General features: G+C 37.9%; 1 protein-coding gene and 1 long non-coding RNA gene across 2 annotated transcripts; one reads left to right on the forward strand and one right to left on the reverse strand.

Moving 5' to 3' along the window:
* The first annotated feature begins 1,459 nt into the window (after window positions 1-1,459).
* Window positions 1,460-209,175, forward strand: nrxn1a (neurexin 1a). The gene is given in 25 exon segments (XM_048171554.1): window positions 1,460-1,794; window positions 3,975-5,260; window positions 11,935-11,952; window positions 13,014-13,043; window positions 13,795-13,806; window positions 84,104-84,405; window positions 85,306-85,329; window positions 86,559-86,720; window positions 94,701-94,808; window positions 94,810-95,146; window positions 101,443-101,826; window positions 118,531-118,734; window positions 121,982-122,008; window positions 132,782-132,904; window positions 134,568-134,949; window positions 135,048-135,238; window positions 136,298-136,483; window positions 142,172-142,291; window positions 158,518-158,550; window positions 160,192-160,373; window positions 176,550-176,721; window positions 181,233-181,322; window positions 182,618-182,934; window positions 202,120-202,192; window positions 207,265-209,175. Coding segments are annotated over 24 exon segments (4,491 nt in total). The 5' UTR covers window positions 1,460-1,794; window positions 3,975-4,548; the 3' UTR covers window positions 207,567-209,175.
* Window positions 209,176-234,928: 25,753 nt separating this feature from the next.
* On the reverse strand, window positions 234,929-245,070 carry LOC125255602. Its single transcript, XR_007181950.1, has 3 exons — window positions 244,972-245,070; window positions 243,569-244,138; window positions 234,929-236,109 (listed from the first exon to the last, which is right to left on the reverse strand). It is a non-coding gene; the product is annotated as an uncharacterized LOC125255602 (long non-coding RNA).
* Between the last annotated feature and the right edge of the window lie 22,562 nt (window positions 245,071-267,632).

Below are 267,632 nucleotides of genomic sequence, written 5' to 3' on the forward strand. Positions count from 1 at the left end.
GTCCAGCACTTTGGGCAATCAAATTAACCCAACCGCTGGGTTGAAACAAACCATTCTCTGGATTTGTCCATTTTCAGCCCAACTTGGGTTGTTTTTAATTTTTAGAGTGTAACATTTACAGATTGGCCCCATTCACTTCTATCTTGCAAATGCATCACTGTAACCCAGATTTCTATTTTACTGTAAAGCTAAAGCCTTTCCTATTGTGATGCAAATATAAGTGAAACTGCTATTGAACAAGGAGGAAAAAAAAAAAAAAAAAAAAGTAGGATGGGACTTGATTTTGTCCATCGGGAATTGAATGGATCGTTAGATTGTTGTCGTTTGCTGTTGCTGTGATGCTGTGATCTCATATGAGTGACAGGTTGTCCCGCCCTTGCACCGGTAAACACGTCACACATCAGAGAAGAGTTGCTGCAGGAGGGAGGGGAAATTTTCATCAATGATTAGGGCATATGAATTAAAAAAAAAAAAAAGACGTGCACGGATAAATCATTTATAATAAATACAGCAGTATTCCTTTAAAAAAATGTTAAATTTGATTTTAATGGTGACTTTCTTACGAATCCTATTTATTTTCTCTATAATCATTAGACTTTATTTTTGTATCTGCAGCTAGCGGCTCAAACGCTCCAATATCGCTCAGGCCGGAGTTTCTCTCATTAGTGTGTAGAGAGTTGGAAAAGAAAAAACCTGGAGTGGAGCTGGAGCCGTGTGATGATAACGCTTTGAGCAAGGAGCAGAAATCTGTCTCTCTGCTCCACTCATACACTGCTCCAGACCGTCTTTCAGTCTGTGCGTTGCTTGGTGACACTCACAGCTTGACATTTCTTTTGGAACTAATGAAATTAGTGGAGAAGATATATATATATATATATATATATATATATATATATATATATATATATATATATATACTGACTAAAAAGCCATTTTTTGTCTGGAACGCAAGTTACTGGAAATTAATTGCTGTACTTAAGAGTTTTATATATATATATATATATATATATATATATATATATATAGCTTTACAAGTAGCACTTACTATCAGGTATTAAATTACTTAATATGCATTGTGACAGTTTACATTACAGTGTCCATGTTACCCGTATATGGTGCAAGTATAATTAGGCCTATGTTTAGTTACATAGCAGTAACCTACTTTTACTATTAAAATAAATGACAAATAAACCGCATGCAGAGAAATTACCCCTTTACCTACGATATTGCCTATCAGCATGCTTACTGTAATGTACAGTGTGACCAAATGCTCTTCTTTGTGGCGGACGCGATCACGGATAAAGCTGTTCCCTCATCTGTATGTGGAGTTGCTAATAACGGTGAGCGCTGTCCAAGGTGCTGCAGCGCGCTCGCCCCGCCCGTTTCCATCACACACTAACCGGGAGACACGTGACGCGATGTGCTGACAGTCCCTGGCAAAGCTCGCCTGAGAAACACATCGCACCTTGTCTTGCACACAGAACAGGGAGCGATATCTTCTATTTTATATACACCGAGGAAAAAATAATAACACTTATATTGGAAAATTTCTTAAGCTTGAACCGTTTTGTACTTAATCTTAATTGGTTGTTGGCTCCATTTTGAATTTTTAAAAAAATCTATTGGGACTTTGGAGATCCGCATACGCAATTTTATCGCTCCCATTTCTTCTGCTCATTCGACACCGATGCAGTGATTTTTTTTTTTTTTTTTTTTAATCGATGTGGAGGAAATCAACCAGGTTCATCGGTGAGGTTGAGCTGTCAAGGGGCGCACAATGGTCCATTTCTCAAGGTAAAATAATTAAGAATTGTGTAAGTGTAATTTGAAGGCGTATCTGAGCTTATGTGCCGTTTTCTGTGCGAGTTATGGTTGCGTTTCACGCGCTCAATGCAGTCACGCGCAGGTGAGATGATGCAGCTGGGCTTTATTTCTGTTTAATTATGCTCTACAGCCGATTCATTGGTGTTTACTGCTGGCCTTCGCTTCATCTTAAGCGATATTTGATGACTCCCTGTATTTCCTGTCCTCAGCATCTGAAAGTGAGCGCGGTAGAGGCGTGTTAAAGGTGTCTTTCTCGCTCAGTTTGAGCAGATGGTCGTTGATTATTGGCTATGTTTTGCGCATCTGAGTCATCGCCAACATTAATCAAGGGAAAGGAAAAAAAGATGAAAAATTTTGAAGTTTAGATTTAAAAGCGTATTGTAGGATCCCATTATTGCGAGATTGTAAATCTGATGCGCGAGGCTATTAGGATGATTGTGTATTGTTCCAGACCCCATCTACAGTAGCCACTGATAGCGAGACATTCGCGAATACGGTAAATAAGACTGCCTTCTGCACATTAATCGCTTATGATATGTTGTGTAAGATCCATCTGTGAAAGGGTCGGTTGTTATCTTGCTAAGTAGCCCCGTGTAAACCTGACAGTAAACACATAGGAATTCAAGCATGAAATGATTGGTTGAGATCAGTTGACAGACAGCCCAGAGGCCAGACAATTGCAGTGTCATTAATGCTTAAGAGGCGCGCGATAAGCCCCCGCCCTGGGCTCATTTTGGGATGCAGGACTTGAACTGAACGAGGTTCACTGAATCAAACGAGATTTTCCCCATTACTCAGTTTCGATGCTGCCGATCGTTTGCACCTTTCGTCAGTCCACCCAGGTCCTCCTGCTGACTGCTGACTGTGTTTGTCTATACGTCTGACTCTTCTACATAAGCTGTAAAAATGTTCGTAATTGTAAAGAAAGAGAATGCAAAATGCCACAGTAAAACTTAACTAGTTGCCTTACCATACGATACATAGTTAGAATTTTTAAATACAGTGCAATAGTGAAATATTGTAAAAAAAAAAAAAAAAAAAGTATAAAATAATTTATGGAGACAATTTACAGTGTGTTCAATAATTTTTGTAACATTAAAATATGAGTTACCTTATTATGGGGAAAATTTAAGTTAGTTTCTGTTGATTTGTTGTTATCGCGTGCACATTGGAGGGGTTTGTTGTATGTCATGTTAGTTAATATTTTCTGCATTATTTTAGTGTTTATTTTTGTGTGGGAACACCGTGTTCTATCTTTATATTATTAATGCCACAATTGCCGAAGAGATCAATTTTGATGATGTTTAAGCCATCTTGTGGTCTTTCGTTGTTTTATTAGATTTTCTATTTACAGAAAGAAATCCTGCTTAAATTAGGTTGGTATATTAACCTTATATATTAAACAATATATAAATAGTTTGGAAGTGTAAAATATATAATGACCAGAAAGCTTCCTGCAATGCTTGTAACAACATCACTGTCTTTTTTACAGTACAGTTTTTACTGTACATTTAATACAAAATACTGTACCTACCCAGTTTTGTAGTGCCAGTAACATTTCATGGTGTTAAAGAGTGAATGTCATGAGAGAGAATGTCTTGAAAATGAAAATAAAACCGTATAAAATAGAATAGGCATAGTCTAATTTAAAATCATTTGTATGTGTATACCATTGGATACACTTTTTATCCCATTTTTATTTTAGTTTTCAAGCTTTTTTCTCTGCTTTATCCCAACATACATCTGAAAATGATACTGTAGATGACCCCCCCCCCCCCCTTTTTTTTGTTAATTAAAGCAGAGTATTTGGTACCGTTTTAAAATAAGTATTTTACAGACAAAAGTATCAGTGCTGCACATAATGAAATGCTCTGGATTTTTCTGGTTCATAAGACATAAATTGTAATCATTGAGAATTATAGAGAGAAAAGTTAAAGAAAACAAAAGCAAATAAAAAGTGCTGTTGTAATTGAAGATTAATGCAATCAATATCAGCGTGAAATTAGTGGTTTCAATATCAATATCACTATGAAATTGCGGTTTTGTGTATGAATGATTGTATTGTGTGCATGCTATCTATCTTTTAAAAGAGCCCATTTTTCTTTCTTTTCCAACGAAGAAATTAAGATGTTCTTTTCTATTCTTTTCAGATTATGGATCAATGTCAAAACGGATGTGAATTGAAGGTTTGTGAACACTGAGGGCCCTATTCGGGCCTGCACGTTAACACTGCAAAGTGTACCTTTTGTCTACTTGTGATTAGTGCTGATTTAAGGGCCTACACAATGACTTTTAAGTAGACTTAAATGACCCTGACATTAATGAACCTTTACACCCCTAATGAACTCTCTGCTGTACAGCACTACACATGGCTACGATTTATATAGATACTTTGATGACTTGGCCCCACTGTAGCACACCTGGATCCCACTGAAGGTTTTTTAAGCAAAGCAGTAGCCTTATATTTTTTTTTAGAAGACCACTAGTTGGGCCTTAGCGACTCCCTTTATTCAGATTTGTATATCTAGAATTTGAAAAAGAGTTGGCCGTAATACAGGCCTTCTCCCTCTCTCAGTGAACAATGAGTAAATTAGCCCAAATGCATAGCAGTCCTGTATGCCATTGGGAGCTCTGTTACACTTTAGGAGCACATCACTAGAAGAGCTGAATCATTTTAGTTTTGATTAGTTCTATTGTTAGTTCTAACTTCCTTTACCATTCACAATGAGCTTCTCGATGCGGAACGGCGCACATCTAATCTGGATGGGCTTACTGGTTTGTTGCCTTGTCGACATGGGGGCCAGCATGGAGTTCACCGGCGCAGAAGGCCAGTGGGCCAGGTTTCCTATGTGGAACGCCTGCTGCGAGAGCGAAATGAGTTTCAACATGAAGACCAAAAGCGCTCATGGACTTTTAGTGTACTTTGACGACGAGGGATTCTGTGACTTCTTGGAACTGCTCATCCACAACGGTAGACTCAGTTTGCGGTTCTCCATCTTCTGCGCCGAGCCGGCGACGGTGCTCTCCGACACTGCCGTCAACGACAGCCGCTGGCACGCCGTGACCTTGCGCAGGAATTTCAAAAACACTACATTAGTTGTGGACGAAGAGATCAAGTGGGTGGAGGTTAAGTCGAAAAGGAGGGACATGACGGTCTTCAGCCATTTATTCTTAGGAGGAATACCTCCTGAACTGCGATCTGTAGCATTACGCCTCACCTCTTCAGCCATCAAAGATCAGGTTCCCTACAAAGGATGGATAACCAATCTGAGGGTGAACGGTTCAGAGCCGCCGCTTATCGGTAGCGAGGGAATCAACAGCGACATTTGCGAAGCCGACCACGTTTGCCTGAACGGAGGAGTCTGCAGCATCGTCAACGACGAGCCGATTTGCGACTGCTCCGAAACGGGATTCCAGGGAAAAGACTGCAGTGAAGGTAAGAGGCCTGGATTCGTCGTCTCCGTTGTTGAGGTGTTGAAATGTCTTTTCAAACACAGCCCTTCCACTTCTTTTTTCGTTTCAACATTGCACTAGTTCCTCAAAGGCAGTGCATGCTACATCATGTCTGTTCCCGGCCTCCACTACAGGCCCAGTACGTTACATGGTTAGATTACCACTGATTTCGCTCAGAGAAAGCCATTGTTCTGAAGGAGGCGATCATTTATATAGGCTTAAGTGCCATCTGTGTCAGTTCCAGAGCATCCACAAAAGCCTGTGTTTTTGATAACATGACGTCAACAGAGGCTCCTCACTCTTTTTTGTGCTAAATTAACTTAATATACTCTTGACACTGCATTGGCATTACAATTAAGTATGAAAATGAGTTGAATACATGCACACAAGCCCATGATTGAAGTATGATGATTTGAATATTATTCTCCCTCTGAATTGAAGGGGTTGGATGCTCTAATTACGTAATTAGCCAGATGTTTCATAGAGTCACTGAAATGACTTAGCCAAAGTTGCAATTTCAATATCACAGGAAAAATAACGACATACTCAATACAGCATTCAGCAACCGTCACATAGCGTTTATTAATCCAGCTTTACTAGTAAACCTCCACTACTGCACTTACAGAATTATTGTAATTACAGATCGATGATGTAACTAAATAGGGGGAGACTGTTTCTGCTTATATCTTTTGAAAAAGGATGGTTGTATGCATATCACAACAGTTCCAATTTTCATGTAAAGTCTGTTCCTTTTTGAATATGTATGTTCTGGTTGGTTTCCTAGTTTGACTTACTCCCTTGGTGTCCGATTTCACTGTTTTTATGTTCTTTCCATCTTTTTCTTCATTTTTACAACCGTCTCTGTGGACTGATCTTGATGTTGATGGATATTGTCTGGGTTAGGCCGTAAGCCGAAGAGGCACCATGTTGCCAAGGAAACTACATACCCACTGAGTAAATTTTGCCCTCCTAAAGCACAACAGAGAGACAGTACGTTTCACTGACAAATGTTCAAACTAGAATAGCAGTCACGTTGTCTTACGGTGTTTGCTGGGCTCTTGGCGAAATGGAGAGTCTAGTGTATTTGATGAGATTACAACAAAAGGGCAGGGCCCGCAGATGCTCGGCAGCTTGCTTAAAAGCAAGATGTGCCGCTCTCCAGCCCCTGCGCTGGTAGAAATGCGCATCTTTGCCGGGTGAGTCAGAACAGACCTGCCCACGCAGCTTTGAGTGGCCTCCGTCACGCGCTTTGGGATGACACATGAGGATATGTGGAGATGGTGGAGGCCACGGGACGTGTTGCTCTGAATCATTAGCGTTATTTATTCAATATTGGAGGATCTTGAGGCTAGCGGTGTTAGGCGTTGGCGCTGCATGCTTGAACATTATCAGCTCAGTTAGATTTAGAAATATACCATGTATTTTATTCGATTAAGTTGGTTTTTTTTATGGAAATCATTGTGGTAACTGAACTATACTCTTAAAAATAAGGTTCCAAAAGGGGGTTTTCACAGCTATGCCATAGAGGAACCATTTTGGCTTCCCCAAAGAACCATTTTTTCTTAGTGCAAAGAATATTGCAATGGATGTTAAAGCTTCTTCATGGAACCATAGATGCCAATTAATTTTTTGGAGTATTTGATCCCTCCTTTTTCTGTCAGAGATGTGCAGATGACCTTTCATTAGGTCTTTTTTTTTTTTTTTTTTTTTTACTAGCACAATGGCAAATCTCCAAATGGCACCATGGAGGACTGGACAGCCATTATGAAGGCTTAATTCCTCAAATGAAATAGATATAGGGCCGGTGTTCGTTCATTAAAACAGCAGCATCACTTTAAACTCCTCTTAGCCTAAATCTGTCCTTACTTAGGTTATTAATGCAAATCTGGCCCATGCAGCTCCTGCTTAGGAGAAAGCAGGCCACTTTGACTCATTCTACCTCCATTCAGTCATTTCGTGTGTTGTCAGCTTCATGACTGAGGTGATCTGTCAGCTGACCACCAACTGCCGTTGCCAATAATGTATTTTATGTGGCTAAAAAACAGAGAGCTGCATATTAAATGGTATTAAATTGCTAGCTTTTTTGCTTTAGATAAATGTGCTGCATGCTTTCCTCTGTCGTCATGGAAAAATGTGGAGTGCCTTGAGAGTGTGTGTACATGTTTGCAGATCTCAGGCAGGAAAGGGTGGTATGTGGATTAAATATGTCCTTTCTCTCCGCACGTCCACTCCGTCATTCTCTCGACAGGCAGTTGTGGTAATAACCTTCTTTAGCAAAGCAGGTGTGGGGCTCTCAGCGGGAAAGGCAGTCCGCACCGCAAAGAATAACAGTGCTACGGGTAATGAGATATTTTTGCCCTGCTGGGGTTAGAGAAAGGGCCTTATTTTGTGTTATTATGGTTAATGCTCTTACAAGTCTGAATTGGAAAGCCAAAAGAGTCTACTCTGTATCAGCTTGCAGCCATTGATACCTTATCTTTATGCTCTATTAACTGTATAATGTGCTCCGTCTCCCTGGTTAAAGATGGCTGTAAGGGATCTGCAATTGACGTCCGTGCGGTTTCGTATGCTAGGAGACTTTGGTTGGAGAATTGGATTGTGTTGGAGGGCTTGTTTACAACAGCGATTAGATTGTTTCACCTCATCTCTTATCTTTTGTGGTGGAGCTAACGTTGTAAGGGCCGGTTCCTGGCTGTGCGCTGTGTCGTTTAATGATGCAGTCATATTTTAAATGTAAATTTTTTTTTTTGCCTCCACTATTGGATCCATGTAGATGAATGAGGGTGGTGTAGTGTACGCCTATTAACCTCTTGCTAATGAAATAAAAGGCCTGCTTTAATTGGATACATCAGCATATCAATTTTAGTGACTCATTTAATCTTTTCATTAGGGGCCTGTTTTGAAGTTAACAAAAGAGAGATTTTAAAGGGATGGTTCACCCAAAAATTTTAAATTCTGCTATTTACTTCCTCTAATGCACTGTAAAAGTAGAAACTGATACATTTATGTATTTAAGTTAGAATTTTTGACTTTTTTTGACTAAAACCAGTTAATTTAATCATTTTTAGATTACCATTTTTTGGGAACACATATTCACTCGTAACTCTGACTTTTCTCTTAATAAACTCCTAATTTACTTCTTATTAATAGTTAGTAAGGTAGTTGTTAAGTTTAGGCATTGGGTAGAATTAAGAATGTAGAATAAGGCATTAATATGTGCTTAAAGAGATAGTTCACCCAAAAATAAAAATTCTGTCATCATTTATTCCCCCTCAAGTTGTTCCAAACCTGTATGAATTTCTTTGTTCTGCTGTACACAAAGGAAGATATTTGGAAGAATGTCAGTAGCCAAACATTCATTCAAACCTACTATGGTAGTAAATGGGGGGCGAGATCTGTTAGTTCCTGACGTTCTTCCAAATATCTTCCTTTGTGTTCAGCAGAACAAAGAAATTCATACAGGTTTGGAACAACTTGATGGTGAATAAATGATGATAGAATTTTCATTTTTGGGTGAACTATCCCTTTAATAAGTACTGATAAACAGCCAATATTCTACTAATATGCAAGCTAGTAAGCAACTATTTGAAAGTAAATAAAATGTTATTTTTTTTCCAGTGTATTATTCCAAACCCATCTGACTTTCTTTCTTCCGTGAAACACAGAATAAGATATTTTGAAGAATGTTTGAACCAAACATTTGGACCAGGTTGATTTTCATAAACTTAGTTTGTTTTCCACAGTACAGAAAGTCATACAGGTTTGAGTAAATGTAATCTGTACATTAAAAAAAAACCTACATAAATTAAGTAAATACTAACAATGTCGGTCAAAACCTGGAAATGGCTTAATTCACTAAGGCACTCTGGTATGAAATCTCTTGACTGTTTGACCCCGTTGACTCTCACCGTATAGACGACAACTTCTTTTGTACGCCACAGAACGAAAAAGTCATATAGGTTTGAGTAAATTATTTTTATTATGGGTAAACTGTGTCCATTTAAGTGAAAAGACATTTGTATAATCTGTACATTACAATACCTACATAAATTCTAACAATGTAGGTCAAAAAACAGAAATGGATTAATTCAGGCGCTTCAGTATAAAATCCTCTGACTATTATAATACCTATGGGCTCTCCCTGTGTCTTGCAATCAACTTTCACCTTCCTTGATCCTATAACATCGCTTGATAATCTTGAATGGAGGGGGAGCCCGTGTCAAATACACTGTATATTGAGAATTCCCCTATCAGTGGCGGATGAACCCTTTCCAGATGGACTAAGCTCACTAATCTCTCTGTACTGTAGATGACTGCAATATGGAACATACTGCACATTGCTCCCTGTGGGGGAAATGTTAAACTAGATTTGGTGAAGAGGATTAAAATCCCCATCACTGGCACAGGACAATACATCAATGACGTAGCGCTGTTTTTTTTTAATAGCTTTTACATTGAATACTCTTGTTTTGGGTATATTTACCAGTGGTTTCTGCTGAACTATAGGCAAATATACCTCATATTTAATTAACTCTAATGTGAATTAGGTGTTATCAAATGCAGCGGAACCTGTAATGGACATTCACCCCGTTCCGAATGAATGGTCATGATCTCAGTTTTTTGATGTTTTAGTCAATCTTTGTTGACAGCTACATCTTTAGTGACTTTGCCGCTGCGCTATGCGGAGCGTACGCTCGTCATATGATCCCTTTGGGCGAGTTCCACGGCAGATCAGCGCGTGTGCGTTTGAGAGTAACATGCTCTGACTTACTGAAAACTGCTTTAAACGAGCATCTGGAGCTGCAGTCCTGTTTGTAAAGGGCTGCATGAGTGCGGGCGTCACATCGTGTTTGCCCCCTGCTCGCGCCGGCCCATGCTGGAGAAGGGCAAGCGTGTGTGCGTGTAGGTCATCCTCAATTTCTATCTCTTATTCTCTGCCAAATTCGGGCCAGTATGCAAGGCCAGCACTTAAAAGAAGCTGTCAGCTCGATGAAAGCCTGCATGTCGCTGGCTCCATGTGAGCTCTGCAGTGCTAAGGAGAGGCTACATGATCCTGATCTGTCAGTCAGTGAAATGTAAATACAGCCGCTGTTCGGTCAGCCGGACTTTGAGAAGACCAGGCTGTGCGTATGTGTGTGTGTGGTGTTCTTCCAAAATGGCTGCTGCATGCACACACACATTTGTATATCTAATTTTCAGCCTTGTCCTGGCAGGTTTTGTAGAGAAACAAGAACGTGACACACATGTCTCTGCAGTGCGCAGGATATGTTGAAGCACAAAATCAATAGAGTGGGTCCGTTAAACTGCTGTGGAGTCAGTGTAGATGGCTAGTTAGTGTTTTGTGATGGTTTAAACTGTTCAGGGTTAGTTTTTTAAGCATCATTTTTTTCCTTCCAAGCTGTCTTTTTTGTCAGTGGGATGAGTTTGCACATTTGTCAAAGCAATTAGGGTTTGTCAGTCTCTTTATAAGCTGATAAGAGAGGATAGAAAATCACCTGTCATTTATCACTGCAACACTAACAGCAAAATATTTCTTTGTCATATTTTCTGGCATGGCACGCTTTTCTGTTTATGATTTTTTTTTTTTTTTCCCCTTTGTTTTGTTTATTCATACATTCATCAGCATTTTTTGTGGCAGTAGTGGTGCATGCAATTTGTGTTTGGTCGGGTGGAGGAACCGGCTGCGGTAAGTCCCGGGTCATTATTCTCCTCCTCAAGATGCAAAACACGGAGGTAGGATTGGATGCTTTAACTTTAAGATAGACGAGTCCATTTTTTAGGGAGTCTTGGGTGAGTTGATCCAGAGACTGAAAGTGTCACCAGAAGTAAAAGGTGTGTTGAATAAATGCATGAATGAAGGTAATGTACCCTTTTTGTTTAAGAACAGAAAAAAGGTCATTTACATTTTTATAAAAAGGTAAAATTTCAATGTAAATTGGGTAATTACATGAAAAGCATATGCATATTCAGGTATTGTACATTTCTTTATTACTGACCTGACTGAATGATGTTGTTTTCTCTTAGTAGGTTCACATTGCATCATCTGTCGGCATTTTTATTTCCGAACACGTGCATGCTTCGCATCTAGCCCCTGTAAATTCCCCTCAAGCACCATGAATGCCATTTAAAATGATAAATATTCATACAGAAGATACAAATTGTTTTGAGCAGTCCTTCAAAGCCCATCAAAAAAAAACAATCTTACAATGTGCTATTTTAATTTTTCCTGAGGAAAAACAGCATATTTTGCTTTGCTTTGTATAAAACAACTTACATTTCTCTCCGTCTTTGTTTACTTTTAATTACGATTTGCATGTTTGCGCATGTTCATTGATATACTGTGAAGAGTCAATATCACCATGTGTTTTATCAGCTTTTGAATGACTTAATAATGTGTTATCATCTCACCATGGAGCAACACTCTTTCAGAGTACTATAGACTCAATGAGATTAGATCTTGAGGAGGACAGAGGACACTTAAAGTCAAATAAACCCTCTGGTCTCTGCATTTTCCATGGTAATGAATGTTTGGCCTGGGCACAGGATGATAAGACGCATGGTAACCACGGTAATCCTCAAGGCTGGGCCACCTTCCAGTCTGCATGCTTCTTAATCAATGTCTCCTTCTCTCTCTTCACGCCTCGGCCGCCCCTCCAGAAGAGGCCTATGTAGGAGGTGGGTAGATGTTTTTTCCTATTTTCTTTTCATCCAACCCCTGTCCCTACTCATGTACTTCTCTCTGTCTTCATATTTCAACTCGTTCTTTTCGAAATATTCTGTATTTCCGATTTTATTTGAATACGGTACACAAACAGTAAGTGGAACTGGTGTACAGCACAGGTAAAAGGTATGCAACTTCATTCCACATTATTATCGAGAGCACTTCCTTAATTAGAGGTTGGCACTAAACACATGGTTCACTCAAATCGGTGTGCTCTGCTAAGCAGAAACCAGAGGCTGGAGCAAAATGGATGCCATCCTGTTTAAATTACATCTAAAGATACAGACACATGACAGTAGATCCTATTATGAGCTTTTGAAACCTCATATAATGAATAAATGACATGGAAACTGTGTTCACTATAATGGAAAATCTGGACAATCTGGTGGGTAAGTACTATAGACAAATGGCAAAATCTGCTCTTTCTTACTAACAGAGTTTATATTTGAGAAATAAACATACACTCTCCATTCAGACTTGTTCTTTTGGAGGTATTTATATATTTTGGCTGTGGCTCACAGGAACCTAAACAGACATCCTATGAACGATGAAATGGGTAATATTGATTTATCCCAATATAAGATGTAGATATTTTGTTTTCGTATTGACACATTTTTGTGGCAAACCATTATTTGCAACCTAACTTAACTTTGTTAAGATCCAATCTATGTATTTGTCATCATCTTCCTGTGGAAGGTTGACCAGGCGGACGAGAAGTTTGATGTTTGGCGACTGAAAACTGGTTTATTTTTTCTTTTCTAATCTAGATGTGTCTCTTTCGAGTGTGACCGATAAAGCATTGCAACCGCTGGGTTGAGGAAATGCTTTTTGAATGTTCCCTCACACCCACTCTCTCCCTCACCTCTTGACCCCACCCCAACCCCCTCCCCTCCACCCCGCACCGCGGGCATCCTCCGTTCAGATGATGCCTGCGTGTCAATGTGACAAAAAAAAAAAAAAAAACCTTCCCATGATCCCGTTCTCTGTGCTGACTGTGCTCTTGTCTTCCCTTAAGGTCTTGCGCACCTGATGATGGGCGACCAAGGTATGGGTTTAATTTCTTACTCACCTTTTTGCCTCCATCAGCCACTCCCTCCTCCATCTCTCTGCCTTTCTCTCTCACTGCCTTGTGCTGAATCCTCCTCATCTCCCTTCACTGCTGGTAGGGATTTACTGGGGCTGCTTTCTTTCTGGCTTGGCGCTGAGTCAATGGATGGTTTGGTCTCTTCCATTTTTTCCCCCCACCCTCTCCTCTGTCTCTCCCTCGCTTTCTCTCTCTCTCTTTCCGCTTTAACGTCCCTTCAACCCATCACGCCGCTTCTTTTACGCTTTAGTTTTTCTCTCCGTCATTCTGTCAACAGCCCCGCTCTTCCATTGCTGCTTGCCAGCTTCATTTTCATATAGAGGGGGAAAATACTTTCAACCCAGTGGATGATGTGAGTTACAGGGACTTCTCTCAGGGGTTTGTTCGTTCTTTGTAAATGTGATAGTCTGAATTTTCAGGCTCTGAAACTGGAAAGCATTAGCCATCTGTTCGATATTCATGCATTCTCCCTCATCTCTCTTATCGTCATGTTCTGGCATGTATCGCGATAGGAAGCTTCCATCCCCTCTTGCCTGCCCTTTCTCTTTTTGTCTGCAATGCATGGAGTCTCTTCTAAATGTAACCTTTCATTTTTCTGTCTCTGAATCTAACACACGGTCATGATTCTGACTGTTGCCTCTTTCCTTTCCTTTGTATTTTCCTGTATCTCTCTGGACTTTCTCTTCATGGAACCATTATATCAATATCATAGGGAAAAGAAAAGGTATATAATGCTTCTTTTATACTATGTAATGATGTAGTTTAACTTGAGCTCTTTAAGCTCTTCATGTATATTCCTGTATCTGTGGCTTTACACATGCATCTGTTTATTTGTGTGTTTGTGGTACTGAAGTCACACTGATTTTTCTGTGTCACTCTCTACAAATATGACGAGGGGCTGGAAGGTAGGTGCGATGTCATGAAAATGAGTAATGTGTCATTGTGCGATGTGTCAACGAATGTAATGTAGGGTTATGAAGGAAAACGGCGCATTAAAATTAGCCTGATGCTAGAAAATCAGTTGCACAGAATGTGTAGATATGTATTAATACCTAAAGGCAACTAACAGTTTGCTTTGTTTTATAATTTATCACAAAAAAATACAATAAAAGTAGTAATAATACATAGTAATTGCCTCGACAGACAGGTTTATCTCCATTATTTCAGAAATATTAAAATAAAATCTGTATAATAATGACCACAAGGAGTAGTCGACGAGAACACGTGCAGATTTGGGACACATTTATAAGAATATGTTGTTAAAATAAACATGTGTTGTCAGATCATCGCCAAAAATCAGGTAAGAGCTCTTCTGCAGACATTGATTCCTTGTAGAACATTCCATACAGCCTGTATGCACAAATGCATATTAATTTAGTAGCACTTTACTGCTCTTTGATGTTAAATTACAATTTTTGAAGAGCTCGGTGAGATCCAGCTAAGGTAAGTGGACGGCACCCAGCACTGTCACAACTGCAGCCACTCACATCCTGCACCCGGCTCACAGACCACTGCATGCTGGTTTATCCACTGAAATTTAAACACAACAAAAGGGCTCCACACATAGACTGATGGGGTTATGCACCTTGGTTTGAAATGTGAGGGATCCGTGATAGGTGGAGCAGGTAGGTAGGTGTGCTTTCTGTCTTTGGCGGGGATCTTGATTGTGCTCTGTAAGGCATTGACACCCAGGCCATCACACTATCCTTAATGGGCTAATGCCCACAGGAGATGTGGGGGCTTCAAGGCTTCTCTTAGCACATTTGAATACATTTTCAGAGGCATTTATATTTTCTCTCATTCCATTTTCTTATAGAAAATTGGTTTTCATCTGTCTGTAAAATTGAATGAAATGGTGCGTGTGGCGGCTGACCTTGCCAGCGGGGTCACGCTGGCATTATCAAATGAATTTTACATTGTGATATTTTTCTGTGGGTATATGTTTGTGTGTGTGTGTGTATGAGAGAGGATCTCAGTTGTTAAAGAGAAATTGAATGAATTGAAATGTGCAATTCTTGTTCATTTATATTCTGTTTATTGTTTGCGTAGCCGTTTTCGTGTTTCAGTGAAGTCCTGCAATTAAATCAGAACAAATTTACCAATAATTGCAGCCTAATTAATTACAAGGCAGCACATGATATAATTAAAGATTCAGTAAACTTCTGTTTCATCTCAGTTGTATTATTTAGATCTTCAGTTGAGCTGTGCGTGGTTAAGAATATAAATTACCAGCATGTCGGATATTTATTATAATTCAGTATATGCATATATAAATCTCTACTCTTATTACATCACTTTATGGCATTGTTATATGCTGAGAAGGTAGTCAGAGAGTGCCAGAACTAAATAACAGTAAATATGTTTACTTGCAAAAGAGTTGTTTTTTAATTAGGATATGACTGAATATGATAACTGAAGTTATGATAGAAGGTTTTATAAGCTATTCTGTTTCTCCCGAAGGAGTGTTTAAACTTGAGATAAAGTTCTTAAGTGAAAAATAGGAAAAGTGTGCGATTTCACATGCTTGTCGTCTTAGCATTCGTAATGAAAGTTAGGGCTGGTTTTCACAAAAAGCCCTGCAAGATTTGAAATGTTACATAAACAGTCCTTGCAAAGTTCATAAGCATCTTTTTTTCCTTTCTTTCTTTTTTTTTTTTTTTTTTTTTTTTTTTTTTTTTTTTTACTGAAGAGCAGTTTAGTTATTAAACACCAAGGGAAAAAAGCTTGAAAATTTAAAATGCAGAATAAGAAGCTGTAATGTTAAATAACTGTATATAAATAACTAATTTCTTTGATTAAAGGATTAGTTTACTTTCAAATGAAAATTACCCCAAGCTTTACTCACCCTCAAGCCATCCTAGGTGTAAATGACTTTCTTCTTTCTGATGAACACAATCGAAGATATTTCAATAAATATCCTGACGCATCCAAGCTTTATAATGGCAGTGAACGGGACCAACGAGTTTGCAGCTCAAGAAAGTTCACATCCATCCATAATAAACGTACTCCACTCGGCTCCGGAAGGTTATTAAAGGCCTTCTGAAGCGAAGCGATGCATTTGTGTAAAAAAATATATCCATATTTAACAAGTTGAAGTAAAATATCTAGCTTCCGCCAGACCGAAGAAAGTGTAAAACTCTTGCAAAATGTTTATGCTACGTCCTACGCCTTCCCTATTCAGCTTACGGAAAAAGTGTAACTGACGCGACGCCAGTTTACATTTTCTTCGTATTCATTTTCTACATATTGGCATGATAATGGATATGGCAATGTAATGCATTTGGTCTTGGCCGAATAGATCTGCTATGCTTTTGCTGCTGCAGAGCAAGTACAGAGCTACTGCTAATTCATTCACAGACATGCTGCTGCTGCACATATACAGTACATTAAATAAACCCCATTGCAGATCTATACAGTGGAGCTGGGGAAGGTGAAGGTTTTCTGAAAGTGCGCTGCAGACTGCTAACAGCAAACAATGGCAAGTATTTGAATGTTAAGCAGCAAACTCATTGGCCGCTGATACCACAGTAACCAATCAGCTGCTCTATGTAGATAATGATGTGACTGCTACCAGTGAGTTAAGGACCTATTAGCCTGCACCATCTAGAGTTTCATGCCAGAACTTTGTATATATCCTTTAAAAAAACCTCTAGTTCTCTCTGTAATCGCAATCCATATCCCTTTAATGTGATACTAGGTCATATGTTTAGGGACATTTGAACATCAAGGGTCCTTTGAGCAGTGTCCTTGCTTTCAGCATGAGTGAACTCTAAGCCCTTACATAGATTTTTTTTTTATTTTTTTTTTTTTTATGTTTATATGTGTGCTTCCCTGTGGGAATGCATAAACCCATTTTTACTTGACATTAGCCGGATCGAAGACAAGTGCAAATATCTTATTTAAATACGTGCCGTACAGCATAGATGAAGTGTGCGTCTGTGAGATTGTGCTTGTCTTCTCTTTGCAGCCGTATTACCGTCGTTCTTATGCTAAGTTGCTTTGGGGAGGATAAAAGATGTGCGGTAATGCGGGTGGTGCGCAGAAGGCCGGTGGGTCTAATTGCTGTCATTTCACTCCGAGAGAGCCTGTGAAGCTGAATCGTTGCTCCAGGCGCTGTAAAGCCCGGTTCACAGGTGGGACTACACTGACTCCAAATTACAATTCTTTAAGTCTAATTGACATGGCGGCATAAAAAATGCCAACAGTTTGGGTATTTATAGTAAATCCTCTGAATTGAAACCTCCTGCACCTGTTTAAATGAGCAATGTTGTGGTAGAGGTGTAAAATTTGTTCGTTTCCTGAAAAGACTTTTTTGTTGCGAGTGAAATTATCCAGCCAGCTTGTTTCATTTAGCATGTTTAGCTTTTGCTATAATCTAAAAAAAAAAAAATGCTGTGCTAGCAGTCGTTTCTTCTTTGCCAAGAAACGCAGCTCAGATACCATCACTCACTTGTGTCATTGTCACAGATGACCCTGAGTGTGATAGGAAGAAGAAAGCCTGCTGTGACGTGTTGATCAATACGTATTTAAAATCCCATTACGCCTGCCGTTGCACATCGGATGCCTCGTTAATGTAATTACAAAAGTGGAACGGCCTCTTAAATTACTACAACCGTACCTTTGCTGACTTGCCACTGTCGCATTCATTCATACACTGTGATGTATTAGATGAAACGCAGAGAAAATAAAGTGTGCACCAGTGGAAACACACCACTGGGTTTCTGTTGTGAAAAATGAATCTCACTAACCTGCTAGCTAAACCACATTGTCAATATTTAGAAATAAATCAATAGCACTACCTCACAGGCACAGGTGATTAAAGATTAAAAGATGCTAATCTACTCTGTACAATGACCTCTCCAGACCTCTTATGTGAGACTTTGTGTACAGACTACAAACGAAGCATACAAACTGACCAACTTTTTATTTTAATTGTAGCGTAAGTCACACAAGGTCACACATTCCAGTTAGAAGCACTTCCTGCAATCTAACAGCCGTTCATCCATCACAAATCCCATCACCTTATACTCTGTTCTCATTCAACACTCTTTGACACAAAACTTCAAAGACTTTTTTATAAGGAAGAGAGGCAGTGTTTCAGGCATGCTGCCAGTTGGAACTGATGTTATGTTGCTTGAAGTAAAAAAAAAAAAAAGGAAAGAAAAGAACTTTTTTTTTTCTTTTACTGGAGGAAGAGTATGTTGTGTTATTTATGGATTTAATACTGCCTCCAGCCTCCCAGTCTTCATATCTACAAGACACCAGTCCTATGCTAGACCTTATCTTAAATTGGGTGCACATTTCAATCAAACAGTTTCAGTTGGAATCATTTCGGATGATATTTCACTCAAAAGATACAATAAATTGGGGAAACCATTAGAACATCAATGTCAAGTGGCCTAATGTCATATTTTTTGTAACTGAAGAATTTTGTTTGTAGGCATTTCCTCTGCTGACTAGCAGTCATTTAAATGATGGAGGGTCATTCTTTCTTGATCATTTCTGAAGCACTCTCCACACGTGCTTTTAAAACCACTTCAGACTGCAAACAAGAAGCACAAAGCAGAAACAATTACAGGTGAAGTGAGATACAATCTGATCATTTGTCATTGGTGTTGTTTTTAAAATTTTACCCAAATGGCTTCTTCAATATGTTATTACTTGTAAAAAAAATAGTAACACTTTGCAATAATGTTTGCTTTGTTAACATTAATGCAGTTAAGCACTAGGTATCACAAACTAACAATGCACTATTCTAGAAATACCAATACATTAACATTTATATATTTAAAGGGTTAGTTCACCCAAAAATTTGTCATTAATTACTCACCCTCATGTCATTCCACACCCGTAAGACGTTCATCTTCTGAACACAAATTAAGATATTTTTGATGAAATCACAGAGGTATATTCTCATCCATAGACAGCAATTTAACTGACACTTTCAAAGCCCAGAAAGGTACTAAAGACATTGTTAAAAAAGTCGACGTGACTGCAGTGGTTCGACTTAATTTTATGAAGCGACAAGAATACTTTGTGTGCGCAAAAATAAAATGACTTTATTCAACAATATCTTCTCTTCTGTGTCATTCTCTTACACTGTTTATGTCAAGCGCTCCCAGGTTCTATGTCAAAACGCAGACTCATTATAGGCCAGCTCCTGCGTCAGCATCACACGCATGCGTCGTGCTGCTCATGTGATCAGCTTTGGCCAATACTGAGCCGGCATTCGGACGTAAACATGGAAGTCTTCACTGTGCTTACTGTGGCAGATATGTAAGGATAATGACAGGGAAGAGAAGAGATGTATAAAGTATAAAATAAATTGAATAAAGTTATTTTTGTTTTATTCTCGTCGCTTCATAAAATTAAGTTTGAACCACTGCAGTCATGTCGACTGTTTTAATGATGTCTTTAGTACCTTTCTGGACCTTGAAAGTGTCAGTTAAGAGTTTAGAGTCATATACCTCTCAGATTTCATCATCTTAATTTGTGTTCTGAAGATAAATGAAGGTCTTAAGGGTTTGGAACGACATGAGGGTGAGTAATTAATGACAAGATCTTCATTTTTGGGTGAACTAACCCTTTAAAATTGAATAAATTAAGCATCTGCTTTGTGTTGGCATTCTGATCATCTTGTTGAGGTTCATTTTGCAGTGATTGGTTGGCTGAATGGCTATTATTGATTTACAATGAAATATTGATTGATTTGAGTTAAAATTTTTGCATTTTGCCTGTATGTAAGCTTAACGTTTCCACTGAGAAAAAAAGTCCATTACAAAACAATCGGTATGGCAGCAAGACTGCAACAGTATTACATTAATTTTAATACTGTCCTCTGATGTTATTTTAATTACAATTGAGATGTAAGATTGCAGCATTTCCAATACAGAGTGTGAGAGTTTACAGTATGATACAAGAGACATGAAAGTAGTGCGGTTTCAGTTACTCCTCAAAAAATGTATTAAAATCAGGCTGTCATTGAAATAAGAATTAGAATTCTGGTTAAAGGTGAAACAAACAAAATGAACATGACAGTGAAGCTGATAAAATTAACCAATTTAAACTGAATATTGATGAAATACAAATTAAAGGTGCTACAGAGGATCTTTTTGTCGACTGAGAAACCAAAGACCGTTAGTGAGTTTTTGAAATGAGCGCATGCATAAGAACAACCCCCCTCCTTCACAGCTCATTTTGAGGGAACGCCTCCCAAAACTTGTGCACGAGTATTGGAACACGAGTGTTTACCACCGGCATTCGCTGTGTCGTGTTAGTGGATTCATTATGTCGGACTCACCGCAGGTAACTCATAATTTGCAGTTGTTACTCCTGACAAAAACATTGCATGCGGCACATGTGGAGTGTGGAAAGTTACTGGAACGCGCACGTCTCTCACAAGGAACGTAATGGCAGTGATTGACAAGCCAGAGGGCCAATCGTTTATGCAATGATCGCGTAAATGATTGGCTGATGTTTTTAAGACCCTACCTCATGCACAGATGTATATTAATATTATTCCTGTCAGTGCACCTAATAAATAGTCTTTTATCAGTTATTAAAGACAGTTTCAAGTAATATTGCAAAAATGTATAAAACAAAACATCCTCTGTAACACCTTTAAAGGATTAGTTCACTTCGGAATTTAAATTTTTTGATAATTTACTCACCCCCATGTCATCTAAGATGTTTGTCTTTATTTCTTCATTTAAAAAGAAATTAAGGTTTTTGAGGAAAACATTCCAGGATTTTTTTCCATATAGTGAACTTCAACAGGGTACAACGGGTTGGAGGTCCAAATTGCAGTTTCAATGCAGCTTCAAAGGGCTCTACACGATCCCAGTCAAGGAATAAGGGTCTTGTCTAGCGAAACAATAGGTAATTTTCTAAAAAAAATAAATAAAGTATATATTTTTTTAACCACAAATGCTCATCTCAAATGCTCATACTCTGTGTTGGAAAAGTCACGCGTGACGTAGGCGAAAGTACCAATCCAGTGTCTACGAAGCGAATGTGCAAAGACTCTCATGTCAAACGCCCTTTACAAAAAAAGATAAACAACGATGTTGGAGGAGAAAATGGGATGGAGTTTTTCACCCTACCGCGGTACTTCCACCTACATCACACGTGACCTTTCCAACGTGATTATGTAATGTGTGGCGGATCGCAGAGCTAGTGCAAGATGAGCATTTGTGGTATCCAGTCTCTAAAAGAGGTCATTCTCAAAGAATGGAAAAAGATAGATGTTGCAAAATGTCGCCAAATGTTCATCCTATGCATAGAAGAATTAGTGCTGTCATTAAAAATCATGGAGGCCACACAAAGTACTAGATGTAGTAGTTTTTGTTATGGGGTGTACTCATTTTTGCATCACCCTAATTTGAGTAAAACTGAAAATGTGTAATCCAAGTTATATTATTAACCTTACTTTCATGTTATAAGTTAAACAGATGTTATATAAAACTTGGTCTTGTCAACATTTTGGAAATTGTTTTTGTGTTCATTGAGATATTCTTTAAAATGTTACTTTTCAAAGGGGGTGTACACATTTACGCTGAGCACTGTATATAAAAATAAAATCTGCTGCAATCTTTTTCATTTCCAAGAAAATGTATTGATCAGCCTACCCAAAACATGAACATAATGCAGTTAATGGGTGAGCATCTAATATTACAGTGTTGTTATGGACAATGCTGACTATTAGTAAATATCTGGCTGCTGAATGATTGACCAATCAGAATCAAGCTTTCCAGAGAGCCGTGTAATAACTTTAGAACAAGCATGAATTAACAATATACATAAATAGTAAATGCTGTGAAAATGTTGTTTGTTTTTAGAATTCCTAACACATTAACTAATGTTAACAAATTGAACCTTACTGTAAAATGATAGATGATTAAGCCCAAGTCTCACACTACACCTATGCTGGTGTTTTCTGCAGATAATACAAACGATTTATGGTGGTGGTTATTTCCCGACATTTATTCAATTGGAGCAGTCTGCAATGGAGGACAGCTCATTTCATGGGGTTCAGATGCATGGCTAACCCCATCAGAGCAGCAGACATTTTAGGATTGTGTCTGGGCTAAAGGTGCTGAATACTCAGACAGTCAGGGGACTGCAATGAGTTCACTGTCGCCATTTATGTAGAGCCGATCATTGTTAATAAGATGATTTTCTCATTAAATTCCCATAATGAAATTAAAAAGTAATCAGCAGATGTCATTCATCCGTTTTTGGAATATGGGGGGAGGGGGATCTTTGGGGAGGCGGAAGGATTTCTTGATAGGTCAGTCTAGCCACTGAGAAACACTTTAATCTCAAATGCCACTATGCAGACCAATTCAAAATGTATTACCCACCTCTTCTAAATGGATTTAAACTGAACACTGACATCAGTGGCCCCAATTTGCCAGTTTCTATGCACTGTACTGAAATCTAGAAATATAATGTTCACCATTGATATTTATGAATCAAGCCACAATATAGTGTAGATGGTATTTAATTTGTCTTGCAGTATTTTCTTAATTGAGTTAAGAGCTTTTCTTCTGTTTTTCACTTTATGCAAATTAAAGTTGCATAGAAAGTTTTTTTCCCCTCTATTCCAGGGATTTGTGAAGCAACATCATGCAATATTATTTAACATTGCCATTATATTTGCTGAGAGCCATGTCATAGCTAGCAACATTCGATTATTATGCATAATTATGTGTATAATTGTTTAATAGCATATTTATTTCAAGTATTACATTAAGATCTAAATGACCCTCATCGAAACAGTGTGATATTACCAGATATTATAGCCATACATGTCGCGCTGCAAAGTGTTATGTTGCAGTCATTAAGGCAGAAATAGGACAGAAAAGACTAGGTAATGAGAGGCTCTGTCTTTCTCTTCTTTGGAGTTGAAGCAACACTTTTATCTTGTTGAAGGAGAGGAACATGCTGAGACTAATTTGCTGGAGCAATGCTCGCTGGCAGTATTTTTCCATCAGGTCAAGCTATTTTGAAATACCCTCAAGGTGTGATAGTGCTTGGACTCATTGTTGTGGTGTGCCTGCCAGAATGTCATTACCAGCATTGGTAGGTGGGTGCTATCCTCATCCGATGCACTGCACGTTCACATGCGTGCTGGGGTGATACAGCTGATATAACCTTTTGGAGGAGATTTAGCAATATTGGCCTGTAAACATCATAAATTAAAGTTTATCGCTTGCTTTTGATACTGACTTGCTTGCAGTGTTGTGGAAGATACTTTCTGAATAAACGGATGCTTTCCAAGCTGCAAGCAACTCATTATTTAAGTTAGTTCAACTACAGTCTGCAAATGTACTGTATAATTATCTAATATCATTTATATTTTAATTGGAGACTAAAGGCCTGTTCACACCAAGAACGATAACTATAACGATAACGATAATATTAGCGTCCAAACCAGCGGACAGTATCGTTCTGTTTATTCTAGAGTTCTTTAAAGCAGGATGGAATTTGATTGGCTGTCAGTGTTTTTAGTATTCATCAGCTGGGAAAAAATCATCGCGAAAGTGATTCCGTTTCTCTTTGCTGTTATTGCTGTAGTTGTGGTGTGAACTCTGCTATTCTTTTATATTTAGAATGAGATTAGAATATAATTTTATAATAGCGGGCTTTTAGACTTTTTTTTTTTTTTTTTTTAAATTAACGAACATTGCACATGTAAATTTACACTAAATACTAGGGTTGTGCACCATTCAGATTTTTTGAGAATTTATATCCCAGTTCAGTTCCTGAATTTGAATTTGTAAAATTCAAAAAAAATAATATAAATGTATTTTGTTTTTTTAAGTAGAACTTTAACAATTTTTGTTGGTTTTACAAAAGCAAAGTTTGAAAGACCTTTTCAACAAGCCTTTGAAAGAGAGATGGATGGATGGATGGATGGATGGATAGATGGATGGATAGATAGATAGATAGATAGATAGATAGATAGATAGATAGATAGATAGATAGAAGTACTGACTTGGGTAACGCTTTCAAATTCAAACACTTCCATGTAATTTCAAATGCTGCTGTGCGTTGATCATTGTAGCCAATCACAGACATATCTGATGAGCATGTCAACACAGTGGCCAATCAGGTGTTTACGAATCCGCTCAACAGTGCTCAAAGCATCACATTTTTAAAATTTCAGTACCGATAGATACCAAAGTCGATACTTTTGACAACTCTAATAATAGATTTATAAGTCTATCACAGAAAAAAAGTACAGAAAAAAATCTAAGTTTATTTAGTTGATATTTTTCATCATATTTAAAAATGTATCTTTTGTGAACCAGAGTGGAAGAAATCTTCATTTCCTAGAATGTTTAACCCGCATTGAATTCAGTAAATTTCTCATTCCAATTCAACTTCCTGTGGGGCACTACCAATTCAATTTAAATTCTGTCTCACGATTTGAAAGGGAGCTAAAACCTTGATTCTAAATTTTGCGCAACCCTGCCAAATACAGCTAAAACTAGACGACACCCGAGCAAGATGAATGGAAATGTTAACTGATAGTTTTCTCCAGGCATTATAGGTGTCCTTGGATCCTGCAGCTATGATTCACCGACCAAAAGATAGAACTGTGCTTTTGTGCATTAAACAGAAATAGAAAGTCCTGACAGCCCTCCAAATAACGAAAAGCGGAAAAAAGAACGAAAGAAAACAAAAAGAGAAATCATTGGCAACACAGATCAATACACAACGGACACACAAGCTCCCCAGGTGAGCAAGATGGAGATCAGACGTTGAATCGATAGCCTGCAGTCAATAGAGGAGAGTGACTGAGGTGATGGAAAACTATATCCTGGGCAGACGAGCGAGGGCACAGTCCCCGAGACGAGGGGGTGGGGGCCCTAAGCTGAGCTTGCACGACCGTTTCATTTTCAGCGGGAATACGTCCGACCTTGGTTATTTAAGATCAGCATAAATCTCCCTTGAGTAGAGCTGGCAGCAACTCACTCCCTGTTGTGCCACTTATCTTCATAGAGCATCGTTTGCTAGCAGCCAAATTGTCAAGAGATTATTTTTTACTTTATTTATTCTTTTATACCTTGGTAGCAGATGTGATATCGTGATTTATTGTTGTTTCAGCGGGTTGATGCCAGGAATAAACAGGACGCTTATCTATATTCTAATTTCCGATAGAGCGCCTACAATAAAGCGCTGTAGCTGCCGCGACCTTTAAAGCGATTAAATATACAAACATGCGCATTCGAAAATGAACCTTAAATACACACACACACGCAAGCACAAATAATTTTTTTTAAAGCTGAAGTGATGCGTGATGACAGCTTGTGTATTGAAAAGCAGTAAATATGCATGAGAAAGGCTGCTGAGCATTTTCCTCTTCACAGTCGGTGGATTGTGAAGAAAGATGTGAATTGTGTGATTCATTTCTCATGAGTCATAAAGCTTATGCATTCATAGTCGCTCCTTTAAGTGCCATATGTGAACTTCAGATTCAGGCTGAATACGGGAAGAAAAAAAAAAAAAACAGTCAGATCCCTGCGGTTAGTTGCCCTTAAAGGTTTGCGATGCATAAAGATAAACAGACAGCTTCGGCATGATAGATTGATGGGTGTTTTAATGAAACCATAAATTAGGCTGTTTTGCCCCGCGCAGATTCAAGTGCAAATTCAAGCTGTCCTCTCCAGATAATTGTAATACCTTAATTAACAGAACACATGAATGCATAAAGGCCTCAGAAGGGAAAATACATATTTAAATCCTTCCGTTTAGCCCACTTTGATGAATTTCAAATTTCTTGCACTGAAGGGACGGGGAGCGCCCCCGCGGGAGAATGAGCTCTGCCATTTCCCCATTCCTCTTGACCTGCCAAATCTGTGGTGGCCGGCACCAGTCGGCCTCCCTGGGGGTGCGCGGGTACTCATTAATCTCCGGCTCGCTGTCCCAAAGGGGGCAGAGTAATTGTTTAATGCTAGATACGAAGAGATCATGATTCTCTCGGTTTGACATTTATGAGGTCATCAGTGTCTCTCTACATTAATGCACGTATTTATTCACACGACATGGCAGATAAAATAGGCTTTACGGATATCCGGCGAACCGCACGGCCAGCTTCTCATAATAAGAGTATCTGCGTGACATTTCTAATGAGTGTGTAATTTACTGAATGATGCAATTACATCACCGATATAATGATGGGCTGTGATTGACATTGTGTGTGTTTTAATAGCAAACCACAATGACATGTTTCACATGGAAAGTGTTGCGTGTCTTGCCCTCGCTGTTATTCCTTCTGTTGGCTTAATTGTTTTGCTAATTATCCTGTAATGGCATAATGCTTGCCACTCTATATGTCAACTCTAAAAATATATTGCCATTTATATTTCTGACACGGGCGATGAGCTCTCTGAATTTCAATGAGCGTGGATTGCTAAATATATATATATTAGGAAATAATTGATTTCGGGCCACGGACTGGCTGTAGTTAACCCCTTATTAAAATGGAAACCTCTTGTCATTAAAACCTTCCAGGCCAATTAAGAAAGGAAAGAATGTTTGTGTGCTGATTAATCTTCAGGCTTTCTGTTGGGATGGTTTCCCCATGTCCATTTCAGTCGATGAATGGATATAGTCAGAATCTCAAATTACAATTTTGTCATAATTTTATGTAATTCCAAACATTTTTTAATCTTTGGGTGAACTGTTAGTTCTGTAAGCACATGTCAAAAATGATCGAAAGTGAATACATTTATACATTTATGCAGTTGGCAGGTGCTTTTATCCAAATTGACTTACATTTTTTTTTAAAGGGGTCATATTTTGCCTCTTTTTACAAGATGTAATATAAGTCTCAGGTGTCCCCAGAATGTGTCTGTGAAGTTTCAGCTCAAAATACCCCACAGATCATTTATTATACCATGTTGAAAATGCCCATTTTTGAGTTGAAGCAAAAACATGCTGTTTTTGTGCATGTATCTTTAAATGCAAATGAGCTGCTGCTCCCTGCCCCCTATCCAGAATAGCACTGTGCCTCAGAAACTTACACAAAAAGGTCTATGGTCTATGCACATCCAAAGCATGCGCAAGCTAAGCGAGTTGTCAGACGGTGCATCGTGTGAGTATTAAACTAAGTTCTCTTACACGTCTTATTGCTTAAGCTGTCAAATACACACAAGGTTATGTCAAAAACACACAAAGTGCACATAAACAGTTATGTCTGTGAACGTAAAGAGAAGGAAAATGAAATCACATGTGTATATTAGATCTGTGTATGTGGAAGTAACATAATATACTGTACCTACTACTTTATATGCTGTTAATATGGATTAAACAAAAGAAAAACAGAAAATCACTCATTGCTCTTGACTGAATCATTTTAGTAGCTAGAATACATTTCTTACTTGAATGCTGCTGTTAAATAAACATGGCGGACTGTGTACAGCTCACCCAAGGGGAGGAGCTAAGCTAATAGGACAGATTCTGTGTCAGTTGTAGGCGGAGCCTGTTACAATGTGATGTCACATTGGAGCACATTCCTGAATGGCTCATTTTGAGACACTTTCAGATTTAGAATAATGATTTTTTTTTTTTTTTTTACCACAATAGTTCACACACTGCGGACACATAATTATGTTAAAAACAATATAAAAGTGAATTTTGCATAATATAGGTCCCCTTTAAGGTATACTTGTTTTATTAGTTCCTGTTTTCCCTGAGAATCAAACCTTGACCTTGGCATTACTAGTGCCATACTCTATCGTTTGAGCTACAGGAAGGCTATGAAGTTGGCTTCAGTAGCAAACTATGCTGGCTAAGTTTTATAACAAAGGGCTGTTTTCCTGTGATCGTCAATTGAAGCCACCAAAGTGTTGCTGCCCAGCCAATTCATTTAAGTTGACTTAACAGAGAGACCTCTTGGATTGGCTGTCTCAATCTAAACGTATGGCCCATCACAACTTTAATAGCAAACACAAGATGGGCTTACCGCCACAGTGGCTCTGGGGCTGATCATTCGTCTCGTGTGGAGAGGGGGGCAGTAAATCAGCCCTGGCTGGGGATGTGACGCCTCGGACGGGGATAATTTGTGCTCATTCTGTTCTGGAGAAACTGGGCCGGAGATCATTAGGCCATAAATCATGCCAAAGACGGATGTAAATGTAAAAGAACAGGAAACACAAAAACAGAACCCTGAGTCAAGACTGGAAATGGAAACACTGTGCTCTGTTAAATGACTTCCTGGGGCTGGTTTAGCTGGTAATTTTCCTTGAGCAACAAACTTTCAAGAAGGAGTTCTTAAAGACTTTTACGTGGTGGTTTTCAGTTGAAGTTTGTTTTAATGAAATGTGACAAACTGTCTGTGAGGATGGTGGAATGGCACAGGTTTTGTCACATTGTCTTGCAGCACGTTATTGGAGCAGTGTGAGTGGGTATGATCATGCATCTTTGATTGAGGGGAATTGGGAGTACTTTGCATGTACATTGTTGTTTAGAAGCTCATTGCTGCCTTTATATTTTACACTCTGAAGTTCTTAGAGTGTAATTTGATTATAAAATGCCAGATAAGAGTGTACAGTCTAGCTGTTATTTGAATATGAATAAAATAGAATTGAAGAAATTACCTGTTTTTAGAAATTTTACCAGAGCTTAAACTGGAAGTACATTACAACTGCATCAAGCAGCCGTTACTATATTCTAATATGCTGATTTGGTACTCGATTTTTAATAATCACACTTATCAAGTGTTTGCTGCTTTATTTTTGTGGATGAATAGAACATTTTGTTAGATGAATAGAAAGTTCACAGGTTCAAAATTTATTTGAAGTAGAACTCTGTCTTTTGTAAAAATTATAAATGTCTTTACTGTCACTTTTTATCAGTTTTGTCCTTGCTGGATAAAAGTATTAATTTAAAAAAAAAACACTCCAAGCTTTTGAATGGTAGTATGTCATAGTTTACACACAGATATTGTTTCAGGAGCACCAGATCAGCATATTTGTATGATTTCTGAAGAATCATGTGACGCTGAAGACTCTGCTGAAAATTCAGCTAGTTTTTCTTTTTTAAATTTTAGTGCATTTTTATCAAATAAATGTAGGTTGGGGAGCATAAAAGACTTCTTTCAAAACCCCCTAAAAAGGTCTTAATTATTTAAAAGCTGTGTATTACTATGATAAAATATTATTTATATGTAGTTAAAAAGCTTTATTTTTTGTAAAATAATTAAATTATTATTATTTATATGAGTTCACTACAAATATTGCATTACCCTTGTACTTATTGGGCAGTCTTTGTCTCAGTATTTTGTAGAATTTTTTTTTTTCTTCATTTGTGCTTTTCCAAATAAGGCAATTGGCTTTTGTGTATCTTTTCGCCCTGCTTTTGTTCTTTTCTCTCATTTTCACCTTGAACTTTATACCTACTGGTGAGAGAGAGATTCCTCTACCATGTCACTTTACCCTTTACAACTCTGCTCTCTCCTGCTGGCCTTCTTTATACACACAGGAAGGATATAATACACCTCTATGTGTGTATGTATGCTTATTTCATCCTTATAAATGGTTTAAATTTGTTGTTTAGTCTTTTCTTCCAATTTAAGACTCCTCAGCATCCTTGTGCAGTACCAAGATCTATTGAATATTCATCCAATAGCTTGTTTTCGTTTCTGAGATTTAATTTGGGTGGGAGCGTCCACAGTAGTGGGAAGATGCAAAGAGTGCTTTTGGTGTGGGTTGTGTTAAACTATAAAAGAGCCGTATGATGCTTGAATGACGTAAAAACAAAAGATTTTAAGTGAGAGGAGTTGTCGTGGTTACAAGAAAAGGTCTTAAACAATAGCTGATGTTCTCCTTGGGACCGAAGAGAAGACTAGCGTCACAATGAGAAGGGTTGCCTAGCAATGCTGTTCGTGCTACACAGAGTAGATATCTAGTCATATTCAAATGAAAAGCACTTTTGGATCCTCAATATTTAGAGTTGCAGGGATCTAAATGGGTGATGGATACAAAGAACGCTGCATCTCAGAACGTCTTTTTGTTCTTCGTGCATTTGCTGACAATGAAGCACGGAGCGATCTTTATTAATACAATTTCCTAATGCTTTTGCTAATTGATTAAAAGGTGATTGCTGAAAGGTCTAACGTGTTCTGGCTGCATTGGTCCGTCTGGGTTCTAATTGCTTTTTAATTGAGTCTTTCTTCCTTTGAATCTGTATCTCCGATTAATGCTTTTTAAAATGGAGGGCAAAGATTGGATAAGCGAGGCTGTTTTCTTTCATAAGATTTCCAATAATCCATATTCATGTCTGGTATGGTGTTATGTTAATGAATTGGAGCTCTTTACGCTGGGTAGAAATGAGTTCCCCCTCTCCTCTTCGCTCCTCGTGATAAGTGCGAGCCACGCCGCGCTCGAGTGGAGAGCGAGCTCTGGAATACATTTAGATTCCCACCACAAGAACAACCTGTCAAATTGGAAATATGGAAATATGACAGCTTATTGAATCCTAGGCAATTTAATGAAGAATGATATTTGATAGGCAAAGCATTTTTGTCAAAAGCAATTATACAAATCGTGCCTGTGCCAGGCCTGGCGAAAACAGCCTTGATTCTGATTTCTTTTCTGCTCATTCTGTCTTCAGATGTGCATGTGTGCATTTATAGGATGATTTGAGTGAGAAACAGAGGAAAAGAGAGAGAAGAGAGCAGGCTGGCATCTACAGCATGTGGCAAAAAGCATAATACCTCATAGAGAAAGCACTCAGCGAACTGAGAAGAGCAAATGGAACCGATGTCAAAAGAGCAACTTTGCTCTGTAGCCTGTGCTGAAACAGAGCAGGCCTCTTTCTAATGTAACAAGGGCACACCGACAGGGTTCATGTTGTGTGCTCTTCTCTGTAAATGCTATCCTTTTCTTACCTTTAATGTCATGGATCATACCTCATGCTCATGCTGAAAACTGAAGTTTTGCCTCTACTCTCCCACTCAGAGTGACTGGATAATTCACCCAAAAATGAAAAAGCTGTCATCATTTTACTCACTATCACGTCGTTCCAAACCTGTACGACTGACTTTCTTCTGTGCAATTTCTTTACTGTTTTTATCACTTTTTTTTTGTTCGTACAATAAGTCAATGGGAACCCATTTTTGTTTTCAACTCTAAAGAAGAAAGACACAAAGTCATACAAATTTGGAACTTGAACTTTCCCTTTAACATCAGAACCGCAATGCTTGTCAAAACTTTCAAACCTCCGTCAGCAGTTATAATCCCACACACTCTAACAATGAAGAGAAATCCTCAGTTGTGAGATACTGTAAAACCACTGCTTAATGAAGAAAGTGGCAAATGTTTCGCTCACATGTGTCCTTTCTCAATGCCTAGTTAACAATGCTTAGTGCAGGTGCCATCTTAATATGAGGAGTCACATGATTGCATGGATATCATATGGGTAATAAAAGCAGTGGTTTTATCTCACAATTGATGTTCTGTCTTAATTTTTTAGAGTTTGTGGGCTTTTTTGAAATGTTTTTTGGTGAGTTTTGGGCTATTTAGCAGCAGTGTTGGGCACGTTACTTTAAAAAAGTAATTAGTTCTAGTTACTTCTCACAAATAGTAACAGAGTTAGTAACTGAGTTACATCATTATAAAAGTAAGTAATTACCAGGGAAAGTAACTATTGCGTTACTGTAAAAAAAAAAAAAAATAAAATGTGTCAAATAACTTGAATGCCCCCAATATTAAGTCTAAGATTAAATAATTCCGCTCTTGCTTATATGTAGTGTCATATATATGTTTAAATAGTCCTATGTTATGTTTTACATTAATTTACTTGATTATGAAAAGTGAACACCATGAGTAAGATGCATCATAAGATGCGCAATATATCGGGAGTCATGGAGTGGGTCAGACATGATTTTGACCACTTCATTAAGTTTTGTTTTATAGAAAGCCTCTCTTTAAAGTGAATTTCGTTTTGTAAAAATTGTATCTTAATTTTAATCAATGTTTCATCAACCAATTGCCTGGATTTAATAAATAAGAAGCAAATATAGCAGGCAATATAATCATGGATGCGCCGGCGCGATCACTGGCGCGTGAACTGGAGCGCAACTTATAGGCTAAATGAACCGAAACTCAGCGTATAGGCTGCTTGCCTCGCAGACATGAGAAATATATCTAGAGAAAGCTTGAAATATCTACTTTAAAGCGAAATAACTAAAAACGAAAAGAGTCCACTCTGATTATGTAATCTGAATGAGATGTGCATTTTCTCTCTATGCGGAGATGATGAAAGTCAGCAATGTCAACTTCATCTTTGCAGCCGACACTGATTCAGAAAACATTACTTTATTAATAAACAATTAAAATGTCTCCTTGCTGTTTTTTGTCATATTCATAATTATTACTTCTTTATGGCAAGCTTTATACGTGCGCTTGAGTGCATACATAAACGCTCATTATTAGTTTATTCTCTCCAGTATTTAAGAAATTAAATTAATATAAATGTGATTAGTCAACTAATGGCTTAAATGAACAACTACTAGTCGACTAGAAAAACTTATTTCGCATATTTTCGATCCAGTATGTCACGTTTATCGCAGTAAATAGGACCTTCGAACCAGAAAGACGCAGCTTACTTTTGACTAAAAGGTTTTTGTCTTTATGCTCAACTAAAGTGAAATAATGAACATATTTCCACTTTGAGAAACTCGTCTTGCTCTCGCCATGACTGCCACACATACTTGAATAAACGGAAGCACGCCCACAGTGCGTCTTCGTGTTTACAGTGGTTGGCATCCACCAATCCTACAATGCGTCGCTGCTGTAAACAGGTTAGGCTGTAGGCTACACTTCAGCCAAAATTAATTAATTTAAAAAAGTAACGTACAATGCACCATATGGTAACGGAGTTAATTTATTTAAAAAGTAATGCGTTACAGTATTAGTTACTGTCAAAAGTAACTGCGTTACAGTAACGCGTTACTGCCCAACACTGTTTAGCAGTCGTAATCCAACACTTTTTACTCATTAATGCAATTACAAATGCCAGCAGAACTCAAAGATGTATATTTCTAAGAAACATACCCTTTAAGTCCAGGAATTTGCTTTGTTGATGCAGTGAAGTTGCAAATGTACCATGCCCATTCGCGGGAGTACATACGTCTCAGGTTGGCGGTTTAATCCCGCGCCGCTTGCAACGTGAATAAGTGCTGGTACAGTTCAACATGACCCACGCCTGATACTTCATTGGGGAAGGGGGCTAATTTGTCTTCTCCAATGGATTTAGTTTGTCAGGGCTTTAACTAAATTGAAAGCGGGGAGGAAGAGAGGTAGAAGAGCAGCGAGAGATCCGTTAAGGTGGCGCCGTTACCGCTGACAGACTCTGCTGTGGCGACTGGGATATTGCAGCCATTTCTCACTGCCACTGCGGCTGCAGGAGCCACAGATGCGGAGCAGAGATGCCTGTGTTCGAGACCATTAGGGACCTGGGCAACCACTGAGCCTAAGGGAGAAAACACTACACCCAGACACAGCCTGCAGCCAAAACACTGTGTGTGTGTGTGTGTGTGTCCAGGCACTTGCCTATTCGTCCAGCTGTTCATTATAGCGGTCGTGTACACAATGCCTCAATATTTAATGGTTCTGTGATTGACTCATCTTCACGTCGGCGCTGTCAATACCATGGGAGAGATGGGAGGGGAGGTCATTGAACTGTCCATTCTTTTCCTTTAACAGCCAAGGATGTAATCCAAGGCTTTGGGATGTTGTCTCACTTTACTGTCCTCGCTAGCTTTGTTATAATAGCGTGGAGCTGCAAGCTCATTTCCTGACTCAAATGGTTTGTGTGAGTGGCGGGGTACGCGAGGCCCGGCCTTACGAGAGGCCTGTCAGCCACATTAATAATAGAGGACTCAAATTGCTTAAACGAAGCTGCAGCGAAGAAAATCAATGTGGAAAATGATTGCTGGAAGCTTCCTTGTGAAAGGAAGACCTGGGGTCTCATTGTTTGTCTCGCTTTCAACCATTTCGAACTGTGGTTTAGCATAGTACAATAGGGAATCTGTAGGGAAGGTTTGGTAAATAATTCACCTTCGACAGCTAGCTTAGCAGTTCCCTCTATAGATCCAAATCTGTAGAAAATGTCAGAGTCGAAATGTGAGGCACTTTATCATTTTGAATCAGAAGTCCTGAGTTTTTGGAGAAACGGAATGTTTATATACTGTACGCTACAATGAAAGTATTATATTAAAGTAATATGAGTATTATATCAACGTATTGTATTACTAATACTTTATTATATACTTCAATTTAGCAATAATGCAATTGAAGTGATCAAAAAGTGACAGTAAAGACATTTATAATGTTACAACAGATTTCTATTTCAAATAAATGCTGCTTTTTCAAACCTTCTATTCATCAAAGAATCCTGAAAAAAAAAAATCATGGTTTTTACAAAAAAATGTTAAGCAGCAAAACTGTTGATTAAATAATTGTTTCTTGAGCAGCAAATCAGCATATTGGAAGGATCATGTGACACTGAATACTGGAATTGTGGCTGCTGAAAATTCAGCTTTGCCATCACAGAAATAAAATTACATTTTAAAGTATATTAAAATATAAAACAGCTCAAGTTACATTTGCCTCAGGAAAATCATTCAGTGTCCATAGTTTGTGGCTAGAATATATGTAGCTAAAATCATAAATATATTATGCACTATATTATAAATGCATTACTGTTGCCTTATGTAATTATGTAATAAAGTCTTTAAAAAATTAGTCTTTAGAGAAAAAATGTATGTTTTTCAGCAAGCACCATTGAAATGAGTAGAAACAAAATTAGATTTTTATGTCTTTTTCATTCAGTAATATATCTCGAAATGTGTTTCTGGGTCAAAACAATTCAGTATGATGGAGCAGGTCACAATTCACCTTGGATAGCTACTTCAGAGATTCTCTTCACAGATTCAAGTCTATAGAACATGTCGTGCTATATATATATATCGCAGTCACAACATCTGGTGAAGCCACTTATAGATGACAAGGAGAGCTGTTGCTTTGAAGATCTCCGATCTCTCGTACTCTCTCGTTATTAACTCCTTAAATCCTCTTGAACGCTTATCCCGTGCCTCACGAGTTTCTTTTCTATGTGCAGCGTTGTTTTATGCTGTCATGGGCAAGTTACAGGAAAAGATCCTGACTCGCCAAGATTTTCTTGTTTAAGGACCTTGCTGTCCTTCTCACTCCGAAGGTGAATCATGAGAGCGGTGTGGTGTGATGTATAAAGACGGTTCGTATGATTTTTCATATAGGCGGACTGTTCGTGTCAGCAGGAGGGAGAGGGTCTGTGGGCTGCTGTGGTCGGGGAAAAGGATTTCATCAGTCCTGACTCCTACTTTTGTTGCCTAGACAAAAGTGCCTGACGAGAATTTTCTCGCAAGACGATGACAATGATCATGATAAATGCTCTCAAAATGGCTGCCTCTTTATCATTCGCCGTTAACTCTATATTCTCATTTTATGCAGTTAGTGAGCTTACAAAAAAATGTTCATCAAAACGAGCAGGGAAAAGTGAGACTGCAGAGTTTTTGTTATCAAATTGATCATTATAAGCTTTATCTCGCTCGCAGTGCGCCAGAGAAAACAAACGGCGCTGTCAGCCGCAGCACATCACCCATAATTCCTCGTCCTTTTTGCTCCATAAACAGTTGTTCCATCCGCACCGACCTTGGCGAGAGAGATAAATAAGTGGAATTAATTTGTTGCTGGGGCGACAGGGAGGCGTAACGAAGAGCACTGCCTGTTATTAATGTCCCTCCCGGCTGTGGCCGCACCCCCAAGGACCATAGGCACACTCGGAGAGGAGGTCAGGAGAGAGGGAGGGGCTGACCGGTCCAGCGGGCAGCACGGTGAGAAGGCTCAGGGTTATAGAATGCGCAAAGAGGCCACGGAGAGCCCGAGGCAGAGACAGATGATCTGCCAGATTGACAGGAAATTAGACTGAAAGCTGGTAGATATGCCAACGGCTCTATCTCTCCGCGGAGCGCCGGCTTCACGCTGCTTCGTTATAGAGTGTCGAGTAGAACGCTTTTTGATAAGGCCGGACTTGTGACCTGCGAGGGTGCGTAATTAAGCACGAGCGTTTAGTACGTCAATTCTTGGTGTGCGTACGGTCTGGCTTTTGTCTGTACATTGTGTCAGGCAAGTCATAATATTTAGCCGAGCAATCCAATCCTCGTTCCCGGTTCGGTTAATTGAACCTGGCGAGAAGTAGGGCAGTGTCGCGTAAATGGTGATTGACCTCGATAAATTTTAGGCAACCCTGGTGTGCGAGGGGAGGGCCGCGCAGACACATTTCTACACCAGACCCGGTAATTAGCTTTAATTTCCTACCTTTATGGCTCGTCATTAAAATTAAGCCTCCCAGTAACGCATTTATTACCCTTCTCGGGAACAGTAGATGTTCCTCGCAAAAAAGGAAACCGTTTAGGCCTGAATTTACATTTTAACGATTATTCAAGCTGCTGTTTCCGTGAAATGTGATTCGTGCTGCGCGACTGTTTCTATCTGATTTTACAATATGCAACCGTGCCATTTAGCACAGCTAGTGTTTTGCTAGCGTGGGCCTGCACGCCACAGGATGACCAGGGCGGCTCATGGTGAAGTGGATGGCAGGAGACTGCAATTATATCATATCACCCACTTCTCTCAGAAGGAGGTATAAATCTCCATCCACTCTCGGAGGAAGTATTGTTTTGCACATGCGTTTCAAAGGATTACTCATTCCGGTAATTCAAGAATAGGCAGTGCATTATAGGGATCCAGCAGGCTGAGTGATGATTAATTGCCGGTACTTTTGAAGATGCAGTGGGCATAGCTGCTTCACAGTCATGTTTATATCTGGACCTTGTCGTGATGGAGCGGTTCACGGTCCTACTAAAGCCTGTGTGATTAAAACTGAAGTGTGATCTAAATTTTCAGGGACGTGATGGAAAGTCAAGTCATGCTTCAATTTGCAAGGTTCTTTGTTCTGATATAAAAAGTGACTTAAAACCATGAATGTGCAAAGTGTTGTGTTCTCTGTGCAGATTAGTTTTTTACAATTGATTGTGCTTTGCTCAATACTGAGTACATGTCTTCAAAGCTCTTCACACTGTGCAACAGCCATGTCTGTGGTCTAAACTTGCTAATTGCTTTTCAATTGCTTTCATACAAAATGCATTTACTGACTGTATCAGTAAATTTTTTTCCTGAACCAACTCATCCACTATGTTCCAGTCTGCACTCTATTTCCGTACTCTTCAAAATTGTTATATTCATGTTTTTGAATCGGTGTGCTTTTTTGTACAGCAATACCTTATTGAAGAATATTCTATATCTACAAAAACACTTAATAAGTTTTCGTATGTTAACATTTAGTTAACTACATTATTTAATATACAACTAACAATGAAGAATGCTTCTACAGCATTAATTAATCTTATGCTAAATTCAGAATAAGGTCCCAGTAGTGTTAGTTAATATATTAACTAGTAGTAGTACTTATAGAGCACACATTAATGCCTTATTCTGCATGACCTTATTCTACATCCCTTAATCCTCCCCAATACCTAAATTTAAATGCTATAAAATCTACCTTACTAACTATTAATAAGCAGTAAATTAGGAGTTCATTGAGGCAAAGGTTGTAGTTAATAGTGAATACATGTTCCTTATACTGAAGTGTTGCCATTTTTTTTTTTTTTTTAGTAAATGTTAAAATGAACATCAACTAAGATTAATAAATGCTTTAGAAGTGTTAACTAATGTAGTTAACTAATGGAACCTTATTGCAAAGTGTTTTTATACAAATCATTGTTATACAAAATTTGAATGTTAACATTAGTTAATGCACTATGAGCAATGAACAGCTGTAATGAATTTATTGTTCATTGTTCACTTATGCATTAGCTAATGTTAACAAATGAGACTTTATTGTAAAGTGTTAAAGTGCAATTAGATCTGCCACAGCCGATTCCTCTTTTAGCTGAAAACCACCCTAAAGCTGAGGACATTTTTTATTACATTTATAACCATCTACTTAAAAAGATGAAATACTTTTTATATTGATTCTGTTATTTAAACATGGCTGACAGAGAAAGTAGTGACTGGACATGTTTAATTGGGTCACAGGTGTAACGGTTTAAATTACTCATGGGTTTTTTTTTTGTATCATGGTTTTAGAGTCACGGTTCAGTATGTGCTATGTTTAGGAAAAAAAGGACTACTATCAATAAAAGTAAATAAAATTAGAACAAATAATCAAACTACAAGCAATAGCACAAATAAATACAATAGAGCAAAAATACAAATGAAAAAGTCTTTTGTTGTTTGATTACCATTGAAAACACAGACATGGGATATAGACACAACGCACAGATCCAATATACTGATACTCATACACGTGTTGTCTTTCTTGACTGTTTACATTCACTTAAGACATAACCGACTATGTTTGCTAGGATACTTGCCAAGATGGGCATGTTGAACATAATTTTGGGTGAATTTGTCCGTTCAAGCGCAAGATGTTGTGAAAGAGAACTCAATTCAGTATTCGGACGCTGTCTGAGAAGCAGCTTTCTGTGTGCACAATGTAGACGTGGCTTAAAACACATGCAAATGATATAATTTCATGGTGATGCAGCACTGGCCCAATCCTTTGCTTGCCATGCTGAATGGCAACACACCAACATGTGAGAAACTCTGATGTCAGCAAAAGATTTGCTTACTAATAGTTGATTGGACCGCTGAAACACATGCGGAGCATATCCATAGACAGAAACATACTTTAACGGAACTTTGTCTTGTCTGTTTTACACATGATTTTTTTCACCAAACTATGTTATAGATGCGTTGTCAGATTTGAGGTTAACCGTGGTGCAAATGCGTGCTGAACCGTGGGTGGAGAATGGTACGGTTAGTTTTTTAGAGAACCATTACACCCCTAGTCATAATACAGAATGCATCCTTTACTTCTAGGATGACCTTCATACAAGACTTGCAAGTGAAGAAAATTTGGCATTTCACCACTGTCCTGCAGTCACAGAATGTCAGCAAAATGTGACTTTCAACCTCAATCTGCATTCCGTAATCTGAGGAATTTCTTTTCCTCGTTGAGGTGAAAAGTATAAGACCACCATTCATATGATCAGATGTCCCTCCTAGATGCAATGAATGCAGGATATCCAGATACATTTGCAGAGGATCGCCAGGAATAGATCAGGCATACAAAGAGATTGCATCACTGGTGCATTATGATATATTTGCCACTCATATCCAAGATAACTAAATGAAACATTGGTGAAACCAATAATGCACTATACGTTAAACATTAGATAATGCAAATAAACATTAGTTTATATAATTAAAAAAGCTGTAATGCTGAAACTTTTCCAGCATGTAGTAATTTTGATTAATGTTGATTTAACATTTCAAGTTGCATAAATCATTCAAAACTTGCCATCAGTAGGAAAAGAATACTTTTATTCAGAAGAATGCATTAAATTCATCAAAGGTGTCAGGTTTTTTTATTATTATTTTTGATCAAATATCCAATTTCTGTTTAAAAAATGTCACAACTTTGAATAATTGGCTGATATACATTATATGACAACTGTACTGTACTGATTGAATGTTAAAGGCGGTTTATGTATGTGAAGTTTTTATTGCTTAGAGTAGGTTGGTCTTTACAACCATAAATTACCAATACAGTACGCTAATCTTTTCCTCCTCAATAATTACTCTGTGTAAGAAGGGATGCAGCTGAAATCGACTTTTGTTCACTGTTGCTCGTACATCTGTGTTCTTTGTTTATGTTATCATACCCACAATGCCTTGTGTGCATCCATGGATCAATTCCAGACAACCTGGCAATGCGTCACAGTAACTGAAACTTGGAAATTTACTTCAAAAGAAAGCGAGATTAACTTGGACACCCACCCAAATTTTTTTTTTTTGTGTGAACTCTGCTATAGGACTGAATTGGACTGAAGGTTAATATCAGAAGCGTGCATTCATTTGCATGCATTTGCATCCATTGACAGTAACGGGCCATCCATCTGGGTGCGGTTCAAGTGAGAGAGCAATAAGTGATGTGTGAGAGAGACAGCAGATGAGTGAATGAATCTGTGAACGCTGCGAAGCATGACCTCACCGGTGATTGATTGTGTATGTGAGTGTGTAAGTGTGTGATCTCATAGGGTTTCGGGTTACTGCAGACCATCACAAAGTAGTGAATGGCAGACGTGGAGCCTGATGCGGCTGTTGTGAATGAGTGAGAGTGAGCAACCGTGAGCGTGAGGTTTGCAGAGTCGCGGTCACGGCGCCCTCCTTCGCCTCCGATGGGGGTCCAAGGCAGGCCCTGTCGCCTGGCAACCCACTGAAATAGCCCAGGACATGTCATGGGGGAGAGGATTACACCGTAATCAGGTTGCAAGGTCACAGCCAGAGAGTGAGTGTGTGAGAGGGGGAGAGAGAGGGAGGGAAATTCATTGCTGCAGAATATAGAATTTCATGCTTCTGGTTGAACTTCATTCATCAAGGTGTCTATTGAATGGGCATGCAGCCATGTGGAGGAAGTGGTAAAGGTTGCTGGAGAACCGGGTGAAGTGGGAAGAAGGCAGGGTTGGGGAGGAGAGAAGCCCTCAGGAGTAATTGGATGGGGAGAAAGGATGCTCAGGACGTGAAATGAGTGTGTTGTGGTTCAGAATAGTACATGGAACAATTGTGGAGGTGGCGTACGGGTGCTGGGAAGAGGTCGAAATTGATTTGAGAGTGTATTTAATTACAAACTTCAATCAAGTCAATCTTGGTTAGAAATGTTTGCTAGGTCTTTTTTTTTTTTTGCTATTTCTGTTTGCAGCAGTCTAACCCTTTGATGAGATGGTACTCTTTAATTAAGATAAATTAGACACAAAATATAGCAGAAAGAAACAGCCCATTTCCATCCAATTTATTTATTTGTTTGGTTATTACTTTAACCCTGGCCTGTGACTGGGACTAATGAGCTATTGAATCACATTTGGGGAGGTGCCATGTTCGAGGTGGGAGGTGGGGAGGGGTTCAGGAGAGAAAATAGAGAGAGGAAAAATGTGGGTTTAAATAATGACAAATCACCCTGACTGATAGAAGCGTAAGATTGCTTTTACTGATGGGAAGAGAAAATATTACGGCCTCTTCTCTGGGAAATTGAAAGGGTATAAATAAATTATATTATAAGGGAGGGAGGGGGGAGTCAATGAAGAAAATTGGAGAGGGAGCACGAAAGAGAGAAAGAATGGAGGCAGGGAGAAAGAAAGAGCTACAAACTGTCGAGGCCACACTGGGTGAAAAGGACAGGGAGACATACATATCCATACAGATTTAGTGTAGGATTATAGCAGAGATTATAACATGCATATCTGTACGTAATTTTTGAAAATTTTGAAATGACATCCTTATGTCGTTCTATAAATACATGATTTTCTTGTTTCTGTGTAACATAATTTTCGAATAATATCCTGTCCACTTTGTGATTTTCTTGTTTCCATGCGACAAGAATATCCTGGCCAATTTCCAGTGTTGGGCTCATTCCTCAAAAAAATGTAATTTATTACTTGTTGCTAGTTTCAAAAGTAATATGATTACTTAATGCTTTCTGGCAACAGTAATTAGTTACACTATTAGTTATATTACTCTTCCTTCACGCCCCACAGACCCACTTGTAATTGTGTATCTTCCCCATAAAATTCTTCTAAAATGTTAGTAACAAATATTTCTTCCTCATCATTTGACCAAAATCCACATTGGATCGCAGTCAGAAGTTATTACAAACACTCAATGGTGATTGATAGTGACTTTTAAGTAAGTGTTGTATTAATCTCATTAATTGTGTAGCTTGAAGCTAATTGTAGCTATAATTTCTCTGTTACCCATATATGATTATATTTCATAATATATTTTATCAAAAAAATCACATACATTTTGTTTTAGAACAAGATTTTTAATTATGGTAATGTAAATTGTTATATTGATTATATCGAGATCAGAGGGATGTGGGTGGGCAACCCATGTAAAGTAATGCCACAACTTAAACAACGGTGTTCAGATCATTTTTATTTCTGACAAAATCTAAATTTTCTTCTGACAAAATGTAATGTCAATATTTCTATCCTCTGAATGTAAGCTTTGAAAATTATGAAAATAAATCTAGGAATTATTGGATTGTTGGATTTCAAATCAGTAGGAGTTGAGGCATCAAAAGTAACTAAGTAATGAGCTGTTCTATGGATGGTAACTGTAATATTATTACTGAAAACTTATTAGTAAGATTTCACAGTTTCAAAGTTACACTACTAGTTACTGCAAAAAGTAATATTATTACTGTAACTAGTTACTGCCCAACACTGCCAATTTCTAATGATAGTAAATTGGTATGGTGCTATCAAACACCAAAATGACAGGGGAAAAAAAAAAAAAGTACATTTTTACAATTTGTTTGCTGTACACTGTTAGGGGCCGTTCACACAGAACGCGTTTTTGCGTCTAAAAATGCGAGACACAGCGCTCAGGAGTGGTTTTAAAAAAAGCGCAGCATAGAACGCGAGTCTTTTACTGTCTATGGTCTCGAGACGCGCCTTTGAGACGTGATGCAATAACGACAATAACGGAAATAATAGAAATAGGCAAACTGCAGAATTGACAGATACAAGTTTTGACATGGAAAAAAAGAAAATAAGAAAATAATGAGCGCCTCCTCCGCCATGTTGCCATTATATAAAACAGTTGTCATGCCAACTTGCAACGCTTGCCCCGCCTCCAAGTTATTCTGATTGGTCCACTGTTTTGGAACTGACATTGATGAGCGGCGCTGCGTGTAAAAGTTGAAATTCTTTTAACTTGACACGGCGTCTTAAAAACGCGGCGCTCATGTGCGAGACGCGAGCGTAACAGTCATGCACGTCCGTCAAGCGCGTGTTTACATAGAAAAACAATGGGAAAGTAGCACATTGGAATAGAAAAACGCGTTCTGTGTGAATGGCCCCTTAACTTGGATAAGTTGAATTTACTTAAAAAAAAATAATTGAGGAAACTGTAAATTTCAGTAATGTGAACTAAAAATTTGAGTTAATTTAACTTAAAATGTTTTGTAATATCAATTACTTTGTAGATATTACTCATAGAATATTTAAGTTCAGTATACTAAATAAATTAAATTTATATCAATTGTTAAATATTTTATAGTTATATATTTTTTTAATTTGTTAAACTAGAAAAATAAGAAAAAGCAAACAAACTCAAAATACATTCTTAAAATTTTGTTTTATTTCAATTCAATTTCAAATTTTCATTGAAAATAAAACATCCTGAAAACATTTTCCTCATAAAACAAGTGAAAAAAAAAAACTAGTTTGTTTTAACAAATGATCACATGAATCTCAGAATAACAAAGTGCATCAAAACTAGATGGTTTGTTTACACTACTGAGTCCACAACATTGGCAGTAATGAATTTTGGGTGTCAGTTCCATTGTTTTACATACACTTAGGGTAGTCTAGGTGCAGGGCATAAATTAGTCCGAAAAAAATAATGTCTTATAATGTAATGCCTATAATGTTTAAATAGCTGTATCTTTTCACTGTTGTGAGAGTAATAACTTCCAAAGCATCTCCTCTTGACCTGCAACACAAAACAAGATAGTCAGGGGTTCAAGCGCTGTGATGTCAGCCATACCCGAGTAAGAAAACCAGCTAGCTAATGGATGAAAAATGTCCTGTCGTTTAAACAATGATTTTCATTGCTCACAAACAGTCTTTCGAGGGAAACAAAGAAACAGTAAAAAGGTAAATGTCAGGAAAAATGTCCATGAACTGGCTAAAACAAATCATATAATAAAAAAGCCATATGATAGCTTTGTATGAGAAACAGACCCAAATTTTGAAGCTTGAAAGCTCAAGTACCCATTCATTGTTATATGGAATTATATATATTATTATATGGAAGAGAGAAATCAGTATTTATTTATTTATTTATTTATTTATCTATTAATTTTTAGTTGCCAACCAGCTGCACTGTAAATATTATGCACCTGAATCTGCATCAACCAGTCTGAATTAGCATTGAAATTCATACTAACCTAAGCTGTAGATCCTGCTCCATTTTACCATCATACTTCCTTTATTACTCACCATACATGTGACACAGGGTGTTCACCTCCTTTTCTCTTTCTTGCAGCTTGTCAACTGTATATCTGTACTCAGAAACAGCTACAGTATGCATATCCTTCCCCATTAACACATTTATACACAGCATATGCATAACACTGTGCACATGGAACACACGTTGACAGTTTGCAAACTTGCACACACACAGAGCGAGAAAGTGGCATTTTCGCACATATGGCGCAATCAGACCTACATTCAGGTGTAAACCAACTCTAACGAACATTGCAAACAGCTGGCAGGGAAATGTCTTAAGCAGTAAGGAGTGCCTGCAACCCCTTCAGCTGTGACTTATTCACAATACAGCACTAGCCTCGAGTACGTATTACCACACAATACAAATACTAAAGCCAAAAATATGTATCAATGCAACTTTCATGAAGTAAACTGTCACTAAAAGCCTTCCTTCCGCCAGAAAAAATAGTCCCTGACTGTGAACAGCAACAGGAGTTACATTATTACACCATTAGATGGCAGCAAAGACTGTCTTTATGAGTGTGTCAGTCAGTAGCGAAGACTTTTACATTGAAAAGACTGAACTGTCGTGAACACGGCACAAGATACAACTGACAAATGCTTTGACTAGCGCTGTCAGTCATGGGAAAACCCCTTAACTGTTAAAAGGACAAGATAATGCATTGGACGTTTAAACAGAATTTTTTATTATGAACATAGGACTGACCTGAAGGTAAATGCTAAATCTGAATGCAGGTAATAAACTCACTCAATCGATCTCTTTCTCACAATACTCTTCTGCATAATACAGTATGTATTATGTATTCAATGAACAATATCAATTGAGAACATACAGTTTACGTTGCTAAGGGTGTTGTGTATTGATACACAGAACCATTGGGTGAAGCGGTCATAGCTATGTTTTATCGTGAATAAAACACAGCTTTTGACCAATCAGAATCAAGGACAGGAACTAACCGTTTTATAACAGTCCTCATATGACGTTAGTATTTTGACATAAACATGCAAGCATGTGATCACATATCATATTAAGCGCGTGGGGTGGGAATTCTGGCATTTACACTATTGTGTAATTGCGTTTCATAGTTCAGCTAAGATATGAGTGGGAGCATGTATGCATATCAAAAACAGCATTTGCTTTGCTTATTAAATATGCATTTCAGTCCCATATGCAGAATTGTATTGGTATACAACATTGCATTGTACCAATGCCCAATCCCACTGCATCTGTCTTTGAGGTGCTGACATGAATGGAAAACAGTCATTATAGGTTAAGGTTACTGGAGCTTCATCTCTTACACAGACGTTGCGTCTTTTAAGTCATAATTGTGTTCGAGGCATTTTTGTCAAAGCGTCAATTTTCTCTTGTTTAGAGCGAAAATTATTGGAGCGCTCGTACCTGGCTTTGTGGGATTTCTTAAGCTGACTGCCAAAGGAAGATGTGAAGGCTTGAGACCAGCCGAGATATGAAAAATGCAACGTGGGCGGAAATGAATCCCTGAAAAAACGCTCTGTGATGGAGGGTGTGTGTGTGTGTGAACGTGTTTGCGACCGGCAATCCACATTGTGACGGGTCTGCAATGATTGAAGTCTCTTTTTTTTTTTTTTTTTAATTTTGAGTAGATACGAAGTGGGTGTGTGACTATGCCTGTTCCATTCCTCCATCCGCCTCTGTCTTTATATCTCTCTGTGCCTTCACTCTCCCTCTTTCACATCTTCCCTTCTTCCCCCCCCTTTCTATTCCGTACTCAATCGATTTTGCTCTCTGACAGACAGCGGTTGCTTTTGATCCTAATCCTGTTATCTGTTTATACTGTGTCCTCAACATGGTGGCTGATGAGATTTCAATGCATTACTGTCACCCAGTCGCTGACAGCTCGACGTCTGTATGTGCGGTTATGTATTTGTTGCCCGCTGAGAGTGTGGTAGAGAGTCTAATGCTAGTGGATTACTTTATTTTTTATCACTGGATTCAGGGTTTGTTTACTGGTTGATATTTTGCTCTCTTGTACATAAAATCATATGTTACTTTACCTCAGTTAAATGCTAGTGCACCTCTAAAATGATTATTGCTTGCCTGCTGGGCTTCCAAACATTGAATAAGCCATGCGTTCCTTTTTTAAAAGGATTCTGTCTTCGTTTACTCATCCGCATGTCATTCCAAACATGTTTGACTTTCTAGAATGCAACAGGAGATTTTTGAAGTAGGGCTGCATGTTTAATTGAACACAAAAATGATAATCGAAAGGGCCCTTAATTTTAAAACTTGTGTTTTAACATTTGTAAATAAAGAAATTAAAACAGCCATAAATATTAGTATTGTAATTTTACAGTTGACCTATAAAATAAAATAAAATAATTATTAGAAAGAAAATAATTTATAATTAATTAAGAAAAGTCATATGGGTTTCAAAAGACATGAGCGTGATTAATGATGATAATATTTTTATTTTTGGGTGCGGTATTGTTATTGTTGACTAAAACTAAACGATTTTTAAATCCTCTTTGTTAAAGGTGCCCTCGAATGAAAAATTGAATTTATCTTGGCATAGTTAAATAACAAGAGTTCAGTACATGGAAATGACATACAGTGAGTCTCAAACTCCATTGTTTCCTCCTCCTTATATAAATCTCATTTGTTTAAAAGATCTCCGAAGAACAGGCAAATCTCAACATAACACCGACTGTTACATAAGTCAGGGTGGACGCCCCCAATATTTGCATATGCCAGCCCACGTTTCCAACATTATAAAAGGCATTAGACAAGGGCAGCCAGTATTAACGTCTGGATGTGCACAACCAAATCATCAGACTAGGTAAGCAAGCAAGAACAATAGCGAAAAATGGCAGATGGAGCAATAATAACTGACATGATCCATGATAACATGATATTTTTAAGTGATATTTCTAAATGTTTCGTTAGCATGTTGCTAATGTACTGTTAAATGTGGTTAAAGTTACCATCGGTTATAACTGTATTCACGGAGACAAGAGAGCCATCGCTATTTTCATTTTTAAACACTTGCAGTCTGTATAATTCATAAACACAACTTCATTCTTTATAAATCTCTCCAACAGTGTAGCATTACCCGTTAGCCACAGAGCACCATCAAACTCATTCAAAATCAGAAGTAAACAATATAACAGTATACAATACTCACATAATCCGACGCATGCATGCCGCATGCATGACGAACACTTTGTAAAGATCCATTTTGAGGGTTATATTAGCTGTGTAAACTTTGTTAAGGCACTGTTTAAGGCAAGCGCGAGCTCTGTGGGTGGAGAGCATGGGATTTAAAGGGGCCGCAGCATAAAATCGGCGCGTTTATAATGATGCCCCAAAATAGGCAGTTAAAAAAATGTATTAAAAAAATATCTATGGGGTATTTTGAGCTGAAACTTCACAGACACATTCAGGGGACACCTTAGACTTATATTACATCTTTTAGAAACATAATCTAGGGCACCTTTAATGTACATAAAGCTGACATTTAAAAAAAAAAATAGATGAAAAACTTCAACTTAAAAAAAAAAAATTACAGATGAAATAAAACTGAATTTAAAAAAAAATAAGTTGAAATACTAAAATTATTCAAATAGAAATAATAATAAATTAAAGCTAAATAAATTAAAGCTTTTTAGTATATAAATAATGCTAAAGAAATAATGTTGGGTGCACTATCCCTTTAAGAGTGAGCTTTTGCACTACTTTTTTTCACAACTTGCTACAATTGATGTCAGTTAGCCTACTGGTAGCAGTGCATCTTAAATGTGTGCCAAAGGCAGACCATCTCTGTTACCTCTAAAAATAAGCTCAGAAGAGGCACAAGTGCATCAAACTGAATTGTGTATTCAAGAGACACATCAATTAGTCATGATGGTCGAGACTGAGAGAAGCATCGCTCAAGAGTTTGTGCATCACAGCTCTGAATATCCTCCCATTTTCTCTCCTCTTAACTCTGTTTTTCACACTTGCTGTCTCTCGCCCGAATCTTTTAGCTTCTCCTTCTGCCTCTATCTCTCTCTCTGTTCCTCACTCCTCTTCTTTCTTGTTTGCATTTTACCTATCCATTTATCTATCTCTCCTCTCTTCGTGTCCGTCTCTTGACTATCACTAAATGATGTATTGCTGAGTCTAGGCAGGATGAGAGCCAGCAGTGATAAAGCAGCGTGCTGCCTCCGTTTCCTGCGTCCTCCATTTTGATTCAGTGGAGCTGTCCACGCAGATATGCGCTGAGGCATGCACACCGACACACTCCTGTGACTATAGCAGTGCGCACACACAATCTAAGGTGCAGTGGTTGTCAAGCAAGTTTGAATGTCTTTCAGTCTTTCTCATAAAGGCTCAGGCAAAGTCATCCTTGAAATAATGGAGGGAGACGTAAACACTCACTCGTGTGCTCACACATGGAGGAAGATGGTGTGGATGGCTCTTGTTCCAAAACCTAGTGTACTGTCCTATGTAGTCGGCATGCTTAGGGAAATAAAAATCAGAGATTTTTTTTTTTTAACAATGTATTTCTAATAAAACCACTAATTGTTGTACTATATTCTTATTCAAACCTGCTTCGTTAGCTTAGCAACATGCTAACATCAAAGTCTATTGAAATTAGGGTTGGGCAGTAAATACGCATGTCACATGACCGTTCGTGCACACTGGGCATGCATGTACAAGTGTAAACAGTTGCCTCTTGTGGATGTAGGTAGCTGCAGTATTAAAAAAGATGCAGAGTTTAACTGCACAATGGCTGCTAAAAATGACAACAAAGCCAGCAAAGATTGCAGTCTCCATGTTATTGTTTACACCGTCGTCAAGGATATGTAGAGCAAACTTGGGCAGCCATGCCATCGTTTTCAAAAGTCTCTGTTTTGGTCATTTTACACTGAAATGCAACGTTTTCAAACTAAAATGGCCTCTGCAGCGTTTTCGAAAATCTCAGTTTTCGAGGTTCAAAAAAGCATCGGCATAGTGTAAACGACAGCCATAACCGTAGCACAACTTATGCATTTTAAAACAAAAACGCACTAGTGTAAAAATGTCAAAAATAGTAAATCATGCATATGATTTAGAAAATCAAGGGAATGAAATAGTAAATCGTGTGCACTGTTTAGTAAATCGAGGGAACGAATTAGTAAATTGTGTGCATGATTTACTTCTTTTTCCTGCATGTCATGTGCGGGGCTAAGTAAATATCAATATTTACCGTAAAAAAATTAAACTGATAATAAACTTTTGAGAAATTTTCGATATTTAGCCAGTTGTCACTGTACCAAAATTCCAGTATTCAGTACCAATACCAGTAAAATTTAATTCAACTATTTGAAAATAAAAATATTAAATTAAATGTTTATTATTTATGATGATAATAATTGTAAGTATATAATACATTTAACAGCATGTAGCCTTCAAATGTTAAAATAAGTAAACATTGTTTATAAAAAGATCAAGTGAATAAATAAAATAAAGTACTAAAATAAAGGACAGAAGAAACATAACACATTACATAGAACAAATGGCAGGTCTGCATTTACAAGACTTAATGCACATCTATTTTGACATACAGTATCAGATTGTTTTGTCCCATCTGTTGCTATAGTTATATCTCTGTCAATCATTGCGGATTCAGTCGCACATTTAAATAAAGTTGTAAATCCAGAAACTTTGCAGTGTACTGAGCATCATGAAAAACTAAAATTTTATTCAAATTAAATATGGGTTATAAACTGAAACCAAGCAAAGAATGCTCTCTTTATCCTGCGAAAAGTCCCGCTAAAATAAAAAAGCTGTCTAGACTGCACAATGAATCTCTTATATACATTGTGTTTACACTTTGTTCGTATAATGAAAATATTTGTGAGTATGCAGAACTCTAAAGCATGCAGAGAATGAAAGCTCAAGTGTTATGAGTGGTGAGTGGATTCTGACTTAAACTTAAACACCCCTGATTGGCCATTGTTGTTCATGTGCTCAACAGATATGTCTGTGATTGGCTACAATGATCAACGCTTCAAAAACACATTGTAAATAGCCGCCTATCAGCGGGTACCAAATATACCCGGTATTCGGTACTGCAAAAATGCTGTTATCGTCACATTTTTTAAAAATTTCAGTACCGACTTGGTACCGAAGCACTTTTGACACTATTTAGCCTACATACTGATGATCACGGTGCATGATGCTAAAAAGACCTGCATGTTCTGTTTGAATGAGCGGTTTTGTATACTACACATACTCAATCACGCATGATGCTTGTGTTGTTTTTTATCTTCTGCTGTCTCACTATATGAGGACACTCCATATGATTCTTCATCTCCAGAGCTGCTCTGAGAGTTCGCTTCATGAGCATTTCACCATTTCATTTGGAAAAGCTATTTTCGCTTTAATTATGCTTTCATTTTTTTTTATTCACATTTGTATTAAATAATAAAAGAAAGAAAAATAGAATTTGTGAGAAACTAAAACATATTCCATGGGTCCCTAAATAAAAAGATAGCTTACTCTGTTAAGTTTACTTGTAAACAAACAAGTTATGTTTACATTGATTTTGAAGGTCTAAACAATGTGAAATGCATTTCCTTGCCAATAATGAAATGAATATCATCATGATATATATTGACAATGATAATAAAAAAATATTATTATATTATTTTGTCCTTATTGCCCAGCCCTAATTGAAAATATTGTAAGTTTTGTCAGTAAAGTCTTCATGTGCTTTGTGTGAGGACTGCTATTTTTGTGACACACAATTAGTGAATTGCTGCCTATGTGCAATACTCCAAATTGGTCACTTGTGAGGTTCTATTTCAGTTAGCTTGCTACATTTGAACACAACTGCCTATGTAGGCAGCAGAAAGCGAGGTAGCATGCTAGGTTTTGGAAAAGAGCCAATGTGGAGACACAAATAGTCTTTTCCTATATACAGTAATTATAAATGAATAATGAATGTCACATGCTAATACCAAATTCTATTGAAATTCATTGTGAAATCAGATTCTGTTGTGCTTCGTGTGTAGAGCTCTATAATCTATGACACTAATGAGTTGTTGTCTATGTAGTGTTCAGAATTGGTCTCTTGCAACATTCGGTTTTGGAGCAGAGCCGATGTGAAGACACACACTGTCTTTTCCTTCATCATCACAAATGAATGCTTAGACTGACGGTCTGATGGAGCCCCTTAGCATTTGGGTTGCTATAGAAACACCAGTACTTTCGAAGATGACCCAAATTAGTTTTCCAGCAGCCAAGCGTAGATGGTCTCCCACCTGGGAGGGTGAAAGAAAGAAGGGAGGAGGGGAGGAGTGAGCAGAGGAGGTTAGTGAAAGAACATACAAATGAAATGAAACACTAGAGCGAGACAGGAGGGGTTTAGGCTGAGAGAAATGGAAAGCAGAAGATGATTCCAGCAGGTGATAGACAGATGTGATGGAAGGACATAAGAATGAAAGAGACAGAATAAAGCCTCGTGATTTGATACAGTATACAGTGTGTCAAGACGACTTATGAAGGCAGAGATTAGGTTGTCGTTGAACACGCTCCATCTTTAAAGGTCACTCCGAGGTGGCAGCACTGACGTCGGCGGAGGCATGAAAACATGAATGTTCAGAACTCTGAAAGCTTATTACAAGCCTACGGTCTTATTAGCCCTACAGCACGCCACACGCTAATCAGACCAGAAAATACGACGGGGATTACATGCAAACAAACTTCCCCTGTCACACAAGCGCCATTGTGAACACCGAACAACTCACTTCGAACCTACTAAAGGCTTGTTATTTAGGAGAGAGAGACATTTAACCCAAGCCATCAATGCTAAGGAACTGCTAAAAGATTTTGTCTGCTTTCGTATTAGGCTAAAGGGTGTTCCATTATTGATTTAAGTATTAATAGACCACCCGTCTCAGGAAACACAATCACGGAAATTGATCCATACATGTCAATGGCTTGTCATGGGCCAAGGAATGTCACACCTGCTGGAAACCGGGGCGAGGGAAATCAAATAAGTCAATTAGCATGCAGGCAAATTTCCCAGCTGGACGCATTCCTTCGGGTTCACTAGAGGGGGGAGGTTGCTGAGCAACCGAGAAATGAATTAGTCGTTGAAGTCCTCCTTGGGTGTGTTGTGGACACATTTCATTCCTGACCTCTTCCTCAAGTCCATCTGTTTTGGTCCACAAATCTGGCAGATAGATGAAAGTCCAGCCTTTTGCACTATATATGAGACCGTAATGTATTATGCATACTGTCTTACCTGAGTTTTTGGAGGGAATGTGTGCCTTATCGCAGTTACATTGGGATTGTGGAGATGGGGATCCCTGCTGATAAATGTCTTGATCCAAAAAAAAAAAAAAAAAAGAAAGAAAGAAAGAAACCCCAGAAGATCTCTTCAAATTGAACTACATATTCATACAGAATAAACAATTAATACCAAAATCTCACCACAATCCAAAACAAAAAATGTACGGACGAGTTGCCACTGAATAGAGGGAGGGATAATACTTGAAAGTAACTTAAAGTAAAATGTTTAGAGACAATATTCTCCCTTTTTGGAGATTTTTGACTTGGACAAAAACAGAATCTTGCAGGTAATGGAATGGCTTTACAAAACAACTATTTCTTTTTCGATTCTGAGGTGGCGAAATGTATCGATTTAACCCCTAGAAGCATAATGTGTGTGTGTGGAGAAAGTGATGCTGTTTCCCTGGAATGGAGAGTGAGCTAAGACAGATAAAAGTCTTGACGAATGTGAATGTGACCCAAACATGGCGTAAAAAAAAGGAAAGCCACTTCATCCCTGCTGGAACTCTCTGGATATGTTAAACCCTTTATCTGTGGTGCACCATGCGCTGCGTAGGCCCCCAGTGCGATATGTGTGTGAGTGTGTGCGCTTTGGATAAATATATTTGCCTTCACACTTTAGAACAGCGATGAGCTGATATCTGTATTCACACAATGCTCGCGTCTATTTAAGATTCATGACTCACATGGAGACAAAACTGATTCTTTCCAAAATGGGGCCACCTTCTGCAACCCCGTACCTCGGCAACACATGCAATCAAAGAGTGCAGTTAGTCTAGAAGGGAAAACGAGAGATAAACTCTGGTATTATGGTTTTAGATCTAAAGCAAAGACTGTTATCCTCTCCTGTGCTGTGTGCGCTGTTTGCTGATATTAAACCTCTCATTAGATTCAAACACTTTCCCTTGAACACGATAAGCCCAAGGCAACACTTTCTAATTAGTTTATGTGGCCCGCTGGTGACTCAAGTCGTTGTTTTATTTTTCCTTTTTTGGAAGCAAAGTGTCATTATCACTCGTGCTGATCTTTTTTGAAGCGCTTTTGGCCTGGTTGGCTCCACTGTGTGTTGACGCACTTGTTAGTGAGAGGAAGTGGCTGCTGTGAAGGTATATCTGGAGGCGAATGTAGCAAAGTGGAGCAGTGTACATTCATATGCATAGTGCATGTTATCTTGCACATGTCCAGTAATGCACCAATGTGGCTGCTGTTTACTGGTGTTGGGGAAGCTTTTTGCCAAGCTGCGAACAATGCACTGTTTAAAGTAGTTAAATGAGACTGTCACAAAAAAGGCAAAACAGTAATGATACGTTTTGTCAAAAAGAGCTAGTTTTTAAAGTGATAATTCATCATAAAAGGAAAAATCTGTCATCATTTACACACTTTTGTGACGTTCCAAACCTGTATGACTTTCAATCTTCTGAAGAACATAAAAGATGTTTCAAAGAGTGTTGCAACTCTTTATTTTCCATAATATGAAACTCAATAGGGTCCACATTGACTTTCATTACATTTACTAAAAACACTATATATTGATGTTTTATTATCAATGTTTGGGAGGAACCTAATTAACACGAGTGGAGCGCATTCAATTAATCAACCCAATTAACGTTAAGAGGTATATACAATAAACCTCTGTTCGTTTAACAGCATCCCTCCACCACCCCATCTCCTCACTTCTAGTCCCTCCACTACCTAAACTATTTTTTACCACAACTGGGGGATTACTCTGGGTTAGGGGCAAAATTCCGAGCTTGGAGCCCTCCCCCTGGACAGCACGCTAAATACGCATAACATTTACTCTACTTAATTATATGCAAGTGTGAAGGGAGGGACTATCACTTCAAGACTATGATCTGACATGTGACTGAATCTGAGCGCGGTTGAGCCAAACCTGTCAGAGAAGACAAATTCCACACTTGCCGTCTATCAAATGAATTAAAATCAGTCAAATAAACCCATAAACCCATAATTTTTCTGATACCCACTGTTACAATGCCTTTATAGGACAGGACAGTCACCCTTCTTTTTTTAGTTAGCTTAGATAGCTGCCGTAGTTAAAAAAAACCTATAAAACACACACACACACACACACACACACACACACATATATATATATATATATATATATATATATATATATATATATATATATATATATATATATATATATATATTAAAATCTATTTAAAATACATTTTAAAAGTACACTTCAAATATACTTCAAATCCATTAACATATTTATTGACATATCACTTAAGACTTACTGATACAAAATTATAAGCACTATACTTCAGCAATACTTTCACACAATCAAAATGAATTAAATACAAAATTTGTTGTTCCAATTTAGCAGTCTTTAAGTGTACCTGTTTAGTATACCAAAAGTACAATTGCAGGGTATTTTTATGTAGCACATAAATTTGTAAATGTTTTTTTGTAGTAAACTTAGCACAAAATAAATATATTTAAAATACATTTTAGAATTTTTTTTTTTTTTTAACTAGGCTACAGAGCTAGCTATGTTATAAACTGTTATAATTATTATACAGCTCTCTGGAATACTTGATTCTGATTGGTTAATATACTGATTGGTCAGTCATGACATTCAGCCACCAAACATTTTTGTATTTTGACTGGTGTCCATGGCAACTCTGCATAAAGGTCTGTTTACATCAAGAACAATAACTGTAATGATAACTATATTGTCCTCCGCGACAACGCACGATAACGTTTTGTTAATTATGAACTCGCGTTGCAGTTCTGTCAACTGCCACTATAAATTCTTGTTCTTTTGTTACTATAAATTCTTGTTTCACTATAAATTCTTGTTCACTATAAATTTTTGTTCGAAAGTTGTGTGGATTCTGACTGGCTGTTTTTATCTTTCATTAGATGGAAAATACTGTTCTGAAAATGATTCCAACATTATAACTGTGGTATGGAATATTATTAAAATTTTATAATTAATAGTCATTATTATAATAATTGTTCTTAGGGTGAACGACCGTCAACTGACTTCTCATACCTACAGTATGTTTCCTACTTGATGTATGTCTGCTTGAGTCTGGTTTCTCCATAAGTAGGATAGTATAATGAAATGCATGTATATATATATTGGGGGGTAGGGGGTGGGGCGGAGGCCATTTCATTATAGCAGTTTTTCAAACAGCCAAACAGTTCATTAGCTTAGGACTGTTTACCTCTTGTTAAGCGATCATGTTATCAGTGTTTTGTGCTTTTTCTCTCAGCATTCTTTGCTGTTGAATAAGGCAACACACAGTGCCAGGTAATTAGACAGTTTTTGGCCAGCTTCTGCAACATCTCAGCCTTTCAGTTGCACAGCTCATTAAAACCTGTGGCCATTGACACAAAATCTGCACTGTGTCCATTCGGCGCTTCTAAAACACAGCATAGCGATCAAACAGACTGCATAACTTAAGAAGAACGGGTGGCAAAGCACGGTTTGTTTCTAGAGAGTGCTAAAATCAGCAAATGCAGCTGATATTCAGCCGGAACTGAACGCAGCACATTGAGTGGACGTCCCTTGTGAAGTCTCTGCCCTGACCTGCCAGTCACGTCGGTCATCCGCAATGGCCTTGTGCTGGGCCGTCTCTGTGCAAGCGGTTCGGAGTGACCACTGGGGCTGCTCCTCCTCCTAGCAGTGCTGACAGCTGGTCAATTGGCTTTAGAGAGCCGAGGCTGATCTTGGCTCGCATGCAGAGTGGTCTAAGTGACCTTGGGCTTGCCCGTTGAGATGGCCAGGGAGAGCGAGATGAGATATCCATACAAAAAAGAGCATTTTTTACCCTTTACATCTTTCATTTGCACTCTTTTTTTGTATCAAAGTATCATTGTTTTGCCAAAGATTGTGGTTATGAGATTTTCCCAACTCTCTCTCTCTCTCTCTCTTTCCTTTCTCCTCCATGACCTGCTGAGTTCAGGAGAGAATTTATCCTCCGGGAAGCCTGGCTCAGTGTCAGCCTCGGCATTTCTCCATAGTGTTCCTGTTTACCTTTCAATGTGAGTTAATACTCTGTCAACACCATTAATCCCCAGCATAATAGGGAGCGTCCGCCAGCGTCCGCAGTGTTTACCAGGCTGCCGACAGCTCGCCGAGATTGATTCAGTGATGCTTTATGTCCGGCAGTCTGATCTAATGACACAGCTGTAAATTCCCAGCATGGAAGTGCCACGACTGCAGCGCCTATAGTGGCTTTGTGAAGTTTGTTCTCCCATGCTGGGTTCAACCTCACATCTGTTTACTATACCGTGCCATGCTTCTTATTGGGACCCATTTAACACTTCTGTTAGTGAATGTCATGCACAGACAGCTGATGTACTTTTTTCCCCACACTTGGCTCACTCTCTACAGGGAACCGACTAAAACACACACAAATTATCTTAACTGTCTGTGTGTGTCTATATGTGTCAGTGAGAGAACACGAGTGGGTGTCTGAAATCACAATGACAGACAGCCGCAGGAATGAGTGTGTCGGTCTGTCAGACACATGTTTCGAGTGTGTCTGTGTTTGTGTGAATGTCTGTAAATTGTCTTCTGTTTGGTGCTGAGAGCTTCGATAGGTGGGGTGAAATACAATCTCTTTTCCATTTCTCTATGAAACTGGTTCACTGTCATAACCCCAATCCCTCTCAAAGAACTGCCAATTTGGGCAGCGGGGCCGCGTGACTCACGCACTACGGCGCAGTCTGGGTCTGAATCTGGAGAGCCTGATAATAGAGCAAGTGTGTCAGTCACATCTTCCACCCTCCTCCTCTCTGTTATTGCTGCGTTCCTGTTAAGACTCACCTACTTTTAGCATCTTTGCAATGAATGCCGTAGGATTTGGTTTTGGGTTATTTTCAGGCGTGTCATGCACATATTATTTATTTAATTTTTGGAGTTTGGTCCAAGTGGTGGTCCAGGGTTCACTTGGTGACCAAAGTCAAAAAGTTAAAGTTAAAAAATAAATACGACCTCACGCTGTCAATCACGTTTACACACTGCCTCTGAAACTATTATCCATCATAAAAAAAAAAAAATTTGGATCGCGTTCAATTTTCTGCATTTTTCGCATCCGTAGCAAGCATTTTGAGAGGTGTTTTGACAATTCAGAGCCACCATACAAGCGAACGCCAAAATCCAGAATGGCGTCTGACAAGTTGATCCACTTCGTCTTGCAGCAGAAAGCACTGCATGACAAACAAAGTGAAGAATACAAAAGATTTTTGATTTTTGATCAATTGGTTCACGGAAATTGGTGGTCGTCTTTTTAATATGTGGCTCCAGTATCTCTAACAAAGCATCAAACTGAGCCACTGACATCCTGAAGTAAACTTCGAATCCCGCAGCTCCTTGATAAGGAGGTGGAACTCTCCTTCCTCTCTACGCAATCTCAGGATTGGATGGACCCAATATTTCCTCTTTCTTTTTCTCTTTTTAAGAAGAGAGAGGACAACAATATCATCCTCACTTCAAAGACTGTGGGATTTTTAGGATGACGAATACGAAAAAACGCCTATACGAAAATTTCAGACTCAGTGTGCAAGGACCTTAAGTGTACCTGGTTGACAGTCAGTAAACACCATGTAGTTTTGATATATGGAAAAGAGCCTACTTTACATTTTGTTGAAAGCTTGTTTTGTGTTTTATGAGAACAAAATCATGACTTTTGAGTGACTTGAGGGTGGGTAGATGATGACAGAGATTTTATTTGGAGGCAAATGAAGGTGACTCTTATTGGACAGAATCAGATTAAACACATGAATTGGTAATTTTTGCCACAGCATTTTATATTTCTGATAAATATAATATATTTACTACTGTTCAAAAGTTCAGAGTCAATACGATTTTTATTAATTTTTTTAAATTGAATACTTTATACAGCAAAGTTTTTGGCTAAAAAGATGTTTCAAAGGGCAGCCGAATGACAAATTCAGAATAGATTTCTGTAATTTCAGTTAAATTAGCTCTAAATTATTATCATGTTTTATTTATATTACATTATTTTGGATTAATGTACAAACAAAGTAGCACCAGAACTCATTGTTTTTCAGAATAGCGATAAACATCTGTTATTGCCTCCGGTAGGATGTAAATTGTGTATCTTGGATCTCTCCATCTCTCCCTTTTGTTCTCAGAAGGACAATGTTGATCTTTGATAACATACAATGATAAATGACTCAGTTGCTCATTCCCTCCCCGTGCTCATATTAGCACAGTGATATTTGACTGACAGCCTGTCATGGAATTACACTTGCCGTTGCATGGTTCGCACGTCTGTGATGATTGCTGTCGAGGGAATGACATCTGTTGAGATTTCCACACCGAGTGTTACTCACAGTGGATGCCATTAAATCAGCCCCTTACCCGACACCCCACCCCTCCACCCCCGATCTTGGCAGTAAAAACTCGCCTCAGGAGCCGAACCAAGATAATGGCTTTCCCATTACAAATACACCAATATTTGTAAGACTGCAAACTCGCCACAGACCTACAGGGACTGGGGTACGAATTACATTTTCGCTGTTATTGGATACCATTTGACGCGTGCTGTGAGAGATAACTTTTATTTCTTGTGCCCTGAAATCAGAAACCGGTTTCTCTGAAGGCAGGTCGACCAAGATGAATGTCAGATTTCTACTTTCTCTTCGTCAAAGCCCAATCACATGTCCATCCAATCGAAGCCACTGATGTCTTTCGACTCTGTTCTATCTGTAAATGCATGGCTTTGGTTGTGTTGTATTTATTTATTATTTATTTTAGACGGAATAGACAGGAGAGAATGGAGCAGCTTGAAAACTGTGACAGAGGAGAGCGATTTTGTTAGCAGAGCAGCCATGCGGGATGAGATAAGTGACGGGGGCCGTGCTCGTGTGTGTACGTTGAGCAGTGAAGCATGTGTTAGCACAGCCAGTCGTCACTTTAGAAACGCGTGCGTCGCTGGGCTACAAGCCGGGTCACCTTCCATCCAACCGGAGAGCCGTGCTGTGCAGGTAACATTCCCAGATGACCGCAGAGATGGGAGGGTTGTTTCGTAAATGTATTTCTGCACTGCAAAAAGTCCAACTTTCAAGTTTAAAATCCTTAAAACAAAACAAATTTACTTGAGAAGCAATCTTGCATAAGATATAAGACTTGGTTTGAGAGAATATGTCTCTACTAGTGTATTTTGTCTTACTGCAAAGGCATATTTTGCACCTGTTTTAAGGATTAAAGCCGTAAAGCCATTGTTTACAGTGATTTTACAACAGCTAAGGGTTGTTGTTAGGCATGATGCAGAGTAGTTACTACATATGCCTGGCAAGGTTTCATAAAATAAACTATACAGCAACAAAAACGTAATCATTTGTTGATCATTTATTGGCAAGCAACACACAGAGGCATGGTAATACTTGCGTAATGAGATCACAGGTGTATGTTTAGCGTATTTTACAACACCAACGGCCAATCGTAATCAAGGGCCAGAATTATCTGTTGTTATAAAAATGAATTTAAAACTATTTGAGCATGTTTGGTTAGAGTGGTGTTGGGAAGGGCATGATGGTCTGGGGCCAAAACTGTCAACTATTAGGTCACAGTTGAGGGTGGAGGGCAGAAAGGAGAGTTGGAGCCAAGCATGCCACGAGTCCTGGAAAGTGAAGCCAAAGCATCTCGATCGCCCCCAGGTGTCTGGATGCAGTATAGGTTATAAACCCCGCCCTCTCCATGTAATGTAATGGGACGCGAGACAAATTAAACAGTCAGTCACAGTTTTTATCATGCTGATGTTAGATGTTAAGTCTTTGTTCTTTAAATAATTTAGTTTTTAGTTAGTTATTTGATGCTATAAAAATGTGGGTTTTGATGTCATGATTGACAGCTGAGATTGACAGCCGAGATTGACAGCTTCTCTGAGCGAAGTAGTCACTGAAGCACTAACAGACACTTTTTTTTCTGAATCTTCAAGAGGAGATGGGAGCTTTAAAGGTTTAGTTCACCAATAATGAAAATAATGTCATGTATTACTCATGTATGTCGTTCTACACCCGTAAGACCTTCGTTCATCTTCGGAACACGAATATTGTTGAAAAGTCATTATTTTTAAAACAAAAATATTTGGCACAAAAAATATTCTCATCGCATTGTAATATTAAGGTAGAACCACTGTACTCACATGAACTGTTTTAAATATGTCTTTAGTACCTTTCTGGATCTTGAGAAGTTCGGTGACATTGCTGGCAATAGAGGCCTCACTGAGCCATTGGATTTCATCAAAAATATCTTAATATGTGTTCCGAAGATGAACGAAGGTCTTACGGGTGTAGAACGACATGAGGCTGAGCAATAAATGACATAATTTTCATTTTTGGGTGATCTAACCCTTTAACTTTAATTTGTACATTTCCAGAACTGTTTATTTCACACTGTTTATAATGAGTTGTTCTGCAGTATTAACTGAATTTGTGGGGGTGTTGCTCTCACTACTGCGCAGACTCCAAGTTCATTATGTGCAGACTCGAGACTCAAGATGTCAGCGCCATATCGACACACTCGAAGGTGCGTCGTCCATCTTTTTTTACTGTTTATGGTTGGAGCCAAGAGAAGTGGAGTGTGCTTCTAAAAGCCATTACTTTTTTTCATTATACATTTAAAATGATAATAATAACTATAATCTGATTATGCCACTTTAAAGTAATTCTAACAAAATACAGATACCGTTTTTGTATCCTAATTACAGAACGCTGAATATTCTGTCACTCCCCAAACCTGATTGACTACCGTGCTCAGATGCTCTGTGATTTATTCCATCAAGCAATATAAAAAAAATGAAATGAAGTGGCTGAGAGAAAATTAAAGACAAGGAGATTGAGAGAAGTAAAGACAGAGAAGCTCCAGTCTCTCCTTTTAACTTATATAAGCACGTAAACACTTGAGGCATGAAATGAACAAATGCATATTTTACAGAGGCAGAATTATGTAGATGAAGTGAAGGTAGAAGGAAGGGAAGCTTATCAGAGAGCGGCAGGGCTGCTCCCTCAGCTCGTCTCTGGGTGTGTGTGTTTATGGATCAGGAGTCATTCATAAAGCCCTAGCTGAGGTGTTTACGGGCGTTTACGTCTGTGTATATGGAGATGGAGGAAGCTGGGGCCCCGGAGTGACTCTGAACCTCTACCTGAGGACGGTGTAGCTTTCAACTGCCTCATTCCATCGTTTAGTCTTCCTGCCAAGCAACACCGTCCCCTATTTATCATTCCAGTAGCTTTGGCATTTTGTTGCTTTCGGTCTTCATGCTGTGGAGAATTTGATTACCATGGCGTTCAGGAGGAGGAGATGCAGACCCGAGCGTAATCGTCTTGTTTGTCTCGGCTGGTGTTTGGATATGAAAGGTAGTTCTGTGCTTGTAAGTGTTTCATATCCACCATAAGGTACAAGAACACTTTGATGTCTTCAGTTGGGAGAATGTTCTGTTGCGTTTGCTATGCAATGACTCGGTTGTTCTGAAGCGGAGCTGTCCCATGTCCTGTCTTCGCTGTCATCTGACTCAATGGGTGGTCCATTCAATTCCCTTCTTTGATCTGGTAAGCACGGAGGGGAGCTTTTGCGCAGAAAATGAGTGGTTGCATCTCCCTTCCCAACTGTCTCAACCTGCTCTTGTTTTCCCCTGCACCAACAATTACCATCCGGGCTTACCAACGCCCTCCCTCCCTCCTTCCAACCCAGTCGGTAGTTTCTCTGGAGAATGGGAGGAGAAGGGTGCATGTGTAAAGCGCACTGATGTGTTAATCACATTTTGCTATGTGTTCGGGTAGTTCTGTCTCGCTGTGAAGCAGTGTGTAGCGCTGCAGCGCTAACCATTGAGTCTTCCATCATGGATTGTAAAATCAGTGGAGCAACAGTGGTGAGCACACTTTCTGTGGGAGGAAAGAAATGAGGGCTAGTTTAGAAGGGCTAGTTCATACGAACCCAACAAATTGCAAAAAAAAAAAAAATAGTTTAGTTTTTCTACCCCACTGGAATTTCCCCCATCATTTTAAGCATAATTTTAACTAAATTTACAACAAGAAAAAATTATAAAAGGGAAATAACTTAAAGGGGACCTTTAATGCCCCTTTTACAAGATTTAATTTAGTTTTAATTTACAAGTCTCTGGTGTCCACAGAATGTGTTTGTGAAGTTTCAGCTCAAAATACCCCACAGATCATTTATTATAGCTGGTGAAATTTGCCGTTTTTGTGTCCCATTTAAATGCAAATGAGCTGCTGCTCCCGGCCCCCTTTCCAGAAGAGGGCGGAGCTTTAACAGCTCACTTCAGTTTTTCAACAACAAAGCTGGAGAATCTCACACAGCCAAAATGATGATTGTCAGTAACGGTGTTCAGCCTTACATTGTTCAAACCAGAGTCGGACACTGATGGAGAGACTCAGGAAGAAGTTACAACTTTTAGAATGAAACTTGACGTTTCTGAATGGTTAGTTTGATAAATTTATGTAGATGCTGTGGAGTTGATTCAACTAATCGACTAGCATGTGCCGTCACGTTAATTGTGCAAATCCAGCATTGAATTGACCCTCGTTTGTGAAGCAGTTCGGTGTAAAATGACGGCAAAGGAACAACACTGTGCTACAATAAATCTTCTTCTTCTCTAAAGCATGGCCTCACCCTCTTTGTTGCGTGTTCCCGGGGGCAGGGTTTATGTAAATTTTAGGGTTTGTGATGTCACCAACCCGGGAAGAAGCTTGCTGTGAGCGTTGTAACTTTGCAGATGTTGTTTATGCTCAAACGGCAACATTACATACTAACTAAAGTTAAAAAAGTGAAATCATAATCAAGGACCCCTTTAAACTTAATTCAAGTTATATTCTGTACACAAGTCTTACTGTCTTATGGTGCGTTCCCATGTAATTTCAGCGAAATTTCACTGGCAAAAAAGGTCTATTATTAATAATGTAGTGATATATGAAGTAAAGAAATTTCAAAACCAAGCAGCTTTCTGTTGCTCTATGCATCAAATTTGCTTGACCAACTTTAACCCCCAACTTGAAATCATATGTGCCATTCTCGATCGTGTGGATTCCTATATGAAATTACTTGGTTTGGCAAATGTGACTGCGCTCTTACACAAGTCAGTTTATCTTATTTTAAATGTTTTAGATATATTTTAATTGGAAAGCAAGATATAAATACAGATTGAGAAAGACAAGTGACTCTCTTTGTGAGTGAGTCAATGAACTGTTTACATAGGCGATTCACCCAAAAACACTGATTCATTCGGGAGACAAGTGAGCCATTGATTCATTCACTTAACCGATTTGTTCAAAAACATGTATTCATTTGGGAACTAAACAGATGGCTTTCTTTATAAATGAATCATTGAATTTACTCAACCAATGTTTTCAGGAACACAACACCACTAATGTGCTTCATTGGCCAAGCAAAAATTGGCAAAGCAACTGGCAGTATTATGCCTAAAATGCAAGTTACTCAATATTAACTTCATGTTTATTCATTTATTATATAAAAGTAAGATCATAATCATGCTGTTGGCCTTACCATCACCACAGCAACACCAGCACTCTTACTCATGTTATGTTTATTAATAGAATATTGGCAAACATAACTGTCATTTTCACAACTAGCCTTTTGTTAGTGTCTGTTAGCGCAGTGTGTACTAGTCTTACTTTAAGGTAGACTGATACTATGGAGTTCAGTCAGTTTCATGAATGAAAGGAGAGAGGAAATGGTGGCGGCTTTTTGAGGGTCGCACCTGCGAGAAACGGTACAAACGATGTGGTCACTCCATTAGTGGTTACCTTACACAGAGCTGTTTGTCAAAGAGCATAAATATAGAGGATCAATAACCTACAGTCTGACTGACGAAAGCAGAGAAATGCATTTAAAGACAGATTCTAGCAGAGAGCTGTGTTACGTTATCATATTCAAGCTTCTAAAAATACACCAGTGCTGAGAGGACAGCTTTCCACACAGCGTCAAACAGAGCTTACTTTAGCGATCTGGAGAGTGGTGGAATACGGGTCTGAGATAATGGCATTGATATGCAGTAGGGATGAGAAAGCTGTGCATGCTGGCTCTATAGGATGTTTCTGCTGTGATGGGAAGGTCTATAATGAATGCTTGTGTATGGGTACGTGTGTACATTGATCAGTTACGAGGCTGTTCTGGCACGTATAGACTGTATGCCATATTGCGTCCATGCTGGAGAGCTTCAGCAGAGAGGGTAGTGCTCTGAGTGCTGAGATTCTGAGCTTTACTCCCTGCTGTTATTCAATATCAGCACAGACCCATGGATCCACATTCACGGTCTGACGATAACATCAAATTACACTCATCCAGCACAGAGCTCTGACTGAGTTTACAAAGAACACCTCCCTCAAACTCTCTCTTTCTGTCTGTGGGAATCTTGACAGTCTGTACACGCCTACCTCCTGTTTTTCTTTTAGGAACACTTCACCCAAAATGAAAATTCTGTCATTTTCTCAACCTTGCACAAAAATGGCAAAAATACAGCAAAACCAGTATGTTCAGATTTCGAAGGAATGACTTCAATGAGCCAGCTCTTTTTAGTGAATCAAAAACATACAGCCCAATCAGTACAGTCTGATTTCCAATTAAATGACTCTCATTAACTGGCTCTTTTTGGTGAATCAAAACCCTATATCACAGCCAGACTCTGATTCTCTGATTCCTGAACAAATGACCTTAAAAACAGCACAACCAGTATATTCCGATTCCCGAAGGAATGACTCTTATGAGCTGGCTCTTTTTAGGTAATCAAAAACATGCAGCGCAACCAGTACAGTTCGATTTCCAATTAAATGGCTCTCATTAACTGGTAATTTTTGGAGAATCAAAAGCTTACAACAGTGCAACCAGTATATTCCGATTCCTGAAGGAATGACTCTTTTGAGCCGGCTCTTTTTAGTGAATCAAAAACATACAACAGCACAACCAGTATAGTCCGATTCACAAACGTATGGCTTTAAAGGTCCCGTTCTTCGTGATCCCATGTTTCAAACTTTAGTTAGTGTGTAATGTTGTTGTTAGAGTATAAATAAAATCTGTAAAATTTTAAAGCTCAAAGTTCAATGCCAAGCGAGATATTTTATTTAACAGAAGTCGCCTACATCGAACGGCCAGTTTGGACTACATCCCTCTACTTCCTCCTTTAATGACGTCACTAAAGCAGTTTTTTGACTAACCTCCACCCACAGGAATACACAAGAGTTGCGTTTGTAGAGTGTGTTTGTCGCCATGTCGTCGAAACGCTGTTATTTTCATCCCGCAGTCCAATCACCGGGTCTGATTCCGGCTCAAATTGATAGGGTAAAATTAAAGACATGTTTACAATAACACTGAGCGCACGCATCTCCACGTTATGGTAAGAGGCGTGATCTTTCCGGGCAAGGAGCGCTAAGCTGCTGTCGAATCACAACACAGGAACCGCTGGCACAATCAGAACTCGTTACGTATTTCTGAAGGAGGGACTTCATAGAACAAGGAAGTCATCAGCCCGTTTTTATGACAGTGGAAACAGCGGTATACAGATAAGTAAATTATGTGAAAAATACTGTGTTTTTTTACACGCGAAACATGAACACATGTTATATTGCACACTGTAAACACAATCAAAGCTTCAAAAAACCACGAAAAACGGGCCCTTTAAATAACAAAAGCTGTTTGTTTTTTTTGTGAATCAAAACCCTATATCACAGCCAGTGGACTCTGATTCCTGAACAAATTACCTTAAGTCAGTTCTTTTTAGTAAATCAAAAACATGCAGCGCAACCAGTACAGTTCGATTTCCAATTAAATGGCTCTCATTAACTGGTAATTTTTGGAGAATCAGAAACTTACAACAGTGCAACCAGTATATTCCGATTCCTGAAGGAATGACTCTTTTGAGCCCGCTCTTTTTAGTGAATCAAAAACATATGACAGCACAACCAAGTCCGATTCACAAACAAATGACTTTAAATGACAAAAGCTGGTTCTTTTTTAGTGAATCAAAACCTTAAAACACAGCCAGTGCACTCTGATTCCTGAACAGATGACCCTGAGCCAGTTCTTTTTAGTGAATCAAAAACATATAGCACAGCCAGTGCACTCTGATTCCTGAACAGATGACCCTGAGCCAGTTCTTTTTAGTGAATCAAAAACATATAGCACAACCAGTGCACTCTGATTCCTGAACAGATGACCCTGAGCCAGTTCTTTTTAGTGAATCAAAAACATATAGCACAACCAGTGCACTCTGATTCCTGAACAGATGACCCTGAGCCAGTTCTTTTTAGTGAATCAAAAACATATAGCACAGCCAGTGCACTCTGATTCCTGAACAGATGACCCTGAGCCAGTTCTTTTTAGTGAATCAAAAACATATAGCACAACCAGTGCACTCTGATTCCTGAACAGATGACCCTGAGCCAGTTCTTTTTAGTGAATCAAAAACATATAGCACAGCCAGTGCACTCTGATTCCTGAACAGATGACCCTGAGCCAGTTCTTTTTAGTGAATCAAAAACATATAGCACAACCAGTGCACTCTGATTCCTGAACAGATGACCCTGAGCCAGTTCTTTTTAGTGAATCAAAAACATATAGCACAGCCAGTGCACTCTGATTCCTGAACAGATGACCCTGAGCCAGTTCTTTTTAGTGAATCAAAAACATATAGCACAACCAGTGCACTCTGATTCCTGAACAGATGACCCTGAGCCAGTTCTTTTTAGTGAATCAAAAACATATAGCACAGCCAGTGCACTCTGATTCCTGAACAGATGACCCTGAGCCAGTTCTTTTTAGTGAATCAAAAACATATAGCACAACCAGTGCACTCTGATTCCTGAACAGATGACCCTGAGCCAGTTCTTTTTAGTGAATCAAAAACATATAGCACAACCAGTGCACTCTGATTCCTGAACAGATGACCCTGAGCCAGTTCTTTTTAGTGAATCAAAAACATATAGCACAACCAGTGCACTCTGATTCCTGAACAGATGACCCTGAGCCAGTTCTTTTTAGTGAATCAAAAACATATAGCACAACCAGTGCACTCTGATTCCTGAACAGATGACCCTGAGCCAGTTCTTTTTAGTGAATCAAAAACATATAGCACAGCCAGTGCACTCTGATTCCTGAACAGATGACCCTGAGCCAGTTCTTTTTAGTGAATCAAAAACATATAGCACAACCAATGCAGTCTGATTCCTGAACAGATGACCTTGAGTCAGTTTTTTTTTTAAGTGAATCTACAACATACAGCACAACATAGTATGATTCCTGAACTAATGACTCTGAGTCAGTTCTTTGTAGTAAATAAAAAAAATACAGCTCACAACTATACACAAATGTAAAGATAAGAATTACGAGTTTTGCCAATATTATTTATTTTATAAGGTATTAATATATAAATATAAAGTTAGGTCAATCATTAATACAGTGATTGACCCAACTATATATTTGTAAAATAATAACTGAAGCTGCCACTTCTAAAAAATGATTAAATGATGAGAATTATTTAATTTTCATTTGAACTATTACATTTCACCTGGTACCTTTTACCTCTATCTTTTTCACTATCTCTCTCTCTCTCTCTCTCTCTCTCTCTCTCTCTCTCTTTCCTGATTGATCTTCTCTGTTTCCCAGTTCATCTTGTTTTTGTTGTACTTTTTCTTCTCTGATGCTCTTTTTCTGCTGATCGCTCCATCTCCCCAGCTCTGTTTTTCTTGAAGTATGTTTTTATATCCACGTCTCACTCACCCAACCCCCCCCCTCTCTCTCTCACTTTCACTAATGGGGTGCTCTGAGGTCTTGTGTGCAAGGAATTGGCAGAACACTGGGACATATGGCAGGGACTGAGTGCGAGGGTTGGCTGCTGGTTTGATGCTCCAGAGAGGTAGCTGGCTCTGACAGGTCGGACAGGTCCCAACGCATGGAGGAGGACTTTCCAAAATAAAAGTGTCCGCATGGGTTTCTCGAGAAGAGCTGTGAAATAAATAACATTAGTGGAAGAATCTGTTTTCTCTCATCTTCTTGGCTGGTTTCCAGATGCTGTATGAACTGAATCTTCTCTGTGAAATTGAGATGAGATCTGAGGATTTTACGTCACTCAACCACGGGCTTCTCGATTTAATGTGGTGTCCTAGAAAATTCCAGCGTTTAAAAATGCTGAGCCTCCACACCTGCGAGAAGGAGAGAGAGAGAGGGAGTTCAAAAGTTTAGACGGATTCGTTAGGAGAGGCAGAGATGCCTGTAGGACGGCAGTCTGCGTGTCTGTATGACGCCAGTTTGTCTCCTCACATTTGCATAAGAAAGGCTGTAATGAGGTGCTGTGGAGGTGGATAGAGCGTTTTGAAGTGAATTGTGACTTCGCGCTGCATGCTTCACAGATTCACGGCTATTTTTTGAGAGATATGTGTTTGGAGCGTTTAGCTAAAGGTGTCTGGTCACAGCTGAATATAGGAAGACATTTAATAGTGCCATTTCTCAGAATGATAATCGGACTCCTTGTTCACGAACACTGCAGCTATGAAATTTTCAGTCATTTTTTTTTTTCTTTTCTTTTTTTGGTGAATCTCAGATGCATAAATGTATTTTCAGCCTCTAAAAAAAAAAGCACCCAGCCATGTTATTTTTTTATTGAAAGTCTTTATGTATGATGTTTATGGAAGATCAGTTGCCAAAATATATTTTGCATTTCATGTTTAAAGGTGGAGAATTTTGTGATTTTTGTGCTTTCGGCCCCTTCAATACTGAATGTTATTCCAAACCCTTTTATTTTTACCAGATATGAGCTCTTATTTCAGCAAAGAAAGAATCAAATATCATTTCTCCCCCCAAAATGGATAATGCTGCCATTTGGAGAAATTGTAATTTCAGATTGAACAGCATCCACAATGTAGCCGCCTCGACATCTGGAATAATGAGCCAGCCAGTCTTTTGTGCTTTTTGTGTCTTTTGACGTCTGATCCCATTCACTGGCAGACTTATGATGTGAGGAATAATCAATCAAACAATAAATCAATATTCAACAAAACACATCTGTGGCCAGTCAAGTGTGAAACGCTCCTCCGTAGCTCCGGCTCAGAATAGCTTGACGGGTCTCGGCTGCGCTCTGAGATGGAGAAATGTTGATAACCGGCCTTATCAAGGTCGGGGCGGCTAAGCAGACTGAATAAACTTGTCACACATAATATAGTGCTCTGTCTGAATGTTTTGGGGGAAAAGCATCACGCAGGGAAATTAATTGGAATTATGGACGTAATAGTTCCTTGCCATCCGACAATATGTATTTATATTATGTCAGTTGATGCAGTGAATGTACTTGAGGCACTTCTTAGAGGCTGAAAGAGCTCATTGGCAGCGTAACTAGACCTCAGAGTCAGTTTAATGGTATCGTCGCTGTCCACGGTCCATAGCCCCCGGTATATATTTAGCTTGGGTAATTGCGGTGTTATTATCTTCTGTTGTTGTCACTCCTGTTGTTTTTCTTGCCGTTGTTAGATTGAGACTCGGCTGCGGCTTTGGAGCTGCTCTCATTAACTCGCTGTGCTATCATCTCCAGTGGCAAAACAAGCTGCCTGAGTGAGTGTACTACTCACTGGGAGCCACTTAGACCTCTCCTCTTTACTCTCATAGCCCCTATACATACTGTATGTGCAGTGAGGTCGTTTGTCATTTAACATAACCCTCTTTTCACATAAGTTTACATACCTCTATCGTAGACCTCTGTTTTAACATTTTAATAAGAATAATTTAAGAAAATATTTATTTAATAATAAAAAAGTTAGTTTTTGAAAGAAGTTTCTTTGCTCACAAGGGCTGCATTTGTTTGATTAAAAAAAAAATAAACAAAATTAAAACGGTAATATAGTGAAATATTATTATGATTTAAATTGTAAATTGTGTTTTAATGTATTTTAAAATGTAATTTTAAAAGCTGAATTTTCATCAGCCATTACTTCAGTGTCGCATGATCCATCAGAAATCATTCTAATATGCTGTGTTGGTGTTCAGAAATATATATCAGACTTTTTTTCTGATTTTTGCGGCCTAAAATGGCTGATTTCACGGCGGCTTTTTTCAAAATTTGTGGCAATGTTTACAGCATTTCTTGTTGTTTAGCAGTAAAAATATACAACAGACAACATTCGTTTAACATCATTATACTTTTCTGACCTCGAACCACTGCTGGGTGCTGGACTAACATTTGAGGGCAGTAGCACCGGTGCTAGTTCACCCAAAAATGAAAATTTCTATCATTAATTACTCACCCTCATGTCGTTCCACACCCGTAAGACCTTCATTCATCTTCGGAACACAAATTAAGATATTTTTGATAAAATCTGATGGCTAAGTGAGGCTTCCATTGACAGCAAGATAATTAACACTTTCAGATGCCCAGAAAGGTACTAAAAACATATTTAAAACAGTTCATGTGACTACAGCGGTTCAACCTTAATGTTATGAAGCGACGAGAATCCTTTTGTGGTTTTTATGTGTGTATGTGTTTTTTATGGAGTCAAATTAATGCCTTAAAGTTTTGCACAAAAATAAAGTTTTGCAAAACACAAAAAAGAATTGAGCAATAAAAAAATGTTTTGCAAACAAAAATAAAGAATTGCAAAGGAAAAATAAAGTATTGAGCAGAAAAAAATAAGTTTTGCAAACAAAAATAATAAATTGCAAAATAAAATAAAGTAGTGCAAAAATAAAAATATAATCAATTACAAAAATCAATGACAGCTGTAATCCTATTTTATCTTTGCCACATATTTTTCATGCTCAAACCTACTAAATCATTTGCAACACTCATTTTATTCTGCGTTTCAGTCAAGCGTGCGCTCACGATACTGGTTTTCTTTTGCGCTGCACTTTTCTGTGCGGATCTCTTTATGGCACTGGTTTGACGTGGGGGTGGAGTCAAGAAACGGGGGCACGCCCCCGCGAAATGCATTGGAGGGGAACGTAATCAGCGACAGGTGAAATAATTCTTTGACATGGTTAAAAATAATGAATGGTTTGTTTTTGTTGGTTTGTTTAGCATATGTTGTCGCCAATTACGACCCCCTCCAATGCATTTCTTATAGTAATATGACCTGTTGTGCTCTGTCTCACTGCCTGTATCCACTTTTGTGTCCTTAAACATTCGTTTTTTGGGGTCGACAGCTTATAAAAACTTATTTCTGGGTTTTTTAGCTTGTTAGCTGTACACCTTGTCACACAGCAGCTTTTAGGCATTGTTCTGTTTTTTGTAATGAGTCAGAAAAGACAAGGAGGCAGCCTCATGCATTACAAAGTCAATGGAGACGGTTGGATTGATTTTTCCCCCGGTTGGATTGTTTTTCCCCCGGTGGGCATGGTTTTCAGATTATAATAAATGCGCTCTGTCTCTATGCTTGATCTGTTCTGTTGCGATCTGCGTCTCCTGTCGATGACGTGTTTTGCGGGGGCATGCCCCCGTTTCTTGACTCCACCCCCACGTCAAACCAGTGCCATAAAGAGAACCGCACAGAACAGTGCAGCGCAAACGAAAGCCGGTATCGTGAGCGCACGCTTGACTGAAACGCAGAATAAAATGAGCGTTGCAAATGATTTAGTAGGTTTGAGCATGAAAAATATGTGGCAAAGATAAAATAGGATTACAGCTGTCATTGATTTTTTGTAATTGATTATATTTTATTTTTGCACTACGTTATTTTATTTTGCAATTTATTATTTTTGCTTGCAAAACTTATTTTTTTCTGCTCAATACTTTATTTTTCCTTTGCAATTCTTTATTTTTGTTTGCAAAACATTTTTTTATTGCTCAATTATTTTTTTTGTTTTGCAAAACTTTATTTTTGTGCAAAACTTTAAGGCATTAATTTGACTCCATAGTTTTTGTGTTAAAAAAAAAAAAAAAGAACGACTTTATTCAACACTTTCTAGTGATGGCCAATTTCAAAACACTGCTTCATGAAGCTTCGAAGCTTTACAAATCTTTTGTTTCGAATCAATGGTTCGGAGCATGTAACAAATTGCCAAAATCACGTGATGTCAGTAAACGAAAGAATAATAGTAGTTAATAGTCTCTGATTGGACTGTTCAGGAGACTAAGGGCCCTATTTTAACGATCTAAACGCAAAGTGTAAAGCGCACGGCGCAGGTGCACTCAGGGCGTGTCCAAATCCACTTTTGCTATTTTAACGACGGAAAAACGGTCCGTGCGCCGGGGCGCATTTTTGAAATGGGTTGTCCCTATTCTCTTAATGAGTAATGGGCGTAACGTTCAATAAACCAATCAGAGTGTCATTTCCCATTCCCTTTAAGAGCGAGATGCGCTCGCGCCATGGCGGATTGCTATTTACATGGCGGAATTTGTTGGCGGAAAAGCTGAACGCTTTTCAAGCGAAGAAACCGATCTGCTCATGCGTGAAGTTAAACGTTTAGTTAGAAGTTAAACGAAGTTACATTTTTATATTTATGTAGCCTACACAATAATATTCTTTTACACTGTAATCCTTTTGTTTTTAATATTTGGCATGTTTGTGTGATGCACATAAGCAAAGTCAACGCGCACTGTGGACACGTCCAGAGGCGCAGTTTCTACCAACGCGCTTTAACAAAAAAATATTGCGCCATTGACTTTAGACTTTAGACCAGGTTTGAGTTGGTCTATGGCGCAGTCTATTTTCAGCTCCTTAAAATAGCAATGCGCCGGCAATGCGCCTGAACACGCCTCTTTTTTAGACCAGCACGCCCATGGGCGCACTAACTGGCGCAAATGCATTTACTAATTTAAGGACGTGGCGCTGAACGGGAAAACGCGAATGGCGCCAGACGCAAACTAGCAAACACACTTGCGCCGCGCCTTGCGCCGCATTGCGCCGGGTGTATTATAGGGCCCTAAGAGACCATTAACTACTATTAGCGATCGCAGAATCGCAACAATCCTGGAGGGAATGATATATGTGACCCTGGACCACAAAACCAGTCATGGTTTTTTAAATTGAGATTTATAGATCATCTGCTGGAACTGAAAAATAAGCTTTCCATTGATGTATGGTTTGTTAGGATAGGACAATATTTGGCCGAGATACAACTATTTGAAAATTTGGAATCTGAGGGTGCAAAAAAATCAAAATATTGAGAAAATCGCCTGTCTAAATTTAAGTTGTCCAAATGAAGTCCTTAGCAGTGCATATCCACTCACAAAAATACATTTTTGATATATTTACGGTAGGAAATTTACAAAATATCTTCATGGATCATGATCTTTACTTAATATCCTAATGATTTTTGGCATAAAAGAAAAATAAAAAAATTTGACCCATACAATGTATTGTTGTGTGTATATATATATTGTGCTGCTTATATATAGGAAACTATTTTTTTTTTTTCATATATATATCGTGTGTATATATATATATATATATATATATTCTGCATATATTACATTACATTTTTACATTTCAGCTATTTTGTCAACTATTTTTATTTATTCTGTTCAAAAGTTCAGATTCTGCAAAGGGTATGTAAACTTATATGCAGAACTGTTTACCTCATGTATACCTCATGCCACATTGAGTCAGTGTCTGTGGATTTCATTTAATCCTGTTAAGGTGAGGTGAGTGTCTGCACACAATTATCATACAAACCACACACACACACACACACACACACACACACACACACACACACACACACACACACACACATACATAGTGAGTGCAAATTGTTTGGGGATGTACTGCTCCTTCTTTCAATTAGAATGGAGGACAATATTTTGCTCGAATTTTAAGGCTGGAGGCTCAGGGAAGGAAGGTGTGAAAAATAGAGAGAGGCGAAGTGAAGGCTGGTGATAAATGATAGAAAGGGTGGATGTGTTATGGAAGAGAGAGAAGAAAATGTGTGAATGCACATGCATGTAATATGTGCTTAATTAATTGCTTCTGCTTCCCCCAAAATACCTTGCAATTTCAATATTTCCTAGAGCTTTGGAGGGAGTTTCCTCACTTCTCTTTGACAAAGCAGCAAGATTTATATTTAGAAAAAGATCATGCTGATTTTTAAGCAGGTCAAAACAGAAGTGTTTCAAAAATGACTTAAAGGGATAGTTCAACCAAAAACGTACTCGGGCTCATGTTATCCCAAACCCATTCTTTCGTGCATGAAAGAAAAAAATAAGATATTTATCAGAATGTCCAAGCTGCTTGTATTTTCCATACAGTGAAAGCATACAGCGGTGGTCAATATTCACTTTCATTATATGGAAACAAGCAGCTTGGATTCTGCTAAATGTAATTATCAAACAGTTAAGCTATGGAATGTTGTCTTGAGATGCCTGATTTTATACTGTGGTTTATTTAGACATCACTATTAAATAAAACACCAATAGCATGCGTTTAACGGTATGCCGTTACCCCCACAGCAGGCGTAGATACAAGTGGCTAGGCTATCACTTGAATGGGTTTGTAAGTAATCTTGATCTAGTGGACAAGCTTGAAGAAGTGTATCCTCCCACTAGATTTATCTGTGCCCAGAGCCTCGGTCTCCTTTTCAGCCCCACTGTCGTTTATCTCCGCTCTTGTATTCCCTACAGCGTGAATGGGGCCATGGTGGGGAAGCTATACGTGATTCGCCATAACATACCTCAAGAGAGTCTATAAAGGACATTTGGCTAAAACACAAAGAGAGGAAGAATCAAAGCATACAGATAAAATGAATGCACAAGCTAACTGTGGCCACTGAGGTACAGGGTAGACAGGTGTATTATTTACACTTTAGTCAATGACAGTGCAGCATTTCTCTACAGATTACAAATTCATAGTCCATGAGCGACTGTTCAAATAGCTTTACTTTTTCTTACATATTACATAACTGTGAGTGAACTTGCACCTTATGAAAAATCAATGTAGACAGCTTTGACAGTTTATCTGGCGCTTAGTCCCTGTTCAGTCTGACACCAAACGTTCACTGAGATCAGCCTATACTGTCAGAGAAGCTACTGTGATGTTAATTAATTTTTTTTCTTAACTAGACATGTTCTGATTTTATTTAGTGGTGTCATTTGGTTGTAGTTTTATAAGGAGATCTTAAAAGCCCTAAATTAATGAGTTTTATGTTCAGCGTCAGTTATTAATGTTGTCTGTTTTGTGAAGCATTATTGGCTTTGTTGCTGCTGAGGCCCCTGGAGATTGTGCCATTGTATAATTGTTAAAGGAGATTTAATTACAAAATTAATATTTTATTGTGTTCTTATTCTTAAATATCACATTTAAATAAAACATGCTTATGGAATAAGATATGGGCATGTCAAAATGAGTTTATGAAATGTCTGTTGTTGAATAGAAAAAATTATTAATGTATTACCACCCCTGCAGTACTGCTAATTAGACAGATTCTGTCATATTGCGTTTATTGCATGCCGTACAATACAGATAATTAAAGTTGACACTACTTTTTTTGGTGGGGGTTTAATTGTTTTTTTTAATATCCCACCGTTACTGGGGAAGCATCAAATTGCATCTTTCATAAAGCTCTTTTTTCAGACAGTGTCATGGTGAGAAGGAAACCATACAGGAAAACAAACTACAGCTTGTCTTCCTGTAGCATGGGAGTTCTCAATGGTTGAGTGACTGTGTTCAGCGTTCACAGGCTGTCGCCTGTAGCAGCTTTGAGGTAACGAGCCCACAGACATGCTGCCCCCAACGTTCCTGTCTAAATTTAAGCTGATGAAGAGATAATTGCTCAGTCAGCAGCATACCAGGCATCACTCCACAAGTGCGAACAGAAGCTATCGCATTTGAGTGGTTCTCAACTGATTTTTGTTCTTAAAATTTACTTTGGCCATCATTTGGAGACCCTACACAATAATTGTACAAAATGGACACTCCTGTTCAAAAGTAAAAAAAAAAAAAGCGCAGCATAGAACGCGAGAGTCTCGAGACGCGCCTTTGAGACGTGATGCAATAACGACAATAACGGAAATAATAGAAATAGGCAAACTGCAGAATTTACAGATACAAGTTTTGACATGGAAAAAAAGAAAATAAGATAATCCGGTTGTTAAGTCTGACGTCACGCGGCAGCACTTCCGGGTCCAAACGCTCTATCTCATACCACAAGAAAACAACAAATGGTGCTAATATACACACGTAATACTACAAAAACATATATAATCATAACCTTTATCTCCATACCAATATTCCAGATGGCCAGACAATGATTCATCTTTTATAAATCGTTAAAATATTAATAACTTTGACGCTGTGAGCACGGAGACTGTTGTGTAGACTGTAAGTATTTAAAATGTTTAACTTTTTAAAATGATTGATGTTTAATTTGAATAAATATCGCTCATAAACGGCCGTCGATGGCATTTGCCAGTGAAACGAGTTGAGGCTTGGACCCGGAAACGGCGTTCCTTACGTCACGACTTAACAAGCGGATAATGAGCGCCTCCTCCGCCATGTTGCCATTATATAAAACGGTTGTCATGCCAACTCGCAACGCTTGCCCCGCCTCCAAGTTCTTCTGATTGGTCCACTGTTTTGGAACTGACATTGATGAGCGGCGCTGTGTGTAAAAGTTGAAATTCTTTTAACTTGACATGGCGTCTTAAAAATGCGGCGCTCACGTGTGAGGCGCTGCAAAAGACGAGAGACGCGAGCGTAACGGTCATGCACGTCCGTCAAGCGCGTGTTTACATAGAAAAACAATGGGAAAATAGTGCATTGGAATAGAAAACGCATTCTGTGTGAACAGCCCCTAGGTTCATTCTTTATTTGTGTAGGGGTTTGTGATAGTATTGTCTATGATGAAATTGTAATTATATGTTTTAACAATGTGCGAGCTGACATTGAGTTTGTCAGTTCACGCTCATGATGTATGCTGCCTCCAGATTTAAGACACATGGGCATTTTTGCCCCGACAAGTTTTTGTCTTATAATTATATCATATGAAATGTAGTTATACAATATCTCACGAGCAAGAGTGCCATTTTCCTCCAATCAGAACGATTGCAAATGTGATATTTTACAGTTAAATGAACAAAAAGTTAACATTGTGAGTTACATTTTAGACACAATATTGTCAATATTGTTTGTTTTTCTTAATTTCGCCAACGAAAATTTCAAAATGAAGAACAGCAGAACAGTCTCCATGCAACAGACAGAAATGTTTTTTATATATACTGACTGAATCCGCATTTTGAATGAATCAGTTTTATTAATGATTCCATGACCTGTTCAATAAAGACGGTCACTTGCTTCATTTCTAAATGAATCGGTCGTTTGAACAAATCGGTTGAATGAATGACTCGCTCATTAAGAGTGACTTGCTGCCCCCTACTGGCAGTTTAGTTTCATATTTAAAGTACATTTTAATTTCATATTTAAATATTGAATTAAATTTTATGTAGACAAATTGTAAATGCTGTGTAAATATATTAATGCCGCTTCTGTCACCTCTGCATTGCAAAGATGGATTTTGTTGATAATGATTTAATTTGATTGGTAATAACAGCCCTATACTGTGCTATTATTCTAATTGAATTTAAATAAAATGTCATAATGTAGGTAAAAATGCCCTGGCTTTTAAAATGACTTTAAAAATATCAAGATAATTGTTTTTGTCGATATTGCACACCCCTAATGTATAGTATTAATTTTTATTTCTTCAGGTCTTAAAAAGGTCTTAAAAAGCCTTAAATTTGACTTTAAAAAATGTGCAGCAACGCTGACTAAAGTATCCTGGAAGGGCCACAGTCCTGCAGAGTTTAGCTTCAACCTTAATTACATGCACCTGATCCAGTTAATCAAGTCCATGAGGCTTATTTCAAAAACTACGGGTATATGTGTTTGAGCAGGGTTGGAACTAAACTTTGTAGGACTGTGGCCCTCCAGGAGCTGAGTTTGACACCCCTGGTTTACATGCACCCAAGCTCAAAAAAAAAAAAAAAAAACTTTAATTTTCTCATCGTTTACATTGCACATCACCTAATTTCTCAAGGAGTCTGAAAATGGTTTGTTTGAAGATTCTGTATGAAAGGTAATATTTGAAAAAGCATATTAGGGGCACTTTAACACTGACTGAATTGGAAAATTGGCAATTTTCTAAATGTATAAACATCAGAACTGTGCTTCTGCTTCTTCAAAAATATGGCAGAAGGCAGCTACATCAAATTAGTAGTGCTAAAACAGCAGATTTGGGTTGAGACAATGTGCAGCTACATCTCTGTTTATGTACATCATAAATTAACTGTTTGTGTTAAAGGGATAGTTCACCCAAAAATGAAAATTCTGTCATCGTTTACTCACCCTCAAGTTGTTCCAAACCTGTATAAATTCTTTGTTCTAATGTACACAAAGGAAGATATTTGGAAGAATGTTTGTAACCAAGCAGATCTCACCCCTCTATGGTAGTCAATGGGGGGCGAGATCTGCTTGGTTACAATTATTCTTCCAAATATCTTCCTTTGTGTACATTAGAACAAAGAAATATATACAGGTTTGGAACACCTTGAGGGTGAGTAAACGATGACACAATTTTCATTTTTGGGTGAACTCTCCCTTTAACAGAAAAAGCAGAATTATTTCAGATGGAAACCACAAATGGCATGGATTTTCAAATGTGATGTCGGCAGATTGATAGACAAATTAAAACACATTTGATGTCATAGATTGTACTAAGAGCTTTCAGAGAAATAAAAAATGTGGCACATTTGGGTGTGGATTTACAAAGAGTCTGTCATTCAAAGATGAGGCAGTGGCAATTATATTGGACCTGACTGTAAATACGCAAGCGAATCTTGCTAATTTCAGATGCAAGAAGCCTAACCAATCATAGTGGACACCCAATACATATTGTCTTAAAGGCACAGTATCAAAAACATTCTGTTTAATCCTGTAAGTGAAATGGTGGAGCAAGAAAATTGTCTAACATTAATATGGACTAGTGGGAAAAAGGTACATTGTGTAAAAAGAAGTAGGTTCCACCAAGCGTAAATGGCCACAAATAGCATGTTGTTTACATTAAGTGCGAATAGTGCAAATGGAAGTTCTGTTTGTACTAAGGGTAAATTGTGTGAGCACTGGTGGTTAGAGAAAATAGCCCTTACCAAGGTTGGTGTAAATAGACACTGTCAAAAATAAATAACAACAGGTAGGATATGGCTTAAAACAGAAACATAAAATACATATGATATGTATGATGTGTACATGTATTACATATAATGACATACACTACCGCTCAAAGTTTGGGATCGGTAAGATTTTTAATGTTTTTAAAAGAAGTTTTGTCTGCTCACCAAGGCTTAATTTATTTAATTAAAAATACAGTAAAAACAGTAATATTGTGAAAAATTATTACAATTTAAAATGACTGTTTTCTATTTGAATATATTTTACAAAGTAATTTATTCTCGTGTTTGGCAAAGCTGAATTTTTAGCATCATTACTCCAGTCTTCAGTGTCACATGATCCTTCAGAAATCATTCTAATATGATGATTAGTTCCTCAAGAAATATTTGTTATGATTGTCAATGTTGAAAACAGTTGTGTACTTTTTTTTCAGGATTCCTTGATGAATAGAAAGTTCAAAAGAACAGCATTTATCTGAAATACAAAGCTTCTGTAGCATTATACACTACCGTTCAAAAGTTTGGGGTCAGTAAGAATTTTTATTTTTATTTTTTTGAAAAGAAATTAATACTTTTATTCAGCAAGGATGCATTAAATCAATCAAAATGACAGTAAATACATTTATAATGTTACAAAAGATTAGATTTCAAATAAACACTGTTCTTTTGAACTTTCTATTCATCAAATAATCCTGAAAAAAAATATTGTACACAAATATTTTGTACAATTGTAAACAATAAATGTTTCTTGAGCAGCAAATTGACATATTAAAATGATTTCTGAAGGATCATGTGACACTGAAGACTGGATTAACGATGCTGAAAATTCAGCTTTGCCAACACAAGAATAAATTACATTTTAAAATATTTTCAAATTTTGCATATGCCAGCTCATGTTCAAGCATTAGACAAGAGCAGAACTTCTGGATGGTCACAGCTGAATCATTAGACTAGGTAAGCAAGCAAGGACAACAGCAAAAAAGGCAGATGGAGCAATAATAACTGACATGATCCATGATTACATGATATTTTTAGTGATATTTGTAAATTGTCTTTCTAAATGTTTCGTTAGCATGTTGCTAATGTACTGTTAAATGTGGTTAAAGTTACCATCGTTTCTTACTGTATTCACGGAGACAAGAGCCGTCGTTATTTTCATTTTAAACACTTGCAGTCTGTATAATTCATAAACACATCTTCATTCTTTATAAATCTCTCCAACAGTGTAGCATTAGCTGTTAGCCACGGAGCATAGCCTCAAACTCATTCAGAATCAAATGTAAACATCCAAATAAATACAACACTCACATAATCCGATGTATGCATGCAGCATGCATGACGAACACTTTGTAAAGATCCATTTTGAATATTATATTAGCTGTGTGAACTTTGTTTATGCTGTTAAAGGCAAGCGCGAGCTCCGTGGGTGGGGAACGTGAGCATTTAAAGGGGCCGCAGCCTAAATCGGCTCATATTTAATGATGCCCCAAAAAATGTATAAAAAAAAATCTATGGGGTATTTTGAGCTGAAACTTCAGACACATTCAGGGGACACCTTAGACTTATATAATATCTTTTAAAAAGACGTTCTACAGCACCTTTAATTAAATGCACCCTTGGTGAGCAGACGAAACTTCTTTTAAAAACATTAAAAATCTTACCGATCCCAAACTTTTGAGCGGTAGTGTATATTTTAATACTGTATTTAATTGAGCTTTCCTGGTTATTTGCTCTTGAAGATGAAGATTTTATTTCATGTAAGAGTATTTGCAGAGACAAATCTGATAAGAGATAGGACAGCAGAGTTACAATGGAGACGAATTGAGAGGAAAGACTCATAACACATTCTGCTACTTGCATCGGAATGGGGATCTGAAGGCCATTTTGTAGTTATTCTGAGCATCCAATATATATATACCTGTGTGAAACGTTGTGTGTATGGCCCAGTGTGTGTGTGTGTGTGTGGTGCAAAAGCCTGTTTTGCTGGTGCGACTCTGTGGGCACCTTCCTGCACTGAGTCACATTATAGCTGACTCAGTGGTATATAGAGGAGGTGGAAGAGAGCCAGATACAGCACCACCCTTTGGCTCTTTGTGCACAAACACACACACACTTCATCAGCCGAGGCAAAAAGCTTATTTAACTCGCAGTGGACACAGGAAGGGTGATGAAGGATGGAGAAAGAGATGGAGTAAATGAGCCTTGTTGATATCTCCAGGGTTTATCTTAAGAATATTCCAGATAATTCCAGAGCAAATGAGCTGGTCTTATGGTGTGTTAGGTTAATTGTGTTGCAGATTCCTGGATTTATGGTAATTTGGTTCAGTCTTGCTGTAAATTGCCTGTTAAAGTCATTAATATTCCTGATGAGAAGTAGACTCAGCTCTGCTCTGTAATAATATAATTGTATTTACCGGTAAGAAGGTAACTGTGGAGATAGAACCTCATGCTTTATTAATGGACATCTCTTCAGTTAATATTTTAACCAAGTTCCTAAAATATACTTGGATCTGGGTGACAGTCGGAGCTGTTTGCGCAAATGGGAAGAGGAGTGAGAGTGCGTGTGCCTGGGTTCTGTGCCAGCACGCGTACAGTAATGGGTCTCGCTGACTGATTTGGTAATTATGTCCTGATATGTGTGGCTGCTTTATTTATGGTCACCATTATCAAGGACCTTGGTTCTCATTTATGAGCAAGATGGCTCTGACCTCAATCTCAGGTTTGTGTGTGTGTGTGCGGGCGCACTGACAGCAACCAATCACTCTCAGATTGACTGTGGTGAGTTTCTACAACGTTTGACCCCTTTAATATGACTTTTGACTGGCCTTTGGCTTTGTACAGGTAGGTAGTTTAAAAAAAGTAAGTCTTGTGTCCAGTAAGCATGGAAGCCAGTAGATGGACGGTAAGTGACCTGCTCTGTATTACTATGTGACGGAGGGCTACATGTGCATCCATGGCAAAGAAAAGGTTTAACGCATATGTGCTTTGCATAAATGTTGGTTTTATATGGTTTTGAAAAAAAAAAAAAAAAACTTTTATACCATTTTCAAGAAAGGTTTAAATTCTTAATGTGGTGCAACAAGTAAAAAGTATTAACATTTTTCTTAAATCTTGAATACATGTTTGAGTATCAACTCAACTTTTTTAAAATGTGTTTTTTCAATCTAAAAAGTATTTTTATTTTATTTATTTTTTAAATGTCATGAGTTATTATTTAATAAATATCATAAATATCAAGGTTTTGGGCAGTCGCACCACATGGCATTTTACAACCTGAATTAACCTTGCCTTATAATAAAGTTCAAGTGATCTGATATTTTAAGAGACTTATCGATCTAGACAGACAGTCATGAGGGTCTGCAAAGGTCCTCTCTCTATGATGTCATTTCCTTTTTTTGCATGTTGGTTGGACCACATTACTGTTGATTTGGCAGACAAAAGGTTTAAAATATCTGAGTGTATATTTACACTAAGTGCAAATAGCGTCCCTTGTTGGCAAACGCTATTTACACTAGCTCCGCCCAATAAAATCTGGTTTGTCCACTCAAGTTTTAAAAAAGACACATGGAGTTCAATTTCTTCACTGGTGCAGCATGCGAAATAAGGCTTGTAGACCTGGCTTGTAATGCAGTTAACGTGGGTTTGAATCCGCCTTTTGCCAAGCTCGCATTTATTTTCAGTAAAAATGAAATAATGTTCTAAAAGTGGAAATAAACTGTGAACGAGTGAGCATCCATTTAATAATTTTGATATAATCATTTACACTCTGATATTATTGCATTTTATATTATATGCATTCTGTTAATGTACAAAAATACTGAGGTGCAAATAATATCTGCCAGTATAAAGCTACATAAAGTCTAAATAGAATCTATCGCTATTTTCACCTAGTGTAAATAGCATATTGCTAAGAAAATGCTGCTATTGTAAATAGAATATATTGCTATTTTCACTTAGAATATGTTGCTATTATCACTAAGAAAATACTCTTAGTGTAAATAGTGCAAATAGCTGCTGCCTTAAAATATTCATATGCAGTGATAGTGTTCTTTCTCTAAGAAATAGTAATAAAGGATTACGGGAAAACTAGTTTATCATCCTCATAATTTTATATATTGTAATTAAATAATATTACAATTTTATTTAATTTCATTTTACTTTCTTATCATAAAAGAGGTTTGATCAAGTCTTCATTGTATTTGTGAATTGCATTTTAATGTATTTTTGAATAAAATAATAGATAGGCCATTGTGTCCTTGACCCCTATATTTGCCCATCTTTCCAATTAAACTTTTATGTTGCACTGCATTGCCTTGCTAGTTTGGCATTAATGCATCTGAACAGCCTCTTTTAATGTAAAATGCTGATCTGCTCTAGCTTACCTGCTTTATGTTTCTCCATGTTCTTACAGAGAGAGAAGAGTATGTGGCCACCTTCAAGGGTTCAGAGTATTTCTGTTACGACCTGTCCCCGAACCCCATCCAGAGCAGTAGCGATGAAATTACGCTCTCCTTCAAGACCCTGCAGCGCAACGGACTGATGCTCCACACCGGAAAGTCGGCAGACTACGTCAACCTGGCGCTGAAGAACGGTGCCGTCTCGCTGGTCATCAACCTGGGCTCTGGGGCCTTCGAGGCCCTGGTGGAGCCCGTCAATGGGAAATTTAATGACAATGCCTGGCATGATGTGAAGGTTACCAGGAACCTTCGTCAGGTAACCGCGCAGAAAAGGCAGAGGTCGAGATTGGATACATTCAGATTCAGATTAGTAGCATCAAACTAACCTTCGGACTAGATTTAACAATAAACACTTTAACCAAGACATGTACCCATTTAAAATAGTTTATGTGTTTGAAAGTTGCTACTAAAAGTCCACAACTAGAGAGAAAGTTCTAGGCTTCTGATGCGCTTTTAGCATTTTTAAATGAGTTCTAGCATTCATTTATGTAGCATTGAGCAGAGGTAATGTAAAAAAAAAAAAAAAAAGACGCTCCCGATATTGAAGTATTCATGTAGCAGCCATTAATCCAGCTTTTAGACATGAGTGAATGTACCCTTAACCCTGTTCCCCTTGACTAATATTTAAATTCAACCTCAGACGCTACAGCATCCATATTTTACTGTCACTATTTGATAGCGCCACCTCTCACTACATTACATGAGTACGTCACCTGTCAACGCAGAACACTTTTGAAGTGTCAAGACTCAGAAAAGATCCAAGATGTGTGGCACGAAGTTGGATAGGACAGGCAGTAAACATAAAAAGCTCAGTGGTGCATTCTGTCACCAGTAAAGTTAGCGGAGCGCCAGGAATAGGAAGAGACAGTGTTTGGAACAGAGTAGACTAGATGCGTCCCAGAGGAACTCCGTGGTGCAGATCTCGTCTGCTTCTCCTTTCCTTCTCTTCTTTTGCCCTTTTTAAATGTTTACTAACCTGCTTTTGGGGAAAGAAACTAACCTTTCATCCATGGAATGTGTCATTTACTAACCTGTTACCTCTTACTAACGTGCAACGCTGATGTACTAACCTTGGCAAGAGACCATCTTTTTTGATTAAGGAACGGTGTTCTGTTCACAGTTTTTTAATTTCCTTTCTCCCCCCTTTTCCACAAAGCACTCAGGCATTGGACACGCTATGGTAAACAAACTACATTGTTCGGTAGATATCATTCTAATTGTTTCTTAGTTTGGGTTTGCCGTGTGTCTATTTTCCTTTTTTTGAATCGTAGACATCAATACTAAACAAAAAAAGGGGGAAAATGCGGTTGGTACTCTTTACGCTTACTTCCCCTGCCCTGCCCAAATTCCCCTTTTCTTTTTTCTTCTCATTAGTTCGGTTTCCTCAGCTCTTTCTGTCCCGTCCATCTTTTTTTTTTCTTTTTTTTGTTAGGTTATCTTGCATCTTTTCCTCCTTTGGGTTCTTTTGCATAAGGTTTTGCTCACCGATCGGTCTCGGCTGGCTGGCTCTGAGCCTTTTCATTGGTCCAGCTAGCTTTGAGGCCTGTTGTTCAGCATGGTGTGCATCCTGGCCACCCCGTGTACTAACACTTCTGCTCCATCAGTACATTTGAGGCTGGCATGGGTGGCCGGTCATCTCGTCTGTTGTATTGTTTGCTTTCTTTCTTCATGTGAACACGCTTATGCATGCAGACACCTCTGCTGTGATTGGTCTCATGAGCTCCGTCGTATTTGTGTCCTTCTCCCTTCTCTCTTTACTCATTCCTGTGCAATCTAATCTGTGAGAAGAATTATTCTCTCTAACCAACCATTGTTTGCATGTGGAGAGGGAGGGATAATGAAGCATGCATCCATTCAACCAGATCTGTGAGAGATGTGCCTCTAATTGCCTGTGCTTTCATTTCTAACCTCTTAGCACGCCGTGTTCTTTGTTTTACCTCATATAAATACATTGAAAACTGCTGAAACTACTCACACGCACTGGATTCAAGCGATACTAACTCTCAGAAACACACATACTACTAACACCATTTTTGTGTCTGCTGATTTACTTTTTGTGCTCTATTAGTGGCACCACTAACATTGATCCTGGGCTAATGTGCCGCAGACTTCCTCAGCTCACCTAAGGCATACTAGAAAAACGTAAATCTAGAAAGACCAAAAAAAAAAAAAAAAAAAAAAAGTTAAACAATAAATAAATAAGAATTCCTGAAACAGACATGAAAATGGGTTCACATTAAATCAATAAAAAGAGAAAAGCAATAAATAAATACATAAATAAGAAGCATTAAAGACAAAAACAAAACAAAACCAAGCATCCAAATCCTTATGAGGGGGACCAAAGCCCTGTAACAGTATTCAAGTTATATGTGAGTATAGCGTGTCCTTTCCCTGTGCTTTGTTGTCTAGGTTACAATATCCGTGGATGGAATTCTGACCACCACTGGATATACACAAGAGGACTACACCATGCTAGGCTCGGACGACTTTTTCTATGTGGGGGGTAGTCCCAGCACTGCGGATCTGCCCGGATCCCCTGTTAGCAACAACTTTATGGGCTGCCTGAAAGAGGTAAGCGCTCTGAAAATTGCTTCTTGAAAAAAAGTAATTCCACCCAGAAATCTCCCAGTAATTTAATCACCTTCACTTGATACTGTATTACATTTATTCATTTACTTTTTTGAATGATACGTCCTTGCATTTAATCCACAAAAATTGATTCAAAAAAAGCCGAATTGGGGTACAGTATATTGAACTAGTTTCTTTTTATAGAAAAATCCTATATGTATACTGTATAATTAGCTAATTTACATCTCTCTGACATTAAAAAGTAAATAATTACAGCTAGTCTAATTTTATATATTTTTTTTATTAGTTTGTTTTAATTTTCAAATGACAGAGGAATGCGACTGAGAGGATGCTTCAACCCCCAAACATTTGAACTGTGTGTGTATTATGAAATAATTGGTATTGGCCGATTGCTTAAAAACAGCCATTGATCAGGGCTGATTATATCCAGTTAAGAGAGCAGAAAAACATGTCCGACTGCAACTCATACTATGAAGAAAATATCTCTTGTGTTGTCGAAGTTAATGCAACAATAACGCATGAACAGTTTAAAAATAGTGATGTTAAAGCAGGCTCTATTTGACCCTGTAAATCACCTGTAGTTCAAGCCAGGGTTGCCAGGTCCGTGTTTTTTCCCTACACCAAACATTATTTGTAGCGCCTCCCATCTAGTAATCACAAAAAGAATTGTGCTTTGTTACTTCTGATAAGAAACAAAGTCTCAGCTTTCAGATTCTTTCAATTTTATCACAAAATTCAAACAATGAAGTGACAGATCGCTTTAGCGCCTCAGTTCAAGCGGCAGTACGGAGGAGCGCAGGTCTTTTCTTCTACTTCAATACAAGTTATATCATGAAAAACATGCATGAACATCAAAAGGTATGTTTTATATCTTTTATACAGTACAACTTTCCTCAGGTGAATCACTGAGCGATTACATGAGAGATATTTTGGTAAGAGTCAATATAACAGTTTTTGAACAATATGTCACTTAAAGGGATAGTTCACCCAAAAATGAAAATTATCACCCTCAAGCCATCCTAGGTGTATATGTCTATCATCTTTCAAATGAACACAATCAGACATATATTTTAAAAAATCCTGGCTCTACCAAGATTTATAATGGTACTGAATGGGGGGGGGGGGTGTTTTGAAGCCCCCCCCCCAAAATGCATCCATCCATAATAAATATAATCCATACAGCTCCAGTAGGTTAATAAAGGCCTTTTGAAGTGAATCGATGGGTTTTTGTAAGAAAAATATCCATGTTTAAAACATTATAAATTAAAGTAACTAGCTTCCGCCAGACGACAGACGCATACTGTTGACTTGTGCCACAAGAGTAACCCCTGAAGCGATGTATGCAAAGTTATGTAATGTTCAAAGTTAATTAATTAGTTACAAAAATCACAATAGAGGAGCTTATTTACTGTTAATTATATTAACACTATTGTTTGAATACATTTGTCATGAAGTGTTTATGAATATGTTAAAATTTATTTTATATGAACGTAATTATTATATCTGAAAAAGAAATTGCTGTTAAATATTATATTTTGGACTTAAGGATTGTTAAAATTGTAAAATTTAAAATTGTAATATAATACTAATGTACCAAATGAGAGGGTTCCCGTCTCTGCATAGTTAACGGCATTAGTTGGGAGAGATTTTTTTTCCCTTAAGAAAATCAAACTGTCTGTATTGCCAGATATTCTGAATAATCGGTTATCGGTATCACAGAGAAATGTAGTATTGTAGTATTGTGCATCTGTTGTATATACATATGCATACGCATATATATATATATATATATATATATATATATATATATATATATATATATATATATATATATATATATATCACCTTACACCAATGCATAATAAATAATTTATAATTTGTATTAGATACTGTTTTTTTTTTTTTTTTTACATTTGACTGACGTCATCATTGTGCTGATGGGTGCTGTCTCTGGCCTGTAAAAACTCATAACACGTCACATACACCAACAACTAAAGGAATTATTTATCAGTCGCCACGGACTCAGGAGCCGAAACACAGCAACAGAGTTGAAATGCATTCTCTAATTAACATTGCTGATGAGGTTTCCTCACATCTGAAGATTGTTAATTTGAAAATAGGTCACAGATCGTCAACAGTGACAGAACTAACAAATAAACAAGAGTGCGACAAATTGGATAAATAAGTAAATAATACATTTAAGTTCATGTGAATATGAAAAGCCAGCCTAATGAAATACATTAGAATCACTCAGTTTCCAGCAATATTTGATGGATCTCTGCAACAGATCACTAGTCCACTACCTCACATGCTCTATCACATGAGCTATCTGTGATCGTAACACTCCTGAGAGGAAAACTGTGGAGAACATGTTGTCTCATCCATCAGCTTCCATCCTCTATGTTAGACTCGCATCCCTGTGGAATGGGATGTCCTCTGATACGCCAGCTGGTGAAGTAAAGAGCTGTTCTGACTGCCAGGAAGTTGGAAATGCTTTTGATGTTATGAACAGAAATAAAATGCCAGCCATTTTGTTTTATATATAGAAAAATGCATATTTAGCTAAGTTCAGTATGCGTGTGAAGAGCAGTTCAATTGAGTTGATTGTGACTGAATTATGAAACTGAGACAATGATGGTGTTGGTTGAACTTAAGGTGCTGTAGCTCTTGGTGATTCATTCATTAACCTCTAGACCCACAATTAGTGACAAATGTTCACTGGCATTTACCTTGTTAGTCTATTTATCATGTCCACTCTTACACAGTCTAGGTCAGTGGTTCTCAACTGGATTTTCCTCAGGAATAGATTTTACTTTGGTCACCATGTGACTCAACACAGACCCAAAATTGTTTATCACATGTCCATTTCTTTAAACCTTGCATTTTGTTCACCTGTAGTATTATTAACATGAAAATTAAAATTAACATTTTTATCAATAATATTAGTTATTTTTAAATAAAATATTTATTTTCAATGCTAATTTCCTTTTATTTACATACATTAAGATTACGTTTGCTGTCATCAAACACTCACTTAAAGGGTTAGTTCACCCAAGAATGAAAATTCTGTCATTAATTACTCACCCTTATGTCGTTCCACACCCGTAAGACCTTCATTCATCTTCGGAACACAAATTAAGATAATTTTGATAAAATCTGATGGCTCAGTGAGGCCTGCATTGACACTTAATTTACACTTTCAAATGTCCAGAAAGGTACTTTATATTTAAAACAGTTCATGTGACTACAGCAGTTCAACCTTAATGTTATGAAGTGACGAGAATACTTTTTGTGCACCAAAACAACAAAATAACGACTTTATTCAACAATATCTAGCGATGGGCAATTTCAAAACACTGCTTCATGAAGCTTCGAAGCTTTATGAATGTTTTGTTTCAAATCAGTGGTTTGGAGCGCGTATCAAATTGCCAAAGTCACGTGAACCATTGAAATTTCAAAACACTTAATGAAGCCTCGTTTACCTGAATCACGTGACTTTGGCAATTTGATACGCGCTCCAAATCACTGATTCGAAACAAGATTTGTAAAGCTTCGAAGCTTCATGAAGCAGTGTTTTGAAATTGCCCATCACTAGAAATTGTTGAATAAAGTCGTTATTTAGTTTTTTGGCACAAAAAAAAAAAACACAAAAAGGTTGAACCACTGTAGTCACATGAACTGTTTTAAATATGTCTTTAGTACCTTTCCGGGCATTTGAAAGTGTTAATTATCTTGCTGTCAATGGAAGCCTCACTGAGCCATCGGATTTTATCAAAAATATCTTAATTTGTCTTCCGAAGATGAATGAAGGTCTTATGGGTGTGGAACGGCATGAGGCGGGTGAGTAATTAATGACAGCATTTTCATTTTTGGATGACTAACCCTTTAAATCTTTTAAAACACTAATAATTTAATAACTGTTAAAATGTTAACCTCATTTTTTTGTAACCATACATTCTAATGTTGTGATTAAAAGTAGTTTTAGTTCAGTTTTGTTATTTTTTTATTGATCATAGCATGACAATAATTACCTGCTTATTAGTATCAGCCAGAATTTTAATAGCAGTGAATTCCTACTTTTTGTAAAAACAATAGTGTATCAAAGTTTTATTATTTGCGTTTTATATATATATAATTTATTTTATCATTTGTATTTAGCATTGTTTTTGCTGGCTGTCTGCAACTCTATGAGAACAGTCCTGTTCTGAGAACAGCAGTTTAAATGTAAATCATGGTTTTAGACAGAGACGTCAAATAGATAGTAATACTATTGCCTTTCTTAATGCTAATGTAATATTGTCATCTCTCGCAAATTCTTACAAGAGATGACAAAAGATGTGATTTTGTCAAATATGTGGATGCATGGAGCATTGAAACAGTGCAGACTCTCCACTCTCCCCTGCCAGCCTCCAGCCTTCATTTCAAAACCAATCCACAAGCAATCAATCATTGTCAAAACATGAAAGTGCAGACTCGTGTAAGCTGCGGTCTGCTGCCGCGTGTAGGCGTTTGGTGTCTCTTGTCTGTGCTTTAGTGCTATCATTTCCACAGATTAGCAGCAGGCCTGAGGTCATTGACCTGTGTTAACAAACACTCTAGTGCTTTGAACTCCTGAACGGGAATTCATATTAAAAGGATTCTGAATGGATCCTCTTCTTGGTTCATTCACAAGCGTTACTGGCATTAAAAGGACGACTATGCGTAGGTGCTAAAGGGGACCTTTTAACATTTTATTTTGTCATTATTTTGTTTTGCAAAGGTCATTTTTAATATTTTCATGCAAGATGTGCATTTTGAGTGTGTGTGAGGACCTTTAGGTGTGTGTTTGTTACCGTGCGCGAGTAGTTATTTATGCCGAGGTTGATTTATTCAGGCGTTTAGAGCAGGGTTCTCAAGAAGCCCATTCATCATTAGTGCATTAGTTTTAATGCGCCCCACCTCTCAGGGGCATTTGGTCAGTGCTTTCCAGGCTCCTGATCGTTCAGATCAGGTGGCACAGACAGATGTGTCGTCCTCCACCTGCTGTCCCTGCCCCTAACCTCTCATCTGTAATGCGCTCTTCTCCGGCGGCCATGTTGTGCAGTGTTTTATCACACATCGCTTGTGTTTTTCCTCCCGTGTGAGTTTATGAAGCGAGGAGGAGGAGGGGGGGTTCACTCCTGTGGCACGTTAATGGCTGGAAAGGCTCTTGTGCCTGCCTGTGATTGGCATTTCTGAAGCATCATCAATAAGCTTTTATTGCATCCGCATACCATTATCTTCTTCCTGGCAAGGGCTCAAATGAAATCGAAACTGAATTAAAAGAGGGTTATCGTGAACACTTCACAGTCTGGTGCTCGGGTTTATTTCACAGGGTTTTGGCCTTGCAGAGGATAGAGGGAAAGTGATGTGCCCCACATTTTGAGAGGGCAGGAAAATGCTCTGCTATTTGATGCTTTTCGGATTGAATAGTAAAATGACACCGGGAACTGAAAGTGTGAATGTCAAAGTTTCTTTGACAAAGACTTCACAAAAGAGGAGGTTTAGCCTCCTCAAAAATGTATTTCAAATTAGCAACTGAAGAGACAATTTATTTGCTTTATATCTATAAAGATATAGTATTGTCTTATTTTTACTTACTGTGTCATGAGTTTTAATCGCTGCACAGATGCCAGAGGAGATTGACAGCCAGTCAAAAATGCACCTGAAAAAAACAAAAGGGAGAAGACATGCATAAATAACTAATCATTAGCCTCTCAAGCTTTTAGTGTTACTTTAGTGTGTCATTTGTTTGTGGTTAATGAAACATGTGAAAGAGAGTGAAAGATAGGCTGTCACATTTAGCCGAAAAATTGATTATTGAATTTTTAATGATTTAACAACAATTAACGAGTGGAGGAAGGGGTTCATCAATACATAGTACATCTTATATAGAATGGAGTTCTTTATTTTATTTTTATTTTAATTTAATTTTTTAAAATTTTATTTAAAGCACTTTATAATAAGTATATAGTAATAAAGTACAAATCATGTGCAAGCTATTAGTTTATAATTAATTTATAGTTAATATATTGTAGTCTCTACATTGTTAATATACTTTTATATACACAAATAGTGACTTCTTCATTCAATGTCACTGTAATTAACACAATTAATTGTTTAATTAGCTCATATGTAAAGATGTTTTGTTAACAACTTATTAACAGTAAATAGTTTATGGAAAATGGGAAAATGTTAAGTGATTTAAACTAACCTTTATTAGACATTTATTGCATTAGTATTAAGTGTTCCTAAATATATATATATATATATATATATATATATATATATATATATATATATATATATATATTTATTTTTATTTTAGGGCTGTCGATTTAACATGTTAATTAGATTAATTAGTTACGGTGAAAAATAACATGTATTAAATTAAATTAACACGCTTGTCCCGCCCCACAACTATGTAGTTCATCTGACATTTCATACAGTTGATTGATGATGAATTTGATGCAGAGCAACAACTCACTCTGCGATGAAGCCTATAGAATGCTGTCAAAGTCCATAAAATTAAAGATATAGGGGCAAAAATGCCCATGTTTGAGTTTTTGTCTCATATATTAGATCACATGAGTTAAGCAATATCACAGGATAACGATCAAAGAATCAGTAAATAAGAAGTAAAAATTGTTATTTTAGACAAAATATTGTCTATTTTGTTCAATTTTGCCAATAAAAATGTAAAGACATGTAAAGAACTGTTCGTGTCCGCGCAATACACAGCAGTGTTTCATTTCTAAATCCGCGTTTTGAAAGAACTGAGTGAAATCAATGATTCAGCGGACCATTCATAAAAGACTTGTTGAACTTGAAGCAGCGCTACACAGACTGATAGGTGTATGATCGGTGTACGGAGCTGTCTGATCTCTATTCGCTCTTGCGGTACTTTACTACTCTGATGTCATTGGTCTGTGTAGCGCCACAAGTTGAAGATGCCTGAAGAGAACCATTTACTCCTAATAACAATTTAACAATTTCTTTACTATGAGCTAATTAAACAATATCAATTGCGTTAAAGGTGCTACAGAGGATCTTTTCGTCGACTGAGAAACCAAAGACTGTTAGTGAGTTTTTGAAATGAGCGCATGCGTAAGAACAACCCCCCTCCTTGACAGCTCATTTCGAGGGAACGCCTCCCAAAACTCGTGGACGAGTATTGGAAGACGAGTGTTTACCACCGGCATTCATTGTGTCGTGTTAGTGGATTCATTATGTCGGACTCACCGCAGGTAACTCATAATCTGCAGTTGTTACTCCTGTCTCCGGACAAAAACATTGCATGTGGCGCCTGTGGAGTGTGGAAAGTTACTGGAGCGCGCAGCCGCGCACGTCACTCACAAGGAATGTCATGGCAGTGATTGACAAGCCAGAGGGCCAATCGTTTATGCGATGATTGCGTAAACGATTGGCTGATGTTTTTAAGGCCCTACCTCGTGCACAGATAATGTATATTAATATTATTACTTTCAGTGCACCTAATAAATAGTCTTTTAGTAATAGTTTTTTAGTGTTCAGTAGTTCATTAACTATTGTCCATTCATTAACTATTTGTATATAGCCTATTAATATATCAACAATGTAGAGACTACAATATATTAACTATGATTTAACTATAAACTAGTTCATTAATGATTTGTAAGTACTTTAAGAGTTACCATTTTGGTTTAATACTTATGCAAATATTACATGTAAATATAATTAATTAAAATAATACTAACAAATTATATTTACCAGAGACATTACAAGACTATTGTTTCTTGGCTTCTTGTGCACTTTATTAATAATAGTGGAACAGAGTTTAAGACTATTAATGTGATTTCTACCCCCTGTCCAATGTCCCCAGCTTTATACACAGTAACATAATGTGATATAAAGTCTGAGTTTTTGCTCACTGGAAATCTGTTTTTCTTCTCTTTTCACATAAAGGTTGTGTACAAGAACAACGATGTAAGGCTCGAGCTATCTCGACTGGCCAAGCTAGGCGACCCCAAAATGAAGGTGAGCGGTGTGGTGGCCTTCAAATGTGAAAACGTAGGCTACCCTAGATCCTGTCACCTTTGAGACACCAGAGTCATTCATTACCCTTGACAAGTGGACTGCCAAAAAAGCCGGTTCCATCTCCTTCGACTTCCGCACCACTGAGCCCAACGGCCTGCTCCTCTTCAGCCACGGAAAACCCAAACCGCAGCAGCAGAAAGACCCCAAGAGTCCCAAAACCTTGAAGGTGGATTTCTTCGCCATAGAGATGCTGGACGGCCACCTATACCTTCTACTGGACATGGGCTCGGGCACCACCAAAACCCGTGCCGTCAACAAAAAAGTCAACGACGGAGAATGGTACCACGTGGACTTCCAGAGAGACGGAAGATCAGGTAGACTATGGCTTTGTGTCTTAATCTCACAGATGTTCCTTTGTTCTGCTGATGTATTTTTGATGTATTCAATGTATGGTTAGATGTCGGCTGGTATTCAAGGTCTACGAAAATATTGACATAGCCGAGACAGCAGTGTTCTCTCACGCTCGCGTGAACACGGGTCGTAACCATGCCTTCCGGAGCGCGCTGTCAGGCAGGCATTTGAATATGAACAGGACCCGCAGTCTTTCCTGTCTTCCTCCTCCTTTCGAGCTCTGTCTTCTCCACCGGAGTTGCCATGGAAACCAGATTTGGTTTCCCAAAGGAGAGAGCAAGCTCTGCCAAGCAAAGACATTCATCCCTAACTCTCCCACTATTCCCCTTTTTCTCGCACGTCAATGCCGTTCGCCTGGAGTCGAAAGAACGGCCTTTGGTACTCGTTAGTTTTCTCGTTTCTGTGAAAAAGTGGGAAAAGGCTCTATTGATCCGTGGTTATTGCGAATCTCTCATCTTCTCTTTCCGGATATAGAAACGGCAGTAACCTGCATTAGTTCTGACATACACTGTGAGATTAAATGGTGAAAGTTATAAGGAGAAAATTAAATAGCTTTTGAAGCAATTATGAAATCAGATTTCTAAAGCAAGTGTGTTATTTTTGTTTCATGCCAATACAGTATTCAATTGAGATTGGATACGGTTTTGTTAAGAGAGCGGGTCTTTTCCCCATGGTTTTAAATTGTATTTTTCATCAAATCATCGTTTTCATTCACACAGGGCTCGGTTTAATCGTATTCTCCAGGCTTTATCGTTGCACAATCCACTAGCTGTCATTGTGAGTTCAGGCACATTTTGAAAGAGAGAACAAACCTTTTCTCTTAGTGGCATTTCATGGGAATCTGAAACACCATTGACAGATGGGGCCTTGCATTTCAGACCCACAGAATGAGCTGCGTCACCCTCCCGCCTGCGTGAATTGGCTGCCTACGCAAGCTGTTTGATCATATATGGGCAGCCATCCTGGTGCAGTGTGGGCATGCTGGTGTTTTTGCGGGCGTGTATGCAAACATGTATATTTGTGCCTTTGCATATGCATCTATTAATGAGAACGTACATATGTACGCGTATATATGTGCGTCAAGTGCGTTTTTTGTGCCTCCACAAAAAAAACTAGGATGAGAGAATAATCGACAGTACAGAGATATTCTGAAATATGAGATCAAGTATAGTAGATAAACCACTTATTTTTCTAAAGTGACACTGTCCAGCAGTCAGCCAGGCCACAAATTGGCCTGAATGAATGGGTCAAACTGGTGGAAATGGACAGGCTAAGTACAAAGTAAACACACCCACTCAGACATCACCACTTTCGGTCACTTCTGAATTGAAATGAACTGGAAGTGATGATCTATGAGTGAGGTTTTAGTGACCACTCAACTCAGTTAAATGAAAGCTGCGTGTCCGTGCCTGTGGCCGACATTAGACCCATGTTTTTACAAAGGATTTGTTGACTAATGGTCCAAAAAGAAGGTGACTATTAAAAAATAATAGCAAATATCAGTTACCAGTAACAAGCTACATGAATTATGCTTTTTATACTGTAATTATTTAGTTATTTTTGAAGCAATGCAAGTTAAAAATCCTAAACTTGATGAGATTTTAATGTGAATTGTTTTTTTAAAATAGTAAATAAATAGTAGGGTTGTGCATTGAAGCCATTATCTCTCTGTATAATGTTGCAATGACAAATGATCTGTTCTGTATCTGTATTCATGTACAATTGGACGTGGGCGGGGCTGAAACCAGAAGTGTGTCAGAACTAAATGAAAAGCTTATTTTTAGACAACACTATTCAATTTATACACTACCATTTCACCAGTATATATTTCTTAGTGTTTTTAAAGGAGGTTATCGAGCCTTATGCTCACCAAGGATGCATTTATGTAATCAAAACTACAGTAATATTGTGACATTATTATTATTATTATTTAAAATGATTTTAATATATTTTAAAATGTTATTTATTCTTGTGAAAACAGCTGGATTTTCAGTGTCACATAATCTTCCAGAAATCATATGGTGATTTGGTGCTCAATTATTATTATCAATCTGTTGAGAACAGTTGTACTGCTTCATATTTTTGTGGAAACGGATTCATTCATTTTTTGATGAATAGAAAGTTGATAAGAGCAGCATTTATTTGAAAAGCAGAATTTATTTCAAAATCTTTTGTAACATTACGACCTTTGCTGAATAAAAGTATTAATTTCTTGCAAATGAAAAAACTTATTGACCCCATACTTTTGAAAGGTAGTGTAGCTTCTATATAGCAAATATGCTTTGATAGTATGATAGTTTCAGTTAAATGTTACTCACCAATGCAATTTTAGTTCAGGTTAACAAATATTTTTAATATTATTATTATTATTCAGTAGAATTCGGTATTCAGTTTGAAGCTATTTTTGTGCCTTTCTGAAGAAGATATTTGGCTTCATGTACATCCCTAAGAAATAGTATGTAAATATAATGCATACAAAAAAAATGATAGAATTGATTGTTTAATAATGTATGGTAAATGCATTTCCATACACATTTCAAGCAGAAACCATGTAAATATCAAATGAAACTAGAACATGAATTTACATTGGACTGAAAAAACCAAATGGGACTTTGCCTCCTTTTTCAGAAATCCACTCTACTCCACTAGTGTGTGTGTATTTGTGCGTGTGTACATAAAGTAATGCCGGGCCCAGCATTAGGCTGTGCTATGTAATCACTGAGCAGAGTGAATGGAAGTCGAGATGATGGAGAATGCTCATTACTGATGACCCGGGGGAGATGTTTGGCTGCTGTTTAGGGGTACAGTCGCCAAGTGCGCAACACAGGACAAGATAATGTGTGCATGCGCGTGCGTGTGTGTGTGTGTGCGGGTAGAGCGCGAGAGGAGGAGAAATAGTGCCGCTATGCCTCATCAAATCCATACAGACTTATTACAGGCTTAGAGGAAAATGAAATTCTTATTTACTAACACTGTTAGCATGTTACAAGTGGCATCTCTGCAGTAATGTATCAAGTGGAATAGAACGGAAAGCACTATTTTTCCCATATTCGTTGAACTTGGCAGGGAATGAGTTACATGGAGCATGATTATAATTTACTGTGTCACCATGTCTAGCCGTTTAATGTTTCACCAATTTCTTTGGGTGTGCCTGTGAATAATGAGTCAGATACAGGAGGCCGTAATCAGTCTATTGAATCACATTTAATCTCGAAGAGAATTTTTCTCCCTCTCGAGGTATGTGACGCAAATCTAAGCTCAGGCCCAGTGCTCTACATCACGGACCGGAAAGCATGGCAGAACGATACTGCAGCCATTCATTCAATTCCCACAATAGCCATTAATGATGAAAATAAATCACAGATCTGAGAGCAAATACATCCTTTACTGGAGCTTGGCACACATTTAAATGCACATACTCACTAACGCTCCTGCTGTTTATTCTGTCATCTATTCACAAATGATTTATAATGAAAATCCATACATTTTCAGCCAATGTTTGTTTGGATTTCTTGAGGCATTTAAAGTCCTAGTTAGCATTTGCAAACTGACTTAAGTGACTGTTCACCCAAAAATAAAAGGTCTGTCATAATTAGCTCACCCTCCAAAACCAGTTCCGAACTTGAACGACTTTCGTTCTTTTGCAGAACACACAAAAAGGATATTATGAAGAGTTGTTTTTGTCCATATAATGAAAGTTGAATGGGTCCAAAACATACATTTTCAATATATAATTGTGTGTCTGTGTGTGTTATGGGGACAAAATGTCCTTACAAAGATGGTAATATCCAAAATCTTTAACCATGTGGGGACATTTTTTGGTCCCCATGAGGAAAACGGCTGTTTTTTGAAAATGTAAAAATGTAGAAAGTTTTCTATGATGGGTAGGTTTAGGGTCATGTCTATGGAATCATGTCTATGGAATATACTATAGACTGTAAAAAAAAAAAAAAAAAAAAAAAAAAATATGGACGACGCATCTCTACTCTTCCATTGTAGAAAAGTGAAGCTGCCAATTTTCCAATATGGCGCTGACATCTTGTGTTGATTTGGGATTCTGAGTCTGCGCAGTAGTGATTTTGGGATCCGATTCTGCGCAGTAGTGAACATGAAGTGGAGCCGCGCACTATCAAGGCCCCGCCCACACTCCCGCAGGATCGTTTAGTACAGTTTACTGCAGAATAACTCATGTCGGTGTGAAATAAACAGTTATGGAAATTTAGAAATTAAAGTTAAAGATCCAATCTCCTCCTGAAAAAAGTCTGTGCCTCAGTGACTACTTTGCTCAGAGAAGCTGTCAGTCACAGCTGTCAATCACAGCTGTCAATTATGATGTCACACCCCGGTTTTTAAAGCCTCAAATAACTAACGAAAACCAATCTTATTTAAAAAAAAACACTTGAACTTACATCCGTGTGATTAAAAACTACATAAAATGACAGAAACTGTCTTTGGAAAAAAATTATATGAAGTGCAATTTAATTGTTTAGTTTGTCTCATGTCCCATTAAATTACATGGAGAGGGTGGGGTTTATGACCTATACTGAGGGCGATCAAGTCGCTTTGGCTTCACTTTTCAGAACTTGTGCGACACGTTTGGAATAGCCCAATAAAACATGGAAACCCAACGTGTGTGAGTGTGTGTGTTTGTGTTCCACAAAAAAAGTAACACAGGTTTGGGATGACATGACGGTGAGTATTTGATGAGAGAATTTTCTTTTTTAGGTGAACGGTCCCTTTAACATGTTGCATGCATACAATACCGCCTCCAGCTGACCCCTCGATTACAGTCACACTAATTTTGCCTTTATAACAGAAGCTGCATTTTTGTCACTAAAGAATGAAGGTTTTGGCTCTGAAAGGGCGGCATCTTTAATTCTAAGCCGCCTTTTATTGAGTTTGGACTGAGTGTTGGACACTAATAAACAGGATTCAGCAGTGGCCAGCGCTTTGCGTTAATCCCTGCCTGTTCTCTCCTATCTTGCCAGTAATGGCTTTTCTTTTGTAACTGCCTTCAAGGCGTGAATAATGGCAGTGCACAGTGGTGGAAAATGAGAAGGAAAATTCTGAATTGCCGCCTGCGTATGAATGCCTGTTTGTTGGAGTCGCCAGGAAAACAATGAGGGTGATTATGGAACTCGTGAAAGTGTTTTAACATTATTAGAGTGAATGAAAGGCTCGCCACACCTGAGAGCACTGTGTTTTTGCTCTTTATATTAACCACTGTTGTAAAAGCGGTATTTAGACGTAAACCATAAAACAGGAGGGCGGACAGAAACATGCTTTGAAAGGGTTCACGTATAATTTGTGAGAACTGAATCAGTCACAACCAATAAATTAAATATGAATAGGGCTGAGCGTTCATTCTGTTATATGCCCTTTTGATAGTGATGACTATCCAGTGAATCTGGTACATATTGTCTACTGTTGCTATGGAGACTGCTTTTTGAATCTTTGTCTTTGTATAAGGGGTTGCACTATCATATCAAGACGGCCCAAAACAGATGATAATATAAAAGATTTTGCGCACATGGATTTTGATCCCCATTTCCAACAATGTGTAAAATGTAAATTATTACTATATACATCTAGCAAAGTTCTGTACTGTGCAGATAACTTTATTACTTACAGATTCCCTTTATTATAATATAATATAATATAATATAATATAATATAATATAATATAATATAATATATGAAAAGTGCTTTTACCTTAACCAGAAATTATGCAAAAGACTTAGCATTGTGCCAAGGGCCCACATATTGTCACAGGCTTCCTTTTTTAGAACCAATCCTGTTCATAACTCATACTTTTGCTATTGACATTTACATCAAGCTGATTTGATCATCCGCAGAGCGATTTTCATACTCGACATACCTACAAATGCAAAACTGACAAATCAATGCTATAGGCGCTGTTCTGACAAATGGTGACAAAGTGTTGCTCTGGAATCATCTTTCATACTTCCAAGCATAAGCGTGAATATACAGTAGCTACATAATTTCAAATTTACTTTGAGGAGACTGAAACCCAGAGATTTCCGTCTACATTGTGTGCTCTGAAAGCACAGGGGGTTTTATTTACAGAGGAAAGAATGAAAGATAATTTCAATAGCCTTTAAGAGTTTCATTTGCATAGTCCATAATTTGCATATATAATTTCTCATTAAAACTGAATCAAACTTTTTAGAAGTTGCTGAAATGGCATCTAAACATCAAGTTAACATAATTAAATTTGCTTCTCGTGGTTTTGTGACAGGCACCATTTCCGTCAACTCGATCCGTACTCCCTACAACGCTCCCGGTGAGAGTGAGATCCTGGACTTGGACGACATACTCTACCTGGGCGGCCTGCCAGAGGATCGCGCTGGTCTGATCTTCCCCACGGAGGTGTGGACCGCTCTCCTTAACTACGGCTATGTGGGCTGTGTGCGAGATCTGTTCATGGACGGCCAGAGCAAGGACATCCGGCGGATAGCGGAGGCCCAGAGGGCGGTTGGGGTAAAGCCATCCTGCTCTAAGGAACCTCCTAAACAGTGTCTAAGCAACCCCTGCCTTAACAGTGGCACCTGCAGAGAGGGCTGGAACCGATATGTGTGCGACTGCTCAGGGACGGGCTATCTAGGTCGCTCCTGTGAGAGAGGTGAGTACCAATATTTTGCATGTAGAGTTTGGTCCTACATTGTAGTCTTTTCAGTGATAGCCATGACTGTCAACAGTTTTGATGCAAGCTTGGCTTCTATTTATGCTGTATTGTGCTGGGTAGTCCCGTCCAAAGTGAAATCTCATTGGTGTAAAATCCGGCTTCACATGATAATAGAGCGGTGCAGGGATGACGTCAAAACCCGGAAGACTAATTCGCCCCGGTTCCCTCAAGATTTTCTTATGGGGTTTTAATATGTTTTTTTTTTCTTTTTCAATTTACGAAAGCCTGTGGTAAACACAAAATAATGATACTTTTGTTCTGCAAAGTAAATTACACACACATATACCGAAAACGCGAACTTTGAAGCAGTTATGTTTATTTTTGAAAATGTATGTTTATAATAAGTAACTAGATAAGACAGTGAGTGTATTCAGTTTAAGGTTGCAGAACAAAATATCAAGGTATCTTTAAGTTATGTTTACCACCAGTGTTGGCGGTAACGCATTACAAGTAACTTGAGTTATGTAATCAGATTACTTTTTCAAGTAACTAGTAAAGTAACACATTACTTTTAAATTTACAACAAAAGTTACTATTGAGAGTTACTTTTTCAAATAAGCAAGTTTGTTTTCCAACCCAATCTCATGGAAATTTGTACATATTTCATACTCCACTCGTATGAATTTGTATGATTTTTGCTAAATCGTACATATTTTGAGTTGCACAATTTGTATGAATTTGTACGATGACCAACCCCCTAACCCCACCCCTAAACCTACACGTCACCCAATTCGTAGCCACCTTGTAAAATATGTACAAATTGGTTGTGAGATAATTTTGTTTTCCCATGTATTGACTGACAGCCGTCCTGTCGCCATGTTGAGAGAAACTTTGAGTAAGCGCAGAAGCATTGTGCGCTGTGTAAATATGATGATTACTGTAGTTTTAGACTAAATGTGAGCATTATTCAGTATTCCTCAAAATGAATAAAAACAGTGAAATGCAATCTCAGAATATTGCACAAACCTGCAATAATTTAATATTTTAAATTAAGCTAATATACTTTATGCATTTAATCTCACTTTACCAGTGGTGAATTAGTCTTCCAGGTTCTGACGTCATCACTCTATGGCCCCCAAAAGTATTTGACCATATTTGGCCAACTAAGCCACACTCAAAATGTATGAATTTCATTGTATTATGTCAAATAATGAGATGATAAGTGTGATCTGCAAACAAATGCTGATAGAGTTTTTCTGCTTAATTTTTGATTGATTTTTTCTTTTTCTTTTTTGTGAGTGATTTCATTTCTATTTCTTGCTTTCTTTTAAAAACCTAATAAACCTTTCTTTTTTTTAATACTGTGCTTTAATTTTCTTTTTATCAAAAAAATGCCACTTGGTTTGATATTTTGTTTTTAAATATAAGACATTCATTCATAAAGAAGTGTGGCTTAAATCCAAATATCCAATCCAAATACTTTTTGGGGAAAAACATCACATATGTTCTCATTAGCTGTGATTTTGTTGCGTAGTGCATTGTTCTATTTTCAGAGAGGACCGAAGCAATAGGACGAGGTGTTAGAAAGCATCCCTGCTTCTATGAAAGATCTGTACACTCATTCTTTCTCCTATGACGTGTAAAGACGTGGCACTCATTCAGAGATATTCTGTCCATTATGTTGCGTAGAGGAGGGCGACATTCACCGCTTTGTTGCCTCGGCCTTAGCATAGAAAAATATCTCTCTTTGTCAGCTCATCCTTGACAGTGAGGCAGAAAGTGCAGCTGAGCTGACGTTACTGTTACCGTGGTAATTGTGTTTCTCTTCAGTCCATGTCATCTTCAGAGAGAGCCACTCAAGCATGGATTATGTTTTTGCCTTTTGTCTCCATCCCTAGCAGAATTTTAATTCTGTTGTTTTTCCAGATGAACAAAGCGACCAGTGCTCACCGCCTCCCTGTCAAAAAGGGAGTCGGCGATAGCTCAAAGTCCACATCCAGTTATGCATTTCCACCCCTCATAGATGCCTCCTTATATTCTGTCAGGCCTCCCTGAAGTGCTTAAAGCTATAGTGGCTAATTCTTTAATGGAAGAGCATCTCTCTTAAGCTTGTTGCTGTTGTCTGGACACTGATATCACTCTGCAGCAAAGATGCTGCTGTGGGAAAATAACAATCAATTACATGCGCATTGTTGAAGCTCTGTGCAGGAATTATGGAAATGATTCGGTCAATTAACCCATCAAAGATGGGTTGCTTTGTCATCGCCCAAGCAAATTTCACCACAAACAGCCATCAGAAAGAGAATGGTGCAGTCTGGTGCAGTTTTATTGGGTGTTGCCAGCTTCCTCCAGATGCACATTTGTAAGATTCCAGTCACAGAAAACAGCTCTTTGTGAAAGGCTAAAATGGAGAAATGAGATGAGAAAGAGACAGGGAGACAAAAAGAGACAGGCGACAGTGTTAATCTTGTCAGCAAAATTACTAATGGAAATGTTTGTTAACAAAGGGTTTTTTAATGTGTAAATGATAATGAAGATGAGATGACAAAGATGCTTAATGACAATAATTAAACAATTTTAATTAAAACATGCTTAAAATATGAGGCAAAGATAACTAAGATATTAATGCAGTAAAATGGTTTTAGAAGAAAATAAATGCAGAAAGAATTGATTGAAATGATCTATTACAGCATGTTGGGGATTGATCTGCTTCAACTGAAAGAGTTGAACAAATAAATATATCCAGTATATACACAAGATGCTAGTCAGAATGTGTTACCATGCGTTCACACCGCCGCCAGCGAGAGCGTCAACAATCGCCTTGGCCGCCCTGCCAACAACGCTGTACTGTTCGTTCCAACCGCCGCCGACGGGAGGGTCAAAGTAAATGACAAGTCGCGTCAACCAATCGGAAGCCTCTCAAGCGAGGACCTCTACATTCCAACTGGTTGCCGCCGAACCGCGTCATAGCTCATTACCATAAAGTTAACCTGATTTCAACTCACCTCGACGCTCTCTCCTCTATGTCTCTCCGTCCAAGACGCGCCGCGCCGCTCTCGCGGGAGCTCGCCGCCGGCTCTCACTGAAAATGAATGACTAGCGTCACTTTGACGCTCTCGCCGCCGGCGGTGTGAACACACAGTAACTAACATGCTAAGCTAAAGCAGCAGTCTCTAAATCATGGAGAGTTTACAGCACAGTAACTTCTGAAAGGTAGCTAATACTTTAGAATATTGATTTTAATTTTTTTGTCCCTCCATTTTCGCTTGTTTATTTATATGATTTGATAAATATTTAAATAAATAAATGTTTATACTTTTTTCAAAATGTACCAAATTTAGTTAATGTTTTTTTAAAAAACTAATTTGATTTGACAAGTGTTTAAATAAATAAATATTTATACTAATTTTTGTTAATTTGCTTAAACTAATTAAATGTTATTTTTATTGTATATAATTATATGTAAGGGATAATGTACATCCAGCCGGTTGTTATCGCAGAATAAACCCCAACACTGGTGATCAGGATCAGAATCTTGCATCAGCCTGAAGGGGTTTATTCTGCGATAACAACTGGCTGGGTGTACATTATCCCGCTCATTACATGGCTACTTGCCACATAAGTAAATAATTAGACATGAAATATTGATCTGAGTCGAAATATTTTATTAGCTCTTTAAACGCAAAGCTTCCGCGAAGAAAGCAGTTGCTAGCGCGCCAAGTTCAAACTAGATGGTCAAGGACATTTAAGAGATACGGTACAGTCATACCACATATTACATGGCATTTTTGCACATAAATAATAATGGGGATAAGAGATATTGATCTGAGATTAAACTTTGTTTAATCTGTTTATCTTATTTTATAATCCAACAGTGTACAAAACAGCAGTTCAAAATTGCAGCAGCTGCGTTTGTATGAAACGAGAGAGCGAGTCCGCGACACCGGATGACATAATTAAATAACTGTACACAAAATATTGATTTGACTATGCAGGGTTTAAGGCTAAGGACTTTTTCTACTGGCCCAGTCGGGCCAGTGGTTCAAATTTTTACTTGCCCCGCCAAAATTTTCACTTGCTCCCACAACAAAAGATTAATAAAGTAACAGAAAATAAAATAGGCCTATAAAATAAGCCAAGTTATTGTTTTCCGTTATTTATGAAACATGTAACCTTAATAAATAAGGTTATGACACCAAAAGCTACTAGATTAACTCACTTAAATTTTAAATATTGTTAGATAAATAAACAGCAAGTGATAAAAATAGTAATAAATAATCAAATTACGAGTATAGCGCACATGAATACAACAGAACAAACATATAAATGAAATAAACAATGCTTTTCAAGTTTTTCATGTAGGTTTAAACAGGAGATTTTCAGGTACAGAAATTATAATATCTATAACTATATAACTATAGATTAAACTTTATGAATCAGTCGAGAGCTAGATGCATAAATAATGTTTTGAAATGTTGAAAATATAAAACGTTAAATACTGTTATTTGAAATTATTTTATGAATGAAAAGACACTTTAAACCTGAAATTAAACCCGCCAGTAGGTGGCAGCAACTCCCTGCTAATGAGCGAGTCATTGAGATTCAACCGATTCAGACGGCTGATTCATTCAGGAAGTGTTGCTCAGAGACGAAAAACAATGATGTGGACTTTGGGACTATTTTCGTAGGCAAAATAGAGTGAAACAGGCGATTTGGTGTCTAAAATGTAAGTCACTTGATATTAAGTTCTTGTTCATTAAACTGTACTCTGTATAAAATCAATATCACATTTGTCATTGTTGATATTTGGAGAAAACGGCGCTGTGTAATATTGGTTAACTTTATTAAATGATATGAATATAAAAGATATACTAGGGCATTTTTGCCCCTTATCTCGAATTCTGGGGCATTCTAAAGGCATTTTAATAGACTAAATCACGCGCAGTGAAAGCGTACACTCTAAATATGCACGCGCACTAGTCTAACCTAAACTTACTAGACTAACGTTACGTCCTGTATTGCATGCGTGCACTCAATGGGTGTGTTGTGTTTTTGTTTGGTTTTGTAAATTGAGGGATATACTCGATAATTTCAGATCGTTAAATCAACAATTACGATATCGTAGACATAGACGATATATATCGCACACCCTACAGCACTGACCCGATCGGGCAATTTACCGTTCCGTCTACTATGCCGAGAGTCATTCACACTGGCCCCGGGCCATCGGGCAGTCCTTATTGTGGAGCCCTGCTGTGTTTTAATATTTTATTAGCTCACCAAATGCAAAACTTCCACGAGGAAAAAACATTCCTAGCAAGCGTATAGCGGTGAAGACTTCAGTTACCTGGATGAGCCTGTGTTGTCTTTTTTTTTAGCGGATGTTATCGGCGCCATTGACCAATCAGAATCAAGTATTCCACAGAACCGTGTAATAATTACCTTTAAACGATTATAAGGTAATTCTATTATATAAAGTAAAATGGACGAAATTAATAAATAAGAAAATTTTCTTAAATTTAAAGGATTCTTTTGTTTGAATGTGCAGTTTACTAAAATAAATGTAGTTATTTTTAAATTGTATTTTATTTTATTAGATAGGTAGGTTTCATTTTAAATAACAAGATGATAATTCTACTATGTACTTTATATTTCAATCAGAGTAAAATGTACAAAATGAATGAATGACAAAAAATTAGTTGAACATTTCATTTCAACTTATTATATCATAATTCTGTTATGTACTGTTTATTTCACTTCAGAGTAAAACTGACCAAATTAATGAAAAAGAAATGGATGTTTTTGTCAAAAAAAAAAAAAAAAAGAGAAACTATGAAAATGAACACCACCGACAGATGGAGACAGGGTGAGTTAGGGTGAGCTAAATAAATAAATAAATAAATAAAAATTCATGCAAAAAAAAAAAGTTCTCGAAGCGTGTGGTTACATTCACAGTTGGCCCTGCCCAGCTGTGTGAGGTGAAATAAACTCAGTGCATGAATCCATAACCATCCAGCTGCTCTCAGTGCTTGATTTACTTGAACAAAGCATCAAAGAAAACCAAATGCCCCAGAATAACATCTGCCCTAATTTCCTGTCATTTCTCCAAGGTTCCTAATGGGCACTTACAGTGACTAAACTTAGCGCATAACCTCTGCTCATTCCTTAGTACCTGATAGTTCCGCAAACAGAGTTTTACCCTACAGCACTCGTTTTGTTTAGAGAGGCAATAGGATGTACTACAAGCGGGTTCAAACAGCCGAGCCATAATGGACTTCACTTTTATTTCCCTCAGCCACACCTGCTTGATTGCACGGTTGGCAGGTCGTTCATGTTGATTCCCAAGTCAGTATTTGTTTCATTGCCCCGGCCCCTGCGTGCTTTTAGACTTCATGAGGTGTCGTGTTGCGTGCAGAAAAATTGTAACATGCATTTACGGTGAAGGTTCCATTGGCATGCGGGAACTCACCACGAGCAAACCTGAATAATGTATGATGCCTCTGAGCCAACTCATCCTGTTTATCATGATTGTTGAACATACATTTCCCTAATCCCTGTAGCAACTATAGCTCCTGTGCGCTGCAGTATTCTGGCGGGGAGGGCCTGCGGCTCCACCATGTGATTGCTGACTCTCTGGATGTCACCTAGTGAGCTAAACTCAAAGAACATTGCAATTCAGGGAGTGTGTATTCAGTTGAAGGTAGATTAGGCCTTGTGAATGTTTGTGAATGTAAGATGAAGGTGTGGCCTAGAAATGATCAAACGCACTTTGACATGTTGAGCACTCATCCAGGTGGTGATGCAAGTTTGTGTTATTTCTCAATCCCGTTCCCCTTGTCTGCACCATTTCTAGTTCTTTTTTTGCTATCACTACGAATAAATGGCAAAAGGCCAAAAATGAATTCAAAAAAGCTTATTTTTAGGGCTGTAGGTTTGAACAAATTAGTTCAATCCAATTTACTTTTATGAATATTTAGAACTTTATTTTTTTTTTTCAAAACTGACACATTTCTTTCACAAATCTGACAGGGGGGAATTACCATCATGATGATGAGTGGAGCATGAGCTTTGTTTGAGAACAGATAGCGTTAAATGTTCTATATTGCCGTACTCATTCAGAAATTGCTTTGCTATGCTAATGCTTTCAAAGCATTGTGTTACCAATTAGCAAGTTAGCATTTACTGAATCAGCTAGTTAAACTAGCCAGGTTAAATGTATGAATTAGTTTACTCAAATATTTCAAGTTAAGTGCAATTAAAATGAATGAGTACAAAATAATAATCTGCCAGTTCTATTCATAAACCTTTGAATTTCTTAACCTAAATGTTTCGATGTAACTGATTACCTCAAATTTTTTGAGTTTAGCCAACTTATTCGGGTTTATGGTGTATTTATTTATCGGGAGTAAGTGCAGAGGCGTGTTGTGTGCTGTGTGAACATCATGATTAGTCTAGACTATTTTTTTTTCTGTAGTTTAAATGTGAGTATACATTTACTCATTTACTACTTCTCCTGCATCCTATTCTTCTGTATTCTAGAATGGCAGCATAACTGTAAGGTTTGTTTGAGCTGCGCCCTCTAATGTACAGGCGTGAATTTGCATTTCCCTTCAGCCTGAGGCTTATTCATTTCACTTTTTGGTGTGAAAGGGCCTTTACTTTTGCCAAAAATATAACTTTTTGTTGTTATAAAAACAAACTAAAATGAAAAAACAGCCCAGCCTAGATGAGTAAAAGTAACACAAAAGTAACGTAATGCATTACTTTCTATAAAAAGTAAATAAGTAATGCAGTTATTATTTTTTTTTTAGGGAGTAACACAATATTGTAATGCATTACTTTTAAAAGTAACTGTCCTCAACACTGGTCAGTTTGTAGAGCTTGCTTCAAGTGAGGGGAAAAAAGAAAAAAATCAAGGTAAATAGCACTTATGAATGGAACATTTCTACTACATGTAATTTCCAATTGAAAATATTATTTAATTGTGCATATAAAGAGTACATGAAATGCTAGAAATTAGCCTTAGCAAGTGACCCTTTTTTCTAAATAAAAAAAAAAAATAAAATAAAATGAAAAGGTCATCCTAATATCTTTGAATTTTTAAAAAAATTTCTGTAAATATTGCTGTACAGTATGTGACAGGATTATAATTAACTACAAACAAATTGCTTAAAAAACAATGGTAACACTTTCTTTCAGTAATCCACTTTAGACATTCTACTAACTATAAGTAACTTTGCAACTACATGACAACTACCAGTCATTAGAGTTTTAGTAGTTAGCTGACATGTAGTTGCAAAGTTACGTATAGTTAGCAGAATAACTAAAGTGGACTATCTGCAGGGAAGAATAACCAAAGCATTTGCATTACTGAAATAAATGAAACATTAACTGAAATAAAATCAGTAATAAAAATAAAATCGAATTTAAAATATTAACAAAAATTATTGTATAGCAATGATACTAAACACTAGTACACACTATGAATTATGATTAGGCCGATTAATTGATTTGCACATCATCTAATTTATTCGATTAAATTGTTTAATGTATCGACAGCCCTGTTTTATTTATTGTCTGAGAGAGAGTAGAAAAAGTGCTTTATGTGAGATTATGTGGTAGCCTGATGGAAAGGGAAAGACAGAGACGGATGAGGTACTTATTCCTGCATAACAGTGTCTCCATTTGCATGTGTTCGGCTGATCCTGCATATCAGAGGAGTTGGACAGCACCGAGCACTAAATGAAAGTAGCAACAGATGGCGGGGCAGATGGAGAGAGTGACCAGCCATGTACACTCCTTTCTACCTGCGGTCCTCCAGTTCCGTCTCTCTCATTACAGACCAGGAGAGCGGCAGTTTGAGGAGCTTTCGTGACTGGTCAGCGCTTGTTGTGACAAGATTGCCCTTAATTGAGAGATCTGTGTCATTTGAAAAGATAAACTGAAGCCATTCTATATAGGCAGTATAATACTAAGATTTTATTTATTTTTCTTTTTGTTATACGAAGATTACATTAAATCCATTCCTTTTATCAGTTATTTTTTATGTGTAGATTTTATTTTACATTGACTTTCAAACCTGAAAAACTAGATGAAAAACTGTTATGATCTAAACAAGAAGTGAAATAATTAACAATTTGCGATGTGTTATTTTCTGTAAATTATTTATATTAATATAATTTTTACACAAGTTTTAGCTGTCCAGTTGTCAGTGACATCATTTACATATAGATTTAAATATAAAGCCATAAAGCCTAAAGCCATTCTTTTTTTCAAAACTTTGTGTACTTGGTTATCAAATTGGTTATGTCAGATATGAAATACGAAACATAAAACAATCACGGTAAATATCTATTGTGAACAGATCTATATCATTCCATTAGAATGCTATTAAAGGGTTAGTTCACCCAAAAATGAAAATGATGTCATTAATGACTCACCCTCATGTTGTTCCAAACCCGTAAGACCTCCGTTCATCTTCGGAACACAGTTTAAGATATTTTAGATTTAGTCCGAGAGCTTTCTGTCCCTCCATTGAAAATGTATGTACGGTATACTGTCCATGTCCAGAAAGGTAATAAAAACATCATCAAAGTAATCCATGTGACATCAGTGGGTCAGTTAGAATTTGTTGAAGCATCAAAAATACATTTTGGTCCAAAAATAACAAAAACTACGACTTTATTCAGCATTGTCTTCTCTTCCCGGAATCCTTTCCATTGAATTTATTCCATTGAATTGATTCCATTGAATCCTTTCACCTGTCGACGTTGGTAATGCACTTTTACGTTGCTGTGGTTGTTTTTGGCGATTAGGACATCCGCGACATTTTGAAGCATCGAAAATACATTTTGGTCCAAAAATAACAAAAACTACGACTTTATTCAGCATTGTCTTCTCTTCCGGGTCTGTTGTCAATTCGCGTTCACAACTCCGCTTCTTCTTCTTCTTTCCTGTTTTACGGCTGTTGGCATCCAGCTTATTGGTGCATTACCGCCCCCTTCTGCTCTGGAGTGTGGTTCACGACTCCGCAGTGACGCTGCTGATGTAAGACGCTGTTGACGTGTTATCTAGTGCACCCGAGCTTCGTTTACAGTCTGAGGGAGACGCACGCTGTATTCATTGTTTGTATTTTGGTATTGCTATATTTTTTAAAATGGTGCGTAAGTGTGCATGTCGTGGATGTCCTAATCGCCCAAAACAACCACAGCAACGTAAAAGTGCATTACCAATGCCAAAAGATGAAAGGATTCAATGGAATCAATTCAATGGAATCAGTTCAATGGAAAGGATTCCGGAAGAGAATACAATGCTGAATAAAGTCGTAGTTTTTGTTATTTTTGGACCAAAATGTATTTTCGATGCTTCAACAAAATTCTAACTAACCCACTGATGTCACATGGACTACTTTGATGATGTTTTTATTACCTTTCTGGACATAGGACAGTATACCGTACATACATTTTCAATGGAGGGACAGAAAGCTCTCGGACTAAATCTAAAATATCTTAAACTGCATTCCGAAGATGAACGGAGGTCTTACGGGTTTGGAACGACATGAGGGTGAGTCATTAATGACATAATTTTCATTTTTGGTCGAACTAACCCTTTAAATACAATACAATATATAATTTTATATGTGGTGGAAGTGACATTATGATGGAAATATTCACAATGTTTCAGAAAATTGACAAAAAATGTGTACTTTTCCTTTCATGAATGTTTAAACACTGTTGGGCATTGTTAGTAGATATATTAAACTAGTCAAAGTGAGTTATTGTATGCCCACAGGGTCCAAAAGTGTCTATATAGTTGAAGAAACACCCTTTATAGTGTCTCAAATTTGTGGACAGCTGAGGTCTGTCCATCACTCCTTCAATTCTGTCATTTCCCGACTTCCCTCTGTTCCGTCTCCATGCTGTTTTCCTAGCATGTTTCTTCATTTGAAACCTCTGCAGACCTCTCTGAGGCACAGATAGCTTCACTTCCATCTTGTCCAGATTGGATGTGATGTGTGGGCTGTCGAGCGGTGCAGATGCCATACTGCTGCGCTCTCCTGCTGTGTGACTGCATAGCACTATTTGAGGAGGCAATGAGGGTCTTTCTGAACCACTGGTCATACCTCTCTTTTCATTATCCTCTCCCCTGGCGTGAGACTAGTGCACTGGAGACGAGAGGGGGGCTCGTTTGTCAAGCTGTCATTGTTTTGAGGCTGCCTCCTCTCTGGAGCGGGTCTCAGTGGGGAGGGCTAAAGATTGGGGTTTAGGGTTAAAGGCTACAGTGGGAGCTCCAGCTCGGAGTAGGTGGGCATCTGCTTTGTGGTTGTTAAAGTCTACATGATACAGTATCTGTAACCATTCTGTTTTTTAGATTGAACCTCTGTAATTTAGGGTGGGACTTAAAGGATTGGTTCACTTTAAAATGAAAATTACCCCAAGCTTTACTCACCCTCAAATCATCCTAGGTGTATATGACTTTCTTCTTTATGATGAACACAATCAGAGTTATATTAATAAATATCCTGATGCGTCCAAGCTTTAGAAAGGCAGTGAACGGGATCAACGAGTATCAAGCTCGCTGGTCTATGAAGCCAGCCTTCCGTATTCAACTTGCGAAAAAAGTTTTTCTGTAAGTTGAATAGGGAAGGCGTAGGACAAAGTGTGTTTTGAACTGCGAGAGGCGTTACACTTTCTAAGTGTAAGTTGAATACAGAAGGGGGTCTGGCGGAAGCTAGATATTTTACTTTATAACTTGTAAAATATGGATATTTTTCTTACACAAACTCATCCCGCTCCCCCTTGAGGGTGAGTAAATCTTGGGGTAATTTTGTTTTAAAGTGAACTAATCCTTTAATAGGAAATCAATTGGATAATGAAAAGTGGGGTTAAATACCTAAATGAAGCTTGAAGTTTGGTTGTGAAACATGGAGGTTGAGGTCAGCGTCACCTTCGAGAGTCATACATTTTACAGTTTCGATTTGTCCTGTCAGATGTGTCAAAATGTATTCTGGTTAATGCATTTGAGACAAGTTTTCCCCAACTCAATGAACACATAACTTACGCTTAATGGTTGTATTCTTATCTGTGAATGAAATTTTGCAGGCTTGAAAGCAAGCAAGCTAAGCTTCACACACTTCAATGAATGAGCGCCATGTGCATAAAACAGAGCAAAAGTGAAATGAAGCACAATAATTCTGACTAACACTAAAATATTTGTTGTTTGATGTTAAATTTAGGTTTAACATTCTAAATGTAATGGAAGTAATTGTATTTTTATGAGAGTAGTAACTTAAAAGGGATAACTAATTTAGTCAATATAAATGTAAGAAGTAGATTTACAGGAAAAAGACATAACAGCAATGCGTTACTACAGTGGTTCCCAATCTTTTTAGAGTGGTGTACGCCCTGAGGCATTTCACATCCTTCTGCACTCATCCACTTAAACTGCATTCACACCTTTCCGTTAAGGGACAATATTTTATCCCCTTAAATTGATTTACAGGTGCATTTTTTTACCTTTATAAAGACAAAGCTTTTCTAACCCTATAAAATATATGCGTCATTTAATAATACATGTCAATTAATAATAAAAATATTGTATTATTAATATAATAAAGCAATAAATGATGGTAAAAATGAAGGGATGCTTTGAAACATTAAACTAAAAAAGCCAGCATGTGGTGGCAAGTTACTGTTTTAATGAGTGAGTCATCGAGTCATTCATTCATTCAGTAATGAATCAAGTGGCTGTATTTATGAATGGGTCATTGAATCATTGACTCTCACGATTCGTTCAAAGCACAGATTCATTCACTAACCACTGCTGTGGCTTTCGTTTGCTTGTAACTATTATTACGAGCAAACAATATTGACAGTATTTTGTTTAAAATGTAGGCCACATCACTAAATATTACTTTTTTGTTTGTTGAACTGTTGTATAAAATCAATGCCACGTATGCAATTGTGTGAATATTCTGAAAAAAAAAAACTGCATTCTCGCTCGTATTAAATACAAGAACTTCTGCATCAAAGAGAGTTTGTGTCTTAAATCGATATCTATGTACACTCTGGGCCCTATCATACACCCAACGCAATGCGATACCAGGTGCAACGCAAGTGTTTTTTGCTCAACGCAGATATCATTTTCACATCCAACGCCCACGTTGTTTACATTTTTTCCGTCGTTAAACTAGCAAAAGTGGATTCAGACATGCCCTAAGTGCACCTGCGCCATCTATATTTGTTCTTCATGCTAGTAAGTGCTAAAACCCCACTTTTTAAAGGTACATTGAAGGACAGTAAAGTAGCGCGATTTGCTAAAGCAGCATACTCTGCAGACAACCTATCACATGCACGCTTCTTGTGTGGATGCAATCAGTTTTGACCGCAAAAAATTTGGTAATTTGATTGGATGTCATTTATTTGACCATTTACAGCACTATCTTTTTCCTGTTTTTACACTAGAGATGGCGTTTTGCCTGTTTGAAATACATGCTTGGTTTTAATGTTATTTTAAGATGTGGTAGAATTGGCAAAAAAATGGCAAAACTCAGCATTTTGTTCTCGTACCCCCTCTGTCACCTCACGCAGTTTGGGAACCACTGCATCACTATGATGAGATTTTTTTCTTATATTATCATTATTTATCATCAAAACAACAAATAAATTGATTATCAAAATAATCATTAGTTGCAGCCCGATTAAATCATATAAAGCATTGCACATTGGATGAGAATAGGACTAGATAGAGCTGCATACGCTCACGTGCCCCATTACCGAGCTTCATAACATACTGATCTCTGCTATGGCACAAAAAGATAGCATTACGCATTCCTAAAGGCCTCAAAAATTGAGTACAGTTACAATGACAAGCTGTTGTAAGGTGTGGCTTGTTAGGAAGATCAATGTTTTGCAAGAGTTGACACATAATACTCATTCAACATGACTACGGTACCTTTTTTCAGTGGCTACATTCTCACGCACTCTGTCTTCCTTGGGGGTTGAATGTACATCACATCACTGCGCTGATTAATATGCATGCTGCCGTACTTGTGTTCCTGTCTTCGTCTTGTTTTCCGCTGCCTCGCTCTCTGTGTGGTGCTCTCGGGCTCGGCAATGGTGTAACAGAAACAGAGGATGCCGAGACGAGACAGGCATCAAAATTGCAGGAGGAATGTGTGTGTGGGTGTGTGAGGAAGAGGGCAGCCTAATTGGTGATAGCCTGCAGCCTCATCATCTCCAGAGCTCTCTCACAAGCGAGTGATGTCTCTGTACTGGTTCCATGCCAGATGTTGTCCTCTGGCTGAGAGGCCGGTCTTTGCACAGAAGCAGATGTGTCCGGCCTCCATTATCGTGCTAAATTATCTAGGCATATACACAGTACTGTGTTCCTCATCAGACCTATTTCGGCTTTTTTTCTGCCTCCTTTCTCCATTTTTTTTTTTTTCAAGGAAAACTATCATGCTCAGCACTTCTGTGTTTTTAAGTGTCCTGTACCCCTTTCCACTGAAATGGAGGCTAGTAATCTAAAAACTTCTCAAAGTTATACTAACTTGCTGCATTTTTTACACAATACTTACCAATTACCAATTGACACACAATTTGTAAATAATAGCCTGTCATTTTAGACATTTCATCACCTTGGAATTATAAGGTTCCATCTGACATTTTTGTCAAAATTGAGTTATTCACGTATTCTTATTTTGTGTCTACTTATTTACATTGTGATTTTTTTTTTTTTTTTTTTTTTTTTTTTTTTTTTTAAGATGTGTACATTTTGGGACTTTTTTTAGAAAACAAAAAGGGTCTATCCACAAAGGAGTATGGAATGCAAAAACGTTGAAGCTCAATATCTCAAAACTGCTCAGGATGCAGATAGAACCTTACAATTCCAAGGTGGCGATTTATAATGTTACAAAAGATTAATTCAAATAAATGCTTTTCTTTTAAAAAAAAAAAAAAAAAAAAAAAAGTACCATGGTTTCCACAAAAATATTAAACATCAACAGATTTCAACATTATTAATAAATAGAAATGTTTCTTGAGCATCAAATCAGCATATTAGAATGATTTCTGCAGGATCATGTGACACTGAAGACTGGAGTAATGATGCTGAAAATTCAGTTTTGCCATAACAGGAATAAATCTAATATATAATATAATATAATATAATATAATATAATATAATGCAAGCATGAGAAATTATTTAGCAAATAAAATATATAGCATTCGGTTCAAACATTATATTTGTAAATATTAGCAACTGTGTAATGTGACATACAGTGGTGGAGGCTTGTTTCCACCACTGAATAAAAAATAAAAAAGATAATTGCGACTTCTCACAATTCTGACTTTTTCTCAGAATTACGTGATATAAACTTGCAGTTTCGAGTTATAAAGTCATATGTGAGATATAAACTCACAACTGCTAGTTATAAAGTCTGAACAGTGTGTTATAAAGTCAGAATTGTGATTGACTTTTTTTCTCAGAATTGTGAGTTTATATCTCACAAATCTGACTTTATAACTCGGAATTGCGAGTTTATAACAAGCAATTACTTTATAACAAGCAATTGCGAGTTATATAGTCATTTTTGTGAAAAAAAAGTCAGAATTGCAAGATGTAAACTCGCAACTGCGAGAAAAAAAGTCAGAATTGCGAGAAAAAAAATTATATCTCGCAATTGCGAGAAAAAAAGTCTGAATTGTGAGAGAAAAAATTGCAATTACCTTTTTAATTTTTTTAGTGCTGGAAACAAGCTTCCATAATGTACAGTATATAATGCACATTGAATTCTCATTTGCTTTTTCTTTGATTTATAATAGGGCTGTTTTTTAAACTTTTGTTTGGACTGTCATGTTTTAACTCCTTGAGGATTTTTGATTTTTCAGACCACATTTAGTATTAGAGATTTTGTGTAAGTTTTAAAAATCTTAAGTTATTTTTGGTTTGTCTTATTGTTCATATTTTCTATTTTATTCCTTTTAATATATTTTTTTTTTTACCTGGTTTATACCATGAAAATTGAATCTGACATGGTGTAAACAAAATAATAGGTGTGAATGGGGGGAGTTTTGTGAATCTATTTTTGTTTCCAATTGATTCCAGCCTGGAACCAGCTTTTATGCAGCGGAAACGTGCAGAGCGGTTGCAGATCAGGCAACGACACCCTGTTTGTTGGCTTGTGTGTCGTCTCTTCTCTTTCTGGACTGTATATCTCTGATTGAGCAGCTGGTGAGATTATGCCAGTCGCTCTGAGACCTCGACAATCTCCCATTGCAAATGAGATGTCTTGAGATCCGGCTCACTAAATTGAATTGCTCAATAAAATAATTGCGATATGAATAAACAGATTAAAGCAACGGACGGCGGTAAACGGCTCTTCAAAAGCCCCTCAGCAGAAATACATTATGTGGTGTCTTCGTAAACACTGCTTTGCAATAAAATGAAGAAATAAAATGTGGTGTATAATGAGTCATTTTTTTTTTATGGCATTTATCTTCTGGTTAGACTGAGCAGTTGTGTGCTACTGTTGTGAAATGCTGTAGAGAATTTCAGTGTCTGGCTGTAAAACATTTTAGTAACCAGTCATTCATCTGTCGCCATTAACACTGGGGTTTACGATCAGCCACCGAGCCGCTGTCACTGCCCAGCACTCTCCTTTTATTGTGTTTCCTAAATTCTCTCTCCTCTCTCTTTCAGATGCCACCATCCTCAGTTATGATGGCAGTAAGTTCATGAAGATCCAGTTGCCAGTAGTGATGCACACAGAGGCAGAAGACGTGTCGCTGCGCTTCCGTTCCCAGCGTGCCTATGGTGTTCTCATGGCAACCACCTCCCGGAACTCAGCTGACACTCTGAGGCTGGAGCTGGACGGAGGACGTGTCCGACTCACTGTCAATCTAGGTACATCAGCCAATCGGAGTGCTCATCTTAATGGCTAACACCACACGTAGAAATACACACATGGCATGGAATAATTTGTTTTCAATTGTTTTTATTTTATTTTTTAATTTTCAGTTCAGTTTATCTATTGTCTATGTTAATGAGTTTTACTATTCAAATAAATTTTTGCCAATATCTCCCTTTTGATATTCAGGTAACACCCGCACAATAACTTTGCTATGGGGACATATGTACTTCTTTTGTTTTTATATACAGCTATATATATATAAATATATATACTATAGACTAATTATATTATATTATATAGTTATATATTAATATGTAATATTCACATATGTTTTCCTGGATGTCCCTAAACTGAGGTTTTGTAAGATTTAGCCCATTTCTGGGGACAAATTTGTCCCCAGAGCATAGCTAAGTATATACAGTACACACACTTTCTCTCTCACAGACATTAAACATTTTAAAATCTTTGTGTGTTGAAGAGAAGGATGTAGAACCTTCAACGGCCAGAGTCTGCGGCCAAGCGCTCACTCCCAGATGAGCACGCTGTAGACTTTCCCTACCAGAGAGTGCACAGTCCCTGCCAATAGTCCTACACCTGCATACTATAGACTCCCCACTAGAGCGTAACACGTGTCAGGAGTACTGACAAGCCATTGTTCCACCCGGTACGTTTCATTTACATTTCCCCAGAAGCCACTACACTTTTCCTCCTTCGTTCGCACAGCTTAATATTATACATTCGTGCTCCACTCATAAAGCACCACCTCTGCTGTTTGCAAGTTCAAGCTAGTTCACTGTAAGTAAATTTGAACATCAGTCGTTTAACTGTCCTCCCACATCATGTCAGGTAGTTCTCGTGCAAAACTGAGCTAAAAAGTTCCTCTTTCCGCTGAAATGTGCAGAACTCTCACTAAGATGAATGTCATCCATTCCCATTTGACAGTGTGACATACACTGTGCCATTTAACATGTCCGCTTACATATAGCAATAGCATGTCTCCCAGTAGTCCCAGCAGGTTTTAACTTGCACACCTCCGCATGCACAAACAGACATGCACCCACACAAACACCAATCATTTCTTCTGCCCCTGAAGGTACTGCACTCCCTGTTAGGGTGGACACACGTTGCTCTCTGGCTGTTAGCGGCCACGATTTTCACTGTGGTTGACGACACGCGACGGGCTGCAGCCTCATGGGAAAAAGATAGAGCTGGATTTGTGTAATGCTCTGAATTCCTCTCGGCCCTCCACTCCATCATAGCACACACTGAAGCATGGGACAGCCCAGGCTGTGCACGAGAAATATCGATTCTCCATTCCAGGAGTACGCTTTGCAAAAGATAGTAATGGGAAACGGGGCCTCCTCACAGGATTCGAGCAAGGTTTTATATTATACAGTACCAACCAGAACAAAAGCTGTTGTGTTGTGCTGTTCAGTAAGGAGTCTCAGCGGTACTGTACTTTTTAGTGTTTAAAGAACATTCACCTTGAGTTCTTTTTTCTTTTTTTCTTTTTTTTTGTAAACCTAAGATTTAGGTTTTAGTGTTAAGGCAGATTCACATGGGAACATGGGATTTGGAAAAGTAGCTATAGGCTAAACATCCTGAATGTTAATAAGTGATATCAGGGCTCAACAATAAGGACTGTAAGTGTGAGATCTGTGGGCCAGTTGTCTGGCCAATTTGACAAAAATTTACATTTATTGTTCTTGTACATCCACTTTTATGCCTTGCAAACGTGTAGTCAACATTGTTGTAGTAAATTCTGCTAATTTGTCACTAACATAATGCCATCTAGCTGGCTAACATAGATGAGGTTTTGTTGAAATAGCAAAAATGTCTCATTAAGGGAGTGTGAAAACTACAACACAGTAATGTTTTTCATCAAATATCAGTATATCATCAGCAAAGGTTTAGATTTTATGACGTTATAGTTCATTAATGTGAGTATAGCAAAATAAAGTAAACTGACATATTATACCCAAAAATTCTTCATACAGTGGACTACCAGTAAAATTGATAAAAATTTGGAACTAAAAGTTATTCTGACACTTTGACCTGACCATGTTTTGCTTGTGTTATCTGACATAATTAAGATAATTTTTTTCTGACATAACTTAACTCTGAGATCTTGTCATATTTTATTACCATTTTTTAAACTATAGTGAATAAACTGTATTAATGAATGAAATGTTCAAGGTGTCTAAATAAATTTTGGTTTGACTGTGTGTGTGTGAATATAATATAATATAATATAATATAAGTGATCTTTCTTTTGTGGTGGGGCCAGTAAAGATGTTGGCAGCAAAAATAAAAACTACAGCAGAAAAACCCCCGAAAAACTCCTTGTTGTTGAGACCTGAATAGAATTTATTTAAAAGCAGTATTAGTAGCATTAATAATGATCCTGTCAGTGTACTGCCTTTAGGGAAATTACCGAGAGATGTGTTCTTTATTTTCGTGCACACTCAAACCTCCATACAGCATGTTATTCCTACAGTTCTTCTCACATGCAAGCAGGAAAAGTGAACTTCAAGTCAAGGGCTGTGGGTTTTTTGGAGTGTTTTTATCTACAGGAGCATTCTGAATTCAGCTCTTCTCCCAGGAGGCTAAGGCTTACCGTGGACATGCTCTGGTGCTCTGCTGCGACACGTCCATAAACACAAGTTTTTCCTCTGCCTCTCATCACACCGGCCCTTTTCCCATTTCCAAATTCTTCAAACATGAGTCGTTCTTTAATTTGTCTGTTTTTACTCATTAAAGGGAAATGGTTTTAAAAATGTGCATATGAGAGCATCAGCAGCGCCATTGGCGAGGACAGGCTGTTTCTCTGGCAAGATTCTCTCTCTTTTCTGCTTCCTGTGCCGCTTTCTGAGCTAACCCAGAGAGCAAATTAATCAATTACCTCTGAATATTCAGTAGTCCCGAGACTCGTATGGAACTGGGTATAATCACATTTCAATACATGCCAAATTTCCCTAATTCTAAATGTATTATGGCACAGTGAAGGCATGAATATTCATTAGCGCAGGCAGCTAGTCTGTATCCACTCCACCTGGGGTTCGTTATCGGCACGCAGGAGGTAGAAAAGAAAGGGTGCGTATCCGGTCAGCGAAACGGCGCCTCTCCGATCCACTTGGTTTGCGTGTCCGTCCCCAGTTTGTGGGCGATGTGTTGTAATGGATGTCTGCAGTCATAACCTTGAAGGCTGAATTTACATCTTGTCTGTTCTCCCCCATCTAGACTGTATCAGGATAAACTGTACTACCAGTAAGTGACTCTTCCCCTCTCTTCCTCTTCTCTCTGCCTCTATGATACTGAACCAAAGCGCCCTCTGTATGTGTACTGTTCATTTGTATGTATGTGCGTGTGTGCGTGTGTATGCTCTCAGAAGTGTAAAACATTGCGGTTACGAAGCCTCTGTGTTGCGGCCAGCAGGGCTTTGAGTGGTGTTTCCAAAGTGCGAGCAAGCTGTCAGGTACGGCTAGTTTTTGCCTGTGGGCTGCAGGAGCCTTCAGGCTCCCTGGCAGCCATTTTCTAGGAATGTGAGAAATGGAGCTGACTGGAATGAGAGGAGAGGCGATTAAGTTTCTCACTCACAGATCACACTCCAGCTCACGCCGTTTCCAATAACCCTCGCAAAGATCATTTCCTCAGAGAGCCTCTCCTCAAATCCCTCCTCAGCCCCGAGCTTGACAGCCAATGACTGCCTCTTATTTTCTTTCACTCGTCTTTTTGCTGCTTCCTGGTTCCTGCAGAAGGAGAGACCATCAGGAAGTGTTTGTTTTCCAGTGGGAAGAAAAAAATGTCAGTCAGTCTTATTAAAAAAATCAGTCTTATGAACGTCTTACCACATCAGCCGGTTGAAAGAAAGAGCCAGTTGTGCACTGATATGGTTTTTAAGTTCAGCTTACTGATTCAATGATCTAGTCATAGTTATTCTTTTTCTTTTTGGAGCTTAAAAGGTGTGATCTGTCACAAAATAAGTTGTTTGTTGTGCTAATTATTTATGCAGATAATTGGGACTCTTGTTAACACTTCAGTATGGGGAACAATTATCACTTTTAACTAGTTGCTTATTAGCCTGTAAATTGGCTGTTTATTAGTACTTATAAAGCAAATAATAATGCCTTATTCTGCATCACCATATTCTACATCCCTTAAGGCCCATTCACACTAAGAAATGTAACTGTAAAGATAACTATAATGATAACTATATTTGCTTCCACACCAACGATTTAGACAGCTTTAACCAGCAGATGTCCTCAGCATGCTATGTTTCGAGTGAATCTAGCTAGTGTAATTGATGTAATCTAACAGTGAATTTAGCTGACGAAGTCAATATAGTGGAATAAAAACAGCGCCTAGTCTTTTTCCACTGCAACTTCAAAGGAAGCAAGACAATGTAGTCGAAACTAGCGCTGGATACCTGAGGTAATTTTATGTCCATATATCCGTTTTCTTTAAAGTATCTTTGACAAGGGCTTTTTCTGCACCGGCGATTAACTTCTCCGCAGTGTTGTCCGCCATTTTAAATGCGTGAGCCCTTAAAGGTGCTAAATAGGATGTTTTGTTTTATATGTTTAAATCGTTTACGCGATCATCGCGTAAACGATTGGCCCTCTGGCTTGTCAATCACTGCCATGACGTTCCTTGTGAGAGACGTGCGCGGCTGCGCGCTCCAGTAACTTTCCACACTCCACAGGCGCTGCATGCAATGTTTTTGTCAGGAGACAGGAATAACAACTGCAGATTATGAGTTATCTGCGGTGAGTCCGACATAATGAATCCACTAACACGACACAGCGAATGCCGGTGGTAAACAAACACTCGTGTTCCAATACTCGTGCACGAGTTTTGGGAGGCGTTCCCTCGAAATGAGCTGTGAAGGAGGGGGGTTGTTCTTACGCATGCGCTCATTTCAAAAACTCAGTAACAGTCTTTGGTTTCTCAGTCGACGAAAAGATCCTATTTAGCACCTTTAAATTAGAATGGATTCTGATTGGTTGTCAGTGTCAGTGTCATTCAACATCTGGAAATAAATCGTTCTGAAAGTGATCCCAACGATATCGTTTCTCTGTATCGTTATTGTTATAGCTGTGGTGTGGACAGTGATATTCTTTTATATTTAGAACGATTTTCTTTATCAGTATCTTTATAGTAATTGTTCTTAGTGTGAACAGGCCTTTAATCCTACCCAATACCTGAACTTAACCACTACAACTACCACCTTACTAACTATTAAGAAGCAGTAAATTTGGAATTTATTGAGGGAAGAGTCATAGTTAATAGTGAATATGTGTTCCCAATACTAAAGTGTTACCGGACACTTTTTGCCATTGAGATGACTGGGAAAAAACCTTTTGTGCTATATAAATTTTTTGTACATACACACACCTGGCTACTAGTGCATTCCAACATAGTCACTAATCACTCATATATTTTTCAAAAGTAAATAAATGACACAGATTTCTACTGTTTGCTTGTACTATCCCTTTAACAGGAACTAGACGTTTTGTGTTCAGGAAGGTACTGGAAGAAAAAAAAAGTGATGTGAGGAGAAAAATAGGTGTTCTCCATCTCTGCAGGCTTTGCCAATCTATTTTTTCCTCTCTTTTTTTTTTTTTTCTTTTTCTTTTTTTTTAATTTGAGAACTCCAGCCTTCCCTGGCATTGATTCTCCAAAAGCCTCAGGGTAATTAATAGCAGTCTCTAAAGGTTCTTTCAAAGGAGTCTTTGTTTGTTTTTGTGTTTGCTTGTTTCCGGTACGTATCTCTTTGAGTGACTCATCGTAGATTCTTATGTCCCCAAACTGCCATTGCTCATTCATATTCAAAGAATGAACGTAATGATCAGTTCCCTCATTATCAAACTAATATGGCTCTGCATCCAAATTTGGCCTTTAGAAATATTTGCTTTGTGCTGTTGCATAGTAACAACAGTGAATTTGTTAATCCGCAGAGTTTCTCGTCCAATCAAATGCATCCAGAGATTAAGGATTTTTCCTGTCATCAAATCATCTGATAAAGTGCTTTATTCCTTGGTCTTACTAAATATATTTTGCTTGTGCATCTTAACGGGCTGTTGTGAGCATATTATTGTTTTTTATTCCATCGCAACCTTGAGCTCAGTATATTGGCTAATTTGACAATGAGGCAGTTGTCTGTGTTAACCTGAATGCCCAGGATAACAAAGCACCTGAGCTTCCTCGGGGGGCTTTGCCACATCCTTTCGTCTACTCCCTCTGCATAATGGGAGCACAACACACTCCCAGACACAGTAGTCTTGTAAACAGGCCAGTGACAAATTAGGGTGCACGTTGTTAGATTTTTGCCTCGATTCTGCTGTCTGAGACAAATTTTAGGGATTGTGAAATATTTATTTTCTAGTTCTTTCATCGTAAGGGCAAATTCAGCAGTCTTGAATCTCATAGTGTGACATGATTGTCCTCAAATAAGGATGTCAGATCGGACGCAGACTGCCCAGTCAATGATGTATATCGTAAAATCTGTTGTCACACAGTCACACAGTCTGTCTTGGCTTTTCTCACTTGGCTCATATCATGCGATCTGACAAGCTGCATTTGTAGCTACAAAGCATTTCCATGAACTTGAAAAAAATTCAGTTTGACTGAATCAATAATTCCATTATTGTTAATGTCATGTTAACGCTTTAGACTAACTGAAATCATGCTGGGTTTTTTTTTTGTGATTGTTGCTTGGCTTTGTCTAGCATGTACATTACTGTTAAAAAGTTTGAGTTTGATAAGATTTTTCAAATGTTTTTAGAAAGAAGCCACTTACGCTCACCAAGGCTAACAAAATAGTAGTATTGTGAAATATTATGACATTAAAAGAACTGTTTTCTGTTTTAATATATTATAAAAATGTAATTTATTCCTGTTATGGCAAAGCTGAATTGTCAGCAGCAATTAATTAAGTCTTCAGTGTCACATGATCAGAAATCATTCTAATATGCTGGTTTGGCGCATTTCTTAAGTTGAAAACAGTTGTGCGGCTTTATATTTTTGTGGAAACTCTGATAGTTTACTCTGAAACTCTGATAGTGACAGTTTTTAGGATTCTTAGATGAAAATAAATTTATAATGAATAGCATTCATTTTGTTAATCAGTTTTGATCAATTTAATGCATCCTTGCTGAATAAAAGTAATTTTTCTTTTTTGTTAATATTACTGACCCCAAACTTTTGAAAAGTAGTCTATGCACATAAAACACACTACAATTGGCCTCTTCATTCTGCTCTTGTTCTGAAAGACAGAGGTGACTCACAGTGTGTACTTAATCCTTCAAATATTTGATTACACATTGTGTCATGTATGCTTAGACAGATAAAGACTAGCTCGACTATGCAATAACCTGCTGTAGCTCAATTATAACTGTGAATGTAAATTTTCTTACAGAGAGATGGACTGCACATAGAAGAGCATCTCACAGGATGGATTCTTAATTAAAAAAAATGGCTTGACAGAGCACAGCAGAATGGAAAAGAATGGGCCCTATCATACACCCGGCGCAATGCGACGCGAGTGTTTTTTTTGCTAGTTTCAGCCCGACGCAGTTATCTTTTTTTTTTTTTTCACATCCAGTACCACATTGTTTAAATAGCAAATGCACTCACACCCATCTGTTCGCCCATGGGCGTGCTGGTCTGAAAACGAAGGTGTGTTCAGGTGCACTGTTGGCGTGTAGCCATTTTGAGGCAACAGAAAACGACTGCGCCATTGACCAACAAAAACCTGGTCTAAAGTCAATGCCGCAATATTTATTTTTTTATTTAATGGATGCGTTAGCAATATGTGCCTATAGGCTGATGCACAATGCGCGTACTGTACACTCTGCTTGTTACACAAACAGGAACGTGCAGCAGCACACAAACATTTATAAATATTGAAAATAAAAGGATTCTTCTCTGGAGAAGCGCTCAGTCTTTCCGCTGGCAAATTCCGCCATGTAAATAGCGAATCCACCATGGTGCAAGTGCAACTGGCTTTAAAAGGGAATTGGAGATGAGACTCTTGATTTGTTTTATTGCACGTTATGCCCAAAACACACCCATGACTCATTAAGAGACTAGATGCAACCCTTTTGGACCATACGACTGCGCCAACCATTTTTTCCATCGTTAAACTTGCAAAAGAGGATTCGGACACGCTCTAAGTGCACCTGCAGTATTGCACTTCAGACCATACGCTTAAATCATTCAAATAGGGCCCAATGTGTTTTATACACTGTAAAAAATTATTTTCCTGATTTGTTATCACAACACTTTTTCTTTTGTCAAATCAACATTAGATAATTAATGTAGTTCAGATAACATAATATTTTGAGTTTCTGTTTATTAAACCAGTCGCCTTCATTGTATTAACTCAAATTTTTAATTTCAATGAACTAAATTTTAAGGCGACCAGGTAACTTACTTTTTTTAAGTTAAATCAACAATTCTTTTTTACAGTGTAGGTGCATTAACTTCCATACACCATAGGTGGACAAACTGAACACATTTGAGATGCCAGCCCCAGAATTGTCTGATCGGGTCTATATTTTTAAAACAGACATTGATTTGACATGCAGTATATTAAAACTTGAATTACATGATTCAAAAATATCACAGGTGAAATGCAAAAACACATCTGTGTGAACGAATCCTTGCACATTCACATGTCCCCTGACAGAAGATCTCATGAACAAACTCTAGACTGATTATTTAATAACACCTTGTGCAGAAACGCATTTACCGTCGACAAGGGGAAGACATTTTGATGCTTTCAGAACATCCTTTACCAAAATCAAGAGATTCATGTGAATTCAAAAGGACCTCATTTCTCTGAAACAACCTCCTCTATAAATATGCAGCAGCGTTGCCATTTACTGAAGCGGCCGTGTTCATAAATATGCAGTGGCGATGCTCTGGTTTCATTTGTGATGCAGATATAACGGCGGACAGGGTGAAAAGCAATGCTAGCCTCCGAGCCTGATCTCAGTGTGAGTGTTTGTTTGTCTGTATTTACTGATCTTTACATGCTGTGGCTGACTGAATAAGTCTCACATTGTGAGTCTGTCCTATGAGAATAGTATTAAAAGGCCATTTACTTATTAAGGTCCCACAATCTCAGCCCTAACCTGGCCTAATTTCTGAGTGATAGAGCAGATGGTCACATCACGATGCCCCCCATTCCATTGCAGCCTCAGTATCCCAGTTCGCCGCAGTGATGTTCAGATCTGGGCAGGACAGATGACTTTGTTTGAACCACTGGGCATCGGACCCAAAGCCTTTTTTCCCCACATGATTGGCTCTTTAACTGATTTGTTGCTTCCTGATGAAGGCCCAATTTTGTCTTCGAAAGCAAGCCATCAGGAGTCCCAGGAGTTCGAGTGGATACACTCTGTCCTCTCAACAACTCATTTGTGTACAAAATGTATGTGGATTTTACAGTCCCAATGGGACTGCATTCTGGTGACGTTAAATAAAGTTACCAGAACATTCTCACCTGCATCTATTCCTTAGAGGGACATGGTTTCAGGGGGAACAGTTGAAATGGGCCCAAGCCATCAAGCACTCACCTTCACGAAGCACAGTGTCTTGCTGATTGCGCTGGGTGTTTTGGCATTGAAGAAGCAAAACAGCTCTAGCTTGACGATGTGCGAAAACACAAAGTTGTCGGGAGCTGTCAAGATTCTCCACATCTCCTTCACAGTTGGGCATCTGCCCACACAGTAAGGAGCCTTGGGAGATAATTATACACAAATACATATGAACAGAGAGGAAGTGGGAAAAGGTGTGAATGGTCCCATGTAAACCACAGGAACCAATTCCACATCGATAGTGAATAGGGAAGTTCGGATATCGCCGACGAGTGGTTTGTCACCCGTCGATACAGTTGGGTAAGAGGTCTCATAAACAAATCAGAAATGGAAAAGTTTCACACAGTAGTCCCCTGCAGAGAGTTTACCTTTTAACACAACACACAGAAAAAGAGTCTGACTCTGCTGTGTACTGCTTGTTTACATTCTGTTATTTCAATTTACAAGTCACTCAGGAAGCAAATTCAGTAAGATTTTCCCCCTGAACTATTATGAACAGTTTTATTCCTTTTGTTGAGTTTATTGCATTTTTTTTTTCCACTGAGGAACTGAAAGAGAAACACTATCTTTTTGATAAATGTGTGCAGGGTGGCCATCAAAGTTTTGGAGTCAGTATGATTTTTATACATATATATATATATAATATTTCATTAAAGAAATCAATATTTTTATTCAGCAAGGATGCATTAAATTCATCAAAAGTGACATTAAAGACAATGTTACAAATGATTCTATTTCAAATAACTGGAGGTAATGATGCTGAAAATTCACCTTTGGCATTTCATTTTATTTTAAAATGTATTAAAATAGAAAGTTCTTTTTATTACAGTTTTACGGTATGTTTGATCAAATTAATGCAGCCTCGGTAAGTATAAAATACATTAAGCATTAAAAACAGGGCATTGATGGCAGCCATTTTGTTTTTTACCTATTGCAAATGTGGATGTTAATTCAACCTTTAAAATATATGTGCCTCTGTGGTAATATCTTTTCTCATTCTTTTATGTTTTTAATTATTATTATTATTATTATTATTATTATTAATAAAATTATTATTATTTTTTTTGTTTCTGCATGTTTTCTGTCAAGTCATTCATTTCCCCTCACTTAGGAAGTGAAAAAGAAGCCTTTTTCTTTTTGGTAAATTGAAGAAACAGGCCATGGATGGTGGCCATTTTGTTTTTTCTAGCACATGTGGGTGTTCATAGATTTTTAAGTCAATTCAGCCCTCGAAATATATGGCGATATCTGTCTTGTTGCATCTTTTTCTGTGCTCAAGGACACGGTTTCTAATTGTCTGAGTCTATAACAAAAAGACAGAATCAGGGATTCTGAGCAAAAGGAGATGTTTTATTTAAGCTCCCGTGGAGAAACAGAAGCAGGGGCTTTACATGTTTGAACAGCCTGCTATTGTGCAGTCTCATCTCTCTGTTTTTGTATCCTCATTAATTATCTGTGTCAGCCATAGCTACTCCTGTCATTGGTGCGTGTGTGTGTGTGTGTGTGTGTGTGTGTGTGTGTGTGTGTGTGTGTGTGTGTGTGTGTGTGTGTGTGTGTGTGTTTATGAGCGTTGTTCTTCTTCTGACACGAAGAACAAGCCGTTGCCAATTAGGGACTCTGCCTCCCCCAGGGTGACAGTGTGTTCAACTAAGAGAGTGCTGTCACATCAGCTCATGGGTTGTTAATATGGTCTGAGTGTCAGCAGGATGAAAGATGTATATTTAGAAACTAGTGGGGTCACTATACGCTCTTGGCTAAATCAGGCTATAGGTTGAGAGCAGCATTTTGGCTAGTTAGAGGTTTGCACTTCGGGGATCCATATTTTCACCTTGGGTCTCTGACATTTACAGTTGCACCGTCGAAATGGTTCGGCTGTTCGGATTTTGATGACCTTTAAATTATTTTCTATAAAAACTGCTTCATATGACAGAATGAAATGCGAGGCGTATTGGTTTAAGGTTGTAGTTTTATGTTGTGGTTATTTATCATGCTGTGATTTGAAAGTTAATGTTTTATCCTGCTCTGCTCCATTGATGAACAGAAAAACAGACAGTTTCCTCCTGTTTGAATTATAATTTCATCCAGCAGAACATTACTTTTCATTAAAAGTAACCATAATTCCTAATAAATGAAACCCCTCACACACATGGATGGTTGCGGACAGGTGCGTAGGACACAATCAATACCAGTGTCAGAAATTAATTTTATTATAAAGGGAAGGGTCAATATTTGCCTCCTGGAATTGACTTCAGGGGCATTTTTTTTTTTTTTTTTTACTTATACCTTTTTACCTACCAATACCTTCTATATTTTTTCTAAGCATACAGTATACTGTCTGTTTATGCAAAAATAATAATAATGATAAAAATAAAAACAATTATATTATATTATATTATATATATATATATATATATTATATTATATTATATTATATATATATTATATTATATTATATTATAGGTAGGTTAAAAAGTATAAGTAAAAATAAAGGTAAAACATTATCATTATTATTATATATTAATATATAATAATAATATTAAGAATAAAAGAATAAAATGATATAAAAATATAAGATTACCTATATATAAAATTAAAATAAAAAATCTTAAAATATATTAAAGATATAAAATTGTTTTATACTTTTATATTTTATATATGTTAATATTTTTTTATATTATATTATATTATATTAATTTTTTCAGCTTTTTTAAATTATTATTGTATTTTTTTACAGTCACATTTAAAACATCTACAGCATTTCTGTCCATCTTGATAGCTTTTTTGCCCTGATTAATTTCTAACCCTGGCCAATACATTGTGAAAAAAAGAAAAATTGAGCTGTAACACATGCATATTTTAAAAATGCCGGTGGATCAAAGAGTTTGTAAAACGCTTTTAGCATTGCTGATTAGTCAGTCCCAGTAGAGCTGAATTACTGTGTCCTCAATATGAAGATCGTCCTGTCTCAAAATGGCTGCCTGCACTTGTTTCACATGGGTATCGTTCTCAGCTGGATGAGCTAGATATCAATGCATCTCATCTTTCCTGGCCTAGACGAGTGTGTGTGTACGTGTGTGCGTCTAGTCTGTGTTCTCCTGCTAGCCCTGTCCTGTCAGAGCTCTCTAGCCAGCCCCTGCCCGCCTCTGTCTTATTTAACTCTGCCCTCTCTCTCTACCCTGGGAGATGAGAATCAAAGTGACCGGACACACGCAACCATCTGCCCCAGTTCCATGGCAACAAGCTGCCCTCCCAGACAGAGGGAATGGCTTTTTGTCTTTGCTGCTTGTGAGTTTGTCTGAACATGACTTCCTAATAAAGGCATAGCAGCCGTGGACCTTTAGCTGTCTTTCCAGCTGTCCAATCACACGCTGTCACCTTTTCACATATATCCTTTTGCAGCGATGGTCAGAGGCCTAAAAAAAGCACATGTCATGTCTTGTATATTGCCGGAGGCTTAATGGGTACTGCCCCTTAGTGTTTCCTCTCAGTGGTGGCTTTTTCTTTTTCTTAGATCTACAAATATTCCTTTAGGGGGCGTTTTTGCGCAGTCTGAAACCTTACGTGCTGCTGCTTTTCTTTGCTTCAGAGCTGGCTCATGGCGGGCTGATCTGGATTCATAGTAATTGAGAGCAGGGAGGGATAGAAAATCGATTGGGAGCCTGGCAGTTCTTTAATGGCAACTCTTTTTACCTGTTATCAAGCGAGATGGGCTGCAGGGGCCCCTGACAATGACACGCTGCCCTCTTAGCGGCAGTCTGACTGATTAGGAGAGACAACGACGTGTCAAAGAGAGCCAGAGCGGCTGAAATCACAAAGCCTGCAGGCTCCTCTTCGCGCGCTCTGATCATCTAGTGGAAGCTCGATTGGAGCCCGGAGGTCCGGGGGCCCCGTCGAACTCGCTGCCGAGCACACGGGATAAGGGGGAGGCTCTACAGGCGAGAAATTGCTTTCTCGAATAGAGTTTACAGTCTGTAGGTTTTTGGATGTGCTTCCTAAACCGCTCAGGAATTGTAAGGACGTGAGACGCATCTGCAGCCGAACATCACTCGACTGAAATAACAGACGCAGGCCCGTTTCCTCAAGGAGGGCCGTCATGAAAACAGTTGAATGGCTCCATCTGGTGGCGGAAGTGGGATAAATCAGTTGAGAGCACTTTATGTATGCTAACAAATAGTTTTTTGTTGTTTTTTTTGAGGGCGAGACCACAGGACGTATAGTAGATAGATCTAAATGTGTGAATGTAATGTGTGACCGTATCATTTCCTCCGCTGCTTCTCTATGAACCCTCTTTTTTCTTTTTTTTTTCTCTACATGGATATCAGTCACCTCTCTACACCCCCTTTTTTAGTTTATCCCGTTTCACAACCCCTTTCTTCCTCTGTCTCTCTATCACTCTCTGTCGTTCTACCCTCTGTTAACCGCTGTGTGGGACATGTTATAGGTAAAGGTCCAGAGACCATATTTGCGGGCCAGAACTTGAATGACAACGAATGGCACACAGTTCGTGTTGTCAGAAGAGGCAAAAGTCTGAAGCTAACGGTGGATGACCTCCAGCCATCTGAAGGTACATCACATTCTCAAATATTCTTTGAATTTGAGTGTAAAGCAAGTGTAAAGCATGTGAAATGGATAGTTATTATTATTGTCTGACCCTATACATACATATAAGTCACCGATACTTTATTTTGAATTAAAACGTTAACTTACATTAACATAAAATTCAAGGGTTGCTATGGCAGAAAAGGTGTCTCTGATATAAATTTGTTTTTAACTTGCATTATGAAAATATGTAAATATTTCTTGCTGTATGTATGTATAAAAATGTATACCATTCAAAAGTTTGGGATCAATAAGATTTATTTGATAAAAATATATATTTTAAAATGTAATTCATTTATGTGACAGCAAAGCTGAATTTTCCAGTCTTCAGTGTCACATGATCTTTCAGAAATCATTCTAATATGCTGATTTGCTGCTCAAGAAACATTTATTATTAATAATATCAATGTTGAAAACAGTTGAGCGGCTTAATAAAATGTTTTTTTAGAAACAGTGATACAATTTTTCAGGATTCCTTGAATAGAAAGTTTCTTATAACAATCTTATAACTTTTTTTTGTAACAATGTACAAGTCTTTACTGTCACTTTTGATAAATTTAATGCATCTTTGATAAACAGGAGTATTTATTCCTAATTAAAAATAACTTACCCCAAACTTTTGAACAGGAGTGTAATTACTAGAAGTGTAATTTCAAAATATGAAACCACAGGTCATTTAAATGTATATAAATTGATATATAGATATAAATGTATATACCTTTTTGTCAATATAGTTACTGGGTGTAAAAGAGAGAGTTTTAAAATCCCATGTAAGAAAAATAAATCACCTGTAGATGAATGAATGGGACACACCACACCGTAGCACATGATCATAATCATTTCCTTTAAGTAATCATCGCCCTTTGCTACTTTGCTAATGGTCTTGTGGAAGAGCCATTCATGAAGGGATTGAGTGGCTCACTTTTCCAATAGCCTTCCCCGAGTGCTCCTTAAGGGGCTAAAACACCTTTTGCAATTTGCCCATTGAATGAAGCGCCATATGACAAAGTTTGTGCTTTCCCACAGTGCAGTACAATCAACTTTAGTTTCTTGCTGAACCTACTAGAGTGTATTCGACACTTTGAAATAGACTGGTATTTCGCTTAATGCTGATGCATTCGGAGGCCAAACCACTGAGGGAATACATTACACTCACATAACCTTACTGATTTTAGAGTGAAAGAGCTTTCTCTTGGGAAGCTTTAAAAGAGGTTTTTAAAATATTTAAGGACTTCTTTCTCTCCCACTGGATTGCAGAAATATGAAGTTAACCTTTTTTCCTTCAATTTCCCTAAAATACTTCTGACATTCTTCCAACTCTTTATGCTTTCATGTTTTCTAGTCTTCAATGTTTGTTAAAAATCACATTTTGCTGCAGTAAATTTGAGATGACCCACTTGACAACACTGTGGCCCTGTCCTGAACAGCGCACTTTATGTAGTCTTACGATGGCTTGTACTTGTCTGTGAAGTCCACAAGACCGTATGTTGTCCCATTTGTCTACTACAAGTCAGTATATACTGTGTGCAGCATTGCGTCACCCTTTGGGTGGCAGTTGGGACAGGGCCTGTGTTTCGACACCCTACCCTTCCTGCATTAATCTGTTTTCGATTATTCGCCTTGGTAAGGTCAAATCACGGGGGACCACACGCAGCTGGAGTTCCACAATGTGGAAACAGGCATCGTTACAGAGAAGCGGTACATGCCCGCCGTGCCCTCCAACTTCATTGGACACCTGCAGGGTCTGTCCTTCAATGGCATGTCCTACATTGACCTGTGCAAGAACGGCGACATTGACTACTGTGAACTGAATGCCATGATCGGCTACAGAAGCATCGTTGCAGATCCGGTGACCTTCAAGTCTCGCTCTAGCTATGTGACCTTGCCCACCCTGCAGGCCTATTACTCCATGCACTTGTTCTTCCAGTTTAAGACCACTTCACCAGATGGGCTCATCCTGTACAACCGAGGAGATGGCAATGACTTTATAGTAGTAGAGCTGGTAAAAGGGTGAGATTCGTTCATTTTTAACGTGCCGCGTTTGATTTGAATGCGTAGACCATGTAATAATTCCTTCACTAATTGTTTTCATGACTGTTTGCATGCAGATATCTCCATTATGTGTCAGATCTTGGAAATGGAGCTCATCTCATCAAAGGAAATTCCAACACACCTCTGAATGACAATCACTGGCACAATGTGATGATCTCAAGAGATACAAACAACCTTCACACTGTCAAAATAGACACCAAAATCACCACACAGACTACCATGGGAGCCAAGAACCTGGATCTGAAAGGTACTTTTGATATTTTCTTTATGAGAATGATTCTGATCATATGAATGCTGAAAATTCAGCTTTGCCATTACATGATTAAAATGGATTTTTAAAATATAGGTAACACTTTACAATAAGGTTCATTAGTTAAACATTAGTTAATGAATGTAGTTAACTAACTAATGTTAACTAATGAACCTTATTGTAAAGTGTTACCTATATTTTAAAAATCCATTTTAATCATGTAATGGCAAAGCTGAATTTTCAGCATTCATATGATCAGTGTTCAGTCGGTACTGAAATTTTAAAAATGTGACGCTTTGAGTGCTGTTGAGAGGATTCATTATCACCTCTGATTGGCCGTTGTGTTCACGCCCTCATCAGATATGTCTGTGATTGGCTACAATGAGCAACATGTTGTAAATAGACATCAATGACACTCTGCACCCGAGCACTTACACAGATACACGGAGTGTTTGAAAGCAAGCATCTATCAGTGGACCGGTCCACTCAACACAGCTCTCAAAGCGTCACATTTTTTAAATTTTAGTACCGACTTGGTATCGAAGTCGGTACTTTTAACAACACTATTCCAGAACTCATTCTAATTTGCTGATTTTATGCTCAGCATACATTTCTTTCCCTTTTTTAATGTTGAAAACGCTTATAATGCTTAATATTTTTGTGAAAACCATGATGTATTTTTTTTTCAGGATTATTTGATGAATAGAAAGTTCAAAAGAACAGCATTTTTTGAAATAGAAATAATTTGTAACATTATACTAACTTACAGTAGATCCTTACTGTCATGTTTGATCAATGTAATGTGTCCTTGCTGAATGAAAGTATGAATTTCTTTAAAAAAAAAATCTTACTGACCCCAAACCTTTGAACAGTAGTGTGTATGTGTTCTTTATCTTAGTGCCAAGTTGTATTCACATGTTGTGTATTGCAATAAACAAATGGACCAGCAGGGGGAAGTGGTGTACCTTTTCTATGGGTGTTTACATAACATGCTCCCCTGATAGTTGAAATGAAAAGACATTGTCAGTCAGAGCATAATATTTCCTGTTTCCACAGGTGATTTGTATGTGGGAGGTGTGGCCAAAGAGATGTATAAGGACTTGCCAAAGCTGGTGCATTCTAAAGAGGGCTTCCAGGGCTGCTTGGCATCTGTAGACCTGAACGGCCGTTTGCCAGACCTGCTGTCAGACGCACTGTCCAACGCCGGCCAGGTGGAGAGAGGATGCGAAGGTGAGGAAAACGGTATGAATGGCACAGACACCAGATCGGCTTAGTGCAGTCCTTTGCTTAATGACTGCAATCTCCAATCCTTGTCTCATCTCATGCACTCCTGTTCATCCTCTCTGCTTCTTGTTCTCTTCACTATCTGTTTTGTGTTTTCTTCATGCTGGGCCAGTTTTAATGTGTTTCAGGCTTCTGTGTTCTTTTCCTCGGTTGGAAACAGGGGTGTAGATTAGGGGTGAACGATACGGACATGTCCCTATCAATGACAAGAGACCTTGTGTTTTTTTCCTAAGCTATAACTGTGATGAAGCTGAATATATGAGAGGAAAGAGACTGATTACTGCCAGTTTGTCAGTAGCATATTCATTAGAGCTACCAAAGTTAACAGTAATCCTTTTTTCATCAAAGCTCTGAAAGATAGAAAAGTTACTAACATAACTGAGAATGGCCCATTCGACTGCTTCGGGAGGCTAGCAAAAGTAGGCTATTTTGTTTTCTGTCCTTAAAAGGTTAATTGAATGTGTTAAACTGAATACAGTTTTTTTCATTATCAAAAGGAAAAACTGTGAATATAAGAATAATCATTAGATTTACTAGATATTGTGCTTATTGAAAGTGACATTTTAACCGGTTTCAGGCTTCTGTGAACTTTCAATTCATCAATTCAAGAAACCTGGAAAAAAAAAAAAAAAAATCGGGTTTCCACAAAAATAGTAAGCAGCACAACGTGTTTTCAACATTGATTATTGAGCACCAAATCAGCATGATATTCTGAACGATCATGTGACATTGAAGACTGGAGTAATGGCTGCTGAAAATTCAGCTTTGACATCACAGAAATAAAATAAAATGTAAAACATATTCAAATAGAAAAAAGTTCATTTAAATTGTAATAATATTTCACAATATTTCAGTTTTTTGCATTTTTGATCAAATAAATGCAGCCTTGGTGAGCATAAGAGGCTTCTTTCAAAAACATTAAAGGCACAATATGTAATTTTCACCGATAGAGGTCACAAGGCATAACTTGATGACGCCGTGAATGAGCGTGGATTCATGGGAGTTGTCATCTTTACCTCAACAGATGATGGAAAGGAAATCATAGAAAGAAAAGGCAGAAATAATGTTCATGAATGAGCTAATGTATTAAAGATTTATTAACGTTACTGTGAAGCAGGGCGGTCCAAGAGTCGTGGGAGCGAATGCTAAGAGATACCTGCGCGATACACCAGTCTCGAATCCAGCGGAGCTTTTATTATGCTTATGCTGCCGTTGTATCATACTAAATAAAGTGTGTTGAAAGTTATGTTATAATGTGCGTTCGCTCGGTGGCTTGTATGAGAGACTTGTTGTTGCACTTTGCAGTAATCACAATCGATATTAGAATATCATATTAATAAAAACTGGATGACTTGTGTTGATGACATGCAATTGATTTTAAAATATATTTGATGATGGAGAAAGTTCTCTCTGATCATGCTATGTTAGCCACTTGACAAAATAGTGTTGTCTCAGAGGCATGGTAAAAACATGGTACTTATGGTAAATCAAGGAAACAAGCGATTCAAACAATAAAACTAACCATGATGAGCTATATACCAATGATTAGTTTTCTATGATTAGGTTCCGTTTTTTCCGTAAGTAGGGGTGAACTATCCCTTTAAAGCAGGGATGGGCAACTCCGGTCCTGGAGGGCCAGTGTCCTGCAGAGTTTATCTCCATCCCTCATAAAAACTCACTTGCCTACAACTTTCTACTAATCCTAAAGACCTTGATTAGCTGGTTCAGGTGTGTTTGATTAGGGTTGGAGCTAAACTCTGCTGGGCAGTGGCCCTCCAGGACTGAAGTTGCCCATCCCTGCTTTAAAGCATCTTTGGCATTTCCATGGTTTCTTGGGGTAACGCAGATATGACGTCATTGACGGGCGACGCAATGACACAGTCAGTGTCCTGGTTAAAATTGCTGATTTCTCTGGATTTACACATTGTTGGAAACGTTTGGGATAATGTAAGTACACAAGTCAACAAAATATATAACATTGTTCTAGTGATTTTTGGATATTTTAATCTAAAAATCCTACATATTGTGCCTTTAATTAAAATAATTCATCAAATATTATTTTGAAATAAATCTTTTAAATCAATCTAAACTACAGACTAACCATAACCCTACTGCTAAAAGAGAACCTATTTGTTACATTTCCAGGAAGATTTTTCAGCATTTTAGTCTGAAAGTATGACAAAATACACACATATAGTGTTTATATCCATCAAAGTATTCAACTGTAAAGAACCACAACTTTAAAAATTCATATAAACCTTTTGATTATGAATCCATATATTAATTTTTAGTAAAACCATTTTGGGATCACATTTAGGGTATAATCATGGCTGAAAAATGTCCTTGTGTTCAAACCAAACCTACGCTTACTGGCTTTTCTCATGTCTGTTCCTGACTGACTCTTTTTTTTTGTTTTGTTTTTTTTTTGCCATCTCTAATTCCACCTCTCTTTTCCCCTGGGTCTCTGTCTACTTTCATCTACTTTCTTTATTTCCTCTCTCTGTTCCCTTACATTTTAACAACTTAATTTGTTATAATCACAGACATTCCAGTGCCTCTACTAACATCTTATATATTTTGTTTTGTTTTTCTTTTTCGTTTGGCTGACAAAAGTTGCATTGCTGAAAGCTGACTTGCAAGGTAGATAGCCATACAGTATGTGTGTCTTAACTGATGCCCCCTCCTCCCCTCCTCCAGTGTGACCGTCTGATGTCGTAGATCACGTTTGCCCAGCAGCCGCTCTAGTAACTCCATCACCGTAAATACAAGCACGTTCCGCACACCTTGTATTTACAGCCCCCCGGTCTTAAAATGTCTCAGAGTGTCCTGTGTCCCTCACTTTACCCGTCACTTCTCTTTTCATTGGAGCGTACATCTGTTCTGTTGTTTACTGGAGGCATGTGTCCCCCTTTCCTCTTCCGACAGTGCCTCCCCCCTCCCCCCCACCCACTGCATGCAGTCTCAAGTCCTTCCACACAAAAATGCGACGGAAATAGTCTGTAGCCTTTACCCCCCGATAAGGGCCTTAAAACTAGATGGAATTTCCCAAGCGGTTAGGGAATCTCTCCCGTGAGTTCGAAGCCAGATTACTCCGCTCAGATATATAACACTCGGTTTGAGAGAATCTCATCGGGGGAACGAGCCAACCCTCTGTTTCTCTGCCCGAGACTTTAAATGAGCTTCGCTCAGACAGATCAGGTGAGACAGGAGGAGCGGCGCTCATCTGGATCGCACCGGCGGCTGTCGTAGCGTTTCTCTCTCTCCTCCTCCTTCTCCCTGCCAGACTCGCTTCACTTCCGAGTCAAGTGGCCAAGCCGCAAATGTGCGACTGATTGGCCAAATGGCTGAGTGATGGAGAGGAGGGAGCGTTTGAGGGCCAGGGGCCTGTTTTACATGCCGGCTGAAGTAATGAGAGAAATGAGAACAGAAGTGTTTCCGCAGGCTGTAATATGCCTGGCCCGTCGCCCCGTCGCTTCGCTTCTGTAGACCGAACACAAAATGAGCTGTTCCAGACGGCCCCCATTTATCTTACAGCCCCGAGCCCCCAGGGAGTGCTGCTGCTTTAAACTCACCTCAGCAATACTAGGAGCAGATGTTATTATCACACGGGGGCCTGTATTATTACTGCAGCCAATACACTGCACATTACCGCCAATAGAGCCTCTGGTGCAATGCTTGGATTGCGCTTTAAAATCAAGTCACTTGTCCACATTTAATGTCTTCTTGAGTAATGAGACTGGTTAAAGGCACACTCAGTGATTTTTTTTTTTGTTTGTTTTTTTTTTAACCCTGTTGTTAAAAAAGTTTTACACTTAATGAGATGAATAATACTTTTTAAAAAATCATGTATACTCACATGAGACGAACACTTCTGTCATATCAGTGTAATACAAGTCGATTTATTTTGCATGGGGACAGACATGTTAAGATTTATTTATCTTGGTAACCTACCTATTATATACTTTTTCTTGTGGAATAAGTTAATCATGACTGACAAATAGCGCATTTCTGCAATGACATCTACTACAGATATTTGCTTTTTGTGTAATGCTAAAGTACCATTCAAAAGTTTGGGGTCAGTAACAAAATAATACTTTTTTCTGTGTGTGTGTGTAATTTTTAAGAAATTGATATTAAAATTAAGCAAGGATAGATTACAAATCCACCAGATTCATCAGAGAATCCAAAAAAAAAAAAAAAAAAAAAAAGTGGTTACCACGAAACTTTAAGCGGCATATAATTCTTTTGCACAAAATCAGCATATTAGAGTGATTTCTAAAGTATCATGTGACACTGAAGACTAAAAATTGAGCTTTGCCATCACAGGAATAAATTACCTTTTGAAATATATTAAAACATAAAACTATTTTTTATTTTATTACATTGGGTTAGGTTAGTTCACCCAAAAATGAAAATTCTGTCATTAATTACTCACCCTCATGTCGTTCCACACCCGTAAGGCCTTTGTTCATCTTCAGAACACAAATGAAGATCTTTTTGATAAAATCTAAGAGCTTTCTGTCCCTCCATAGACAGAAAAGTTTCAATGTTTATATGTGAATAAAAGCCTAAATTAAATCTGTTGATCGAGCCTCTTCAGAAAATTTGGACTAAACCACTCGATTCATATGGATTTGTTTTACAATCTCTTTATGATCTTTTTGAAGCGTCAAAGTGTTAGTCATGTCTATGGAGGGACAGAAAGCTGTCAGATTTCATCAAAAAGATCTTCATTTGTGTTCTGAAGATGAATGAAAGTCTTGGAATGGCATGGTTTGGAACGACATGAGGGCGAGTAATGACAGAATTTTCATTTTGGGGTGAACTAACCCTTTAAAAAAATCTTACTGACCCCAAACTTTTACACAGTAGTGTACATCTAAACCACTAGGAGTCAGTATAAGTCTAACAGGGCATCTAAATATGGCTACTTCCTTACTAATATACAGTATTGTACAAAAAGCAGTTGGTCAAATGAGGAATATGTCTTAATGGTATTCATAAAACTGCCCGGCGTACATCTAGTGGACACTTTACTATTCGTAAATGGAAGAAAACAGCGACACAGCTAACATCATATGTCATTGTCAACATACTCGTGTACAACATGTCCTGATTCTATTAATACTAAACATATGCATAATTTTAGAATGTACTTTTTAACAGTGATGAAGTAAGTTCTTCATCAAATGCAGTACAAACTTAGAGAGTATGTGATTTCGGATGTAGTCTTATTATTAGCCTGTGCAACATAAACTAAAAAATTACTGAGTGTACCTTATAAGCTCTGTTTTGTACAGGACTTAATTCAGTGATCACCATGGTTCATGAATCTTCTTTTACAGAAGTTATATTTGAATGTACCACATTTGTATGCATTTTGAATATATTATATTGTATTTTCTTTGCCCAATTTAGATCCCTAAAGAGTGTAGTTAAAACAAGAAGATTTTGTCCTAACTATGGGGAGTGAGCAGATGGGATGGTTCTGTGTGGCTGTTTCTGCTGCAATAAAAGCCTTTCACTACTCTTGATTTTATGTTGTAAGGGGCTTGTGAATTTATATACCCTTCTCTTTTTCTTTCTGTTTGTTTCTCTCTCTCTCTCTCTCTCTCTCTCTCTCTACACTGTCATCGGTTTCTTCAGGCCCCAGCACTACCTGTCAAGAGGATTCTTGCTCCAATCAGGGCGTGTGTCTGCAGCAGTGGGAGGGGTTCAGTTGCGACTGCAGCATGACATCATTTGGAGGGCCGCTCTGCAATGACCGTGAGTCTATTAGCTCTCTTGCTTTTCAACTACTGTAGAAAAACCCAACGCACTGATCCAGAACCACCCAAATTGGTTTGTCAGGGGATGAGAGCACTTGTGCTGCTATTATTTATTCTATTATAAAAACATCGGCCAGTTTGATGACTATTATATTTTTGGAAAATGGTATTGAATATGTAAAATTTGAAAAATAAACACGCACACCAATTTATAATCAAACCTCATGCACTATGCTTAATACAAAGACTGAGATCAAAAGATGTGAGATTCTACTGATGCATCAGATGTGACATGTCTCATTGAATTAAAATGAAATCTCAGTGACCCTTAGAAAGTGGCTATTTTTGGAACAGAATACTAGCTTACTGTGTACTGCATACTACACAGAATACACCACACGCTCCCAGCACAATACTGTGCAACAGTGTTTATGCATTTTGAACAATAAACATTTTAAAAAGTAGTATGTCACATAACCTGTTTTATTCAGAGAATAAGTGCAGTTATCATCTCAGAAGTAAAAACAGTTATTTTGCATTTATAATATGTTTGTGTTGCATAAAAAAAGGTATTTATTTTGCTTTTAAGATAAAATTATGGCTTATATTACCTATGATTTATTTGTCACACTCAATGTTGCAGCCAATATACACATTAGCAAATATAAAAGATCAACTTGTTTTATGCATGCAGTAAAATTCATATCTACTATAATATTCTTACTATACATGATATATGTAGTGATCATACTGCACAGAAAACTATATCCCTCAGTGCACTGTGCGTGACTTGACCAACGTTTTGATTGGACTGAAAAAAAAATATTTTTAAACAGTTGAATTATAAAAAAGTTGTTTTTATTTCAAGATGATAACTTATTCAAGATGCAAAATGGATGAGATTGTGACAATGTTGGTACCAAAGACTATTGTTTCATTTATTCTTTTTTTTAAGAAATGTATGCATTAGTAGGTGTAGTGTTCCGTTTGTATTCCTTTCTGAACAAAGTCATATTATACTTAATGCATGCATGCTGCCAAAATAGTGCATTCTTCTGCTACACCACTAGAGGGGGTTAGTGGACAGTGCATAGTTGGGATCTGCGCCATGTTATATATATTGCAATATACTGCAATGAGGAAAAAAATAGACTTAATAGACTGTTTTCATGGATCTAAATTATATCTAGGGGAAACAAGTGTTCTTGGATTTGTGTGCGTGGGCATTTATGAATGGGTTTGTAATATTGAGCTGTATCTCAAGAAGAGCGATTGACTGAATTTGGTGTGAAAAGCCCCAGTGCTTGTTGCCTGTGAAAGTGCTGAGTGCCAGGAATCTGAAGCAGAGTGAAAGTCCTTGAGATGGTTTACGGAGAAGATCTATTACAGGCTCAAGCCATGCACAGCTAATCCATTCTGCGGGTTTGCCAAACTGATAAGAGCCCGCCTTTGTTCAGGAGGAAGAAACCACATAGACGGCTTGCATTACATCATCCGCATCCCCACACCTCGCTGGAATCTATTCAGTGTGTGTTTTTAGATGAGAACGGGAGAGGAAGATAGCATCGCTTTTGCTACCTAATTAGAATTATAAAGAGAAACACATTTTCTCCCCACCCCATATATATACAGTGATATTCAGATTGATAAATGAAATAAATTGGTGGATTTTCACGTTTCACATTTGTTATTGTATGTAGGTCCGTGGGTTAATGATTACAGACTGAATCACTGTCTTTTACTGTGCACTTATTTGTGCAATGAACAGACAGTATATGTGCACACTATATTAATGTTCCTGCACGGTCATATGCCCATGCGCACACACATACATAGGCTCATGTAGAAGCCCAAGCCCAGTGATCATCAGGCCGTGAAGACAGTGCAAAGAAAAAGAGGCTTTGTCTGAGCATAGTGGCAGAGAGTAAAGCCTGGGTTTGAGGCTCACAAACTCTGGACATAAACACACCATTTCACCTTAATACCTGCACTGCACATACTACAGACCTACTTCTAATGCAAGCTCGCTCTCTCTCACTCACACACACTGATCAATACGCATGTTCCTGCAGGGGAGGGTGCAGGTTCCAGAATTAACGCTTGCCACGCGCCAAATGCGAGTGAAAATGGAGAGTTACTCACCAGTGACTTTTTATATGTGATTACAATATAATACATGGTTAAATTACTTTTTTTTTTTAAGAACATATGTGACCCTGGACCACAAAATCAGTCATAAGGGTCAATTTAAAAAAAAAAAAAAAAAAAAAATGATTTATAAGATTTATACATGATCTGAAAGTTGAATAAATAAGATTTCCATTGATGTATATTGCATTATGATGGGACAATATTTGGACGAGATACAGCTACTTTGAAAATCTGGAAAGTAATCAAAACATTGAGAAAATCGCCTTTAAAGTTGTCCAAATGAAGTCCTTAGCAATGCATATCCACTCACAAAAATAAATTTTTGATATATTTATGGTAAGAAATGTACTAAATATCTTCATGAAACATGATCTTTACTTAATATCCTAATGATTTTTGGCATAAAAGAAAAATTGATAATTTTGACCCATACAGTGTATTGTTGGTTATTGCTACAAAATATACCCGTGTGACTTATGACTGATTTTGTGGTCCAGGGTTACATTTGAAGAAAAGTCTTTGCATTAATCCACCAAATACAAATATTAACAAAATTATGATCTTCATGTTTTTAGATTAGATTAATAATATTATTAGTAATATTTTTGATTAATAACATAAATATTTTATTAGAAATAACACAAAATATAATTTCATTTAATTGTAATTTCATAAGAAATATTTAGACTGGTAAGTTTTCTTAATTTCTATATATATGCAAGGAAAAAACAACTAGTTAATCTAATATTCATAATGACAAATGTATGCAAATTTTAATTCATTATTCATACTCATATTTTTAATAAAAATACAGATATGATTTCATGGCCTGTAGGTTATATTAGGCTAGTAAATTTTCTTTTTCTACTTTTATGCAAGAAAAAAAAAAAGTATCTAATTTTCATAATGACAAATGTAGGAATATTGAATTGTTAATATTTAAAAAAACAAAACAAAAAAAAACATGGTTTCATGACCTGTAATATTAGGCTGGTATATTTTCTTCATTACTGGCATTTGTGGCAAAAGTTAACTTTGAGTGTTGGGTCAGATTGGGGTATTTGTCCATTAGTCTCATCAAACATAGACTCACATTTCAGATTTGTATGTCTACTATCGAGCAGTTTGGTATGAGCTGGTTATCAAAGAGCACTTCAAAAACTGTAACTAGCATGGAAGGAATGGCCAAGACAAATGTCAGGTTGTTCACTGAAAGTAAATCCTATTAAATACGCAGAGCGCAGATAATAGCTGTAAGAATTACGTGATTAAAAAATGACCACAGCTATAGAGAAAAACGTGAAGAGATAACATGATTCTCACATGAGAAATGCGATATTACATCTGATGAATTGCGCTATTTATGACTGCGACGCACTCGTCTGTTCACTAACCGAACAATATGTGTTTAAAGACGTGCTTCATTTTTAATTAGCTTTTTGCTTATCAAAGATCTTGTTTCTTAATAAACAATATCCAATCGGTTACTGGAGCATCATGGGTGGGGGTTGATTCATGCTTCCTGTAGTCAATGGATAGATAGAGAGAGGGAAAATGAGAGGAATATGATTGTGAGGTTTATTATTTATTTGTCCCCTTTTTTACATTGTGAATCATTCTTCCTTTCTTTATAAAAAAAAAAAAAAGAAAAAAAAAAGCAGGCCAGAACAACAGAACATTCGACACAAAAGCTGGAGCGAAACGAAAGGGAAGGAAGGAAAAACAGACCTTTCCATTCATGTGTCCCCTACTGTTTAAAATACTTGAAACCTTTTTTCCTCCACAGAATGGAAGCAGCAGTATTAAAACATGCTCTACTTCCTTTGAATCTGCTTTTGAGGTCAGCTGAAAAAAGAAATGGATTGGCTCAAACATGTGACTGCCGGAGAATGGCAAGGGTCCTCTGCTTAAAGCAATACCCAGCCTTCACCATTAGGTGGCAGCCTTGTAAACAGAAAATGAAACGCACGCTCATTTTGCAGGCGGGGTTCTCACATTCTTTTTATATCGCAGAGAACAATTAACCCACTATGAATGCAGCAGTCTGGTTTCCAAATTGTTTTGCGAACCTCTGGAGCTGTGATGTGATGTTTCATTATGTACAACACTGGGTATTGCTATAGTCACAGTGATAAAATTGTCTTCCAAACAGAGCAGTTTCAGCTCCTGCTGGAGTCTGTCTTTGAGCCCCTGGCGAGGCGGCTCTGATCACCCGGCTTTGTCAACTTTAATTATACAGTGCTAACGATGCTCAAAGCTGAGAGGAGGGAGTAGGAACGATCTCCTTGTGCGAGAGGAGATGACACCAGTGTCACTTTTAGAGCATCTTTCTTCACACTCCAACTGGAGTCTCTATGGAGAAGCACACCTGCAGACTTCCTCCCATAACCCACATTAGGGAGAGGTTGAAACTGACAGTCACTATATTAATTAATTTCCCTTTCCTTTTGTTTGTTAGTGAAACATCAGAGTAACAAAACAGAGATTTAGGTGGTTTGACTGATGACTCTTTTAAACTTCTTATTTAGACTAGATTGGGTCTTCAAATAGACCAGTGGTTCTCAACTAGTGGATTGTGACCAGTCATGCACAGCAGGGTAAAAAAACAAAAACTAACATGCTAACCATATGCTCATGCAAAGGCAATAAGTCATTCCAATCCTGTGGAATAATGTATGTTTTTTGTCCATACAATGGAAGCCAGTGGGGTTCAGTGTTGTTTTGTACTCCATTGACGTTAATTGTATGGACAAAAACAGTCTAAATATCTTTTTTGTTTTCCACAGAAGAAATAAAGTCATACTGATTTGGAATTATATGAGGGTGAATAAATGATGACAGAATTTCTCTATTTTTTTATTTTTTTTTTAATTTTGTTAACTGTACCTTTAAGAAAATGTTTCCAGTGTCTTTTTGTTGTTGATGTCAAAGTCTGGGCATCCATCTAAGCAGTATTCTGACTTATCATGCATGTCACTTGGTACAAACTAGACAAATTAGGCAGATGGCAGCATGATCAGGTTGCCTGACTTGCCCTCATTTTCAAAAACCGTAAAATTAAAGGGTTAGTTCACCCAAAAATGAAATTTCTGTCATTAATTACTCACCATCATGTTGTTCCAAACCCATAAGACCTTCATTCATCTTCGGAACACACAAATTAAGCGTATGTTTACACTACAACGATATGCTTAAAACGGAGAAGTTTTTCCTTTGAGTTTTCCGTATACAGATGACACCATTGTCAAAACGATCCCCATTCATACGAATCCATGAAAATGACTAAAAACGCTGTTTTCTGCTGACAGGCCATTAGATGGCGATGACTAAAAACGCTGTAAAACACTATAGACTGAACATGTAATGTGCATGTGCATGACCTCACCGTTTTCACAGATTCACATTTTTGTTGTTTACATGGAGACAAAAACTTAAAACTTGCACTTTGAAACCTGTTTTCAAAAGTTTGCATTTTCAGGCCACCAAAACCCATTGTCGTGTATGAACGGCCAAAACGCATTAAAAAGTTTTCAGTTTTTAGTTGAAAACGTGTCATGTAAATGGCCCCTAAGATATTTTTGATGAAATCCGAGTTTTTTTTTTTTAATCCCCCATAGAAAGCAATGTAAGTACCACATTCAAGGTCCAGAAAGGTTGTGAAGACATTGTTAAACATGACTAAAGTTGTTCAACCTTAATGTTATGAAGCGACACGAATACTTTTTGTGCCCAAAAAACCCCCCAAAAATAATGACTTTATTCAACAATATCTACGCTGTTTATGTTCATCGCTTCCAGGTTCTGTGTCAGAACGCTGGCTCATTATTGGCCCGCTCCTGCGTCAGCATCACACGCATGCGTCGGCCAATACGGAGTCGGCGTTCTGACATAGAACAAAAAGTGTTCTTGTCGCTTCATAACATTACGGTTGAACCACTGCAGTCAAGTTGACTTTTTAAACGATTTTTTTTACTACTTTTCTGGACCGTGAATCTGGTAATTACGTTGCTTTCTAAGGGGAATAAAAAAAAAAACCTCGGATTTCATCAAAAATATCTTAATTTGTGTTCCGAAGATGAACGAAGGTCTTACGGGTGTGGAATGACATGAGTGCGAGTAATTAATGACAGAATTTTCATTTTTGGGTGAACTAACCCTTTAATCACCACCAATTTTGGGTTCTGAAGCAAAATCAGTTGACAACCATTGTGCTAGTTTAATTGAAAACAAAATGTCAAACTATAAAACACTTAGATTTAGATAAAAAAAAAAAATTATTATATATTAAGCCTTACTTGAAGCCTTGAAGCTATTGTTGCATCTTGCAAAGAAAGAATGCTATTGAATCAAGGCAGGCGCTGTCCGTGGTGCTGAAACGCACCCAATGACTGTCCTTCCAGTAAGAGAACTCATACAGCTACACAATGGCCGAAGAGGGAGGAGTATATCAAGGTTTGACTAGTTTGTGAAGGGAGAGGGAGCCCACACTCTCTTCGAGCCACCCCTCTGTCAAGGAGAAACGAAGACAGGAAGAGAGAAACAACGATTAGGAGGACGAGACACGAGACCCCCCCTTCCACAGCTGCACGCGCCTCCCCGATGATCGAGGGGGAGGGAGAGAAAAAAAGAGGGGGAGGAAAACTCAGCGAAGCCTCACCGTTCTCTGTTTCCCCTTCTCTACATTCAGAGGGTCTTTTCCTCTAAGCATGCTGCTTAGGAACGCTTCCGCTACAGAGGCGCTGTGACAAGTAAGAGAAGAGCAAGGACTTTCTTCATGCTGACATTTTCAGAAACTCTGACCAACCTTTTCACATGAGGACCACTTGACCACTCTTGCCCTTTCTTGGGTCTCTCTTCCTGTTCTCCTTTGGTGTGTCTGCTAATGTTTCCTCTGAGGCAGTGCGGTCTCAGCCAGCCAGCAGCAGCAGCAGCAGCTCTTGTGTGGTGTGTGTGAGAGAGTGTGTTTGTCGTTTGGGGAGGGGGAGAGGCACTCTGTATTGAGTTAAATGCTGCAGCGGCGATCTCGTCTTGTGTGTGCCATCGCTTCTGGTAGTCTCCCTGCTCCTCTCCTATTCTCTCCACGGGGATAACGAGGGATGCAGCCTTGTCTTCATGGGATACAGCTGGGATTCAGGCGATAGAGTGCACTGGAAAAGTCCAGGACTGCTGGGAGGTCTGTAACAAAGGCTGCTCGCTCTCTTCTCCCTCTTCTCCAATACACCACTACGCCTACCTTACTGGAGTACTCGGATTCCGTGGTTTCTTTCCTTTTTCTCCTGCAGGATTTTGTGTTTTTGAATACCATGAGGAGCGGAATTTAATCCAGGATCATTATCTGAAGTGTCCCTAATATTTTTTCAGTCCATACCTCAGAGAACTCTGTGGAAGTTCCCTCTCCATGTGGATTCAGCACGTGCTGTTGTTCTGCCTCTCCATCAGCGATTGGGCTCTTGCATGGTCAGGATCCGAGGCTTGAGCGGGACATGGGTTGCCAGGTGGTTTGAGGACGCCCCTCTTTAAAGTCCTTGCACTCCGGTAGCATGCTGCGTCTGTGGCCCAGCGGGGCTCCTGGAGGTCTTGCTTCCATCCTGCTCCGCATCAACCTGCGCCTGGCTCTCTGGCTGCCACCGCTGACTTTGGGGTCAGCCCTGGCTCTGGCAGAGGGGCCTGGGGAGCTGTACGTCCCTCAACATATGCCTCATCACCTCGTGCCTGCCGCCAGATCCCACGCCCCCCTGCGGGCAGGACATGGTGCGTAGCTTTTTCGACTGTCACATTCACCCTCTCAGCTGTAGCATCCAGTAAGCTTTCATTCCTAGAGCTTCTGTTTTCTGTGTGTCGAGATTTCCGCATAATAAACAATATCATGCTCTTGTAATCTCATGGTAAATGGCGGAGGTCTACTTGCGCAATTATGTGGTCAGGCTGCAAATGCTATCTTTAAGAGGTGTTTGTGAACATTATGCAGATGCATTATGCAGAGTGCAAATGTTGAGAGCATAATGTTGGCTGCACCATAATCACTTAGCGACCAGCGATTCAGCCTCCCGTTACGCTGACTATGCTTGAATACATGCATCTCTGTGTTATTTCTAGGGGCCATAGAGGGGGCTGTGTTTATGTAAGCACCGGGGCCACATCCTTAACCTCTCCTGTTCGAAAGGCCACATCCGTTCACGCTGACTCAAGATGACCTTTGACATGATGAGATTATATTCAAATTACATCATGGTCACCATGTTGTTGGTGTGTGTGTGTGTAGATTTAATTCAGCGAACCACCCAAATAGAATGTATTAGGTCTAGAAAGGACAGTGGCTTTTACGTGACTATTAGACCCCAGGGCCATCCTGCGATTTCTACACTGGTGCACCCCCCTACACTTCCTTTGAAACTCTATTACTTCTACATTGCTGTTAAACCCCACTGGCCACTACTCCTGAGAACGGTATACAGTAAAAATTGAACACCTTCTGCTTTATTGCACCAGATTTTTCCCCCCAGTTTGTGCTGTAATGTCTCGTTGCGGCTGGCTGTTTAAAACTATCAGGGCGATTTCCACGCTGTGTGTGCAGAGGGGCTTGAGCTGTCAGTATGTGATCCACTGCACTTATATAACGAGACCTGGCTGCCTCTCAGCATTATCCTCACAGATTATGCTTTGATAAAAAAAAAACACACTATTGAATAGAGGCAGGAGGAAGTGAGCGGAAGCTTGTGAAGTGAGACGAGTCATTTATCATCCTTTCTGAAAGGCTCTTAGTTTTTCTTCTCTACCTCCTTGCCTCTCTCCCTATCACTCTTTCCTTCTGTCTTTGTCATATTCTTCTTTTCTATGTGTGTGTGTGACACAGCTGGCGTCTCTAATGGCAGGGTGTGCTGAGATCACAGAGCCCCGCTGCTCGTATGCGTCCCCCCAGGCAGCGAGGCAGCGCATCAGGGTCCATTGCTTCTGCCTCCGCCCCCCTCCCGGCCAAGCTAATCTAAACCTCTCAAAACTCCGGACCTCTTTTGCCCGAGAATATTCGGCGACATTGTTCACAGCTGAGCATAATTCACGAGCTCTGATAATAATAAACTAAAACCGAAGCCGCTTCCAGCTATGTGTCTGCTACGCTATTTACAGCACCAGCGGACACCTTCTCAGCCGAACTGCAAATCTGCTCAGCCCTACCTGCTTCCAGCCTTGTATTAGTATGCCGCGACGAGGAGTTTGAGAACAGCACGAGTTCTGTTGTTGCAGCAAAATTACCATTTAAAAACCATTAACAGTAGGTTATGTGGAGTGCAGAAAAGTGTGTGCGTGCGCCCTTGTCCGTGTGCATCAGTAAATGTGCCCTCTCTCCCACCGAAATGATTGGTTGGGAACGGAAAATGTAAGCAGAAAGCGAGGCAAATTATCAGAAGTTACCCTGGGCTCCAGCTCAGTGTTTTTAAAGTCAATCCCTTCCCCTTTTTTCTCTCATTTTGCTGCAGTCTTGCACTTTTATCTCCCCTTTCCTCTACGGTTACATTGACAAATATACCAGAAGCTACATTTAGATGGAGTTCTACAGTAGAAGAACGTTGCATTCTCTCACACCTACAGAAAAATGGATCATATGTAACTTGCAGTGTAAAATCGAACAGTGTAGGTTAAACATCACTCCCCCTCATTCTTTAAAAAAACACGTTTGTGTGAGCGTATACGTGCCTGCATATGTTTCCGAAGGCTATTAATGAGTTTGAGTTAGTGTGCTTTCGCTCTTCTCCATCATTGCAAATCTGAGTAGGGTTGGAGTAAGCGAGCTGATGGGGCTGAATAATCTCCCTTTATCTTTTTTGCACTCTTTTATGTCAGAGCTATAGTTTGAGAGGCCCGGATTGCTGTGATGAAAGGATGGTGTGGATTTGCTGGTGAATGGTGATGTGCTTGGTTAAATATGATACTCTGAGAGGCTGAGAATTTAAAGCGTAGGCTGTCCTGACTGAGAGGAAGATAGGGGGAATTAAAAGAGGCAAAGGGATGAGCAGAGTGGTCAGAGACTACGTGCACTTGACAGTGATATTCCACCGGGAACAATACAGCATCTCCACCAGCAAACACAGTGAGACAGTGAGTGACTGCAAGATACACTCTATAGTGGGAGCTGTGTGTGTGTGTGCGAGTTTATATGAGAAAGACATATCATCCCCTTGATAGTATGGAGGTGATTGATTCTTTAAATGCTATACACTCTCCTAAGAGAATCTAAGAAAGAGAGGGTGAGATAGAAGGAACAATAGCTGGGGTGTGTAATCTAAACCCAGTCAAGCCAAACCTCCAGAGAGATTTCTCATTATGTCACTGTAGCTCACACATGGGGCTCAGGGAGGCTTAGACTGGACGTACTGACAAACACACACACACACCTGCAAAGATTATTACACATGCTTCCATCTAATAAAAGAGTTATTTGTGAATTCATCCCTCAACGTCGACACAGCACTTTCTTTCTTTCTTTCGTTTTTTCCGTTCTTTAATTTTCTTCCTTCCTTCTGTACTTCCTTCTTTCACTCTTCCTATTTTCCTTCCTTCTGTACGTCCTTTATTCCCTCTTCTTATTTTGCTCCTTCCTTCCATTTCTCCTGTTTTTCCTCCACCCTTCCTTCTTTCCCTTTTTCTTCCCTTTCATTCCTTTCCTCTTAATTTTTTCTTCTTTCCTTCCCTCACACTTTTCCTTCCTTCATTCCTTTCTTTCCTGTTTTCCTCCTCTCTTCCTTCATTTCTCCCTTAATTCCGTTTGTTTCTCTTTCCCTCTCATTTTTCTTTCTTTCTTTCTTTCTTTCTTTCTTTCTTTCTTTCTTTCTTTCTTTCCAATTCCTTCTCTGCTTACATTCCTTTATTTTTCTTCCTTCCTTCTTTCCCTCTTCCTATTTTCCTTCCTTCCTCACCTCCCTCCCTCCTGTTTTTCCTCCGCCCTGCCTTATTTCCTTTTTCCTTCCCTCCTTCATTCCTTTCCTCTCAATTTTTTCTTCTTTCCTCCCTTTTCCTCCCTTCATCCCTTTCCTTCCTCTTTTCCTCCTCTCTTCCTCTTTTCTTTTTTCTTTCTTTCCTTCCTTTTCTCCAGTTTTTCCTCATCCCTGCCTTCTTTCCTTTTTCCATCCCTCCTTCATTCCTTTCCTCTTAAATTTTTAATCTTTCCTTCCCTCCCCTTTTCCTCCCTTCATTCCTTTCTTTCCTCTTTTCCTGCTCTCTTCCTCTCTTCTTTCTTTCTTTCTTTCTTTCTTTCTTTCTTTCTTTCTTTCTCTGCTTACATTCCTTTATTTTCCTTCCTTCTCTCCTGTTTTTCCTCCTCCCTGCCTTCTTTCCTTTTTCCTTCCCTCTTTCATTCCTTTCCTCTTAATTTTATCTTCTTTCCTTCCCTCCCTCTTTTCCTCCCTTCATTCCTTTCTTCATTCCTTTCTTTCTTTCTTTCTTTCTTTCTTTCTTTTTTTCTTTTTTCTCCACTTACATTACTTTATTTCCCTTCCTACTTTACCTCTTCCTATTTTCCTTCCTTCCTTTTCTCCTTCCTTCCATTTCTCCTTTTTCCTTCATTCCTTTCCTCTTAATATTTTCTTCTTTCCTTCTCTCCCCCTTTCCTTCCTTCCTTCCTTCTTTCCTTCTGTCCTTTTTCATTCCTAAAAACTCCTTCCTAACTTTTTACTTACTGTTATTTCTCCCTTTTTTGTCATACTGTCTTTGATTTATTTATTTATTTTGCTTTTCTTCTTGCAAACACAAAATGCAAATCACACACACAGATCAACACATCCGTATACACTCGCAGGAAAATGGACACACTCACACACCCTCAGCCTAAGCCTCATCGTCTCCTAACCCCCCTGGAGGTGCTCAGGAGCCGAAAGCTCGTTATAAAAACACAAAGCAAATCAAAACAACATCCACTAAAGTGCCACAGCAGACAGGCTTTCAGCCAGCACAGCACTGACCGCTTATTCTCAGCTCTATCCTAATTGGCCCTGGAAAGGTCAGCAGGAGAAATACCAGAGCTCTACCACGACCACAAACCCCAGTGCTCCCTGCCTCTTTCACTCTTCAGTGGTCTCTTTTCACGTATGAACTGCTGGTTTTTCTCCAACCAGGCCTCATTGTATTGAATGATTCTACGAAGCAGCATAGAGTCAGCTGCGGCGAATATCCTCAGAGGTAAATTGTATTGTCGTAATGTGCTGTATAATGCAATGCTCTCCAGATTTGTAGAAAATTCAGTTTGTGCCAGGCTATTGTCCTTGAATTGCGTTGCACCAAACATGAAATAATTCAGAAGACTTTACATTTCATAATGGGTTTTTATTGTTTTATTAGATCTGATTCATTCAGCCCCCTCAGGTCTGACAATAAAAACTGAAGAGAGTATTAAAGAAAGGAAAGGAAAATGTTTTGACAGTGCCAATGATGCATGTAAAAATCAAACCCATGAGGCGTGCAGGAACTGAACAGTATTAGAGCTGTCCGTGTAGACTCTCGACTGCGTCCCGAGGCAGCCACCCACCCACCATGGAGCCTAAACTCTCGCAACCGGAGACAGAGTCTCTGTCATTCACCCGGAGGATTCCTTCACGGGCAGACAATAAAACCATGCGCTGCTCCAGACCCGTCATAAACATGACGTCTCGCCTTGAAACTTGCGCCTTAAGTTGATTCCTGGTGAGGGAGGGAGAAACCGCAGTCAAATTTATGAACGTTTCTTTTTTGCTGTTTCTGCTGATGATAACGGCCAGTTTAACAGCATCAAATACACTCATATGCAAAGATACACACATTCATCTACACATCCGTACGCTCTTAGGTTGGCCAGTGTTCCGCTCGAGCTGTTGCCTGTAATTACCCAGTTGGTGTGGAGCTCTGTGGTGTCAGTCTGGTAATTGGAGCTGCAGTAATTCACTTTTTAATTGCCTGTTTATTATTGCAGAAGCCTCGGTTTTGTAGTCGCAGCACAGCTCGCGCTGAATGTTTAATAAACAAATACAATGTCACAGACTCATATTTCACGTAAACATTATAATTGCTTCACATAAAAAACCATCAACACACTCACTCCCGCCCACACACACACACACACCTATTCTTTTCAGCATAATTGAACAAAAAAAAATCTGTCCATAACGTGCCAGGTGGATGAGCTAACAAAACACACAGAAAACAATACACCACATACCTGTTAAAAAAAAATAAAAAAATACAGTGGTGTCCAAAAATCTGAGACCACATTGAACATGTAGGATTTTCTTTTTCTTTTAAACCTAGCAAAATGTAAAGGAAAAAAAAGAAATATTAAACCAAGTATTGTCTAATTTCCTTTGAGGGACATTTTGAAATGTATGTAAATGGTTCATTTGACGATGATATACGTTCGAATAACCTTAAGTCACGTGCAATGTTCTGGAATCTCATGAAGGTTACAGTACAGTATGTCATTTCGTTTTTGGTGGTTTGAAGTGTTACTTTTAAATTTGTGTATACTTCTCTATGTGGGGTCTTCACTTTGCCTTCTGTTTATTTTGACAGAATTTTCATACCAGTGGGGTGCACGTGTGTGTTTGTGTATTTGTGTGTACACACTAGATGTGCAGATCTGCGTGTTTGTTTGTATGTGCGTGTGTGTGTGTTTGCCCACCGGGTGAATGACTCCAACCCTGCAGAGTTTGACTGATGTTCCTCATTCTAGCATGCAAGTAGGAGGTGGGCAACCCAACACAATGCACTGTAATTTTAGACCAAACTGCCAGGGCCCTTACAATACGTCTGTTCTCAGGAAAGAGGCATCTAGGGACTTGAAGCAGAATAGAGTGGGAGCTCAATTCATTCCCCATTCTGAGAAACGAGCACAATGTTTTGTGTTTCTGAAATGTTTATTGATGGAAAGTCAGCTCAGCGCAGCTTATAAATATTGTGTTTTCAGCAGTATGATTTGCTGCTTATAAGCCCCCAAGACAATGACAGTATTGGATGTCATTGATTTTACATTTAAACATGGATCTGTGAAATCAGATGATGAAATATGAATTGTTCCATTCTCATAACTGTTTTTATGCATGAAATTATTGTTTGAAGAGGGGACGAGGGGATCGGGAAATTACACAATGTTGATTCCAACTCACTATGTCTCAATGTGTCAGAACACGTATGAAAACCATTAACGGGAACTTTCGCAGTCTTATGCATATAGAGTCTTAAAGGCAAAAGTTCATCCAAAAATGAATATTTAATCATTATTTAATCACCCTCATGTCAAAACTGTATGCTAGCAACATGAGGGTTAATAAAGGATGAAACATTCATGGGAACTTCTACAGCCTTGAGCAAATAAAGAGACTTATAGGGATAATTCACCAAAAAATGAAACGTCTGTCATTATTTAATCACCCTCATGTTTTTCCAAACCTGTATGCTAACAGCATGAGGGCTTCAATTTTGGCTGAACTATCCCTTTAAGCAAAAATAGTATTATAGCTTGTGTATAAAAGTAGAGAGGGATCTGTATGGAGGCTCCGAGACCCTGGCAGAAGAAGAAGCTGGTACGTAATTTAATTTCTTCAGCACATAAAGGAGATTACGGCTATGATGGGATTCCAGAGGGCCAGGTAATATCTATCTCATTAGAACAGCACTCCCAAGCTCTTCTATGGGGAGGCAGTCGGCCCTCTCTCCTTTCCTTGTTCCTGCTGATTGACCTTAGAAGGGCGGTGGAGTGGAAAGACCCACACGGTTGTTAGGTAGCGAGGGTCTTCTTTAAAACCCAGACCCAGCTGCCCACCCAGCCGAGATGATTGAACATATTTAAGGGGCTAATGGTCTGGCTTGCACAAAGAGCCTGCCTCATTTAACAGCATCAGAAAATAGACTTCAGAGAAGAGGTTTAACCCCGTTAGAGGGAGGGCAGCAAGCTCCTTAACCACATCAGGGATGGGAGTGAAAAGTCAGGCTGAAAGAGATAAGAAAAGAAAGAAAGAAAAAGAAAAGAGGGTGTCTTGGAGAAGCGCCCAAGTAGTTGGGATAAGAGCCGACTGCACGAACACAGAATCCAGCAGAACAAGTAGAGATGACAGAAAATTATCAAGAGAAAAAGGGAGAACAGGATCAAGGCTTGACGCAGGCCAGATTCAAACCCATTTTTCCCACTTGTGCACCATAATTTGTGTCACTATGCCACGCCTCCAAGTATCCAGTGGGTATTTAAACAATTGCTACACAGCTCTCTGCAATACTTGAGCTTTATGTCTTCCAGCACTGCGCAGTCTCTTTCTTCTAACAAAATAAAATCTTTTCATCTCCAATCAATAATTAATTTTCCCTTTATTTACTTACTTGCTAAGTAGCCACATAAAAAAAACAGATAATGTTCAGTCAGCCTATCATTATCACACAATAAACTCCCCTTTGGATGAAGTCCTGATCACCCTGTCTAGGATTTATTTTACAATGTTTGTTGTCCCTTAAAGGGATAGTTCAACCAAAAAAAGTCATTATTCACTCTCATTTTGTTCCATAACAAGTCTTTTATCCTGTGTGAAACACAAAAGAAGATATGGTAATACTTTATTTTACAGTGTCTTTTTACACATATACTATACTAAATTATGCATAATTGCAAGCAACTAAACCTCAACAAAACCTTCTTTGTCTTTAGTAAGTACATGTTGTTAATAACATTAATAAGCATTTACTTGTCTAATTACTCTGTAACAAGGACACCCTAAATGAAGTGTAACCGAAGAAATTTTTAATTACGTCTTTGTTTATTTATCAACTGTATACAATGACAGTCAATGGAGTTGTTTTGGACCCCACACTGTCAGAAAAAAAAGGTATGCCGCTGTCACTGGGGCAGTACCTTAAGGTACAAAAGGGAAAAGGTACTAATATGCATTTTTAAAGTACTAATGTGTACCATTTAGGGCTAAGTAAGGTACAAAGATGTACCTTTTCACTACCTTAGGCTACTGCCCCAGTGACAGCAGCGTACCTTTGTTTCTGACAGTGACTGACTTCCACTATATTGACAAAATAAGGTGAAATATTCTTCAAAATATCTTTTGTGTTTCACAGATGAAAGTCTTACAAGTTTGGAACAGCGTGAGGGTGAGTAAATAATGACAGAATTTTTAGGTTGAACTGCCCCTTTAAATACATTCATGAGTCAGATGTCAACTTGTATTTTTAAAAGTTGATTGCACTGATTTTAACTTTCAGTGCACCGTGCATTGCCCATTTGTGCCCGTAAATCTCTGCACAGCTTTACGCTTCCCTTCCCGGCAAATCCATTCACTCACCCACAGCTGCGAATTGCCGTCATACTGAGCGACAGATATGAGGCAGGCAGCCGTAGCGGTTCGCACGAAACAGATTTCAACAGAGCCTAAATCTCATCCGTTGGCTCTCCCTATCCGCTTCACATCTATGATGGCCTGTGCGCATATGTGTGTGTGAAGTTTCACCATCTGAGCCCCACTAATGAGCAGAGCTCATTTCCCTACGTTTCAAAAAAAGCCCGTCAAGGGAGTCGTCACTAACCGGGCGTTAGTTCGCGCATGAATCTGTGCGCGCTTTTGAACATTTGTGTACCCGTGTCAGCGAATGTGCCTGCCCCGGGGGTGTTGTTTTTGGAGGGGGTCAGGCCGATCGCTGACACGGTGTGAAACAGTCTCATTGAGATGCGGTCAAGGGGGCTGACGAGAGCCCGCTGGTGAAAATCACAGTGAGTGGAGCTAATGAGCATGGCTCTGCAAATACAGAAACGTGCCAGGAAATAACCCAGCCCTTCTGAAACCGCTCTCAGCACTTTAACTTGGGGCCTCTCACTCATCTGAGAGCTCCGGCCTCCTCTGGGTTTTTTCCCCGTGCTGCTTCGCCGCCCGTCTTATCTGCATCTGGAGCTCAGAAGCGCAGCAGTCATGCTCCTCGGAGAAGAGAGTGTTGAAGTGCGTCTCGCATCTCCCGAGGCTGTTATCTTGAGGTTGATGAGCTCTTTGCTCTGCGAACATTACCCCGACTGCACCTGCCACAATCGAAGCGCTTTCGCCCGTTTAGCTATTGAAGTCACGCCTGATCAAAAGAGCTGCCGAAGTCCACCGGTTAATGAGATCAACTCCATTAGTACAATTTCTCTCCATCTCTCCCTGCAAAAAGCAACGGCGATATACCCGAGAAACCTTCCTGAAGGTGTTGAATCACAGTGACCCCGCTCACAGTAAGCTACCTGCTTCTGACACTGTAATTAGCTCCATCAGGCATTAGCATGCGTCTCGCTGAGCAGGAATAGCTGTCTGGTCCGTGCCGTGTTTGCCCACCTTTGGCAGAATAAATACATGCAGAAGTAGGCGCTGGGCTGGGGGCCGTGAAGCTGGATTGATTGTCCGGTGTGTCGGCGGGTGAGGAGAGCGGCTGTAATCAGCTCAATCAGCCCAGGGCTCGGATGGGGGGCTGCGTGCGTCGAGTGGTTGTAGCAAGAGCGACTCTGTTTAGCTCATGCTTCAGCAGACACAGGTGCTCCTGGTGACATCAGCGTTCCGAGGGTCACATAAGGGCTATAATTTAGCCAATCAGGGACCAGCAGGGGCTGTCTGGCATGCTGATGGGTTCATCAAGATACTCCCGCGCTTTGTGTAATGGAGCAGAGCCATGCATATGCACGCACACACATGCGAAATGGAAATAGTTTTCTCACTTACTTTGATGTTCTTACACTTAATATTCTGTTCCTCTCCCTTTCTCATTCTGCAGCGGGAACCACATACATATTCGGACGTGACGGAGGGCTCATTGTGTACACATGGCCGCCCAACGACAGACCGAGCACACGAGCTGACCGACTGGCTGTCGGCTTTAGCACCCAGCAGAAGGATGCAGTGCTGGTTAGGGTGGACAGCTCTTCCGGCCTGGGAGACTACCTGCAGCTTCAGATTGTGAGTCTTACACAAACAAACAAACAAACACTTACAGTTGGGTCACAGAGTCTGAGAACACAGGTGGAAATGTTTTACTAATTTAATACCGTTTTTTCATTATGAATTATATTGTCAGCATAGCAATTTAAGTAATAATAAATTACATGAATTTCAGATTTTCTTAGTATTTAGTGCAAACTCCTTTCACTTTAACAAAACAGCAATGAGCTGCATGAATTCTACCAGTTTATGTCAAACCTGATGATCATCAAGCATGATTTGAGAAGTATCCAGTGAGCTGAAAGAACATCTGACTGTCTGTACAAAGAGTCAGATGATCAATGCCACAAATGTTCTTGTTTAGACCAAGAAATATTGCAGAATCATAATTCTGTTTTAAATTTGTTCAAATGTTTAAACTTTTACTCTTTCCCCGCCAAACAGAATTTTCAGTGTTTCCGTGTTTTCTGTTATACGCTAGGGGGCAGTATGACACATCTTCTGAAAGAGTTCTCCTCATCAAAGCACATGCGAAGAAGACGAAACAAGCGATCTCATATGTAATCATATGTAACGCGATCATCAACATTAAGTAACATATAAATCAAAACTACCTAATGTTACTGAATGAAATGTTGACTCAGGATGAGCTATAGGACTGTGAAGCTTTGGGGGTGTTGATGGACTCGATCTACTTCTTCTGTGTTTTGATCATTGTCCTAATCCGATCTGGAGGTAGTCTTTGTCAAAAAACACAATTTCCTCAGCTTTTTGCTCAGGCTGAGCGATTAATCACATTTGCGATAATATCGCGATATTTTTTTACCGCAAAGGCTGCGATTACACGCTCATCACGTGACATGCAAGACTAAAGCAGTCTGCAGAGGAAGCATCAACTTGGCACGCTACACACTTGCCTGGCCTACAGAAAAGCACAGTTTATGTTTAATCTATCTAATATTGTGTTGTTTATACTATACAGTAGAGATGGGAAAAAAGATTCTCTCTCTAACGATTCTGGGTCGATTCTGAGCTTTGTTTTTAACCACAGATGCGCAATGGCGCTGCGTGTGCTTTAGAAACTTATTCTGCTTGCTTCTAATTGCGCACACACACACACACACACACACACACACACTCACACACTACACACCACTCTCAAACCATCCATAAAATAACCTTTAAAGGGATAGTTCACCCAAAAATGAAAATTTGATGTTTATCTGCTTACCCCCAGTGCATCCAAGATGTAGGTGACTTTGTTTCTTCAGTAGAACACAAATTATGATTTTTAACTCCAACCGTTGCCGTCTGTCAGTCAAATAATGCGAGTGGATGGGAACTTCTACTATAAGAGTAAATAAAACTTGCATAGACAAGTCCAATTTAAAGCATCAGTGATGTCTCGCGCATATACTTCAATGAGAGCGAGACATCACTGCCGCTGTCAGAGCGCAATCAGACCTCACTAAACGAGTGCTGAACGCAGTTGGACATAGTGGTGTTTTAGAGTTAAAAAACAATATAAATACTGTTCGGTTTATCGCACAAACCGATCGTTTTGTGTCTTGGGACATCAATGTGTCGTCACGAGCCGCAGGGTTTAATTTGGATTTGTCTATGCAAGTTTTATTTACTCTTATAGTAGAAGTTCCCATCCACTAGCATTATTTGACTGACAGACGGCAACGGTTAAAAATGTTAAAAAAACAGTTAAAAAACATCATTTGTGTTCTACTGAAGAAACAAAGTCACCTACATCTTGGATGCGCTGGGGGTAAGCAGATAAACATCAAATTTTCATTTTTGGGTAAACTATCCCTTTAATAAAGTTCGGAAAGGTTGAAGCGAATTACAAGGACATTCGCGGCTTCATTGCACAGGATGCGCTATGAGAAACGCGTGCTTTGCTTACGCTTGCAGTGTGTCGTCTCTCCAGCCGGTATTTTCCTTACAAATGCTCTACGAGCGCTGCCTCAGTTATGTCGTTATGTCAATTTCAAATGCTGACGCAAGCTTTGTGAAAAGTGCCCGTGCATGCGGCTGTGCATTTCTCCGTTTAAGTGGTTAAATGTACTTGCATTTCAAAATGCTTTTATGACGCAAAGTTAATGTAAACACAGTTATGTCTCGAGGGATCAAACAGACAGGACAAACCACATCTTCTATTTCAAAAGAGATCTATGCATTAGTGTGAATGCAGCTTATTATATCTCCTGCTCTGATCATAATAATCAACAACAGTAAAGCTTAGATAGAGAAAAATCACTCACAGGTCTTGAAAGCACTGCCTATTGCTTGTAATGTTTTTTTTGTTTAGATTTTTTTTCCCTTTTTATCATTTACAAGCTTTTCCCCCGGTTTCACAGACAAGGCTGAAGCTAGTCCCAGACTAAAATAAATGTTTGAGCTGTCTTAACTGAAAGCACTGACATGTCTTAAAATATATCGGCGCCATTGTTTTGTCTCAAGATGCACACCAGTGTTTTTTTCTAAGGCACGTTTATAAAAGCTACTTAGATCCTAATTAAACTAAGGCCTAATCCTTTCTTAATCTAAGCCCTATCTTATATTAGTTTATTTAAAATTCTTAAAAGGTTAGTTCACCCAAAAATGAAAATAATGTCATTTATTACTCACCCTCATGCCGTTCAACACCCGTAAGACCTTCGTTCATCTTCAGAACACAAATTAAGATATTGTTGATGAAATCCAATGGCTCAGTGAGGCCTCTATTGAGAGCAAAAGCCATTCAAACTCAAGATCCATTAATGTACTAAAAACATATTTAAATCAGTTCATGTGAGTACAGTGGTTCAATATTAATATTATAAAGCGACAAGAATATTTTTGGTGCGCCAAAAAAAACCAAAATAACGACTGATGGCTAATCATGTGGCCAAAGTCACATGATTTCAGCAGTTTGGCTGTTTGACACGCAATCCGAATCATGATTTAAACACAGAAGAATCATAACGCTCCGAAGCTTAATGAAGCAGTGTTTTGAAATCGGCCATCACTACATAAGTCGCTATTTTGTTTTTTTGGCGCACCAAAAATATTCTCGTCGCTTTATAATATTAATATTGAACCACTGTACTCACATGAACTGATTTAAATGTTTTTAGTACATTAATGAATCTTGAGAGAGGAAGTGTCATTGCTGGCTATGCAGGACACACTGAGCCATCGGATTTCAACAAAAATATCTTAATTTGTGTTCCGAAGATGAACGAAGGTCTTACGGGTGTGGAACGACATGAGGGTGAGTAATTAATGACATTATTTTCATTTTTGGGTGAACTAACCCTTTAACATGCAATTGTTTTAATTTGTAATTATTTTAAAAAGTAATAATTACATATGTAATTAAATAATAAAAAAAGTGTTATTAATAAGACTAATCAATAAGAAAAAAAAGATCAAGAATCGTACTGTGATTCCCAGAATCGGAATCGAATCGTGAGGTGCCTAAAGATTCCCAATCCTACAATGATTTATTGCTTGTCTTTGTTGAATAATATAGAGGATCAAGAGCTTAAAAAATAATCGCATATTAAATTGCAATCGCAATATTGGTAAAGATAATCGCAATTAGATTATTTTCCAAAATCGTTCAGCCCTACTTTTTGCACAAAATGTTGCTTTTTAAATTAAACACATCCATATCCAAGTGTTGAATAGATGTGAGAATAAAACATGTTTTTTTTTTTAGTTTAAAAGCAGACAGTCTGTTCTTTCTTTTGATAAATTGCATGTTCAGATATTCATACAACAAAACATTCTGAGGGCCATGAAATTTTTGTGATAATGATCAAAAACGCTGGTGGTGGCTGGCAACAAAAAAAAAACAGCAAAAAATAAACGCTGGCGGGGAAAGAGTTGAATGAAAAAAATCCCAGATTTTCAATATGGTGTCAGACTTTTGGACTCCACTGTTTGAACTTGCTTAAACCTACACAGACTCTCCTGAGAATGCCTGCTGTTCATTCATTCTCACTCAAACCCCAGAGTAAAAATTCACCAAGCATCGTGCTCCCGAAGAGCCCTGTGAATGATCATTAGGGTAATCATAGTGTTCTACGCCTCCTCCAACACTCAAAGTGCTGGTCTGTTTTAGAAAGTTCCAGCGCCTTAGACCGCCCTCATGAATAAAATCTGTATAATGTTCAGAATAGAAGGCTCTACCAACGCTTGCTCTGAGGATGCTATTTGATAGAACCCGCATTTCCTATGACATGCTGTGCTGGAGGAGTGGGAGGTGGAGGAGGTGGAGGCAAGGGGGACAGGAAAGTGTTTGGCACCGAGCTTCGAAGAGTTATGTTTTTTATTTATTTATTTTTTGTTCGTTCTATTTTTTTTTTTTACGCCCACTCCTGCTGTAATCACAAACTTGATTCCCAGAAGAATCGGCGAGCTCTCTCAGGGGTGGCATCATGGCGTGACTGTTGCGCGACTGCCTCAGCAAATGCGTTCCGAGCGAGGTGAGGTAATGATTTCTCCAGCTGAGCCCTGGAGTTTACGATGCGTGCTGCTGTCTGTATATGACTTCAGCTACAGTGCTGCAATGCCCCGACGTACTTCACACTTTTCTTTAAAGGGATAGTTCAGCTAAAAATGAAAACTCTGTCATTATTTACTTTCCCTCATGTCGTCCCAAATCAGCATGATTTTCCTTTTTTTCCATAAAACGCAAGAAAAATAAAATTTTTAAGCCTGGCTGATATTTTTAATATAACGAATAAAGGTAAATGAGAAACTGGTGCTGTCAAGCTGCAAAATAACACACAAAAGAACAAAAATATCATGTTTGTCACAGCAATCTGTCATTTTATGATACTTTTATGATGTTTTTGTGTCCTTTTTGATGCTTAAAAGCTCCAGTCCCCATCATTTTTTAATTGCATGAAAATGTCTGCTTCACTGAAGAAAGAAAATTACAGAATTTGAATTCTTGGTTAACTATTTCTTTAACATAATACATTTTCTACACTAAATCTAAAGTATCAACAGTAAGTTTAGTTTGAACCCTGTGCCCTATGTACGTAAATATGCAGCGCGGATACGTGAATTCAGTACGTGTATCGATCCGCTCAGAGCACAAGCATGATATCAAATGCCCAGTAGACTGTGGTTATGATTTATATTCTCTTGTACTTGGAACATCGTGTTTCTCGCATTTTGGCTCAGATGCCTTGCTTGAGAGTTAAAGGTGGTATAGTAATGATGTCTTCGGAAAAAATGCGTCTTAAAATGAACTTGCCGGAGTTGCGTAAGACCAAGATATGTAACGCTTTACGTAATGCCTGTAATTAAGATTATCACAGATTATACATTTCCATATATTGGCATGACAATTAATCAGGCATCCATGACTGATATATGGCTTTTTGGCATAGGGATGGCAGGGAATGTTTATGAGCAAATTAAAGGCCCTTAATGTCTTGATGCGATTAGCGGTGGATATCTAGGCTAATTCTAATGTGTGACTGGTGGAGTCTCTGCAGTGCTACGTCTGCCATTTTTGATGCTTGTTGGACTGATGACTGCTAAGCCAGCATAAAAGGTATTTACTAAATGAATCAGTGTTGTGTAGGAGGGTAAATTAGCTGTACCTACATCTCTAACCATCCATAAAGCAGTTGAAATCTTTACAGATATCCAATACCATTTTTACCCCATAATTAATGTAAAAAAAGATTTTCCCTTCCATTTCCGTTAATTATATTTAGGCACTGACGAGATTAAGCATGTCAGTATTGACATTAATGGCGAGACTGTTCGGTGATGTAACGGAATGTTTTGATAAACCTGTCTGTAGACTGGGAGGATATCATTATCCAGAGACTGACTTTCTGAAAGTGAATTAACTTAGGATCATTGACCATGTTAACGAGCGGCCCTTGATGTCCTGATTTTTCAAACAGACAGTGGCATCCCTCCCCCCACGCCCCGTTTCTGCTTATGACCCTAAACACTTGTGACAGAGTTCATTTAAATCTCATCATATCACCATCACTGGGGATTATCATTAGTCATCGTTCACCCCAAATCATTGAGCCACTTGCTCATGCAGAGAGAGAGGGAGAGAGAAATAACAAGACCTAGAGCGAGAACTGTAAGGAATGGTGAGACAGGCACTGTACAGGAAAAAAAAAAACATTCGTATGCATTCTTTCACTCACCATAATGTTGCATTTTAGCGGTAATGGCCTATTAAATACATTTCTTCTGCTCAAGATGAGCTTGCCAGCTGCTCGAACCCATGGCCAAATGCCCTGCGGACAGCCTGGCCATTTGTGGCACCCATGCAAGCCGCCAAGCAGGACAGGAGTGAAGGAGAAATAGATGACTGTAAACGAGTCAAAGCCAAGTGATTATACCCCTGGGGTTTTGACCAAATCATTAGCACTTTCTGACCTCTCACACTCTCGATGCCAAAAGAGTGTGTGAGCGTGTGGGCAGTCTAATGAGCACATCAGTCCAATTGAAGAATGGTGACGATCACAGCTAGCTCAGCAGAGAGAGGTACAGAGGTGTGAACAGTAGTACTGACAAGGGGATAGAGAATGTGTGTGAGAGAAGGAGAGAAAGAAGGTGAATATAAACAGCCTTCAGAGAGCACCTGTGCTGAGATGTTGGTGATAGCAGAACAGGCGCATTGACCATGTTATAGGAATAAATCACCCAAAATTGAATGTCAGAGTACTTTCTTGATTCCGTAGTGCACAAAGCGTGAATATTTGAAGAATACAATGGAAGTGAATAGGCATTAAATAATGACAAGAAATCACCACAAAATGATCAGCAAAGTTGCCCATGTGACTTGTACACTGTAGTCTTACACCGTGTCCAAACCAAACGCGATGCGATAACATTCTAGCGACAAGCAGTTTGTCTGTCCACACCAAACGCGACACGACTACGACGGGACAAAATCAATCAAAAACCACAGCCAATCAGAAGAGCGTGAGGGCGGCTCTCTTGGAAAGCACACGGCAGTCGCAATGAAATGAATGAGTACATAATCAAATTCATAAATATTACACCATTTAAACATTAAAGTACATACTGAGTGACTGAAACAATATTTGTCATAGAATACTCTTGTTTGTTCACAATGAGCTGACAGTTTGAGCATTCTTGTGACCATTTATTTATTTTCACAATCTGAGGTGAATTTTCCGAGGTTACTTTAAAAACAGCTACAAAGCTGAGAACACAAAATGATATTCAAATGGACATTAGACGCTTTTAACAATAAATAAAGCACATAAACATTACTTAAGATTATTATTGCCATACTTTGTTGTAGTTCCAGCCGCAACGTCGCAGAAAAATAGAAACCGTTTCTAAAATAGAATCGTCACGTTGGGTTCATTATTATTCTTAATTAAAAACTCAACAACAAAACAGTACAATAACAAACTCGCCGAATTAGGTCGCTTTTACATTTCGCTTTGAAACCAAATCTTCCGCCATCGTCTTGTCAGTCAGCTCCTCACTATCGTAATAAATGAAATCTGACTCTTGCTGCTGATCTGTGCTGCGACTCTCACACTAAATTGAGCAGACACGTTCAGTTTTTAATTGTAGTGTCTGTTCTCTAACTAAACTAAATGATTTTTATTACTATAAAAAAATCTAAACGATGGTGGGGGCGGTGCTGCGGTGGGCAAGTGATGTAACCGGTGTTGCGGCTGAACACCGGTAACACCGACTATCGCAGCAAGCCTAATGCTAATAAGCAACCAGTTAATGGTGAAATTTGAACCCTAAATTAAATTATTACCAATTTTTTTTTTTTTTTTTTGAAAGACGTCTCTTATGCTCACCAAGGCTGCATTCATTTTATCAATAAATAATATAGTAAAAAAATTAATATTGTGAAATATTATTACAGTTGATCAACAAGCTTATTTTAATATATTTTAAATGTAATTTCATTCACTTTTTATTCATAAAAATAAAAGAACAGCCAGGATATTATTCACAAATTCACCTTTTGTGTTCCACTGATGGAAAAATTATTTTCAGGTGAATTGTTCCTTTAAAATTGGGTCATTGAAAATGAATCTGTATGTTTGAATCAGGTTTTTTTTTTTTTTCGTTGTATATATTTTATACAGGTGAATATATATTAGATGTCTCCAGGCAAAGTGACTCAGGGCAGCCCGAGAGACTCATATGCTCACACATGCACACACACACACAATCGCATTTGGATGAAGGTGAAAGTGAAAGAGAGTGACAGATGCTGATTTTCTGCTTCAATTGTGTCTGAGTGGGCAGGACATACCTGGTCAGACATGAGTGACGTGTGACATGGCTCTGAGTGACAGCAAAGTGTCTGCTGACCTCATACCGTCAGTGCGGACTAAGCCTGTCTCCACCCAGCAGCTTAGATGCAAACAGCCAGTGCTTTGGAAAAATGCCATTTTGCTTCTCTCGGTCGAAACCCAACGACACTTATTTCCTCCATCCACTTACCCGCATAATTTGAGTACAAGTCATTCATGCACGCTGTCATTTTTACGTACCGTCAAACTATATGCCAGGTCATTATGCAATTTACGAGTGGCGTGGAGAACAGTTTGACTGGCCACAGACGATTTAATGTTTGGTCTTCGTCAGCCATTTTTTTCTTGAATAAGTGCGCCATATGGCAAACTGTGCCTTTTGCTATCTTTAGTATCTGAAAGGATAAGCAGACAGATGGCAGCAGAAGTAAAAGCCGAATATTTAAATTTATTCATCAAAATAAAAGAGACAGGTGTTCTTTTAAACGCTCTCTTTGTGACAAACTCAGCCCACTCGTTCCTTTTGCGTTTAAAAAAAATGTTTACTACGCTTTTATCTTCAGATTAGAGTCAATGCATGAAAGAATGTGTTACTATTGAAGACCAGTGACAAGTTGACAAGGATCACTACAAAAATAGCAGCACTTCAGTACGCCTTGGATTTGTCGATTGTAATATGAAATGATATTGTCTGCGAGAGATATTGCATTCAGGCCGCCGTTTGTATTTGTTTTTGTTTTTTTTAGTTTTTTTTCCTCTGGAACTCATAGCTCGGCACTGCAGTAGGCAGACAATATGCGTGACTTCTTGGATGGCTTGTGTAGGCAACGCCCATAGAGTGCATATGTGGTTTTCAGGTTCAAGAGGAACTAGGACAGAGTGCTATTTTCAGTTTTTAGAGAACTTGGAAAAGAATTCTCTGCTGCCAAAAAGATTCATGATCTCACCAGATCCAGCCCTTACCAGAAGATAAAGAGAGATTGTGAGAGCGAGCGAACGCTAGAGCGAGAGAGAGACACAACGAAAAAGAGGAGGAGGAGGGGGGTGAAACAGCAAGAACTGCTTGCCAAAGTGGAATTATTCTGCGGACACAACAAATTTATCTGTTTCACCAAACCTGCAGTACTCGAACATAAGGGCACATGCACTCTGGAGCGTGTCTCACACGCCATGATATTTTGATCTAATATCAAACACAAGTTATTTATGAGAGCGTATATTGCATGTCTGGGTGTTCTATCCAATTAAGCGCATTCCCTTGGTATTAGCTTGAGCATTACTGAGAGGCTCTTTATGTAAAGTGGCTGAGGTTTCCTGGATGCACCAGCTCATTTAAGCTGAATGCCATGGCAGATCAGCATCCCCGCTGTGGCACACACACTCCGTCATACTCCATAAGCTTCTGCCTGCACCTTTTCCTAAATAAGACACATCATTAGTGGCTCTTCTGTCCTCCAGGTTTCCGGAGCAACGGCCCCGGCCCTTTGTGTGTGTGTTTGGCTCCTCTTGATGGAACATTCTGCCTTTATCACAATTATTTCATCGATTTATTTAGAGCTTAAAGGGATAGTTCGCCCAAAAAAGAAATCACCCTCATGTCGTTCCAAACCTGCACCTGCACTTTCTTTGTGGAACACAAAAGAAGCTATTTTGAAGTCAAATGGGGGGTGGATTTGGAAACGGTTAATTCTCAAAAATATCTTCATAGCTTGTGTTCCACAGAGGAGAAAAAAAAAAAAAAATCATGTGAATGAATGAAATGATGATGAATTTTCATTTCTGGGTGAACCGTAATTTTAAGGCAAAACCGTTGTTTTTTCAGGCATTAGTCAATTTTGAGATTTAGTTTATTTTAGCTATTTAGTTTCCATAACTTGTCTTCTTTCAGAACACATTTAAATGTTTATTTTATTACACTTTATCTATAGATTTGCATCTGTAGATTTTAATTACTATACATATCTTTTTCTTAAAATGAGCTTTTTCTCATTTACTGAGCCAGAAATCTACACTTCGGTAGCACTTAGACTAAGTTTTCCAGTTTTAGTCCTATCTAACATTTTGTTCCTAAAATCATGGTAGAAACAATTTTTTCCCTGGCTGTTGACAGTATTTTCGTTTTTGTTTCATTTTTGATTTGTGGTGTGAATGAAAATAAATTTCCACAATCCAAACAAGTTTTGAACCTGGCTTTATCAAATGTTCAAATTTTTGTTCTGGAAATGTATGCAAATGAGTGCATTTTTAATGAGATAATACCTCCTTTGCATATTTAAACATAATATTTTAGAAAACTTTTAATACATATTGTCTTAAAGTACAGTGATTAAGCAACTGGGGATGTTTAAGTATTACATTTTTACCTTATTCACCTATATTGTCTTGTCTTAAGTAATGAAACAATTATTTGTTAAGTGTATATAAGGTTTTTTAGCAGCATGAGAAACCTACTCTAAACTACTTCTAATTTATTTCTTTTACACTATTCACTGTCTTGCCTTCACAAGTAGTGAAACAAATATTTGGTAAGTATATATATTTATATATAAAGTATATTTAGCAGCACTACTTCTAATTTATATTTTACATGCATATTCTCAAATTCAGAATAACTAGATTATTTTGTGTCTGGCGAGGAGAGATCATCGCACTTCCAGTGTAGATGAAATGCTCTGTCAATCAGGATGGCGCCGTGGTTGTCACCTAATTGCCTACAAGAAATGAGAGAACTCTAGAGAACAGTGTTGCTATAACAACCCACATTGAGTCTAATGAGAATCCAGTTGTATTAGTTCTTTATATTTAGAGCAGCTCTGCAGGCCTCGGTGGAGAGGTGACACGAAGCCGTAGACGGACAGGGACGGCCGAGATGCAGTCATGTGGAACCGGGCCTCTTTTTAAATGACACCCCATCCTTCGCTCGCTTTAGGGATCACTTAGCAAACACAGAATCCTGAGCACATCACCCAAAACATTTGTTATTCTGTGGTAATCTGGGATTTGGTGTCACGGCTCAATTTTGCTTTCCCCTTCCGTATGTTTAGCCCCTGAGGCATTCATAATAGAGCCGCCTTCCTTTTTTCTTTTTTTTTTAAAACAGAAAATTCTGTGAAACTGGGACATTATTACACCCGAGACTGAATGTAGGACGTAGGGTGTCTCTTTTAAACCATGCCCACTTTAAGATTGCAGGATGAAGCCCTCTTCAAAGGTCCAAACCTCTCCGTCCAAGTCAGAACTAGCTTAAAAAATGCTTAAGGACAAGGCTTAAAACTAACTTTTTGCTACACCTGCCAATGGCTGGTAAATTTACCAGCTATAAATATTATTTTTTTTACCTGCCATGAAACTGTTTTTGCAAAAACAGGCAGTAACGACACCAACATTTTTGATACCAGTGAAAATTCACAATTCTCTATTCCAATGTTGATATTGTAGCTAAAACTACTAGCCTAACTAATATAATTTGAAATCATTATTAAAGTAAACAGTCAGTAAAAAAAAAAAAAAAAAAGATATAATGAAATAAACGGGGCTTTTTAGGTTTTTAGGTAGCTCCAACAGTAGTTTTCAGTAGAAACTGAATAAAGTAATCAAATGTAAAATAACCAAAAAAACAAAAGTCATTCAGTCAAGAGCAGTGAGAGATTTTTTCTTTGTCTTTTTTTGTTCGATTAATATTAAAAACACACATTTTAAGACAATGCACAGATCCAATATACTGATACTGATAATGTACACATGCATTGTCTCTCTCGACTGTTTACGTTCACTTAAGCCATAACCGACCACGTTTACTTGGATACTCAAGACGAGCATTTTTTTGTTACATAATTTTGTGTGAATTTGTCGGTTTAAGGGCAAGAAGACGTAAAAGAGAACTTAATTCAGTATTTGCACGCTGTCTGAGATGTGGCTTTCTTGGCGCACGCTTCGGATATTTGCGCATTGAAAACTTCCCAGATCGTTTAAAAATTTAAATTGGCAAGGCCAAAACTTTTGTTAAGATGCAGAACTGCCCCATCAGCTGTCCCGAGCGTCGTTCACGTTTGTTCACGTTTTTGTTCTCACAAATTTGCTTTGTTAGGATTCATAAAAATGTTACCGGCCAAGTGGGGATTGATGTGGTTTCATATACTCACCAATTTTTACCCAAATTTGGCACTTGCCAAGTGTTAATTTTAGGCCCTCTTTATGGACATCATTAGCATGTATCTGTTCCCCCTGGCAACGATGTGGTTGATTCGACTCTGTCATTTACGAGTTTTCAAAAGGCCTGCCACCCTTGGTGTTGGTCCCAGCCACCGAGCCCAGAATGAAGGATGAGGTCAGCTACCGGAAGGGTGAAAGAGAGGTCGTTCTCCAATTAGAAAGAGGCGTGGAGTGTCACAGCCCGTTGGAGTGCAGGCCAAGCTCTCACATCACTTCTGTGACCAAAAAGATGGGCAGGGAGGGAGAGATTGGCCCTGGAGAAACGCTTTTAGAGAGCGCAGAGGAGGGTGAAGGAGACGCTGCCCCATTGTTCCCGGTGATGGGAAGAGGATAGGGCTTACGGGCAGAGTCTGTCTTCATTATGGGGTGTGAGAGGCGGAAGGAACATCCAGCTTCGGCCCAGCTGGAGATGACAACATTTGTGTATGTGTGTGTGACAGAAAAAGAAAGCTTGAGAGTATCCAGACAAAAACACACATCTCCTGGGAGGGTATAATGAAGTCTGGTGTTGCGATTTGTCCTCTGCTAGCTCTCTTCCTGCAGATAGGTGTGAATTAGGGGAATTCACAGAGGGATCTTCTCATACACACCTCATTTCATTATTTTCAAATGCCACATGTAGCTTTTGCAATCTGCAACAAATCAATCGGAAGGACCACACGTTCCCACAGCAGACTATTTCAGTGTTTTTAAGCTAATGGCCTCCATCTGTCGTAAATTTGTCAAATAACCATTTTCACGATTGCCTGCACTCGTGTGCAGGCTTGTAAAAGCTTTCATAACAAGTTTGCAACAAGTTTTAAGTTAACTAAGTAGTGCATGTAGGCACACAGGTCATCAAGCAGAGCACAGAGTGGGCATGGTTACTGTTTTATATAAGACGAGCACCGTGGATCGTGTTAGTATTATTAGCAAGTGCTTTCGTGAGAAGAGATTGTTTGCACATGAATACATTTTATTGTAATTAGCAAAAGTGAATCCCACCCACTGAGTCACATCAAATAGGAAACCATTAAGGATTGAGGCCATCTAGTGGTGTGGATGTGAAGCACAGAGTGATTTCAGTCTCACTGCTCGCATTAATAAGGCAGCAACGTGCATTGATGAGAATTTACACTGAAAATGACAAGCGCTGCATCAGAATACAGATTAGATTCCGTTTCACTGAGACTGTCACACATTATTCTGTATGACCAGCATATTGCCTTGAGGCGCTGATTTCAAGGGGAAAAATCTTATAAGGTTATTTTTTTCCTGCGATTTCCTGTGATTCGATTATGTTATCTGCCTGCAGGCTTGTTGAGAAACTTTTGAACATGAACGGGAATGAAAAAGTAGTATTATTTAGTTTACAAGGCTTAATGTGTGACACAGTAAATTTTATTTTGACATCTGCAGCAGTCGTGCCACCCCCTTTAAAATTACGGATTGCTGCTGGTAATATTCTTTTGCCCTAAATGTAGCATGTCTTCCTATCTGGAATGTTTTTTTTCCATCTATCTATCCATCTATCTATCTATCTATCTATCTATCTCTCTCTCTCTCTCTCTCTCTCTCTCTCTATATATATATATATATATATATATATATATATATATAGTACAGTCCAAAAGTTTGGAACCACTAAGATTTTTAATGTTTTTAAAAGAAGTTTCGTCTGCTCACCAAGGCTACATTTATTTAATTAAAAATACAGTAAAAACAGTAATATTGTGAAATGTTATTACAATTTCAAATAACTGTTTTCTATTTGAATATATTTCACAAAATAATTTATTCCTGTGATGCAAAGCTGAATTTTCAGCATCATTACTCCAGTCTTCAGTGTCACATGATCCTTCAGAAATCATTCTAATATGCTGATTTGCTGCTCAAGAAACATTTAATGTGTACAATTGTACAAAATATTTGTGTACAATATTTTTTTTCAGGATTATTTGATGAATAGAAAGTTCAAAAGAACAGTGTTTATCTGAAATCTAATCTTTTGTAACATTATAAATGTATTTACTGCCACTTTTGATTGATTTAATGCATCCTTGCTGAATAAAAGTATTCATTTCTTTAATTTCTTTTCAAAAAATTAAAAATAAAAATTCTTACTGACCCCAAACTTTTGAACGGTAGTGTATAATGCTACAGAAGCTTTGTATTTCAGATAAATGCTGTTCTTTTGAACTTTCTATTCATCAAGGAATCCTGAAAAAAAAAAAAGTACACAACTGTTTTCAACATTGAAAATAATCATAAATGTTTATTGAGCAGCAAATCAGCATATTAGAATGATTTCTGAAGGATCATGTGACACTGAAGACTGGAGTAACGATGCTGAAAATTCAGCTTTGCATCACAGGAATAAATTACTTTGTCAAATATATTTAAATAGTACACAGTTATTTTAAATTGTAATAATATTTCACAATATTACTGTTTTTTACTGTATTTTTAATTAAATAAATGTAGCCTTGGTGAGCAGATGAAACTTCTTTTAAAAACATTAAAAATCTTAGTGGTTCCAAACTTTTGGACTGTACTGTATATATATATATATATATATATATATATATATATATATATATATATATATATATATATATATTTAAGGTACATACATATAAGGTTTTGTATCACCCTGAAGGATTGATTCAAAAGGGATGAAACTTGCACAGCTATGCAGGACATCAATTGCCTTTGACAACAGGCAGTTATGCAGCTTAGCAGTCATTTATTAAACATTTTTGACCTCCAATATTCTAAAAAAAAAATCCATATTATGTTTTTGTATAATCAGCACTGAGCTGTTTTTTTTAAAACATTGTACCAGGCATCAGCTACAGTCTGTCTCTCATATCACTCAGCATTACATTTCTTCTCATGTGATTAAATAATTTCATCTAAAATCAATATTTGATGTCCATTTATTTCTTTAATTGGTAAGTAATCATGTAGTGAGCAGGACAGTGTACAGTCAGCCGGTCATTAATACGAAATAAACTACTTCAGGATGAAACAATACCCTCCCTCTGTGTAATGGTGTCCTAATCAAACTGTCAGGATTTATTTTGTCATAACGACTCGCTGACTGTACATTATCACTTACATATTGCATAGCTGATGCAATAAAACATACTAAATTGGATTTCATATAATATTTACTAAATGTCTGAACCAAAACCGTAACATTCTCTTAATGTACACAGACGTAACAAATATATCCTCGCTAATTATTATCAGTTTCTTTGTTTCTATTCATTTCCTTCATGTAATAGCCTCATTAAAACATAAATTATAGATATTTTTGTTATTAAATATGAATGCTGCCTATTGCTGGCGAATTAAAGTGGCGGTAAATCTTTCTGATGCATTGTACTGTCAGGAGAAATTGTGCACAGGCTGATAAACTATCACCTTGTTTGGTCCTCAATAAATTTGGTACATCTGTTATTCTGCCACTTAAGATGGAGTATAGCTGCCTCTTTATGAGGGCCTTTATTAATAATCAAAAATTGTCTTCCGAATGGTTGCAAACACAGAATGATGTTCATAAAGTGTGATGTTTATGTGCTAAAATATAACTTGACCGCTCTATTTTGGCGGAGAGAATCAGAACAGAATGACTGATAGAAGCTTAAAATTCTTCTTTTTTTTATCTCCCTCTTTTTTTCTCTCTCTATCTTTACAGGAAAAAGGCAATATCAGAGTGGTGTTCAATGTGGGCACTGATGACATAAACATTGAAGAAACCTCAAAGTTTGTAAATGATGGAAAGTACCACATAGTTCGCTTTACGAGAAGTGGTGGTAACGCCACCTTGCAGGTGGATGATCTGCCAGTCATTGAGCGCTACCCAACAGGTAAGAGCCATAAGCCTTTATACGCATGTTCTCACTCAGACACACACATTCACACACAATCTAAGCCATGCACCTATGCACAATAGGGACAATAAAAGGCTGGCAGAGCTCAGGAAAAAGAGTCTGAATCACAGGGTTAAGGACAAAATGCCTTTGTCTGTGATTGTGGTTTCTCACAGTTAAAAAAAAAAGTAACCCTGGTATCCTTTCCAAATGTCAGCAGAGATGATTGCTCTTGGGGCTTTAGAAGGCTGAAAATGTCAGAGCCAGGGTTATCAAATTCACCAGCCTCTCAGTCGCCTGAAAAGCCCTGACAAAAGCTTGACAAGAGATCAGAGATGAGAAATAATCCCATTGCTCTCGTTTGTCAATCATGATGAAAAGGAGGCGGCTGTATTAGTCTTTTAATTTGTATTTTACTTCAAGCTCTTCTTAAACCATCTCTTCCATTACAGAGATTATTTGCTCTCGCAAACTTCTTTTCTTCTTGGGAGCAGACGTGAGAGATGGTTGATGGTAAATGTTGAGCGTTCGACGACTGAAGTGGTAATGAAGCTTGGAAAATCTCGTGCTTCCCATAAGTGCTACGTCGTCGTCCGTTGCTCATCATTGCGTTCGGCACGGCTCGTCATTAAACTCAAAACGTGCTGGGAAAATGCAAATGTATACTCATGAGACACGCTAGGTTCAGCTGTAGATACATGGCTTGCATTTTGTATTATTCAATTTGGAGAACAATGTGATTCTTAACAGGATTATCCAAATCCAAGAGTTGACATTTTGTATTTACAACAGCTTAGACAAACTAGGACATACGATAGTAGAAATAGACATAGTTCTTGGAAACACGACTATAGAAATAGAAACGGAGACAAAGAGAGGAACTGTTTTACCTTAGTCAAGCGCCTCTCATTGTTTTAGTGTAAACAAACAATCCAAAATACCAGCAGTGTATATCATTTGGAGTGGAAGACAATTGCTTGTTAAAATGGAGCCATTGTAATGTGCCATTTTCTCCCGGCTTTCTCTTTCCATTGTGTCGGTGGATTTAGTGAGCAGTGCGCGTGTGATTGCCTGAATACTAATGCATCTTATGTCCGTGGCAGAGTGGAAGAAACTTTTTCACTGAAATATTTAAAAAAAGAAAATTAGTCATGACCGCTTCATTTTAATCAGCGCTTGATTGACTCAGCTCCGCATTAGACGAGATAATAAATGCATAGAATTTAAATTGACAACCAGTTCGAGGGAGAACAAAAAGAGCAGCTTGTTTATCTTGAAGAATTAGTTCTGTAACTAGTATAGCTTTGGCGTACAAAGAAATTTGTAATCTTAATGAGTATGTGTATATTAGTATATGTAAATATACTGATATACATATATATATTTCACCTAACCGACTGTATTTATATGTAGTAATTATATTTAGTAGCTTAATAATGTAAGTTTTAAACTAAGAGATGGAGTTTTCAAAATCAAACTCATGTATTCGACTCCCGTTTCCCTTAGGTCTTGTCTAATTTACTTTTTTAAATTAAATGAACTCAAATTAAAATTTCAATTAAATCTAAATTCAATCTAAATGTCATTGGATGCATATCAGGAGCATTTTGATTTCAGTAGAACGGTCCGGCACTGACTAGGGAGAAGGATAATGCTTAAAGCAACAAATCAAAAAAGTTTTTCTTTTGCAGAACACAAAAGGTCTTTTGAAATATTTGACTGTTTTTGAAGTCAGTGAAGCCTAAAACAAACATATGATCCCACTGAATTTCATTGTATAGACAAAAAATACTTTTTTGCATTCAAAGTCATACGTACAAGTTTGGGATGACGTGAGGGTGAGTATGTGATGGCAGAATATTCATTTTTGACATGAACTATCTCTTGAATGTAATGTGTCTTAAAATCTGGTAAGGAATGGATTGAGTGAAATAGCTTTAACTACAGTCACTGTTTTCAGCAAAAGTGATGAAAAATGTGAAGAGTTCTGACAGGTAATCACAGATTTTGATGAAAGGTGCAAATTACCTATGCTTCATGTCCATTTGAAAGTACTTAAGTGGACCTTTGCCATATTTAGTAAAATAAATAAATAAAAAAAATGAAAAAGTGGAATGCTCCTGTAATGTTCCTAACAGAATTACTACCATACAGCTACTGCTGCGCACAAAATGGCCACAGCATGAGGTTTAGACTGGCGGGAGGGATAAATTGAGGTGTTGATGCTGTCTTTGAAAATCACTGTGTATTTCCTAACATTACAAATGGATGCAGAACAGATATAAGAGCACAGAAATGTTTTCTTGAATTATTTAAATGCCTTTGCTGAAACAGGAAAGTGTCTCAGCCTAATATTTACAAAGGCAGAGTGTTCAGACTGTTAGCATGCTAAGCTAACTAAGCAGTCATTTTCACTTTACAGAGAGGCCCTCAGGCAACTGCCCCCTCATTTAAACAGAACATGACCACTTCGTGTGTATGTATATGAGTGGGTGGGCATGCGTGTGTGCGTGTGTGTTTTTGTGCATTCAAGCAATCATGCACACAACTTGCCCTTAGTCATCCAGTCCATCCCGCTTCAAGAGCTCCTATTGTTTTTTTCCCCCTTCTTGTCTTGTTTCTTTTAAGCTATGATTTGAGACAAATTACTCCTTTCACTCTTGATTACTCTAGGTAAAGTGCACAAGTAGACATAAATCACAGTTATACCTGACTGCACGTGGTAGGGGAGAGAAAATGAGAGAATTAAAGAAGGGGAAAATTACAAATGAATGAAAGTAAAAAGAAAGGGGGAATCATAGTAATGGACTGAGTTTCGGGCCTCTTTCTGCTCTCCAGTCCAGAATCAAGCACTCCATCTGTCCTTATGTGCAGCCCTAAGGGAGCCTTATTTCCCTGTCCGCGGGTGTTCTCCTTCTGCAATCACCTATCAAAAACAGTATTGTACTGTGTTTGAGAAGCAATTTAGTCATGCCATTTCAGTGTCGGATACAGAATAAAGAGCTTTACCTCAAAAGTGCAGTCGACTGGAGCAGCCATACTCATGTGAGGTGGTAGAAGCTTCAACTTTGGTGCCTAAAAGGAATAATTCACCAAAATTTCTTGTACCTGTATGACATTATTCTTTCTATAGAACATAAACGGAGAAAGTTTGAATAATCTCTTTGCCGCTATTTTTCATGTAATTAAAGTAAATAGAGATCCAACTATTGAGCTCAGATGACAAAAAAGCACAAAAAATGTTTCATATTCACTTTTATTAAATGAAAAACATTACAACTTTTCTCTTGTTTCATTGAAGGAGGACGTTTGATGAAGACCGGATTTTAAATTCTGTCAGTTTAAAGTTAGTGTACAGTTTTTGTGCACATCATTTATTTGGGAAATGAGGACACATTAGAATGGAAATGTGCAAGTAATTCTCTCACTGAATTTCGTCTCGTCGAGGAAACATTTTCATACCGTTCGTATTTGAATCGTTCTTTAATCTTTAATATAGAGAGAGCGAGACTCGTTTTTGATTGACAAATAACAAGTTAATGGCTCATAGGGTAAAAATTGTGAGGCGTAATTATACTCTTTGGAAATCTGAGCAAGTCAGGTTCGTGTTGCATTTCCCAGTGAAGTCAGGAGTGGTAATTATGTGTGGGCCGTAATGGGAGAGTAAATGTTTTCAAATAATCTCAATTCAATAGAGCTACTGTAGTTGGCTCAACCTGGACATGTTGCACAAATATCTACATTTAAGCACAGCTTCCGCTCAAGTTGGCGCCCACCGTAGGGAACTAGTACCTAACTGTGCGCATATGGACATCTCTGAGGTCAAAGCTTTTGTCAGAGCAATTTCAAATTCACATGGGGAGCATGAACATGACTAGTGACTGATCTTACATGCATTACTGATGAACTGATAATCTTCCTGTTGCTTTAATCCTTTGAGTGTTTTTTCTGCTACTTTGATGTTTTTAAATGTATTGTGATCTGATAATGTGAGATTTATCATATTAAAAATGACTGAAAATACCTTAGATTAGACAGCAAATGTGAAGCTAAAATCAAATTGGTTGCAAAACGCTGGAATGTACTGTAATGAAAATATTTAGATTAAAATGAGCTAGTTTTCATGTATAACTAGATGAAAAATCTGCTAAAAAGATTTAAAAGGATTACTATTTTGTAAATGTATTATGTAAAGGAGTGATATGTTGTTTAAACGTGATTGAGTTTGGTTGGTTTCTCTTAACGCAAGAAGAGTAGGTGCATATTTAACATAGCACAGTGCTTCTATTAAAATAGGCTTAATTTGTTTGCTTAAAGTTAATTGACTGTAAAGCTTTATCATTCTTATGTATGCAACCTTGGTGTTCCAAATAAAAAAAAATGAAAGAAAGAAAGAAAAGAAGAGGAAAAAGAAAAAAAACAGACAGTTAGGGCATATGTTTCACTGTAGGTTTTAATCTTTGACCTTTCAGATTTTTAACAATGAAATGTCTCTTTAAACTTTAAAGGCAACATTGATAACGAACGCCTGGCGATTGCTAGACAGCGAATCCCATATCGGCTTGGTCGAGTAGTTGACGAATGGCTACTCGACAAAGGTAAAAACACTGATTAAAACTTTAAATAAAAGATAATTTGATCATAAGCAAGTGATATTTTGCACAGCAAATAAACCATCTAAAACATAAATCCCCTGTATAACCAAGTTTAAAAATTAAACAAATGTAGTTTGTAATATTTGCACTGTACAGTTCAATAATGTGTTGTTCTACTGTACTTGTAAACCTGTCAGAGGTTAAAGGGACTGGTAATATACTGATAACTGAAGTTAGTTCAATCATTAACAAAATATGTTTACATCATTAAAATACTTGTTTAAATAATGTTATTTTCCAGCTGTAATAATCTAAATGACTAATTAAAGTATATGTCCATTTGAATTCATAGTGATGTACACACTATTTAATTTATATATGCATATGTACTTGTCATGCTAAACATATTTCTTTTGGAAACTGCTAAAGTGGACAGTTAAAAACCCAAAGCAAATGTCTCTTAAATAGCTTCAATGATTATTGGCATCAGATATGAAGTCCCTTTAACAAGCAAGTTAAATACACAAGAAGGGAAAAGACTTGAATGCATGCTGCAATGTATGTAACAAATTGAATCGTTAAAAGTGATTTGTTTTCAAGTTTGCTTGTTTTCTTGCTTTCCCTTTTCAATGGAATTATAACCATGATGAATCATCATTTGTAATGTGTCATGTAGATGTAAAGCCATTCTCACATAAACCTTATTTCAGTCTAATTAATTTTAATTTTAATTGCCATTGCCCTTGCTGAAAGGCAATCTCAATCAAATTTACTAGACCTGTGCATACAGGCTTTGTAATTTGCTGTAAACTACTGTATTATTGAAATATTAACAGTAATTTTCTCACCTAAAAGGGGAAATTTGTTTTTACAAGATAAAGAATATATTTTCTCTCATCTTAGTATGTGTTTGATTGTCCTTTTAGCAAAGTCCCATTGATTTTTTTTTTTTTTTTTTTTTTTTTTTTTTGGGACCCAGCTTTCTCATCCCCTTCATTTATTTACTTTGTGCCAACAGCAGCCATTAAATTACAGTCGATAAATTACCAGTGTTGCTGTTAGCATTAGTGTAATTTATTGCTTCATGATCCCCGGGGAAAATAAGGTTACGGTTGTTGTGTGTTTTACCATCAGGACTCCCATCAGTTCTGTTTTCTCGTGTGTGCGTGTGTGTGTGTGTGCGCGTGTGTGCGCGTCTATGTTTGTAGCGTGTGCATGTGTATGTGTGCGTCTCTGCGGCGTGGGGGAGCGGGCCGTTGAACACCTCTTGTATTTTCTGTAACATTCTTCTCCGGCAGGTCGGCAGCTCACCATCTTCAACAGTCAGACCACCATAAAGATTGGAGGCTGGGAGAAGGGCAGTCGGCCCTTCCAGGGCCAGCTCTCAGGGCTTTACTACAATGGCCTAAAAGTGCTCAACATGGCCGCCGAGGGCGACCCCAACGTGCGTGTGGAGGGTAGTGCCCGGCTGGTGGGAGATATGCCCTCCTCTTCTATAACGCCCCAGTCCAGCGCATCCGCAACGGGCAACCGCTCAGAAACGTCGCCCTCCATCACCGACATTACCACTACAACTGCATCCAATCGCCAGGGCAAGCAGACAACAACTCCACAGGTCAGCGGCCCCTTTATTCTACTTCAATATCCTGTGAAAGCTGATGCTGAGTGTTTTGATATCTTATTTTCTTCATTGTCAGAATGTGACATGGATTGGAAAACACTAGGGTTCTTTAGTTCATGACAAACTGGGAATTTTACATATGCACTCAGCGATTGTTTATGGCAGTTGCTTTGTCATGAAACAGCAAAACATTGCCATTGTAAAAATGCACTTCCGGTAACACTTTACAATAAGGTTTCGTTAGTTAACATTAGTAAACCACTTTAGTTTACATGAACTAAGAATTAACAATACTTCTACAGCATTTATTAATCTTAATGTTAATTTCAACAAAAGTTGTATTTGTTAACATTAGTTAATGCACTGTGAATTAACATGAATAAACAATAAACAGCTGGATTTTTATTAACTAACATGAACAAAGATGAATAAATACTGTAACAAATGTATTGCTTATTGTTAGTTCATGTTAGTTAATACATTAACTGATGTTAACAAATGAACCTTATTGTAAAGTGTTACCATGATTCCTTAATTCCAGTAAAATGTCAGAGAACAGGTGTGTTACTGAATATTTAGCCCAAGTGTTCAGTGGGTGTGAAGACCATAAGTGTGCGTAGAACTTTTGAATTACACACTTAGAACATAGTGTTGTAAAAAAGTTTTTACAGAGGTTTGTTAATGCATTTTTAATCTTCTAAATGTCTAGTCATAGTGCCTATTTAACAGATGACACAATTTAATTGTGGTGCTTCTAAGTAAGTGATAAAAAGCAGGGTCCCACTTTATATTAGGTGGCCTTAACTACTATGTAATTACATCAAAAAAATAAGTACTATGTACTTAATGTGTTCATATTGTATTGCAAAACACTGTTGCTGCTACTGAGGTGGATACGGGTTGGTTAGGGACAGGTTTGGTGGTATGGGTAGGTTTAAGTTAAAGGGGTAATTCACCCAAAAAAGAAAAGTTTGTCATAATTTACTCACCCTCAAGTAGTTCTAAAGCTGTATACATTTATTTGTTCTGCTGAACTCAAAAGAAGATATTTGGAATTAGAAGAATGTCAGTAACCAAACAGATCTCACCCCCCCATTTACTACCATAGTAGGAAAAATAAATACTATGGTAGATAATGGGGGTCGAGATCTGTTTAGTTACTGACATTCTTCCAGATGTCTTCCTTTGTGTTCAGCAGAATGAAGAAATTTATACAGGTTTGGAACAACTTGAGGGTGAGTAAATGATGACAGAATTTTCATTTTTGGGTGAACTATCCCTTTAAGGTGTTAGGGATGGGTCAACAGTGTAATTATAAATGTAATTACAGAAATTAATTACAGATGTAATTACATGCATGCATAGTACAATGTAAAAATATGTATTTACACAATAAGTGCATTCTATCAAATGATTAATTTAAATGTAAGTAAATAGTAGTTAAGGCCACCTAATATAAAGTGGGACCAAAATTTACTATTAAATTTTGATTAATTTATGTAATTAAAGGGTTAGTTCACACAAAAATGAAAATTCTGTCATTAATTACTCATCCTCATGCCGTTCCAAACCCGCAAGACCTTCGTTTATCTTCAGAACACAAATTAAGATATTTTTGATGAAATCCAGAGCTCTCTGACTCATCCATAGACAGCAATTTAACCACCACTTTCAAGGTCCAGAAAGGTACTAAAGACATTGTTGAAATAGTCCAAGTGACTGCAGTGGTTCAACCTTATAAAGTGACGAGAATACTTTTTGTGTGCAAAAACAAAACAAAAATAACGACTTTATTTAACAATTTGAACTGTTGTCATACGCTGTTGACGTAGTGAACTCAGTGCAGCGCTTCCTTGTTTACGTCCAAATGCCGGCTCAGTATTAGCCGACGCTGTACACGTGAGCAGCACGACACATGCGTGTGATGCTAACGCAGGAGCCGGACAAAAATAAGTTGCGTCCTGACATGAACCTGGAAGCACTTGACATAAACAGTGTAAGAGAATGACACAGAAGAGAAGATATTGTTGAATAAAGTCATTATTTTTGCGCACAAAAAGTATTCTTGTCGCTTCGTAAAATTAAGGTTGAACCACTGCAGTCACGTCGACTATTTTAATGTACCGTTCCGTTCAGTACCGTTCTGAACCTTGAAAGTGGTGGTTAAATTGCTGTCTATGGACGAGTCTCGGATTTCAACAAAAATATCTTAATTTGTGTTCCGAGGATGAATGAAGGTCTTACGGTGTGGAACGACATGAAGGTGAGTAATTAATGACAGAATTGGGTGAACTAACCCTTTAATTTAACTTACACTGTAAAGTTTTTAACGTTTTTGCCACACATTGTCGGCAATACTGCTCCAAAGCGTATTTAGTTCTTTTAGTGTGCGTTAAGGGCACTGAGCTTTTTTCCAGTTTGGGACAGTCTTGTGCACTTACTTTCTGCCACATACACAAGTGGTCAAGACCGCAAGTGTGGGTATTGGGCAAGACAAAGTAATATTTGATAGTTATTTGTGTATAAAATGTTTTAATGAGGTAAACAATGCTGAGAGCAACTTCAAAATTGTGGTTTCCAGGCTTGAAAAAAGTCATTGAAATTTCTGTTGTCATTAAGCATGTCATGCTAGTTATGCTGTGCGATCTTTATGCAAATGCTTCTTCACCTCATAAATTGGTCTAAATGATTTATTAGTGACTTTGAATAATTTATCCAGTGATCATAAACAACTGGAAAGGCCATGGAGAAGTCATAAAGATTCACTGGCTCAAAGTTTTGGAACCGATTGGCGGGATCAGATTGAAGCAGACGGGCTGTGTGTTGTCTGGGTCAGTGTGTTGTGTTTTAGCTCTGTGCTGTTATTGGCCGTCTACATCATTACTCTCGGCTTCTCTCTTTATTCCTTTCGCACACTCGCTCAGTTTCTCTTTTACCATCTAAAACATTATAAGTGGCGTTTCAATAAGTGACCCAGACAGCAACGAGGCCGGTTTAAACTGAACTCCATGCTCTCTCAAGCAAAAGAGGCCTCGAGACTAAGACCAGGGCACTTAAAGACGTGCCCGTGGCTAGATCGCACATTATCGAACCGACAAAGGGTTTCGGCCCGGCACAGTTCAATTGCTTTCAGACACAAAGTGATTGGCCCGTTTCTTTTGTGGATGTGCTGTGGCTCAGGATGAGAGAGAGAGCGCCGGGGGATGCTGGGAGACTAGAGTCTGTCAATAAGTCTGTGTGAACAGAGAGAACCCACAAGTAAATGGAACAGGGCCATAAAGGGGAGAAATCAGTAGGGGAGATGAGCGGCGTGTAGGTGGACATGCTTTTCTCCTTTACAACTTGCAGGTTTTTCTCTCCGGTCGGCCTCTCTCTTTACGACGCGAGCGCGAGGCATCATTCAGGGCCCTGACAGTGAGCTCTAATTACAGTGACACTGTAATTACATGTCAGAGCAGGAGGCTGAACGAGGTGATTGACAGGCTTGCCAAGGCCAGTTCAGTCTCGTCCCCTCGTGCGTGACTTTACGCACCGTGATTTAGCCTCCACAACAATAAAATCGTAATTTGATATGGTTAAAACTGATTCTGGCACTGCATATTAAATTACCTCCCTGCTCAAGGGCACTCCAGGCACGTCGTGTGAAAGTGATAGTTGTGCAATAACAGATATTTCGATCTATTAGCGCCCAATCGTGATGTTGGCTTATCATGGCCTCGTCTGTGGATTGCATTACAAAATGGTGGGCTTGCCGCCCTCCGCACACCGACAATGATGGTAAATGTTGCCATGGAAATATGAGACTCCTCTCTTCTCGGCACAGCGGTGTCTATGCCGCTCTCTAAGTTTGCGCCATCTGCGCTCCATTATCATCCATTACAATCTCTTTCTCTCTCTCTCTGCACAGCTGCGCTGTCCAAATCAACTGCTTCATTTTTTTAAGATGGATTTTTAATATCTAATTAACAATAAAAGCTGGATAGAGAGGGATATGAAATCAAAGAGGAGTTTGTGGTTCTTTGATTACAGGCCTTTGTGATGCCCATTAGACAGGAGCAGCCATTAGACCGGAGAGCTCTCTGTAATAAGAGCTAATGGAACTTCTTGGGCTCTCCATCTTCTTAACACTTTACCAGAGTGTCTGCCGAGGTCTCCCCCTTAAACATCCTCGAATTAGCCGAGATCTGGAAGAAGGGCTAAAGGAATTTAAGTGTCACTCGAGAGCGTGAAAATTGCTGTGCGGTGTGCTAAGGAATAGAAATGTAATTGTTCGATCTGTATGAAAAGTTTGTGAATTGAACAAGCTGAAAAATTAACATGAATTATTATTTGATTATATTATATAATATGGGTGAGCGGCATACGAGTGTTCACAATAAAGAAAAGGAAAAATCTTTTAAAAAGAAGGGAAAAATACGAAACATATTTTTTTATATAGTTTTTGAAGAATTAAAAGATTAAATGTAATCAACTAATTATTTAAAGTATTAGTTCACTTTAAAATGAAAATTACCCCAAGCTTTACTCACCCTCAAGCCATCCTAGGTGTATTTGACTTTCTTCTTTCTGATGAACACAATCGGAGTTATATTAAAGGTCCCGTTCTTCGTGATCCCATGTTTCAAACTTTAGTTAGTGTGTAATGTTGTTGTTAGAGTATAAATAAAATCTGTAAAATTTTAAAGCTCAAAGTTCAATGCCAAGCGAGATATTTTATTTAACAGAAGTCGCCTACATCGAACGGCCAGTTTGGACTACATCCTCTACTTCCTTCTTTAATGATGTCACTAAAACTTGACTAACCTCCGCCCACAGGAATACACAAGAGTTGCGTTTGTAGAGTGTGTTTGTCGCCATGTCGTCGAAACGCTGTTATTTTCATCCCGCAGTCCAATCACCGGGTCTGATTCCGGCTCAAATTGATAGGGTAAAATTAAAGACATGTTTACAATAACACTGAGCGCGTGCATCTCCACGTTATTGTAAGAGGCGTGACCTTTCCGGGCAAGATGCGCTAAACTGCTGTCGAATCACAACACAGGAACCGCTGGCACAATCAGAACTCGTTACGTATTTCTGAAGGAGGGACTTCATAGAACAAGGAAGTCATCAGCCCGTTTTTATGACAGTGGAAACAGCGGTATACAGAAAAGTAAATTATGTGAAAAATACTGTGTTTTTTTACACGCGAAACATGAACACATGTTATATTGCACACTATAAACACAATCAAAGCTTCAAAAAAACACGAAAAACGGGACCTTTAATAAATATCCTGATGCATCCAAGCTTTATATTGGCAGTGAACGGGACCAACGAGTTTGAAGCTCAAGAAAGTGCATCCATCCATCATAAACGTATTCCACATGGCTCCGGAGCATTAATAAAGACCTTCTAAAGTGAAGCGATGCATTTGTGTAAGAAAAATATCCATATTTAACAAGTTCTAAAGTAAAATATCTAGCTTCCGCCAGACCGCCTATGTGTTTTGAACTGCAAGAGGCCTTTACGCTTTCTTCCTAAGATGAATATGGAAGGTGGTTTTACTTTATATCTTGTTAAATATGAATATTTTCTTACACAAATGCATCGCTTCGCTTCAGAAGGCCTTTATTAACCCCCCGGAGCCGTGTGGATAAAGTTTATGATGGATGGATGCATGTTCTTGAGCCATTATAAAGCTTGGACGTGTCAGGATATTTATTAATATAACTCTGATTGTGTTCATCAGAAAGAAGAAAGTCAAATACACTTTGGATGGTTTTAGGGTGAGTAACTCTTGGGGTAATTTTCATTTTAAAGTGAACTAATCCTTTAATACAGTTGTAATGTGGTATAAAAAAAAATATAATTTATAAAAAGATATATATCATTTTTTAGCATTTTCAAAATGATTTTAAATAAGGTAATTTCATAATTTCATATCCATTCATAAATGTTATTTGTTATTTATTAAATATTATTGTTTTTACACCATGTTATATTTTACACTCTGAACTAACCAAAAAAGATTAAAATGGATTTTAATTTGGAAATGAAACACGCTCATCTCATAAAAGATGTGTATTCAAGTCATTTTATGTACGAATTGCATTTTTAATATATTTTTGAATAAACTAAGAGATGAGACAAAAAAGTGAATGTTGCCATTGACCCATGTAATTATTTTTTGATTAGTGAGCTGTAGTGCAGAATCCTAAATGTTCTATTTCGTTTCATAACGCTGCTTTGTTTTAAATTTCAAAATCCTGAAACTTTCAGTTCATTTCCAGCATTAAATGAGATTTTGAGTCCCAGATTGTCAACGTGGCCTTTGAAGATAAAGGCGCTGTAGATAATAGAGATGATTTTTATTGTACAAATGGTTTACAAATGAATGGCTCAGAAGGAAATAATATTTCATGCAGATCAATTGATTTGCTTGTAATACAGCAAATTTGTGTGTAGTGTAAATGAGGTCTGTAGCCTTTGGAATAATTTTGCATACTTTGCATGACCAGTTTTTTCATTTAATGGCTTCAGATCTGCTCTGTGAGCATGCTTAATCTTAAAATGACGTGTGGAGCTCGGATTATCCTCAGATAAACTGGTTTCGCTATTGTCTGACACTGGCTCACAGCATATAAGCTTTTTAAAGAAGCGTTAATGATAGAAAGCCAAGCATCGTGTTTTACTCGCTTCTGTTCAAACAGCAGCCACAACAAACAAACAACTGAGGTCGTCTCAGAGGAGCCCAACATGCTTAGAAAAACACATGCATGCAACGTCTGCTTGTGACTGACTGACAGATGAGATGTTTAATATTTCTATCAGAAGTTGATTTCCTTTGTGACTACCACCCACACGACTGATGTTCAGAAGTGACAGCTTTTTTATTATCTTCTTTATCCTCTGTCCCACTCTTTCTCTTTGGTTTTTCTTCACGTAAGTGTACTTTCTCTGCATTTTACCTGTTACATCACTGTGTTTATGGATATGTGGCTCTTCTGTCTTGTTTTTGATGTCGTGTTTCTGATAGCCCTTCACATCAGTGGCCGTGGTGTTTGGCTCGATGGGATTTGGCATGCCAGGAACCCGTGTGTTTATTCTGATCTACAGGGACATCTTGCTGCGGCGGGCCATCGGGCTATGTGCTGGGCTTTAAATAATAAATTAGCATTTCCTGTGTGAGCTGTGCATGTCATTAAACACCCTGGGGTATCTTTTAGATCTAGAGATGGGCAGAGGGCAGTGAAGCGCCACTTCTCTGCCTAGAAAATGGCAGCGTGGGCGTGTGCCACGTGAGTGTCATGCATTTATAGATGCCCTGTGTTGGTGCTGAGTGGATTTGATTCCATCAGATGCAAAATAGGTCTCTTTTTTCTCTCTCTCTCTCGCTCTTGATGAAAATATTTACTGAAAATTACTGTAATGTGTTTACAGTGTGTGGTCCTGGTGTCATTACAAATCAGTTCTTGCATAGTGAGAATATATATATATATATGGAAATTGCATTTGAAAATTGTTTAAATTAGTTTTCTTTTACCTTTGTGATTTGAAATGATGCACTTAATTGTGTGTATGTGTGAGTCTTTCCAACTTCGCTATACTTTGGGGATAAAATTTGTTGAAAAATGTCTCTAAAATGTTGATAATGTATGAAATGTCAAATAGAAAGCAATGTTTACATATTTATATATAGCATAAAAATAAGTGTGTGTCTATATATATATATATATTCCCCTACACTACCCCTACCCCTAAACCTACCCATCACAGGAAACTGTCTGCATTTTTGGAATTTCTCAAAACACCATAATATGTTTTTTAAGCTATTTGGTTTACAAGGACACAGGAAGTGTACACACACTCACACATACACACACATATATATATATATATATATATATATATATATATATATATATATATATATATATATATATATATATATATATATATATACACATATATATATATACACATATACACACACACACATATACATATATATATATATATGTATGTGTGTGTGTGTGTGTGTGTGTATGTATGTATGTATGTATGTATATATATATATATATATATATATATATATATATATACACACACACAAGAACTGTGAAAAAGTCTTAGGCCACCATTAGATGTTGTTTTAGCAGTTATATCATGACCATGTATAATTATTTCTCAGTCTCTTTATTAGAATATAAACAGAAAAAATAGTAAATTTGTATGCAGTATTAAAAACAAAATAAAAAAATCTGAAAAAAAAAAAAACAGCTTTTATAGGCTAAAGTGGCAAGTATTTAGTGACCTCCCCTTACACTTGAGCAATAGCGGGAACCTGGTTCTCTAAAACCTAAATAGAATGGAAAAGGACTGGAAGGCCAAAAAAACTTTGTGTGTGTGTGTATATGTATGTATGTATACAGCCAAACTAAAAATTATTCAGACACTAGATATAATTTTTTGTATTTTACTAGTGGGTGCAGGACACTATAGTTCATTCATGTGAGGATAGCAAAATAAACTGTGACATATTATACCCAAAAATTATTCATACAATGGACTACCAGCAAAATTGATACAAAATTTGGGACTAAAAATTATTCTGACACCTAACCATATTTTGCTTAAGTGTTATCTGACATAATTAAGATTAATTTTTTTCTGACACATTTTAACTCTGAGATCTTTTATTACAATTTTTTTTTTAACTATAGTGAATAAACTGTAATAATAAATGAAATGTTCAAGGTGTCTGAATACATTTTGGTTTGACTGTATCTGTGTGTGTAAATATAAAATGTGGTAAGTTCAGTAATATTTAGAACTTAAAAATATCTCTGTTTCTGATTGTTGTTCTGAAACGGTTAATAGGGGTTATTTTGTATTTATTTTTTTATTTGTTATCAGAGGAACCATCATTTTGACCAAACAGCAATTACTGCCAACTTGATCCAGTGTTTTCACTAAATTAACACAGATTTATCATTTTAATCATTTTAATTTATATGTACAATGTCAGTACTTGTATACAGCAATATTTATTTTATACTAAACCATTTTAATAGATGAAAAATACCATACTGCAAACTTAGTGTAGAGTATCTCAGAGTTGATTCATTGAAACTAATATTTTGAACCGATTGAAGAAAATGAATCAAATCAATCGCAAAAGTAGTCAAATAAGGTCAAATAAAATTGCATAATGTTGCTTATTTTTATATCGCCAGAATATGTATTGTATATTACCCAGTGCTAGTAGTAATTAGCTTTATTATTTAAATGACCTGAATTAGATATGCATATTTGTGCGATCTGTGTCAAAATTCCCAAAATACAGTCCAGCATCAAGATTCACATGTACTCTAATGAGGTACCAACTTGTTTCATTCTGTTGCATCATGAGGGCAGGACAATGTTCAGCAGATAGATTTAAATCGGTCCAGATTCCTGTGCTTTTTTTCCCCACTTCTGTCCAATTAATGGATCCTGTGACTTGCCCTGCATGCACTGTTGTCCCAGTGCTCATTTACACTGACCGCTTAAATCAGTCAATCAATACGATTGTTTGAGCTGGCACAAAGCGAGTAATAAAATGGACTACTGCTCAGCTCTTTTTTTCTCCCCTGCTCTCTCTCTCTCTCTCTCTCTCTCTCTCTGGAGGTGGTAGATATTGCAAACGTTTATTAATCTGTGTGCTTGTGGGTAATGACAACCCTGTTAATTCACAAAGGGTTTTTCATGTCGCTTGTATAGTCTTCACGATAGAACAGATATTTGTGTTCCAAGCTATCATGTCTAATCTCCAAGGCGCGAGACCTTGGATCGTTTTTGTTCCTTTTTTATAAATTCTGTCACATTCATAATGTATGGCTGCGTTTGGTGTCCGTGCACAGATTCTGCAGACGCAGGGGACAAATAGAGTCCTCTGAGACTGACCACTGCACGAAAAACAGACGCCTACCACGTATCTCTCTTCATCTGTTCCGCCCCTCCTTTCTCAGTGGGCATCTACGTGCCCAAAGCACGCATTTGAATGCGAGTGAAATGAGCGTTCACGCTGGTTAGTTTAGCTGGCGGAGGCATTTAGATGGAGCTGAATAACCCAAGGTCCCAAAGGAGCAGAAGGGCCAGTGGAGATGAAAACATGGAGATTTTGCCATCCGTTGTGTAACATTCGTGCTCTCGCTGTGGAGAGATGTATTTTAAAGTGTGCATGTGTGTTTGATGTTGGATTGTGGGTTGTGTCTCTGTGGAGTTTCATGGTAGGGCAGAAGGTGTGCAACCCCCCTCCTCTCCACATACACACATCAATCTCTTTCTAAAGAATGCTATAATAAAATATCTCCAACTGAGCGAACCCTTAGCAACCTCAAGCTGAGCGGCGATGCCGATTGGCTGAAACAAGTCAGGTGATCGGCTTGCAGTCGTACCGTATTTTCCCTCTCGCTCCCGCCTCTCTCCGTGTGTATCTTTCTCGTTTTCTCTTCTCCCTCGCTTACGCCTTCCCTCCCTCTCTCTCTCTCTCTTCTAGTCTGTAGAAGGCACTCATAGTCTCTCCTGATGCACAGACAATTTATCATTCCTATCTGCTTACCAAAGTAGGACTTCTCCAGTCATCACTTTTGATCTGACAGAGCGGACTTTATTTTATTGGTGTGGGGCTTTTTTGTTGCTCTAGGAGCAGGGACGGGGAGATCAGAGAGGGAGAGAGGACAAACTCTCACCTAAACAGAAAAGCAAAGCTGTATAGAGGAGGCAGACAGTGTAGCCAGGCTGCCATCATGGATGCGAGGTGGCATTGTTCCTCATCCCAGGTAGTCTCTCTTTCTCACGGTCCTTCTCCATCCAGCCATCATCGCATGCAGAGTCTTTGATGTTGTCATATCCATGCAGCGAAAGGCATGCACCATTTGTCTGCAGCGCTCTGCACGTAGAGCGAGCGAGAGAGAGAGAGAGAGAGAAAGAGAGGCAGAGAGAAAAGAGAATTGGGGCAGCGGTGAGGGAGTTATGGGAAAAGAAAGAAAAGTTGCAGTGCTTTTGTGAGCGTGCATGAGGTTGCCGTCATCCGTCGCCGATGTCCACATCTGTTACGGCACCTTCGCGTTTCCAAAGTCGTTCGTGGCATGCCGGTTTCTTCTCATCCTTAACCACACGCTTCCTCCTGTCGTCTCGACCGCCCACTGATGCTGTTATTTGTACTGTCCTTTGTTGATTTCCATCTCATTTTTTCTGCCCCTCATTAAAAGTGTGTGAAGATCAAGTGCTGTCCTCCAGTAAAGTTTAACCCAGTGTGCTGGTGAACAAGTGTGTGTGTGTGTGTGTGTGTTGTGTTGCGTGAAGTTGGCAGGTTGCCCCCTCTCTTTCACTCTTTGTTTAAGATCTAGAGCTTCAGTCTGTAACAGCGTGTTCTGTCTGTGGGCAGCGTGTATGATCAGATTTATTTATTCCCACTTGGATGACCCCTGGGAGTTGTTTGTAATGGCTACTTGTGACTCACATGTCTTCTCAGAGTGAGTCAAGAGTACTTTGAGAACTTCTCGGTCAGTCTTGATGCATTTGCCTGTTTTTTTTTTCCTTTGAAGAATATAGAAGACAGTTATACTTAAATTGTTCAAATAATTTTTTCCAGTTATTAAAAGCTGTAGTCAGTGTGAATTGCCATTTTACTTCAGCAATCTTTCATATTTGTAAGTGAAACATGATAGTAAGTGATAAAAAAAAAGTAGGACGAGAATTGATCTTATCAATCCACGGAAAGTTATAAAAGCAGAGTTTGCTAAAACGGTGTTTAAACTATTTGACTATTGATTAACGTTATTGAACATTCGATTAAAATATATGAAGACAAACTATTTTTTTCTTTGGAATAAAATGCACCAATGTGTCTTTCACAGTATGACTCAGAAACATGAAATAACAAGTAAACCATAACATTTTGAAAGATTATTAATGAGGTGTTATAATTAACCAGGATATTATAGAGCTTTTGAATGTGCAATATGTGAAATAATCTGATACCTAAATGAGAATCATTCTTGATTGATACGTGAACAATTGCACAGGAAGCCATCTTGATTTCCATCTTCTATGAAAGGTCTGGGTTTTCTATTATTCATTTTAGTACGGCATTTGAGGATGGAAAATGGAGAGATTCAACCTGCACTTCAGATTGTGTTTTTTCAGCATTTGAATCTTTAACTAGTTGATTCTCATGTACAGGATGTCAGTGAGCGCATATGGAGGCCCTGTGGGCCAGCTCTATATATTCCTGTGCATGCTAGTTGTATACTAGCAGGCGTATCTCCATTGTGTTTCCTGTGATTTTTTTTTTTTTTTCAACTGTTCTTGTTAGAGAATACTGCAGTGCATCAGTGGCCATTTTTTATTCATTGTATGAGCTCTCGGTATTTTAAACACACATCTCTCAGCAAAGTGAGGCTGCATTTAGCACCAGGACCTCTCTATGAATATTCACACTTCATTAGCAGGCTGATAGCTGGCAGACTTTGATGTTCTTGTGCTTTCTCTCACCCTTTCTTTCTCGCACTCTGGCTGGAGGAAAGGAATATGGAGAAAAAGAAGAAGAAAAACAGATTTCAGCGAGAAATCAATGGTTTGCTTTGCAGGTCCCAGCTGAGCTACCGAGGCGATTCGGTTTTTATTTCCTATCATTTTGAACAGGCTGAATCTTCATGTCACCATGGCAACAACAACAGACGGTGCACTGTTCAGAGATATTCCTATTCTTTGTGGAATACTAGCATCTTCATGACTAAAAGAGCTAGAGATGGAGCGATAGAGGTGAATGTGAGTGTCTGAGCCTGGCCATCTCAGACTGGCTGTGAAATTTATATTGGTTTTTGAGTGTAAATTGTTACAAGAACAAGGACTTGAGAAGTGTGGTGTCTATGGAAACTTGTTTCCACCACTGAATAAAAAAAAAAAAAAAAAAAAGGTAATTGCGACTTCTCACAATTCTTTTTTTTCTCGCAATTAAACCTTCGCAAAGACCTTTTACTTAGCTTTCAAATTTTGTCTTTTTTTTTTTAAAGAAATTCTAACAATAAATACCGTTTTGTGCCTCTTTATTGGGTCGTGACAGATCGCTGTAGCGCCTTTAGTTCAAGCGACGTAAACCAATCATTCTCTTTAGTTATTGCACTAAATAAACATGAATGAACATCAGAATCAGAAGGTATGTTGTTTTAACTGTGGAAAGACGTCAATACACCATTTTTCAAGTTCAAGTCCACTGACGTTAATCTACTAACTCTCCTGTCTGGTTTGTTTGTCAGACAAAATGGCAGATTCTGCGTTATAACTGGTCAAATCGCCTGTCAATCAAACTCTTAGTTTACATCTTGCAATTCTGACATTTTTTCTCAGAATTGTTTGATTTATACTTGCAATTCTGTGTGATATAAAGTTGCAATTGTGACAGTCACAATTGCAAGTTATAAAGTCTGAATTTTGTGATATCCACTTTGTTTAAGGAATGCCGTTTCTGGGCCCCGGCTTGTTTCACTCGAGAATGCCATCGGAACAGCCGTTTATGAGCGCTATTTATTCATGATTAACATTTTAGTAAGTTAAACATTTAAAATACTTACAGTCTACACAACAGTCTCCGTGCTCACAGCATCACATACATTAATATTTTAACGATTTATAAAAGATAAATCACTGTCTGGCCATCTGGGTATATACCTATTTGGTATGGAGATAAAGGTTATGATTATAATATTTTTGGTAGTATTGTGTGTGTATATTAGCACCGTTTGTTGTTTTCTTGTGGTATGAGATAGAGCGTTTGGACCCGGAAGCGCTGCCGCGTGACGTCGGACTTAACCGTATAGTCACAACTGTGAGTTGTAAAGTCAGAATTGTGTGATATAAATTCATAATTCTGAGAAAAATTCAGTCTTTTTTTCTCAGAATTTGACTTTATAATCAATTGCAAGTTTATCTCTCACAATTCTGAGAAAAGAAGTCAGAATTGTGAGATATAAACTCATAATTGCGAGAAAAGTCAGAATTGAGAGGGGAAAAAAAGTAGCTGTTCAAGCTTCCATAAGTATCTGTTAGATGGAAATTGAGGGAATCATTTTACACAACAAGCCTGTTAGAGAGTCTTGAGGGTCAGAACTTACATACAGGGTCCAAAATTAAGACCAAGTGCCAAATGTGAGTACAAATAGTGTCACTGGAACTGCAAGATAATAAATATATGATGTACATATAAGATAAAATAATGCAATACAATTAAGTTTCATAGCTATTATAAATAATTCATAGCTGCAGAATTTGCTGAATTAAGAAGTTAATTTGGATCCTACTTACATAAGGTAATAAGGTTTTGGGGTGGAGAGGTCAGTAGGTCAGATCCACCCACTTCCAGTGCCCCTCTTATCCAGGGCATGTACAGCTGGCTCAGTCGGGTCCTACTTTTAGTCTGTGTCTCTATAGATCAGTCTGGCAGCTGAGAGATAATTGGAGAGGGATGAATGGAGGCGGAGCTTGAAAAGTGTGTGTTTTGTGAGAGCGTTTGAGTTGAGGTAACTCCTTTCTCATTAGGGCACAGCTGGTTCCCCCTCTGTGTTCACAGGTGAATTAAGCATTGTTGTCTCTCTCGCCCTCCACTCCCCCGCCCATTTTGGCGCTGTCACATCCCTTACTGTGCCTGTTGGCAGTGCAGTAATTAAGAGCAAGCAAAACAGGGAGTCTAATACTGTGAATGTGAGTGCAAATGATGCTCCGATAGCACACCCGCCGTCTCTAACATGCTGCACTGTAGTTGTTCAGCAGGAGGAAAATGGACAGTCATAATGTAGGCCGCTCCTGTCCTCCTCATCCGCCTCAGCACAGCTGTTGAGTGGGCAGTGGATGGAGGAGATCGGCGAGCTCAGGCAGATGGATGCTGAAGGCTCGGTCTTAGTCATATGTGACTTTTCTGCAGAAAACAGCCTCACACTCAAGAGCTTGTGTAACGTCACATCTGAGGACTTAAATCTGAGTTTTGACACTTTGCTGAGGGGCAGTGTTTCCAAAAGAGGAAAGAGAGTGAAAGAGAAGAATGGCTTCTGGTGCTCAGCTGTGTGAGAGGAATTTAAATAGAGAGTAGAGAAGGTTTGGGTGGAGCATGTTCATGTAAAGCCAGTCACAATGGCCTGTAGTCGTTTAGCAGATTCCTTTCCCCTCCATACAGTTAGGGCTGGATGATTTATCAGTTTTTGCCTTTTGCCTTCATATTCTATTTATGTTCTATATATATTTTTTGTTACCATCCTTGCAACCTAAATAGTAATTGTAGCCAAATACGACTGACTTGATTTAAAGGTGCCCTAGAATCAGAATTTGAATTTACCTCGGCATAGTTAAATAACAAGAGTTCAGTACTTGGAAAAGACATACATTGAGTTTCAAACCCCATTGTTTCCTCCTCCTTATGTAAATCTCATTTGTTTAAAAGACTTCCGGAAAACACTCGGATCTCAACATAACACCGACTGTTACGTAACAGTCGGGATCATTAATATGTATGACCCCAATATTTGCATAATGCCAGCCCATTCGACACATTAGACAAGGAAAGGCAGTATTAACGGCTGGATCTGTGCACAGACAAGGTAAGCAAGCAAGAACAACAGCGAAAAATGGCAGATGGAGCAATAATAACTGACATGATCCATGATATCATGATATTTTTAGTGATATTTGTAAATTGTCTTTCTAAATGTTTCATTAGCATGTTGCTAATGTACTGTTAAATGAGGTTAAAGTTACCATCGTTTCTTACTGTATTCACAGAGACGAGAGAGCCGCCGCTATTTTCATTTTTAAACACGTGCAGTCTGTATAATGCATAAACAACTTCATTCTTTATAAATCTCTCCAACAGTGTGTAGTGTTAGCTTTAGCCACAGAGCATAGCCTCAAACTCACACAGAATCAAACGTAACCATCTAAATAAATACTTTACTCACATAATTCGAAGCATGCATGACGAACATCTTGTAAAGATCCATTTGAGGGTTATATTAGCTGTGTGAACTTTGATTATGCGATGTATATATAGTCGAGAGCTCGTGGGGCAGAGGGAGCGCATCTCTTAAAGGGGCGGAGCGCTGAAAAAATCAGTGCATAGTTAATGATGCCCCAAAATAGGCAGTTAAAAAAATTTATTAAAAAAAATCTATGGGGTATTTTGAGCTGAAACTTCACAGACACATTCAGGGGACACCTAGGACTTATATTACATCTTGTAAAAAAACAATCTAGGGCACCTTTAACTGATTAATTGAAATGGATAGTTCGAAGTGAATTACAGAAATGAACCAACTCCTACTGTGTCTTTGCTATTGAAGTTTTCATTAGAGATGCTATTAAAACAGCTAAATCTTAACAAGATAATGATCTCAAAACTAGTTTAATGATGTGCTATTTGGAAAACATAATAACATTTCATGTAACAGAATCATTGGAATCACGCTACTGTTCAAAAGTTTAGGGGCAGTAATTTTTTTTTGTCAGTTTAGTTCAAATTTTCTGAAGAGACACGATCGATTTATATATAACGAGCAGACTGAATTTAGGCTTTTATTCACATTCATTAACTCGCACATCAGTTATGGTAAACGGAGGTTCAAGCATGTTGGTTTGACGTGCGAGAACCAATAAGGTTCATTTTCGCGAGTGAAACTGGGTTTGGTTGAGCTTCTGTTTGTTTGCTGAACAATGTTTAGATGTGAATAAAAACTTAAATTAAATCTGTTCATCGTATAAAGCGATCAAGTGTCTGGACAATTTGGAGTAAACCACTCAAATCTGGATTAGTTTTACGATCTCTTTATGAACTTTTTGAAGTGAAGTGGTAGTTGCATAGCTGTCTATGAAGACAGAAAGCTCTCAGATTTAAAAAAATAAATAAATAATAATAATTTGTGTTCCGAAGATGAACAAAAGTCTTACAGGTTTGGAACGATGTGAGGATGAGTAATTAATGACAGAATTTTCATTTTTGAGTGAACTAACCCTTTAATACTTTTATTCAACAAGGACGCATTTAATTGACAGTATATTATAAATGACAGTAAAGACATTAATAAATGTTACAAAAGATTTCTATTACAAGTAAATGCTGTTCTTTTGAACTTTCTCTTCATCAAAGAAGACTTAAAAATGTAGCATTTTCCAGAAAAATATTAAGCAGCACAAGCCTTTTCAAAATTGATGATATTAGAATGATTTAATGTGACACTGAATAACTATTTTAATTAATTACTATTGTTTTTTATCATATATATGTATGTGTGTGTGTCTTGGTGAGAGAAGACACTTATTTCAAAAACTTTCTAACCCCAAACTTTTGAACACATATAGTGAATGTTCAATATATACCGCCAAGCTTTACTTACAACTTGGGATGATTGTTCAGGCACAACGGTTATAGCTCATGGATCTCCACTTGTGGACTACCTTAACCACTACACCACATCTTCATCCCTCCTCTAGAATTCCCTCCTTTCACTCGGTGGTCATGTCAAGGAAGAGAACGCCGAGTCTAAGTCGTGACTCATGCTCAGGCCTATGCATTATTAAGCTTGTGTACCTGTCTCCCATGCCTTTTATCAGAGACGTAACCACATTTCGGTTTACTTTTTATCTATATATCCATGATAGTTGCAGTCTTATGTCAGCTCACAGAATGAGAGATGGCGCGGCATGGATGACTTCAACCAGCGACCCGTGGCTCCCAGGACTCTGCGTTATTATTCTTTCTATCTCTAGAGTCGGGCAGACAGATGCCGCTGCCGGCCTTTAGCAAGGGCTCTGTTGTGCACTCCTGCTGCAACACATTACCTCCATGTCTCCCAGCCTTCCAGCGGCAGCACACGAACCAGCACTGTAACGTCAGGGATCTAAATTATTCACCCGCACTGACCTACTTGCAGGGTGTTTGAGAGCTGGGAGTTGAACAGATATTGCTGCAAGGAAAATGGCAACCATGTGGTTACGGCAACCACTTTGAAACAACTGTGCAGGGTGCCCTCCCACTCCTACTTTCCTCTCCCTTTCTTCTCCCTCTCTCTCTCTTTCCGCGTTGTTTCGTGTGGTCCGCGTGGCTGTGATGATGGTTAAAGGTCCTGATTGGCGTGGGCACTGCCCCGCAGCCTGTGGGCAGACTGTGTGAGCTCAGAGAGACAAATCGATGTCTTTCCTCCCCGTGCACGCGCGCGCACACACACTCAGCCAGCCCTGCGTTTCTATTGGGACAAGCACACATGCATGTACACGTTTGGCCAGCTGGCAAATGTATACACACTCTGGCTAATTGCAGAGAGAGAGAGAGAGAGAGAGAGAAGTGTGAAGACTGGCACTAAATGGATGCCACCAAAGCGACATCGTCAGATGGAATTTTCTGCTGTAGCGCTGAGAGGAACGTCAAGCTCGCTGCCTTTTTGCATAGTTGATGGAGAATTCCTGCACGGAGAGACGTTCTGAGCTATTAAACCACAGTCGGATACCATCTTTGGAATTCAAACCGTGAAATCTCAACATGGCTTTCTTTCCCTTCGGAACCATCACTGGAGCAGAGGCAAGATTTTCTTCAGTATATGTTGTGAGCGTCTCAGCGCCGTGCATTGTCCTTGATAGGGCTTGTCTGTAGATTTGCTTCCTATGGTTTTATTTCAGATTAAAAGGCACGTTTGATGAGATTGTTTTCCAGCGGGACGGATGGATGTGAGCGGATTTGATGCTTCTCACACCACATGTTTCTGCGTGCCTGTCTTTATAAAGCAACTGCTGGCAAAATTGTATTCGTCAGGGGATTTGTGAAATCTTTGTGTGTGTTTGTGATGCTCTGATCGATACTTCCAACTGCCTTGATGTGGAAGTCTCTCAAGAGTGTACTATAAGGTGATTTGGCATGTTATAATCCACAGAAAGGGTTGTTTTTCTGGAAAAGTTGTGACCTTTTACAGTTAGGACACCTTTGATCACGCCTGTGAGTCAAAGCTCAGAGGACCTGTGAGATGTCAGAGTGGCAGTGGAAAGGACATTTCCTTTTCGTTCCTCTCTATCTCACAGCGTGAGGCCTTAGATGACACTGCAGCCCTATAAAACTGTAATGATGCCACAAGGTGTTTCTGACTAACCCTCTATCTCTTTTGTGTCTCTCCGGTACAGGATGATCTTCTGGTAGCATCGGCAGAATGTCCCAGTGACGATGAGGACATCGACCCTTGCGACCCAAGTTCAGGTGGGTTAGGTTAGTCATCTTTCTTTTATATTATTACTATCCACGTGTTCTTTTCCTTCAAAAATGTTCTCCATTTTTTTCATTGTTCTGTTTGAAACCACTCCATGCAATATTATCTGATTACAGTACAAGTTAAACGAAAGGAAAATTATTTTCTGTGCAGTGTCCTAACACTATAATTTGGGGTGAAACAAACATCATATTTGACATTTTACCAAATGTACTTTTTTCATGAGTACAAAAACAGTGTTTAAAATACCAAATGGCATCATTTCTCACATATTCAGCCAAGCGGACACACATTGTACACCAGAAAAATGAAAACAGTCTGGGAAATGTGTCCGCCGTGTCACGCGTGACGAGATTCCAGCGAAAAGTCATTTTCCTGCCCACGCTTAATGCGAAAATTCAACTCAACAAAACCACAGCCAATCACAACAGCAAGGGCGAGCTGAAGAGCGTAAAACCTAGAACACGTCTTGTATTTTCGGCACTTCCACGAAGCTTCTTCGGGCGGCATCCGTTTTATGGTGTTCCTTCTGGATCTTGAGGGATTTGTCATATCCGATGTTTCTCAACCTCTCCTAGACTCATCCATGTTTGAAGTAATCCGGCGCTACGGTGCAGAAATAGAAACCGAGCGACTGTCAAAACGTAGCGGCGTTCATCGCTTGTCGCACCTTGTTCGAACAGGAGCTCAGATTAACTTGAAAGGGCTTTTATGGTTTCGTTGCCGGTTAGGACGCGCTGTTACCTGAGCTGTATCGTTGTTTATGTGCTCATTTATCAAAGTGTTCGCAGCGTGTGCTGAAACATATGTTTGTATAATCTGCCTTTGCCTCTTTAAACAGACATTAATACCTCATTAAACCACATTCAATCCTTTACCCTGTTTATGTGCTGTTAATATAGTATTTTAATTTCCTTTCTGGCACAGAGGGAGCTCATTGCTTAGATGAGCTTTTAAATAGGTCATTATATTAAACAAACTTTAACTTGTGCCTGTCATCAAATTTCTTTGTGCTTCTGTATAATTTCAGCTCACATGATTTCATTTTTACCCGTTTTTAAGCAAAATCTGTATTTTACTCATGTTTTTCCTCACTGATTGTGAGTTAAAGAGACCTGGCAAATTTTGTTGAGGTGTAATTTCAGAAAAGGCCAGCGAGCATGCTAGCGTAGCACATACTGCTTTTCCTATTTCTCTACGCAGCGGGTGCATCCTGGCTACTCAGTCGACTGCGCAAACCACTTTCGACATGAAAAATGAAGCACAAAGGTTAACCCAATCTGGATTCCTTCAGCTGGCTTAGTTACAGCCGCTAGTGGCCTATGCAGCAGTCATATTCTACATAGGGCAATGAAAGCATGTCCATGACTTAACGGAAAAACACGCTGACAAACCATGCAACGATCTTGCTAATAAGCACGAGCAGAAACGTAAAATGTTGGCCAAAGCTGAAAGGTCTCAGATAAATGATGTTACGGCTCTTCAAAGTGTCCTCCTTCCGCACGACATTTCCAAAAACAGATGTTTGAGCAGAGGTCGCCATCCATAATTCCCTGCTGTACTCTGTCATCATCTAATTTCCTGCACCTGTGAGTTGCAGTGGATCGGGCCTAAGCTGTAAACGGCTTTGTCACAGGTGTTGTTTTGCCGAGCATTTACACTCAGCTTGCAGTCGCACTGTCTCGCAGTCACTGTCCCCTCTCCAAGAGACATAGATCAGAACAAAGTATACCACACTATTCCACCCACCACGTCGTTCTCTCTGCCAGGAATAAATAGCCAGGAAGCGAGGTTCACTCACTGGTCACGGCTCATGGAAAATGTGCGACATATCCATTCTGATCGCTCTATCTGCGTCAGCCAGATGTGTTTTGTGACGGTTTGATAAGCAAAGTGTGTTAGCACAAGCTTGCAGTACAAGTTTGTCCGTTCAGCAGCAGTACATACATATATTGCAAGGTTGAGTGTCGTTATTGTGGTTTATATTCTGTTTACTGAAGTGACTGAACGGTGCTGTGAAGCAGTTTCGCAGTGGGATATCTAATCTCGTCAGGAGAGGAATCAATTTGGCAAAGAAATATTGATTTTTGGGTTTCTTTCAAGTTCTTTCTAGTTTCATTCCACTTAGTATTTTTCGCCGACTCAAAACTGAATAACATTATTACTGGTGTGAAAGAAGCTGCAATGTTGACATTACAGTAGTGAAAACTTTTAAATTAAGAAAGGTGTAATGCTCACTAAGCTGTATGTTATTGCAAAATAAACCCAGCCAAGGTGATAAATGATCCCAACACACACGAATACTGTGAGTTGAAATTATTTTACTTAATCTGCATATTATCTTAAAGGCACAATATGTAAATTTTCACCACTAGAGGTCACCTATTCATAACAAAGGTGTAGTTTGATGACGGCGAGATTAAGCGCAGAATCGTGGGAGATGTCGTCTTCGCCTCACAGCCAGGGGAAAAGACTCGGGCAGAAATCATGTTCATGGATGAGATTATTAATGTTAATGTTACTGTAGTATGAAGCAGAGCAAAGTAATGAGAGACGAGTGCGACACAGCTTGAAAGCAGCGAAACTTTAATTATACCACAGTCGCCGCTTCTGCTTCTTCCGGTCCAAGCATATGTGGGGTAACGCGGCGCTGTTTATCATATTAGATACATTTAAGTGTGTTAAAAATTGTTATAACGGTACTTTGTGCATTTGCTCGGCGGCTGCTATGAGAAACTTGCACACTGCAGTAAGCTAGATCGATAATAGAATAACATTAATATAAACGGGATTCAAACATTAAGACTTATTGTGATCAGTTTAATGTCTATAAATGTACCCATACAATTGTTCCCTTGTCTAATAAAAGATATAATATATTAAAGCGTCTTTGATGGTTCCATGATTTCTACAGAATAAAACCGGAAATCGAAGGTAACGCAGGTATGATGTCATTGGTTAAAATTGCTTATATTGTGGATATAAACATTCTTGGAAACGTCTGAGTTAATGTAAGTCATCAAAATATATAACACTGTTCTAGTGGTTTTTGGATATGTTAATCCAAAAATCTTACATATTGCACTACAGAAAATGCTTTTCTTACTTAGATTTTTTTTATCTTGTTTGCAGTCCAAATATCTAAAACTTCTTAAATCAAGAAGCATTTTCTAGACAAGTAAAAACTCTTGTTTTCAGAAAAAATAAGTCCGTTAAGTGAGTTTTTGCTTAAAACAAGCAAAATAATCTTATTTCAAACAGAAAAACACGATTAGAATATTTGCTTGTTTTAAGTTGTCAAAAAATGCTTTTGATTTAAGAAGTTTTAGATATTTGGACTAGGAACAAGACAAAAACTCTAAGAAAAGCATTTTTTGCAGTGTGTGCCTTTAAAGGAAAATTAAAAAACGTCCATCATAGTGTACAAAACATCTGAGCTAGCAACAATACTACAGTAATATTGAAGTTGCGATGTAATGGAAGTAGCAACATGGAAGTGTTGCGACATACAGTACAGTCCAAAAGTTTGGAACCACTAAGATTTTTAATGTTTTTAAAAGAAGTTTCGTCTGATCACTAAGGCTACATTTATTTAATTAAAAATACAGTAAAAACAGTAATATTGTGAAATATTATTACAATTTAAAATAACTGTTTTCTATTTGAATATATTTCACAAAGTAATTTATTCCTGTGATGCAAAGCTGAATTTTCAGCATCATTACTCCAGTCTTCAGTGTCACATGATCCTTCAGAAATCATTCTAATATGCTGATCTGCTGCTCAAGAAACATTTAATGTGTACAATTGTACAAAATATTTGTGTACAATTTTTTTTTTTCAGGATTATTTGATGAATAGAAAGTTCAAAAGACAGTGTTTATCTGAAATCTAATCTTTTGTAACATTATAAATGTCTTTACTGCCACTTTTGATTGATTTAATGCATCCTTGCTGAATAAAAGTATTCATTTCTTTAATTTCTTTTCAAAAAAATTAAAATAAAAATTCTTACTGACCCCAAACTTTTGAACGGTAGTGTATAATGCTACAGAAGCTTTGTATTTCAGATAAATGCTGTTCTTTTGAACTTTCTATTCATCAAGGAATCCTGAAAAAAAAGTACACAACTGTTTTCAACATTGAAAATAATCATAAATGTTTATTGAGCAGCAAATCAGCATATTAGAATGATTTCTGAAGGATCATGTGACACTGAAGACTGGAGTAACGATGCTGAAAATTCAGCTTTGCATCACAGGAATAAATTACTTTGTCAAATATATTTAAGTAGTACACAGTTATTTTAAATTGTAATAATATTTCACAATATTACTGTTTTTTTACTGTATTTTTAATTAAATAAATGTAGCCTTGGTGTGCAGACAAAACTTCTTTTAAAAACATTAAAAATCTTAGTGGTTCCAAACTTTTGGACTGTACTGTACATCAGAGTGAAACATTATCGAAAAAGAAAAAAAAAATGTAGGTTGCGGACTTGGTTCTATCCATCAGTTGTTGATTAGCTGGAGGAAAATCTGAATGTGAGCTAAATGATAACTTAATGATTGGAGAAGTCAAATCACCAAAGAGAAGTGTGTCGTTTTACAGCAAGACTGAGTTATGGCATTTTGATTAAGAATTACGAAGTCAAAACTAATTTTAAAAAATGCAACATGATGATCTTTAAGATGCATTTAGAATAGAAAGTGCATACGGTGAAATTTTTGGCTTTTAATACTTGAGTCCTCTGATTTCATTTTCACTACATATTGATAATTGAGATGCAAGATGGTTCCATTTGCATTTATAGAGAGCAAGTCCGAGGTATATACGAGACAAAAGTAGCAACTGTTTCGGTTACCCAAGTGAGCAGACTAATATACAGTTGCCATGGCATGGACAATGCTGAATATTAGGAAATATCTGACCGCTGAATTCTGTGATTTATCAATCAGAATCAAGTGTTCTAGAGGAGCTGTATAATAATAGAGCTAAATGGATATCCCTGTTGCTTTAATGAACGGCCTCTTTCTCTTTCTCCCATTCTGTGTGTCCACAGCTCACCCTCCACTGCCTGAGGCAAAGGGTTACCCCAGCCCAGAGGTGATTCGGGAGTCCAGCAGCACCACAGGCATGGTCGTAGGCATTGTTGCGGCCGCCGCCCTCTGCATCCTAATCCTGCTCTATGCCATGTACAAATACCGAAACCGCGACGAGGGCTCATACCACGTGGACGAGAGCCGTAACTATATTAGTAATTCTGCCACGCAGCCCAACGGAGCCGCTGTCAAAGAAAAGCCCATTGGCGTGCCCAAAAATAAAAAAGATAAAAAGAACAAGGACAAGGAGTACTACGTCTGATCTCACAGACTTTCTCCCTCCCCCTTACAACCCACCCACAGATCCTGTGCTCTGAACTCACACGCAAAAGGGGAGGGGAGATCCACCTGTGTATAGTAATTGAGAAAAAAATAAAAAATAAAAATCGAAAAAGACAAAAGTCTTAGTTTGACCTAAGACACAATATACTGTTACTAACAACAACAAAACATACTTTATAACCAAGCACACCAGAACTTAAACTAAGCTGAAAAGTGTGTACAAAATGAAACGGTACTGTGCAAGAAGACTCGACATAGTCACTCCAGCAGTGGATCGCCGAGAGACAAGGCCACTGGTTAGAATTAAGTGTATTTCATATTATGTTGCCTGTATATGTGTTGCCGGAACATTTTCAATCTAAAAGCCAGAAAAACCATCTGCAACAATCCAAACAGACATTCACCAATGGGACGGATTGGAAAAGGAACGAAGGACTTACAAATGAGATGCTACCTATGATTGTTAAATCAGCCAAAGTATTTGACTCCCTTTTCTGATGGCAGTATTGCGCGTTTGGATGAGAAAGGACTGCTCCTTAGTAGGATCCGAACTGATTTCCATTCGGTGGACAGAACCCTTGGTGTCAAAGAGAATTGTGGAGGCCTTAAATATCAATCCACGTCTAAAGGTTGTTGGATTTTCTTCTGTTTGTACGTTTGTCAAAACGATGACAGATGACGCTGATGACGACGACGACGACGAGGAATACCGGGGCCATTCGGGATAGATTGAGGAAAAACTCCATGCACGTAAAGTATCTTATTACATGTTTATATACGGTGCAAAGACTATCTGTGTGCTCTCTGGACTGTGGCTGAAGTGGTGTTTTATAGCCTGTTATATAGATGATGCCAACTACAGTATACCTGCTCTTCAAACTTTTTTTTAAGAAAAAACCAAGGCGAAAACAAATGAAAAACAGAAAATTAAATGTTAATGTGTTGCTATAGCGATAGAACCGTTTCTGCCATTAGCTATACAGATTTTATTTTCCCTCCTTTGTGCATCTCCAACATCTGTTCTTTTTGACATACTCCTTTCTTTTTTTTTCTTTTCTTTTTTTTTTTTTGCTGTTGTGTCAACATTAAAAGACAAGAGTATTGGGTATAGGTTTTGGAAAGCAAACAGACATGTGGAAAATAAGATTTTGGACCTGTTTAAGCAATATCCTCTTGCTTGTCTTAGTGACCAAACAAATTATGCATGGTATTTAGGACTCCGAGTCTACCGAGAGACAATATCTTAATCTCAAAAAGTAACAAATGAATTTAGATCTGACCCCCAAATCTGAGTATTGGATTATAGATAAAAAGCACAAATTTAGAGAAAACCGCCCTTCAAAAGTGTTCGCAAACATTCTTCTCTCTGCTATCTTGTACTGTGTGGAATGTACAAGAGGTATAAACTATATGACATTCTGAATAAAATGTTGCTTTTTGTTTTTGTGTGTTTTTTATTTGTGTACAATTTTTCTATAATACCTTCTTTTGTTTTTATTGTGACAATTCTTTGATGACCTCAAAGTGAAGATTTATTATGAAAAAATAGTTTTGAAAAATCAAATGAATAAATAAAATATTAAGACCTATGAAAGCATTTGTTCTTTGTTCTTCATATTTAAAATGCAATACAGGGCTTTATAGAATGTCATGGTGTTTGTTTTTTACTTTTCCTTTTCTTAAAACCATTAAAGGGTTAGTTCACCCAAAAATTTAAATTCTGTCATTTATTACTCAGCCTCACGTCGTTCATCTTCGTTACACAAATTAAGATATTTTGATGAAATCCCAGAGGTTTTTTTATCACCCATAGAAAGCAATTAAATTACCATCATTCAAGGTCCAGAAAATTAGTAAAAACATTGTAAAACCACTGTATCTTAAAAGCACTGTAGTCACGTTGACTTATTTTAACAGGTTTTACTACTTTTCTGGACCTTGAAGGACGGTAATTACGTTGCTGTCTATGGGTGATTTAAAAAAAAAAAACTCTTGGATTTTATTAAAATATCTTCATTTGTGTCCCGAAGATGAATGAAGGTCTTAAGGGTGTGGAACGACATGAGGGTGAGTAATTAATGACAGAAATTTCATTTTGGGGTGAATCAACCCTTTAATAAATCTTAGGAAAACAGCTTTGCCATGTGATATTCAGTCTACAGTGCAAGAATATACTTTGCTGAATCTTTATCTTTAAATCACCACTTACATCAGAAATGTACTTTTTCTCAGCATCAGCACTTTGTTTTATTTTAGTTGTTTCTTTCATTATAATGTCCTGTTAATAAAAAAAAAAAAAACACTGTGCTGCTTTATGGTTCACACATCTCCCAGGGAGCCTTAAGGGGCCAGACGTTCTGTGTTCAAATATTGAATGAAGCCATCGATCTGGCGTAACAAAGAAAACACCCAGTTCTGTTCCTTTTGTATCGAAGAACAAGATGTCATGATAAAAGCTCTGGCAGAGGTGGACTGCTCTGAGACTCGGTCAGGGCGACGGACGGTTCAGAATACCGCCTCTCTTTAATTTTCCGCACAGGAGGAGGCTACGGAACAGCTGGTGTGAAATAACTACCCCTACAGGGAGGCATGCGCTGTAATTTATGATTCATGAATTATTCACACCCGCCATAGACTTTTCATCAGGCCTCATTTCAACACACTTTGCAGAGGGAGTGTGGGAGGGAGGGGCAGCTGGGCTGGAGGTTTGTCACGGCCGGCCTTGAGAAAGCCTCTGTGATGGTTTTATTTAATTGTTATAATCAAAGTTGGGAGGGGAGCAGAAATGTAGAAGAATATATTCTGTCACCAGAAGAATTGATACTAGTCATATGTAGCATTGGGCTTCAAAAACAATTTTCAATGAAGGTTTTTTTAAGCGATCACGTGGTTTTAAGATTGGATGAAATATAAAAAGACTGCATCTCTTTCAGTACTGACTTCATTTATCATGTGGCGTCACCTTGAAGGTGCTATATGATTGATTTCGTGACATAGAACCTTGAATTAAACACCCTGCTCTGTTGTCCTCAACTTCATGTTTTTCTCAGCCTCTAAAAATCGACCTGGCATATGAACATGAATTAAGCAGTTAGAAATCCATTACCATTCTGTAAATGGTGGCGTAAAAAAAAAACTCTTTTCTGTGGTGGACTTAATTTAATGAATGGCTCTCATTACCTGGGTCTAAAAATATATTTAATTAAGCCAAGATATTCCTTAAAATGGAGAGACAGTTTCCCATACGTTTTCAGTCACATAAATGGACTTGAATGAATTTCTCATTTCCATGTAGTATGCAAAAATAACGTTGATGAAATATTACTGAATTCATCTTCTTGGAAACAATTACTCATATTTGAGTGCTTAAAGGATTACTTCATTTCAGAATTAAAATTTACTCACCCCCATGTCATCCAAGATGTCCATGTCTCTCTTTCTTCAGTCGAAAAGAAAATATGGTTTTTGAGGAAAACATTCCAGGATTTTTCTCCATATAGTGAACTTCAACAGGGTACAATGGGTTGAAGGTCCAAAATTCAGATTCAGTGCAGCTTCAAAGGGCTATACTCAATCCCAGCCAATGAATAAGGGTCTTATCTAGTGAAACGTTTGGTCATTTTCTACAAAAAATTAAAAATGTATATACTTTTAACCACAGATGCACGTCTTGCACTAGTGTCCACTTCACGCATTATGTAATCACGTTGTAAAGGTCACACGTTGACGCAGGGGGAAGTACCGATCTATTGTGTTTACAAAGCGAATGTGCCAAGACCAAGTCAAGTTTTTCGGTACTTCCACCCATGTCACATGTGACCTTTCCAACATGATTACATAATGCATGAAGTTGTGGAAATTGGTGCAAGACGAGCATTTGTGGATAAAAAGTATATACATTTTTATTTTTTTTTTAGAAAATGACCGATCGTTTTGCTAGATAAGACCCTTATTCCTCGGCTGGGATTGTGTAGATCTTTTTGAAGCTGCACTTGAATCTGAATTTTGGACCTTCAGGCCTGTTGTCCCCATTGAAGTCTACTATATGGAGAAAAATCCTGGAATGTTTTCCTCAAAAACCTTAAAAGGTCCCATTCTTCGTGATCCCATGTTTCAAACTTTAGTTAGTGTGTAATGTTGTTGTTAGAGTATAAATAAAATCTGTAAAATTTTAAAGCTCAAAGTTCAATGCCAAGCGAGATATTTTATTTAACAGAAGTCGCCTACATCGAACGGCCAGTTTGGACTACATCCCTCTACTTCCTTCTTTAATGACGTCACTAAAACAGTTTTTTGACTAACCTCCGCCCACAGGAATACACAAGAGTTGCGTTTGTAGAGTGTGTTTGTCGCCATGTCGTCGAAACGCTGTTATTTTCATCCCGCAGTCCAATCACCGGGTCTGATTCCGGCTCAAATTGATAGGGTAAAATTAAAGACATGTTTACAATAACACTGAGCGCGTGCATCTCCACGTTATGGTAAGAGGCGTGACCTTTCCTGGCAAGATGCGCTAAACTGCTGTTGAATCACAACACAGGAACCGCTGGCACAATCAGAACTCGTTACGTATTTCTGAAGGAGGGACTTCATAGAACAAGGAAGTCATCAGCCCGTTTTTATGACAGTGGAAACAGCGGTATACAGATAAGTAAATTATGTGAAAAATACTGTTTTTTTTACACGCGAAACATGAACACGTTATATTGTACACTATAAACACAATCAAAGCTTCAAAAAACCACGAAAAACGGGACCTTTAATTTCTTTTAGATTGAAGAAAGAAAGACAAACAGATCTTAGATGACATGTGGGGGTGAGTAAATGATCAGGAAATTGTCATTCTGAAGTGAACTAATCTTTTAAGCCATTCCAATAGTCATTCCAATAGTAAAACCAAATATCTTTTTTCGTTTTCAGATAATTTATTTATAATACTGTAAATGTACTATCCTTTGGATATACATATTTCCCATTTGTCAGTTACAAATAGTTTTTACTGTTTTAAAAAACAATTCAGAATGTGAATATCAGATGATTTACAGAATACCCAACTAGTAAAGAATACTATTATCACTCACTAAAAATAATGACATATGTAAATGAGTGTATGAAAATGGCTGAAGGGCTGAGCGGATGCAGAAACTTCTTGATGCGGTTCTCATTCTGATAAGGGCTAAAGCAAAGGAATTCTTCAGAATACACACATCAATATTTAATAAACCTGATGATGGACTTACATAACAGATGGATCTATATTCCTCCAGAACTGTGAGCAGGCAAATTCACAGAGCATCGAAAAACTCAGAAACCGCGCCTTGAATTGTACTTGCTCTTTTTTACACAGATAATTTTCTAACAGTATCTGCTGTTGTGAATAGAAATCAAATACATGTGTTCTTGAGCAGGTGAGCAACTCAAAATAGAAAGAAAAAAAAAAAGCAGTGGTTACAAAACTCTCATCACACCACTGTCTTTGTGCCGAGCTGACGTTATTTCAGCTCATAACACACTGTTCCAAACACTCCCACTGATGTCTGTGTTCAGAACACATCACTACATCACTGTAGCCCTCATTAATGCTATGATATAACAGAGTGCGGTATATCAGTTTTTCTCAATCGCTTTGGCTTAATTCCTGAATAAGAACTTTTTTCAAAACAGTAAGTTCAGATCTCTGAACAATTAGCTTTTTGTTAGTTCCTCTCTGCACAACAACTAAAAGCACATGGCTTGTTTATCAAAACTGACGTTGATTCTCAGAGTACGTTTACGCGACAACGATGTACTAATAACTGAAAAGTTTTTCCTTTGCTTTTTTCACATACAGATGACAACGTTGTCAAAACGATCCCAGTTCACATCCATGAAAACGATTAAAAGCACTGTTTTTTGCATGCCAGGCCAGTAGATGGCGATGTCACTTTGTAAAGAAACACTACACGCCTATAGACTGAACACGTAATATGCATGACGTCACCGTTTTCACAAAATCACATTTTTGTTGTTTACATGCAGACAATACTAGTATTGTTTTTTTTTTAAAAAGTGCACTTTGAAACCCGATTTCAAAAGCTCGCGTTTTCAGGCCGCCAAAATGCAGTAAATGAACGGCCAAAACATTTTTAGTTGAAAACGGTCTCGTGTAAACCGCCCCTTAGTGAAATTGTCAAACACTTCACAACTATTCTTTCATCGTGTGAGCCGTTACATGCATAACACATGTCATACATGCATGTATAATCAATAAATATCTATGACATAGAATGTTTGTGATGTCTGCTTAATTGGTCAAGGTTTTTTTCAGTTTAATAAAATTCTGTTTACATGTAACACATTTCTATAAAAATAAATGTACTGTATAAACACAAATGTGCCTTTTCTTTTTGTCTACTACAGTATTGATGTTTCCAGTAAATTTCTACCTACTGTTGAAATCTGTATCTAAGAAGCTCATTCAAGAGCATTCAGCTAGGCAAAACTGACCTTCTTGAATAAGCAGTCAGTGCAACAAAAAAGGTAGAACACGCATGAAATTTGTAACAAATATTTCCATCATTGACTGCCATGAAAACACATCTAGCCTAAACATTTTGACCAGTGTGGCTCACACGATGACAAATACACTTTATTATCATTGGCCAATTTACTGACACGTTAACTAGGTTTCTAATCCTTTGGGGGTGGGGTGGAACAACCTTTTGTTGAAACTAAGGCAGACGGGACAGGGCAGAAGGGGCATGAAAAATCTGTACTGAAACATGCATTAATTTAGCATTTTCATTTGGAGCCACTGGTGAGTCAGCGTTTCATCATGCTGTCAGAACAAGAGCCAAATCTAACATGGGAATTCAGCAAAACACACAGTTGATCATAGCTCTAATTTTAACATGGTTTTTGTTAATTTGGTACAATGCCAGCGGCAGGGTTTGACCTGAGGGACTGCCGGGAATAGCGGAGCGTTATGGGTCCTTGGGAATCTACTTTTATAGGTAATTTTTTCACTCACTAGCAAACAAAGATAGGCCTAGCCTGCCTCAGATTTTTCTGAACTTTTCAAAATGAGATGAAATAGCCATTTATTTACAGTTTTTCCTCAATTGCTTTGGCTTATTTCTGAAACAGTCTTAACATTCTCTAAACTCTAAGTGCAATTGTTACTGTTTTATGGGACACACCAGGCATGCTTTTTATTTCATGCTGAAGCTAACAGAGGAAGAAATGATCAGTTCTGTGCTGCCATTTGGGAATCGATTCTGAGGTTTTGGGAATTGAATCCATTTCTGACTATACTCCAAATGGAATCAAATCCTCTTTAAGAGCCATTTTCAATTCAAAGGAGCTAATGGTTAATTCACCTCTCACTCGCTATCCACCTAATTTTGCTACTTAAAAGTAAGGTAAGGCTATTTTCTGTGACTGTGCAAGGCTTCCGATTCATTAGCATACTTAAAGGATGAGTTCACTTTCAAATGAAAATTTCCTGATAATTTACTCACCCCCATGTCATCTAGGGGTGGTGAAAAAAATCGATTATTGATTAATCGCGAGTATGTTATGGACGAGTATGAATCGATTATTAAATTTTAAAAAATCGATTTTTTTTTTTTTATTTATTGATTTTTTTTAATTTGCATTATTTTATTTTGTAAAAAAATGTTATACCGGGAGTTGAACGTCACGAACGCGCCCAGTTCCAGTTAGCAAGCGCGTGTAACGGCAGCCAGAGCCGGTGTGTAAAATGGAAGAACCAGGAACGAGCAACCAACCGATCCACCCAGCTCCATCTGGGCTCAAAGCAAGCGTGTGGATTCATTTTGGTTTTCATGGCAGGAGCTCTAAACATGTTGATAAAACCAACACGATCACATGAGAATGCGTATCAATAGTACGAGTTTGTAATCTCGTAGAATATATACGCCAAAATGAGTTTTGGCGTGCTTATGGTACGCGGATTTTTCGCGTGCATATGATACGCACTTTATGGCGTGTATATGATACGCTCTTGGGTAGGATGGGGGTTGGGGGGTTCATACGTATAATACGCCATAAAGTGCGTATCATATGCACGCGAAAAACTGCGTACCATAAGCACGCCAAAACTCATTTTGGCGTATATATTCTACGAGATTACAAACTCGTACTATTTATACGCATTTTCGTGTGATCGGGCTCGATAAAACACATGCCGTCTGTCGACATTGCCACACTAAACTGAAGTACTGCGGCAATACGAGCAACTTGAGGGCCCACATTTCCCGCTTTCATCCAGAGGAGGCAGGGTGGGTTAAAGACGACCGCCTGAAGCCCGTCATCCCACCGAATCAGCGCACTCTCCACGATATGACAAAATTGTCAGCACAACGGAGCACACTCACGTCACAACGTGGACCAGCTGGTCTTCCTCCATAAGAATCTGGTCATTCCAGAGCTATGTATGTTTAGTACAACTTGATTGCTCACAAGTTAGTGTGTTGCATTTTGTCACTGTGTTCTACAGTACAGTATATAAGCTGAAGCTACAGTAAGTTGTTCAAAAATGTTCATTTTGTCTTCCTCCACCTGAACACGTTGTCTTTCTAGAAGAAAATTGTCCAATTTCTACAGTATGTTGGTTCTGATCTGCTTCCTAAAGGAAATAAGCCTTTCATTTATTTGTTATTGTTTAGTTCAACTTGATGAGTCACAACACAATGTGATGTATTAATTTCTGTGTTCTACAGAACATAAGCTACATACAAATAATTCTGAAGTTATAACTACACGACACAGAAAGTGCTTTGAGTTGTTGTTACTCAATAAAAGAGTTAAGTAATTCAGTAGCTGACTTTTTTTTTAATACTGCAATCACTTTGTAGTGTATTTTCGTTTACTGTTGTGAAATGGAAAATCAATAATCGCTAATCGAAAATCATTAATAATCGAAAATCGACTGTAATCGAATCGGAACTTCAAGAATCGTAATCGAATCGAATCGGGAAATCAGACAGATTAACCACCCCTAATGTCATCCAAGATGTCCATGTCCTTCTTTCTTCAGTTGAAAAGAAATTAAGTGTTTTCATTAAAACATTCCAGGATTTTTCTCCATATAGTGGACTTCAATGGAGCCTAAACGGTTGAAGGTCAAAATTACAGTTTCATTGCAACTTCAAAGCGTTCTACACGATCCCAGACAAGGAATAAGAGTTTTATCTAGAGAATCTATCACTCATTTTCTAAAATAAAAAATTATAAAAGTTTTAACCATAAATGCTCATCTTGAACTAGCTCTCTTCTTCTTCTTCTCTATTGGAATTCTGGCAGTGTAGACACTGCGAAGTGTATTACTGCCCTCCTCAGGTCAAATTTTGAACTAATTGTTATATACTTACACTAGCATATTGTATATGACATTTTAGTTCAAACTTTGACCTGTGGAGGGCAGTAATACACTTAGCAGCGTCTACACTGCCGGAATATAGAAGAAGAAGAGAGCTAGTTCAAAATAGGGCTGGGCGATATGACAAAAACGTAACCTCGAATAATTTTTTCCCATATCAATCGATAACGGTATACATTTCGATATATAAACTGTTAATGCTGCCAACTATGACTGAAGCCACAAAAATGAGGGTATATTAATTACATTTTAAAGTATAGTTTATTAACAAAAACAGATTACACATTTGGCCTTAAAAAAAATTAAGACAACTTACTAACTTAACGTGTGACTTAATTATAAACAAGCCCGAAATACACCGGGACTCTACACAATTGCAGGCTGATCCTTCAGATTCTTACAACCATCTAAAATATTTTATATAAAGGCCATAAAGTAGAAATTGTCATAATTCATCAATTCGAGTTCATTAGCAATCGCTTGGCATAAATCTGCTCTTTTCATTAATTGAGAATCACTCTGAAGCAGTCTGAAGCGCTGTTGCGCGAGCATGTAGAATGCGCAACAGCGCCACTTTGTGACTTTGCAACATGCAGCACTCTTTGAGAAATATCCACCGCATCTCTGTAGTGCACGTGGGAATGTAAGCGGGAGTAAAGAGTTCTTACACACAGATAACAAGCAGGTACGAAACGCGTAGGGCGAGGGAAGATTTTCCACTAGTTAATCGATCGCGGATGGTTTCATTATCTTGGGCGGATACAAAAGTATGAGAGGATAAAAATAATAAAAGCATAAATGTGTCTCCAAATGTACTTGGGCGGCCGTTAATATACCTAATCTGTGCCTGGTCGCTTTTCAAATAACCAAACCACTTCCATATAACTGAATTCGTGCTACTTATTTTTGGATAATAACTCGAGGTTAGTTTCACTTTCGTCGATGCTGCCGCTCATTTTTGTCGTGTCGAGTTTTCTTTGCAAAGTGCCGTAGGAAATTGACTTTGTTCTTTGACGTGAACGTTTAAAGCTGCAAACTGATTGGCTGTTGTTGCATATTTCTGCTGTATGATTGGCTCTTATATTAATCCATATCGAGTAAAAATGCCTAGAGCTTATCATCGTTATCAACATATATTTTATCGCGATTCGATATGATATCGTTTATCGGCACAGCCCTAGTTCAAGATGAGCATTTATGATTAAAACGTATAAAATTGTTTTATTGGGTTTTTTTAGAAAATGAGCGATGGTTTCTCTAGATTAGACCCTTATTTCTTGTCTGGGATTGTGTAGAACGCTTTGAAGCTGCACTAAAATTGTAATTTTGACCTTCAACCGTTTGGGCTCCATTGAAGTCCAAATATGGAGAAAAATCCTGGAATGTTTTCATCAAAAACCTTAATTTCTTTTCGAACTGAAGAAAGAAAGACATGAACATCTTGGATGACATGGGGGTGAGTAAATTATCAGGAAATTTTAATTTGAAAGTGAACTAATCCTTTAAATAACTAGAATAACAAAGTGCAGTAAATGGTGAAACTATTTGCAATACAAACTAGTGAAAAAACATTAAAATTATATAAGAAATACCAGTTTGCAATATCAAGGAGCGTTTTGTACAGCCCGCTCTTATGTTAAAAATAATTGTGGATAGTGCTGGGAAGTCCGAATTCATTTTCCATTAACTAGTTCTTTCGGATGGTTTGTTTCAATAACCTTGTTCAAAACACCAGCTGCATCCGAAATCACATACTTTACTACTATATAGTAGGTGAGCATGTGACAAGCGTACAATATGTTCAAATTTATAGTAGGCCTACTCTTAAAAGAGTAGGCAAAGAGTACCCGGATGACCTGTGTGCATATGCTTGGACACTCTACTATCCCATGAGGCCACTGGAGAGGATTTATGAATGGCAGTGAAGTGACATAACTGACACTAGTAGGTCACATGACAACATGGTAAATGTAATATGTCTGGTTTATTCATTCCATAGACATTCTTACTATATAGAAAATACTTTTTAAGCGGTCGCCAAGCCAACTTATTTAAAATAAGTACCTACTCAAGAGAGTATATGATTTGGGATGCAGCCACCAATTTAGCGGTGGTTTTACGCCTTTGCTTAAAGGGTTAGTTCACCCAAAAATGAAAATAATGTCATTAATTACTCACCCTCATGTCGTTCTACAGCCGTAAGACCTTCGTTTATCTTCCGAACACAAATTAAGATATTGTTGATGAAATCCAATGGCTCAGTGAGGCCTCTATTGAGAGCAAAGCCAGTGAAACTCTCAAGGTCCATAAAGGTACTAAAAACATATTTAAAACAGTTCAATCGAGTTCAGTGGTTCTATCTTAATATTATAAAGTGACGAGAATACTTTTTGTGCGCCAAATAAACAAAATAAAGACTTTAACAATATCTATATGGGGCGATTTCAAAAAACACTGCTTCAGAGCTTTACGAATCAAATAAGTGAATCGGAGCACCAAAGTCACGTGATTTCAGCAGTTTAGCCTTTTGATAGGAGATCCGAATCACTAATTCGAAACAAAAGATTCATAAATAGGGCCCTATAATTTCCGCGATCACGGAATCGCGGAATCCATTCATAAAAACGGAATTTACTATATAACGCGGAATGTCACGGAATTTGTCAAATTTTTGATGAATGAATTAAAAGCAGGTCAGTACACTTAAATTAAATCGCGACATAGACTAGTGTCTGTGAATATTAAACCGCAAAAAGACTATTTAAACATGAATCCTGCATGCCTGCGTGACTCTGAAATGAATGATGCAGAAGCGCAGTTTCATTTACCTCACACACACTCGCGTAGGGGCGCACGCACGCTGAAGCACCTGCGACGCTCACGGTGTTTTCGTCCTCTGTCGCCTCACGAATTCATCTCCAGAGCTGCTCTGAAAGTCACATCATCAGAATTTAACCGCTTCGTTTGAGAAAACTACCATCATAAACACAGAGAAACTCAAAGCTCTAGGCAAACCGTCAAAATAAAAGTTTGATTTAACTGGACAGAAACATATTACTGTTGTACAGTAGAATTTAGATAAATTAATTTAACAGTAAATTATTAAAATATATTTTTAAACAATAATCTCAGTGTTTCTTCCATGTTTTCATTTTAACAGTAAAGTTCTGTTGTGCAGCACATTGTTTGACAAAAAAGTTTAATTTCATGATTAAAAGATAAATTTAATGGTATCATTTGATTGCCAGAAAAATTTAAATACACAACAGAACTTCTGAAGAAAAAAAAAATCATAAAAATATATTTTTTAATTAATAAATATTGTTGTTTTTAAGAATTCAATTAATTAGACATGCAATCAAAAAGATTATAAAAATGGAATTAAACCATTAAAATGGAATCCAGAAAACAGAATTTGGTAAAAATAAAATTTGAGGGGAAAGAATAAAACGTTTATCATAGGGCCCTAAAAAAATTTAATTTTTTTTTGTTAAACTTTTATTAAATTGTTGGTAAATTGGACAAGATTCATTATTTCAATTAATTAGACATGCTTTTTGATTACTAAAATTTAAACCATAAAATGGAGTCAAAAAATAAATTAAACGGAAAAAAACGGAATCCAGAAAAATTTAAACGGAAAAAAACGGAATTTGGGAAAAAATAAAACGGATATCATAGGGCTCTACATAAAGCTTCAAAGCTTCATGAAGCAGTGTTTAGAAATCGGCCCATATAGATATTGTTGAGAAGTTGTTATTTTGGGGGTTTTTTTTGGCGCACAAAAAGTATTCTTGTCGCTTTATAATATTAAGATAGAACCACTGAACTCGCATGAACTGTTTCAAATATGCTTTTAGTACCTTTATGGACCTTGAGAGTTTGAATGGCTTTGCTCTCAATAGAGGCCTCACTGAGCCATCGGATTTCATCAACAATATCTTAATTTGTGTTCTGAAGATGAACGAAGGTCTTACAGGTGTAGAACGACATGAGGGTGAGTAATTAATGACATTATTTTCATTTTTGGGTGAACTAACCCTTTAATGCTGTAACTAGTACTTATTTCTAACAATTCTGTGTCATGGTATGTCACACTGAAATATCAAATTTAAGTTAATTTTTGTCACATTCATTCTGTGTTTCTGCTTTTGCAGTAAAAGCACAGAATACAGACATTAAACGGTCATGAAACCCCAGAACACATTTTTTGAGCTGTGAAAAGATATGTATAGGCTGCACATCATTGAAAACACTAAAGGTACTCATTAATTTTATTTATAATTTGAAATTAGTTATTTTTGCATTTTTCAGAGCGATTTCTGTCTTCCGGTTTGAAAAGCAAAGTCGGAGCAACGTCACAAAATCTAACGTCATCGTGTACTACCAGCAAGATCCGGAGTGCTGATTGGCTCCAAGTATGGGCTGGTCGAACATGCTGACGTCAACAGTGTCTGTATTTATTGATGAGATAAAGCTCATTCAATCCAATCACTGCGCTGTAGTATGCATAAGATTATAATTGCGGTAGGGCTGCAACTAACGATTATTTCAATAATCGATTAATCTGTCGATTATTTTTACGATTAATCGATGAATCGGGGGGGGGGGGGGGGGACCATTAATTTCCAACCTTTTATTCAAAAACAGAACTGACAGTCCAAATTCACAGTGCAAAAAATCCTCAGAACGTGCAAAAACAGGTTGCTCTTTTAACATCCCTGAGCTGTTAAAGTAATAAAAAACAAAAAACAAATGAACTAACACAAAAAACATACACATGTATGCTTTACATCTGCCAATATATATATAGAATATATATTACAATATATAGTTTGTTTGTTTTTTAAATAAAGTGCACAAAAAGATGTATATTTTTGTTTAAAGGGACCTGAGCTGTCAGAACAATACATCTTTTTTTTTTAAATAAAGAAAAATACAAATCAGAAAATCAAATCAGGATTTGTTTGAACGGTAGAACTTCTTTTCTATACTAGACTCACTCACTCACTCCCAAATATATTTGTCAGCAATAACCGATATGGGACAAAGCACAGAATAAATACATGACAACAGATCAGTGTTAATTTTGACAGCAAATTTTTATTTAGTTTTAGTCATAGTCTTTTGACTAAAATGTCATTCAGTTTTAATCATGTTTTAGTCATTTGAATTGTTTTAGTATTTGACTAAATATCACAAGATTTTAGCTGACTAAATCTAACGGGTTTAGTTAAATTGTAATGCATTAAGAATTTCTCTAAAATTTCCAAACCCATTATATACTCCTGGAGAAAAAATATACTGTATTAACCTATTAATATGAATAATATTAAAATTTGAACATGCAATACAGACACAGATTTAACTGCTGTGACATAAAAAAAAAAATCTTATAATTAAATAAAACCACTCCTCCTAAAGAAGAACACAATGTCTTCTTTTCAATGAATGATATATGCATTCTTTATAACAACTTGCATACAACATTCCTTATGGATTAAATATAATTAATATATAATAAATCCTTATTAAAGCGAAAGAGCAGTGAGTGATTTTCTCTAAGGCCGTGTGTCCACCAGAGCGTTTTTAGCCAGCTGAAAACGCTAGGCGCTCTGCTTAAAACGCCCGTCTGTGAGCGCTTGAGAGCGCTTCTGCAGCGTAACGTTTTTTTTCTGTTGAGACGCTTTGTTGCTATGATACGGAATATCCGCGGCAGTGTTACTTATAACTGATTTTGCAGGTAATTTGTTTCAGACTTAAAATGTTGACACAATGTGAAATTACTTTGCTATGTATTTTCGGAGAGCAGCAATATTAATTTCTCATCCATTTTGTTCCGTTCTCTGCTTGTTGATGTCGTTGTACAGCAAGAATGTTGTGACAGTTGGTCGGTGTTGTATTTGTCCCGCCCCTCCTTCACGCTGAGTGGACGGCTGGCTAAAAGGTGACAGTGATGAGCGCAGCGTTTTACTCAAAGTTGAACATTCTTCAACTCGAGGCGACCAGTAAAAAACGCCGAGTACTCAGCGCTTGAGCGTGAAAAAGACGCTCAGCGCCTCGTTACGCTCCTGGCGTTTGAAAAACGCGGCGCTCCCATTGAAAACAATTGAAAAAGTACGCTCGGAGCTGGAAAAAACGCTCTGGTGGACACACGTCCTAACCCTTTCGAGCGTGAGTTTAAAATATTCTAACTGTCCCCCCAGAGTGAGTTTTTTAAGGCGACCGTTATTTTAGAACATTTGCCTTTAATGTTTCCATAGCGACGCGTCTTGCGTGTCACGAGTGCTGACTCTCCGATGGTCTTTCCTCTACCTCCGCTCTGCTATTTATTTATGCTCCGCTCTGCTTCGCGCTCAACTGCGCTTTTTTATACTCAAACATCTCCGCATCTTATTGAGAGGCGTAATAGTCGCGTGACACAACGAATCGATAATGAAATTCGTTGCCAACTCTTTTAATAATCGAATTTTATCGATTTTATCGATTCGTTGTTGCAGCCCTAAATTGCGGTATTATGCATGAGGAAGTATCTCTTCTCTTGCCTCTGTCTCTGTTGTCATTCAGAGACATGGGTCGTATAGTTGTGTTTGTTTTCTCAGTGCTACAACAAAAATGCGTTTCACTACGACGCGACCAGAGCAGAAGTTTGGGTGCATGTGGATTGTTTTGCTGTAATCTACCAGCACAAATGGAAAATATGTTAGCATAAGATCGCATTACAGCGGAGAATTCAAATGCCACAAACGTGCTGTTCATTCACCTCTGCGTTCGGACACGCGAGCCGTATCGTGTGTGTGTGTTTCCCTCAGCACAGCAAGCACATGAGTGTTTGTATTTTGCCCGCAATGCGGTCAGAACTGAAGTTTGAATACGAATACATGAAAAATACGATTGTTATGGTATGCATGCACGTGGAGCGCGCATATGATTGGTTTCAGCGCGGAGCTCCGTGATGAGTTTAACAACACTAGCCAAGTATCCGTGTTTAAAGTTTTTATAGACGTATTTCACACATTCTCCTGCACCAAACATGAACCAGCACGGTGTATGCACACATATTTCATCAAGTCTTCTAAACTGGACACTGATACAGTGGTGCATCTGAACGCGACGACACGATTATTCTGATGAACAAAAGACTAAGAGAATGGACAAAATTAAATTATGTCTTTATTCTTTCTCTGTTAAACTATGTTTTGTTTATCATGAGACCGTAGTGCTCGTAAATGTAATGAAAGTATTATTAGCCCTTTTAAATATTCTTTCAAATTTCTCCCTTGTGTTTGGGAGTTTGTTGTCATTTTTCTCCGTGCTTATATTCATTATTCTGTATAATAAGTGTGTTGTATGTCTCTGTTTCATTGGTTGTTCTCTCCCCTCTACGCTCTCACTTTTCCAGAGCTTTACACACCCATTTTTACAGAGTTTTTCCAGCTCAGAGGTGTGAATGACCTGGGCTGCGTTTCCCAAAAGCATCGTAAGCTAAAGTTGATCGTAGCTACGTAGCTTACGATGCTTTTGGGAAACGCTGCCCAGGCTAAAACATGGGGGTTTCATGACCCTTCAATGCACAAACATGTCTAAAGTAACTAATGCCTATAAAGAAGTCTTATGTACTCCATGATTTAGATTAAAGGGTGAAATTGGCTTGCTCTGTTGTCCACAATGGAAGTTTTTAAGCACCCCTCCGGGCTACATGCAAGATGCTGATAACAATCAATGAAAATGAAGGAAGGAGGTAAGGCTTGGACAGTATGGTTACATTACACTACAGAAGTACTAGTGCATTAAATCATTAACCAGATGAACAAACTATCAATATACAATTTAAACTCACTCATACTGCCAGGGGCGTCTCTAGAGCTCCAGTGAAATAGTGCCCTATTAAAATATTACTGACAAATTATATTCTGATTATGGAGATCACTGTATCCAGACCTGTTTTCCTTGACAATATTTCAGAAATCATGTTGTGTATTTTTTTTATTCTATTAGCTGTTTAGAATCAGTACTAGTGATGGCAGATTCACAAATCACTCACTCTTTTGATCTGATTGGTCAAGGTTTGCAAAAAGGCCTGAAATTGGACAGTAGAATTGTTAGCAATTATTCTCACACCAAAATAGCATAATTAATAAGCCAGAAAATTAGAAGAGTGCTGCATGATGTTTGCTACAATCTAACGTAGGAAACAAAACTTGTAAAGGTGATGATACACGGGGCAACTTTTTGAGCAATGTTGCTGGGCAATGTTGCCGTCAACGGGCAACCTGATGAGACACAGGGCAACTAATTAGGGCAACAGACAGTTGGCAGCAACTAATCAGAGTGGAGCAAATCTATTGCCAACTCAATAAATACTTAATTATACACACTTGTTAGGCACTTTATTTCAACTTTTCAAATATTTTCTTCATTTTTATTAAAAATAAATGCCTTTCCGATCTGATTTGTGACAGGAAAAGGGAGAAGAGCGAGTTCGGCAAAAGGCGGATTCGAACCCTCGTCGATCGCATCAAAAGCTATTCAAATGTCAAACGCACTACAGCCTACGCTACTAGAGACGTTAAAAAATCCCGTCACTTTAGTATTTAACTGAAATCATTCAATAGCTTCATTACAGCATACACACATTACTTTCGGACAGTTGTTGGTATTTTAAGCAATATATGAGGTAAATTCCCTGTTTTGGGTTGACGCATGACAACTAGCGTAAAAAGATAAAAGTTCACACTCCTTTTCTCCGCTCCACTGCCGCTGAGATGCCGCCATCTTGTTTGAATTTTTTCTGAAATCTCCGAACCGGTCATGTGATCGGCTACTAACATTCTGATTGGAGGATCTCAAAAAATTGCCCACGACCGATCTAACGTATCCAGATCTATATTTGTTGCTCATTCTCAGTGGGGAAAGTGCCCAAGCAACGTTGCTCGGCAACATTGCTCAAAAAGTTGCCCCGTGTATCATCACCTTAAATCTTCTAACGTTTGTCAGAAACGCCCCAGTGATCTCCTGTGATGTCGCGTAGAAACCGTCCTACATTTGATCTTACGATTATTTGTCAAATATGCTTACGTGTGATTCAGAGAAAGAACAAATGTGCGTACCCCTCTCTTCCAAATGTGAAATTTATAAATCGCAAATGATGTTGAAATTGTGCGCAGTTGAACGTTTTAGATTTCGCCTTGTAAATGCCGCCAAATTAAAAGCTTCGTTCACCCAAAACAAACTGTCATCATTTACTCACCCTCATGTCGTTTCAAACTCGTAAGACTGTCGTTCATCTTCAAAACACAAATGAAGATATTTTAAATGAAATCAGAGAGTGCTGTCCCTCCATTGACAATCCACTCAGCTACGTTACCTCTTTTTGTCTTAATTAACTTACTGTTCAAAAATAAGAGACGCTAAGAAGAAGCGCGCCATACTTCTTTCTTCGTGTTTTTTTTAATGGCGATTTACATTCTTGGTGCATATCGCCACCTATGGGGCAATTGTTCAATCATTTTTTTTTTATCTTATTTTTTAATATTTAATCTTTAGTCATTTTATCAGTGAGCAAGAATATTGTTTGTTTCATGGTAATTATAAATTAAAAAGAAAGACGGATTGAACTAAAAACAGGTCTGCAAAGGCTGTATAAGTTTATGTTTATGAATATATGTTTATTTTTATGTTTAGCTATTTTGCTTGATCACATTTGTTGTAAGGTGTTTTTTTATTATAGAAATACATTATAGGCTATAGAAAACGTTCTGTTTATAAAAAAAAAACAATAATAGGTTCAACATAAATTAAATAAATAAGAGTAAAATAAACATTGCATATGTTATAACATACAGTTGTGGTCAGAATTATTGGCACCCTTGGTAAATACGATCAAAGATGACAAAATAAATCTGCATTGTTTATCCTTTTGATCTTTGATTAATAAAATTAGCAAAAATCTAACCTTTCATTGAAGGAAAATAATTGAAAGTGTGTGTGTGTGTGTGTGTGTGGGGGGGGGGGGGGGGGTCACATTATGAAATAAATATTTCTCTCCTAAACACGTTGGCCACAATTATTGGCACCCTTTTATTCAATACTTTTTGCAACCTCCTTTTGCAAAGATAACAGCTCTGAGTCTTCACCTATAATGCCTGATGAGTTTGGAGAACACTTGACAAGAGATCAGAGATCATTCCTTCATGCAGAATATCTCCAGATCCTTCAGATTCCAGCTCCATGTTGGTGCTTCTTCTCTTCAGTTCACTCCATTCATTTTCTTTAGGGTTCAGGTCAGGAGACTGGGATGGTCATGGCAGAAGCTTCATTTTGTGCTCAGTGACACATTTTTGTGTTGGTTTTGATGTTTGTTTTGGATCATTGTCCTGATGGAAGATCCAACCACGGCCCATTATTGGATTTCTAGCAGAAGCGGTCAGGTTTTGATTTTTTTATCTGTTGGTATTTGATAGAATCCATGATACCATGTATCTGAACAAGATGTCCAGGACCTCCAGCAGAAAAATAGGCCCACAAAGATCCAGTAGTATATTTAACCGTGGGCATGGGGTACTTTTTATCCATGTGTGCACCAAACCCATCTGGTGGGTTTGCTGCCAAAAAGCTCTTTTTTTAGTTTCATCTGACCATAGAAGCCGGCCCCTTTTGAAGTTCCAGTCATGTCTGATAACTGAATATGCTGGAGATTGTTTCTGGATGTTCTGTTTGATAATTTTTTTACGCTTTCTGAAACTCAAGACTCAACTAATCTCTGCAAATCTGCAGCTGTGATTCTTGGAGAGTTTTTAGCCACTCAAACTTTCCTCCTCACTGTGCATTAGGACGATTTAGACACACCAACATGAAGCCGGGAATCTGAAGGATCTGGAGAGATTCTGCATGAAGGAATGGTCTCTGATCTCTTGTCAGGTGTTCACCAAACTCATCAGGCATTATAAGTGAAGACTTAAGGTGATGATACACGGGGCAACTTTTTGAGCAATTTGCTGGGCATGTTGCTCAACGGGCAACCTGATGAGACAAGGGCAACTAATTAGGGCAACAGACAGTTGCAGCAACTAATCAGAGAGGAGCAAATCTATTGCCAATAAAAATACTTTATTATAAACACTTGTTAGGCACTTTATTTCAACTTTTCAAATATTTTCTTCATTTTTTATTAAAAATAAATGCCTTTCCGATCTGATTTGTGAAGGAAAAGGGAGAAGAGTGAGTTCGGCAAAAGGCGGATTCGAACCCGCGTCATCGCACAAAAGTATTCAAATGTCAAACGCCCTACAGCCTACGCTACTACTGACGTTGTAAAATCTCGTCTTTGTAGTATTTAACTGAAATCATTCAATAGCTTCATTAAAGCATACACACATTACTTTCGGACAGTTGTTGGTATTTTAAGCAATATATGAGGTAAATTCCCTGTTTTGGGTTGACCCATGACAACTTACTAGCGTAAAAAGATAAAAGTCACACTCCTTTCCCGCTCCACTCCGCTGAAGGCCGCCATCTTGTTTGAATTTTTTCTGAAATCTCCGAACCGTCACGTATCGGCTGCTAACATTTGATTGGAGGATCTCAAAAAATTGCCCACGACCGATCTAACGTATCCAGATATATATTTGTTGCTCATTCTCAGTGGGAAAGTGCCCAAGCAACGTTGCCCGGCAACATTGCTCAAAAAGTTGCCCCGTGTATCATCACCTTTAGAGCTGTTATCTTGGCAAAAGGAGGTTGCAAAAAGTATTGAATAAAAGGGTGCCAATAATTGTGGCCAACGTGTTTTGGAGAAAAACATTAATTTCATAATGTGATTTTCCCCCCCACTTTCAATTCTTTTCCTTCAATGAAAGGTTAGATTTTTGCTAATTTTATGAATTAAAGATCAAAAGGATAACCAATGTAGATCATCTTTGATCATATTTACCAAGGGTGCCAAAAATTCTGACCACCACTGTATAACATATGTTATAATATTGCTAAATATATATTCCCTGGTGATATATATATAAACATACCCGGGTATGTCACATAACCTGCTTTCTGGAATACATAGTTTGAATTTAGGCTTTTATATAAACATCAGCGAACACAAACAGAAGCTCAACCGTACTTGCTTGATGCGTGAGAACAAATCTCATTGATCAAAGACGTTTTTATAAATATGAATGGTGGTGTGGATTTGAGCGTACACACGTTTCATAGGGGCCCCTGGTGTTCACAGATTAATCATATAGAACCACTCTCTATTGAAACAGAAAGGGATCATGTCACTGCCGGCAGTGTGAACAGGGCTTGAGGCAGGAGCATCGATCTGTCACGCGACATTAAAGGGCTTCAAAAAGACATGTATGTATGTATGAATTTCGTTATAACTTTTGATTAATGAAAACAATAGAAAACACAAAACCATAAAAAAGCAAAAACAAAATTGGGAAATATACAGATCTATATCACCTTGCTTATCCAATCAAATTAGAGATCCAGAACTATCTGTTGTAATATAGCAAACCTGGTTCAAACTATAGTGGATATCTACACACAGAGGGAATAAATAGTGTTAGCTCTTTTGAAATTCTTTGCTTAGCTCTGTTTAGTGACCTTATGTGAGATTTAATCTATTTATTCAGAAGCTGAGGCAATGATTTCTTGAGTTCGATAAACTTGGATACTCTCAGCAGCAAGCATGATTTATCAAAGGCTGCATCTGCTATCTGACAGCAATGACAGATAACCCTACGGACAACTGTTTACATCTGTAGCGAGAAAGGGATCATTGGAGATTTTGTTGCTTGCTCACTGCATCAGTAGAGCAGAGATTGTTATCACTCTGAGTGATATCAGCAGAGTAATTACAATAAAAAAAAAAAAAAAAAAAAGGAAAAGAAAATGACATTGTCGCCCTCAATAGGGGAAAAATGTCAGGGACGGCTATATAGCAAGCACTGGTAAGATTCAATTGAACAGTGAGAAGGACACAATTACATCTGTCACTCATATCCCATTAACAAAAACAATTTCTGCACCTTTATGTTCCACTCCCATGTCCTCACTAAAGAGAGTGTGGTCGGGGTATAGAAAAAGGATATGTGCCATTTACTTCCATGATAATATCTGAAACAAGTTTCACCTTTTCTTAGCTGTACCCAGCCAGATTCATCTGTCAACCTCTCAGCAAGTTTTATTTCCATATTTTCATTAGCTTGTTACAGGTGTCCCAGCCACTGAATGATTGCTGTGCTCCGTCTGGGGAGAATGGAGAACAGCGAGAGTTTTTTGTTGAGGCGATCACTCATCTTGGACACAGAGTCCTAAAACACTTTGGGTTAAAGGGATAGTTCACCCAAAAATGAAAATTCTGTCATCATTTACTCACCCTCAAATATAGTTCCAAACCTGTATGAATTTCTTTGTTCTGCTGAACACAAAGGAAGATATTTGGAAGAATTTCAGTAACCAAACAGATCTCGACCCCCATTAACTATTATAGTATTTATTTTTCCTTCAATGGTAGTCAATGGGGGGACGAGATCTGTTTGGTTACTCACATTCTTCCAAAAATTCTTCCTTTGTGTTCAGCAGAACAAAGAAATTCATACAGGTTTGGAACTACTTGAGGGCGAGTAAATGATAACAGAATTTTATTCATGGGTGAAGTATCCCTTTAATTTCTTTAGGTCCAACATGTCAAATCTGTCAAAGGCTGCAGAAATGATTGGAGTATGAAAGTAGCAAAAAATATTACCATCTTCCCAAATTTTAGATATGAGAGCTGTGTAATTAACTGTGAAAAAGCCCATCTCTGTATAATTATGTTCTTTGACTCATCATATGCTCAGGGCCACAAAGGCAAGCTTGTCTTATCTTTCTTCCACAGTTCTAAATACAAAAAAAGAAAAAAAGAAAAAAATCATTCTGAAATCCAATGAATACAAATAACAGGTCACAATATGATGTGGTTCACCATTTTGCTGAAGTCTTCAAGAGCCCGGCAGATTATAAAAGGGAGAGAAAAAAACAATTGACTTTGCTTTGCCTTACCTGTCAAAACAAGAGAAAAAATGAGAGGTTTTCTTCCTTCCTCTATCTCCTTCTCAGCTTGCTGACAGCTCTATAAATCATTATGAAATAATTGTGTGTTTTTAATTAAATGTGAGGTGGTTGCTATCAGTATGCTGGGCTTTGGCGCAGACGTTTTGTGTGCTTTTGAGGATGTGAGTGTAAGACTCATCTGTGCTCCAGTGCACAGGGTGGGGGCAATAACTCAGGCCTGGGGGGACAGCTATAGGCAGACTGGTGTAAATACTGGCCCCTGGCTCGAGGAGAAGGACCTTGGTGATGGCAGTGCTGTAATTGAATGCTCTGTGTATTGTGTTATTACAGTCTGCAGTGTCATATTTCATGCATGGCTGTGGCGGAGTGCAATGGAGTGGGGTTGACGTCCTTATCGGGGGAGAGCTGTCTCGATGGAAGCGGAGAAGCACGAGCGTTCCGGTATCACCGGCGGCAGTCAGACCGATCCGTGCCTCGTTCTCCATCTTAAACTTAGTCAAATCAGCTCATATATTTCAGCTAATGTTCAGCAGCATGGTCATCTATCAGGGAATTCTTTCCAGGCATTGTATTGATGATGAACTTGGGTACTGTACATTTTTAAAGTGAGTAGATGAATTGCGCGACACATATCCTACGTGATAAGTGTACTTTAGGATGACAAACATACATGTGCAATGTGAGTTTTCCATTACTGACAGATTTTAGTGGTTCATATTCCAGCAGAAAAGACAGGTCAAAAACTGTTTTTGCTCTTTTTTGTCTATTCTTACATACAGATAATTCCATCAAGTGTGTTACCTTGAAAGTGCTTTTGTCCCTTTTGTGTATGTGACAAAATATAAAGGAGAGAATCCAGGATTTTTTTCTCCTTTCAGTGGGTCTGGGACTAATTAGGAAGCGTTAGTGTTCAGTAAGCTGTCAGTGACAACGTTTTAAATAATCTAGCTGTGTTGAACCCTGAGGTTTCCCCCATGAGAATTAATTTATTAAGATTAAAAGTATGGAGGCTTCTGAAAAATATTTAAGTGACTACTTGCTCCACAAGAATTTATTATATTTGGAGAGAATTGCAGAGGTTTTTAGTAAAAAAACATTGTCCATCCCATATAAATCAGTATGTAGGTTTAAGATACTGTGACCTTGACCTATATCAGGTAGTTTCGCTATAGAAATGTTACCTTCTTTTACTCCAAAATTTACATGAAAATATTTGTCTGATTTTATTGGTGATTTGACACGTTGAAACATAAGCATTGCCAACAGATTGAAGTCTTACCAAGTAAATAATGCTTTACTGCATGCCTGTTGCCTAGATAGAAAATAGCTGCCTGGGGGCATTGCCAAGATGGCTGCCAAGTGAACTGACTTAAAGGACTGCATTGTGAGTGTACTGAAATGAATGATTCATTTGTGTGATTTAAAGTGATAGTTTTCCCCAAAAAAATCTGTCATTTACTCAACCTCAAATGTTCCAAGCTGTGCTGTTATTTATTGATTTATTTTTTTAGTGGAACACAAAGGGAATTTTTTGGAGTCTTGACACTTTTCTAGTTCATAGTCATCACAGCTGTCATTTTGGGCAAACTATTTCTTTAAAATGTAGTGAAGTATAAAATATATATGATTATATATATATATATATATATATATATATATATAATAGAAATATTTTTTTACACACTATAGCTATAGATGGAATGAAAAGTATCAGCACAGATGCTATGGCGATATATCCAAGGGCCTAAAATTAACACTTGCCAAGCACCAAATGCAAGTAAAAATCAGTGTTGGCGTGCATATGAAACAGTGTCAATCGCCAGTTGGCCAGTAACTTTTTTATAAATGAATGTGAACAAACATCGCTCTGACAGTTGACTGGCCAGTGCTGCATCTTCACGAAAGGCTTGCCAATTTATATATTCAAGCTCAAGAAGACGCGAGAGGGAACTCAATTTGTTACTTGAGCGCTGTGTGGGAAGTTATCTGTGCGGAGCATTCGAAGCGTGCCCAGAAATCTGTCACTGCGTGACTGCGTCTCAATTCGCCTACTCATACTATTCCTACTATATTATAAGTAGGCGATATATGCCCTAAACGTATGTACTGTTTTTGTGAAGAAAAAGTACATAATTTTGAGTGTGTAACAGAAGAGTAGCCAAGCTTTGGGACATACTACATCATTAACAGACGCTCTGTCATAGTTACGTGCATCCTGTCACCGTTTAAACTGCCCTGTCAATCATCTTGTCTCAGTTATAATCCTCCACATTAATTTCCTACCATTTCAGAGAGAAATTTGGTAGCACGTTGATTCGTGCCATTTAAAAGTTAATGACCAAACATATCTTTACAAAAGTTCACAATGCTGTTGCAAATCAAATATGTGGATAATATAGAATAAATAGTTCAGGTTAGATACTGTTTATTAATCATTTAAACCTCTTTATCTAAACCTCTCTACTTAACCGTCAGACTCGCCATGTTTGTAGTTCTTTAACACTTTTTATTCGTGTTTGTAGTTCTAATCGAAATCCTCATCCGCAGCGCAATGGATTGTGGGCAATATTAGGCGTTAGAGTGTGCATGGATCTGCACTTTGGATTCTAACCGGTACAAGTAGGCCATCCGGGTATCTTTAAAGGTGCCCTAGAATTAAATATTGAATTTATCTTGGCATAGTTGAATAACAAGAGTTCAGTACATGGAAAAGACATACACTGAGTTTCAAACTCCATTGTTTCCTCCTTCTTATATAAATCTCATTTGTTTAAAAGACCTCAGAAGAACAGGCGAATCTCAACATAACACCGACTGTTACGTAGCAGTTGGGGTGTACGCCCCCAATATTTGCATATGTCAGCCCATGTTCAATGCATTACACAAGGGCAGAACGTCTGGATGTGCATAGCTGAATCAACAAACTAGGTAAGCAAGCAAGAACAACAGCGAAAAATGGCAGATGGAGCAATAATAACTGACATGATCCATGATAACATGATATTTATAGTGATATTTGTGAATTGTCTTTCTAAATGTTTCGTTAGCATGTTGTTAATGTCCTGTTAAATGTGGTTAAAGTTACCATCGTTTCTTACTGTATTCACGGAGACAAGAGAGCCGTCGCTATTTTCATTTTTAAACACTTGCAGTCTGTATAATGCATAAACACAACTTCATTCTTTATAAATCTCTCCAACAGTGTGTAATGTTAGCTTTAGCCATGCAGCACAGCCTCAAACTCATTCAGAATCAAATGTAATACATCTAAATAAATACTATACTTACACGATCCGATGTATGCATGCAGTATGCATGACGAACATCTTGTAAAGATCCATTTTGATGGTTATATTAGCTGTGTAAACTGTGTTTATGCTGTTCAAGGCAAGCGCAAGCTCCGGGGGAGGGGGAGCACGAGAATTAAAGGGGCAGCAGCCTATATATCGGTGCATAGTTAATGATGCCCCAAAATAGCCAGTTAAAAAAACGAATTAAAAAAAATCTATGGGGTATTTTGAGCTGAAACTTCACAGACACATTCAGGGGACACCTTAGACTTATATTACATCTTTTAAAAAGAAGTTCTAGGGCACCTTTAAAACACTAATTTCAACATACTACGATTTGGGACACACTAATTCTAATTTTGAATATACTATTAAGGACAAATAGAATATGAATTGTTACGCAGTGCGTGTCTCAGACCGCGCGCAAATACAACATTGCCTGAGAACTCAGAACTGAAAGTAAACAGTTGAGAAATAAAACACATGTGTAACAGTATATTGGATCCATGCTCTTAAAGTGACAGCAGCCTAATACTCCTGCTGCCGTCTGTGTTTTTAATGGTAATCAAACAACAAAAGACAAAGCACTATCACTCACTGCTCTTGACTGAATAACTTTTGTAACTTTAATAAGGATTAATCTGTTTCATGGCTGGTAACAAAAAAAAAAAAAAACACAATAACAATATTTATGGCTGATAAATTTTCTCAAGTCACCAGCCATTGGCAGGTGTGGCAAAAAGTTAGTTTTAGGCCCTGGACATATCTCTCGCGTTAGCCATCAGAAATGTCTTGCTCTCAAGAGCGTAATATCCAACCAGTTATATTCTGCTAAATGTGTTGCTGTTGAAGATAACCCTTGTGATAGGATGGCTTTACCTTGGATAGTAAAAAGCAAAATGCAATTTAAAACTTCACGCTAAACATGTAAGCGTGAAGGAGCCATATCCTATGACCTTGAGTCCTGTGAATACTTAAACAGTGAGATTTTCCACCTGGAACCACAGTTACCAATCTCATTTCAAGACGGGCTGCACCATGCCAATGGCCTTGCAATCATAAACACAGTTGGATGTCGATGACATTGCCTGTCTTCCATATGATGTCCCATCTCCAAAGCTGCTTAAGATAGACCTATTACACCACCAAAGAAAATAAAAGAATACAGTTTATGTTCACAAGATGGCCTACTGGCAGGGGCTCTGTATGGTTCCGCTGTTGTCCTTTGATGAAATGGCCCTATCACTGCAGTTGGACAGTTTCCAACCAGAGGACAGGAATGGCAAGCTTTCCCATCAAATCACACGCTTCCAGTATCGAGGAGGGGTGATGATGCACTTGCTGAGAAGCAACAAGATAGTGTTTACTTTGTGATTGGTTCCACATCCCAGATGGTTTCATAATTATCAGACTGTACATGTTTAAAGCCGTATGGAATATAATCATTTTACACAATGTAATTAGTCTAGCGGGTCGTGTTTGTGATTTTTTTTAATGTTATGTTACTGGTGCCACTTCTGCAGAGAACACTAATCATAAACGCATATCTCGTGATCTCTGCAGCGTGGAAATAGACACAAAGAGCTGGCTTCTTTTCTCTGCAGGGCAAAGAAAAAGCTTATCACTCAGACAGAAGCATGAAAGGGATGGCTAAACCAGGACACCAAGTACAACACATCATCTTCTTCTTATTGCTTGTCATTTCTTCCATCCTTTTCTTTTCATCTTTATTATTAGCACTCCTTCCAGTTTGAAGAACTTCTCTTTTTATCCTCTCATCCCTCCTGCTGTACCTGAAAGGTAAATTGGGAATGTTTGCCTGAGGCTCGACCAAATCTTATAGAAGGCATGTGTAGGTGTTCTGGTGAAGATAGCATGCATGCTTTAAAGCCATGGCAGTGATGCCATCAGCATATAATTGATTCTGCACACTGATTAAAAGAGATACGGCGTAAAGATATTTTCATATCCGTAGTTATATAACAAATAAGTACGAAATTTTACAATAACCTGCTTCCTCAGTGCCTAATGAGCTCAAAAGTGTGACATCTATTTTTTGGAATGCTACAGAATTTCAGTTTTGTCAGTTTTACTTCTTTTACAGCATTTATTATTCTAGGTCAGTGTTATTTTCTACATTTAATAATACATTTTTAACATTTCAAGTTATAAATTAGCAATGATGCATTATGAATTAAAGCTACAATATGTAAAAAAATAAATAAAATAAGATAAAAAAAATTTGCCGCTAGAGGTCGCCTATTCAAAACAAAGGCGTAGCTTGATGATGCCAAGTTTGAGCCTGGAATCTTGGCAGATGTCGTCTTCACCTCACAGTCAGTGGAAAAGAATCTGGACGGGACTTGGGCAGAAATCATATTCATGGATGAGATTATTAACCCTAAAACTGGCAACATATCCTTTGGGATAAAAACATTTGAGAGGCTGTGGGGAGAGAGTCAGGGAAAGTTTAGGTCTCATTTCTTGGTTTCATGTTGAAAAGGTGTTTGATGTGAATATTTAGATATGACTTTGTTCATAATTTTTTTGTTTAGCTCACGGGCAGCATTTAAAAACAGCATGACCCCCTGTATTGGGAAATCTACTCACCTTCTGATAAAACTTGATATATTTCACATATTTACAATATTTGGACTTACATGTTTAAAAAGTTGTTGTTGAGAGTTAGCTTATTACATTTATGTTGAAATTTTATGAATTTAATTTATAAATTTTTTATTATCTGCCTTTAAATGTTTGTATCCCACAGGATATGTTGCCAGTTTAGGGGTATAAATCAGCTGAAAACAGAATGCTTGTTTGGCAATGCGTATTACAACATTATAGCCAGAACATTTATTCTCTCATAACTTAAAGCAAACATTCTTTGTAAAATTCTGTTGAACAATGAGAATAAGGCCTATTTATGAATATATTAGCCTACTTTATCATATTTGATATGCAAATTTCTTTGCTGAAAACCTGTTGTACACAATCTACTTCATGCCTTCTGTCCTCTGATTGGTAGTTCATAATTTTTTTTTTTTAAGTAACCTCTCTTTTTTTACTCATAAATTTTTAATATTTTTAATAAAGTAAATTTAAGTCAAACATTTTCTAGAATGAAGCAACTTGGCTTTACTTGATTATTCATGCCTCATTTTTTAATGTTAAAAATAAAAAAATATATATTTTTACATTGTAAAATTTCTCAATTACCATTGATTTGCATATATCTATCTAGAATATACAGTTTGTACAGTATAAAAATCATTATGTCTACGCCTATGGAGAGTGCGAACCAGGTGTGTGTGTGTGTGTGTATAATACTCAAAAAAAAAAATACAAACTTGTATATAAATATATGTGGATGTTTTTGTTGTGTTGTTGTTGAACATCATATTTATGCATCAGGCTTTTATAGCTCATATATGCAGTTATTTGCAAATCAATGACAACTGGGAGATGGACAAATAAATGTTCCCCAAAAGCCTGTTGTGTCATATTTGACACTTACATTAACATGTAAAAATGTAAAAAGTAGTTTATTAGTATTGTAAATAGTAATTTTTAACATTAAAAAATAGTGTATGAATAGGAATAATCAAATTGCTTCAGTACAGTAAATTTTTGTCTTACATTTACATATATAAGTATAAACTATCAATCCGAGTACAGAAGGCATGAAGGAGATTGTGTATGACAGGGTTTTCAGCAAAGTTTTGTTCATATTGATCATTTTTTTGCCCTAGAATTTTGCGTATTAAATGTGATACAGTAGACAAACATATTAATAATTAGGCATTATACCTTTTGTTCAACAGAATTTTAAAAGACTGTTTGCTTAAAGTTATGAGAGATTAAATGTTTTAAAAATCTGGCTTGCCAATTTACATTGCCAAACAAGAATTATTTCTTCAATTAATTTATACCGCCAAAGGGGCGACGTATCCTGGAGATACAAATATTAAGTTATTAAGTTATTATTTAGCTTTTAATGGTAAAGCATGGTACTCTCAGAAAACTAGACTTAAACAATAAGACTAAACATGTTGAGCTATATAACAATAATTCGTTTTCTGTCTATAAATTTAACCAAACAGTTGTTCCCTTGTCTAATAAAACATGTAATATATTAAGCGTCTTTGGTGTTTACATGGTTTCTACAAAATAAAACCGGAAACAGAGGGTAACACAGATTCGCCATTGACAGGCGACTCCTGGCCACGTCCCGTATCCTTGGTTAAAATTGTGATTTTCTCACGATTTACAAATAGTTGGAAACATTTGGGATATTGTAAGTACTCGACTGAACAAAATATTGATGGATATTTTACTGCAAAAACTTTAAATATTGTGCCTTTAACAATGAACAATGCTGTATTTATAAATTACAATTAGATGAATAAACGTTGTACATGCTACAACCATCATACAGTCATACAACCAGTGCATTACCAAAATTTGTGTAAAGTGTTACCAAAAATTACTGCTCCCAACAACTCTTTTGTGCTATTTTTATGCTATATATCAGGTCACCATAATTTACCCTTAGCCACCACGGAGAAAACTTTTATTACTTTTTTTGGTCTCTGTGAGAGGATTGTATTTTCAAACAGACCTAATAAAAATGGCAAAACATTGAGGGAGAGAGTTCCATTGATTTCTAAATCTTCATTCAGGTGTTTCACAGGTCAGAAAGTGACCTCTTCTATTTCCGCTGGCGATGGCACAGCTGAGCCTCTGGGCTGTCTGTCTACCCGAGCACTGACCCTAGAGGAGACTGCAGAGCCCTGACATTTCTCTGGATGGAATATGAATGGCAGGGTGCCAGGAAACTGTTCTAGATTATAATACCTGCACATGTGAGGACTGACAATGAAGCCTTTTGACTGAGACTTGCGCTAAAAGTCCAAATCAATGTATCCATGTATGACAGAATTTATTGTGTGAACTATCCCTTTCAGAGAAAATTCAACATTTGGAATCTAAGAGTTGCTCCAGTAAGATATTCTGTTTGAGTTGACTCTGCACTCGGCTGATACTGATAATAGTTGGGAATTTTGCCAGTTCTGTCAAAAAAACTGCTTCCCCACTCATGTTATCTGTTGAGTCCACACAATGATATGCATGACTGTGTGCTACATTTGAATAAACGCTCTTACGTTCTGTAGCGCAGGGGCCAGCCAGTCAAACAGATGAGAGAGGCTGTTCTCATGCATTGAGTGTACCTGGCAGACTGGCATGTGGGACACCTCTACCGTCGCGGGTGATTGACTGAGGAACTACATTGACATTTTGAAAGGAGCTTGACGGATGAGAGGCCCAGACGGTCTTCACCTACCATCACAAAATAAATTGGGCTTCCTATCGGCTGTAACCTTTAAAGTGTGTATTTACCTGTGTTTGTGTGTGTTTCCTTGAAAACATCCAATAAAAATCATCCAAGGTGCATCGGGGTGTTGAACGACAGAATCAAAAGCAATGTGTGTGGGTCTCATATGCAAAACACAAACATAGTGTTTCTGTAGGCAGAATTTTGAGGCATAGGCACACTCCTTGCTCCAAATAATATGCAACTTAATTATGCTGCCTCATAAGATACCTGCTTCTGGCCAAATTCCAAGGCAACATTGCATGTATCCTTAATAGAGAAGGCAATAACAGAATGCATTGTGACAAGACAATAAATCAAGATGGCCACATAAGAGAAATGTTGATTATAAATAAGTGACACAATTCAGTAAGTTGGTCCTAATATATTTTTCAACATCTAGTAGTGAAGAGGAAGAGATGATAATTTCTTATATGTGACATGCTAGTGTTTGAATCAGTGTACTGTACGGTCATAAGTCATGTCATAATTTTGATGTTTAACCTCATAATTATGAAAAGTGATTCTTTGTTCTCAAGCCAACGGTTTGACAAAAGTTCTCGAGTCAACAGTCGATTCCAACACAAGGACACAGAGATGTCCACATTGCCAAACATTTTAATAAAACCTGCAAAAAACATTCAGTCAAGACGTGCAGCCTAAATGAATTAAAAAAATGAACCACTAATGTAACTTTCTTGGTATCATGCTTCACATCGAATTAAGCCTTACGCAACGCCCTGCACATTGGTATATCACCTCCTCATAGAATGCAGTATGTGTTTGTTATATTAATCAGAGTATACCTGTAAATGCACAAAAACTGCCAGACCCATTCTAACCATGCTCGCAGACAAAGGACCATAAAACTTCCCAAAAGAGGAATTTTCCCATTTGGAAATTCCACCTTTCTCATTGGTCAAGCCAACCCCGAGAGGTGTGACTTTTCCCAGATTATATAGGGCATCCAAACAAGTTCCTCCCTTCTCTTCGCTTCACGGCACTCTCTTCATCTTTGTCTCTGGATTGTGGTCCCCAACTTACAACCAGCCATGTGCTCACTCAGGAGAGAGGACTCCTCCAACCACAACAGAGTCAAGAATAACATCGCAAGTTCAAGAGATTGCAACTTTAGCCAATTGAATGGAACCATCAAGACCTTCTTCAGAGACTGCTTCAGCTGCAAAGACATTGCAATATTGTACATTTAAACAGAGGCTTGGCGTAAGCTATAGACCCCTGTGCTTTGAACTAAGAAACTGTTGGTTCCTTTAGCTGGTTAAAATGACTTATAATAACTATCCATTCCTCCACCAGCTTCACTTTGGTTTATTCAGTCATTTTCACTTTTCTGTTTACTCAATGTATGCGTGATTGTGTGTATGTGTTTATTTAGACTAGTTATGTGTTCGTGATTTAGTTAACCCTTTCACGCGTGAGTTTAAAATATTCTATCTGACCCCGCAGAGTGAGTTTTTTTTTAAGGCGACCGTTATAGAATGCCCCAGGGGTGACGCGTTTTTGTAGGCCAACCCGGAAGTTAGCGGCACACGGGTTCCCTCGGTTGAAAGCCTATGCATTTTTCCCATAGACTTTTGGAAAATCGCAGAAAATAAGCTCTGTGTTTAACAAAGGGTTATGACACTTACACGTTTTGTCTGTCAAGATAATCTTTACAAGTGAACACAACATTTATAGACTTTGAAGCCTAAATAAAGTCGTCAGATATAAAAAGCTAACAGTAGGCTATAAACGGACTACAGCACACCATGGTCGCGGATCAACGTCGTCACCACCAAGCTTCCTCAAACTGTATTTAAAAAACAACTTTATTTACAAACATGCTCGCTGATTATGATATGCACTGTGTATGAATACTTATCCACTTTTTCATGAGAAATGCTGTCCAAATGTCCCGTTTTTAATGATGACGTCTAAAGTCCCCGCCAAAGGAAGTAGTCCCTTTTAGCAATTTGTTAGCAACCACCGATTTTAAGACACAGTAAAAGTTTAAAAAATCACAAGTGGGTTATAACTGGTGTGTTTTATGTCATAGATCAAAACGTGAAAGTATTTAGAGGCTTTGTTAACCACAGACCTTATTTCAGGCGATTTAGCAAAAACCCATTCAAAAAACCCATAGACTTTACGGCGTTGGAACCGGAAGTCCAAAAATGCTAACTCGCTTCCGGGTTTTTCCCTACAAAAATGCGTCATCCCTGAGGCACTCTATTTTAGAACGTTTGCCCTTACTGTTTCCATGGTGACGCGTCATGCTTGTCACGTAACACACCGCCGCCACAATAACACTGTATTACAGATGTATCGCTATTATTTTGTTGTTTCTTTTTATTTAAAATGTTGACAATCTTGCTTACCATGTCATCAACTATCTGATATTCCGATTCTCAAATATGTGTAAGTGAGTGTGTTATGTCATTTAAAAACATTAATAAATGATCTTTATCTTGATCTATAACGTGAGATGGGCGCCGCCATCTTAGTTTGCCCCGCAGTTCAGAGTCCTGTCAGTTGGATTTACAGCAGGTGAATTCATCAGTTTCTCCCGAAATACATGTAAATGAGTGGCTGGTGAACTGGAAGAATAATAGAGTAAACTTTATTACTTAGGCCCACTATGTGTGTCTGATATGAATAAACGTCTGCAAATTATATTTGAATGGATTGTTATTGTTGCTTCCACTGATGTCTGAACTGATGTGTGTAAACTCATATCCCCGGTTTCACAGACAAGGCTTAAGCTAGTCCTAGACTAAAATGCATGTTTGAGCTGCTTTAACCGAAAGGAACTTGCACTGACATATCTTAAAATATGTTAGAGCCATTGTTTTGTCTCAAGATGCACACCAGTAATGTTTTTTTCTAGGGTACATTTATAAAAGCTACTTAAATACCCTAATTGAACTAAGGCCTAATCCTGGCTTAGTCTAAGTCCTGTCTGTGAAACCGGGCCTAAATGTATTGTTTTACTGGTGCTTATGTGTATTTAAATGTCTGAAACCTAAAAAACAAAAAACAAAAAAAAAAACATTATGTGGCTGAAAACACTGTGATATATGCCAAGCGCTGAGCGCGTCCATCTCGCAGCCAAAGCGCGTTTGAATCTGGCAGTTATGTGACGTCACTGCACGTTCTAAATCCCATATGTGGGACTGTACCGCTCAAAAGGTTAATAAAACTTTGTGCACAATGCATATTAGCTCTCTAGTTCTGATTCTGCTTGCAGATTAATGTCACTTTAATGATTCCTGATCTTGCTACATGCTCTGAGCACTCTGCATGCTAAGAAAGAATTATTTTTCTGTGGCCATGAAAAATATCCTTTCTGAGAGTAGATAATCAAAACTGAGTGTTCACTGGATGAACAGGTTAACTGATTGTAAAATTAATTCTGCTGCTACATCAAGTTAATTCTATTAACTGATCCAAATATTTATAATTAATCATAACGAGTTATGATTGATTTTTAGTATTTTCCCTTTGAGGTAATTCACTTCAATTTTTACTTAAGATCTTGCATTGTGCAAAGCGTTATGCAGATGACACACAGAGTTTTGGTGCAAAGCTAATGACACCAGCATAAGCCCCAGAGCATCATTTCAGGTAAACAAATTTTTCTGTATTGACATCTGTGCACTTGTATTCAGTGTGATGTGAAGCTATGAAGCCAGGGTAAATGGTGCATTGTTCATCACAGTAGAGAAGGCAGGCAACAGCTCAATCTCTCTGACTGCCCTCATCGCTCTGTTGCGTGTCATCGGGCAGTGGGTGATGTCAGAGTAGCTGTCATTTGTTTTGGCCCGTCATAATCATTTCCTGACTTCATGTTTCTTTTCCACTGTGTCACTCTCACTCACCATGATCATTAGTCATAGAGCCAATCATGCATTATCCTCATGCCATCAATCACAGCCGGTCCCACCCTCTCCGTACCAGCCGGTTGTGTGACAGCCGCTCTAATGCATCACGCAAGGGTCTCTGGGAGCAATAAGACAGGGAAAAAACAGACGAGGTGAATAAGTGTGATTGTGTGCGGGTGCTTTTAAACGTGTGCAGGTTAGGACGTGTGGCTCAGCGGGTAGGTTTGAATGTTAATGAATTCTTTGACAGCTTTGGCTTGTGTTGTGAGTGCATGTGTGTATGTGGTGTCTGTCACAGCAAGAAATTTTATTCATTCATTTCCTTCAATAAATAATAGTGTCAGTACTACTGATATGTTGGCATCCTTGAATGTAAAATGAGGAGATGGGTGTTAAAAAAAACAAAAAACTTTTTGTCCATCCCAAAATTTCTTTCCAGCATTATTGAGTTTAGTCAATTCACTTGTGGAAGGTTATGCCAGATCTGAATGGTCCTTTTTCTCCTGGTGACAGAGAGAATGCCTGAGTGAAATTCAGCTCCTTCTTGAATCCACGGGGAGTTTTGTGCTAGAGCAGATTAAAAAGAAAGACAGAGTAAAGAATGAATCATTTAGAAAGGAAAGGTGCGAGGTTTCTAGTGGCTGACAGCCGTGCTTTGAAGTCCGCCTCTCTGTAGAGGGTTGAGTGTGTCTTGGTAGGGATGTTCTGCAGTTGTTTGTTTGGATAAAAGGGCCGTGAGCCTCAAACGCATGAGAAACACAGGAGGAAAACATCAGTCGGGATGGAACCGTACGTTGGACGTAAAGTTCTAGAATACTGTCCTTTAGATATAAACCAGTATTCTCTGTCCTCGATACTGCCAGATATTTTGAGAATAAAGTAAAGGGAAAAACCTGCTGTGAGAATATAATGATTCAGTTGCAGACGAAAAATACAAACTTTAAAATGCCAAAGTGGCTATCAAAGTTAACACCGTGACACATGCAGGTAATTGAATTTAACAATGTTGTTTTTAGCACAGTTAGCGCATTTATATTTAGACATACACATTTTAACTGCTTCATTCTATTCTTGCATGTTTATTGTTAACACTTTTGCAACAGGCAGAGGAAGAGCACATATGTTTTATCACGAGTGTCGATAATGATTTTTTTGTTGTTGTTGTTTTCTTTCCTTGAAATAGCTCAGAATGTACTAACATGCTACATAATTTAATTGACGAACAACTCTATAATGTTTCTTTTCAATATGCAACATTTTAAGCTACAAAAAGAAAAAAGGTTCAATGGGGTTCTATAAAGAACCTATCTATCTATCTATCTATCTATCTATCACTTTTGTAAATAAAATTACGCCTGTATGAATTTCTTTGAATTTCAACGTATTTTTATTCTACTTACATTCTAATTTGGATTATACAGGTGCTCAGGGACGTGCACAGGGGGGTTGCTCAGGTTGCCCGGGCAACTGCCCATATGCCCTTCTCGACTCACGTTGCCCTGTGGAAAAAAATAAATAAAAAATCGTACAATGGATGCAGAATTTCACGTAGGCCTAGATAAAAAAAAAAAAAAAAAATCGCAAAGCCTCATTCACTTCCATATTCGGGCACCCGTCCGAAAGTGAAAGTCAGTAGGGTAAGGGGAAACTCTGTTTACGTGGCTGCAGCGCTGCACGCGACCGGCACCTAAGCTGAGCCTGCATGAGCGGCACTAGAAGGAGATTGTCGCGGTTGTCGGGTGAGACGATTTAACGTTGTCGGAAGGTTATAATCGTTAACGAAAACGAACGAAAAAATGAAAGCTAGGTGGGAAAAAAACATCGTCGTTAACTGAAATAAAAACAAAAACGAAGTATTACAAAAGAAAAACGATAACTAACCAAAACTCTAATGTGTGTTTGGCAAAACTAACTAAAATAAAATAAAATTATAGATTAAATGTCCTTAGTTTTCGTCTTTGTCAATGTCTTTCATAGAGCAAACGTTCAGCTGCATTTCATTTCCCTGCGTCTCTCACTCACTTGTCTCTCATACTCGCGCGCGCACAGCCCCTCCCCTCCGTGCACACGCGCCTCCATGAGAACGAGTGTTGGAAGCAAGTTCGCGAAAGGTTGGTATCTCGTGAAAACCTTTACACAATCACACATTAAAAAGTGGTATAAAAATATTTTTAATTCTGAATATAATTTTGTCAGTGTTAATGTCGACCCGAGAAGCGAATGCTACTTTAGAAAGTTAACTAGACGCAAGTTTGAGGTAAAATGCACTTGGGTTGGCGATGTCAAAACACTATTTAAGCTGTGATTCAAGTCAGGAATAATTGACGACGGGCCGTTGAATTATTAGAAAAATAATGCACACCTGAGGCGGTGATTCGGTCACGACTCGAAGCAGAGTCAATTATTCCGCTTATACCACGGTTATTCTCAGTCCTTCCGGGTTGTGTAGGGGAGTGCCCTTTTTTTAGGTCAGAGCAACTGCCCCTCAAAATTCCTGTGCACGTCCCTGCAGGTGCTGGTCATATAATTAGAATATCATCAAAAAGTTGATTTATTTCACTAATTCCATTCAAAAAGTGAAAATTGTATATTATATTCATTCATTACACACAGACTGATATATTTCAAATGTTTATTTCTTTTAATTTTGATGATTATAACTGACAACTAAGGAAAATCCCAAATTCAGTATCTCAGAAAATTAGAATATTACTTAAGACCATTACAAAGAAAGGATATTTAGAAATCTTGGCCAACTGAAAAGTATGAACATGTAAAGTATGAGCATGTACAGCACTCAATACTTAGCTGGGGCTCATTTTTCCTGAATTACTGCAGCAATGCGGCGTGGCATGGAGTCGATCAGTCTGTGGCACTGCTCAGGTGTTATGAGAGCCCAGGTTGCTCTGATAGTGGCCTTCAGCTCTTCTGCATTGTTGGGTCTGGCATATCGCATCTTCCTCTTCACAGTACCCCATCGATTTTCTATGGGGTCAAGGTCAGGCGAGTTTGCTGGCCAGTTAAGAACAGGGATACCATGGTCCTTAAACCAGGTACTGGTAGCTTTAGGCACTGTGTGCAGGTGCCAAGTCCTGTTGGAAAATGAAATCTGCATCTCCATAAGGTTGGTCAGCAGCAGAAAGCATGAAGTGCTCTTAAAGGTCCTGGTATACGGCTGCGTTGACCTTGGACCTCAGAAAACACAGTGGACCAACACCAGCAGATGACATGGCACCCCAAACCATCACTGACTGTGGAAACTTTACACTGGACCTTAAGCAACGTGGATTGTGTGCCTCTCCTCTCTTCCTCCAGACTCTGGAACCCTGATTTCCAAAGGAAATGCAAAATTTACTTTCATCAGAGAACATAACTTTGGACCACTCAGCAGCAGTCCAGTCCTTTTTGTCTTTAGCCCAGGCGAGACACTTCTGATGCTGTCTTTTGTTCAAGAGTGGCTTGACACAAGGAATGCGACAGCTGAAACCCATGTCTTGCATATGTCTGTGTGTAGTGGTTCTTGAAGCACTGACTCCAGCTGCAGTCCACTCTTTGTGAATCTCCCCCACATTTTTGAATGGGTTTTGTTTCACAATCCTCTCCAGGGTGCTGGTTATCCCTACTTGCTTGTACACTTTTTTTCTACCACATCTTTTCCTTCCCTTCGTCCTCTCTATTAATGTGCTTGGACACAGAGCTCTGTGAACAGCCAGCCTCTTTTGCAATGACCTTTTGTGTCTTGCCCTCCTTGTACAAGGTGTCAATGGTCGTCTTTTGGACAACTGTCAAGTCAGCAGTCAGCCCCATGATTGTGTAGCCTACAAAACTAGACTGAGAGACCATTTAAAGACATTAGCAGGTGTTTTGAGTTAATTAGCTGATTAGAGTGTGGTACCAGGTGTCTTCAATATTGAACCTTTTCACAATATTCTAATTTTCTGAGATACTGAACTTGGGATTTTCCTTTGTTGTTCAGTTATAATCATCAAAATTAAAAGAAATAAACATTTGAAATATATCAGTCTGTGTGTAAAGAATGAATATAATGTACAAGTTTCACTTTTTGAATGGAGTTAGTGAAATAAATCAACTTTTTGATGATATTCTAATTATATGACCAGCACCTGTAGTTCTGCATTCTGTCTGTCACCTTAATTCAAATTTAATTCACATTCTGGAACTAATTCAATTCTGAATAATGCATTTCAGAATGAAATATTGATATCATGATAAACTACACATGATAATATTGTAAATAATCCAGCGCCATGTGGTTGACACTCCAACACAGTAGGTGGCCGTATTGCACATTAGACACACTAGTCACACTAGTCTGCAGAAATTCTCTCTCTTGCCTCCCTACACTAGTATTTTGAGTGTAAATTATTTTTATTTAATTATTGTGTGTGTGTGTGTGTGTATTCTGAAACCTCAAATTTTACCAACAGCTCTAGAATGTCTCTTTTCACTATGCTGCATTTTAAACTACAGTTTTATGTAGGCCCACCACTATATCAGTATACTACCATTATTAACTAATTAGATACTCAGACTGTTCTAAGAACAGGCTAGAGTGCTCAATACAGAGAGAAATGTCTGGATGAGGGATATTTAGTTTTTCTATATAGATATTGCGATAAAATCGTTCTTGTTAATTGTTTTTGCCACAATAATCGTGTAGTGAAAATATAATATAGCAACATCCCTAGTGCACAACCAAGATGACTGCCATATCATCCAGCATAAATGACTCATATTAAAGTTATAGAAGTAACAGCATTACATGCATTATTATATGTTTGCTGTTTTTCAGTGATGCCTATCTCTGGGTCATTTGACCTAGCCTTGCCAGTGAAAGTCAGTGAAAATTAAGACCTAACAGAGAACACTTTTTTCCATCGAGTAGGTATACAAACATCTGGGTTTGCCTTGAGAACACAAAAGGGTGATTGAATTGGAAAGATGATGCTGTCAATGTCTTGTTTCCGTAGCTTTCCCCACACATAATAAAGTCACGAAACCCCACATTTCTATTTTTAAGTATGGGGGGTTAAAAGCACGACTCCGTACTTTCCTAAAAGAGAATTTTAGATTCTTCTCTCCAGAGACAATTCTTTGAGAGAGACTTTTTGTGTTACTTCTGTGCGAGAGGACAGATTTTGCACAGCAAACTTCAACAGAGACGGCAACTAACAACTCAGACAACGCTCTCCAGCTCGCTCTCTCCATTAGAAGTAGAGTAGAACAGAGTCTTGAGTGAAACTTCAAGGGGCCAATTCAATGTGAGACTCTGACATGGCAGACCATAAATTCAGCTAGAAACCTCACCAACTCATTGTTACACCCCAAACACCTCAGACATAAATAGCCGACAGGGAGAGTTTATGAACGTCTAGCTGAATTTACAGCCAGGAAAGTTAGTGTGAAATAATGGTGTGATTTGCTGACTCATCTCAGTAGAAAAAAATAAAATACATTAGTATCCTCCTCGGGGAGAAAGGCGAAACGACATCAGTGCAAAAAGGAAACAATAAGAGACAAAAAACAAAAAAAAACCCTTTCACTTCATTCGAGCAGTTTAAATAACGGGGAAAACAAAGAAACACACACATGAGATGTATCCCTGCAGTGTGACAGACTGTGGACAGCATCCTATGGAGTTCAAAACTGAGCTGCCAGGTGTGTACCAAGACATTTAGCGGTTAAAATAATAACTCGCTGTTCACAAAAGCAAATTCTTGCATCACAAATTCTATCTAAGAAGAACTCTGGATGTCATGAAATACTGAACACTTCATGTTAGCAGTTGCCTTGACCCCACCTAACCTTCCTCATATATTTATATGATTTATGTATTCATTCAAGTCAGCTGCTGTGGATGCAGTCTTGAGGTGCTTTTTAACCCCTCGTGTTTCACAGAGAAAGGCTTTTTCAGCATATCCCTTTCCCCATGGCCAGTTTAAGGGATGCTGTAAAATTGATTGCTGTTCATTATTGCAGAAGGTCACCATTTGGCCAATAAGCGTTGATGAGGTTTTCACCTCTGGTCATTGATCTCAGTTGCGTTAAAGCTGCCGCCTGTAAATTTACGCACATCTTTGGCCGGCTTCGTCAAGACACACAACCCTGCCATGCGTGCCGTATAATCAAAACACAGAAATTTACGAAGGCAGTCATGCATGCTGATGTTTGTTCTAAATCAAGGACAAAACCTAGTAATGTGGCTTCACTTAAAATAACTTTTAACAACAGGTGCTTGAAAATCTTTTAAGTCCTTCAGTCTTATATTTAAGTCATTTACTAATGAAATCCAAACACAAAGGTGTAATGACATTCAAATTCAACTCAGCCCAGTTAGTATTCATTAAATGACACCGAAAAGTTATTCTCTGATCAAACAGGATTATTTGGAGTGCAGTCAAAGAGTAACACAAGCCTCCTTCAGGCAGAGGTAATGACTATGAAGGACTTGTGTAATGAAATGAAGGACATGGCAGAAACATTCAGCCATGACTTGGATTCTCAAAGCCTCTGCTGAATTCATAAAGCTGTTGTCATGTCACTAATACATAACTCAAACGATGCAGAGCTATGGCTGATGCTGATGAATACTATGTCAATTAACAATAATATTATCTAATAAATATATAATTAATATCTATATACATTGGGGTCCAAGCATCTGGGACCATTTAGTACATTTATTTTACAAATATAGCATATATAATATTTGTATTTTTCACATTCAAACTAAATATTGCAATTTATATTATAAACATTTTAGTGAAATTTTAAATTAAAAAGTAATTCTTAAAAAACATTTAACCATTTAATAATAAAAAAAACACTACACATTATGTGTATAATTTATATACAAATTTTACAACTTTATTATAATATATTATTTTATATTATATTATATATGCAATTTTTAATTGAACGTATACATGGATTTCAGAATTGTAATATTTGGTATATACAGTGGGTACGGAAAGTATTCAGACCCCCTTAAATTTTTCACTCTTTGTTATATTGCAGCCATTTGCTAAAATCATTTAAGTTCATTTTTTTTCCTCATTAATGTACACACAGCACCCCATATTGACAGAAAAACACTGAATTGTTGACATGTTTGCAGATTTATTAAAAAAGAAAAACTGAAATATCACATGGTCCTAAGTATTCAGACCCTTTGCTATGACACTCATATATTTAACTCAGGTGCTGTCCATTTCTTCTGATCATCCTTGAGATGGTTCTACACCTTCATTTGAGTCCAGCTGTGTTTGATTATACTGATTCAGACATGATTAGGAAAGCCACACACCTGTCTATATAAGACCTTACAGCTCACAGTGCATGTCAGAGCAAATGAGAATCATGAGGTCAAAGGAACTGCCTGAAGAGCTCAGAGACAGAATTGTGGCAAGGCACAGATCTGGCCAAGGTTACAAAAAATTTCTGCTGCACTTAAGGTTCCTAAGAGCACAGTGGCCTCCATAATCCTTAAATGGAAGACGTTTGGGACGACCAGAACCCTTCCTAGAGCTGGCCGTCCGGCCAAACTGAGCTATCGGGGGAGAAGAGCCTTGGTGAGAGAGGTAAAGAAGAACCCAAAGATCACTGTGGCTGAGCTCCAGAGATGGGATAAAGTTGTAGAAAGTCAAAGATCACTGCAGCCCTCCACCAGTCGGGGCTTTATGGCAGAGTGGCCCGACGGAAGCCTCTCCTCAGTGCAAGACACATGAAAGCAAGCAATGAGTTTGCTAAAAAACACCTGAAGGACTCCAAGATGGTGAGAAATAAGATTCAGACTGGGTCGAAGGTTTACCTTCCAACAAGACAATGACCCTAAGCACACAGCTAAAATAACGAAGGAGTGGCTTCACAAAAACTCTGTGACTTTTCTTGAATGGCCCAGCCAGAGCCCTGATTTAAACCCAATTGAGCATCTCTGGAGAAACCTAAAAATGGCTGTCCACCAACGTTTACCATCCAACCTGACAGAACTGGAGAGGATCTGCAAGGAGGAATGGCAGAGGATCCCCAAATCCAGGTGTGAAAAACTTGTTGCATCTTTCCCAAAAAGACTCATGGCTGTATTAGATCAAAAGGGTGCTTCTACTAAATACTGAGCAAAGGGTCTGAATACTTAGGACCATGTGATATTTCAGTTTTTCTTTTTTAATAAATCTGCAAAAATGTCAACAATTCTGTGTTTTTCTGTCAATATGGGGTGCTGTGTGTACATTAATGAGGAAAAAAAATGATTTTAGCAAATGGCTGCAATATAACAAAGAGTGAAAAATTTAAGGGGGTCTGAATCTTTTCTATACCCACTGTATGTATAGAATTCACTCAAGCTGGCATTGACTAGTTTATTCAAACTTGTTTAATTGTTTATTATATTTATAGTTAATATCAATCTACAGTTACACTGTGAGGGTAGGTAGCTATTGGACTCACTTTATATTGTGTCTTTAACTATGTAGTAACATTTAATATAATTATATGATACAATGCACTTATTGTGTAAATACAAGTTTTTACATTGTACTTATATTTAAAGACCTGCATGTAATTACAGCTGTAACTAATTTCAGTATTTACATCTATAATTACAATGTTGATCCTTCCCTTACCACATAACCAACCTTTAAACCTTACCATACCACCAAATCTGTCCTAACCACCTCAACATGAGCACAATAAGTATTGTACCTTTTGTTTGTTTGTTTCTATTAGTACATTGTAGACACCTAATATAAAGTGGGACAGAGATCTAACATGTAGAATAAAATGGCCTACAGTGCCCTGCTTACTCTATATCTCACAAGAACACAAGAATATGAGGAATCTTAAAAACTATTCAAGAGAAGAAATAGTGGGAGTATAACAGGGGAAAATCTTCCTTACGGCATCATTTTAAAATGAACCCAGTTCAATGGAAGAGAGCTGCACAGACACTCTGACTTGACAAAATGTCAATGTGTTTTCCTCAGGAGAGCATGCTACTTTGTCCTCTCTTCTCAAAGCTGAACGCTTGGTTTGCTCCTGGATGTGGAATGTTAATGAGGTTGATGGGTTTGATTGAGGTGAGGTGGGAGAGAGAGGAAAAAGAGGGACAGAGAAAGAGAGGACTGCCAGAGCGTGAAGGAGTATGTCGCTCATAAGAATTTACCGCTCCCTCCTTTCATAATACAATAATAGACCAGAGGAAAAAAGAACTGGCTTTATTTGACTTCACCAGTCCAAGACATAACATGTTTTGCTGCATGTCATCTGCTGATGTCAACAACTGCCGAAACAACCATTGTTACAAAGTTTTACTCCATGGATCCAATTTTCCTGCTTCTTCACTGCCAGCATATGCCAATACACACAACAGCATCCACCTGTTATAGTATGACGTTTTTAGATATTAAGAAAAGCAACCTTGTGTTTTCAGTGACTCACAGTCTGGGTGACATCATAGTCATTATTTTCATTTTAAAGTCACCATGAAATCAAAAGTGACAATTTAAAGCTGCAGTCCGTAACTTTTTTTGGTTAAAAATGATCCAAAATCATTTTTTGAGCAAGTACATAACCAGCCAGTGTTCAAAACTATCTCCTTACCTTAAGGCCCTGGTATACTTCAAACGAAGTTCTTTTTTGTTCTTCGTTTAGGGGTAAAATGAAGTTCGAAATGCGTGACCAGCGATATACTGTAAACGAACATCTGACGCCGCCCACACTGCTGTGAGCGACGGTTAAATGAATATGTAAATACGTGCCGTGCACTTTCTTCTCAGTAACAAAATAAACACAACAAAAATTAGAAAACAGCAAGTATTTATTATAGAAAGCATAAGAAAAGCGTCTGATCATAACAGCATGGGAATGTTAGCACGAGCTCTGCAAAGTAGCACTCCAGTCACGACACATCTTCATATAGCACTTTATCTAATAGATTTCTTAAAATCAAGCAGCTTTACAATATCAAACATGAAAAACAGTGTTAGCGCCTCATTTTTTTTACAAGCACAACTTCATTTTGTACTATAAAGCGGCTATCCAGTGTGTTCATGTTTTCAACCACGGAGATCTTAACTCGACGAACTCAAACACACGAAATTAGTCAAAAACGCGTCCCACGCGAGTGAAGGCGGAGCCTCAGCGCACACCTCCTATTACGTTATCATCACGAACCAATGGTAGTACGAAGGTGTTTTGCAGCTGGAGCGAACTTTTCCTGAAAGTTTGCTTTGGCAAGCCGTTTCGAACTTCCAAAAAGAACACAAAACGAACATCGTTTTGGCCTGATTTTGTTCGAAATGACATCACATCAGTTCGTTCTTCGGTTTTGTTTGAAGTATACCGGGGCCTTTAGCCCGATTCATAACGGTAAGCTTGTAATAATGTTTTCTAATTTGGGTGGTACTGGTAGGTTTCCATGGGAAATTCGAGCATGCAGTGGTTCGTCTTTGCGTCATTACATCACGTCTGTTTACATAAAGAAAGTCGAGTCCCAGCTAGTAGGCTATATATCATGTGAGGATGCTGCAGGTGGCAGATCATTTATAGCCTTTTCTCACAGCAGCTGCAATAATTAAACTTATCATTTTGATGGCGGATTGTAATCCAGAATGTCCAAATGACAATCATTAACAATTTGAGAACAAAATATAACAATAATAATAATTTGCATGGTTTGATGTGATCCGAGCTAAGCTATCTTAGATTTATTCACCATTGGCAGCATGATTTATTGTAATGCCTTTTTTCCTCAGTTGGTCAGAACAAAAGTAGTAAACATGTTACTTGTTCAGATGACATTTTCCAGTGAAAATTCTTATTTTGGTCGTACTTCCAAGACTACAATCTGTGATTCCGGAGTACAGTATCCACACCAGTGCGGTGACTGACAGCAAACATTAGAGTCATCCGTGCTGAGGCACGACCCACGTAAAGATGATAATTCGGGCAAATAACTGCAATTGCAGATTTCAAACAGAGATGGCGACAAAGAGGCAAAACTTACGGACTGCAGCTTTAATTGTTTTTTTTTTCAGCCCAGGCTCATTAGAAAAACATACCTGTGGGAACATTTTTGCAAAACGAAAATATGTAGCGTCATGTACGTTTTGTGACAGTTTCAATGCGAAATGTCCACTGAGTGGCACTAAAGCATGTTCAGTTTTTTTCCGAAGCAGATGTTCGGGTTTTTTTTTTTGTTTTTTTTTACGGTTGGTTTTATTCATATCACTGCAGTTCTGATTTGAAATGTTCGATGACTGGTGCTGCTTAATGCTCCATTACGTTTTAAAATAACGTATCACTAACACTATGCTATATTTAAAGGTGCCCTAGAACCAGTTTTTACAAGATGTAATATAAGTCTAAGGTGTCCCCTGAATGTGTCTGTGAAGTTTCAGCTCAAAATACCCCATAGATGTTTTTTTTAATTAATTTTTTTAACTGCCTATTTTGGGGCATCATTAACTATGCACCGATTCAGCGCGCAGCCCCTTTAAATCACGCGCTCCCTGCCCCCCCGAGCTTTCGACGATAATACAGTGCATTTACAAACTTCACACAGCTAATAGCTATAACCCTCAAATCGATCTTTACAAGATGTTCGTCATGCATACTTCATGCATGCGTCGGATCATGTGAGTATAGTATTTATTTGGATGTTTACATTTGATTCTGAATGAGTTTGATAGTGCTCCGTGGCTAACGGGCTAACATTACACACTGTTGGAGAGATTTATAAAGAATGAAGTTGTGTTTGTGCATTATACAGACTGCAAGTGTTTAAAAATGAAAATAGCGACGGCTCTCTTGTCTCCGTGAATACAGTAAGAAACGATGGTAACTTTAACCATATTTAACAGTACATTAGCAACATGCTAACAAAACATTTATAAAGACAATTCACAAATATCATTAAAAATATCATGTAATCATGGATCATGTCAGTTATTATCGCTCCATCTGCCATTTTTCGCTACTGTTCTTGCTTGCTTACCTAGTCTGATGATTCAGCTGTGCACAGATCCAGACGTTAATACTGGCTGCCCTTGTGTAATGCCTTGAACATGGGCTGGCATATGCAAATATTGGGGGCGTACATATTAATGATCCCGACTGTTACGTAACAGTCGGTGTTATGTTGAGATTCGCCTGTTTTTCGGAGGTCTTTTAAACAAATGAGATTTACACAAGAAGGAGGAAACAATGGAGTTTGAAACTCAATGTATGTCATTTTCCATGTACTGAATTCTTATTATTCATCTATGCCAAGGTAAATTCAATTTTTGATTCTAGGGCACCTTTAAACCTACCCAATAGTGTTAACAAAGGCAAATAAAAAGTGACATAAAAAATAATCATGCCATGCCACTTGTCTGCAACTTGATCTCTCATTTTTGAGCTCTTTTATTGTAAGTCATGTTTCACGGGATTCATACCAAGTCTTCCGCATGCCAAGTAAAATTCCATACCAGCTGAGCTACCGAGCAACGATTAAAAGTGCTTGCAGTTTTGCTGCCTCTAGTGTTCATTTCTGTTGGAAACTGCAGTGATATGTACGTATTGTTACGTATTTTATGTTTTGCAAAAATGTTCCCACAGATACATTTCCATGAGACCAGGTTTTTTAAATGAAATATTGCAGTAATTTATTTCAAATGATTTATCCATGCACATCTTTACTTTTTTTTATAATTCTCTTCTCTGATGACGTGTTTCTCTGCACGAGGGCAGGACAACCTGTCAATCACATGAAATCACAGCAATAGCAAACAACAATGATCCAGCCATCCAATCAATTACTAATGGGCAAAATCAAGCCCCGTTTTTTTTTTTTCTTGTTCGAGAAGTCGTTTCACTTGGATATATTGGTCACAGTAGGAAAGAAAATACTATCTGTTTCATGCCAACTTGAAAAAGATGTGTTATTGAGCTAATTTCACATATTTGCAATGTCATGTAACATTATATGAATTAAAAATACAGAAGACTCTGCAGTGTACCTTTACTAACAGATACCTCCTTAAAATTGAAAAGCCAACAGATACAGCAGTACATTACCATGCTGCTTTTTGGACAAGATCCACTATGTTCAGACATGCTTGAGGGGGAAAAAGTTATAAAATCCTTCATTATCCCAAAGCCCCCGTACACCTGAGCCTTTGGCGCTTTTTTGCTCCTGCCAATGAAAGAGTGTGAAGAGAATCAGGTAGCTGTCAGAGCGTATCTTATCATGTCTCCACAGAAAGCCACAATATGTCTCTGCTGATGGTCTTGAAAACAGAATGAGATCTGCAAGGTTTTTCTTCCTTAAACTGCAGAAAGGTCCGGGCGAGCTCAGAGGATGTATATGTGTGCTCATGAATTAAATAACTCTTGTTTTGTTGTACTATGTATTAGAATTTACATTTATCTTTTACAGTGTTGTTCCGAGTAGATGTTGTTTGGTTGTTTTTTGTGCAGAAATATGTAGATCTTATTTTCAACTCCATTATCAGATGCTACATCTTTTGGGGCTACAGTATCCACGGAAGCAAGAACAAAATTGAAGATCTCATCAGCAAGGGAGCACATCACTAGGAATGCAGAATGCCGTAGCCTACGCTGTGTGTAGGCAGATAGCACAAGGCTCCAGGCAGATAGGCATCAGGCTATGAACATCCAGATCACAGCTGCAGCTGGCTCAAAGCTAAATACAACATCTAGAGGTGACTGTCTGTGAGGGCACATGCTGAAAGATGATTCCATTTCATAAATATACACATAAAACATATATTTAATTAAATGGTCAGGAAAACATCAATAAGAAACCTTACTTACGCTAATCAAAACATATTATAAAAGGTTTTGGATTGTAAGCAACTATGAACAGTTGCACAAATGTAGGTTGACAGCAATAGGTTAGAACAGCATTGCCATTAGCCACTACACAGAAGGTTGATGGTTAGGCCTTGTTAGCCTCTTTTATGGTTCTCTCCTGCCCCCTGCTGACGTGTTGTGTTAATGACAATACAAAACAAACAATGTCAAATTCAATCAATCAAGTTTAGCATGTATTATTATTATTAATCAGTCTTTTTGTCTTGTTTTCCAGTACACATATCTAATTTACTTGAGAAGTTGTGTAAGATAAATAAAAAAATGTAGAGAAAATGTCTTGAAATAAATTTCATTTGTACCCCATTTTTAATATCATTTTATTAATCATACACTTCAATCATTTTTAATTAATATAATATTTTGTATTTTATATTGCATACAATTAATATATCACATTTTTATTAAATGTAAATATAATATAATTAATACAATTTTTATACTTTTTTATAATATTTTATAATTAAACCTTTTTATAAGATTAATATGCAGTCTAAGTAAATTCCTCTTGGCTTAAGGATTTTTAGGTTTTTCTACTGGAATTAAATAGTTGTTATTATTATTATTATTATTTAGTCTTTTTGAATCAGTGGTTCGGAGCGCATATCAAACTACCAAAGTCACGCCCCCCAATGGTGAACCATTCGATTCGAAACACTTATGACGTAACGAAGCCTCATTTACTGAAATCACGTGACTTTGGCAGTTTGAGACACGCTCCGAACCACTGATTCGAAACAAAAGATTTGTAAAGCTTCGAAGCTTCATGAAGCAGTGTTTTAAAATCGCCCATAACTAGATATCGTTGAATAAAGTCGTTATTTTGTTTTTTGGTGCACAAAAAGTATTCTCGTCGCTTCACAACATGAACAATAAACCACTGTAGTCAAATGAACCTTTTAAAATATATCTTTAGTAGCATTCTGGGCATTAAAAGTGTTAACTGTCTTGCTATGCAGGCCTCGGATTTTATGAAAAATATCTTAATTTGTGTTCCGAAGATGAACGAAGGTCTTATGGATGTGGAACGACATGAGGGTGAGTGATTAATGACAGAAATTTCATTTTTGGGTGAACTAACCTTTTAAATAGTTTAATTGCACTGTATGCAAAGCTATTCATCTATGTGTTACATTCTTTTCTTTTTTTTTCTCACCTTCATTTCTTATTACAGTTGCTCAGATGTTTCCTGTGCACTCTGTTGTGTTTCACCTGGGCTTGATAAGACAGGAACAGTCTTCTGATTGCCTAACCCACCCAGCTATTTTTAGCACCTTCACCATTCTTATCATCAAGGTAAAATAAGAATGTTGCTGAGAGGGCTTAATTACGTATTTCAAACAGATGCAGCGACACAGACTCATTTCCCTCGTTCCCTCACTCTCGCTTTTGGGACTCTGTAGTAATGAAACAGGAATTGACCTAAATATTCACTTTGCTTCACTATCGTTTCTAATTATTGCGGCATTACAAAACTATGTGCGTTCAAAAGCATCTAAAGCTTCAGCTGTATTGTGGGAATTACATATTAAATTAAAATTTCATAGTCATTATTTAACTGGTGCTCAAAGGGAACCACATTCAAAAAAATCCAACATTAATTTATATTATGTTTTTCTTGAAGTCACTACAGCTGAATTCTGTGTTCAGGCCAAAAAAAAAAAAAAAACCAAAAAACTGAATTTTAAAAATAAGATTGAGTAAAACCACCCTTCCCCTACTAACTACGCCTCAAGGTTATCCAGCTATTCAAACTGTTTTATAAAGCTCTCTGGCATGGCTGTATTCCAATAATGTTTCTCACAGCACTTTTTAACACAAGCACACACACAGCAGCGGTGCACAGCAATTAAAAATCAACATTGACTTTTTTTTCCCAATTGATCAGGGTTTTTTTTTTTCAATGCCAGCCAAGGTGTGAAAAATATATTTGAACTAACAGAAAAATAGCATAAATGTATAGTAGAAATGTGTTTTGAAAATGAAAACGATTTAACACATCATTTACTATGATCATAGTATATGAGCATTTTGTGAGGAGATATCAAAATTTACACCTGTTCAACTGCTCGTTGACGCAAATATCTCATTAGTGAAATCACATGGCACCAACTGAATGAATTTAGGCATGGTCAATACAATCTGCTGAAGCTCAAATCAAGCATCAGAATGGGGAAGAAAGGTGATTTAAGTCACTTGGTGGCAGACAGGCTGGTCTGTGTATTTCAGAAACTGCTGATATATACGGGGATTTTCACTCACAACCATCTTTAGGGTTTACAAAGAATGGTTCGAAAAAGAGAAAATATCCAGTGAGTGGCAGTTCTGTGGGCTTGTTGATGCCAGAGGTCAGAGGAGAATGGCCAGACTGGTTCGAGCTGATAGAAAGGCATCAAATAATCACTCATTACAGCCGAGGTCTGCAGAAGAGCATCTCTGAACGCACAACACGTCGAACCTTGAAGCAGATGGGCTACAGCAGGAGAAGACCACACCGGGTGCCCCTCCTGAGTTCTGTCAGCTAACAACAGGAAACTGAGGAAATAATTTGCACAGACTCAACAAAACTAGACAACTGAAGATTGGAAATATGTTGCTTGGTCTAATGAGTCTCGATTTCTGCTGTGACGTTTAGATTGTAGGGTCATAATCTGGCATAAGCAAATGAGCTCATGGATCCATCTTGAATTGTTGGATTTACTTAAAGCAATGTCGAGTGGTTCCATGCAACTATATTGAGTATTTTGTACAAATAACAATTTAGTTAAGAAAAAGTAAAGCTAACAAAATTTCTTTGAGTAAACTCAAATCATTTGAATTTGTCACTGTTACATAATATTTATATGTGCAGTTTACTTAATGTTATGTTAAATTTATAAAAGTTTATTAAGCAAGGTGAACACATTTATTGTCTTAATGCTGCAGTCCGACATTTTTCCTCTTAGTCGCTGTGGCGACCAGGGCGGGCGAGAGCCGTGAGGGAACGGCGCGAGGCCGGTGGCGCGAGTGTTAATGAGCTTCACCTGGGAGGCGCACCGGCCTTGAGTCCCTCACGGAGGAGCACCGGGAGCATAAAAGGAGGAGCGACTACAGTGAAGGACGAGAGAGGACCAGGCCTGGACTTTACGTTATGTTTTATTATGTTTGTGTGGCCGGCAGACGTCCGCGAGGGTCTGCCAGCATTACTTTCGTTCTGTTCTTTGTTTATTTTACATTAAAGTTACGTCGAATGTTCGCCGGTTCCCGCCTCCTTCTTCCCACATTTACGAACTACGTTACAGTCGCCATCTCATTTTTCCTCTTTGTCGCCATCTCTGTTTCTCAAATCAGCATTGCGTGACTATGTGTATTTAGTGTATATTAGCGTTACCTGTAGGCTAGATTTCAGTTTCTGTAGCCACTCCAAAGTCCAAAGTATTTTGCTTTTTGACTATGAGTTAATCTCCAGTTGTCACTGATGATTGTCATTTGGACCTTTCTGGATTACAATCCGCCATCAAAATGATTGGGTTCCAGCAAGATGGCGGCGTGAATAGTCAAAAGTTTCAAGCTCTCAGCACCAAACTCTTAACAGGAAAGTAATAGATGTAACTGCCAGCAAAATTTATATACGTTTTGGTTTATAAGATAAGTTTTTACTTAAAACATGCCCAAATCTGCACAAAAAATAGCCAGTGACTCCGGAAAAAGTGATTCACATCAGTGATGCGCAGATCAATGTATAAACAACCCGCACCCGACCGATGTTTTTAACTAACCCGCCCGCAACTCGGACCGCAAAAAAAAAAAAAAGAAGGAAAAAAAAAAAATTGATATAGACTATTGTTATGTAATAAAGGCTTGATTTATTCATTTATTTCGTTTCATTTTCTTAACAATTAAGATGCTGCATGTGTTTATCCAGTCTAATCGAAGTGTGCGTCTCTCCCCCGACTTTCCCAACAAAAATCCCGCCCCCTCTCAGAAAATACATAAAACTGACATTACTGAGCTATATGCGTTTAAAAGTAGCCTATTAAAATGGTGCAATGGCTCAGTTCAAAATGGCATTTTGTCCCGCGTCAGCATTTATTCAAAAGTTAATAACGCTCAACATTAATAATGTTACTATTTCATTCTTTCATTATTTCGGCAAATGTCTCCCACACTTTGCTCTTTCTATTTGTGTATTTGTGGAGCTTCCACTCCCCAGTCTTCACCTTTTCTCTTGCCGCCTCCATCTCTACCTGCAGACTGAGCTCGTGCGTCATCTTCGCGCAAGTTATTCAGCCAATAAAGTCTAGGCCTATGTATTTCATAGAAAATTGTGTCTAGTACTATATAAATTACAAAGGTTTAATTGGCATCTTTATTTCAAACGACCCGACCGACCGCGACCCGAATATCATTAAAAATATTTTTGGATGACTCGTAACCGCGGGTGACCGCAGGCACCCGCTCATTTTGGATCAACCCGCGCATCACTGATTCACATGTGCCTGCTAATAACGATCATAGCTACGAAAGTGGTTTGATTCGAGACAAACATATGATGGAAGATGAAGACGATTCTCCGTCATACCCTGTAACTCCGTCTAAACCTCCATTTGCGAAAAAGCCAACATTCACCAATGTGAAAACAAGGAATTCTAATCCCGATGAAATAATCTCAACGCTCGCTAACCTTATCAATACAAGAAGTGATTCTCTGGAATCGATGGTCCACGCTGCCTGTGCAGAAATAAAAGAGTTGAAGAGCAAAATGCTTTACATGGAAAAATGGACCGACAGGGGTGAACAGACAACCAGGCTGTGCATGAGTCGGGTGACGGATTTAGAGCAGTACGGTAGGCGTTGGAACCTGCGGCTATATATCGCACGTTCTCAAAGAGAACGTGCGAGAAGAAGTTATCTGTGTGTGCCAAGAACTGCTTCCACATGAAGCGACGAAACTACCAGATGCTATAGATGTCGCTCACTGACTGGGTACCAAGCGCGCAAACGAATCAAGGCCCCGTGCAACAATCATTCGCTTCACAACCAGGAGATTCAGAGATGCCGTTTTGAAATTTTGGGCGTCACAATGGGGCAATTCGGTATGGTTTTCTCACTGGTCTGAACACTCGGGTGGAGTTATTACCTTAAAGAATAGATTTAATGGAGATGTTTTACATAGGCCTACACAATCTGATCCTGCAGGACAGTTTATTTGCCAAGTAATTAAATATGTTGATAATATATGAATCTTGGGGAATTTATACACATATAATCACAATCTGGATAATAATAATATTTTTGAATCCATAGAAAATATTTTTATTGTTTGGTTAAATAAATATCCAAATGCCACTGTATTACTCGGAGGAGATTTTAATATTGTATTGGATGGTTCAATTGATAAATGGCCACCAGGCTGACCAAACATAAATAACAATAGTCTCAGAAACTTCATGGATAAATTCAATCTCATAGATATTTGGAGAGCAAAATTTCCACATAATAAGTCATTTACCTGGAGCAATAAAACAGGGTCCAGTCAGTCCATAGACTTTTGGTTAATGTCTGAGAACTTTAAAAAAGATGATGTGGTAGTTGATATTACTTCTACTCCATTAACAGACCATAAAGCTATAAGTATTAATATTAAGTTATCTAATACGAATTGTTTCAATAATGGATCATACTGGAAACTCAACAATTCATTGTTGATGTATGATGAGGTAAAACGAAGAGATTTCTAGATTGATAAGCCAATTTTGGGGTAAAGCCAACAAGGAGAATTCTTTTTGTTCAAATTGGGAACTTCTGAAATTTGAGGTCAACAAAATATTTAAGAAAATTTGGAAGCCGTTTAGCCAAATACAAAAGAGCTGAAGAAACCAACATTATTGTTGAAATTACAAATAAGTGTCCAGACAGTTTATTAGATGAAGAAAACTTATTATTATCAGATCTACAAATTAAACGATGAACTCTATAGAAGGAAAGCTGAAGGAGCATTTGTTTGATCAAAGGAGACGATGACTCGAAGAAGGTGAACAAAATTCACAATACTTCTTTAATTTAGAGAGGCACCATATTAATAATAACATTAGTAAATTAAATGTGAATGGGGTTGTAACAAAGGACCATAAACTCATTTCTAGTTATTGCTGTGAATTTTATAAGAAAATATATACCTCTAAATACTCCCCAACTATTTCTGATGCTTTCTTGAGATCTAAAGAGGTGAAAACTATTGACAAAAACGAAAGTGAACTTTGTGATATGCCTATTTCTGCTGAGGAAGTGATCAAGGCGATTAATCATCTGAAAAATAATAAATCGCCAGGTACGGGCGGTTTGACCGGAAGAATTTTATAAGCTATTTGCTGATGATTTGGCCCCATTTTTACTCAAATAGTTTAATGAAAGTATTAATAATCAGTGCCTTCATCCCACCTTAACTCAAGGGTTAATCACACTAATTCCCAAACCAAAAAAAGACTTATTTCTTCTTGATAATTGGCGTCCAATTAGTTTACTCAATAATGATGATAAAGTATTTGCCCTGGTTTTTGCTAAAAGACTCAAATCTGTGTTAGATTCAATTATAGAAGAAACACAATCTGGATTCATGAGGAACAGGCATATTACAAACAATATAAGATTAGTGTTAGATATTTTGGATTATCCAGAATTTAATGTAGAAAGTGGATTTATTCTTTTTCTTGATTTTTGTAAGGCCTTTGACTCTGTAGAGCATCAGTTTATTTTTGAGTCACTTATAAAATTTGGTTTTGGAAATTTCGCAATTAAAACCCTTATAAGAATTGCAACAGTTCAATTAAGTTGTTGGGTGGCACTTCTAGTAGATTTCATTTGTCTAGAGGGATTAGACAGGGTTGCCCTGCTTCTCCATATTTATTTTTGATAATAAGCCAACTCCTTGCAAATCATGTTAAAGCCAGTGTGATTAAAGGTATGTCTAGAGAATTAGTTATAACGCAATTAGCAGGTGATACCACCCTTTTTCTCCAAAATGAAAACCAAATCCCTATTGCAATTAATGTTATAAAGGAGTTTTCTAAAGCATCTGGTGTCTACTTAAATGTAAAGAAGTGTGAACTTATGGCAGTTAAAGAATGTTCTGTGGCATCTTATTGTAACATTCCAGTCAAAACGGAAGTCAAATACCTAGGAATTATAGTAAGTAAGAATCAACAGAATAGAAGTTTATTTCATTTTAATCCTATTATTCAAAAAACTCAAAAGAAGTTAAACCAATGGCTTTCAAGGGATTTATCGTTAAGAGGAAGAGTTTTGATTTCCAAAGCAGAAGGTATCTCGGCTAACTTATACAGCTATGGCTCTTCATGTTGATAATAAAATATCAAAGGAGATTGATAAGATGCTCTTTAATTTTGTTTGGAGAAATAGAATACATTATATAAGGAAAACTTTTTTAATGAACTTATATGAAAATGGTGGCCTCAACTTCCTAGACTTTACTACACTAAACAATACATTTAAAGTCAACTGGATTAGACATTTTGTTAAATATCCAACCTCTATTTGGAATGTAATTCCCTTTCATATTTTATCCAGCCTGGGCGGCATACATTTCTTTCTTGTTTGTAACTTTGATATCAATCCAATACCAGTGAAGCTCTTCTGCATTTTATCGTCAAGCTTTTCTTGCGTGGAATCTGATTTTCAAAAACAACTTCTCACCGCACCATTACATTATTTGGAATAATAAGGACATTTTATATAAACAAAAATCTATTTTCTTCGAAAATTGGTTTCACAATAATATTGTTTTAGTAGATCATCTATTTAACTCAGAGGGTCTTCTTTTTACATATGAGGAATCCATAAAAAAAAAAAAAAAGAATATTCCCATAACACCAAAGGAATTTTCAACTGTTTTTGGTGCAGTTTCTTCTAGAATATGCATGTCGTATAAACAACAAAAAAGAGTTAATTATCAGCAACTTCCATGCCTCTCACCAAATCATTCCCCTGTAGGTAAAATATGTTTCTCCTGTAATAATTATAATAGATCAATAAGAGCTCTTTTCCAGAAGGATGTTGTGTCGAAACCAAATGTAATGGCATATTGGAATCAATTTGTGAGTGATGTTGATTGGAAAAAAGTCTGGCTTCTGCCTAACTGGTATCTCTTAACAAACAAGGTTAAAGAAGCGTCTTTTAAGCTTCTCCACAAAATATACCCTGCTAAACATTATTTAATTAATTTAAAAAAAGATATAGATGTAAGCTGTAGCTTTTGCAAGCAGAAGCCGGAAACAGCTGTTCATTTATTTTGGCACTGCCCTTATGTATCTTTTTTTTTTTGGCAAAATGTACTTGACTTTATTGTTGGAAATGTTGATGGAAATTTTATTTTACAGTGGAAAGATGTTCTTTTAGGCATTATTGTAAACAGACTTGCACTTATTTTATTATTTTTTTTATTTTAATGGCCAAATTTCATATTCCATAAATGTAAATTTTCAGGTAAAAAAACATGTTTTATAGCATTTATAAAATGAAGTTAAATATTATATTGAATCTATATTGCCCTCGAAGAAACAAAAAGCTATTAGAATTTTGCAAGCATGCACACTTTTTAATGTATTTCTATATTTTTTCTATATCCCCTAGCATGTGAAATTTCTGTATTGTTGTAACTGTATGGAATGTGTTTCTCTGTTCAATAAATTGAAAAAAAAAAAATGCTCGAATTTCCCGCGGAAATCCACCAGGTCACTCTTATTATAAAACATTATTACAAGCTTACCTTTGTGAATCGAGATAAGATAATGATATAGTCTTGAACACTGGCTGGTTATGTACTTGCTCAAAAATTGATTTTGGATCATTTTTAACCAAAAAAAGTTACGGACTGCAGCTTTAATTTTCCTTATTAAATTAACTATTTCCTCTAAAATGCACTCAAAAAAATAACTCATTGAATAAACTCAATTTAATTGAGAGCAGGTATTCCATCCTATATGTGTATATGAGCATTCACAGCCTAAACACAGGCACCACTCTTCTGCATAATGGTTAACCACAAATTCAAAACATTACAGAAACTCAAATGTTCAACATAACTGAACATTAAACATAAACTAACATCATCTTTCCCATTCTGAAAATAACACTTTAATCCCTAAATGTACTCTCCTAATGCAGTCCCTTGCAAAGCATGCTGGGAACTACGGATCCACTGCCCAGTTAGTTATGTCAGCATTAATTTGCAATGTTAACAATTAACTCAGCAATGTTAAGTTGAATGAACAAAGACTTATTAATTAAAGCTGACAATACTCATTTTTTTTAGTAGAAACAACTAAGTTAAATTAAGTTCTTAAAGAGTTTTTAAAGCTGCATTCCATAACTTTTTGGTTAAAAATGATCCAAAATCATTTTTGAGCAAGTACTGTACATAACCAGCCAGTGTTCAAAACTATCTCCTTAGCCCGATTCACAACGGTAAGCCTGTAATAATGTTTTAAAATAAGAGTGACCTGGTGGATTTCGCGGGAAATTCAAGCATGCAGCAGTTCGTCTTTGCGTCATTACTTCACGTCCGTAAACAGAAAAAAAGGAGTCCAGGCAAGTCGGTTTTATCATGTGAGGAATGCTGCTTGTAGCAGATCATTTATAGTCTGTTCTCACAGCAGCTGAAATAATTAAACGTCAATCTGACACTGACAATCAGTGACAACTGGAGATTCACCCGTAGTCAAAAAGCAAAAGACATTGGACTGTGGAGTGGCTACAGAAATTGAAATCTACAGGTAACTCTAATATACACTAATTACACATAGCGTGCGTCTCAATCAGCTCCCTAGTTCAGTAGTCAGGGCACTGATCAGGGAATCACCGGGGTAGAGATAGTCACACAATGCTGATGTTAACATTAACAATTTGAGAAGAAAGTATAACAGTAATAATATATTGCACGGTTTGGCATGATCCGAGCTAAGCGATCATTAGATTTAATCATCATTAGCGGCGCGATTTATTGTAGGCCTAATGCTTTTTCCTCAGTTGGTCAGAACAAAAGTGGCAGAAATGTTACTTGTTCAGCTGATATTTTACAGTGAAAAATCTTATATTGGTCATACTTTCAAAACGTAGAATCTGTGTAGTGGTGTACAAACATTAGATTCATTAGATTCATTAGAACATTAGA

Source organism: Megalobrama amblycephala, linkage group LG20 (assembly GCF_018812025.1).
Source record: "Megalobrama amblycephala isolate DHTTF-2021 linkage group LG20, ASM1881202v1, whole genome shotgun sequence".
Lineage (NCBI taxonomy): Eukaryota > Metazoa > Chordata > Actinopteri > Cypriniformes > Xenocyprididae > Megalobrama > Megalobrama amblycephala.